Genomic DNA, 286,650 nt, shown 5'->3' with positions numbered 1-286,650 from the left:
GGGTTTAATTTTCATAAATTTAACGTTCGTATGATACCTGTTCATGGTAAGTGCTTTGTTGCAGCTTCAGCTGTTGTTAAAGCACCATGTAAATCAATATGTATTGTACTGTATTATGCAATTGCCTACCGGTCGGTCGACTTGTAAGCTAGCTGTATAAGCTAATGTTTGCATTCTGTGGTATTGGTGAATGGTTGCTGATTCCCACCATATAGTAGATGCTTCCAACATTGTTAGTAAGAATCAGCAAAGAGTCATTTCACGGAAAGAAATCCTTCTATAGCCCCATCCTGTGCTCATGTAAGCATGTTTGTTTGCGTGTGTGGCCTTAAGAGCTTCACTCCGCAGGTGTGTCCCATGGAATGACTCGTGGAATGAGTCGGTCTTTATCAGAAATCTCCACCTGCTGTCTCGGAGCAAGCTTGCAAGCTTTACCTTTGACAGAAATCAATATGGCCGTCACAAGCAATCATCCGCCAGCTATGTGTGTGAGTGCACACCCACTGGGCACACAAAATGCATGTGCTCATATATTCAGATCTAAACAAACAAAAGCACGAGGGGGTGTGGGGGGGGGGGGTTCTTGTTGCTTTTTTGATTGCAAACAAAAGTGCAAAGGACAGGGGTAATTTGAGAGAGAGAGTGTGAGATGCACATTGAGAGACCTTGTACTTTTGACACCAGTATGCGTGTGTTACTTTGAAGGTGAGGGCAAGAGTGGTAATTAGATTTCTGCTTCTGAAAACACAAGATTCCGTGCGCGACTTCTTTTGTGGGAGTCAAAACAAATGGATTTTTATCAACAATGCCAGGTCACCTGATCTCGCGCACGCAAGGCAAAGGCGCTTTTTTGATTTATCGGAATTCACTTCCACAAAGGCTGTTTTCATCTCAAAAGTTTGTTCTCACCCACAAGTATTCCACTCTTGTGCCTCGTATGGTTATAAGGGGAAGTATCTTGAACTGATCAAGGCTCCTTTTGTACTTCTGTTTGTTTTGTCTCCCATCAGACCTAATGTGAGGTTATCGCCAAGCCATTTGTCCTTACAATGCTCGTAATCCACCAAGCTCCGGCGCACTCGTCTCAAATATCAATTAAATAATCAGATGCAATCTCATCCCTTTGTTCCTCACAGACGGTCCAGACCACAAAGGCCTTCTGTTTACTCACCTGAAAGTGTGTTTTAAAATCTCAATGCATATTTTTGGAGGCGTAAAATCAGACAAACAGTGGGAGGGTGTGTCAAAGCTTTACCTACAGAAATGACGTCTCTAACACCGAGATATTTTCCATCACCGTTTGGGACAAGCTGTCGTATTTGAGCAAGAGACCAATGAGCATGCAGCTTCATCAAAGCAACAACTGCCAGAGACTGCCATGTGAGGGCCTGTGTGTCACACATCATTTCCCTTGGGTCTCCATGTCTTTTGGAAGGCAAATGAGTCAGGGCAAACATTCCGGTTTACACACAACAGTGGTGTGCATTTTCTTTTATGTCACACCAGGGGCCCTTCATGCTGGAATTGGACTCTTACTTACATGCCGGTAAAATAAGTATTGTGGATTCTAAAACTAAAAAACAACATGGGGAATGAGAGGTGGGGAGTAATTATTAAAACAAATTAGCTGAATTTAACTTATCTAGTATATAAATCAGTTCTTCATAGCCACATGTCGTTTTACAAGGTGGCAAACAGACATTCATACAGGTGCATTCATAAACTCAGGAATAAAAGTGCAATGAAAAACATGGTGTGTTCATTTAACTCAATTGTGTGACCTTAATGTTTGTTGAAAAATAAAATGGATCCAGATCATTTTTAAGTAGATGAGACCTTTGAAAGGCGCTTAAAGTGTTATTATTATTATTATTATTATTATTATTAGATGTACGATCAAAGTAATGGAACTTTGCCGCAGCTATTCAGCATAACAAAATGTGTATTACACCGATCATTCTATATACCATCATATGGCACCTAAAACAAAAACCAAAAAAAGTACTTCTTTTTCCTTCCTTTTTAGGCTCAAGGTTTCAAGTGCGTGCCTCAATTTGGTTTTGAAGATCAATAAAATACTTTTCAGTTTTCAGTTGCAGTGAGGCTAATATGGCCAACAGTGAAAATACAGTTTACTGTACTGTGTATACAAATATGTATACTTTTATATTGCAATACTTTCAACGTTCAAACAGCAGACTGATTTTATCTTGTTTAAACAGAAAACTGAATACCATTTCTTCCAATGAATAATGCACCATACGCGGATGAAGAAGATGGGCCAATATTTACTCCTGTCGACCAAGCGACAAAAGAATGGTAATTCGTCAAAAGGCCTTTGCTTGAAAATGTTGATGTGACAATTTATGGTGAAATTAAGCCATTCACTGCCATTCCTGAATTTATTTGGGAATTGAAAATATGACGTGGAGGGCCAAATTTCTTCGGGTTTTGTTTTTGCGGGGGTGCCAATAAAGCGCTGGTAAGACCTCTGGCAATGTATTTTCCATTCCATGAGGGGGGAGCATTTCCTTTTTTTCCATGTTCGCGCTTTGTGCCAGCTTCAGCTGTTGTTAAAGCGCTATATAAACCAATACGTATGTATTTATTGTATTTTGGACAGCCACCCTCATTTCAAGCTCATATAACTCCAGACCCATGTAATTTGGGAATTAGCTCTTTTTTTCTGATGAAAGAAGACAGTCTAAGGTTTCTGTCGTCATAAAACTCAATTTGGGTGAAAATGACAAAAGCCCTGGCTCTGGAGTGGACACATTTTTGCACATTGTCGGGCAGTGAATGAGTTAAATTCTGCGCGTATATACCATCAATGTAATATATAAAATCAATACATAACAGTGAGAATTGAAAGTCGCCCAGAATTTAATTTCTCCAGGGCACGTATAATAATACCCAATATGAGGGGAAGCTCATCTGTGCCTCAGACGACAAATTTTAACCACTGGTGATTGCCTTCTGATTTTATTTTTTACCGAATTGAAAATGCCATTATGTGTGGGAATTTGAATTAACTGTGACAGTCAAATTACATGGCCACGCATTATACGTGCTGTCAACGGCTATATTTTTTCATATATTTTTTTCATCAATAGTGAGGCAGAAGCTCTAAGTCGATGTTTTGGTATGAGTATCTCTTGAGCGAGTGACCTCTGCAGTAAGATTGACTGCAGTGATAGAAAAACAAACTCCTCCAATTTCCACTGTGCACCAGAGAGCTCCTCTGGTGGGTGGGGTTCCAACCTATACATTTTAAAAGGTACATATATAAAAGGGCAAGGAAAAGTAGCTAATTCATCAAAGCGCATGATTGTCGGCTTTTGCAAATAGAGCAAAGGGGCTCCGTAAATCATTCCTAAGCAGACACCCGTAAGCAAATTAAACTGGTGAAAGAATCAATGGTCCCGGATCGATTGGTGTAAAGGACAGCTGATTTGACCCGGGAGAACTGTGGAATTCCGGAGATCTGTTTCCACTTCATAGCCGCAGCTGTCACTCTTCATTCGTGTCAAGACGGGCCGTGGACTCTGAACGTAACTCAGCCGGGCTTGACTAAAACAAAACCTTGGAGGGCAAAGCAATGTAGGGCAGAGAGAAGTCTGATGGCATCTTGCTGGATAGACGGAAGATTAAGGTAAAATCTCGCTCTGTCTGAATATCCCCCACCTCCATACCCCCCCCCCCCCAAAAAAAAAAAAAAAAAAAAAAAAAAAAAAAAAAAACTGTCTCTCGAGGTGGATGACTTCTCAGACTGCAGCTGTGCAACAGATGCCTCAAGTTCACGGATGGCTCATTTTCGCATTGTTAAGGTCACAGATAACGGCTTTACCAAGAGCAATTTCAACTTTGACTTGTTGGCCCAACAAGAGGAAGACATTAAATCATTACTCCTTAAACGTTTCTTTCCATGCATCTATTTGGCCATCCGTTCTCGCGCGCCTTTGAATTACAATATATGGCATCCTTAATGTCATTTTGTCAGCCTATTTCACCATCCGTCACTGCGGTCCGGACTTAGATAACCTCATAGAGACGTCTGCAATAGCCGGAGGAAAAGTTATACTGATCAGGCTGACACTTGATGTCTCAAGGATGACACCGAAAGACTGAGGTCATTCTCTAACATGTGCAAACCTTCATGCTTTCCAGACATTACATCGCAAGTATTTGTTTCACTTTCCCTTTTGAACGGATTCATGTACCGCCTTTCATTTCTGATCAAACATATGCAAATACACAAACCCAGATGAGATTTACTGTGCAGGGGTTGTTCTGTTGCTGTTTTACAATCTCAATACAGTGGGGCCTCGGTTTACGAACACCTTGCTTTATGAAATTTTCGGTTTACGAACGTTAAATTTATGAAGATTAAACCTTGGCATAAGCACTACTTTTCGGGATACACATGTAGCGCCGCCCCACCACGGCTGGCGGAGTAATTTTCGGCGGAAGAACACCAAAGCACACGACCGAACTGCCCCCCAGCCGGCCTACCTTTCCACACCCCCTTTATCTGAATGCACACGTCGATTGTCTTCAATGATACTTTTGCTGTTATGGGACCGAAAAAGACCCCACCACAGGCTCGTGTTCAGCCGAAGAAGACACAAAACAACATTACAGTTGAGGAGAGGAAGGAGATCATTGAGAAAAATGAACGAGGTGTGTGTTTGTCTGATTTAGCGGGTTAGCGGATATGCTAAGTCCACTTCAGCTTGCTACCGTACTTTGCAACAAAGCTTTACACAAAGGCTTTATTTACTCGATACTTTCACATGACTATTGACACCGAACTATCCCTTAGGGATTATTGGAAGGACCATTTCAATGTGTATCATTGTGTTCAGCTGATAGAAAAGGCTTGGCATGATGTTACCCTTCGATCCTTGAAAGCAGTATGGAAGAATTTGTGGCCCGCATGCATCCTTGAGAGGGACTTTGAAAGATTTGATCCTCATGACTATTGTTTTTGACGACATCGTTTCCATTGGACAGAACATGGGACTCGAAGTGGATGCAGATGACATCGAGGAGCTTGTTGCTGACCATAATAAGGTCCTCAACACAGAGGATTTGATTTGCCTTCAAGAGGACAAGCAGAAGCAAGCCATTCAAGAGTTGTCATCTGAGGACGAGGAGGAGATGGCTGCAGCATCAAGTGAGAGCATCAAGGTAATGTTGGCAAAGTGGAATGATGTGCAGGCTTTTATTGAACAGTTCCATCCAGAAAAGACGGTAGCTATGAGAATCATCAACATGATGAATGATAATGTGATGCCTCAGTTTCGTAATACCATACAAGTCAGAAAGCAACAGGTGTCAATTAAGAGCCATCAACGACCATCACACATGTAAATAAAGTGACCAACGGGTAGCGACGTCAGCCCTGCCTGCAGCCTCGCAGGTGCTGGTTGTTTTAATCACTGACACTTAAAAGGACACCCAGCACGACCATCCGGTGTCGGTTTATTGTCTGCTGCATGTTTGTTGCATGCATTGTGTATGCTGTGCATGTGTTTGTTTAACCTTGGCGGACTTTTACTTTTGGTCTTCTTTTGATACTTTGTATTTTTTTTGTTCAGATGATTTTAAAGTTTTACATTTTGTTCCTGCTGACCTTTATTTTAATACAATTTGTCAAACAACCTCCTGCTCCCTCCTGCCTGCTTCTTGGGATCCGCACCCGCCATCACCACCTCGCAAACCGTGAAAGAATGAACCGACCAACCATCGGATCCCGCAGGTACATCGGACCCGTCTCATTTCCACCCTGTGCCTGGCAATGCTACGTCCACGTTAGCCCGAGCCTCGTTGAGTTTGAATTGCATCACTCGACGAGCCGTAACGTCCATGTAAACGTCCGGCCGAGACCTCCTTCCAGGTGGCCGTCCAGGGTGACACTGGGTGACTGGCAGTGCACGCCCACGTCCAGCCACGCTGTCGTCGTGCATGACGAATTGAGTCTCATCCACGACGAGCCGTGCAACGACCGCGTCAACGTCAGTCCGAAACCCCACTCACCGCTGGATCCCGGAGCGGCTCTGGACTGGTCTCGATCCCCCGGTGCCGGGCAGTTCACGCCCACGTCGGCGTCCGGCCGGGACCTGGTCCCATACGGCCGTACGGGGTGCCATTCTGCGCCTGGAAGTGCGACGTCCACGTTGAGCCATGCGCCGTCGCGTGAACGTGCGAGAGGTATCGCACTCACGCCCACGACGATCCGTGCCGCGTCTTCGTCCACCCCAGGCCGAGTCCCGTTCCCATCAGGCCGCCGCCCGTCGTATGCTGGAGAGGCAGCGGTTGCCGTCTCCACCATTGTTCCCTGGTGAGTGGACCTTTTGGGAGACTGTTGGGACTTCTGGAAGCAGCCCCTTGAAGGGGGGGTACTGTCATGATCTGGTTGGCGACCAACGGGGGGCGCTGTCGGCCCCGCCTGCACCTGCACAGGTGCTGGTCGTCCCGATCAGATTGGCGACCAACGGGTAGCGACGTCAGCCCTGCCTGCAGCCTCGCAGGTGCTGGTCGTTTTAATCACTGACGCTTAAAAGGACACCCGGCACGATGTTTGTTGCATGCATTGTGTATGCTGTGCATGTGTTTGTTTAACCTTGGCGGACTTTTACTTTTGGTCTTCTTTTGATACTTTGTATTTTTTCTGTTAAGTTGATTTTGATGTTTTACATTTTGTTCCTGCTGACCTTTAATTTAATACAATTTGTCAAACAACCTCCTGCTCCCTCCTGCCTGCTTTTTGGGATCCGCACCCGCCATCACCACCTCGCAAACCGTGACAGGAATTTCAGACAAATGGCCTTTATCAAGAAGTGACAATGTGTATATCATCCTGCTGATTTGATTACCGTATTTTCTGTAGGGTGCACCGGCGTATAAGATGCACCCTCAATGAATGGTGTATTTTCAAACTTTTTCCATATACAGTATAAGAGGCACCTTCAATTAATAAAAAAAGTTTTCTAAATACAGTAAAGTCTCGTTATATCGATATTCAAGGGAGTCCGAAAAAATATCGATATAACCGGGACTATCGATATATCTGACCCTGTTTGCATGTAATTTTCTCCGTGCGTGCATAGAAATAGTATCGATATAACCGGGACTATCGATATATCCGATATCGATATAACGAGACTTTACTGTACATGTATAATATATAAATACATACATGTTTTCCAAATATAAGGCATACCATATTATAAAGTGCAACAGTATAGACTGGAGTTATGCACTACTTCTCTGGGTAGGGGGTGGAGTCAGTGGCTGATGAGTTGCGAGACCTATTGTGGCTCAATATGACTTCACATATACTATAAGACGCACCTGCGTATAAGGCGCAAGGTCAACTTTGGAAGAAAATGAAGGCCTTTGGGTGCGCCTTATACACCGGGAAATATGGTAATTACAGTTTATGTTAGCATCAGTGAGTGTAATTAAGATTGTGTGCTTATCTTAGGATAATGGTGCACTGTGGCGATTCCAGTTTGGAGGTCAGCCTCAGAACATGATTTTACATTTGGCAAGCTGCCATTTTTTTCATGGTGCATTTATATTATAGAATGCTATCTATCTACATCAGTGGGATTTGTTTGACAGTTCACATTTGAGTATGGCATAATTGCAGGGCATTACTACAGGGCAAAGGCAATGGTTTAATGAAGTGAATATACCGTATTTATTTATGTATAAGGCGCACCCAAAAAGCCTTCATTTTCTTGAGAAGATGACCCTGTGCCTTAGACGCAGGTGCGCCTTATATGTGAAGTCGTATTGAGCCACAACAGGTCTAACAACGACTGTCATCAGCCACTCCATTTCCCCCTAGAAAAGAAGTCATGCTTAACCCCAGCCTCTACTGCAGCACCTTATAATATGGCAGGGGTCGGGAACCTTTTTGACGAAGAGACCTATAAAAGTAAAATATTTAGAAATGTTTTTCAGTGAGAGCCACACGCGGGCGCGCACACACGCACACATGCAAACACGCACGCGCGCGCGGCCACTTTTCAACAAAATATCAGAATGTATTATTTAAAATAACTTTGTGATTGTCACGTTCCGGCGGCGACAGTGGCAGCTGGCGAGCAGGAACGTGTGGGATTGGCGGTGGATCGCTAAGCAGGACAGAGGCGTAGGTACCGGCAATGGATTTATTAACATAAAGCGCGGGTCCGAAAAGACGCGGACCCGGTAAAAAGTTCGTGAGACAAAACCAAGAATGACAAACTGACAATGCTAGTGGGTGAGTGGCGGCAATCCACTCGACCACACTAGCTAAGAAAAATAAAGTGGCACACGGGGGTGCAAAACAACCTACGACGCGGTGCAATAAACAAACGCGTTCGTGGCTAAAATCATTCCTCGGGCGGAGCAAATTATGTACTGGCTACAAGTTCCAAGTACTGGCATGGCACGAGGCGAAGTATCTTCCGACGCTGGGTGAGTGCCAGCGTCGGGTTTAAATGTCCACAGTCAATGAGGAGGAAATTGACAGCAGCTGGCGAACGGCGGGAGCGGAGGCCCCGCCCAGCTGTCAACTGGCTCATGACAGTGATAGTACTCACCGTTAACATGAATGGTATTCCGTTCCTTGTGATTGGTAAATATGCAGCCAAACAAACGGGTCCATAGGCGAAGTTACTGCGAGCTAGCCTGTGCGCGGCTCATAAGCTTCCACACTTGCGATCTGCAATCTACTTCTCGCAGAAGTATATTGATGCTAACGTTAACATGGGGCTTGTTAAAATGTCACTGACATTCGACTTTTTCATCAATGGAATTGTGTCATTGCAAATTAGAATCAGAACAGTTTCTCTCCTCAAAGGTGAATGCTCCGGTGCATTCAAGCTGAAGTGGACTCGTGCAGCTCATTTAAAGGGGCGTTTACCTGTTTCAACATGACGGCCAGTGTCATCCAATCAAAATTGCGCTTTCCGCCAACAGCAGCCCCACCAGGAAATGAACGGCGAAAAAACGAGAATATGTATGTAGTTTTATCGGCGAGCCATATGCAATCATCAAAAGAGCCATATAAGGCTCACGAACCATAGGTTCCCGACCCCTGTAATATGGTGTGCCTTATACTTGGAAAACTTTGATGTATTTATGTATTATATTTGGATGACATTTTTCATTCGTTGAATGTGCACCTCCGGTGCGCCTTATACTCTAATGTGCGTTATACACCACTTAAATATTGCTCATATACATTTCAATAGGACTAAAATGCACATTTTCTTTTTTCGATCATTAAAATTTGAAAAAGTACTTCACAGCATTCGCCATTGTGGTGTGTCAAACTTTGATTTATTTTGGATATATAGGGTTAAAAACAATACTTGCCATTTATTAATGCACCGGCAACTTTTATTTATCCCACCATAGCAACGCGAATCCTTCAGGATTAATTCAATTATCACTCATTTTCACTTGCTTCAATATAACCCCCAAGGTCGCTTGCTTGCACACGGCACCTTTGCAGGCGTGACGTCAAACAAAGTTGTGAATTTCACAAATGTTTCACCTTGTCATAAGCGTACAATTATAGCACTGGCCCCCGAGGCAAATCTAATCTCAAAGTGAAGGGAAATCTTCTATTATATCAAGCGAAATTACTGTGAGCTTTTCTCGGCCTATTCCGATAAGATACCGATCAGGCAAATAGATTGGCTTTTCCATTATCTGCGGAGAGATCTTGGAAGGCATTGGGTAGATAATTTGCTCATGTTTCCTGTGACCTCTCCAGATTGAAATGATGTCTTTGGCCTCATGTCAACTGAATGCTTGTATTTACAGGGGCGTAAAAACTCCCGGTCTGTATTTTAAATTCTCAGCAACGTAAATGTCTAATGACATATTACCACTACCGATCACTGTGTAGTACCAGTATTGAATCGTATCAGGTGGTTTTAAGGCTACTTGAACTAGTAATTTTGAGGTTTTCACAGAGTCTTAAGAAAAGAAATGATACAACCGGAGAAATTCAGTGAACTGTAAAGATTGGGATTAAAGAAAAAGATGTGTGTGTGTGTATATCTATCTATCTATATATATATATATATATATATATATATATATATATATATATATATATATATATATATATATATATAGTAAAGTCTCGTTATATCGATATTCAAGGGAGTCCGAAAAAATATCGATATAACCGGGACTATCGATATATCCGACCCTGTTTGCATATAATTTTCTCCGTGCGTGCATAGAAATAGTATCGATATAACCGGGACTATCGATATATCCGATATATATATATATCAGTGGCGGTCCGTGCATTTCACACCTAGGCCTTCAGTGAAGTCCTACTTAGTCCGACTTGAACAAATATCCCTCGTAATACCATAATTTATGACACAACGGCTGGATATATCATTTACAAAAGCACACACACGCAGTACTGGGCGTGGCATCACCTTAATCCTCTACAACACAGGCTATTTTCCGGAGCAATTACACATCAATAATTCTGCATCAGCAATTAGAACTTGTCACTATACGTGATACTGCAAACACTTAAGAATAAAAGGGATTTTAAAATCATTTGTCCACAAAGTTTTATTAAGTCCACCAAGAATATGCAATCTTTAACAAGATTTTACGCTAAATTAGAAAATGTCAGTTTAATATAAGAAAAACAACAAGACGTTCACAAAACGAACTATTTGTTGAAAATAAAAGTAAACAAATCTTTTTCATTTGTTCTTGAGAATAGGCTTACCTACATGCGACAGCGAGTTGTCCTCTCTTTCAGCCATTGTGGGTTAAAAAAGCGAGTAGATAGTAGTAGGGTTTTCTGCTAAAGTTTGCGGGTCTGATCTGTTGTAGCTTGGTTGATTTGCATAGCGCTGCCTCCGCTGAGGGCTGAGGTAAAGTGAGTATCCAATCACAGGACGCGTACATGTCATGTTCAACGCGAGGCCCTCTAGCTGGCCTTACTGTGCCAACTCGTGATCTGATTGGCTATCGCAACTATATATCAACTACATGTGCCCGTTCATGTACAGCGCACAGACGCCCTCACTGTTGATTCTGAGGGCGTCGGTCAGATTTCATACAGCCTGGCAACACAAGCTAGCTGAATTCTGATTGGATTAAAAACTCTGACCTAAAACTACAACACTGAAAGGAGCATAACCAAATGCATATAATATAACACCAAGAAAACAGTATGTACAATAATTATATATATATTTAGAAAAAATACTTTTTTAATGAAATTGACTTTTATTAAAATTATGATAATGATGTCTGATTATGTTAGGCCAGCAGAGAAGGCCTTGCTGGCTCTGACGGTCCAATCTATATTTCAGTGAGCGCAAATCTGCTCTCATTTCCTGGCATTTTGAAGTGTGATTTTAATTATTTGGATTATAATTAACAAAACGAAATGAGCTGCTTTGATGTGGGGAATTTAACGTTTAAATAAATGCAAGGTGAAATAATTTTGATAATTGAGTTACTTTGTCATGAAAGCAGGTGCCCAATTTTATGTGTGCTTCCATCATGAAGCAGCGCTCTATCAACATGAGGGCTTTGCCGCTTAAATATTGCTCAGACGTGGACAGATAAAAAGGTCGGGGCTTTATTTGTTGTATCCCATTCAGCTGCTGTTGCACTTTCACTTTCCTTTGACAAAATTGACTTTCATTGATCAACATTTCGTTTGGATCAGATCAAAGTGAAAGCATTTTCTGTTTGTGATCTTACATTTATACACTAAATAAAATGCTTTTCAAGGAGAACTGTTTTTGGTGCATGCTAATAAACTATTATTCAGTTCAAAGTCCATCTCAAGCTGGCGGAATTAATATTCGGATGTAGCTGGAGCACAACCGCTAACGGCAAACACAGCGGAAGTCGTACACTTCAGCGCGATCGTGTCATTTTCAATCTATTACACCACTGGTGTCAAAGTCAAGGCCCGGGGGCCATATCTGGCCCACCACATCATTTGCAAAAGCAAATCAAACTGGTGGAATTCCATGTTTCCTGAAGTCCGAATCAAAATTTTGAATTGTGCGAATTCAACCGCAATAAAAGTAATTATGTTTTATTTCAATTTGAAAAGTAGTTCTTCGATAAGTCATTCACTGCCAGACGATGTGCAAAAATGAGTCCACTCCATCCAGTGGCAGGGTTTTTGTCATTGTCACTCGAATTCAGGACCCACAGAATACTGAGTGTGCGCATATACCATACTGAGAAACCTTGGACTGTCTCTTTCATCAGAAAAAAAAGAGTTAATTCCGAAATTATATGGGTCTGGAATTATATGAATTTGAAATGAGGGTGGCTGTACAAAATACATACATATTGGTCGATATAGCGCTCGAACAACAGTTGAAGCTGGAAAAAAACTACAACATGGAAAAAAGGGAAATGCTGCCCCCCTTGTGGAAAAGAAAAAAACATTGCCAGAGGCCATGGCCAGCGCTTCATCGGCAACCAAGCATAAATAAACAAAACCCGAATAAATTCGGGAATGGCACTCTACATTATATTTTCATTTCCTGAATAAATTAATGAATGGCTGTGAATGAGTTAATTTGTTGGGCGCTCTACGTGTAATATGTGAAGGGGGATTAAACAATCTAATGGCTTCCCCAAATTCATAACAGCCCCCGAGAGGAAACCGTAACTCTAAGGTGACCCGCAGCAAAAAGTGAGTTTGACACCCTTGATGTGGACTGTACAGGAATGAGCTGTTTGCCAGAAAATAAAAAGCTCATGAACACTCACACCATTCAGCCCACAAAGGAGCTGCTTACTCTGTATTGAGTAGGTTCTGTTTACACTTGCAAGCCACCAAAGAAAGATAAAATGATCCACTGATGCTAAATCGTAAAACAAATGCAGGATTTAGGATGCCAACAAAAAAAACTAAACGATTTCCAATCCATCGTAGAAAGCAAGCATTCACAAAGTTGAATGAGGGCAACTCCCGCTTGAGTGTGCACTCTTCTATTTGAAAAGCCTGTTCAAATATCTTATATTCAGTACGGTTAGTGGCCCAGTGCCACCTCTCCTTTTCCTGGAGTTATTAAATAAGTCGGCAGCGGTGTAGCTCTGTCACAGCCAGCATTAGAACACCATCCCCCTCCCATTACCAGGTGCAGCCTCGTGATTTAAAGCTTTGATTCTGTTCAAATGACAACAAAGGTGAGACCAGAGTTGACGCTCCTAATTCATCATTCCCCGCTTGATAAGAAGCGGATTAATGCTTTTAATGCCGCGGTTGCGGGCAATCATCCATTTTAAAGCCGGCTCCCGGGAGGACGCGTCTGAAAAAAGGAAAACATCTGAAATGTGGTTGGATCAGGGAGGGGCTGGGGATTGCATGGCAGGGATATGCGGAACTTTGTAGGACATTATTTTAGAGCTAAGCGTGGCATCGCTCTCCGCAGTCTTGCTTCCCAAATCTTACCCTGTGGTCTTGGCCTGCGTCCCAGGAGCAGATGGTTGCAAGATCCCGGTTAAAGATTGACCTGAATGATATCATTCAAAATTCAGACCCAAATATTTTTTCCCTTCCCAAGACTAAGTCCGATGACCCTTTCTGATGCGCGTGCAAACTTGTAGCACGCATATTAAGATAATATTTCCCTTGTGCCTAATACCCCAGGACAAAGTGATTCCATGTTGAACTTAACATCTGCTGACTCCTCCAACTTTGCACTCTCCCCCCAAACCTGTGCAAAAGCATGTGAGTTGCAAGGAAAATGATCCATTATCCAGATGTATCTGGGCAGAATGAGCTCCGCCACAGCTGTTTCTCTGATCTCTTCTTTAATTTTCTTTAAACTGTCGCCAAAGTGAACCACACGTGATGAGAAGACAACTGTTGCTCTTGTTAGAAAAAGGCTCATGTGAAACTGTGTCCCCCATCTGTAGCCCCCTCTTGTAACCTTTAACCACATTTTAAACGGACCGCACGACTGAAATTTCTGGGTACCTTTGCCACAATTAGAAATGTTTCTATCTTTCTCTCGCTTTCACTCTCTGCCTCAGTCTCTTTGTCTCTCTCTCTCTCCCACACTCTCCCTCTTCCCCTCTCTGTCTCTCTTTTCTCTCCCTTCTCTTTCTCTGTCTGTCTCTCTCTCTCTTTGTCTCTCTCACCCTCTCTCTCTCTTCTCTCTCATTCTCTATTCTCTCTCTCGTCTCTCTTTTTCTCACGCTGCTCTTTCACTCTCTCTCACTCTCTCCTCTCTCTTTCTCACCCTTCCCTCTCTCTTTCTCACTCTTCTCTCTCTCTCACTCTCTCCTCTCTCTTTCTCACTCTTCTCTCTCTCTCATTCTCTCTCTCTCTCACTCACTCACTCTCTCTCTCTTTCTCTCTCTCTCCATATATATATATATATATATATATATATATATATATATATATATATATATATATATATATATATATATATATATATATATATATATATACACACACAGTGGGACCTTGGCTTATGAATTTAATTGGTTCCCAGACAGAGTGTGTAAGGCGAAAAGTGTATATCCCGAAAATTAATTTCCCATAGGAAACCATTAAAATGAGAATAATGCGTTCCCAGGTCCCCATAAAACATAATTTTCTACTTTCTAATTTTCTAAGCCTTAAAACTACACAAAATATACCTTATTTTATGTATAATAAATGTGCTTTAGCAGGGGTGCTCATTACGTCGATCGGGATCTACTGGTCGATCGCGGCGTGACAGTAAAAAAAAAACATTTATCAGCCTATCAAACGTCCCATCACGTGATTGACATACAGGGCAACCATTCAGATGACAACTAAATTTTGACATTTAGGTCGCCGCGCACGCGTAAACAACGGCGCTAAGCGCAGCAAAATTTACAAACTAGTCAGCGAATTACCTCAGATTTTAAGCCCTTGCTAAAACATATGGTGATCAAAATGAGTGAGAAAGCTGGACCAAGTAAGAAGGCAAAAACATATTACTTTCATACGGAATGGGAGGTGGACTTTTTCTTCACGATGTCATTATCAAAATGCGTATTGCCAAGTGCAGGCAGACTTCTTGAATTACCACACCAAAACATATACGCACACACACACCAAAACATACTCTCACACACACACACACGCATACACACACTAAACACAAACACATACAAATGTCCCCATTGTGGGACTATTAAAGGCTTTCTTATCTTATAGTGATTGATTTCATATTAAAAACGAATGGTAGAGCATTGGTGGGGGTGATGGGGTTTGTGTCTTTGGCAAATAGCTCACTTTGGACATGGTAAAACGAAGTGTTTCGCCTTCTGGGTGATTTCCTCTCAATGTTTTTCATATCATGTTTGTGAGAATATGAAATACCAAGTTAAGAGGCGCAGAGGGGAAAGGCGATGGTTAATGTGAATTAATGACACACACCAAAAAGTGGTGTCAGGAAATAAATGGAGAACAATGTCTTTAATTAGACATGCTAATGAAGGACAACCCTGAGTAGCCGCTTTCATCCTGAAACAAATGGATGTATTATTTTTGTTTTAATAGATACAGAGTGCTTTCCATTCTATTGATCTACATTGAGGGGGAAACAGTAACTGCAAAGACAATTCTGGGATTTTTAAAAGACAAGGCCGAATATATCTTTACTGCAATTTACGCAGGTTCCAAATTCAGTCTCACTTCAAATGAATTTCGCTGGCCTATTTCATTTTTTATCACATCAAAGCGCTAATATATTTGCATAAACAGAGCATCAGCTTTGTGGTGCAAACACTTGCCTCCAATGTCCTGCCAGTAATAATTTAAAGCAATAAATAAACAACTAAATAAATAAATAAATAATACAATGGCAAACAAATTTCTCTTTGATGCCCATTTCTACTCATACCCGAAATGGCCAAAATGATTTGGACACTCGACCGTCACAAAAGAAAAAAAGAAATTATGTCGGCGAAGACTTTTAAGTGTGTTCAAGGGGATTTGTTTCTATTTGTCCAGAAAAAAACACATTTGTGACTGTTGTAGAACCTGAGACAGAGCTTGGTTAATGGACGGATTTAGAAAAATTTAGAGCACTCGAAACTCTAGGGAGTAGTACCACTCTCCAACTATGAGTGGCCTCATTTTTGGATGAGCAGTGGAGAGGTAGCCGTGGGAGGGAGATAAAAAGAAAGTTGGACTCACGCTTACAGATTAAAGTCTCTTACATAAGGACCCACAAACAGTTAAAGGACAACCGACGTCTCCGGACAAGTTGTGTCCATAATTTGTAAAATTGCTTCAAATGACTTCTACTGAGCGTATTTTACAAAGATTCCACCGCATATAGCTATATTTTACGTTTTAAGACTCGCGTTGAATATTCCGGAAGTCTTGTTTTTGAGTTGGTGACGAGTCCTCACCCTACGTCACTGAAGGAACGCCCCTGAGCGAGAAACGACATACCTTGCATCACCTCAATGCATTTTGCGGTACTTTGTTTGGTCTGAAAACGTCGTGTTGATCCGTGTTGATGGCGAAATTAGAAGGAAAACACATAAACAACGCCATGGTGAATCGTTGTATGTTACACTGAGACAACTATTAGATATTCGCTGAAAAAAATTCCAAGGTGAAGAATCAAGCAATTTCCAACAGAGCTCTGGCGCCATCTTCTGCATTTTCTGTGATGCTACACATCAGTCTTGATCACTCAAAATGACCGGAAGACCTTCTTTAATCGATTGCAAACATGTATGGTTTCCTCTTCAGAACTACAGTAAAGTCTCGTTATATCGATATCGGATATATCGATAGTCCCGGTTATATCGATATCTATTTCTATGCACGCACGGAGAAAATTACATGCAAACAGGGTCGGATATATCGATAGTCCCGGTTATATCGATATTTTTTCGGACTCCCTTGAATATCGATATAACGAGACTTTACTGTATTTGAATCATATTCATAACTGGATGCGTAACAGGAAAGCATATTCTCCGAATCTGAAGCCATTGTTTTGATTCTCGAGCAATGCAAGACGTCTTGGCGTGACGTCACAAACTGGTGTGTGATAATGTCTATATAACACTGCTTCATTCCGACACTGAGGACGATGACTTCGATGGCTTCAGTTCAAAAGAGGAAGATGAAGACGGCTTACCGTGATTTTTTACCAGTATGTTTTTTTACCACAAATGTTATACTGTGTTGCTATTGTGTTACTAGCGTGTTGTTACCATGTTGCTCCCGTTTTACTCCCGCGTCACAGGCACCGTTTGGGAAGAAAGTTATATTATTAAAACTTTGAAAACTCTGTGTACCGTCTTTCTTTGTAAATATGTTTACATGTTTTAATGTGGGCACATGCGGCTTATATACAGGTGCGGCTTGTTTACGTACAAAATTGGTTTTCCTCAGAAAATGTAGTGGGCGAGGCTTATAATCAGGTGCGCTCTTTAGTCCGGAAATTACAGTATGTTTGAGAGAGAGCAAAAATGTTCGTATGTACCGTTGTTTGTAACTTGAATGTTCGTAAGTAGGGGAGTGTCTGTATTAGTGGTCATTTTGAATGGAAAAAATTGTCTCCAGTCTCTGCATATATCTCTCACTGAGACATGCAAGGAAAGGAGAACGAGATGGCCACATTTCTCATTTTCAAGCCATTGGTTTATGGATCTCTCAAAAAAAAAACGGAGAAAATAAAAAATCCTATCCCATGTCGTAACCAAATTTAAAAAAAAAGATCATCTTGTGCGTGACAAATGGACAATCACAGCTAGATGATCTCTTTCAAAAACTAAATAGAGTATATCAGTTCGTATTCACTAAGATCCTCCTCTCAGTTCACATGAGAGGGCAACATGTAAATCATCTAATGCTTTATGAGAGCACAAAACAGAACAGGAGAGAATCGGAATCACATATGCCAACGATCAAATCCTAATGCGTGAAAGCTTGTCGAGTACCAGAACAACCTAATAAAGTGGCTGCATTTTAATGACGGTTTCGGGCCATAGCAAGGTGCTCCAGGCCCAAGCTCAGAGCTGTGATGTTTCATTATCATCCCCGTTTGCTTCATTGACAACACAGTAGGCTGCTTTAATTACTCTCCATCAGTGGGGGAGTCAGTGCCACTTCAGACACTCTCTAATCACCCCTCTCCTCTTTTCCTCTGCAGGGCACTCATTATCTCCTACATACAGTGTCATTTCCCCATACTTTATGCCCACCATTGAACTAAAACATAGACAGTTTGCTCAAGGTGGTTAGCTGGATTGGCATTTGGGTATTTAGCCCCAGGAAAAGGCAACCTCTCATGACTACGTTTAAGACACATGCAAAGTAAACCTACTGACTGTGGTATAACGCTTACATCAGTTTTCTTAGAAATGAGTTACATAATTAGGCTCACCGTTTGCTGCAATCCAATTGTGAATGACATTGACAATTCATTTTATTTTTAGTATAATTATGATTGGGTGGCTTGGTGAAAGACTGATTAGCATGTCCGCCTCACAGTACAGAAGTGGAAGGTTTAATTTTAGCCCCTAGCCTTCCCCAGTGTCCCTGCGTGGGTTTTCTCCGGGTACTACGCTTTCCTCCCACATTCAAAAAACATGCATTGTAGATAGATTGAAGACTGTAAATAGGCTGTTGGTGTGACTGTAGTCTGAATGATTGTCTTTGTTTGTCCTGTGAATGACTGGCAACCAGTTCAGTGTGTACCCCGCCTCCTGCCCGATAACAGCTGGGATAGGATCAAGCAACACCCATGACCCTTGTGGGGATAAGCAAATAAAAAATAGTTTCTTTATTTTTATTATTAACTCATTAACTGTGTCCCTACCCCGGATAAATACAGAGCGTTGTGTCAGGAAGGGCATCCGACGTAAAAGCCTGGCCAAAACAAACATGCGAATCAAACCTCTGAAGATGAGGACACTGATTCGCTGTGGCGACCCCTTGAAGGGAAAAGAAGAACTCATTCACTGCAATTCACAAATTTATTCGAGGATTGAAAATATGAAGTGGAGCACCATTCCCAAATTTGTTCGGGTTTTGTTTTTTCTTGCTAGGATCCCGATAAAGTGCTGCCTCTGGAATTCGTTTTTCCCTTCCACAAGGGGGCAGCATTTTCCTTATGTTCTATGTTAGCGCTTTGTTCTAGCTTCAGCTATTGTTAAAGCGCTATATAAACCAATATGTATGTATTGCATTGTAGTTTGGACAGCCACCCTAATTTCAAGCTCAAATATCTCCAGACCCAACTAGCTTAGGAAATCGATGAAAATGTTTTTTTCAGCCGTCATCTGTACTTCTTTGAAGGTGTTGGACGTTTCGCTTCTTATACAAGATGCTTCTTCAGCGAACTAAAGTCTTACTGGTAGTTTCGGCCCTATATGTATCCCTACTGTCCAGACATGGCGGTGCCGGACTCTGCTATGATAGGTCCCTGCTCTCAGGTTGGATGGAGCAGAGGACTACTCCCTGCGGCTCCACTGATTACTCCTATTGTCCTGACTAACGACTGGTCTACCATTTGCTCTGGTATCACCTCATCAGCATTATTAATCCTATGTTGCCTAAGCAGGCTGTTCGTCTGTGTCAGCTCTCAGTCGTACAGGAGTGGTCCATCGATAAGAAGGTTTCTTCAGCCGTCATCTGTACTGTCGATTGAGGCCCACTAGTGTTATCTAGTGGTATAATACTAGGATAATACTAGTGGGCCTCATTCGGCAGTACATATTGGCCGTCCTCAACAGTGAATGGCTCCCCAAACACCTCACCAAGGAGGCAGCCAGGAAGCACCCTGATCAGAAGCCCAAGCCACCTCACTGTCACGCTGTCAAGGTGGTGATGGCAATGGCAGTGGACCCCAAAAAAGCAGGCAGTAGGGAGGAGCAGGGTGTGTTTGACAAATTGTATTAAAATTAAGTCAGCAGGAACAAAATCTAAAACATCAAAGTCATCAGAACAAAAAGTCCAAAGTATCAAACAAAAGCAAAACATGACTTGGTAAAACAAACCAGACAGGGTGAAACAAACAATGACTTGACACAGAATGGTCGTGCCGGGAGTTCTTTTAACTGCCACTGATTAAAACAACCAACACTTGTGCAGCTGCAGGCGGGGCCGACAGTGGTTGCCAACTGGAATGTGACACTCACTTAGTTACTATGACCAAGCTTGTCATGGAAGGAACTCATTTCAGCCGGATCTGGTTCTTTCAGAATACAAACCCATGTTTTCCTTTCAGGGGGAGCCTTGCCAGGCCACATGGGTCTATCCCCAGCATCCGCACACTTTAAACTCCACTTCTAGTCTCAATTTACAAAATAGAGCCACAGTGACTTGGATTTGAACAAGAGATAACCATGTCCAAATATGTAGGTCATCATAGGGTCTATGAACTGTACTTTGTCTGGTCCCTTACTTAAGACCTATTTGCCATGGATGACCCACCCAAGCAAATTAGCTCCTAGGATCATTGGAACACACAAAGTCTAACACCACAATAGGAGATGGTCAGGGAGGGCTACTATGGTGATACAGTTTTACCTTGGCTTATGAACTTAATTGGTTCCCAGACAGAGTGTTTAAGGTGAAAAGTGTGTATGCCAAAAATTAATTTCCTATAGGAAACCATTAAAATGAGAATAATCCGTTCCCAGGTCCCCATAAAAATTAATTTTCTGCTTTCTAATTTTCTAAGCCTTAAAACTACACAAAATATACCTTATTTTAAGTATAATAGATGTGCTGTGGTATTATAATTAAAGAAATAAACTGTATGGTATAATAACATCGTTTTATTTACCTTTGTGATGGTCGTTGATGGCTTGATGGAATGGAGTGGTCGGTTTCATCAGCATAAAAAAAAAGGAGTCCAAGATGGCGCCCGAGTAGGCAGCCGTCAGCAAGTGCTCTGATGAGCCTTGCTTTTTTTGTTGTTTTTGTCTTGTTTTTGTGTTTTCTTTTGTCACTTTGTGTTGTTGTGCGTCGTGTGGAACGGATACGGATTGTTTTTCAGCATTTTTGACCACGACATTCATCAAGGAGGAGACTGTGCTGAGCGGTTGCGCCTTTTCGGCAGCATGAATATGCCTGTACTGTTTTTGAAAGGGAGGAATGTCGGTGCCATTCGACTGTCATCGCTGGACACCAAAGGGGCCATTGTGTTTTTTTGCGCCAGTAATGAGCAGCATCTTCACAGCCCCACTTTGTTCAGTGGAAAGTCGGTGCTGTTGGACAGTCTGCGGCTGGATGGATACATGGCTTGAGGAGCCCGCGATAAGAAGGAAGGAGTGTCAGCGCAGAGCGCCGATGCGTACATGCAACTGTCGCGGGATGGAATTGAAGCTGATTTATGGGGGACAGGAGATATGAGACGATCTCTTTTCGTCAATGGATGCTACAGCTGCGTGTTTGCTTTCAACATTTAGCTGGTAGTCGATGTGCACGTTCCACCATGATGTCCCTGATCCACTAGTAAAGAGACGCTTTGATCCTCTCCTCTTTCATCTGGAACTGCTTTATGTAACAAAGAGGGTACAGAAAGTGCTTAAGAATTAATGTCTCTCTGTGTCTTTGTGTTGTCATGTTATTTGTTATTTAGTTTTTTTTGTTCTTTTGACTTCAAGACGGTGCCGCGAGAGTGGCTGCCTTTCCAGCAGCTCCTATGTTTTGCTTTTCTACTTTCATTTCTTTCATAACTTTGCTGCTGTGAAATGTAAATTTCTCCACTGCGAGACTAATAAAGGCAAATCCAATACAATCCAATTAAACACTTGATGAAGAATGTAACCTTCTTCTTTCACCATCTTGAGGAATGATCCCTTGTAGGTGCTGTCTCTGTGATAATTGTATTTAGTTCCTCATCAATTGTGTTCTGTTGAGCTGGGTTGATAGTTTTTTGGATCATGCGTACAGATGGCTTGTGGAGGTTGTTTGTGGAGCTGATTGATGGGATATTTTAACCCTGCAGTCTACACTATGCCTTTGAACTATCAAAGTTGAAACTCCCTCACTGTCGTCTGCCTGTCTCTTTAATGTTTAAACCACGCCCCTCACTGCTGCGTTCTTGACCAATCACGTGGATTTAACCGAAGACTGGGGACGGGGAATAGAGGACAATAATAGTTGGCTGCTGCCATTTTGTTGTTAGAAGATCAGGCTTGTTCGCAAACAACACATCACTCATTGAGGCAGCTCCGTGTACGAAAAACGTTTTCAGAAATGTAATGTTCGTAAATCGAAAAGTTCGTAAGCAAGGGGTTCGTAAACTAAGGTATCACTGTACTTGAAAAAAAAAATAGTAAACCAGGGTTACAATTGGATTGGTTCTCCAGTATTGCACAAACATAGCAGTTATAAATGCACGAAAAGAGGTCAGCTCAGGAAGCTAACACTAACTTGCATCTCATCATTGATGAGCCATGCTGAAATGTGTCCGAATATGAAATGACTTTCAGGACAGTCACTGCACAGATGATGGGGATTTGAGTGTTGACAAAAGCAGTTCAGAGGGGACAGCTCGCATTGTCTTCTTTTACTGCCCATCAAGCAGTATACAAAGTACCCCGGCCCTCCGCTGTGCGCATGCCAAGGCTCTTTGTTAGCCTGAATGCAAGTCTATTCATCTCAGGGCGAACAACACAACACAGTAATAACACAGTCATGAGTTTTGACTGATGTCATTGAGGCGAAGTGCTGCCTCTGTAAGCTGGAACCAGCGCTGGCCCGGTTGACCGTCGAGGCCCACTGACCTCGGCGTGACCCGGTCCGGCTCTAACGCTCCTAGCTCTTTACAGACTCAGACGAACCATCAACAACAGCCGTGCTTCTTAATGCCAAATCCAGGTTAACCTCCCGACCGCCCTTGCCCCCCCCTGCCTTCTGGCCAAACACAGACATGAGGCTGATGATTCCCATTTTTCACAGCTAATGACGTGGAATAATATTGGGACGGCTAGTTGTGTGAAGCAGCAGCACTATTCATTTTTCCTCCGTAGTTTTGATTGACCACATGCAAACAAAGTCATTACATACAAAGTCATTACAGCTCCCTCCTTTTATTTGTATATACCTTATTTTATGCATTGTAAGGCACACCGAATAAAAGCCTTTTTTTTTTTTTCAAAAGCTGACCATGTGCCTTATAATCCAGTGTGCCTTATCCAGTACATTTGGAAATATTATTCATTGAAAGTACACCTCATAATATGGCTTATCTACAGAAAAGTTTTAAAAATAAGTCATTCTTATAGTCGTCTGAAAAATATGAGGTGTCTATATATACAGTGTCTATATACTGTGTGTGTGTGTGTGTATATATATATATATATATATATATATATATATATCGCGATGCCTTGTGTCCTCCATGCATGAATATGTAACGTATGGAATACGGAAGCAGATGTCAACAATGCTGAATGGTTTAGGAGCTGTTATTGTATGGGAACTAGGTCACTATCCAAGCCCACTCGCTCGCTTTGACTGTTTTCGAGTGACTATTGATTTTCTGACTAAAGCAATGACTTCATTCAGATCACCATCAGTCTGCCATCTGACACGGGGAGTTTGGTGGACCGGATATAATTCCAGCAGATATGAATCATAAAACCAAATGCATTAAACAGTCAGTACATTTGACAACAAATGTGCATTGTACTCAGAATAAGTTGCATGACACACAATACACAATGTCACCATTAATTTGGCCTCAACATTCACAAACACTAATCGACATTGCAAAATAAATGCTGTCATTTACTTGGAACCTAATTTGTCAAATGCGGGGGCATCAGCAGATTCCTTTTCTTTGGGCATTCAAAACAGAATTAACAAAGAGCGCAGGATGATTTTTTTTACTTTCATCCAGGGCTGCCAATTTTTTTTTTCAAACAAAAGAACGACCATAGGCATGCATGTATGGCAGAATGTAAAAGAACAGTGAGACATGCATGTGCGTTTGCATGTGTGTGTACAAGCTGAAGAGAGAATGGGGAAATAGGATTTGAGATCTATATTAAAACTGTAAATAGCGCTTAAAGATTAGTGACGGGCAGGAGGAGGTGACAGCAATGTGAAAAGTGGATTTTTCCCCTCCCCATTGCGTTTATTTTGATTGCGGGAGCCTTGACAAGCTTCAACTTGATTGTGAGAAGGCGGCGTGCGCAGCGCAGCCTTGACGACTTTCTTTGAGGCATGTCGAGATCTTTTGGTGACTGAAAGGAACACAAATCAGGATTATGTATTACACAGCCATATTCAAGCAGCCCGGCATTAGAAGCTCTGACGTGTCTGGCAATACATTGTTGTCGCATTCCTCTCGCCAGCTCTGTGCGCTGCAATTACCAAGAACTGCCTTTCAGAGAAGCATTTTATTTGAAGTTATACAACCAGGGGATAGACGCCGCCATTCGCAAAATCAATTATTTGGTGGTGACATGAAGAATGCCTCAAATGTCAAAAAGCCTAGTTCTACATCACTTACAGAACAGTTTTGTTGGAAAGGGTTCTTAACAGTCAAAATTATCCACTGAGCCATCATAATAAAGCTGTTTCATGTCCTCGCAAAAATAGTAAAAACATCTCAAATTGATTAGCCCTGAGGAGTTTCAATTAGGAATCAACAAAAACTTGATTTTAAAAGTATGTGCTTGTGTCACCCAAGACCAGAAAGCATTAAAGAAAAAAACATTACAAAAGAGTATTAATCATATTCCAAAAGAGTAAGCAAAGGTATACTCATTTTTTGCCACGGGCCACATTGTATTTACGGTTTCCTCTCAGGGGCCGTTATGAATTTGGGAAATCCATTAGAATGTTTAATCCCCTCCACATATTACATTTAGAGCGCACAGCAAAATAAATAGATTTCAAATTTGAAGTCAAAAATAATGACTGTTATCGTGGTTGTGTCACGTTCCGGCGGCGACAGTGGCAGCTGGCGAGCAGGAACGTGTGGTATTGGCGGTGAATCGCTAAGCAGGACAGAGGCGTGGGTACCGGCAATGGATTTATTAACATAAAGCGCGGGTCCGAAAATACGCGGACCCGGTAAAAAGCTCGTGAGACAGAACCAAGAATGACAAACTGACAATGTTAGTGGGTGAGTAGCGGCAATCCACCCAACCACACTAACCAAGAAAAATAAAGTGGCACACGGGGGTGCAAAATAACCTACGACGCGGTGCAATCAACAAACGCGTTCGTGGCTAAAATCATTCCTCGGGCGAAGCAAATTATGTACTGGCAACAAGTTCCAAGTACTGGCATGGCACAAGGCGAAGTATCTTCCGACGCTGGGTGAGTGCCAGCGTCGGGTTTAAATGTCCACAGTCAATGAGGAGGAAATTGACAGCAGCTGGCGAGCGGCGGGAGCGGAGGCCCCGCCCAGCTGTCAACTGGCTCATGACAGTACCCCCCCCTCAACGGACGCCTCCTGGCGGCCCACCTGGTTTCGACGGGTGAGCCTCGTGGAATTCCCTCAGGAGCGACGGGTCCAGAATCCAGGTTCGCGGAACCCATTGACGGTCCTCCGGTCCGTAACTCTCCCAGTCGACCAGGTACTGGATGCCCTTTCCCCTGCGGCGTGAATCCAGGATCTCCCGCACTGCGTATGCCGGTCCTCCGTCCACCATCCGCGGGGGGGGGGGGCAAGAGGGGGGCCAAGGGGCTGGACTCCACCGGTTTGATGAGGGAGACATGGAAAACCGGGTGGATCTTCATGGAGGCGGGCAGGGCGTGATAGGGCTGCCCTGGTCTCCCTCCATACACGGTGGGCCCGCCGAAGATGGTGTTGTATCGACGGGACCTCCACCTCCCCTTCCTGTGTGGGAAAGAGCGGCGGCTGGTAGCCATAAGCCGACATAAACGGTGACCGACCTGTGGCTGAGGAGACCAGGGTGTTGTGGGCATATTCCACCCACGGGAGGTGGATGGACCAGGCCGAGGGACGATGAAGGCATACGCAGCGCAGGGCCGCCTCCAGGTCCTGGTTCTTCCGCTCGGTCTGGCCGTTGGACTGTGGATGGTAACCGGAGGACAGGCTGGCCGACGCCCCCATGGACCTGCAGAAACGCTTCCAGACCCGGGATACGAACTGGGGCCCTCGGTCCGACACGATGTCAGTGGGGATCCCGTGGAGACGGACGACGTGTTTGACCAATAGTGTCGCCGTCTCAATAGCGGACGGCAACTTGGTCAACGGCACGAAGTGTGCCGACTTAGAAAACCGGTCCACTATCGTGAGAATTACCGTCTTACCACAGGATGGGGGGAGGCCGGTGATGAAATCCACTGATATGTGGGACCAAGGGCGCGGGGGGACAGGTAGGGCGCGGAGCAGTCCTGCCGGAGGCTGATGGGAGACCTTGCCACAGGCGCACTCCGGGCAGGCCTTAACGAAGTCCGCCACGTCGTCGCGGAGCCGCGGCCACCAGAATCTCTGGGAGACGAGGTGCTCGGTGCGGCTCACCCCTGGGTGACACGCCACCTTGGATGCGTGCCCCCACTGGAGCACCTCCGAGCGCAGCGACTGGGGGACGAACAGTCTGCCTGTGGGACACTTATCGGGAGTCGGGGTACCTTTTAATGATTCCATGACCCTCCGTTCGACCTCCCACTGGAGCGCCCCCATGATCTGGCGGCCGCAGGATGGGTTCCGCAAGGTCTTCCTTGTCTGCTGGCTCGTGGATCCGCGAGAGGGCGTCGGGCTTGGTGTTTTTGGTTCCTGGACAGTAGGTTAGGGTGAAGGAGAAGCGTGTTAAGAAGAGCGCCCACCGTGCCTGGCGTGCGTTCAGCCTCTTGGCGGCCCGGATGACCGCCAAGTTTTTATGGTCCGTAAGCACGGTGAACGGCTCCTTCGCCCCTTCGAGCCAGTGCCTCCACTCCTGAAGAGCCAATACGACGGCGAGCAGCTCCCTGTTGCCCACGTCGTAGTTGGCTTCGGCGGCGCTGAGGCGGCGGGAGAAGAAGGCGCAGGGGTAAAGCTGCTGGGCGACTGAGGAGCGTTGGGAGAGTACTGCCCCAACACCTGAGTCCGAGGCGTCTACCTCCACAATGAACGCGGCGTTGGGGTCTGGATGGCGGAGAACTGGGGGGTGAGAGAAAGCCTCTCTCAGCAGACGGAACGCGGCGTCCGCTTCTCTCGTCCACCTGAACGGGGTCTTAGTGGAGGTGAGTTGGGTGAGAGGGAGGGCCTTCCGGCTGTAGTCCCGGATGAAGCGGCGGTAGAAGTTGGCGAAGCCCAGGAAGCGTTGTAATTGCTTGCGAGAGGTGGGCGTGGGCCATTCTACTACCGCTTCGGTCTTGGCTGGGTCAGCCCGGATCTGCCCCCGCTCCACGATGAAGCCCAGGAAGGATAAGGAGGAGGTGTGAAATTCACATTTCTCGGCTTTGACGTATAGTCGATTCTGCAGCAGCCGCTGCAGAACTAGCCGGACGTGCTGGCGATGTGCCTCAAGGGACTCTGAAAAAATTAAAATGTCATCCAAATATACAAAACAGAAAATATTCAGAAAATCCCTCAAGACATCATTAATAAGATTCTGGAACACAGCGGGTGCATTGGTGAGACCAAACGGCATCACCAAGTACTCGAAATGTCCCAGAGGTGTCTTAAATGCGGTCTTCCATTCATCCCCCTCTTTAACCCGAACAAGATGATAAGCGCTCCGGAGGTCCAGTCTAGTGAAGACGGTCGCGGCCTGGAGGGACGCGAAGGCGGAGTCAATCAATGGGAGCGGGTATTTGTTCTTGATAGTTATTTCGTTGAGTCCCCGATAGTCCACGCACGGACGCAATGATTTATCCTTCTTGGCGATAAAAAAGAACCCCGCTCCCAAGGGTGACCGTGATGGCCGAATGAGCCCGGCCGCGAGCGAAGAGTCAATGTAGTCCCGGAGAGCCTGTTGTTCGGGTTGGGAGACGTTGTACAGACGAGAACTGGGAAACGGAGCGTTGGGCTGAATGTCAATGGCGCAATCATAGGGACGGTGCGGTGGTAAGGACAGGGCGCGGTCCTTGCTGAACGCCTGTCGTAGGTCGTGGTAACAGGGCGGTACCCCCTCTAGGCTAATCTCCTCCCTAGGGTAGCTGTGAGATGGTGCCGACCCGCCCGCGGCCGACCGGAGGCAGTGAGCGTAGCAGAGGGGGCTCCACCCCTGAATGGTAGGTCCGTCCCACGAAATGGCCGGATTGTGGGTCCCCAGCCAAGGTAACCCGAGCACGATGGGAACCGAGCGTGAATGCATCACGAAAAACCGCCGGTATTCCACGTGATTGCCCGAGAGTACGAGTCGAAGCGGCGCGGTTTCTTGCGTAACCTCGGCGAGTAACCGACCGTCGAGATCGAGTATGCTCCGACTCGCCCCCAGCTGAACAACCCGACAACCCAACGCCGACACGACGCGCGGGTCTATAAAACAGCCGTCGGCCCCCGAGTCCACTAAGGCCCGAACGGACATTGTCCTGGTGGGACCGTGTATAACGGCATCCAGCTCCAGTCTCCGCGACGTGAACCCCCCCGCGGACCTTAAGGGGACCCGTTGTTTGTGTGGACGGGGTAACTTACAGTCATTGGGGGTCTTTCCGGGAAGCCCCCAACTGGGACAGTCCGGGGCTCGATGACCCAACTTGTCACAGAGCTGGCATGCCGGGCCGGTGTTGCGTCGCTCCGGCGCCCGCGCAGCGGCCCTTTCGCCCCCCATCTCCATCGGCTCCACGGCCGCGTGCCCCCCACGCGGAAAGGTCCGGGCACCCCCTCGGGTCCCTGCTGGCGGCTCGAGATTAGCCTGGGCAGCCCGCTCCCGGGCCCTGTCTCGCATCCGGTTGTCCAGCTGCAGCGTGAGGGAGATCAGCTCGCGAAGGCTGGAGCACTCGTTGCGGGTAGCCAGTTCGTCCTTCAACGCAGCGCTGAGCCCGCGCCGAAACATCCCTCGCATGTCTCGTACCCGCTGGCGGCAGCCAGGACGCGGAAGGCGACGGAATATTCCGCCGCCGATCGGTTACCCTGCTGGCAGATCCACAGCTGGGACTCCGCTGCCCGCCCACTCACCGGGTGATGGAACACCTGCCGTAACTCGGCGATGAAGTCCGGGAAGGAGGCTCGGAGCTCCGGCCGAGATTCCCAGACGGCCAACGCCCAAGCGGCTGCGGGTCCGGCAAGCAGGCTGGTAACGTAAGACACTTTGGCCGCGTCAGTGGTGTATACGGAGGGTTGCTGGTCGAAAACTATGGAGCACTGCAGCAGGAATTGCGCACAGCGTCCGGGCTCCCCTCCGTAACGGGCGGGATGTGGGATGTTGGGTTCGCGGCTCAAAGTTTGGGGAGGGACGGCCCCCGCGGCGAAGGCGCCGCTGGTCTCAAGTCTGTCTACCCGTTGGGCTAATCGGGTGATGTCGCGGCGGATCTCCGCGATGGCGGGCACCACTTGACCGAGCTGCGCCGCCTGCTGAGCGAGGACGGAGAAGATTCGGTTACTGTCCGCAGGATCCATGTTGGTCGGAAGATTCTGTCACGTTCCGGCGGCGACAGTGGCAGCTGGCGAGCAGGAACGTGTGGTATTGGCGGTGGATCGCTAAGCAGGACAGAGGCGTGGGTACCGGCAATGGATTTATTAACATAAAGCGCGGGTCCGAAAATACGCGGACCCGGTAAAAAGCTCGTGAGACAAAACCAAGAATGACAAACTGACAATGTTAGTGGGTGAGTGGCGGCAATCCACCCAACCACACTAACCAAGAAAAATAAAGTGGCACACGGGGGTGCAAAATAACCTACGACGCGGTGCAATCAACAAACGCGTTCGTGGCTAAAATCATTCCTCGGGCGAAGCAAATTATGTACTGGCAACAAGTTCCAAGTACTGGCATGGCACAAGGCGAAGTATCTTCCGACGCTGGGTGAGTGCCAGCGTCGGGTTTAAATGTCCACAGTCAATGAGGAGGAAATTGACAGCAGCTGGCGAGCGGCGGGAGCGGAGGCCCCGCCCAGCTGTCAACTGGCTCATGACAGGTTGATATGGGACAATTTGAAATTTTGGTTCTGACTTTAGCAAGCTTCATGGAATTTCACAAGGTGATTTGATTTCGCGGGCCGAATAAAATGATGTGGCGGGCCAGATTATGACCCCAGGCCTTGACTTTGACAGCAGTGTTCTAAAGGTGAAAAAGAATATGAGAATAAAAGAATGTCAACAATGACCAAATCTCTTTGCACAGTGTATCTGACAGCCCCTGGCTGAGAAGACATCATAGCACTGCAGTAACCTCACTAGTTCGATGGGATATTTTTCTCTCTTTTTTCTAAGGTTTAGGGGGGGGCATCAAGGAGATCCATTTTGAAGACGCGGTTTGACCATCATGACAGAGCGATGCATTCTCAAAGACTCATTCTATGAGTGCACAAAGGCATGTCAGGCTAGGTTAGTGTGTTGGCCTCTCAGGGGTTTACTTTGAAAGGGAAAACTTGCACTCAATTTTGTTGTTTGGACTTGAAATACATCTTTTGTGACAATCCAAGGAACCTTTGTGGCACAACTGTGCGCTACATTATGTTCATTGGATGGACCCCCAGGGTAACCCCACTTCTGACTGACAGCATTGGTGAGGATTGGATTGAGGTGAGAATAACCCCTAACCAACTCAAGAGGACTTCATGGATGGATGGATGGATGGATGGATGGATGGATGGATGGATGGATGGATGGATGGATGGATGGATGGATGGAGGGAGGGAGAGAGAGAGAGAGACAGACAGACAGACACACAGTATGATATGATACAAACGGCATTCTAGCCAACGTACAGCATTTTTGTTCCATGAATATTCACTTTTGTGTCCTTTTAAACCTACGAAGTAAAGGGAAGGGTACTGTTTTGTTTTTTTTCAGAGAAGGAAAAAGTAGAGCTTCCAAGTGCCCTTCAGCTGACTTCCTCGCCAGTTACCATCGTTGATATTCCCTCTAATACAAAAGTCGTCCGCCGCATCATCACCCACAATTAAGTAATCGCATTTGCCTGACACTGGGGCAATGTGTGTGCTCTGGCCCTTTCCCAGCCTTGAGCCTTTATCACCATCCAACCTCTCCATGACAGACAGGACTGATCTCCCCTGCAGCCACCCTCTCCTGTGGCAGTAAAAGGACAGCAGTGGAAAGACCCCACAGGGGCCACTGAGGGTGGACTCATGAATCAAACATGCTCCTGAAGCTTGCTTCTTATTGCTCGGGTCAGCCTAAGCATTAATACGCCACGGCTCCAGAGACCTACCGACTGTGACCTCCTCTACTTTCCTCCAACTGTCGGGCACTGTCCTCGGGTGCCAAAGAGGACGTCCCTCTGACACGGTCACGTCACATTATGTCCACACTGAGAAGAGGCTAATAATGACAGAGGTGAGCGAAAGACAAAAAAAGAAATAAATTAAGAAATAAATATTCTGACACTGGACTATTGATTCCGCTTATTGTAAGTCCTCTACAAATACCTCTATGTATTTTATGAACATATAGAAAAACAATAATAGAAAATGACCATTAATTGGATTAAAAAAAAAAAATATATATATATATATATATATATATATATATATATCTCAAGCTGCATAAGCAAATATATTGTGTAGTTTTCATTGCAGTTTTGTCAACACACAATAGCCGAAGGAGGAGAAGAAATGGAGTTGGTTGGAGATTTATTGTTAAAGCCATTTACAAGACAAATATTTCAAGAAAAATGGACATCATGAAGAAAGGTCGGTCACTTATTTCCTGACTAATGTTACCCTCTAGTGGACTTATTGTAAATCACACCACACTTTTTTCAGTCTGGAATGATTCAGACACTACTGAAGGCCTAGGGAGGAAATCCACGGCCCGCCACATATATGCAGTATATATACAGTCCATATACAATCTATATATACAGTATATATCATGCAAAAGATGGAACACAATATAACAGAGCACTGTAATCATATAACATTCAATAGTTGATATGAACTGTCATGAAGACAATCATCTTAAAAGTACATCCTGCACCGATCAAAAACTGAAGGGGGAAACACACAAACACACGGGGCCACGCAAATAAAACATAACCACTTTGGAGGGGGGAACAAGTTGCAGCAATGGAGCATGAAGGATCAAATACACTACAAAAAGGGAATGTGGGGGGTGGGGTGGCTTGATTCTTTGATGCAATGCCGGGCAGGATGAGTAAAATCGACTGTGTACAGGCTCTTCCAAAAACACCACCAATCTTCATTGGCCAGACGGGGTGTGATATATGTGACTGTCTTCCAGCGTAAATTAGGTAGTCCGGAGCGCCGCGTGCTAAAGCATGACGGGGGACGGACAGTGCACTAACTCAGCCGGCCGGGTGCCATGCGCGGCAGCTTCTCTGTGCTATGCTTTGCCATAAATCACCAGCTGGGGGAAATGAATCGCTGTCCGTCTGAGCTGGACGCACCAGCTGGCATCGCCATCACCTGGCCAGCAGGAGCCCACACCGACACCGGAGCGAGTGAAATCAAGAAAAATGAGGCATGGAGGCAGACGGAGCTATAGCCCCGCACTCTCTCATTAGTCTCCTCTGGGCTTCCTGCTCACTGAGCTCGTCTGAAGTGAAAGGGCACACAAAATATATTTCAGAGTGTCACCAAGGGGGAGGGAAAAAAAGGGGGAAAATGATCACCCCAGGTCTCCTCACAAATCTATGTAGCATCGTGCTGGCAGGCAGCATTAGTGTTTCTATAGCCAGAGCTCTGGGAGGCAACAGGATGGACTGCAGCTCACGGAAAGGCCGAGTCACTACTTTGTGTTATTTAATGGAGTTACACTACACTATGTGAGCAAAAGCAGAGCGATATAGACATTTTTGTCAGTTCCTTATAATGAAGATATTCTCGGACAATTCTTTGCTTCTACTTCAAATGTCTGAAACTAATTTTTTTTGCCGCAGGCCACGTTGTAGTTATCATTTCCTCTTGGGGGTCGTTATAAATTTGGGGAAGCCATTAGAATGTTTCATCCCCTCCACAGATTACATATAGAGGGAACAACAAATTAATGAATAACTAGTTTTCAAATTTAACTCATTCACTGCAATTCACATATGTATTCGGGAATAGAAAATATGAACTAGAGCACCACTCCCGAATTTTTTCGGATTTTATTTTTTCTTGTTTGGGTGCCTATAAAGCGCTGGCCATGGCCTCTGGTAATGTTTTTTTCCTTTCTACTAGGGAGAAGCATTTCCCTTTTTCCACGTTAGCACTTTGTTTCAGCTTCAGTTGTTGTTAAAGCGCTACATAAACCAATACGTATGCACTGTATTTTGGACAGCTGCCCTCATGTAAAGCTCATAACTCCAGACCCATTTAATGTAGGAATTACCTCGTTTTTCTGATTAAAGAGGAGAGTCTAAGGTTCCTTACTCTGCATTGAATGTTTATGTAGTTCTAAAACCAATATTCTGTGGGTCCTGGAGTTTAAGTGACAATGAAGAAAAACCCTGGCACGGGAGTGGACACATTTTTTGAACATGTCTGGCAGCGAATGAGCTAAAGTAAAAAAATAATGACTGCCATTGTGGTTTACAAACAACAATTTGAAATTTTGGTTCAGACTTTAGCAAGCATCATGGCACTTGACATGCTTGATTTGCTTTCACAGGCTGAATAAAATGATGTGGTGCGCCATATTTAGCCCCCAGGCTTTGACTTTGACACGTGTTCTACTTAATAGATTCAGAAGAGCTCTTGTACATTCCAGTACACAAAGACCATAAAGGGTGGCTGAGCTTCCATTTTCAGTTTGTGCACTGCGAAGGACGTGGACACTTTTATCTATACATTTAATTTGACTGAAAGCAATGACCCAACTCAAGTGGAGATTCTACTCTACATCCAGAAGTACTTGACGAAAAAAATGTGTTGTTGAATAGATTTACACTTTTCCAAATATTGCAGAGTTGCTCGTGAAGAGTCCACTTGTACGCTGACCGCTGTGATTATGAGGAGCTGTGTGGGTGGCAGAACCGAGGTACTTAGCGAGAAAATGGCTTGAAATTCTATCAACAGAGCCACACAAAAAGTTGGGACGGATCAAAAATCGTATAGGTTTGATCTTGTATTGCGCATATTGTACTGTTGTTTACCCTATTATCCACTGAAAGCACTTTTTGCATTAATCTCCACACCGCCGTTCGAGAGCCACTTTGCAGTTAAAGGGCAGTCAAAGTCAGAAGGATATACAGTGCGGCGTTCATGATGAAAATGGGGCATGATAAATGAACACATGCAGCCGAGATTGATGGCAAATTTGAGGCTTGGGGCATAAGGCTGGTTTCCTGCATGTGATTGGCAAAGCCAATTTCCTGCCAACATTCAGAGCGGTTCTCGCCTGGTCCTGCAGTGTAGCCGTACAGGTCCATCACTGTCTCTGATGTGGAGGATTAGCTCATCTCTCCAGTTTACGCGAACGTGCCTGTCAAAGGGCTGTGATGAATGGCAGGAAGGAAAAGAAAATGCCCTGCCGGCTCATTGCGAATGAGGGAGGGGGGCAAGGTGAATTCTGGCTGCAATTGGCCTCAGGCTCATATCTCACCTTGCTGTCCCTTTCCCTCCCTGTGGCTATGACCGCCCGCCGATGTCCAGGTGTACGTTCACATACCAGCAGCACACTCATCTGTCGTGTGGTCATTCAGTAATAGACCACCGCATCACTTTGACAGGAAATCCAATTCTATCAGCGTCTCTAGTTCTAAGGATAAAGCAGATAGTGTCCACGAAATCCCCTCCGTTTATAGCAAAAGGGCATGTCTAAAGGTCAGGTATTTTAAAAGAGATGCATCTGATGTGGAGGAGGATAACAATCACAGCCTATTGAAAGTGGCCGACCGCCTATTTCAGAGGAAAGGAGCTAATCTTTGGCACACACAGGAACAGCATGCATGTCATACACTGGTAATGAGTGATCGCTGTTCTAAGAACACCATTCTTATCATTGGCTCGTTGCATGTGACAGGTTTCAAAATATTTGTAGGCTTCTTTTCTACATACAGATTAAAAGGTAATTTTAATGGCTGTTTCATCCATCCATTTTCCGTACCGCTTATTCCTCACTACGGTCGCGGGGGATGCTGCAGCCTATCCCAGCTGTCTTCGGGCACAAGGCGGGGGACACCCTGAATTGGTTGCCAGCCAATCGCAGGGCACAGAGACAAACAACAGTCACTCTCCCATTCACACATAAGGACAATTTGGAGTGTTCAATCTGCCTGCCATGCATGTTTTTGGAATGTGGGAGGAAACCGGAGGACCCGAAGAGAGCCCACGCAGGTCCGGGGAGAGCATGCAAACTCCTCACAGGAAGGCCGGAGCGGGAAGCGAACCGGCAACCTCTGCACTGTGAAGCTGCTAACCACTCGACTACCGGGCCACCCTTAGTGACTGTTTAGTAATACAAAATAAAGTGAAGAAACTACAACCCAGTAACTATCAGGATTTGAATCTAAGATGTGATGCAAATGTTGACGAGGATTATTTGCTTTTCCAAAGCTGCTCGTTGAAATACTAAAATAAACATTCAATTAACAATACATTCAATTAACAATACATTCATTTGAATTAAGTTCTATTTATGTTAAGCAGTTGCGCCTTTGTGTAGTTGTGTCATATACAGTAAAACAAATGTATCTACCCCGGTCAAGGATGATGCCTCGTACTGATGCCCAAAAAACTTTTATTATGGAACACCGCAGTGACGTGCGGTGAGGTTCATGGCTGGTGAGGCACTGACGTCATCACAGTCAGATTTACAAACATATGAACTCCACAGAGTAGCTTATTCACCATTTGATTGGCAACAGTTAACGTGTTTTGTTTAAAATGTCATGTCAGCATTCTTTATACACTGTATACAAACTTAGCATAGAAAAAAGAATTAAAAAAAATGTTATTATCGTGTTACCTTTACTTATAAATGAAGTCCAAGTCTCTCTGTCTCAATGGAGATCACTGCCAGTGAAGAAAGTCCTGATGCTGTAGTAGCAGTGAGCACGAGCTGGAGCAACTTTGTCGCTTCAGGAATAGTTTCAATGAGATCCTTCTTGGCCAAAAAGCTGAGAAGCTGTCCAGGAGATTTACATCCATCTCTCACCGTTTGTAAGCTAGACAGTCCGGTGTTGGTCTTCCTTTAATTATTATCTCCTGCTTCGATTGAAAGTCCAGTTTAGAAAATTCTTTCAATTTAGATATGTAATCCACCATTCTGAAAACAAGTCCAAGCAACACGAAAAAATGACTGTATGGTTGCACTTAACTTGCTAACTGTTTACTGTCGCTGACTGTCACTAATTCTATTATTCTGCAACGAGGAGTCGCAAGAAGCGAGCGCCCCCTGTCACGAGGCAGGAGAACTGTGTGCCTCACCTATGCACAGTTTTGATACAAATAAAATAAAATAAAAACTGTAGTACAGTGTTTAGAATGTACAATTATTGTACATTATATACACCAGCTAAACTGTAGACATTTAATAGTGATATGCAAAGGGACAGCAATGCGGTCTCACTGCAGAGCAAGCCAGCAGTTTGCATAGTCATTGCGCAATCCATGGTGAGGCTCAGCCGGCCGCTGCCTCACCACTCGTCTCCACTTAGTATTTGAACGGTAAATGTGAAAATTCAGCGATTTTGAAAAAAAATCCAAAAATGGTGAAGTTAAATGGAAAAGAATGTTAAAGTACGAATCACTAAATAAATATAACTTTAATTTCTTTTGTCATTTGATAGTTCCATGATGACAGGTGAGGCAATGCTGTCTGGCGCAGTGTAGCAGACGCCATTTTCTACCAGCTTCCGTGTTTTGAACTGTCATACGCGAGGACAATAAAAAAGGCGTAGCAGAGCTTATATACAGTACTGTTGTTCAACACTAATTTCAACCATGGGGAAATGTAAGAATTGTGATCTCGGAACGAAGTACAAGGCAATAGTGGTTGTCGAGGAGAATCCAACAAGGAGAAAATCCTCCATCGCGAAAGAGCTCGACGTGCCGCAGTATACTTCATCAACGTAAGTAATGTAAACGTTGCAGTTTTCGTTTTCCGTTCATTTAATTAATTGTATTGTATTCAGATATGTTTATCACTTGCAACAATCAGTGTTTTTCATGTTTATACATGCTGGCGTTCGTGGTTTCGTGTGTGTAGAACAACGTGAGGATTTTGCATTGGTTGCAATTTTGAAAGGAAATAGTCATTAAAAAAGTGTAAAGACGTTTTTATTCTATGCATAAGTTTATTTTTTACTTCACTACTGTACAAAAAGCATGCTCGATACGCAATCCATGAACCCAATGATAAAATTACATGCCATATCAAAGATCCCCCATTTACGTATTGCCCCCTCCGCTTTTAATGTAGTTCGGCGCAGGACGGATATATCGATAGTACGGTTATATCGACATTTTTTCTGACTCCCGAGAATATCGATATAACGAGACTTTACTGTACATATTCTCACTTTTTCGCTGTTCATTTCCTGTTTAGGCTGCAGTTGTCTGAAAGTGCAATTTGATTGGATGATACTGACTCAGGTGCCTTGAATTCGAAACAGGTAAATGCCTGCTTTTGAATAAGAGGAAGAGTAAAAAAAGAAGTCGAGTATCGTACACTTCAGGTTGAATGGACGGAAGGATTCACTTTTGTCGAGAGAAAAGGTTCTGAAACAATATCATTGATGAAACAGTTGAATGTTAGTGGCACTTTGACACAGCAGAAAGCAAGTGAAATCACACACAAACATATATATATATATATATGTATATATATGTATGTGTGTGTTTGTGTGTGCGCGCCTGTGTGTTTGTGCATGTGTGTGTTTGTGTGTGCGTGCGTGTGCGCGCGTGTGTGTGCATGTGTGTGCGTGGGTGAAAAACATTTCAAAATACTTTGCTTGTAAGGCTCTCATAGTCAAGGTTCCCGACCCCTTCCTTAGACTCTCTTCTTTCATCATAAAAAACAGTTAATTCCTAATTTACAGTATATGGGTCTGGAGTTATCTGAGCTTGAAATGGGGGCGGCTGTACAAAACGCAAATGCCTCTGGTGGGAGCGAAAAACATTGCCAGAGGTCAGACCGGTGCTTGATCTGCACCCCCACCCCCCCCACCCCAAGCAAGAAAAAGCAAAACTCGAACAAATTTGGGAATGGCGCTTCATGTGATGCTTTTCAATTCCCGAATAAATTGAATGGCAGTGAATGAGTTAACATTATGGAGTGGAGGTTTTCTTCTGAACACATTTACCGGAAATTAAATGTGTGTGTACTTTTAGACATACCAACAACTGCTACTCTCTCCGGTTAACCACCCCCTATGCCCCTAGCAAGAGCCTCCCCTCAGCTCTTCCATTTCAGCAGCAATCATGCAGCTATGCAAATACAGTGTACTGAGGAGGTCTCACAACATCCTCCAGGACATCAATGCCAGCTGCCCGAGCCCTCAAAGTTGACCACCCAACTGAGGCATACAAGGAAGTCATTTCTGCAGGCACAGCTCCCACATTGCCAAAGAGCCCCGCCAACTCGGATAGTCCTTGAGGACTATACTGAAACATCCATTTTCAGTTTTGGGGACATTTATACCGCTGAGCAGAAATCAATCATTCTCACCCCTGCACAGACCAACTGAATATGTCTGCTTACTTGGCTGCCTGAAACAAAAAAAAGACACCCCCTCTATCTGATCCACATTTCCGGGATATATTCATAATTCATCATCTTCGATTCCTGACATCTGCCACTGACTGTACCATCGGGTCGGCTGGAATTAGCCACTCTTGGGAGCTGCGTTAATGTGCTGGTGGGCCAACACGTGAACCCCAACCGGGGGGTGGGGGGGGGGTGGAGGCCAGATCGGCAGGAGCCTTTCACACTCCTAATGTGTAATTAGGAGCCAATTTGGAGTGCTGCCTTCCTCTGCTGAAATTAGCTGCCTGTTATTAATCGGGGCGACTAGTTCAATGGCACGATGGGTCTCGTGCTAATGTAACACAAAATGTTCTTAATTACGGCTGCGAGAGGGGAGGCAGAATAGCAGAACACGGGCACAGAGCCTCGCCTGCTGCATTTAGCCGATATATCATCACCTTTTTGTTCATTCAGCCCGAGGATGCTGCCTACAAATGATTGAATAAACTGTAGCTCTGACTTCAGATAGAGAATTGTGAGGAGAAAAAAAAACATCTGAGCTACACCGCCCATGAAATCCATTTGCAACGGCTGAATGTCAGCTCCACTTGAATGAAAGATTGTCCATATTATGTGATTACAAGCATCGGCCGTCCTTTGGAGAGTTAAGTGCTGTGACCCTGACCACGCTCATCAGCACTTGTCTGCTCATGACTACGCATGAGAATAAATACTTCAGTGTTCAACCTGGTTGTTCTTTTTGTCCCCACCAAGCAAGTGGAAAAGATCAAAATGATGAAAATTTATATCCGGCTGGAACTGAAGTACAATGAATTCTTGGAAGTGGGACAGTTTGGCATTTCAAGAGATTCGACACAAAGGAGAGCTTTTCCCTGAATCAGCCATGAGAAATTAAAGGGTAACATAATGACGATTGCATTGTGTTTTTCTTTTGGCTAAAAATTTAAGTTAATCAACATATTGCTAGAATCAGACACACTTTTTTTCACTTGTGCGTCAGTCAATGAATCCATGGTCATCCCCATCCTAATGATGAATATTGAACTAAGTATAAAATATATATATATATACAGTAAAGTCTCGTTATATCGATATTCAAGGGAGTCCGAAAAAATATCGATATAACCGGGACTATCGATATATCCGACCCTGTTTGCATGTAATTTTCTCCGTGCGTGCATAGAAATAGTATCGATATAACCGGGACTATCGATATATCCGATATCGATATAACGAGACTTTACTATATATATATATATATATATATATATATATATATATATATAATCTATCAATGAAAGCTCATTTTATTGTTTTCTTTACTGTACTACCATTGTAACCACTTTTTTCCACCAACAATGAAGTAAAAATATTCATGTACGCAGTTTCACATTGGCATAAATTTTCAAAAACCGATGACATTTCTTCTTTACCCATTATTTTTTCAATGGATAATGTTTTCAAAGTACCAAGAAATCAACAGCCGCCTGGCCTGCATTGTGTTTGACTTTTGTGGGTCATCTGTAAACGAACACCACATGTTGATGTAATGCTATACCCTTAATGTGTTCAAGGCGGTGCTCTTTGGATTTGTATTGCATTTGGTCAGTTTTCATTTGTTGCAAACCACACAGTAATTTGAGTAACTAACGTGTTTATTTAATGAATAGAATCCAACTGTAAAATGTTGAATTACAAAGAAAAATAACTTTGCTTTACCTGAACTCAAATCCAGAGAGGAGAATACTGATAGTTAAAAATGCTATTTGCAATTGGATTGGATTAGCCTTTATTAGTCTCGCAATGGAGAAATTTACATTTCACAGCAGCAAAGTTATGAAAGGAAGAAGAAAGGGAGGGAAGAAGTAGAAAAACAAAATGCAGGAGCTACTGTAAAGGCGCCATCTTGAAGTCAAAACGACAACAGCAACAAATGTGACAGGCGTCATGTGACGGTTATGTGTATTCATGATAGCTCAATGAACCCTGAAACAGTGACAAACAGCGTTTTCCATATGAATGTTGTTGGACAGCCAGTTCTTCCTAAAAATCTTAACAGGCCTAAATTCAGCAAACGGCTCCTTGAAAAACAATTTCCTCCACAGAACAAGGACCCGACCAGCACATTTCAAAACAGTCAACACACAATGAAAGTGTGCGTGAGCGCTAATGACCACCTCTTGTCTCTGCAGCAGGATGAGCTCACGCTGAGGTCATCACATGCTGCAAGGCCGGCTGCGCTTTTTCTATTCAAAATAAATACAAACAATAGGATGGGGCAACCTACCACTCAAGCATTATTGATAGAATAATGAAGAAAAATAATCTCATGTGCAGGGGTCACTGAGTTAAAGGTCAACTATGAAGTCATTTTCGAAAAATCCTAAAGTAACTATTTTTATGTCACAAGTAATTAAACAAAATAAATGAAATAAAACGAGAAAAAAATCATGTTGATTTAGTAAACTCATATTTTCCTGCTGGCATCATTGCCAAGGTACATGTGTTGCCTCGTCGTCCACTCCATATTTTATATCAGCATCATTATAAACCATTACAGAGTATTCGAATCCATGCACTTAGACACCTTACGCCTTAGGAAAATTAAATTAGCGAGAACATAATCTTGGCATACAAACTAGTTTTCGGCAAACGAGCCAAACCACACGGAGCGCCACGGTGGCTGTCGGACTAGTGGTCGGCGGAAGAACACCAAACAACACGGCCGAACAGCGCCACAGTGGCTGGCGGACTAGTTTTCATCACCCCTTTCCTTGAGTGCATACGTGGTTTGTTATCAAGGATACATTTGCTATTATGGTATGGAAAAAGACCCCACCACAGGCTAGTGTTCAGCCAAAGAGGACACAAAACAAAATTAAGGTCGAGCAGAAGAAAGAGATCATCGATAAACACGAACGAGGTGTGCATTTGTGTGACTTAGCATCCCACTACCAGTCTGCTAAGTCGACTATCGCTACGTGTGGCTAAGGGTGTTTCTGTGTTGTCTAAGCAAATTCTTTGGCAATAGAAGATGTTCAAAAACTTCTGTTGATTTGGATTACTGAAAAGCAGCTAGCAGGGGACACTGAGAGTGAGGGTATTATCGCTGAGAAAGCACGGCAACTTCACTCGAATATCATCAAGAGGCAACCTGGAAGTTCGTCATCCATTGACAACTACTATCACAAAGGTAAATAAAACGTCTTTATTATACAGTACAGTTTATTTCTTTAATTACAATACAATATCACATTTATTATAGATAAATTAAGGTATATTTTGTGTACTTTTAAGGATTATTTAGTAGAAAATTATGTTTTGGGGGACCTGGGAACATATTATTCTCATTTTTAATGGTTTCTTATAGGAAATAAATCTTTGTCAGACGAACTTTTCACCTGACACACTTTCTGGGAACCAATTAAGTTCGTAAACTGAGGTATCACTGTAGTTTGGATATTTTCACACAGGATTTTGATATGAAGGGATTTTTTTTCAAAAAAACAGCCAGAATCATTCATCGATTATTAGCACTCTGAACATGATAGTAAAAATTTATTTAGGTCGTAGCTTAGATAGTAATGTTTAGTGAGACCACATCCTACCCTCTCCCACATAAGTGAAATGGAACTCCAGGCAATCCCGCCTTTGAGCATCGTTTTCAAATATTAGTGATGGGTGGACCGTGATTGATCTCTTTCAGAGATGTTACAAGCAAACAAGTTTAACGCAACAGAATGTGTTCAACTATGGTGGTTCCATGGTATCTCAAATACGGAGAGACAAAATTGTGGCCCTGTAGACAAAGAATTAACTTTGCAGGGGAAGCCCCAAGGGAGCAAGATGTCCTCGGTTTGTAAGGAGGGAATTGAACTGCGGGCCTATGAGAAGCCCAACAGAGGTGACTGATGGCGCACTGAAGCCCGAGTGTGACACCTGGACTTCCTGTCACTGTCCCAAGTAGAAAAAGTGACATTTGACAGGAGGGGAGTTGAGACTGCAACGCCACAAGTCAGGACCAGCTGACAGGAAGGATGAGAGGTGTGCAGTTAAACTCAATGATTCCCCCAACGCCTTTTCAATCTTGTCAGCCTCCTCTTTCCTCTCCTTTTCTTTGTCAGCATGACCCTTTAAATAAAGCACGGTCCGGAGGAGGCTGAAGCTATCAATTAGAGTCATCTTGATGAGACTGAGGATATTAATAAGTAGGCGTCTCACAAAACGGGATGAGATCTCAAAGCAGCAGGCTCTTGAATTTCCCGGTCTACATCACTGAACTCGAAGCAGACATCCAATTATGTCTTCTTCATCGACAAACTAGCAGAGCAGCTGCTAGCCGAAGAGTCTTGCCATGCCAGAACTGGCCAGGCACGTGCTGGAGAACGCCAAAACCTTGAAGGAGATGTCACAAGATGGCTGGAGTCAGACGCTTGAGTGAACGATAGTCCCCACGCTTCCCTGAAAGCATGACATTGCCAAAGGGGGGGAGGGGCGGAACACCATTTTATCATTCAGTGCAATCCGTGCCCTCTCTTCCTGTCAAACATGCCATATGTCCCCGTCACAGGTCGTCTTGCAGCCTTATCGGGTGTGACAGGGCTATTCACACACTGCTCCCAATCAGACACCATCTCCTGAAGGAAAAAAAATGCCCACTATGGTTTGGTGACAGGCTGTCAGGCAGAGGGCAGCAACCTCCACAGGGCTTCATCTGAGAGGCCGCCCATCTGGGGAACGGGCAAAAGCCAGGGGTCACAAAGGGAGACACAACGGAGACGTGCACAAATACGCACTCCGCTTACACCTCATTCTGCCAACAACAGCTAAATCTTGATAGAAGCGCTTAGCTGATTCAAAAACATGGTGAGATTAAATAAATGCATTCTTTTTAGAAAATAAAGAGCACATATCACACTTTACAAACATCCAAAAACTGGTCCATACTTTTTTCCCCCGAATGAACAGAGAAACAAGAGAGGCTGGTTGTTGACGGAAACATGCAACGATTGGGTAGGATCAAGTCAGGGAATTAAGGCCTTAATTCCCTGACCTGATCCTCGAGATTGATGGGGTACAACACAAATTCCGAGGTGAAGGGCCCCACCCTTACGAAACAAAAATATATGTTCCAATATATTAACTGTAATATATTGCGACCTATTTTAAATTTTGTCATCAATGTCCATTAATTTCGCAGGGTCGCGGGTGGCGCTGGGGTCTATCCCAGGCGTCTTTGGGCACTAGGTGAGGGACACCATGAATTGGTTACCAGCCAATCGCAGGGCACACAAATACGAACAACCATCTGCTCTGACACTCACATCTCGGGACAATTTTTGAGTGTTCAATCAGCCTGCCATACATGTTTTTGGAATGTGGGAGGAAACCGCAGGACCCGGAGAAAGCCCACGCGGGCCCGGGGAGAACATGCAAACTCCACACCAGGTGTTCAATTCACGACCTCTGCACTGTGAAGCCGCCGTGGTAACCACTCGACTACCGAACCGCCACATTATATTGTATATTGTTCATAATATATTGTTATATATTGTAATATATTGAAAATTATACAAATGATTGATTACCATGTTTTCATATATTTCAATATATTAAAAAAGAATGTGTAATATATGCATAAATAAATAAATAAATAGAACAAAATATATGTCATTTTATATTTATTAATAACCACAATCATATAACATTGTCTTTGACCGGGTAACTCCGTGGAGTCCAAGACACTCAACAATATTGTCCTGGTAGTCTGACTCATCATTAACTCATTTACTGCCAGATGATGTGGGATTGTGTCCACTCCAGTGCTAAGGTTTTGTCATTTTCACTGAAATTGCAACATTCAATGCAGCGGAAGAAACCTGAGAAACCTTTTTTCATCAGAAAAAAAAAGTTTATGTCGTGTCTATTTGGTTCTAGAGTTATTTACAGTGAAAGTGGGGGCGGCTGTACAAAAGCCAAATGCAGGCAACTCTGAAAAGTTGCCCATTTTTCACAACCTGAAATCAAAAAGATGACTAATCGCAAAAAAAACACTGTTGCAAAGTATTAAGGATTGTTTTTATTAATGATGTACCTACCACTAATGCTCCCTTGTTTAATTTATCGTAAAAATCCCTTGCTGATGATTTTGCTCCAGTTGGTCCATACACTCTTCGTCATTTTGCACAATGCAATGTTTGCGTTGCGTCGTCTGCTACAACCTACATGAACTCCTCTTTCCACTCTGCTTTTCTAAGCGCCTTTCAACTCAAGTACACTTGAGAGTCAAGGGATAATGTACGTTTACGTTTTGTAGCGTCATAAATGTTGTTAGCTTCTTTTGAATCTTTCTTGTGGGGCTGAGGTTCTGTGCATCTACTTTGGAAAATGATATGCAAATGCACGACCTTATAACTCTCAGGAAAGACGGAAGCACAAAGCAGGCTTCTGATTGGCTGCTGTGCTGAGTATGCAAATTGCCAGACGAACCGAAATTCAGACATTTCCAAACCGAATGAAGGTTTCGAAATTGGAATAATTTATTCTGATTTCGAAACCTTCGTTCAAAGTTTGCTTTATTAAATAAAGTTTGGTAATTCATTGAGAACCACTGACTGAGTTCCGTGAAAATACTTACAACTCATTTACTGCCAGATGATGTGCAAATGTGTCCACTCCAGTGCCAGGGTTTTTGTCATTTTTACTAAAATTGCAACATTCAATGCAGCGGAAGAAACCTGAGACTCTCTTCTTTCATCAGAAACAAAAAATATGTCGAGTTTATTTAGTTCTAGAGCAGGGGTGCTCACACTTTTTCAGCATACGAGCTACTTATAAAAACAACCAAGTCAAAATGATCTACCCACGACAAAAATGCAAAACATAATTAATTTCCAATGTTTTAAGGATTCTTTGTATGTACAATGTATGTTGATGTACCTTGCATATCTGAATAAGCCAATATTGCACAACACACATAATAACTACATATACATAACATAATAAATAACTATTAACATTTTTGTAATTACCTGAGTTTACTTTGATGACTTGCACTGCATTGAATCAGCCAGGAATGCATAGTCCGTACAGTAGCTGCTGAAAGCCAGCCTCAAGCACATTTCCAAATGTTCATCATTCATGGTGGAATGGTATTTGGACTTAATGATCTTCATGTAGGAAAAGGCTGACTCACATAAATTAGCCGAATAGTGCAGTCAAGGAGGGAGCACATTTCCTCATGTTGGGGTACTTTTCCTGTGTGAGTAAGTTACAGAACTGCCCATGAGCCCTGGACTTCAGCAGTGAGAACACTCACAATCTCCGATGTCTTTCCACATTTGCTGGGTTAAATCCTCAGCCGTGTAACTGTATGTCTTGACAGCTGCAGAGCTTTGATTGAAGATAATATCTCTGCCTTATTTTTAAAGTCTCTGAACAAGGAGTCAGCTGCTTCAACGAATGCTTCTTTTACCATCTCTCCGTCTTGGAAGGACTTATTGTTTTTAACGATGGCGTGACTCACCCGGAAAGATGCTTCGGTGGCGACTTTCGCTTTTGAAGTATGTTAGGTGAAAAATGACTGCTGTCCGGACAACTGGGATTTTAGTTCGTCCACCGTTCTCTTTCTCAGCTGGCTTTTCGGCGTGAAGTCAATGTCGTATTTTCCATGAACAGTCCGAAAATGGCACTCCACATTTTCCCATTCCGTATGAAAGTAATATGTTTTGCCCCCTTACTTGATCCAGGTTTGTCACTCATTTTGATCACCATATGTTTTAGCAAGGGCTTAAAATCTGAGGTAATTCGCTGACTAGCTTGTAAATTTTGTTGCATTTAGCGCCGTTGTTTACGCATGCACGGCGACCTAAAGGTAAAAATTCAGTTGTCCTCTGAATTGTTTCCCTGTATGTCAATCAAGTGACGGGACGTTTGATAGGCTGACAAATGTTGTTTTACTGCCACGCTGCGATCGACCAGTACTACCTCCGCGATCGACCGGTAGATCGCGATCGACGTAATGAGCACCCGAGTTCTAGAGTTATCTACAGTGAAAGAGGGGCAGCTGTACAAGAGCCAAATGCTGCCCCCTCGTTGGATGGAAAAACATTGCCAGAGGTCTGCTTGATTCGCACCCCCCATTTCCCGCAAGAAAAACCAAAACCCGAACAAATTAGGGAATGTCATGCTTTTCAATTCCGGAATAAATATTGGAATAGCAGTGAATGAATTAAAATCAAGACCATGTTTCAGCTACTAACAACTTTAGTCTGCGAACGTCACATGACAAAACTCAAAAAACATGTGAGCAGTGATTTGTTGTTAGCTGAGCAACTGATGTCATTTTCAGTCAAAAGAAGGTGGCCAAAATGCCGTCCACTTTTAGCGATAAAAAAAATGGTGGATTTTGTTGCTTACTCAAGAGTCCACAAATATTAATTAGATTAGTGAGGGTGCAAACAACATTATTGGAAAGAAATTTGGTGTGTTGACTTCCACCACTGTATTTTTCACTTTTTTTCTAGTGCATGTTAAGGCAGCTCTCCACTTGCTTGCATGTTTATTTCGGCACAAATGCACATCCCTTTGACTTGGTGGCTTGTTACCTCAACACACAATAACACTGCAGCAGCATTTCCTAAGTGAGAAATCAGTTGCAAAGTGGGCTAAAAAGCACACTTATCACCCCTGCGTTGATATGGAGAGGGAAATACTGTATATGGGAAAAGCAAAAGGAGCAGTGGGGCAAGGGGGAGAAGTGTTATTCCCTGATGAGAGCTATCTCGCGCAAAGAAGTGGAATGTGTCACCTCAACTCCTGAAAAAAGACAAGCCTCCGAGCAGACACTTTATGAAACATTTTCTGTGAAATGATTGCTAATCTATGCAAGAAAGCAATCGGGGGCTCATTCATAATGCATGAGCGACGAGATACCGGTTTTGCAACGCTTTTGGATTATTAGATGTTATCTTGCATACAGCATCTGAAATATGAACACCCCTACCTGTCCGATTGTAATTACATGACTGCAGAGGTCTGCCGAACAAAGTGGTGGTGAGGGAAGAAAGATGCAGAAAAGTGCAACAGACAATTGAGAGCATCCATTACAATGCGAGCGCAAATAACTTGAGCTGGGAATATTTGTTTCTAACGGTTTGGTAAATCCATTTGTGCCATTATACATCAACCTAAAGCAGTTCCTTTTAGTAGATCAGACTGACGTTTTAATGGTCCATCAATCACAGTTGACATGTTATAACATTTTGAGATCATCCTCCTCCTCCTCCTCCCTGAGCCTCTAATGGTGGTGGGAGGATGTATCTATTGAATTGGCTGCAATCCCAGTAAAATGATGAGAACGTAGCTCTAATTCAAAGCGAGTTCGAATGTGATGCAGTGATTAGTTCTTCCTCAAATTAATGCGAATCAAATTTCATTTAGGGTATTTTAGTTCTATAGACTGGCTTCAACACAAGGGCTTTTTTTCCTTTGAATGAGTCAGAGCAAGGATGAAGGGTTCTATAAAAAATCAATGAGCCTTTTCAAAGGCAACAAGAAAGAAAGGTGGTTTTGTCTACAATTAAACAAGTGCGCTAGTGGCACTGAAGGATGACAGTGTGTTGCGGGTACCTGCTTCACCGAATCAATTACTGGATCAATACAACGACATGATACAATTCTGTGATGGAGAGAGAAAAAAAGGAATGAGGACTGGAAGTCAAACTACGTTAAAGGTGGCAGACGTTCACAACAAACAGTCCACAGGGACTCGCCAATAAAGAGCAAGTACGTACCTGACATCCAACCGCCAATCAAGTGTCGGGTAACTTTGAAGAAAAAAAGCGTATGTGAAGGGTTCACACATCCTCAGATGATTCCAAAGTTAGGAGGAAGAGCGTAATGCTATGCTTATACCTATGCTAGTAGAAACACGCTATGCTAATAGAAATAGCTTATTTGTATTTGTAGTACAAGACGTTCCCACTTTATAAACGAGCGGTCGTTCGTAAGGTGAATTTGTTCATAAGTTGCTTCAGTGCTATATTTGTATGGAATGTATGTTTAAGTCAAACCCTGAAAGGGTAAGTACAAAACACCGACGCTCTCACAGTCGTAAAATAAATTCACACCTACTGTACTACGACCACATATATCCTTTGGTCTTCGTAAACCATTACTGCATCAAATGACTTTTTGTTATGAATCGCCCCTCCCACATACTCTAGACAGCCAATCGTAATCGAGCTTGGAACCTCCTCCTCAGGGCGTCAACTGGTAAGAGGGATATCCTTCCCGCCCAAATACTCGCAGCCAATCATAAGCGAGTTCGGCAAATCGGGGAATGAACTCGCAATACTTCAGCATAGCCGAGCGCTGATTGGTCAGCCTTGGTGTCCCTCGCGTAAACAACCAACCCGTTACCTCCAACGTGTCTCTGTGCATGCGTGTGCGTGAAGCAGCGTAAGAAGACAGTCGCAAGCGAGCTCAGCCTGAAAAAGGCGCGCAATACAAAATCAAATTTACAACATCTCTGTTGAAACATTTTTCGATTTGCGGTAACCTTAAAAATGTTCGCCTGTACCACTTTTCGTAACTCGAATGTTCGTAAATTGGAGAGCGTCTGTAAATGTATTTTTAGCCATCACCATTTACTGTGGTGATTCACAGATACTGTACATAGTTTTCAATTTCCTTTATGTTTAGTTAAGTATTTGCAACACCACTGATTATTTTCTCACGTTTTCCTGTTGTAATGGTCAACAGGCCCATTGGGCAAGATTGCCATTAAAAGATGGTAGACAGGTTAGGTTTACGTCTGTGTAAGCTCTCAGTCGTACAGGAGTGGTCCATCGATGAAAAGGTTTCTGCAGCCGTCATCTGTACTTCTTTGAAGGTGTCGGACGTTTCGCTTCTATCCAAGAAACTTTGTCAGCAAACTAAAGTCTTCCTGGTAGTTTAGGCCCTATATATACAGTAAAGTCTCGTTATATCGATATCGGTTATATCGATAGTACCGCTTATTACGATACTATTTTCATTTCCCTTGCACATTTCTAGTCTTTTTATGTATAATTAGTACCGTTTAGTACGATACCCGGTTATGACGATAATCCGGTTATTACGGTGCTCCTTTTCATCCCCCGCCGGCCATTTTTGTTGTTTATATCGATATATCCGTCGCGCCATTGGTCAACTTGGTCACGTGTCTTGTTACGTGAGCCGCCATCGGTCGCGCTATTGGTCGACTTGGCCGTGTGACTTTGTCACGTGACACGCCATCGGTCGCGCCATTGGTCAACTTGGTCACGTGTCTTGGTTACGTGTCACGCCATCAGTCGCGCCATTGGTCGACTTGGTCAGGTGACTTGGTTACGTGCCCAGCACCCGTGTAGCAGAGCCATTTTCATTTTCAGACGCTAGCTCGTGTGTAGCAGACGAGATTGAAGTGTTTGTGTTAAAAGGTAAAAATGGGAAGCAGAAGAAGATCGATGACTTTTTTAAATTGTATACATAATACAGTAAGATGTAAGCGTTGCAGTTTCCCTGTTGTGTTATGTACATGCCCACTGTACTGTATATGAATGCAATCGTTTTTTGCAACAATGTTTCTTGTTTTGTCTGCTGAATCGCGATGATTTTGAAAATTATTAACATTCCATACTGTGTATTAAAGGACAGCCGATGTCACTTTTTATTCACATGCAAATAAAAATGACTTCACGCCAAGACGTCTTGCATTGCTTGTGAATCCAAACAATGGCTTCAGATTCGGATAATATGCTTTTTTGTTACACATCCAGTTATGAATATGTTTCAAATACACTGTAGTTCTGAAGATTAAAGCATACATGTTTACAATCATTAAAGAATTATATGTGCCATTTTGAGGCAACATTGGGGGAACATCTCCCCAAAAAAAAGGGAGCTAATGGCCAGCTCCGTTTCTTATATGGCGCTTGGCTGCCCTCTTTTGGCGGCTTTTGTTTAATGCAGTTCGGCGCAGGATCGGATATATCGATAGTCCCGGTTATATCGATATTTTTTCGGACTCCCTTGAATATCGATTTAACGAGACTTTACTGTATATCCCTACTGTCCAGACATGGCGGTGCCGGACTCTGCTATAATAGGTCAGCTAATTTAAAAGTGGCCTTTTCTAAGTTACGTACCAGCAGAAGGATGTCTCTCCCAAAGTTGGCAGCAACCAGGTTAGGTTTACAGAAGACATACCAAATGTATGGATTTGTACAGTATGTATGTACAGTATGTGCAATATGTATGTACAGCATGTATGGACAGTATATATGTACAGTATGTATGTATGTACTGTCTGTTTGTATGTACTGTATGTATGCACAGTATGTATGTACTGTATGTGCAGTATATACTTTGTGTACATAATGTGTACAGTATGTATGTATGTATGCATGCACATTATGTACAGCATGTATGTACAGCATGTATGTACAGTATATATGTATGTACATCATGTAAGTACAGTATATATGTATATGTAAGTACAATATGTACGTATGTATGTATGTATGTATGTATGTATGTATGTATGTATGTATGTATGTATGTATGTATGTATGTATGTATGTATGTATGTATGTATGTATGTCATCCCTGATAGTGGGATAGCAATGAGATTACAATGTTTTCTGATGGCTATGGTGATAAGGACAATGCATCACTTACCCCTTACACTCAATGCACTCAGTTGCTTGGCAATGCACAAAAAGCCTCCCACCCCGATCACCCCCGGGAAGATCATGCACAACATCATGATGTTGATGTTTCTTGTCTCTAGGAGGGCTGGGGAAAATGGCCCCCGCTGAGCTTATTTCTATGTCCCACTCTGGCGCATCTACTGTAAAAGCTTAACATTAAACTGTTGTCTTGGATGATACAAGATGACAAGACATTGTGAGGCCTGTGAGTGGAGAGATGCACATATAAACACACTTTGCAGGAAGTCACCGAAGCTCCTGTTCAGAAACTGGCGGCCATCAATGACATGACATGTTGTCAGTCAGCTCCAGTTGCGTTTTCAAACTTAATGGATCATGACAAGCTCTCCAGCCACCCACTGGGGGTCCAGAGGGAAAACGCCCTTGGTGAGCATGACCACTCAGCGCATTCACATTTAACATTTCATTCGTCAATCCTACTTGAATAAAATGAATTCAACATCCTCGATTCTGACCCGTCCACACAAAACCACATTTAACATAGTACAGCCTTCATTTCTCTGCTCTTTAAATCACCCTGGGGCTGCACTTTTTAAAAATCAAATCCCTCCAAGTCAGGCATTTTCTGTTTATCCTTGGACCCCTTTCACTCTACTTCCTGTATTATCTGAAATAATCTTACGGCTTCCCAAGATTCTATTCATCAGAGCAGAGAGAAGAACGCGTTGACGTTGACTTAAAGAAGAAAAAAAATATCTGTGGCTCAAAAGAAAAAAGGGGGACAAAAAGAGTGATGCGCTTCAGATGAAACAGCCTGTGTTGTCTCACCCTTGCCGTCCCCGCCCTCTTGTCAATGCCGCCTCAATTGAACAGTGCAGTGGGAATTAAATTCCAGCAGGGGCTCAGGGGGGCAACTGTGCACTGTTTGCCAAGCAGGGTTGTGGAAGATTGGCGACAGTGATGTTTGCTGAACATAAAAATGACACAATCCAAGGGGTCAGACGGGGCGCCGGGCAAAAAGAAAAGGAGGGTGACAAAAGTCATTTATTCAAATACACCGCAGCACTTAATCTTCATGACATTTAAAGGTGGGGGGAGGCCATGGATATTCCAAAAATTATAAATCCCAGTATGACCTTTTTCCAAATCAGTAGTACTCCAAACAAATCCATCTTCTGGGTGTGCAGCCTTTGCAGCATAATGTTTGACGATTTTGAGGGTGACAAAGGAGATGCAAAGCTTACAAACTGTTTTGCTGTAACTGAGCCTAAAATGCACAATGCTACTTGGTCACTTTCATGATCATTTTGGTAGCATACAATCAAAAGAGTGCAATGCTGCACGAAAGTAAATAAATGTGACTGTAAAGTTTCCTTGAGCATTTGAAAGGAGTTTGGAAATAAAATGTATTATTATTATTATTTTTTTAGTTGTTAGGGACTCTCCAGAAAGGAAAATGTATGGAACTGTATCGCCATCTAGCGGTCAAGAGGGACTACATAAAATTACCAGTTTGATAAGATTCATGATTACATACAGTATGAGCCCATCTTTGCTCAATTTGGCATTGTCCTTTGCTTCACTGGAGCGGCTGAGCAAACCGCAAGTCTTGTTGCATGTCTAAAATATCCACATCCTTGCCTATGTCTTAGTAATGGTTTAAGATTCTTAAAATATCTTCCTTTACAGAAAGGGAGGAATGCACTTGGACACCAGGCCCGCCAATACTTGTTTCCCAGCAGTCAAAGTCGCAGTCTTTCAATTCATGTATCGCCGTCTCGACTACACTGGAGTCTGTATCTACAAATAAAAGGCAAGTCATGAATGTAAACACTTGAGAAAGGAGACAACAAAATAGTCAATCCCAGTTTATCTTGGGAGTAATTCCAGGTCACCTGCAACAGGTGAAAATCTGGAAATAAGAGATACTGAATATATATCTTTTTTATCATCCCCCCCTCTTAACCCACTTAACTCATTCACTGCCAGACGTGCAAAAATGTGTCCACTTCAGTGTGGGTTTTTTGTCATTTTCACTCAAATTCCAGGACCCAAATAATATTGAGTTTTAGGACTACATAAACATTCAATGTGGCGTAAGAAACCTTAGACTCTCTTCTTTCATCAGAAAAAGAGTTAATTCATAAATTTTATGGGTCTGGGGTTATCTGAGCTTGAAATGGGGGCTGCCGTACAAAAGGCAAATGCTGCCTCCTCGTGGAAGGAAAAACATTGCCAGAGGTCTAACCAGCGTTTTATCGGCAACCCCGCAAGAAAAACTAAAACCCGAACAAATTCGGGAATGGTGCTCCAATGGCGTCATATTTTCAATTCAATAAATTCAGGAATGGCAGTGAACGAGTTAAACTTAGAAAACACAATTTTTACAGAAACTGTAATTGTATTTCAATAATGTAAAGTCCAAAACTTTCCGTATGTATCGTGATAACTGTGAGTCAGGCATATGTGAGACAGGGCTTTGCGAGGTTGCATGCAACCTCGCAAAGTTTGCACATCTAAGCGTGATCTGTATCGGAGGCAGACTTAATTGTGTAAGTTTGTGTCTTCTCACGTCAAATAAATGGCTAAAAAGTGCATCAGAAACAGTCTCTCTCTCTACCTTTGCCACACACGAGAAGACGATAGTAAATGTCAACCTCCATATTAAAAAAAATAAATTGCTTAAAAAAAAAAATGCACTATCGCAGCGCCTATTGCGGGAGAAAACTGTACATCCTACTGGAGATCAACGAATAACCTACCAGGTCTCAGGAGAGTGATGCCACAGCCTCCTCCCCCTGCGCCTGTCAGCTTGCTGTGGAGACCCCTGGCAAGCGTGACCCGACAGAGGGTATCCAAGGCAGGATGTCCCACTCCCATTACATTCAAAAGATGTTGGTTTATATCAATGAGCTCCTAGATGTACAATGACAAAAAAAGCAAAGCTGATTCTAACATCCTCAGGTACAGAAATTATACATTAAATTTGAATATTGTGAATTTTTTTCACATATTGTTACCTCAAAGCAACGTATTTTCCGGTGTATAAGGTGCGACCAAAAGACCTCATTTTCTTCAAAGGATGACGCTGTGCCTTATACGCCGGTGCGCCTTATATGTGAAGTAATATTGAGCCACAACAGGTCTTGAAACTTCTATCATCAGCTACCAACTTCATTCCTCCCGTAGAATAAGTAATCCTTATAGTGCCTTATAATGTGGTGTGCTTTATATATGGAAAACTTTAATATATTTATAGATTATATTAGTCATTCATTGAAGGTGCGCCTTATACAGTGATACCTCAGTTTACCAACCCCTTGGCTTACAAACTTTGCGGTTTACGAACGTTACATTAATGAAAATTTTACCTTGGCATACGAACTTTCTTCATAAACGGAGCTACCTCAAAGAGTGATGTGTCGTTCGCGAACGAGCACGTTCTTCTAACAACAAAATGGCAGTCGACTGTTTTTGTCCTCTATTCCCCGCCCCTGTTTTTGTTAAAGCCACGTGATTGGTCAAGAATGCAGCAGTGAGGTGGGGTGGTTTAAACATTAAGGAGACAGGCAGACGACAGTGAGAGAGTTTCAAATTTATAGTTCAAAGGCAGAGTGTAGACTGCAAGGTTAAAATATGCCATCAATCAGGCTCCACAAACAACCCGCACAAGCCATCTGTAAACTTGATGCAAAAAGCTATCAACCCAGCTAAACAGAACACAATTTATGAGGAACTTGATACAATTATCACAGAGAAAGCACCTACAAGGATCATTCCTCAAGATGGTGAAAGAAGGTTACGTTCCTCATCAAGTGTTTAATGCTGATGAAACCGGTCACTCCATTCCATCAAGCCATCAACGACCATCACAAAGGTAAATAAAATGACTTCATTATACAGTACAGTTTATTTCTTTAATTGTAATACCATAGCACATTTATTATACATAAAATAAGGTATATTTTGTGTAGTTTTAAGGCCTAGAAAATTAGAAAGTAGAAAATTATGTTTTATGGGGACCTGGGAACGGATTATTCTCATTTTAATGGTTTCCTATGGGAAATTTTTTTGGGATACACACTTTTCGCCTAACACACTCTGTCTGGGAAACAATTAAGTTCGTGAGCCAAGGTATCACCATACTCACGTGCGCCTTATATATGGAAAAAAAATGAAAATACACCATTCATTGGGGGTGTGCCTTAAAGGACAACCGACGTCACTTTTTGTTTTTTTTAACTGACATCAGAAAAACGTTTTATAGCATCTAAAATACCCAAAACATGCAGTATGATGCAAAACACCAATAAAAATGACATAAAGTATCAAAAATCTGCAAAAAAATTGAGCTGCGAATTGGGCATTTTCAGAAAGTCCCGCCCCCAGTTCGTGACATCACGCCAAGACGTCTTGCATTGCTAGAGAATAAAAACAATGGCTTCAGATTCGGAGAATATGCTTTCTTGTTACACATGCAGTTATGAATATGATTCAAATAGTTCTGAAGAGGAAAGTATACATGTTTGCAATCGATTAAAGAATTTATTCCATGTCATTTTGAGGCAAACGGGCGGGGGGGAATGTTTTTCAAACCAAACAGTACAGCAAAATACATTGATGTGATGGAAGGACGCTACAATACGCCTTTTTTGCGGTCAGGGGGCGGTCCTTTAGTGACGTCACATACGGAATCGTCACCAACTCAAAAACAAGACTTCCTGAATATTCAGTGCGAGTCTTAAAACGTAAAATATAGCTATATGCGGTGGAATCTTTGTAAAATACGCTCAGTAGAAGTCATTTGAAGCTATTTTACAAATTCTAGACAACTTGTCCGGAGACGTCGGTTGTCCTTTAAACTCTGGTCCGCCTTATACACCGGAAAATACTGTAACTATATGCATGCCACCTATCTGCACTATTACCAAACAAATGTAATCACATTTTATAGTTTGACCCTCGATTAACTCCATCTACCTTATTTCTTGTTGGAGAACGCACAATTCCAAATCCTAACAAATTCAATGTTGAAGAGCATACCTCTAAAACATTGTAGGACTCTGCTGTGATGGGCTCATGGGTCATCTCAAGGAGGACTCCCTCACAGGTGCAGGAAATAGCATGCACCGAGTCCAGCACAGGAGTCAAAATTGTGGGAAACTGAGATTTGGGAAAGGGGGGTATTAAAAGGTTATTAACATTGACTGAAATTAACTCAAATTTGTTTTCTAAGAAGTTAGGACTGCTTATAACTTTCAAAATTAGATAAATTGCACTTGTCTGATCACAACACAGGCTAAAGTGTGAACACCTGCTGTTGTCACCAAGGCAACAGCACACAGGGAGACTAGCTAAGAGTTTAATTTCAATCTTTTATGGCAGCACTCAACATTAGGCTCTGGAGTGTGTGCCATACAAAGGAAATGACTCCGATATTAATTAAAACATCAGCAGGTAACACAGGTGGGGAGGGGAAACATTTAGTACCTTGTTAATTTTGTCCTTCACCCTGGCAACAAGTACCTTGGTGCTCCGTGGCACTTTAGTGTTAGTGAGGAGAATTCTTAATAACGGCATCCTAAAAGTCGAATACACACAAAAAGAAGGCAGAGCTAAATGTGTTCACGTGCCCTGCTGAGACGACAATTTATACCCATCGATATTCATTTTGGGGAGAAAAATATGTGCTGCGATTTGATGAATCCACTCCGTGGAGTTTTAATCAGTCCCCCTACCTGCTCAGTGGTATTATCCTCCCGGCCGAGAACATCAGCATGCCTCCTGCACAGAAACAAATCAGTCATTAAAGAGATAATCATCTGATGATAATGAACATTGTTGCCGCACATAATATTCCAGTGACTCCATTAAAAGAGTGTCCACGGAGCCACAAAGGTGTCACACAAATCAGTGCGACGCCATGTGTCGGGCCTTACCCAATGTCCCAACAGCGTTGTCTATTCCAGAAGGATTACCATGGATGATCATTTCACCTTGGAAGGCCCAGCTGTTGATCAACTCCAGGTCCTCCTGACACCATCTGCAAAGATGATTCTCATTATTGATTGTGGTCTTCTGCTTGACCATACCACTGGGATTTCTGAAGAAATGATTGGTTGGTGACCAACACTGAGAAGATACTGTCATAGTCGCATTATGTTTTTCCCCAACTTTTGTAAAGCCGCCCCCACTTTCAATGCAGATAACTCTACAAACAAGTAAGAAGGCCTGAAGTAAACTTTATTTCTGATGAAAGAAGACAGTCTAAGGTTTCTTACGCTGCATTGAATGCTTATGTAGTGCTAAAACTCAACACAGACGCTCCACACCTTACGAACAAGATAGGTTCCGAGCGGTCGTTCGTAATGTGAATTTGTTCGAAAGTTGCTTCTGTGCTATATTTTGTATGGACTGTATGTTTCAGAATCAGAATCAGAATCAGAATCAGAATACCTTTATTCGTCCCGCAATGGGGAAATTTGCAGTCCACAGCAGCAATTGAAGAGGGATGGAAGTGAAAGGATAGAAAACAAGATATTCTAAGCATAACAAAATAAAAATGTCAACTGTATACTGTGCAAATGTAGATGTGCAAAAACCGTTCTATAAATAAGACTGTACATAGTGCAGAATCAAGAAATGCATTTAGATATATTGCAACAACCCATATTTACAAGGACAACCGACGTCTCCGGACAAGTTGTGTCCATAATTCGTAAAATGGCTTCAAATGACTTCTACTGAGCGTATTTTACAAAGATTCCACGGCATATAGCTATATTTTACGTTTTAAGCCTGGCGCTGAGAATTCCGGAAGTCTTGTTTTTGAGTTGGTAACGAGTCCTCACCCTACGTCACTGAAGGAACGCCCCTGACCGAGAAAAGACATACCTTGCATCACCCCAATGCATTTTGCGGTACTTTGTTTGGTCTGAAAACTTCATGTTGATCCGTTTTGATGGCGAAATTAGAAAAAAAAACGCAGAAATAACGCAATGGTGAATCGTTGTATGTTACACCGAGACAACTCTGAGATTCGTTGACATAAATTCCAAGCTGAAAAATAAACACATTTCCGACAGAGATCTGGCGCCATCTTCTGCATTTTCTGTGACGCTACACATCAGTCTTCATCCCTCAAAATGACCCGGAAGACCTTCTTTCATCGATTGCAAACATGTATGCTTTCCTCTTCAGAGCTATTTGAATCATATTCATAACTGGATGCGTAACAAGAAAGCATATTCTCAGAATCTGAAGCCATTGTTCAGATTCTTGAGGAGCAAGACGTCTTAGCGTGACGTCACAAACTGGGGGCGGGACTTTCTGAAAATGCCCAAATCGCAGCTCAATTTTTTGCAGATTGTGGACACTTTAAGTCATTTTTATTAGTGTTTTGCATTTGACTCAAAATATCGTGTTTTGGGTATTTTAGATGCTATAAAACGTTTTTCTCATGTCAGTTAGGAAACAAAAAAGTGATTTTGGTTGTCCTTTAAGTCAAACACTGAACGTGGAAGTATAAAACACAGACGCTCTAACAGTTGTTAAATAAATTCACACCTACTGTAGTACGACGACAAAAATCCTTGGGTCTTCAGAAAGCCATTACTGAAGCTGCTGACACGTAATTACAGAATTATGTGCTAACAGCCATTACTATTTGTTATGCATCGCCTCCTCCTCGGAGTAAAATAAATTCACACCTACTGTAGTACGACCACGTAAACCATTCATAAAATGACATTTTGTTATGAATCGCCCCTCCCACATACTCTAGACAGCCAATCGTAATCGAGCTCGGAACCTCCTCCTCGGAGCGTCAACTGGGAAGAGGGACTTCCTCTCCGCCCACCTACTCTACGCAGCCAATCGTAAGCGGGTTCGGCGGATCGGAGCCTGAACTCATTGGCAACACTTCAGCATAGCCTGCGCTGATTGGTCAGCCTTGGTGTCCGTCGCATAAACATCCGTCCCTTGAAACCTCCAATGTGTCTGTGTGTGTACATCTGCGTGACACCCCGTGGAAAAAGGTGCGCAATACAAAATCTAATTTGCAGCATGTCTGTCCGAACATTTTCAACATACCCGCAAAAATGTATGTATGTACCTTCGTTTGTCACACGAATGTTTGTAAGTCGGCGAGTGTCTGTATTCTGTGGGTCCTGCACTTTGAGTGAAAATGACAAAAACCTTAGCACTGGAGTGGACACATATTTGCATATCGTCTGGCAGTGGATAATTTAAAAAAAAACATGCATTTAGTCACATAGAATGCCATTACCTGGCAGTGTGTTCCCCCTCTTTGAGAGGTGCGGGAATGGCTCCACTTGCACAAAGTAAAGCTGCCGCTAAACACACCGAGTAGGCTGCACTCGAACCCAGTCCTGCTCCGGTCGGCAGCTCCGACCACACGGATATTGTCAAGCTGGGCAGCTTGCTATATGCGGGGGAAAAAAGAAAGTTGCTTGTGTTAAGAAAAACAATTGCTTCTCCAATGACATTTGTTCACATGTAACACACAATGGGAACAGTAATTTGACTTATTCTGCTTGACAGCCATGCATTCATGGAATGGAAATTGTTTGAATTGAAATTGTAAAACCTCTGTCTCCAAAAGAAAATAAACACTGGTTTATTGATGGTCTGCTGGCTTGAAGCCAGACTTTTATTAAAGCTCATTCTTTTGGGATCCATCACTTTTGGCAAACATACCAGCTTTGTGTCAAAAGCAATTAAATATACTGATGACCTGAAACCAAATGGAACATCTCTATCTCTATCCTCTCGGATTATCTTGCTACAGGGTCTATACGTCTGTGTAAACTCTCAGTTGTACAGGAGTGGTCCATTGATGAAAAGGTTTCTTCAGCCGTCATCTGTACTTCTTTGAAGGTGTCGGACGTTTCGCTTCTTATCCAAGAAGCTTCTTCAGCGAACTAAAGTCTTACTGGTAGTATCGGCTCTATATATATATCCCTAATGTCCAGACATGGCGGCGCCGGACACTGCTATGATAGGTCCCTACTCTCAGGTTGGGGGGAGCAGAGGACCACTTCCTGCAGCCCCACCAATATATATAGGGCCGATACTACCAGTAAGACTTTAGTTCGCTGAAGAAGCATCTTGGATAGGAGGCGAAACGTCCGACACCTTCAAAAAAGTACAGATGACGGCTGAAGAAACCTTTTCATCGATACAGAGTCTATATTTGGTCACATTTTTGTAGTGGCAGACTGACATTTTAAAAGTGCTATAAAAGTGCATGTCAAAGGACAAAGCATCCTCAATGAAACAATGCACTTGTTATCTGGGAGCCCTCTAGTGGTGTGATCATTGTTTACAACTCTGAGTAGCAGCAAACACAAGAACTAATTTCAGCTCTCTCGCTAGTTGTTTTACACAGCTTGTAAAAGAAAAGATTCCCCACCTATTTTCCGATTCACTATTTCTATTAAATAACTAGGACAAGAAATCAGAGGATCGGAGAGGCCTGCCAATAATTAAGAATCAGACTTGCGATAAAGTCTGCAGTCAGACAGTGCCTGTGTCAATCATGATTCCAGGAATGGCAGGCCAAGGGAGTGAAGTTTTAAAATCAACATTCAACACACAACGTTCCACACACATCACACCAGAGGTCATCATGCATCTAACTGACTGACTTCAGGATGTCGTCTCTCCGTGTAAAATTACTGAATTGCTGCAGTAATCTGTTTTTTGGTGGGTTCAGAGTAAAATAAAATGAATACAAAATTAAGGCATCTTGAAGGATCTAGTGGCACTGTTGTTTCCAGTATGAATGGTGCGTTGATTATTGGCCCTGTTGCAGTCTGACAGAGTTATTTGAGGCATACAAAAATGACTGATGAAAACAAATGCATCGTACCCTGATCCAAACAAGGAGAGGTACATGTAGAGGAACGCCAAGGTGGCCATGTTGCTTGTATCAAAGTTTTCATTTGCTCCACCAACAAATTCACGTAGTCTCTTCACAAGTTCCTGATCGAGACGTTTTAAATCTTCCTGCTTGCCTATTAAATGCAATGATAACAAAACACAGAGGCCTGACATCAATGGTAAGACAACATTTTGTTTAGCCCAAAATGTGAAATAATTGTTTCTATATTGTAGAGAAAAACGTCAAAAGATGTGATCCTGCCTACGGAGTGGACAATGACAGGTTGGACACTTAGTTCATTCTAGCGTATTCTTTAAGGAATGGTAATTACTGGATGTCTCCTTTAACGGGGAATTTTAATAGCGCACTTGTAGGCAGATGCTCTTTAGCTTCTTTGCATTCTTCTTAATGCCTTTGTCTCAATAATTCATTTCAACGTAATGCAAAATTAAAATAATGTCGAAGAGAGATATTTAATCTTGCACTTGGTAGAATTGCTTACCACGTGAACATTGTACAAGATGCTTCACTTCAGACACATCCCAGCAGAGGAAGGTGTCAATATTTGGGAGGTTAATGCACACTTTTCCATTGTTAGTGGCTTTCATCTTCAAGTATGTTCTCAGATTCAAACTCACAGCAAGTGCGACCTGTAATGAATCAACATAAATTGTTCATGTATACGAAAGAAAGCATGTCTCTTCCTGAATCAGTAATGTTTGAAACGATGCAATAAATGCCTACGCCTTACATTAAAAAGTCCATTTTACTAATGAAACGTAAAAACACTGCTAAAAAGTTCATGAAGCTTTGAGTGGCTGTAACATTCTGCATCAAACCTAATAGGACGTTTTGGGACTTTGGTTCGTGAACAAATTACCTTTCCGTACACAACAGCGTGTTCTCCGTGAAGAATTGCCTTTCCCGGAGCAGATACGACGCATTCCTTAACTGGTAGCATCTTTTCACAAGACATCAGCTGTGCAAAGAAATTGCTATGTGTCACATGCAGGTAACGCTAATTTCCTTGAAGACAAAACAGGCAGGTAATTCCAATGCATTCATTAGGTCTCAACTGAGATTGCATTGCTTATTTAAAATACTGGAACGTGAGAAAAATCCCAGTGGCAAATAAACTCGCAGCACAGTCACTCGAGTTTACACTCAGCTGACATGACGGAAGACAGCCTAGTACGGCTTCGGCCAACATTAACCAATCAGCGTACATCTCTTCTTCGGCTGTCAAAAATTTTAACCAATCACAATCTGCGTTTTCTCCAACCATACCTTGCGTTATCCAATCGTGCGACGAAATTATATGCATTGATAATCTACGGATGCTGCGATGGAACATTTGAGGACACTGTCATAAACATGGCTACGTTTGTTGGCAAAACTTCGATTTTGTGCTATGTTTTAAACAGCGTAAGGAATATTAGCGGGCGACAGAGAAGTGTATCGTCGTTCTTATGGAGAAGGTTGCAGAATTTAAATTGTGATATGCTGTTGACGTAATATTTGCGTTCATAAAATATGGAGGTGATGGTCGCTGTGCAAAAGCCAGCGACCGACGTCTGTAGTTGATGTATCGAAAAGCACGTTTAAGTACCTGATGTGTTAATTACGACGTTTTCAGCATTTTCACGCCGAGATCAATCTTTCACTTTCACAGTTACGCCACCGATCGAGAGAACAGAGCTCCCAAAATCTATACCAAAACGGGCGACAAAGGTTATTTTTGATGGCAAATTAAGAATGAATGAAGATGCTCCATTGATGTACACACGGACTTGCTTTTTTCACCTTCAAGGTTTTTCAAGCACATTTACTGGAGAAAGAAGACCAAAGGAAGATCGTATTTTTGAAGCTTTAGGAAACACAGATGAATTGTCTTCAGCAATAGGGTAAGAAATGTTTACACACGGACCAGTGAACACACTGATGTTTTTCCTCATTAGTCAAATTGTATAAAATATTTTAGATTGGCCAGAGAATTTTGCCAGGAGAAAGGCCATATATTCACTTATCAGCTAGATAAGGTGAGATTTATCTGGCACTACTTCTTTGATGACGCATTAGTGACCTAGGGCAAATTTTATCACTCAGATACAGTGCGTTTTGCAAGATGTCGGCGCCAATATAGCCACTCCTCAGTCATCAGCAAGAGAAAGTCATCTAAGTATGTACATGTGTTTGCAGCTTATGTTTCACATCAGTAAATGTATTCTGTTCTAAATATGTTTTGTTTGTTAAGCGCGGACAAAATTTTCTGGAACGCCAATAACAGATTTGGAAGGCTGGATTGATACATTCACAGAAGAACTCCCTCCTCTCACTAACTTCATTTTACCTGTAAGTCAGAGTATTCATTTAATTACTGTCTGCATGCAACTGTTGATTTTATTTTATTTTTTTGGACACATGCAATACAGTCTGGAGGAAAGAGCAGTGCAGCTTTACATATAGCTCGTGCAGTCTGTCGCAGAGCTGAACGCAGGTCAGTTTGTGCACACCCCTCTTTCGTGAACAAGAGTCATCCATTCTAATTCTAGTGGTGTTTTACAACATCTGTGTTCCTATTATAGCGTCGCTCCAATTGTGCGTGCTGGGGAGGCGGATCCAGATATTGCCAGGTTTTTAAACAGGTAAGTGCGCTCTCGTTGACAAGAAAATGGTATTATCATTATGCTATCTTGAAACAAATCTAATTAATTCTTCAATATTTTCCAGATTGAGTGACTACCTTTTCACCGTGGCCAGATATGCCACCCTAAAAGAAAACAACAAGGAGATAATCTACAAAAGACCTGAATAATACATGATTATAATAAAACACTTCCTACACATTTGGGTTGTACAGTCATGTGCATATTTTATATTAATTATAGATGAGATCAAGACATCTATTTGGGTGCATCTTTATAAGAAAGCTTTCAGTGAGCATGCACAACTTGGCAAAACTAACATCCAGTTGCATCATTTAAATTTTGAAATGTACCATTCTGCAAGTCATCACTCATGGCAATCGTTGACAGCTATGGCAATGTCTCCTCAATCATTTTACCCTGCTTTCTCATTGGATTTTGGTCATTTTATGATATTGGCACAGCACATTGGATTCTGAATAGAAATTAGGTTCCAGTGTGAAAACTCTGCACAATTCACAAGATTTGACACCAGCCCTGGCTTTTCCACGAGAGCTTACTGCCCCACGTTATGAGCGATAAATTGCGGTCATCGTAAGGTGGGTTACGCAGGGAAGTGACACATTCCAAGCGCGTACTTCTTAGCAGACATGACTTCCTATGAGAGAATGTATCAAAGCTGTAGTGTCCATGGTAGGAACCAATTCCACTGGCACCTGTCCACCAAAAACAAATGAGTCACATTTGATATATTATGATGAATATTGCCTAATTATTCTCAAACTTACCAACTCCACCGAAAGGCAGCGTCACGATGAGAGACTGGAGTGTGCTGTCGTTGGAACAAAAGCTTCCACTTGATGTTTCACTCATGACTCTTGAAATCACCTGCATTGTCACAAACAATACATGCAAAGGATGATGAACCGTATGGCCAGTTCACAATGTAAAAAGGGTAACCGCAACTTGAATGTCACTAAACCTGCACATGCAAGTGAATTCAGCATCTTGCCTCAAGCACCACAAAAACGTAAAATGGCAGTTTAGCAATAAAATGACGCAGGTCAGTTTGTGCACACGATTACTTTTAAGGGATATTCTTTTTTTTTAACTGTCAAAAATAACTTCAGCCAAAAATTCAAAACATTAAAATAATGCTATTTTAAAATACTGTAATCTTTTACGGAGTCACATTCATGGTATTTGTCATCTGTGCACGTTTTAATTTAGTGGTTCTAATATAGCAAAGCAAGAGAAGAAATCAGCAAGCAAGAAACACAATCTGTCATCCTTCCTTTTTTCCTCTCTTGCATTTAATGGGATTTACTTTGAGAAGTTGCAACGTGAATGTCGTCATTTATGAAAGAAAGAAGAAGTATTTATTAAAAAAAATTGTTGCAATGTAAATTTTGACATTTTTTAAAAATCATTTCCACACATCTGATCAGGGTTTACTTGACTGAAAAAGAGGTACAGCTAACATTGAAAACAGTGCATTCAGGAATCATACTGTATGTGTCTATGTAATTTTTTTAACAACACATTGTAGAGGATGGAACATAGCCATGCATAACTTCAGGGATGCATCTGGGAAATTAAAAAAGGGGGGCCAGTTTGCCCCCTTATGTGTGAAAAGGAGGCTAAATTCTAAAATTCATGGCCCGATTTAACGAGATTATCCAAAACTGTTAGAAATAATCAAAAATACATCCATTGGAGCATAATTCTAAATTGCAAATGAAAAAAAAACATTGAGTAAAATTTATTTTTCTAATATATCAACAACATTTTTTATTCAAGTCAAATAATTTATTCATACATAAAATAAACTAATATTTTCAATTTTCTTTAGTTACTACACAATCAATCCTAATGCTATTTTGATATTGTACGGTAGTACAGAGAAGACAAAGAGAACAGACTTAGCACAGTGTATTTATTACTAGTGTCGACTTGCATTTATTTTCTTTTAAAATTTCCAATGTGCTGCAACAGCTCTGAAATCATTCCCATTATCCACTAAATATGAATCATGAACAGTAGTTTGCTGCAACGAATTGTCACTACACTCCGCAGACTTATTCAATTGTTTCTTAAAAAAATGAGAATATGCTTGTTTGTTGACTGTGTTTAACGTCTTTTATAAAAGAGTTTTTACTCCTGTTCTCACGCTCTATATGCAACCATCAGCTATGCTCAATGTAAATAATGCGATGTACTATGGGTAAATGAATACATGTACATTCAATTAACCATTTCGACAGTTTCCGGCGGATCGTGAAAAAGCTTTAGAACGCACCGAAACAAATGCAAGGTGATTTTGTCTAAATATCGGTAAGGCAAGATGTCAGACGACGAATGTTAAAACCTCCGAAGGAAAACAAACAGTTTTCAATTGCTGTTTAACTAAATTAGTTTCCTGAGCTGTTGTAACAGAAGTAGCAACATGCGCTAATCGTAATAGACTCGCGCCTTTGCTGGCGCAGTGGAGTTACAAAGTTACGCCAGTGGCGTTCCAAATGAGTAACTGTGGCCTCCCTGTAACTTCATACGGGAGGCCATTATATTGCATGAGACCACCGAAAATCATGTGCATGTGCTTGAAAACAATAAAATAAAAAAGAAATGAGAGATATGTAAAGGTTATGATGTTGGCAACATACAAAAGTTTTCATACAACAGTTTTGACCTTAACAAGTCTACTCGAGTTCTGCTTCATACCTTGCTGTCTTTGGAATACACATACACACAGAGGGGTTTCTCGTGTTTGTTGATGAAGGCAATCGTTTCATCCACGTTGTTTACAGAGAGAACTGGAAGCACCGGCCCAAAAATATCTTGTTGCATGATGGAGTCCGACTCATCAACTTCGGTCAAAATTGTCGGGGCTTCAGACAGAATAAACACATTTCTCAGCCAAATATTACTGACACAATATTTTTTTTTGTGTGTGTGTTGGCACTCACCAATATATTTCTCTGCCTCTGTCACCTGTCCACCTAAGGCCACCTTGCCAGACCTCCACAACAAGTCCTTTGTGCGGTTAAAGATGTCCAGATTAACCATGCGGCAAAAACTTTTGGATTCTCTGGGATCGGAACCATAAAACCGCATCAGGCAGCACTTAAGTGCTTGAACCAGACGGGTTTTGACATCCGAATGGCACAGGATGTAGTCAGGAGCCACCAAGCTTTGCCCGGAATTTTGAAAGCGGGCCCAGGCGATGCGTTGGGCTGTGATGGTAATATCACAGTGTTGGTCTACGTAACACGGGTTCTTCCCACCCAAAACAATGGTAATGGGTGTCAAACATTGAGCTGCAGCTTGAGCAATCCGAATACCTTCCTCTCTGGTTCCTGAATTTTAACATAACACATTGATTAAATCCTGTACGCCAATGATGATTTGAAGATGGGATGTATTGGGTCGCTTAACGTCTTACCAGAAAAGAAGATATGATCAAATTTAAGTTCCACAATGTCAACCAAGTCATTGGTGCTTGCAAGAATTACATGGAAGCATTCCTTGAGGAAAACAAGGATTGTAGATCATTACATTGGCATTGTGTACATTGAATCAGATTAATTCCAAAACCAAATGTTTCAGAATCAGAAAGTACTCCCACAATGGGGAAACTGTGCGATCTCCAGCAGCAAAATTGAAAGGCGTGGGGTGGGGGTGGTGGGGTCATAAGATAAAACAAAGTTCAGTCGCTCACGAGATACGTTCCGAGCGGTCGTTCGTTAGGTCAATTTGTTCGTAAGTTGCGTCAGTGCTATATTTTGTATGGAATGTACGTTTAAGTCAAGCACTGAACGGGGAAGTATAAAACACAGACGCTCGAACGGTCAGAAAATAAATTCATACCAACTGTAGTATGAAGACACACTGTATATCTTTGTGTCTTCAGTAAGCCATTACTGAAGCTGCTGGCACGTAATTACTGAATTACGTGCCAAAGCCCGGAAAAAGGCGCAAATCTCGCGCCGGGAGAGTGGCTGCCTTTCCAGCAGCTCATGCATTTTGTTTTTCTACTTTCATTCCTTTCATCACTTTGCTGCTGTGAAATGTAAATTTCTCCACTGTGAGACTAATAAAGGCAAATCCAATCCAAATACAAAATCTAATTTACAGCATCTTTGTCCAAACATGTTTTGACATACAGTAAAGTCTCGTTATATCGATATCGGTTATATCGATAGCACCGCTTATTACGATACTATTTCCATGAACGCAAGGAGAAAATTACATGCGCGCAGGATCGGATATATCGATAGTCCCGGTTATATCGATATTTTTTCAGACTCCTGAGAATATCGATATAACGAGACTTTACTGTACTTTCCTTGCAAAAATGTTCCAATAATGTACCATTATTCGAACTCGATTGTTCATAAGTCTGCATTTTATGCACATAAAAATGTCAGGAAATTGATCAAATGTCAAAAGTAATGAATCATTGTCTCAGATAAATAAATGAACAATGTGCTCATTCACATGGTTGTGTTTTCTCCTGGTGTAGCTATACACCGCAACAACAAAGTACGTAAATAAAACATCTCAGTATGGTGCAGTGCAGGTACACACAGCAAATCACAGCCCAATGCATAAACATGTGAAACAAATACATCCCTGACATTGACATTCAAAATTTAGCACCATTATCTTTGAAATGGCAGATTTTGACAACCCTCAATCAATCTCGATAGGTGTCTCTGCAATGATCTGTTCAAAAGATTCCTAAAACCAAATGTCTTTCCACGCAGAACTATGACAAGTGATTTTGCAGCTATTAAAAAATAGTCACAATTACAAAAGAGAAAAAAAAGACTCATGCGACTACTACTGCTGCTGCTACTCACGTTGTCCAAGTATAAGGGGATGAGACGTTGGAGAAGTGCTGCTGTGTGGGCCGTGCACACAGAAGGACCGATGATGGCACAGTTCCCTATAAAACAAATAAATGAGGCATATTTGTAAGATATGCTACACTTGAATGTGTCATGGGTAGTTGTACCTGCTGCAATGGCTCCCACCAGTGGCACCAGGCACATTTGAACTGGACTGCACCAGGTCCCCATGATCAACACAACCCCCAGGGGCTCGTTTACCACAAGACACTCATCCAGACTGGTGGACTGAGCAAAACAGACATGATCAAAGTTAGTCATAAAAGGTGGAATTTATGAGGCAATATATAAAAACTTCATTGAGCAACTATAGAGAGGTAGAAGTGATGTTTATGAATACCAAACTATTGGGGCTATCATTCTATTATTTTCATAAACGGTCTTGAGTAGAGACGCGTAGATGAATTTGGATGACGAGTGACCACGAGCAATCAGTTTCCATGTGGCCTAACCGAGAAAAAAAACAGAGTTAAAGCCTTCAACTTTTAATCTTCTTTGACATAGAATGTCGAAATCTGATGGAATGTTCCCCGCCAAAAGGTTGTGTTTGTAATCTCAATGTTTTCATAAAGAGTCTCACCAAATTTCTTTCCACCTGCTGTGGCTGCATCCACTTCTTGAGGTTGCTGATGGCATGAAGAGCTTCATTTTTAACCGGAATCAACTCCAAGACAACCGTCTCAAATCGTGGCTAGCTCAAGACAGGGGGTTTAAAAAAAATTGAATTCAAAATCAATTCTCACTTCCTTTAAACAAACAAACACAAAATCATACCCCCCCCCCTCCACCTTGTGTAGATCTCTTCCAAGAGCATCCACAAAGTCACACTCATGTTCCTCCAGCATTCGCAGTATAGCCTCCAGCTGGGCCATCCTGAAGTTCTCCTTGATGGTGCGCCTGGCCTGGAAGGACACCCGGGCTCTTTTAAGATGATCCTCATACTGCAGCGGGTACGTCTTCAAACATGGTTCGCCCAACCTGGTTCTTTAAAAGCCAACAGCCAGTTATTATCGCGCTCATAAGAATCAACTAACTACCTTTAGGCTACAGTGACACACGCCTACCTTCTACATGTTAAACGTCCATTCCTTTGACATGCAGAGCAAGCCTTTGTCTTTGTACTCATGTCTACTCGAGTAAGCTCTCCTGTGCTGGACTTCCTCATTCTAACTGGCGAACTTGTGAAGTAAAAGTCCTACAAGCAGGGGTTCTAGTGAAAATCCCAATAAAGCCCTCCAGCTAGTCAGGTGATGCACACAACTAAAGGTCTGAATCAAGGGGAGATCAGCCACAGTTACATACATGTTAAGTCTCACGGTTTGGTCGGGAGACTTCTGATTTTATAATAATAATAATAATAATAATAATACATCTCATTTCTACGCGCCTTTTCAAAACTCTCGAGGACACAGTTACAGGATGTTTTTCTGCGAGTGAGCAGCGGCAGCCAGACGCGCCAGCGTTCACTCAACCCGAAAGTAACACACACACGCGCACGCATACACACACGTACACTAACTCAAATATAAAATGGTCATTGGCACAGTAACGTTCACATCATTAATAGCACCTCCAGATATAATACAGTTGATTTCGAACGTAAAAAAAATACATTATTCACGGTCCTCCGAGCAACTTTGTTCCCCAACGAACAACCAATCTGGCCAAACAGGAGTCGTATGACGTCGCTATTTCCTCAATCACATTATAAGCGCCTTTCAAAACTCTCTAGTGCACTTTATTTTGACCATAATACGCACTTTATAAAGCAACTGTTGACACAATTCATTTGTAAGGTGTAAGAAAAGAAAATGTAAAAAACAAAATACGTACATCTTTATACTAATTGAATGTATAAACAATGAAAGCTTTTTTGTTTTATTTACTGCTAATTTATACTTTTGTAACGCTCATATTATTTTAACACGCACCACAAAATCGAGAGTACGAAAATGTCCCGATTTATGATTTCTGAAACTTAAAATGTGTGCAGTTAGCATGACGCATCTTACTCACCCACCACCAAACCGATTAAGTTATTAAACTGTAAATGTAAATTTCTCCACTGCGAGACTAATAACGGCAAATCCAATTCCAAAATCCAATCCAACTTTAAACTTACCTTGGTAAAGATTTGAACCACTTAGCAGTAGAAGGGCTTTGTGGGATGCTCATGGCTTAATTTAACTTGTTCTGAACTCAATGGGTTTCTCGTTAAGTGTGTCACAGTGCGCAGGACTGAGAAAGGATGTATGCATTCATGAAATGGTTATCGAAAAGCTCCAAACGTGTTTCACTGGAGCCGTTGTTCCCAATGCAATGGCGTTCCGTTTATAGATTTAGTTGTGCTTGCATGCAATATTGCTGTCTCACCAGCAGCTGCTTGCAATGAAACATAGAATTGAATTGAGAAAGGGGGAGGGGGGAAATTGGAGCAAATATTTTATATAACAGTCCAGTGCGCATAATCGATTGAACATGACAGGAAAAAAAATATTTACATACATGACACACTTTACACAAGAACTGCTCTTCAACACATTCCATAGTGCAAATTACCCAAAAGACACCAGATATTTCGACTCTCACATAATGAGGGAATGATAGCTTGGGGGTATGCTTATTTGCACTTTAATGAAGTGGCTTATATTTAAATTATTCTATTGCCGACTGATCTTATCTTTTACTTTCTGTGAAAACAAACAGCACTTCTCTTTTTAATTCTGTAAACACGTTTAAAACATTTAGGCCCAGGTAATGCAAATCCCATGAGCAGACTTGCGAATATTACACCGATCAGTTATTAATAAATATTTTGTAGCGTAGGCCTCAACAGCAAGAAAGGCTTTTCGAAATGTATCAATTAAGTCACAGATAGACGCCGCCAAATTTCATGTCTCCAAGCTAGTCACAGAAAACTTTGGATATTTGATTAAGAATAAAGTTCTGAAACACAAATATGTTAAAACTTTAAAAATATATGATAGATATGTTAACAATAATTTAAAAAAGATGAGAAAGTTGTAACAATTTTCATGAAATGTAATTGCGTCAGAAAGACTGTCATGAAAAAAAAATAGCCACCGTTTCATTGTGTGTGTCTGTGCGTGTGTTTAAAATTAACACTCACAATAAAGGTAATCATTGTACTTTTAGTGTACATTTTTCGTCATGGGGCGGGGGGTAGTATCCTAAAGCCAATGTACCTGTATTTGAGAACATACCATTTTGGAATCGGAGTTCAACAATACAATAAGACAGAATATCTACAGTCCAGTAGATCTATTTGTCTACATGCCTCATTCAAATGCTAGTATTTGTGATAAAAAAAATAAAAATAAAAGGGGTGGGGGGTCCCTTCCTCACTTGACTTGCACAGGTGACAAACGTGGTGGAATAGGTTTACTTTTTTTATCTCATTTTTTAATATTACAAAATCCTGGCAACCGAACAGTTGTACGGCGACTTATATCCACAGTATATTAGGTTAAATATGATGTTGAGGGACAGGAATGAAGTCTGTGAACCAACTCCATGTCTGAGTAGAATGGTTGCCTTTTAATCCAAACTGTGTTGTTTTCACACAAATTGCTGGTCAGTAAGACAGTCATGTTGACCTGTATAATGTCTGTAATTAACGTTTGTTTTGTTAGTTTTTTGCATAAAGAGAGATTTGGTTGAGACTTTATGCTTACTTTTAAGATCTTGTGCATTTCTATTCCTCGTAAGTCTCCGAAAGTTGGCACTTAGCCCGAAAAGCTACCCAAGTGCAGAAACACTACCACAATGGGACCACCCAAAGGAACATCACGCAAGTAGTCCAAATTGGGCTGGAGATCCAGTCCATGACATCATGTTGTGAGGCTGGTGAGAACAGATTGTTCTTCATCACATGGCTTAAAAAGTCCATCGAGAGCATCATGTCAGCCCAATAGTATTGTGTTGTAGTGTTATTACAGTAGTTGGGTTTCGGATAATAAGCCCAGCCCCTCCTTCTATGGCTTGTTTCCAATATACAACATTAGTGGTTTCACTTGTAAAGGGTCAACAGGTCAGGGCGAGAACAAGGGGAAGATGGCGAGAGATGAGGCACTCGGAGTTATTTAAAACGTAATGAACAAAGTTCTACTTTTCTCGGCCGAAGGAGAAAAATGCAGTCAATGTGAGATATGACAAGACATTTTTGTCTTGGATAAAAGATCCGAAAGATCCAAAGTAGACATCGCTTTCGTTCTTCAAAAAAAGTCTTTAAGAGGGCGGGAATTAAGTGAAATCAACACGGGACGGGGGGGGGGGGGGGGGGGGGGGGGGGGGGGGGGGGCGTCTTGGAGGATGAAGACAAGACACTGATTTCCCCTCTACTTGGACAAATTCCATTTATGTGACGCAAAACACATTAAGGACTTATTTGACACCCTCTCAAGGATACGTGGATATCAAAGTTCGAAATTGTAAGTGTATTACGAATGCATCACTTAGTTTTCACTGGTCTAATGGCTTGCATTGCATTTATATTGCTTTCCAGTTCTCAAATGGTGGGAGTATTCAATATCAGAAATATGATGTTAAGCCTGAGAAACGGAGATGTAGTAACTATAAATATGGATTTTTAATGGAGGTAAATACTATATACGACCTTGAATTTCATGTGTGGTCAGGGGAGATGCATTAGATTGTGCTGCAAAAAGAGTTACTGGAAATAGTAGTCCTGCAGGCGTTAAAATAAGACAAAAGGAGAGTTTGTTTGTCCTCCTTCACGACACCTCGACTTTGGAGAAATGTTCTCAGACATTGTAGGTTCTCGTGTTTGCTCAGGTGAGGCTGTTTCATCTCGTCCAGATTTTTCCGTTGGCAACACTCGGGTGTTACGAAAGCTCAAAGCCGGTGTTCATACTGATGGCGTAGCGCAACTTGTCCCGCAAAATGCTCTTCTTGCTGTAGTTAGGCAGTTTGAGCAGGTTGAAGCATGTGGATGACGTGGGCAGTCGACCACCTGGCTCCTTTTTACGGATTGTGAAAAAGCCTCTGAGGACGCTGCCAAGGGTGTCCCCCGTGTCCTGGCCACAGGAAATAAACAGTGGTTTCAAGCTAGAAAGAGAGTTAAAACCTGTGCAGCATTATTTAAGAACATTGCAGGTGAATTCAAAAGAATAATTATTGATTTTAAAAAATGTGAGATAACATTATTGGTCAGATGCTAATCAAATTCAGCAAATACAGATTTCTCCCTTAACTCATTCACTGCCATTCACTAATTTCCTCGGGAATAGAAGATATGAGGGAGAGCACCATTCCCAACTTTGTTCGTTTTTTTTTTCATGCTTGGGTGCCAATAAAGCACTGGCCATGGCCTCTGGCAATGTTTTTTTTTCTATTCCACACGGGGGCAGCATTTCCCTTCTTTCCATGTTAGCGCTTTGATCCAGCTTTAGCTGTTGTTCAAGAGCTATCCAAACCAATATGTATGTACATATAGCATGGTATTTTGGACAGCCGCCCTCATTTCAAGCTTATATAACTCCAGACCCATATAATTTAGGAATTAACTATTTCTTTTCTGATGAAAGAAGCGAGTCTAAGGTTTCTAACACTGTATTGAATGTTTATGTAGTCCTAAAAGTCAATATTCTGTGGGTCCTGGAATTCAAGTAACAATGACAAAAACCCTGGCACTGGAGTGGACACATTTTTGCACATTGTCTGGCAGTGAATGAGTTAATGTATATGTATTCAAAGCAAAACATTATTACGATTATTTAGGATGCCAATAATTGAGGCCAATGATTTTTTAAGAGAAACATGTCACCTGCCAGATCAGTGATGTGACCAGGATCATAGCCAGCTGCTAAAGAGCAAAAAAAAGTGTGCACTAGAGACCGTGAGCGCAATGCATCTCAAACGTATCCGTGTTGGTATGCTGTGCCATTCAAAAAAAATGAAACACATCAGACACTAAGAAAAGCCACTGTAGTTTTCTTTTTACAAAACTTGCTTCAGTAGTTGGCGTTTGACCACTTTTTTTTCCTTCACTATAAATAATACTGAGCAACAGGCTCACCTGATCATCTGACACTTCCACACAACGGATTGAAAAAGGTGGCTTGAGGTAGGCAAAACCTAAGAGAGGAGGTCTTGAGCAGCTGGTAACAAACTACACAAGACCAAAATTAATTCAGAGAAGCACATTTTGATACAACTGAAAAAGACCAGAAATGAGCATACCTTCAGGAACATTGCCCTCTCCTCAGCTGTGAAATCACTTGACAAGATGTCCCACAGCCAGATGATGACACGATGGCTGCTATGAAAACCCCCATAGTAGACCGTGTGCTTCCTTAAATCATACAGATAACATTGTAACAATTTGCAGGGCAAGAAACTTTAACAAATTGTGTGCTCCAACTCTTGACAGTCACCTAAAATTTAACCTGACACTCTTTAATTGATAGCACAACACTTCAAAAAAAATCTGAAATGAAATGAAGTACGTACTTGAGGTCATCCAAGTCGATTTCAGCGTTATCCCCTGAGACCAGACGTTGGACCTCGGGTGTCGAAAACATGTGCAACCATTCTGGGTTAATAATGCTGCGAAAGCCTCGGATGAAAGCGGCGGTTTGCTCCTTGATCTGAGTGTGCATCCGGAAATGGGCCATCAGGTGAATGTAGCTGAACCTGCAGAGCAAATGAGTCACACCACAATCGTAGAATTGAGATGATTTGTATTTTAAAACTTTGGTAGTGACAAAACATACTTATTTTCATTGGTGACAGGCATGGTCTTCCCTCCGGGTATCAACTCGTGACAAACAAGCTGTGTGGAAAAATAGTTATTTATTGTGGGTGAGGTGCCCTATATGTCGCTGAGATGGAACCAAAATTCTCAGAAAGATGCCTTGTCCATATTTTTTTAATCCCACAGCTGTTGTTGCGAGAGTTAAGAGCATTTTCATAACATATCAATGTTTCACTGTTTTTTCTCCCCCCACAATTATACAACCATAGTTTGACGCTGGAATTAATTTATCAAATTGTAATTGTTTCTTATGATTTTTTTGTTAATTTAAAAAAAATTAACTCATTCACTGCCATTCCCATATTTATTCAGGAATTGAAAATATGACGTGGAGCGCCATTCACAAATTTGATCGGGTTTTGGTTTTTCTTACAGAAGGTGCCAATAAAGCGCTGGTCAGACCTCTGTCAATATTTTTTCCCTTACACAAGGGGGCAGCATTTGCCTTTTGTACAGCCGCCCCCACTTGCACCACATATTACTCCAGAACCAAATAAGCTAGAATTTTTTTTTTTCTGATGAAAGAACAGAATCTATGGCGATATGAGTCTCATGTTTCTTACGCTGCATTGAATGTACATGTATATGTAGTCCTAAAACTAGATATTATGTGGATCACGCAATTTGAGTAAAAAATGACAAAAACCCTGGCAATGGAGTGGAGACATTTTTGCACATCGTCTGGCAGTGAATGAGTTACAGTACTGCCGTCTGAAAACATTGTGTATCACATTGTGAGGGATTTGTTTTAATAATAATAATGATACATTTTATTTCAAGCGCCAATCAAAGCTCTCAAGGACACTTAACAGTCACAGATAAGCATAGATACATTAATAAATACAATACAGTTATAAATAGAAACAAGTGATAAAGCTACATAGAAAATGCAATTTTAAATTGGTTCGTTTTGAGATGGGATTTGAAGGTGGGATGAGAATCGATGTTATGAATGTTGGGAGGAAGTGAGTTCCAGAGTTTGGGGGCAGAGCAGCTGAAAGCTCTGTCCCCCATTGTGCTGAGATGGACAGGGGGCACACAGAGGTTTTAATCCTTACCTGCCCCATAACATCTTCATCATAGGATAATGAGAGTCCCAGATCTCCCACATCTCCATCATAACGCTGCAAAGCATGTACATAATAGGTGAATGGTTATTGTAGAGCAGGGGTCACGATTACAGGTCCTCCACGAACCCGTGTCCTGCATGTTTTAGATCACAGGTGTCAAAGTCAAGGCCCGGGGGCCAGATCTGGCCAGCCACATCATTTTCTGCGGCCCGCGAAAGCAAATGAAGTATGTCAAGTCCTTCGTTGTACTAAATTCATCCTGTCTACTTGATAACTAATGTTAAGCAGATTCCTTACTTACAGACAGTGTATTGTCGGTGTTCAAATACCTGACATGTTTCGGCGACTACTTCCGCCTTCGTCAGAGTGTCACGGATGTTGCTGTGACGCGCCATTTTCAGCTGGTGTTGCTATGAGGGCGTGACCTACCTGTCATCCGCACCGAAGACAACAAACATCAGCGCTGGATCAGGGAGGCCATTGAAATCCGAAAGCGAGGACCAAGGACCATCAACAGGGATGAGGGAGCTTACATGCTCTCTACTACCTGGAGCAGCATCCTGGAGGGACGAGCGGACAGCGGGGGGCGTGGCTTGCCTGTCAGTTCTGACAGGTAGGTCACGCCCTCATAGCAACACCAGCTGAAAATGGCGCGTCACAGCAACATCCGTGACACTCTGACGAAGGCGGAAGTAGTCGCCGAAACATGTCAGGTATTTGAACACCGACAATACACTGTCTGTAAGTAAGGAATCTGCTTAACATTAACATATGTCAAGTCCCATGATGCTGGCTAAAGTTGGAACCAAAATCTCAAATTGTAAAAAACAAGTTATTCATCAATTTGTTGAATACAGTGTATGTTCCAAGGCGAAACAAACTACAAATTGCCCCATGACAAGAATAAGTTTAATAAGTTATTTGGAGCTCTAATATCCCATTTCAGAACCCTAGTAAGTTTCTGTCCAAATTGAGAATGACAAATCCAAGAGGATAATCTTATGATCATAAAATATAAAGAAGTCTACAAGATGTATCTGGGAACGTTGTCAACGGTAGAACAATGAGTAGGCCTGGTTGTTGTTCATCTTGTTTGAGATGTTTCCTTCCTCCAACACACCTGATTGAAATGTTCAGGTGTCTTTCAAACATACTGAGGAACTGATCATTTCAATAAGGTAAGTTGGAGGTGGGAAACATCTAGAACATGCAGGATAGGGACCCTTAAGGACTGAATTTAGTGACCCTGCTGACGAATCCACAACCTGCAAGAGATTAAAAATGTGGCAAATGACGATTGAAGATTTGGTAAACCTTAATGGAGGTGAGATTCTTGTAAAACTCGGAGTCTAATGAAGGCAGCTCATCAATGGAGCTGTAGAAAGTACTGTGGTGATGACCCAACACTTGACTGAGGAAGAAGGAAGCAAAAGGAACATCCACCACAATGCCCTGAACACAAAAGATCCCAATGTTAGACAATGTTCTGGAATGGGCAAAGGTAGATTTCCGCAAGTGCCACAAATACCTCATACACGGCTTTCCCTAACATCTTCCCCACAAACTCAAAGAGCTGCAGATGGTTCTCATGAATGTAAGAAGTAGGGGAAGGATATAGCCTCTCATTTCCACTCGTAGTCTGAGAATATAATATTTAAAAAAATCACAAACATGTCCAAAACAAGAATGTTACTGTTTTGCTGTAGGTTTGTTTTCAATAATAACTTACCTTGAATAAATTGAGAGCAGGGTTGAACACTTTCTTAATGATCTCTTCTAGAAATTCTTTAAAAACGCCATCTTGATCGATACCCGCTTCATCCACGCCCAGGTCATTCACAAACTTGACGCGAATGACGCCTTTGATGGAATTCACCGGTAAACGGCGGAGTTGATCGTAGCCATCCTACCATTTGGGTCAAAGGTTAATGGAAACGGCACATGCATTTACCATCATGCCCCTGACTTGGGTCCATACCTCTAACATGCGTGAGCGGCGTATGGTTATATGGGTGACATGCGGCGAGGCGGAGTTGGTTTCGATCAAACCAAGACTTTCTTTTTCCTTTGTGACAATGTTCCTAAACAGCAGCACCCTCTGAAATAAACGGAGCACAAAAACACTTGTACGCCTTCAGAGCCAAAAAATAAAAGAAATAAAAAACTTGTGTAGGCCTGAATTTTGTTATGATGTCAAGACACAAACATCCTTTCATTACCATTTGTGAGTTAGAGCAAATCCCCATTCTCCATTGATATACATTCCAGACAAACACACTGATAGAGTGTTTATGCACATTAGTAAACATATTACGTTATTTCATGTTTAGATTAAGTAAACATATGTTTTTTCATGTTTAGCTTAGTATATATTATGAATTGTGCACGTTTAATTTCAGTCTAATTTAGTTAAATAAAACTATCAGTCTTATTAGTTCAATAGTCGTTCGAAAGAAGCAACAGCTCCAACTCCAATCTGAGACCCGCCCAACACTGAGTTGTTCGTAACCGATTGGACGGGAAAGGTCGACTTGTCCGCAACTGATTGGACAACAGATCGCCACTGTGTATGTTTAAAAACTTGTCAGAGCGGGAGCTCGCTCTTTTTTGCTCTTTGTCTCTTTGTTCTCTTTGCTCGTGTGCTCACGTCTTCGTCCCACCGAGACGAGAAGTGCTTTTTCTGTCCCATTAGAATAAAGTAGTTTTTTGTTCACCATCTATCGTACTTGCTGATATTTTTATCAAGTGAACTTCCGACAATACCGAACCAGGAAAGACGAACAAGAAGTTTTAACCGAACACACACCATTCCGATAGGCAGATTATCGCCAGAAATGGTCACCAGTCAGTCACCGGGCACATATACAGGAATGCATCTGAGAAATTAAAAAAGGGGGCCTGTTGGCCACCTTGTGTCTGGAAAGGGGGCCAAATTCTAAAATGGATGGGCCCCATTTTAACGAGATTACCTAAGTATACTAAACTAATTGAAATAAGCCAAAAATCCTTAATTCATTGGAGCATATTTCTAAATTGCAAATGAAAAACCATTATTTGAGTAAACTCTATTTTTCTAATGTATCAACAATTTTAATTAACGTCAAAGAATTCATTCATACATAAAATAATCAAACATTTTCAATTTTCTTTAGTAACTACATAATCAATCCTGTGCTGTTTTAATATTGTACAGTAATACAGAGAAGACAAAGAGAACAGACCTAGCACAACATTTCTTACTAGTGTCTACCTATACAAATTTATTTGGTTTGAAGATTTCCAATGTGCCTGCCTCAACAGCTCTGACATAATTCCCATTATCCACTAAATTCGACTCATTAACAGCAGTTTCCTGCAACAAATTGTCACTAGCCTCCGCAGATGTATTCGATTATTTCTTACAAAATGAGAATCTGTTTGTTTGCTGCCTGTTTTTAATGTCTTTTAGGGTTTTACTCCTGTTCTCACGCAACATATTATAACCATCCGCCATGTTGGATGTAAATACTAATGGATCACGGAAAAGCCAGAGATATCCTCTCCCACGACCTTGGAACACACCAAAACGAATGCAAGGTGATTATGGCTAGATATCGGGAATGCAAGATAGCAGACGACGTAAGTTCAAACCTCTGATGGAAAACAAACATTTTTCAATTACTGTTTAATTAAAATTCAATGAAAAGGTTTCTTCAGCTCTCATCTGTACTTCTTTGAAGGTGTCGGACGTGCTTCTTATCCAAGAAACTTCGTCAGCAAACTAAACTAGTTCGTTATGTGACCAGGATCATAGCCAGCTGCTAAAGAGCAAAAAAAGTGTACACTAGAGGCCATGAGCGCAATGCTAGCGCAATCCAAGAAACTTTGTCAGCAAACTAAACTACAGTAAAGTCTCGTTATATCGATATCGGGTATATCGATAGTCCCGGTTATATCGATACTATTTCTATGCACGCACGGAGAAAATTACATGCAAACAGGGTCGGATATATCGATAGTCCCGGTTATATCGATATTTTTTCGGACTCCCTTGAATATCGATATAACGAGACTTTACTGTAGTTAGTTAGTTTGCTGACGAAGTTTCTTGGATAAGAAGCGAAACGTCCGACACCTTCAAAGAAGTACAGATGACGGCTGAAGAAACCTTTTCATCGATGGACCACTACTGTACGACTGAGAGCTTACACAGATGTTTAACTAAAATTGTTTCTGTAGCTATTTTAAGAGAAGTATGTCATATGTGGCGCGGATAATGTAGCAAGCAATATACGCTAATCGTAATAGACTTGTAGACCGTGCCACTACACCATCAGCTACTGATTACAAATTCTAAAAATGTACACGTATACTTATATAAAATAAACTCACATTTTTATGAGGAATAACATGTGGAATATATTGCAGTATCAGCTGAGCTCTTTTCTTGCCTTTCTCAAGCTCTTGGAATAACAAGCTGGGTTTTAAGTCCCTGAATGCAACAGATGGAAGATGAAATAGATGAGCGCTTCAAATTAATCCCCAATTTAAACAAAGGGAAACATTCTCAGTTTGAATTTACTTGCGTAACCAGTGATCATCGAGGGTAAATCTTCGCCTGCAGTCGCGTTCGTAGAGCACCATCAACCATCCGTGAACGCTGTGGAATAATTCCAGTTTCTCACCCTTTGCGTTCTCTGTTCCACACATAAGAGGAAGTTGCTCATTCTTGTGGAAGACAAGCAATTGCTGTGTTGCCACATTAGCTACAGATGCACAGTATATTCGGATGCACGATTCCTTTCCCATTATGCTTTTTTAAATGAAAACAAACAATTTCAGACATATCCTTTTGAATGGAACGACAGAAAACTGGATCACTCACCGAGAGTCCCATCCCATATCATTTTGTACACAAAAGTGTTCAGAAATGAGGAGATAGTGATGAGCTCCTCTATTTTGAAGGAGGTCTGTTCTTCATAGACTTCAATATCATCTAGGATTCTGAAACACATTGACAACAACGAGTGAAGGCATCCCATCCATCCATCATCCATCCATCCATCCATCCATCCATCCATCTACTGCCGTTTATCCGGGGTCGGGTCGCGGGGGCAGCAGCTTCAGTAGGGAAGCCCAGACTTCCCTCTCCCCAGCCACTTCTTCTAGCTCGTCCTGGCGGATCCCGAGGCGTTCCCAGGCCAGCTGGGAGACATAGTCTCTCCAGCGTATCTTGGGTCGTCCCCGGGGTCTCCTGCCAGTGGGGCACGCTCGGAACACCTCACCAGTGATGCGGCCAGGGGGCATCCTAATCAGATGGCCTCATCTGGCTCCTCTCGATGTGGAGGAGAAGCGGCTCGGATGACCGAGCTTCTCACCTTATCTCTAAGGGAGAGCCCGGATACCCTACGGAGAAAGCTCATTTTGGCCGCTTGTACCCGGGATATCGTTCTTTCGGTCACAACCCATAGCTTGTGACCATAGATGAGGGTTGGGATGTAGATCGACTGGTAAATTGAGAGCTTTGTTTTTGGCTCAGTTCCTTCTTCACTACGACAGATCGGTACAAAGTCCGCATCACAGCAGACGCCGCACCGATCCGCCTGTCGACCTCTCGCTCCCTCACACCCTCATTCGTGAACAAGACTCTCAGATACTTAAACTCCTCCACTTGAGGCAAGATATCCTCCCCGACCTGGAGAGGGCACTCCACCCTTTTCCGATTGAGAACCATTGTCTCAGATTTGGAGGTGCTGATTCTCATCCCAACCGCTTCACATTCAGCTGCGAAACGCTCGAGAGAGAGTTGGAGAGCTCCGCTTGAAGGCCCCAACAGTACCACATCATCTGCAAAAAGCAGAGATGCTATACTGAGGCCACCAAAACGGAAACGTTCAACGCTTCGGCTGCGCCTAGAAATTCTGTCCATAAAGGTTATGAACAGAATCGGTGACGAAGGGCAGCCTTGGCGGAGCCCAACCCTCACTGGAAACAGTGAGGCATCCAATTCAAAACCATAAAATAAAAGCAATCCTAAATAATTACGTGACGAGGTGTCGAGAACAATCGCAGAAGAGCATGAGCATTGAGAGGAGCTGCTTGGACTCTTCGGTGTCGTTGCTGAGGCACTCCATGAAAAGTTTGAGGCCTCCCTGTGGTCCGAGTTCACAGATGAAAGCCCATAATTTGGGTAGGAGATCATCGAGATGTGTGAGACCTGCGCATTGGAAACGCGACGTTGTGACTTTTCCATTATAAGTGTTCAAATATTTCGACATATCTACTCTCCAATGTACTCACCGGTGAGAATCTGGAGTCTTATTTGTGTCAACGTGGATAGAGAAGTTTGGTAGAGCACACAAATGCTGCACACCTTCTGAACTTCGGCCGAGTCCACTCGCTTCCCGCCGACCGGCTTCAAAATGTTTCTCACAGAAGCAGACTTCTGGAAAGCTCGCTTAAAAAGGCCTGTCGGTTGAAGAGAACAATTAATTCTTGCGTCCATGACCTTCAACGCCGAAGACAATCATGAAATAAAACACAGATTTGAAATCATGACTCACTTTTAACTGGTAGGTTGTTTTGAGATGTGCTTGGCTGTGCAGGTGAGGGAGTGGGCTCCTGACTTTCAAGCTTCTTCGAGAGGACGTCACTGAAGAGGGTCCGAATGACAGGCACACCCCATAGATACTGCAGTTGCTTGGTGACCAGTGGCATTGATTCATTGAGACTGCAAGAAACCGGGGAGAAAATTACAATTTTCGAGTGTTAAAATTAAGTCAATGCCTCCATTGAGTGGTCAGATCAATTTATATTAAGCTAATGCTTTGAAAGGCGCTTAAAATATAATGTATTATTATTATTATAACTCTCAGCCCGAGTGAAAAGGATGACATTTTATTTCAACTGTCTCCTCTATTCTATATTTTTTGTAGTATAAAACCGCATTACACCATACAAAGAGCAGGCTCCGTTTTCATATTTGGCGACATGATAAGTGCTACAGTAATATTAACTCATTCACTGCCAGACGATGTGCAAAAATGTGTCCACTCCAGTGCCAGGGTTTTTGTCATTTTCACTCAAATTGCAGGACCCACACAATACTATGTAAACATCCAATACAGTGTAAGAAACCTTATACTCTTTCATCAGAAAACAATGACTTAATTCCTAAGTTATATGGGTTTACAGTTATATGAGCTGAAATGAGGGCTGCTGACCAAAATACAATGCAATACATACATATATTGCAATATTGGTTTATATAGCGCTTTAACAACAGATGAAGCTGGAACAAAGCACTAACATGGAAAAAGGGAAATGCTGTCCCCTTGTGGAAAGGGAAAAAAAACTTTGCTTGAGGTCTGGCCAGCGCTTTATCGGCACCCAAGCAAGAAAAAAATACGAACACATTTGGGAATGGTGCTCAACGTCATATTTTCAATTCCTGAATAAATTTGGGAATGGCAGTGAATGAGTTAAACCAGGTATGGGCAAACTACGGCCCGCGGGCCACATACGGCCCGTTAGGCTTTTTAATCCGGCCCGCCGAACTTTCCCAAATTACAGTACAGTGTCTAAAACTCATGACAAAAAGTTAGCGAACAACAGGGCAGATAACTGAAAAGTTGCCTGTCCCATTTTTCACAACTTGAAGCACAAAGAGACAACTAATCACATTAAAAAAACATTGTAACAAAGCATAAAGTTTTTTTTTAAATCAAGAATGCACCTACTACAAATGCTACCTTGCTTAATTTACGGGAAATGTGCATGGCTGTAGAATTTGCGGCAGTAGTTGACTGTCATTGCGGTGCACAATGCAACGTTTGCATTGCTTCCTACGAGCCACTAAGCCCCTTTCATAAGTGTCACGTACACTTTACAGTCACGGTTTAATGTTAATTTAGGTTTTTTAGCGTCACATATGTTGTTAGCTTCTTTTGAATCTTTCTTCTGGTCTGAGGTTCTGTGCATCTATTTTGGAAAATGACATGCAATTGCACGACTTTATAACGCTTGCGAAAGTCCGGAAGAAAGAAGCAGGCTTCTGATTGGCTGCCGTGCCGAGTATGCAAATTTCAACTGCAGGTAGTCTATGTTTGTGTGCTCGGCGACGGTACACGTGTTTTGTTTGTGCGTGTAGGAGAGGGCGTCAGTGAGGAGTTTGTTGAGCGCGCGGTCAGGACAAACCATCTATGATTTGGCGGAATTTAACACAAGTAGGTATTATTGAGCTTGAATATTTCGTTGTGTAATAATATGTTTTGAATTTTGATAAATGTTGATTTCTTTAACTTTGCCCCTTCGATGGAAACTTATTAAAAACAGACGCAATCTTGATAAATCACAGTGCATGTTATTTTAATCTATTTCCATTTCCTCCTCCAAGTATCTGCGAAATAGTATGTAAACGCCATATTTCTTGAGACAAATTTATTAACTGATCAGGGATATTTTTCACATTTGAAAGACAGTTAATAAATTGGGTTGTAGTGTTCTTACTGTGCTATGAGGTTTGTACATACTACATTTAAAGGACAACCGGCACCATTTTTGTTTTTGTTTCCCACTGACATCAGAAAAACGTTTTATAGCATCTAAAATACCCAAATCAGGCAGGCTGATATTTTTAGTTAAATGAAAAACACAAATAAAAATGACTTCAAATGAATCCGGAAATGGTCAGTTTCAGAAGGTCCCACCCCCCTGTTCGTGACGTCACGCCAAGACGTCTTGCCTTTGATCGAGAATCAAAACAATGGCTTCAGATTCGGAGAAGATGTTTTCTTGTTACTCATCCAGTTATGAATATGATTCAAATAGTTCTAAAGAGGAAAGCATAAATGTTTGCAATTGATTCAAGGAGTCCTCCCATATCAATTCGAGCCGTCAATGACAGCAATGTAGCACCCAGAAAATGCAGAAGATTGCGCCCAAGCTCCGTTGGAAATGGGCTGATTTGTCAGCTGGGAATTTATGTCAGCGAATATCAAATAGTTGTCTTGGTGCAACACACAACGATTCACCATCGCGTTATTTGTGTGTTTTCTTTCTAATTTCGCCATCAACACGGATCAACACGAAGTTTTCAGACCAAACAAAGTACCCAAAATGCATTGTATGTCGCTTTCTCGGTCAGGAGCGGTCCAAACGTGACGTCACATGGGGATCGTCATCAACTCGAAAACAAGACTTCATGAATATTCAGCGCAAGTCTTAAACCGTAAACTATAGCTATATGCTGTGGAATCTTTGTAAAATACGCTCAGTCGAAGTCATTTGAAGTGATTTTATAAATTATGGACGTAACTTGTTCAGAGTATTTCCGGCCCAAACACTCCCTCCAAATGCTCCTGGCCCGGCCCCTCTGTCAAATTTTAGAACCCAATGCGGCGGCCCGCGAGTCAAAAAGTTTGCCCACCCCTGAGTTAAACACACCTCTTAGTCTAATGCAGGGTGCTTTGAAACCACTCTGAAATTCAACAACATGAATAATTTATGGTTGCGTTAAATATTAGATCCTGTGTGCTGAAGCAGCCCTGTGAATTATTTTTTTTAATGATCAGCCCTGTAGCTGTCTCGCAAGACTTCAACACTTGAAAATAAATGGGATTTTTAAGGAAAATATCAGCTAATAGTCAGCACTAGTGTCCTATCTGGGGAGAAAATCTAATTGTTACAGTTGGTACATTTTCTTGTGGATTTTTTTTTTAAACTGTATCCCACATTATATCTTTATAGCCCTGTATAACCTTGATTTTCCAGTACTACAATAAGTTTCAAATCCCATATTTTCCAGTGTATAAGGCGCACCCAGTATTTTTTTCCCAGTATAAAATCAAACCGAATATTTGCCTTTAGACATTTTCTGGAATTTATAATAATAATAATAATAATAATAATAATAATAATAATAATTTCATCTGTGCTGTATGTCATGCATATTAGCATATTTGACAATAAAGCTGACTTTGACTTTGACTTTTTGACTTTAATAATAATACAGTAAAGTCTCGTTATATCGATATCGGTTATATCGATAGTCCCGCTTATTACGATACTATTTCTATGCACGCACGGAGAAAATTACATGCGCGCAGGGTCGGAAATATCGATAGTCCCGGTTATATCGATATTTTTCGGACTCCCTAGAATATCGATACAACGAGACTTTACTGTAATTCAAAACTCTCAAGGACACTTTACAGTCACAGGTTAAGTTTTTAAGCTGGTGAGCAGCGGCAGCCACATAAATCCTGGAGCTCACACAGAAAGGGTAAAATTTGAACCACTAACCTCAAATTGGTATAAATTACCCTTTTAAGGTAAAGGTAAACTGAATAAAATGCCTCAATTACTTACCCATAATCTACAGTTTGGGAGAACCAGCCCAGGACTGGGTGCCAGTGGGTGAGGTTTGATTTCTTTTGGGACACATATCTCTGGCAGTAGCACAGCATGTCAGTCAGGTCCTTCACAAAGCGATTGGTCTCCTCCTCTATGATTGGCTCATTAAGGAAGCCCAAGTGAATCAGGTTACCTAAATTGACATTGAGGGGGAGAGGAATTGCATGATTCCCTCACCTTAAAAAAGTCATCTGGTTGAGCACAATGCCTCAAATACCGTACCAAGTAGGCAGAGTGTGTGACTGCCCTCAAGACACACGCAGATATCAGAACACTGCTCCTCACGGCTGAGAAACAGGATAAACTTCTTTAAAAGGCCATGAGTCTGGATCAGAGTAATACACTGTTGCAAAAAGGGACAATGTTGAAACCTTCACCTATGAATATGTTATTCACGCGATTCATAGCTGGCTTCGTACCTCTGGAGTGAGCATACACAGGTGCGACGTCACAGCCGGAACTGACATGATGTGTATGAGGAATGATCTGAGCAGGTTGTCTGAGAAGTGAGCAGCGATGACTGGTCTGATATGAGAACAAAACATGTTAACAAACAGCGCAAAAACTGAATTATATCAATCATTGCTGAACAATTACCATATTTTCTGGTGTATAAGGCGTATCCCCAATGAATGTTGTATTTTCAAACTGTTTCCATATATAATGCACACCGGACTATAAGACACACCCACAATGAATGAAAAACGTTTTCCAAATATAATATATAGATAAAAAAATATAAAAATATAAGGCACACCACATTATAAGGCCCTACAGTATAGGCTGGGGTTACGTTTTATATATCCCTGCATGGGCCGCGCACAGCTTCTTCTACAGGGGGAAATTGAGGTGGTAGCTGCCGACAGTAGCTGTGAAACCTGTTGAGGTTCAATATTCACATATAAGGCACACCGGCGTATAAAGCGCAGGGTCATCTTCAATTGTGATCATAGTTTAAGCCACTAAAATTACATTAACCTGATCGCTAGTTTCTCAACCAGTAGTCAGCCAAATCAACAGCGTGAAAGTGTGATTAAAAATATAAACATTTTCACAGAACATAATAATACATTTTATTTCAAGCGCCTTTCAAAACACCCAAGGACACTTTACAATAAAAACAATAAAACAAAGCACATAACAATAAAACCATAAGTAAAATGATACATGACAATTATTTGTTATTAACAATGTGCATATCAATCTGTCATTTTCCCCCCACCATTTCAAATTTCAGCTAACTCCATATCACCTCACCCACCTTAGCGACAGGGTAAAAATAGCTGTTAAAGTGCCTTTTGAGAGAGCCGGTTTCGAACGAGCCAAGCCGCTGGTCAGCAAAATCTGGAAAGGAGAGAAACATGAGCAGAATTGGTACACTGGCACAAGACAATCCTCTTTAACCCGAATAAAACAACTACATTATTATTATTTAAAAAGGATCACACATACAGTTTTGATGGAGACAGATTAGAAAAGTATAAATGAAAAAAAATATTTAGCAACACTTTATCTTAAAGCTATTAGGGATGTACCGATTCACTCTAGCCCTAATTCATTCTTTTTTTTTATGTGAATGTACAAAGTAGTGGGGCAAAGCACTAAATTCTGCATGTGATACAGAACCTGGAGTGTGGAATAGAATCCCTTTTGATTGAGATAACCCATAATATTCTCACAGATTCTCATCAAAGCAGGTCGGAGAGCTTCTCCTAAAACAAAGAAGAGGAAACAATCTATTATGCTTGACAATACAGTAAAGTCTCGTTATATCGATATTCAAGGGAGTCCGAAAAAATATCGATATAACCGGGACTATCGATATATCCGACCCTGTTTGCATGTAATTTTCTCCGTGCGTGCATAGAAATAGTATCGATATATCCGATATTGATATAACGAGACTTTACTGTATTAGCAAAAAATAATGTGGCTCGTGTGACGTGAGACCTACCCTTTCCTCTCACAATTCGCCATGTTGATGTGTCCGTGAATGTGACCAGCATGGTGAGGTAAAGTGTGACCAATTTGTTGTCCTGCAGTATATCAGGCTGAGAATTACAAAACAAATGCATCATGTAACCTAATAGGTACAAAACTGCGCTTATCTATGTCTTCAAGTCTCAACTAACCTTTAAGTTTTTCAATAGTTGACAGCAGGTCCACAGCACATCTTTAATCTGTTTCAACCAAAGGATTGTGAGATCTTTGGAGAGTGCCAAAGACACATACCAGACCTGAGAACAAAAAGTGAAAATAATCAAGAGGACATAAAGTAATAAGACAAGAAACAAAGATAAAAAAAATCCTTACTTTAGGCTCATTTTCTACTTCCATGCTTGAAAGAATAGCCCTGCAGAGCTTTTCAAACCTCTGTTCAAAAGGCAAAATTACATATTAAAAACTGCCACAGTCGACCACAACTTGAATGAAAATTTGATAACAAAAAAAGACTGGACTAAAATGAGATTCATTGTAAGTTTCTGTTTTCAGGTGATATTTGCTTTTGACTGTGTAATTTGTATATTGTCGTAAAATTGCACAAAATAAAAAAATAGATCTATTTCATTAGTTTTCTTCTTACATGGCACAGTGAACAGGACATTGCGTTTGTGCAAGTGCAAGAATTGTAAAACTTTTATCGAGATGTAATTTTAAGCAGATTCTTTACTTACAGACAGTGACTACTTCCGGCGCCGAAACATGTCAGCTATTTGAACACCTACATTGTCTGTAAGTAAAGAATCTGCTTAAAATTAGATATCAAATAGACAGGATGAACTTAGTACAACGGTTTTATCGAGATGGTTATGTAATGCATGTTCTGTTTTGAGGTCCGGAAAAGATGATGTTCAATGTACTTAAACATGTGGCCATGTTTTCCCTTTTTATGACTGTTTAAAAAAAAAATCAATAACGAGTTTAATAACAAAAAAAAAATAATGAGGAGCAATGTCTAGTATTTGGAAAAATGATGTGATCAAAATATTGAAAACCAGCTTTATGATAATACATTGCAAGTCTACATTCCAAACTGCTATAGCAAATGGAAGGCAAAAGGACTTTCTTTCACTTATTTATATTTTTTCCCCCTCATGTCGAGGTACTCAAAAGCGCATGAACACTTCCTTCTCATTCACCTACTAGCGACCAAGCATCAGGAGCAACTGGGAGTTTAGAAAATTACTCAAGGGCATGGCCACAAGAGACAAGGGCTAAATCCTTTACCACTTGAGCAATGCCACCCTAGACTCAATCATATATTGCTCTAAATGTGTGTTATATGCCTACTTGTGTGGCTGGTCACTGTATAGATCAAATAATAATCATGAGGTTGACACAACACAAAGAAAAAAAACTAGAAAAAAAGAATCAACATTGTTCTTGGTTATACTCACCATCTTGTCCTCCGGGTGGAAAATGAATAGTAATTTGCGGGCAATTTTAAAAATTGAAAGTGCATTTCTTTTAGATGTTGCAGCAGAAGACTCGAAATAGTCATCAATATCTTTCCTGGTGAAACAACAAATATAAACATTGACTTAATGCATGGGATATCTTGGAGAACTAATGTTTGTTTTACAAGAACACAGCAGTGAAAGAGAACCTTATTTGTTTCTGGAGTCTGCAGCGACATAGAAATCGTCTGACCAGAGCTTGGATGATGATTGCTGCTCTCTCCTTCTCCTTCTGCCCTTTCCTCTCCTCTCTGGCCTGCCTCGCTTTATCCAGGAATTCGGACTTCGAGCTTTGCGGTACACCAAACATCGTGCACCCTAACTAGAGATCGTTGACATGTTGTGCGATATCAAACAAGGTAACGTAAAGTATAGACGCTGATATCTGCTCACAACACCTACCTGAAGTTCTCGTGGTAGGATCTTATATTTGCCAAGAAGGCTCACCTGGGGGCTACACCTCCATAATGATGTTGCAGCAGCAAAAGCTGAGTAACAGTGTGGACTAACTCGTCATCTCTTCATAAACGCGCGACATGCTGACAAATGATTTGAAATAGTTAGCATCCATGGCTAGTTCGAGATAAATGCCGTAAAATAATTACCGTCTCATCGTTGAGCTTCTCACTTTGTTTTGTAGGTAATTAGCATCATTTCCATATTACGGTTAATCTCTTTTCAGATGACAGTCTCAGAAATAGGAGCTGCATATTACTTTAATATGTAAACAATGAGAGGCGATCCGGACACGACTTTAAACCATTAATCCGCTGTGTCGCATTGAATTGTTTCCGGGTAGCACTCACCCGTCAATATGAATAATTTTGCAGTAGAATGTATATACTTGATAGTAATATTTATCTACTTGATCAGCGTGAACCAAAACATTCACACTCATATGATGGAAAATTCTACTCAGTTTATCTATCGGGTGGTTAATGAAGCCTTACGATTGGCGTGGTCGCGAGTGGCAGGATACATTTGTAGCGTTACTCCCCAATAGACGAATTACACCTAAATATATCAATTACTGAATCTTTTTGAGGCGGTATACAATGAATATGTTACTACTGATTAAACATTTGTCTTGGTTAAAAATGTAATGGTTTACGACGGTACAAAACCAAAATAATGTAACTGTGCCTTTAAGGAGTAAAATGGAATGATGACGTCATTTTCAAGTGAACAGCCATGGACCGGAAAAAGGTGATTGAAAGCTGACGTAGGTTAGCAAGCTACACATACCAAGTCTGCCTTGGCTTCTATGGTAAATATAATTATCTTTTTCATTTCCAATCTCGCGACGGCATCATTCGGTTTGGGTATAGGATGCTACATCAATTCCGATTGCCATAATGTTATTGTATTCTTGTTTGAGGACAAATATATAACTTAAATGATGTAGCTAGCGCGTTAGCCTTTCCTCCTAAATCAAATTACTTAATGCGCTCAATCTGTTCACTAAAAAAACAATCGACATATAATGCGTAATTGCCCGTGTTTCCCCTTCGTCGCTACATATTTTTAGTCGAAACTAAGATCAACCCGAACCGAAACATGAAAGGGGAAATGAAATAAGGGTAGACCAGTAGCCGTCAAACAAAATGAAGAAATGGACCCGTCATAATTGTATTTTACCGTTCACTTTAAATAAACGACTGATCAGAAACTAACGTTTAATTTGTAACGCGTTTAGAAATGATGTACTTTTGAATTAATAAACACAACTGAATTTCCAACAATTGATATAACCATCGACATAGAAAGAAAAACAATAATTGAACTGTAACGCATTTCTTCGTGTGATATTTGGATAAGTGACAACGTAAAACTGACTCGGTTACTCATTCTACGATGTCCTTGAGACCTTGACGATAATCCGAATTAAAGGAATAATACAATGAGTTGGGGAAGTAACAGGAAACACCATCGCATTTGACCATCATAATTATATAATTTCTGCCATTCGCCCCCGGAAGATGCTGTACCACTGTTTTTTCTCTCCGTGATTGTTTCTACCCCTTTTAATTGAATTTGATTGCATTGTCAATTTTTCAGATGCTCTTTGGCATCAGTTAATTTCAGGAATCTTTGTCTCCTGTTATCAAGCAATGTGGCAAGCATTTGGTATTCCCTTTGAAATGTAGTATATTTCTGTGCTTATAAAATGTAGCAGACATGCACATTTCACCATGACATCCCTGATCCACCAGAAGGGCACTCCAATCCTCTGCTCTTTCATTTAAAACTGTTTCGTTCAACAATGAGGGTGCAGAAAGTTCTTAAGATTGAATAACTGTCTGTGTCTTTTGTGTTGTCACATTATTTGTTAGTTTGTCTTTTTGTTCTTTTGATTTCAAGATAGTGGCTGCCTCTACAGCAGGGGTGTCAGTCATTTTTTGCCGCGGGCCACATTGTAGTTATGGTTTCCTCTCGAGGGCTGTTATGAATTTGGGGAACCCATTAGAATGTTTAAATCCATTCAAATATTACATATAGAGCACACAGCAAATTAATGAATAACTCGTTTTCAAATCTGAAGTCAAGAATAATGACTTTTATTGTGGTTGACATCCAAAAATATGAAATTTTGGCTCAGATTTTAGCAATCATCATGGAATTTAACAAGTTTGATTTGCTTTCGCGGGCCGAAAAAAAATGATGTGGCGGGCCGGATTTGGCCCGCGGGCCTTGACTTTGACACCTGTGCTCTACAGCAACCCCTGTACGTATTTTGTTTTTCTACTCATTTTCCTTTCCTCTTCCTTTCATAACTTGGCTGCTGTGAAATGTAAATGTCTCCACTGTGAGACTGATAAAGGCTAATCTAATCTATTACTTAGCATGATTTTTGTTAGTATTTTTATGGTTTATTTTCACTCAAAATTTCTGAAAAAACAATGAATTGTCATGTTATCATTGTGATTTAGAAGATCAGACCACATTTAATGGCCAATTTATGCAAAAATATAAGAAATTCCAAAGGGTTCACTTACATTTTCCTTCCATTGCATACGGCTCAGGGCACTACCAAGGCAGGAAGTAGCCTACGGAATGTAATCAGTGACGGCATTGTTGCTACTTGTTGTGTGTTCTTTTGTCTTCTGTTCATACAGTCTCTTAATGCAAAGGCTGAGTATTGCATAATTCTTGCTTTTGGTGATGTTTGCCTGTTAAAAACATGTTGTCAACATATAGACTGTAATCTTTTGTGGTGTAATGTAATGGCCTCTCTCTTTTTTTTTCGCCATTTTTATGCTATAGTTCCACTCAGATTCTTGTCAACATGCGCAAGTTAATAGAGGGACAGGGATGCTCGTCTTTCCTGGCTTATGAACAGGAATTTGGCTGACTGTTAACCCATTGAGACGGCAATATAACCACAATTGTTCTTTCTCGTGTTTCAGGAAGAGATGTCAGGAGAGAGTGCCGTGAGCCCGCCAGTGCCGGCAGCTACAACCCGGACCACATCGTTTAAAGGTTCCAGCCCCAGCTCAAAATATGTCAAGTTAAATGTGGGCGGGGCCCTATACTACACGACAATGCAGACTCTGACCAAGCAAGACACTATGCTGAAAGCCATGTTTAGTGGCAGGATGGAAGTCCTCACTGACAGTGAAGGTAAGCTGCTGGAAAAATGCACACCAACAAGTTAATAAAATAGCGCCCATTCAATATCAAAAAGTTAATTTGCTTCAAATAACCATTAACAAAAAGCATTTGTTTGAGGCAATGTAGATAGGCTGCCATTCTCAAAGTAAGTGCAATCTGTTCTGGCATGCATGTTGACAAAGTGAGTCAATCATAAAGTGTTATTGCCAAGGTTCTGAGCGGTGTTTCGGTCCAAACAACAATTGACTTTGTAAAACGCTCTTTCTTTTTTCTTTTCAAGGTTGGATTTTGATTGATCGCTGTGGCAAACATTTCGGAACCATCTTAAACTACCTAAGAGATGGAGCAGTCCCGCTGCCAGACAGCCGGCGGGAAACCGAGGAACTCCTTGCAGAAGCCAAGTATTATCTTGTCCAAGGTCTTGCCGATGAATGCACGGCTGCCTTGCAGGTACTTCCTATCATTGTCATCACTACGGATTAGATTAGTCATTATTAGTCTCGCAGTGGAGAAATTTACATTTTACAGCAGCAAAGTGATGAAAGTACGAGGAAAGGAAAGGAACAAGTAGAAAAACAAACTGCAGGACCTGCTGTAGAGGCACTGTCACGGCGCCATCTTAAAGTCAAAATAACAAATAATGTGACACAACACAGACACAGTCATGCAATTTTAAGCACTTTCTGTACCATCTTTGTTGTATGAAGCAGTCTAGATGAAAGAAGGGAGGATCTAAGCGTCCTTCTCACCAGTGGATTATGGACGTCATGGTGAAATGTGCACGTCTGCTACAAGCTAAACCTTGAAAGCAAACACAAAGCTGTAGCATCCATTGACGAAAAGAGACTATCCCGCGTAAATCCGCTTCAATTCCAAGCCGCGACAGTTCCACATATGCATTGCCGTTCCTGTCTTCTCATCGCGAGCTCCTCAAGCCATTTATCCAGACAGGCGCAGACTGTCCAACAGCACCGACCTTTCACATTGTCTCTGCCATGACTCGTGTATCTGAAATGGTTTGCATTTGACCAGGTGGCGCTCTAAACTTGTTCATGTTGTGCCGTTAACCAAAAGTTGTTGTTTTTTATTTAAACAAAGAAAATCCCTTGTCCTACAGAACAAAGAAACATATGAGCCTCTATGTAAAGTGCCTCTCATGACATCATCGAAAGAGGAGCAGAAGCTTATTGCAACTTCAAATAAGGTATCTCGTTAGCATAATGTTGTGACAAACCAAAACTGTTTTTCCAGTTGCTTAAAACACATTTATTATGTCTTCCCAGCCTACAGTCAAACTGCTGTATAACAGAAGCAATAACAAATATTCCTACACCAGGTGAGTCTTTCTCCAATCTGAAGCTCTTGACAATTGTTGAGGAGCACAATGATACAAACCGACATTATCTCATGAGCGTGCTTGTTTGTTTTTTTCTTCTTTCCCCTCAGCAACTCTGATGACAACATGCTGAAAAATATCGAGCTGTTTGACAAGCTGTCTTTGCGCTTCAACGGTCGTGTACTCTTCATCAAAGATGTGATCGGGGATGAAATTTGCTGCTGGTCCTTCTACGGGCAAGGGCGCAAGATAGCTGAAGTGTGCTGCACCTCCATCGTTTATGCCACCGAAAAGAAGCAGACCAAGGTGAGGAAAATGACTTTACATCCTTACAGAACACTTTCACCTTGGTGTCACGGAAAGAAATTAGGCTAAAAAGGTTTCGTTGATGACTTTAGCCTTCTTCTCTACTGTTGTATTTTAAAGGACAACCGACGTCTCCGGACAAGTTGTGTCCATAATTTGTAAAATGACTTGTACTGGGCGTATTTTAATAAGATTCCACCGCATATAGCTATATTTTACGTTTTAAGACTCACTCTGAATATTCAGGAAGTCTTGTTTTTGAGTTGGTGACGAGTCCGTACGCGATGTCATGAAAGGACCGCCCACTGACCGTAAAAAAGACGCATTGTAGCGTCCTTCCATCACCTCAATGTATTTTGCTGTACATGTTTGGTCTGAGAACCGTGTTGCACCCAAAAGCCGCCAAAAGAGGGCATCCAAGCTCCATATAAGGAATTTATCAGCCTGTGGAAGTGGAGGTGGCCACTGGAGGTCGCCATTTTGTGCCTCTTTTCTGATGATCCATTGTTGCCCCAATGTTGCCTCAAAATGGAATGGAATAAATTCTTTAATCGATTGCAAACATGTATGCTTTCCTCTTCAGAACTATTTGAATCATATTCATAACTGGATGTGTAACAAAAAAGCATAATCTCCCAATCTGAAGCCATTGTTCGGATTCTCCAGCAATGCAAGACGTCTTGGCGTGACGTCACGAACTGGGGGTGGGACTTTCTGAAAATGCCCAATTCGCAGCTCAATTTTTTGCAGATTTTGGACACTTTAAGTCATTTTTATTGGTGTTTTGCATTTGACTAAAAATATCATTTTGGGTATTTTAGATGCTATCAAACGTTTTTCTGATGTCAGTTAAAAAACAAAAAAGTGACGTCGGTTGTCCTTTAAGTATGAAATGTCAATTCAAAATGGGGGGTAAGTACAGTGTATGCCAAAGAACACTAATTGTAATATACATTTCAACTGTTAAGTTGATTCAAAAATAGATGTGAAAGTTTACACAAACATGATTATTGATAAAATGGCCCATTAACTCATTCACTGCCATTCCTGAATTTATTTGGGTATAAAAAATATGATGTGGAGCGCCATTCCCGAATTTGTTTGGGTTTTGTTTTTTCTTGCGGGTGGTCCCAATAAAGCACTGGTCAAACCTCTGGCAATGTTTTTCCCTCCCATGGGGGGGTCACAGTTTTGCCTTTTGTTTAGCCGCCCCCACATTCACCTCATGTTACTCCAGACCCATAAAATTAAGGAATGAACTCTGATTTTTCTGATGAAAGAAAAGAGTCTCATGTTTCTTACACTGCATTGACTGTTTATGTGGTCCTAAAACTCAATAGGCTGTGGGTACTGGAATTTGAGTAAAAATCACAAAAACCCTGGAACTGGAATGGACACATTTCTGCACATCGTCTGGCTGTGATAAAAGACAGACATACAGTCATACTTCTGCTTACGAACTGAATTGGTTACCAGAAAGTGTGTGTAAGGCGAAAAGTTCGTCTTCCAAACATTTATTTCCCATAAGAAACCATTAAAAATGAGAATAATCAATTCCCAGGTCCCCATAAAACATAATTCTTTACTAAATAAGCCTAAAAACTATGCAAAATATACCTTGTTTTATGTATAATAAATGTGCCATTGTATTGTAATTAAAGAAATAAACTGTACCGTGTAATAGTCATTTTATTTACCTTTGTGATGGTAGTTGTCAATGGATGGTAGCAATGGTCGATTTAGCGGAATGGTACTGGGACAGCTAAGTCACACAAATGCACACTTCATTTGTGTTTTTCGATGATTTCCTTCTGCTCGACCGTAATTTTCTTTTGTGTCCTCTTCGGCTTAACACTAGACTGTGGTGGGGTCTTTTTCGGTCCCATAATAGCAAAAGTACTCCACTTGATAACAAACCACGTCTGCACTCAAAGAAAGCGAGTGACGCAAACTAGTCCGCCATCCACCGTGGCGCTGTTCGACCGTGTGGTTTGGTGTGCATCTGCCGAAAAGTAGTCCGCCAGCCACCGTGGCGCTGAGTGGTTTGGTTCGTCCGCTGAAAACTAGTTCATATATGCTCGTGAATTTAAGTAAGCTGACGTATCACTGTACTTTCTTGAATGGGGAATGGATAGAATGTAGCATGTATCTGTTGTTAGCAGACAAGCTAGCTTTATTGTTTGAATCATGACTCAAAGAACCAACCACTTTAGCCAACATGTGACAAACAAAATGTCCACAAACCCTGTGGCGAAGATCTAGTCCGTCTTTTTCAAACTGGTTTCTCCACTTCTTCTCTGCTCTCACTAATTCTCTTAGAATAATAATAACAATACATTTCGTTTATAAGTGCCTTTCAAAACTACGTTTGCATGCCAGGTGGAGTTCCCTGAAGCCCGCATCTATGAGGAGACCCTCAATATCCTTCTATACGAATCCCACGATGGGAGGGGGCCGGACAACGCTCTCCTGGAGGCAACAGGGGGCGCCGCCGGACGATCCCACCATTTGGACGAAGATGATGAGCGTGAACGAATTGAGCGAGTTCGTCGGATCCATATCAAACGACCCGACGACCGTACACACCACCACCAGTGACCTTACACGCATCTTAGAATCAGAAAATCAGAATCAGAAAACCTTTATTCGTCCCACAATGGGGAAATTTGCAAAGCTTAGCTGAGGCATTGTACCGCACCCGTGCCTTACACTTCCCCTCGACAGCGCCTTTCACATCCATTACCAAGAAACTGTATTTGTGTGTAGCTGAGCAGTTATTATGCCCACTGTGTCTTTGTCGTGGTTTGACTGAGCGTTTGTATCATCTTCTCGCGCGCAGGAGCTTATATTCATAGTTGATTGTTCAAAAATGGTTTCATGTAACTTTGTGTGTTGTTTGTGTATTTATCACAAGTGGTCCTAAGGAGATCAACAATTATGATGTAAGCAGCTACAAATGTATTGTGTAATCTTTTCTCTCTTTGTGGCTTTTGAGTGCTTCACTGATTAGTCAGTGAATGACACAAATGGTGATCACGACAAGACCACAAGATGGCACTGTTTTATTCTTAGACTTTTTTTGTATTGGTAATTATGTTTTAATACACACAGGTGGATAAAATATTTCCACCGTATTTAGTTTGAAGACTGTCAATTTCTGTCGGCATCACAAAATTGTTATTTTGTATGGTGGCAACATGAGTCCTCACCCCAAGTGTTTTATGGACTTTTTGATGAATAGATACTGAGGGTGGAGTGAACCACTGTAACCAGATATCTTAGATTGTCATTCATCACATAAAGTTTTTGCACAGTTATAAATTGATATGTGTAACAATCACTCCTAGATTTATTGTACAAAAGTGAACATAGATGTTTTATATTTATACATCTCAAATAAATTTCTATCAATAAAATAATTGCATCCATTTTTATTTTGCACGTTCTAATTGCTCGGAAATATTGAAAGCTAATGTACACAATTCATGGAAGACGTAAGCACAATCTCATGAAGTCGATGCTTAAGTTACAATTGTACCTTGAAAGACAATGCTGGGCTTCTAATTTGTGCAATATTGTTCATATCTGAATTGTGTTTGTGTTTGTAGTAGCGCTGCATTCCGCTCTTTCTTACCTTCGACATGGCAATACGTATATTCGAGACAATTCTGCAATGCAACCACCACCATAAACAGTTATGTTAATACCTCTTGTAATCATAGATTGTGAAAAATATCCTGATGCACGCGAGTGGGTCAAAAAAAGTACATAAAAGTATCTGATGTATGAATGTAAAATTAAATCGTAAGAGGTGATATTTTTATCAAATAAGCCCATCCTAAAGTGCATAAAACTGAGGTCAGGTGTGTCTCCGGTGGCCATGGTGATACAGCCTATGGGGTCTCTGATGAAATAATGCAGGGGCCACTTGTGTGTCTCCTCGTCACTCGTGTTACCTCGGCCTGGCCCGAGGGGCAACCTGAAATGACAAATGATATGTTGCTGATTCCAGTAAATAATGCCCCTGCCGAAAACTCAAAACTTTCCATTTATATTTTATTTTCTAGTGTATAAGCTGCACCAGAGTGTGCCTCAAATGAATGTTGCATTTTCAAACTTTTTCCATTTATAAAGCGCACCTTCAATGAATAAAAAAAGTTTCCCAAATATAATATAGAAATATCTAAAAGTTTTCCAACTATAAGGCACACCACATTACAGTATGAGGCGCGACAGTAGAGGCTGGGGTTACGCACTACTTCAACAGGGGGAAATGCAGTCATGGCTGGTGACAGTATTTGTGAGACTTGTTGTGGCTCAATATTAGATAAGATTAGATTAGATTAGATTAAATGAGCCTTTATTTGTCTCACTCGTGCCCGGAGACAGCTGGGATAGGCTCCAGCACCCCCGGCGACTCTAATGAGGAATAAGCGGTACGGAAAATGGATGGATGGATGGATGGAGAAATTTACATTTCACAGCAGCAAAAACAAATGTTGTAAAGGCAGCCACTCTCGTGGCGCCATCTTGAAGTCAAAAACAAAATAACAAATAATGTGACAACACAAAAAACACAGACAGTCATTCAATCTTAAACACTTCACATATTCGTCTGTGTAAACTCTCAGTCGTACAGGAGTGGTCCATCGATGAAAAGGTTTCTTCAGCCGTCATCTGTACTTCTTTGAAGGTGTCGGACGTTTCACATATTCACATATTACTTTACATAAAAGGTGCACCAGTGTATAAGGCGCAGGGTCGTCTTTTACAGAAAATCAAGGCTTCTGTGTGCGCCTTAAACAGCAGGAAGTACGGTCGTTGAAAAGGTTGCAATGACAACATGAACGCACCACCATGAGATGTCCGTTCTTGGCCTTAAACACGTCTGGTTCCGGGCCTGTGCTGAATTCTATTGCGCTTTGTTTTCCAGCCTGAATTTCAATCTTGATGCTAAACACCAATGCAAACACAAACATTTTAATCAGCTCACCTATATGCTATCAACTTTATTGGCATCTACTCTTTATCTTTCCATTTTGTGTCTTACCTGCCATGAGCCACATTGACCGCGTTCTGTTTGTTAGCAATGATGCTAAGTTTGGTCACCAACTCAAACAAGTGGTTGCACTGCAGGACAAGATCTCCCTGAAAAACAATGGCCCTCGTTCAGCATGTTTGAAGAAGTTGGACGATTTTGATGTGAAGTGTAGTTTATTATCTTTGTAAAAAAAATAGCGTACAAAGTCGTGCTATGATATTCCGTACCTTTTCTTTGGGGTCCTCACACGCTACGTGTAACACAATCATACTGTCTGTCAAATTACTGACAGAAATCCCTACAATGGGACATGTTCCTAGACTTAATAGTTGAACAGAAAATGGCAATGGAAGGTGTGTAGGTGACAACAATTGCGACCTTTGAGAGTAGTGTACAAAATCCTCTGTTTGATCCTCGTGTCCTCCACCATGTAGGCCGCCGCCTGAGTGAAAATGAGCTGTCGCGGCCTCGTTTTGAAACCGTTCCTGTCGTATTTAATCATCGGGACGCTGTACTGCAGAAATATAAATCCCATCGCAAGAAGAATGGGTTTAATTATAGACAATCAGAAGGAAAAAAAAGCTTTTCAAAAAATGCAGTTGTTTACTTTGATGTGCTCATGGCGAATCACTTGCAGGACCCTTGCATTGATGTCTTGCTCACCTAAAGTGATTCGACAGAAGGTAACTGTTTAAATATAGAATATTAAATAAAGTGCGAAGAGTTTGATCCACACGTAAGAAAATAGTTTTCACAAGATCCATGATAGCTGTGCTTGTCTGATTATTATTATTATCATTATTTTTTTTTATTTGTATTTGTATTTTATCTGTATTTTTATTTGTATTTGTACTTGTAGTATTTGTATGTGTGTTTGTGTTTGTTTTTATTTGTATTTGTATTAGTATTTGTTCTTGTATTTTTATTTTTATTTTTATTTTTATTTTTATTTTTATTTTTATTTTTATTTTTTTGTATTTGTATTTTTATTTTTTTATTTTTTTGTATTTGTATTTTTTTTATTTTTATTTTTATTTTTATTTTTATTTTTTTGTATTTGTATTTGTATTAAAAGTCTGTCACTTACTGATTCTGGTTGCCGCAAAAGATTGAGCAACACTTTGCGGATAACTTTCCTTTTTCCCCTTGAACATGCAGCTGGCAATGAACTTCATTTGAAGCTTAAAAAAAGTAAATTGCAAGAAGTAAAAATAATAATGATGATGATAATGATAAAGAAATGGAAATTGCTTTCAACTCTTTGCTACCTGTGATTTTCTCTGGGGTGTGATCCCTCTTACATATTTTCGTACCATAAGGCGGTAATGCAGTTTACGAAGTATTTCTGATGTCTGGAACAGGAAGAACATACAAAAACGGACTGGCAATTGATTTGTATTATTATTTTTCTCATCGATGTTGTTTCAGTTTACCTCGACGAGCACTTGTGGTGGAGAGAGCCATGTGGTTTTATCCAAAACCGTTTTTGGCAAGTTGTCTTTGAGCCTGTTCAGGTAATTCTGCCTCACAAAGGCCAAATACTCAGAGTTGTCTGTGAATTTTGCTTGGCCTCTGGTCATATAACCTTTGATAAATCTGAAAATAAAATAGCATATAGAAAAATATTGTATAAATCTCTTGTGATGGGAGGCGTGGTATATTCTTGTTATGTGAATAATAAAGTTCTTCTCCTGGTTTGGTTCTTCACTTGTGTTGGTCTAAATATTTAATCAGCAGGAAGCAAGGTGATATACAAACATGATTATTTATTTCTCAGGCAGCTAGAGAATGATCTTCACGGGAGAGAAGGAAGCCAAAAAGAGAGAGAGAGAGAGAGAGAGAGAGAGAGAGAGAGAGAGAGAGAGAGAGAGAGAGAGAGAGAGAGAGAGAGAGAGAGAGAGAGAGAGAGAGAGAGAGAGAGAGAGAGAGAGAGAGAGAGAGAGAGCTGTCTCCAGGAGATATAGACCACAGGAGTGATGTCATTTCAAAAAGGACCTATCAGCTGCGAAATACAATGATGAATATTATCTAAGACTGAAACAAGATAGTTTAAAGGACAACTGACGTCACTTTTTTGTTTTTTAACTGACATCAGAAAAGCGTTTTATAGAATCTAAAATACCCAAAATATTATGTATAGTATATGTATAGTGGTCATATGTATAGTATAGTATGTATAGTATGATATTTTTAGTCAAATGCAAAACACCAATAAAAATGACTTAAAGTGTCCAAAATCTGCAAAAAATTGAGGTGCGAATTGGGCATTTTCAGACGTCTTGCATTGCTGGAGAATAAAAACAATGGCTTCAGATTCGGATAATATGCTTTCTTGTTACACATCCAGTTATGAATATGATTCAAATAGTTCTGAAGAGGAAAGCATACATGTTTGCCATCGATTAAAGAAGTCCTTCCGTGTCATTTTGAGGCATCTGGACTGCAATGTAACGTCCCACAAACTAGGCAGAAAAATGGTGACCAGCTCCTGTGAGGAATGAATCAGCAATCAGCAATTTCCACAGGCTGATACATTCCTTGCATGGAGCTTGGACTCCCTCTGCTGGCGGTTTTTGGATGTAACACAAGGGTTTAAAAAAAACAGTACAGCAAAATACATTGACGTGATGGAAAGACTACAATGCGTCTTTTTTACGGTCAGGAGGCGGTCCTTTTCTGACGTGACGTCAGGACTCGTCACCAACTCAAAAACAAGACTTCAAAAACAAGAATATTCAGTGCGAGTCCTAAAACGTAAAATATAGCTATATGCGGTGCAATCTTATTAAAATACGCCCAGTAGAAGTCATTTGAAGCCATTTTACAAATTATGGACACAACTTGTCCGGAGACGTCGGTTGTCCTTTAAGGTTTTAACGGAGCTACGTACATGTATACTAAACTAACCTATACAAATAACTAAACTATATCCATATATAGACTAACTAACTGATAAAAATAAGTAGAAATGAAATAACATTGGATGTTTTTAGGATGTGTATATAAACTGTAGTTCTAACAATTCTCATCCTGTTTTCTTACTGTTTAATAACTTTCACTGCCCACGCTCTCTTGTCTCTCTCCTTCCTTGCCTGCATTCCTCTCCAGCATGTCTCAATCTTTGTTGCTGTGGGCACAAAAAATAAAAAAAAAACAAGTGGAATAATATCCATGCGCCAAATCGCACATTACTTTAGGTAAATGTCATGCATGTACCAGCCTCCTTCTGTTTTCTGAACTCGCAATTTGCCCTGTAGCCCTTGTATTTGGCCTGGAGTCTGGTTGCTGAAATGTAAAGGGACATTCTTTGAATGTAGAAACTGCAAAAGCCTTGATTATGATGTACCTGATTGCATTTGTGCTCACCCAATTGATGTTTGCATTTTTCAAAAGCATCCTCTGTGGCATACAGGGTTCTTGGATGGCGGATGAATATTTTGGTTCTAATGAAATCAAACATTTGTGAAAGATATTCACCTTGAATTTCAATTTTCAAGTTATAATCTGCTGAATTAGAATGAAAGGGCTTCTATTTTTCTCCGCTAGGGTCTGCGAATCTGCAAGTAAGAGGGTCGATACTTTGTACCCTAGCAAAACAGTCCAAAAAATGAAAAATAACATGTAGCGTGTGACAGAAAAATTGCAGGATGAAGCACAATGAATGGTATCATCATCTTCATAGTGAAATAATGAGCTCTCAACATATTAAATTGTGTCACATTTTGATTTACGACCAACGGGTGGCATTGTCGGGCCCCGCCTGCAGCTGAACAGGTGTTGGTCGTTTTAATCAGTTAAAAGGACTCCCGGCACGACAATTCGGTGTCGGGTCAAGGTTTGTTTCATCTTGTGATGTTTTATTCCCGGTTTTGTTTGCTACTTTGGACCTTTTTGTTCTGATGACTTTGTTGTTTGAGATTTTTATTCCTGCTGACTTTATTTAATACAACTTGTCAAATACACCCTCCTTCTTCCTCCTGCTTGCTTTGTTGGGATCAAACAACATCACCTTGCAAATCGTGACAAGTTGAGCTTTGTAGGGCTAGAAAAAAAATCTATTGAGGTTTGCAGATGCCATTCAGTATTCCAGGATCACAAAGCAAGGGGAAAGGGGCTCAAAAACTGAAAGAACATTATTTTTGGGATGACGGCCAACAATAATGTGAACTCCAGTGAGAATCTTTGGAATATACTTGAAAATAAATTCTCTGACACTGTGAATATATTCCATCAACAATGTTGAATGACATATAAAGAAAATATTTTTCTGACCTTCCCATTTTGTACTCGTTTGGAAAATAGCCCAGATGTTGAACCAGCAACAACACGCCATCAGCAGGTTCTCCTCTCCAGTGTGGCCAAGTGGCTGGGCACAAAGCTTTATATCTGTTCAGTGTAACATGTATTTGCATCAGCATAATGTAATAATAATAATAATAATAATAATAATAATAATAATAATAATAATAATAATAATAATAATAATAATAATAATATGTAATACATTTCATTTATAAGCGCCTTTCAAAACTGTTAAGGTCGCAGGATGAGCTTTTCTGTGGGTGAGTAGCGGCAGTGTACCCTATACAACATTGGTGTTAAAGACAAGGCCCGGGGGCCAAATATGGCCCGCCAATCATTTTATTCAGCCCGCGAAAGCAAATCGAACTCCATGATGCTTGCTAAAGTCCAAACCAAAATTTCTAATTGTCAGATGTAAACCACAATAACAATCATTATTTTTTACTTCAAATTAGAAAACTAGTTATTCATTAACCCATTTACGACGAGTATTCATATGAACACATATAAATTCATTTTCAAATGCTTTAATGTTGTTTCTTGTCACATTAATTATTGTTAATTATATCTAGTTATATTATTGTTAAAGGACAACCAACGCCTCCGGACAAGTTGTGTCCATAATTTGTGAAATCACTTCAAATGACTTCTACTGAGTGTATTTTACAAAGATTCCACGGCACATAGCTATATTTTACGTTTTAAGACTTGCGCTGAATATTCAGGAAGTCTTGTTTTCGATTTGATGACGATGCCTGACGTGACGTCACGTCAGGAACGCCCATGACCGACACTTAATGCATTTTGAGTACTTTGTTTGGTCTGAAAACTTCGTGTTTATCCGTGTTGATGGCGAAATTCGAAGGAAAACACATACAACACACAATAACGCGATGGTGAATCGTTGTGTGTTGCAAGACTACTATTTGAAACTAGTTGACACAAATTCACAGCAGACAAATCAGCCCATTTCCAACGGAGCTTGGCGCCATCTTGTGCATTTTCTGGGCGCTACATTGGAGTCCAGACGCCTCAAAATGAGATGGAAGGACTTCTTTAATCGATTGCAAAAATGTATGCTTTCCTCTTCAGAACTATTTGAATCATATTCATAACTGGATGAGTAACAAGAAAGCATCTTCTCCAAATCTGAAGCCATTGTTTTGATTCTAGAGCAAGGCAAGACGTCCTGGTGTGATGTCACGAACAAGGGAACGGGACCTTCTGAAACTCACCATTTTGAAGTAGTTTTGGGACACTTTAATTCAATTTTAGTGGTGTTTTGCATTTGACTAAAAATATCAGCCTGCGTGTTTTGGGTATTTTAGATGCTATAAAACGTTTTTCTGATGTCAGGAAACAAAAAAAAATGGTGTCGGTTGTCCTTTAATTATATACTCCGTTTGAACCTATTTGATACTCTGTTTTGATTTTATTTAGATTTTTTAAAATTAATTTATCTGTGTTCATATGAACACGCTTTGCGTAAATGGGTTAATTTGTTGTACACTCTATATGTAATATGTAGAGGGGATTAAACATTGTAATGGATTCCCCAAATTTATAACGGCCCTCTAGATGAAACCATAACTGCAATGTGACCTGCGACAAAACTTGAGTTTGACACCCTTGCTGTACAAGGAATCTGAAGTTTGCAATCAGTATAATGTCCAAGTCTTCATACCGTTGTAAAAATACTTCATATTTCCTCCTGTAGGCGAAACCAGCACGTCTGACTATCAAGTGCTGCATCAGGCCCAAATATTTGATCTGGTGTCTGATCAGAGCTTCATCAAACTGTCCTGGGTTTGCAAAGGAAGCTACGTGAAAATTTGATTTTGCATCTCCTTTAAAAAATATATTTTTCATAAAAGTACCTGAGTTTCTGGACTCATTGGATTTCAGGCAACGTATGTACCAAGCGTCTTTGGCCACGAGGATCTCTGTCAGCTTCAGCAGGCTGCTCTTAAACTGGGTGGCCACCTACATACAGTACAGAATTCCCCTCATAATCCCGAGTCAACAGTTCATCTGTCAGGTGCACATGACTTGAAGATGAGATGTCACACAGTCAGCGGCAGTAGTTGCTGGGTGTGATTTTGCTTATCGCACACTGTTTTTGACAGTGTTGTGATAGGGAACTCACTGTTTCTGGTCTTCGCTTGCTGTCTGTGTCTGTGGAAGTGAAGGATTGCCGAACAATACTGTTTTTTGATTGCCGTATGAGCTGGGAAGAGGTGGGAGAACGCACAGAAAAAAATGCATCAGGAGGTTGACATGCTTCAGAGGAGAATTCAAATGATCAAAATATTTACTCAAATTGTAAAATAAAATCCTGAGTCATGGGGAAAAGGTTTCTTCAGCCATCATTTGTACTTCTTTGAAGGTGTTGGACGTTTCGCTACTCATCCAAAGAGCTTCGTCAGTGACCTAAAGTTGTGCTGGTCACTCTGGCCCTATGTACATCCCTATCGGACAGAAGTGGCGGTGCCAGACCTCTGCTCTGATAGGTCCTTGCTCTAAGGTTGGGAGAGAAGCAGACTACGCCCTGAAACCAATCTGATTACCTCTTTTGTTCTGTCTGATTACCTCTAATGTCCTATCCCTGGCTCTGATTGCCTCATTAGCTCTGGTATCATTCCATTAGCATGACTAAGCCTATGTGGTAACGACCTAATAAGTCTGTGGTAAGCACAGTCTTAATTAAACCTTAAACCACCATGGCGATTTAGTGAAGGGTTTTGCTGTTTTCCAGCAATTGTTTCTTTTACGCCTCTTTCAAACCATCTATTTTCTTTAGCTAAGATTTTAACCTCGCTGTCGTCGAATGAGTGGTTGCTAGCTTTTAGGTGCAGATGTACTGCAGATTGAGGCCCACTAGCCTTCTCTCGACAATGTTGATAATGTCTTTTTGATCATTTGTTAAGTTTCCCAATGTATTGCTCTTCGCAATTTTTATTTTTACAATGCATAGAAAAAATACATTACAGTGATATCTTGGCTTACGAACTTAATTGGTTCGCAGACAGAGTGTGTAAGGCGAAAAGGATGTATCCCAAAAATTATTTTCCCATTAGAAACCATTAAAATAAGAATAATTCGTTCCCAGGTCGCCATAAAACAATTTTCTAAGCCTTAAAACGACATAAAATATACCTTATTTAGGGTCCCTTGCTTGTCTTTTCATTTGAAATTGAAGTGATGGCTATCCATCCATCCATTTTCCGTACCGCTTATTCCTCATTAGGGTCGCTGGAGCTTATCCCAGCTGTCTTTGGGCACGAGGCGTGGGACACCCTGAATTGGTTGCCAGACAATCGCAGGGCACACAAAGACAAACAATAGTCACTCTCATACTCACACCTAGGGACAATTTGGAGTGTTCAATCTGCCTGCCATGCATGTTTTTGGAATGTGGGAGGTCCCGAAGAAAACCCATGTGGACCAGGGTAGAACATGCAAACTCCGCACAGGGAGGCCAGAGCGTGACGCGAACCGGCGACCTCTGCACTGTGAAGCCGGTGTGCTAACCATTCGACTACCGTGCTAACCATTCAACTACCGGGCCGCCCTAACTGATGGCTCGTGCTGGTTATTTGTGGAGCGTGATTGATGGGAATTTTAACCTTGCAGTCTACACTCTGCCTTTGAACTATCAAAGTTGAAACGAGTCACTGTTTTCTATCCATTTTGTCACTCTCTCGGTCGTCTGCCTGTCTCTTTAATGTTTAAACCACCTCCCCTCACTGCTGCGTTCTTGACCAATCATGTGGCTTTGACCGAAGACTGGGGGCGGGGAATAGAGAACCAAAACAAGCCGGCTGCCATTTTCTTAAAGGAGAACAGGCTCGTTCGCAAACGACACATCACTCATTGTGGCAGCTCCGTGTGTATCCCAAAAAATAGTTTGTATACCAAGGTAAAATGGTCATAAATTTAACGTTCGTAAACCGAAAAGTTCGTAAGCCCAGGGGTTCGTAAAATGAGGTACCACTGTACTTTGTTTTTCATTTGGCAGACTATCTTTTGGATGCACTAATTTTAAGGTATTTGTCGGTTTGAAATTGGTCGGAATTTTGTGTTGCCATAGGACCCTTTGTAGTTTTTCAGAAACCCAAGCAATATAAGGTATTGCAACTGCTCTCCAGGTTTACCAGAACCATTTTCGTTCACTGACGAAGCACTTTGGATGAGGAGTGAAACGTCCGACACCTTCAAAGAAGTACAGATGACGACTGAAGAAACCTTTTCCTTGATGTACTACAGAGAGCCTACACAGTCATATTGCGGAGTCATGAGTTTTCAATTACAAAAAAAATTATCGAAAATCAAGGGGCATACTTACATCTTTAATATTCTTATATAAGAGGTCATTATTTTTATCCAGAAAACCTACAAAATAAATATCACATCATATTAGGGTCCTTGATCAACACAACGTTTAACTCTTTGAGTGCTGACATGTAAGTTGAGCTTTAATTTACCCACAACACAATAAGTGACCTCTCCGGCATAATGCAAGAGACGAAAATCTCCTCTCTCCAACGTTCTGCGTGTCTTTTTGTCTGCCAGCTTGTGTCTACACTCCAAGGAGATAGAGGATGAGCGCAGATGAGGACAGATGAGGACTTTCTGCCAACCCACTCATGAGGCTCTTGGCAGCAGATGAAAATTGAAACAATAGATTTCAACAGCAACATTTCAGCATGATCTGAACTCACGAGACAAAGTGCGGGTGATTTCCCATTTTTTCCTCCAGTCTCTCCAGGAAAGTGAGATCCGTAGCCTCTCCTGGCCTCAGACACTCCTCATCCTGTAGGTTCAGAATCGATGTAATAATTGGCCCCCTCTCAGGGCATGATCGTATATTTATTCGAGCAAGCACATACCAGGACTGATATGATTCCCCTGTGTCTCTCCTCCACGAGGTCACAGATGATCTTGTTGTTGAAAAACTCCACCGGCTCCCACTGAGGAGAACCACATGTGAGTGGGACTCCATTCAACACCAAATCAGCATTAAAGCATTTTTTGTTTTGGATGTAGAATTGGCGTACCTCAATATCCTCCGCTTGGTATTCCTCCTGCTCGGCCTTGAGCGTCAGCTGGATGAAAAGTTGCTGCAGCTTCTCATTGCAGTAGTTTATGCAGAACTGCTCAAAACTGAAGAGGGGAAAGCCACAAGTAAGAGATCATAGTGGATGGTTGTGTTTTTGTTTCTCAATACTGTAACCGACAAATCACACATCAATCTCTTCAACAATGATAGCAAATATATGAGAGGTGAAAGACATGCATGACTAATTATTCTGATTCTATTTCGAAAGGTTAATCTTATTTGAGCTCTGATGCTGCATGGAAAAAACATCTCATGGCATCTAATTTAAAAACAACTTCAGATTGTTCAACTTTTAGGAACCGGTAATATTATAGTTGGCTTAAGAGTATTGGGATCAGTTGTACACAGTGGTGGACCGTCAGAGCCTGCAAAGCCTTCTCTGCTGCCCTAAAATCACAAAATCACAGACTGCTGTGAATTATATTTTGTCTATGAATTCTTATTGACTGGGTTCCAAATTGTCTTTCAGTTTCCTTTCATTGATTTTCCCCTGTTGTGCTGCTTTCAGATGTGTGTTTTCGTATTTAAGCATTTAACCAATTACATTTCAGCCATCATTTGTTGCCAGGGTCAGAAATCTACACTACCTGGATGCCTTCACAATCAGTTCTGCAGGCCCTGTCACACTAAATGTGTTGATCACACTGTGTTTTTTAACCAATCAGATTTCAAGTTGACAACCCAAAAGGGGTGCCAACGCCTTCTTGCAGGCGTTGGTATACTTCCGAATTTTTGCTAACTATGATTGACTAGTCCCAGTTTTAGAAACTAAGATTGGCTAGTGACTAGCCCATCATAGTATGTGAAAACTGCTCTCATCACTCGCCGCTAATGACAAGAGCAAACTGGCCAGAGCTAGTACACTATATCGATAACGATCTGCATAAGAAAATATTTTGTTGTGTTGATTTAATAGAGGTTTTGTCAACTCACAGTGGCTGAAGGAGGAGACGAAATTGATTTGGTTGTGGATTTACTGTTAAAGCCATTTTTAAGACGGATTTTTCAAGAAAAAATGGACATCATTAAGAAAGATTTTCTGGCTAATAGTACCCTGTAGTGAATTTATAGTAAATCACATCACACTTTTTACAGTAGCAGTTCTGGATTGATTCAGACATAGCACTACTAAAGGCCTTGCTATTAAATCCTCGGCTCACCACTGCTTTTAAAGAGCATTGAGGTAAATGAGACTTTGAGAGAGTTTTTTCAGGCATACACAAAAACTTATTGACATGCAAATGTCTATATGAATAATATTTATACTCGTGAAGCATAAGTAAGGCCAAAGTGGCCTACCTGTTAATATTAAAAACCTCAAAACCGTAGATGTCCAAAAGTCCAATGACAGTTTTTTGAGAAGAATCCTGCAAATAAATATAATAATGATAGTTATAAAATGCCGTCATGTTTGACAAAGATGTCACACTTTACACTAGCTCACAGTATTTTCCATGGACTCATTTATCCTGTTTACCAGCCAGGTAAAGGTATGTCCATATATGGCCTTGGCCAGGGCATCGCGCACAAAGACGGCATGATCCACAGTAAATGGACTGAGCACCTGGAGAAGAAGTCAAATATTGTATAACCAGTAAATCTTATGTTTAGATTGTGGGGCGTTTCAATTCCAAAAGTAATTTAAGAGTCACACCTGGTCTGTTTTGGCTTCAATCTTCCTGTATGTTAGTCCTTCTTGTAGACTGTGAGCATCAATTCCAAGAAGCTGCAATGATATGACACGAACCAGCTGAACCTTTTTTGGTTCTTGTTCTTAAAGTCATTCTTTTTTTAATTTTTGTTTATATTTCTTACATTTGAGACCCAGCGTAACTCAGCATTTTTGTTGTTGAGAATAGGATGACCTTTCCTGTCAGGCTCAAATTTAACGTTGCCCAAGTGAAGAACACTCGCAACAATCCCAAACAAGTGCTACAAACAATTTGGAAGGCCACTGAAATGATTCACTTGAAATTGAAAACATCAATAAACATCCTCACTTACATTAGTGTTTATTGGATCCATGTCAATAACTTGAAGTCCATTTTTGACAGTCTTCCAGTCATTTTTGTCATTGACACAAGGCACAATGGACCGCTCTCCCTGTCGGAGAGTTGACACAGTGACATTTGGCAAACATGCAAATACAATGTATCCATGTTGGAGATCATTTGCTCATACTTGTGTTAGATAGCTGTAATGCTGGCAGTCTCTCTCAAGGCCCAGTTGGTGCAGCAGGTCCTCTTCTGCTCCCTCTAGGAGCTGGTAGAAAATGTGAAAGTTTCTCTCCCCGTGGTTCTGATGCACCACCCTCGACTTTTCGAGCAGGTAGTTCAGGATGCGGCCGCCGACAGCATCCCCCTGTTGCACAGTTGCAACGGTTTCAGAAATGTATGTGTGAATGTCACATTTCAATTTTCAATTTCATCCAGTCACGTTTGTTTCAAGTCCGTCAAGTTTTACTCATGGTTTTGTTTGCTACTTTGGACCTTTTTGTTCTGATGACTTTTTTAATTTGAGATATTGTTCCTGCTGTCTTTATTTAATGCAATTTGTCAATTACACCCAGCTGCTCCCTCCTGCCTGCTTTTTTGGGTCCTCCACCACCACCACCTTGCAAATTGCGACAGTGAACACACTTGGGACAGGGACCCAGTTGAGTGACAAACAAAATGGAACCCTTCTTACCTCACTATCAAATTGAATATCCATATACTTTCCGAACCGACTCGAGTTGTCATTTTTCAGCGTTTTGGCATTCCCAAAAGCCTGCATGGAGACACAAAGTGTATAATACAAGCAAATCTGACCGGTTTTGTCATCACAGCATAGTAGAGCATTAAATAAGACCTCAAGGACAGGATTGGACATGAGCATCTTGTCCCTGACAGTGTTAAGCAGAGTGGTGCTTGGACAGCTGACTGCATAATACTGTAGAATCTTTTTCGAGGCTTCCGTCTTCCCTGCTCCGCTCTCTCCCGAGATGAGGATGAAGTGATTGTTGAACTCAGACCGCATGGTGTGGTAGGCGTTGTCGGCCAAAGCATAACTAGCCACGGGCAGTCGGGCACAAGGTTAAGTCAAGCATAAATCAAAATATAAATGCTAATTTTTGACTCACATATGAGGTGGAAGTTCAAAAAAGTTGACCCCCATGTACATATCCATCTGTTTCTTATTGTAGATGTCCAATTCTTTGTAGGGGTTTACAGACACCAGCAGCGTGCCAATGTAGGTCTGGGAGAGTGAGTTAAACATTTATGAGTAAAATACACCAAAAGTAGTTTAGTATCCCACTCACATAAATGAGATCCTTGCTGAAACGTTTCTTGAGGTTGTCGAGGAAAGCTGCTTCAGAGGTCTCATCCAGGAGAACAAAGTCTTGAATACCGACCTGGTCCCTCGCATTAAGAGCACCCTCCATGTCCATCTCTACCTGTGGAAACTGAGAATAATAATGTTGTGTTTGTTCTTAATTATGAACTAATTATTAACTGAAATAATCTGATTGCGCCCTAGACGGCGGTCAACACGACTTCCTCTTCTGTGTGTACTTTCATTAGTTCTGAAAATACATTTCTATTTTCAGTAAATATCATGAGTAGTATTTCGATATGTTATCCAGTTTTATGTGTTTTAGACTTTTTAGTAAGCATTAATAGAGAAGTAAACCTTTTGTCAGAAATACATAAACATTATTGAACTTCCTGGTTTCAACATTTGTTATTTCTGTCTAAAAACATAGTGCACCCATTCACCAATTAAGAAAATCCAAATTCCTTCCCACCAACAACCACTTTCAGCTTCTGTATTTTGCTCTTTGGGGTTGAAAAGGTTTTTGTTGGGTTTTTATCGTTCAACCTTTTGGTGCAACTCCTTGCAAAATGTACTCGTCCACTCCAACTCACATGGAAATAAAAATATTCAAAACTCAAATATACCAACTTTCCTCAAGCACATCCTAAAACTGCATTTAATACTTGAATGTTCAACTTGTGGATAAATTAAATCCAATGGTCAGCCGTGGATTTCATCGCTAGGCCTTCAGTAGTGCGACGGCTATAGTGTGATTCACTATAAGTCCACTAGAGGGTACCATTAGCCAGCAAATAACTGGCCGACCTTTCTTAATTATGCCCATTATTTAAACTGAAATCGCTTTAACAGTAAATCTCAAACCAAATCCATTTCTTCTCCTCCTTCAGCCATTTTGCCGTTAAATAAAAAAAAAACACACAGGCTATTTGCTTATGCAGCCTGCTCCCGATACAGAGTGATAGCTCTGGCTAGTATGCTCTTATCACTAGCGGCTAGTGATACTATGATTTGCTAGTGACTAGCCAATCATGTGACTAGCCAATCATGTGACTAGCCAATCATAGTTTGCGAAAACTCTGACGTTGACCAGCGCCTTCAATAAGATGTTAGTACTCCTTTTGTGTTGTCTACTTGAAATGTGATTGGTTAGAGCAACACTTTTGTTGCGACAGGACCAGCAGAACTAATTGTGAAGGCATTCAGGTAGATTTCTGAACCTGGTGATAAATGATAGCTGAAATATAATAATAATGTAAATAGAATAGAATAGAATAGAATAGAATAGAATAGAATGTATAATAATGTAAATTTCTCCACTGCGAGACTAATAAAGGCAAATCCAAATCCAAATATGATTGTTAACTGCTTAAATACGAAAACACCGATCTGGAAGCAGCACCACAGTGGAAAAGTAATGACAGGAGGCTGAAAGAAAAAAATGAATTATTTAATAAGAATTCATGGACAAAATATGATTAACATCAGTCCGTGATTCTGATATTTTTAGGCCAGCAGAGCAGGCATTGCAGGCCTTGTATTAAATCTCAAGAGCAAGTGTGCCTAAATCAAAATCACATATTTTGCCATATATTTGGAATTTGTCAGAGAATGTTTCAATAATTTTATGAAGGAGAATGGGAGCTGGGAGTCTCCCCCTCAAAAAAAGGCACAAACATAGTTTAAGTCAGTTCGATTGAGTGCACACGCCCAGAGGTCCGATTTGGCATTAAGGCAACATCGTTTGTGCACATGAGCAGACAGAAGCGAGGGTCATTTTGGCCCCTGGCCCGCCTGTTTCACCAGGGCTGATGCGCCAAGCAATCACAACACCCTGTTCAAATGGGACTACGGGGAGCCCCCCGAAAAACAGCGGCACATAAGCATAGTGGGAAAAATTCCACCAATCTGTTTTGCATTCTCAGCGCCAACACGAGGACCAAAGGTTTTCCCAGCTTTTGTTGGTTTTGTATTTTCTCCTCCTCTCTTTTGGAAGCACAAGTCCTTTGATACTCAATTCTCTCTGTAAAAACATTTAAAAAAAGATAATCCATTGGATCTAATTGACGCAAAGCCCTTCACTCCTCCCTACCCTACCCTCGATCCTTCGCCTATGGCCCTCATTTCTGCTGAGAAAGGCCAAGTGTTTTTGTCCTGTAAATACCACGAAGCAGAGACAAAAAAGATGTCTTTAAAATGCAGTCTACAATCCATTACACATATTCTCCCTGCATATCCATTCAGTAATTATTCATTAGAAAACATTTAACGTCACAATCAATTTCACACTAGGCAGTCGAAACACAATGGAGGAGATTTGGCCTATTTTGGGACGAGGACTTTGGGGGTGGGTGGGTGGGGGGGTGGTCCACAGGAAGGGTGAAGGCGAAGGCTGGAGAAAGAGGTGCTGGCGAGGGGGGGAGGCTGCACTATTTGTCTGATCTGAGAACCTCTGAAACAGGGCCGTCTTGAAACAACGGGGCAGACTAAATAGTGCAGTAACGGTCCGTGCCCCGTTGCTTGCTGTGACACTCATTTGGTGCGCCCTGAGGGGCAACAATAGAGGCTTGTTCTTCGTTATCCTGTGCTGTAATTTGGACTTCATTACTTTCCCGGGGGGCCCCACTGGAAGGAGAGAAGAGGCTAGTCAGATGTTTTTTTCCATGTCAACCCCTGCACCCTTATATGCTCTCGCCTCCTTCTCCTGGACAATAACCGTGAACCACCCCACCGGCCCTGTGTCCCCGCCATTAACCCTTAACCGCCCCACCCCACCCACTTTAAGCCAATGAGACAGGTGAACAATATCATTGAAGAAACCCTTTCTGGGACGTCAGAATCAATCTGGTGATGTGATGGGGGCAATGCAGTGTCTGCTTTCTTTGACACCCCCTTTATTTGTAGGAAGAAACATCTCTTGGGGCTGCACAAGCAGACAATATGGGGGGACAGCGTGACTTAGGAGTCTGCCATACAGTATTACAAGATAGAACGTGCACAGATAAGCTCCTGTCAAGAGGACGATTCATGAATTCAATAGACATCATCATGCTCATGTTTGGGATTTGAGTATTTTTAAGGGTTTTGGTGTTTTTCTTGGTGCCCCAAATACTGTCTTTCTCTGAGGGAATATAATTGTATCTTTTAAAAAAAAGTCATGTGTGTGTGCCTGCTTATATATATGTCTATCTATCTATCTATCACACACACACACACACACACACACATATATATATATATATATATATATATATATATATATATATATATATATATATATATATATATATATATATATATATATATATAGAGAGAGAGAGAGAGAGAGAGAGAGAGAGAGAGAGAGAGAGAGAGAGAGAGAGAGAGAGAGAGAGAGAGAGAGAGAGAGAGAGAGAGAGAGAGGGGTGCTGGTCATCCCGATCAGTGGCAGTCTGCCACGTTTGGATTGGCGACCAACGGGTAGCGCTGTCAGCCCTGCCTGCAGCCTCGCAGGTGCTGGTCGTTACAATCAGTGGCAGTCAAAAGGACTCTCGGCATGACCATTCGTTGTCGGGTCATTGTATGCTTTGTATGCATTGTGTATACATTGTATGCTGTGCATGTGTTTGTCACGTTACGAACGTGACAGGGGCAGGTGACTCGTCGGAACGTTAATGAATGGGAAGGATCCCTAAGCAGGCGGCAGAGACGTGGGTGCTGGCAGAGGATTTATTAACAAAAGTCGCGGGTCCGAGATAACGCGGACCTGGATAAACGTGATGAACAGAAAACCACAAAACAGAGCACAGTGAGTAGGTGGGCGGGGGTGATCCGTCCAGCCTAACAAGCTCGGTAAAAATAAAAGGCACACGAGGGTGCAAACAGCGCGCGATCCTGAAAAGTAGCAAACTTCCGCGATCGCAGCCAAATAAACACCTCGGGCGAAGCAAACACTCATACTGATAGAAGTTCAAGGCACGGGCGAGGCGCAAGACATTGTAATCATCCGACACTGGGTAAGTGCCAGCGATTGGTTTAAATATCTGATATGAGGGAATTGACAGCAGCTGGCGGAGGTCGGGAGCGGAGGCCCCGCCCCAGCTGCCAACTCGCACGTGACAGTGTTTTTTTCACCTTGGCGGACGTTTACTCTTGGTTTTCTTTTGGTACTTTGTATTTTTTCTATTCAGATGATTTTGCTGTTTTAAAATTTGTTTGTGTTGACTTTATTTTAATACAATTTGTCAAATAACCTCCTGCTCCCTCCTGCCTGCTTTTTGGGATCCACACCCGCCATCACCACCTTGCAAACCGTGACAGTTAGGACCACCCGTACTTACGACCAGAGCTTTATTTTTTTAATGTTACTTTTTTATCCACAGCCAGCAACGCGACAGAGACAGAGGTCCGTGCAGGATGATTTATTAAACTAGAACACAAAGCGCTGGTCCCAAAAAGAGGACCAGGGGAATAATCAAAAATAAAGAATACCAAAAACGACAATGGCGAGAAGCAACTCACACATGGTGGTGCAGAAACGGAACAATCCCGAAAGGATTACGGGATGTGGGGGGGGGGGAAAGAGCTCGGACGAAGATATAGAAAGCCCATCGTAATACAAAGTACAAATGCAAGTTGACAACGTCCCGTTTTCGTACCCGCTGTCCTGAAGAAGGGAGTGGTGGAAGCGGGGAGGCGTGGAACCGCCCCCAGCTGTCAATCCGAACATGATAATATCGAACAAGTAGGATGTTTATTTGCCAGCGGAGCATTGCACAAAATGACGATACAAAATAACTGTTTCTTAACAAACGCGTACGGCAATTTTCTCCACCATCACAGCATCTCACTCGCACAGCAATCGGGGGGACGGAAGTGTGTCTACCGATGGCGAGGCGGAGCGGGTGGGATCGCTACGACGCAAATACCGCGTCGGGCACCGCCGCCTCTTTGAGACAGATGACCTCTTCTGGCTTCACCGTTAGCAGGGAGAGCGATTTTTGGACAGCTCGCATGTGTGGGAAGCCATGCGTATTTGGGTCAGCAGAAAGCGTGTGCGCCGACACAGTAATAAAGATCGATAATACAAAATATAAAATGATTAAAATGACACTAAACATTATAAGATTTAGAAAAGAACTGTCAACATTGTGGTATATATTAGTATTCAATAGAAAATGTGGCTTAAAAACAACAGATTGACATCGTATACTATTTTGTCGTATAGGACAGAGGTCCCCAAGCCCGGGGCCGCGGACCGGTACATGGGTCATTTGGTACCAGGCCGCGCAGAAAGAATAAATAATTTACATAAAATGAAAAATGAAAAATTACCAGATTACATCCGTCGATGACACTTGTCTAGGTCACGTGATACATACCGCTAAAATTAGCCCACCGTAAGCTAGCAAAATGAGTAAAAAACAAATGTCTTATTTTGCTGTATTTATTCGCCGGTCCGTGAAAATATTGTGTGACATTAAACCGGTTCGTGGCGCAAAAAAAGGTTGGGGACCACTGACATAGGAGATGCCAGCGTGTCGACATTTGTTATGATCACGTGATCTTCATTTTGAATGCTTTTCGATTTCTCTCAGAGGAAGACAGTATTAGAGAAAACAAGAAAAACACCAAAGGCTTAAAAATATTCAATGAAAATCCCAAACATTAGTAACATTCTGGTTCAAGGCTCTTCACGGTGTTAGAAAATGGTAGCAAAATAGTAGGAACGCCCCTGACCGAAAAAAATGACACATTGTAGCAGTCCTTCCATCACGTCAATGCATTTTGCTGTACTTGTTTGGTCTGAAAACTTCGTGTTGCACCAAAAAGAGGCAGAAGAGGGCGACAAAGCTCCGTGTAAGGAATTAATCAGCCTGTGGAAACGGGCCGATTAATTACTTACACGGAGCTTTGTCACCATTTTCTGCCTCTTTTTTGTGCTACATTTCCCCCCTATTGCCTTAAAATGGCACAGAATAAATTCTTTAATCGATTGCAAACATGTATGCTTTCCTCTTCAGAACTATTTGAATCATATTAATAACTGGATGAGTAACAAGAAAGCATATTCTCCAAATCTGAAGCCATTGTTTTGATTCTCCAGCAAGGCAAGACGTCTTGGGGTGACGCCACGAACAAGGGGGCGGGACCTTCTGAAACTGGCCAATCGATATTACGAAGGTTGAGAGGAAGTGAGTTCCAAAGTTTGTGGGCAGAGCAGCTGAAGGATGTTTAAAGGACAACCGATATCGCTTTTTTGTTTCCTAACTGACATCAGAAAAACGTTTTATAGCATCGAAAATACCCAAAAATGCAGTATGATATTTTCAGTCAAATGCAAAACACCAATAAAAATGACTTAAAGTGTCCAAAATCTGCAAAAAAATGAACCCGGAAGTGGCCAGTTTCATAAGGTCCCGCCCCCTTCAGATTCGGAGAATATGCTTTCTTGTTACTCATCCAGTTATGAATATGATAAATATTTATTGACCTCATCTGAACAGTTGAATTGTATGTCATTTCATTGCATTATCATATCATATCAACATAATAATAATAATAATAATAATAATAATAATAATAATAATAATAATACATTTCATTTATAAGCGCCTTTCAAAACTCTCAAGGACACTTTACAGTCACATGATATTTTTTCTACGCGTGAGCAGCGGCAGACACACTTCTATTTGCCGTCACTGTTATGTGGTGGGATCACAAAACACAATAAGAGCCCTAAAATGAAAAGTGCAATATTTTTAACAGTCAATTTTGGAAATTGGATTATAAACCGCCCAAGAAAAATGCATTTTTATATAAGTGCAATGTGTTGGCCAATTTGGTGAGCAATGGAATGAACCGTCATGCACTAGCTATTTGTGCGGTTGCATCAGTGCTGCACAGCCCATTGTATCATAATTAAGAGACTTCCATGATCTTGTCTCTTGTGTCACTGTTGCCTAAGACTACATGATCTCATCCATGTGAGAAGCAGCTTTCAACGGAGGGTAGAGAGATGCAAGGTGTTATGCGAGAAATTTTCCAACAAGGAAGTTTCATCCACCTTCCATACTTATACTATATGTATTGTGTAGTAACAACAATGGAGTCATAACTGCAATTCAATTCTATCAAGAGTTTGAGGAGCACATCTTTTTTACATCTCTTTTAGAACGCCAAATTTACTAAATCCAATGTTAAGTTATTACAACAGGACTGACCCCCAGAGAGATTCAATGAATAATCTAACCTGCATCTCTGAAGTTGTCTGTTTTGCTGTCGTCAATCACGATCCAAACTTGCAAACACTTCCTTTCGCTAGAATCGCCCGTCCTCCTGTGTTTGCTTGCATTGGGTCACCCGGTGAAAGAGTTAACCAAGTCGAAGTGCCTCTGAATCTTCCCTATGTCAAAGCCGTGGAAGTGTTGCCGCTTGGAGGCCGATGCACACGTCCGTCCCATCCTGACCCACAATAAGGCTACAGTGCACCAGGTGCTTAATCATTCATGCCGTGGGTGGTGGAGGGACCAAGATATCTTATTCAGTTCTTACCTGAGTATCTACTTCGATGCTGAGTGTTGCATAACCATTCAGAAACTGGATCCAAAACACTCAGTTTCAGCCCCTTAACCTTTCCCCAGCTTCTTCCTTTTCCATACTTCTTCTTTTTCAATGTTAGTCCATCATACACTTAAAAATCCCCCAGCCCAAGTATTTCTTCTTCTCCTTGTGCGCGTCCTGATCTGGTTACTGATCTTTGATTAGATGGATACTATGGACACACTGGATAGTATGGACACACTTGACTCAGCATTATGGATTTGTGTCAGAGAACACTGTTGTTGTCATGAGAGGAATCATCTGTCAAAAAAAGACATTTTGCTTGGGTGAGAACTGCTCAGATTCGACCACCTTCAATTCTTCTCATCACGATGACATTCCTACGAATGATCTTGTGTGACTGATACAGGTTGACTGAGAGGCTCCAAAATTTCGTCTACCTCATTTATTCAAAACACTACCACATCCTGTCCCTGGAATAAAGTTACCAGTAATGATAATATGAAGTTGTTTGCCCTTGCAAGAAGAGACCAGGTGGGCGGAATTAACTGTTTACTGCTGTTACCCAGTAACGGCCATTAAGCAGGCACACACACAAACACGCACCACAGGTGTCTATTTTCTTTGTTCTATTGAGTCGTATACAGTATATAAAAGAAATGTATCTGTCCTGTTTATTGATGATTAACAATCAGAAAACTTTTTGTCAACTATAATATTGAGCAGTTGGGCTTGTTTGAAACAATCAAATCCAGAGAGGGAGAGGTTGTTAGGGTTGCCTTGGTTTACCCCACCTCTCCCCTGACTGAGTGCTACAGCAATGCTTGTCCAATCTTAACAAGCTTTGTGTTACCCACTGGGCTCTTATTCAGCATGAGACCTGGCAAATCCAATTACACAGGAGTCATAGAGGTTGATTTTTTCCATTTTAGATTCCATGCTGAGAATGAGAGCCGATGATAACACTCGCATCGCACAACGGCTGCGCCTGCGATCTACTCTCATTTTGTCCTCTTCGTTTTGTCCTGCCGATCTTCTTATCGTGATCAAATACCTCCTGTCATCTCTTTTCTTTCTTTCTAACGCAGATACTCTCATAGTCGATTATTCAAATTATTCAACAGCCCTGTAACAATCGTCATAACTTTGGTTTGAAAGAGATGGTTCAAAGAGGTGACTTGATGAAGTTGAAACACATTTCTACACATGCTTGATATACAGCAGGATAGATTGTTAATCATATGCTATGTACCCTTTTGATGTCAGTGATAATGTTGAAAGTTTTTAAAGCAGGTTTTAGTTTAAAAATACTAAACGCAAATCTCACAAATCAAAACTGCCTGGCGATGGAGCCTCTGGGACCCCTTTGACGACACCATGAGCCGACTACATGAAAAGTTACATCAGCTCTTTTCGAACCAATGTTATTTTCTACAAAGTCAGCACTCTGAAATAAACAGGACTTTTGCTCCAGAAGCACTGAACCAGACTGACCGCACCTCAGAGTAGAGGTCAACCAAATGTCCACACCATTGTCTGACCCCAGTAAACTGAACTGAAACAAATTTGTCTGTGAACTTCCAGGACACTGGATAATGGACCAATAGCATTGATGATGTGCTGACTGACCTACCCAGTGGCTGACTAACTCACTTTCTGATTGGCTATCTCACAATCCGACCACATTATTAACTTACTGACTGGCCAACCTGCTGTTTTATTTGCTGATGGCTGTGGAGCTGAGTGAGTGACTGACTCCCTGACTGCCTGCCTGCCTGCTTGCCTTACTGACTGACTTGGTAGGTTGACTAAGATCATAATTGCCTGACAAGACTGACAAAATAACATAACTCCTTCCTTGATTGAGAAAATAATAGACCCTGATTAACTGAGAGATGGAAAGGATGAGAAATTGGCCAACACATAGAATCACTGACACGACAGAGTAGATGAGCAACTGACCAACTCACATGTTGACGCTGACTAAATGGTTCTTCGTCTGCCTGATCGATGTAAGTAAAAGATGTTTGTGGCTTTTCAGCAGCCTTGAGCAGAACACTTGAGTCTCCAGTTCCATTTAAGCACAGTTGACAGCAGCTATTCCAGGGTGGGCAGAGGGTCACCCTGGGTGATACGGTCCTCTTTGCGGGTGGAGGGGTTTCTGCCCAGAGAGGAGATTAAAGTCGTGAGTTGACCTCATTCTCTGAAGTGCTGGTGTGTTTTGAGTAAACACTCGGTGCAAGACAAAAATATGGTCTACAAACACGGGCCAGCCCGCAGGCTGTGATCCCATTGTTTCCCCATTACTCCCGAACAGGCATGAGAAGGGAAAGCTGTCACTCTTGCGCTGGTGGCCTTGAATGTATCATACATAATCAACTCAAAGCAGCTTTATACATCACTGATGTTTTCAAGACCTGCAATTTTACGACCTGACTAAATGATGATCCCAGTTGCAAACCTGCAGTGCAACATATACTTATTGGATATTGCACTGCCTGTCCAATCTAACTAATGCAGTGATAGCCAACCACTGTGACCACTGCATTGGGGCCATCAGGTGAGAAGCGGTATGTATCTTTGTTCATTTACAGCAGGGGTGTCAAAGTAATTTTTTGCCGCGGGCCACATTGTAGTTATGGATTCCTCTCGAGGGCCGTTATGAATTTGGGGAAGCCATTAGAATGTTTAATCCCCTCCACATATTACATATAGAGCACACACAAAATTAATGAATAACTAGTTTTCAAATCTGAAGTCAAGAATAATGACTGTTATCGTGGTTTACATCCAAAAATATGAAATTTTGGTTCGGATTTTAGCAAGCATCATGAAATTTCACAAGTTTGATTTGCTTTCGTGGGCCGTAAAAAATGATGCGGCGGGCCGGATTTGGCCCGCGGGCCTTGACTTTGATACCTGTGATTTACAGAGTATGTGCTAGCAATCTCCTCTTCTTTTCCTCTCGGCTTTTCCCTTCAAGGGGTCGCCACAGCGAATCAGTAACCTCCATCTTCAGATTTATGATACGCATGTTTGTTTTGGCCAAGCTATTACGTCGGATGCCCTTCCTGACACAACCCTCTGTATTTATCAGTGCTTGGGACCGGCACAAGAAGACTTATGTCCCTTTGTGGCTACAGAACAAGCAACTCGTTCAGTAAAAGACTCCCAAACACAAAATGGTCATCAGCGTAGCAACAAAAGCAAAACTATACTCACCATTTGATGACAATTAACCTGGGTTTTTAATTTATACAACAGAATATTAGCAGCAGGAAAATTTTAAACTAAACAGGAGTCACTTTTACACAAGGTGAATCTATACATTATGTCAATAAAGATCATTATTTCAGTCAGAACCTTCTGTGACATTTTTGGATGGTGTAATGTGAGGTTCTGTAAAACATTGTGTGAGCCTTGGCTCAGTCAAAGTTGGGAAACACTGAAAATGAGACACTTGCTGTCTCAAAAATTCAACCTGAATATTTTGGTCAGCAAAATGAGAGATGCAAAATTTCATGAGCTCAACCTTCACAAAACAATCAACCACATCCACAATCAACCACATCCCTAAAAGTTTTGAAAGGCTGTATTTTAATCACTGACAAGAGATAAATATCCGATTCTATTGGAAGCTAGGAAAAACATTGTTTATTTTTATAGAAATAAAGTAATTGTTCACCCCTCAAGTGACGTATTGTGTTGTGAAAAAGCAATTCAAATTCTCCCAGTAGATGGCAGAAGTTTATGTAATTAACAATTGCATCTCTCTTAGGTGACATTTGAGTTTGTCTCAAACTCATTTTTTTGCCGTGGGCCATATTATAGTTAAAGTTTCCGCTCGGGGGCCGTTATGAACTTGAGGAAGCCATTAGAATGTTTCATCCCCTCCACATATTACATCCAGAGTGTACAATAAATTGATGAATAACGTGTTTTCAAATCTGACGTCAAAAACAATGACTGTTATTGTGGGTTACACGAGACAATTTGGAATTTTGGTTCGCAATTTAGTTAGCATCATGGAACTTGACATGCTGAATAAAATGATGTGGCCGAATAACATGATGTGGCAGGCCAGATTTGCCCCCCTGGCCTTGTCTTTGACACAGGTGGTGTAAAACATCAATGACACGAATTCATAAACTCCGCTGGTTTTAGGACCTTGGGTGTGCTCAGTGGGGTCTTATTTTTCGTCCGTTACATTCATGCATGCAATCATTGATTGTTCCTTTGTGACACCGCGACTTACCATCTGTGGGCTCTCATGGGGATGCTCACGTCCTGTCACTGCAGACTTTCGAAGAACCCACCCCCACCCCACGCTCGCTACACCACCATCTAGTATGATAGCAAATGACATACCATGCCCTTTCATTGGAGTGCTTCCACTTGAAAATGTGTTCTCCGGTAAAATACGTTCACTTTAAAAATGGGAAAAAAACATACCTCCGAATTGAACTATGCTCTGAAAAGAACCTGCTCATCTATCCCGTACCCCCTCCTCTTCACAAGCATCTACGGCTCTTTTTCCTTATTGCTGAAAGGAACAGAAAGCGGCCACTCCGGCGGGAAGCAAAGATCCTCAAGCACTTCCCTTCAGACAAAAAGAAAGAAAAAAACAGTGCACCATCACACACAGAGATGCCACCACAAGTAGCGACTCAAATCGTCTTAGACCTCTCATGGGGTAACCCGACAGAAGCATATTCGAGCAAATGAGGATATTTAATTTTGAATACGACTTGTGTTTTTGTCTACTAAAATTACGTGGCCTTGCTTAAACACTTATGTTTTGCGTTTTCAAAACTCTCGCATTTTAGGCTTGAATGTTTTATTTTTTTAACATATATTTTTGGTCGAACGCTTCCATAACGAAACTAAATATTCAGGAATGGAGTTTGGAGTAATTTTAGCTAGCTCGTCTACTCTCGTCTAGCTTGGTGTTTGACCACCGATGGTACTCTGGAAGCGTGCACCAGCGTTTGCGCCCTTCGCAAAAGACAGCAAGAAAATCCGAAAAGTGTCTTTCCGGCCCGATATTGCAGTGGAGTTAGTGAATGGGATTGTTGGAAGCAGCTGTCAAAGTCATGGGATCCTCCTGCCCCTGGGCCGCCTGGGAGCGTCTTTCAGCTCTCCACTGCGCATGAGCACGCTTTGGACAGCTCCAGAGAGGGAAATTTAAAAAACGGTTTTTTTGGGGGAGAATCAAGTGCTGCACAGTGGAATACAGTAGTAGATGGTCTCCCGGTGGATCCATCCACACACTCTTCCGATATCATCCAAAATAGGTACATTTTCTCATCCTTGGCACATTTTACCTTTGTTAAATGTTTGATTTATTGAGCGAATTGAATTTTTTAAAGTCTCGTGGCTGTGTTGTTACTGTCTTTGTTGTCATGGTAAACTGTGAGACATTTAAATCTCAGGGCTACCTTTAATGCCAACACTTCTCTAAATTAAAGTTAAAAATACTATTTTGATTATTTTAGAAACATGTTTGCCAGAGGAGCTGAATCATAATTTACACAGTCTACTTCCAAATAATAAAAACAGGTGAATAATACTTGAGACAATACTGTACCATATACCAACTTAGATGTGTTTCTTGTCATTGTAAATGGTTATGTGTATGTGAATTTTATTATTGATTTCAATATTTTCATTTCAAGTGAACTGTATCGCAACATACAATATTGATTTATATAGCGCTTTAACAACATGACCAATGTTGCGCTTTTTCAACACAAACATTACATCTCTTTAAAACATCGCCATGACGTGTATAAAATATGTTTATTTTATTTGTGTCACTGTTGAGGTATCAAATATCGCAGGAAATGATAGAAGGTGGAATTACATCCAGGATGTCAGGAATAATTGAGGATGCTGGCCATCATCCGTCTCCACAAGACTATAGGTAACTGAACTATTTAAAATGTGTTATGTTATCAACAGCGCTTCAATTTAAAGATTGCAATGAACCAACCGTGTCTGTGTGAGCATTAGCAAAGAGTTTGGAAGTAAAATGCCCAGTACACGTATGACAAATAATTCCATTGGGTCGATGGGGGAAGGGTAGTGTGATGCATGGAAAAAAATGAATGGAAAAAAAGAGAAGTAGAATAAATGATTTTCAGTCTGAATGGATCTGTCAGAACCCATCAGCTCTGTTTACACTCCTGCTGTCGGCACACGGAGAGCTTGAACCTCTCGGGCCTTCGGCTCAGGGGGAGATGGGGCGCTCTCTGGGTCACCCGCATGCACAAGTGGCTCCCAATTAGACAAGGACGAGAGGGGAGGGTAAAGTAACGGAGAGGGAGGGGGTTTGGGGTTCAATATTTTGTGTTGTTGAACCTCTGGGAAGACTTGGGTGATAAACTGAGACATCGGTTCAACATGTTATGCCTCAGTGAATTTCTATGCCTGCTGGTGGCACAAGTAGGGGGAGGGGTGAAAAGGCCCTTGTGTTTTTATTATTCTTTTTATTTTTTTATCTGTGTTTTGGACAGTTTAAGGCAAGAAAATACTGTATGCAGTGAGTCCAGGTACATAGTTTTTCTATTGTTTTCTATTACTTTGTAAATTTTCTTTATCTCTGTTTAGGACAGTTTGAGGTCAGAAAATACTGTATGCCGTGAGTCCAGGTACATGATTTTTCTATTATAATTGAGCAGTAACAAGCAATCCCATTTTTCATTCAAAACCACACAAAAAGAACAATCTTCAAATGTCAAAATGTGGTGCTATAATTAATTTTTTGGGGGGAACATTTATGTTATAATATCCTGATGTATTATATGATGATGATGTATTATTATTGTAATAAGATTGGAATGACACCATACTTTGGAAAAAAGTTGCAAATGGACCTACTTATTTTTTTGTAATATAACGCAATAATATTGTGAGATTAAAATTTGCAATCTTCACATATGACTTGAGTAATGTCGTTAAATGCGTGCATCAAAACAGTCCGAATCAATGGTAACGGTGCAGTCGACGCGTGCTGTCTGCAGTGACGTCACGTCACAACACACACAAGCCAAAGTCTGACCTCTAATTGCATTTGCACCCTCCTCTGGCCCTTAGCTGATTACCTCACGTAGGAAGACGAGCCACGGGGTGTACGTACGGTATGGATGTGGGGTGCTGGGCGCGGTTTTCCAGAGGCTGGAAAGGGACAGGGAAGCAGATGGTATCCTATTTGTGAGGTCTGTCATTCCGGCAGATTAATGCAAGGGCCCGAGGCAAAGAAAAGAACCGACAGAAACAATCAAGGAAGGGTCTGGCCAAGACAATAGAGCCACGTGCCATTGGGCAGATTTGTCGTTTGGGACACAATAGGTGATCATTTTTCAATAGACAAGGCCAACTGTTGCAGGCAGCATGTGCTGCTGTGCCGTGTTTCAAACGATCTCATGTGTTGTTTATTTATGATTCAGCCAATGGTGAGGGCTGGACCGCGGTCACCTGACACGGTTGATTTTCTTTAACAGGAGATTTGGATTGTACATGCGTGAGGGTGGGGTTTGAGGGCCAGGGGTAGCTGGGGGGGGGGGGGGTTCATTCACTGTCCCCACAAAGTGTATATGTTGCCATGGTGACCCCTTGTTACAAAACCTCCTGAACACTTAGTGTGTAGGGAAGACTGAAGAGGATTGAAGAGGGTTCTTCTCTTGTTATTCTCCCCAAAGCTGACCGTATAAAAGATGTCATGACTGCAAGTTTGCTGATGGAACCGAAATCCCCAAAACGCTGATCGTAAACGATTAAAAATAAATTTCTAAACCTCTGTCAGTTACGCTGTGCTATATTGAAGACCAACTAAAAAAATCCCCATTAACCCAAAATGAAATAGGGTATTTTCCATTGTATAAGGCGCACCCAAAAGTCTTGATTTTCTTCAAAATGAACCTGCACCTTATACGCAGGTGTGCTTTGTATGTGAAGTCATATTGAACCAAAACAGGTCTCACAACTCCTGTCAGCAGCCACCAACTCAATTACCCCCCCGTAGAATAGTCTGTAACCCCAGCCTGTAGTGTAGCGCCTTATAATGTCATGTACCTCATATTTGGGAAACTTTTATATTGGATTTGCCTTTATTAGTCTGGCAGTGTAGTAATTTACATTTCACAGCAGCAAAGTTATGAAATATATTGATGTATTTGGATAACTTTTTTCATTCATTAAAGGTGTGCCTTATACTTCGGTGCGCCTAATATATGGATTTTTTTAATACACCATTCATTGGGGGTGCGCCTTATACTGCGGTGCACCTTATACACCGGAAAATACTATAAATAAATAACCAAAACCTTGCAATGTACAACAGTAAATTTCCCAGTTTGATTAAAAAAAAAGTAAACACTACCACAAAGCACTTTCTAGTAAATAAGCTTCACCCCACACTGTTCCAACAACCATAAAATAGATAATTTCTTCTGAATAGGATTTGTTTAACCTCCTCATTGTTTATCAAAACACTGCCTCATGAATTAACGCCAGTAGCTAATCTTCTTATATGCTAAATCGTAGACGGCACCGTTTAATATACTTACATTAGAACCCAGCTGAGGCTTCTGACTCAGAGAGATAAAAATGGTCCCCCTTTGGAGTTTACATATAGATGCCACCTGTGCTCTTTGAGCCGGATCTGACAGCCACATTGCCCAACCCAGCATTTCTCCCTTTCTCCCTCTCAAGGCTTCTGACCACAGACCCCTCCCAACTCAGGGAGGAGGACCTCCCCGGGGATCTGCAGTCTCTATCATGGCTCACCTCGGTGGACGTGCCTCGATTACAGCAGATGGTGGATGGCTGTGGCCACAGTAATGGGGCCACCCAGGGCAGCTTGTTGCAGCAACAGACAGGTGAGGTGGCAAGTTGTGATGAAAAAATACAAAATCTACTCAAGAATCGCACCAGAACAAAAAAAATCATTAGGAAGTTCCCTCGTGGTATTTGGAAGATACTCAGTTATCGGTAACATGCAGAACATGGACACAACGTGACAACAGAGAGGCAGACATATTAACCGCTTTTCCCAAGTGTCATATCGATAAAAGAATAATTCGCTGTCAGAGATGTTTGTTCGGACACTACGAGCAAAGGCTCAAACACAGGAAGATTGTCTTTTACTGCCGGCAGGGGACGCAATCGTTCATGACCGACGCCCAACATCTGCAGCACAGCCTTTTTTATTTGAATACCACACCCCTAGATGTCCCATGATACAAGCACCAACATCCATAGACCACCATAACAGACATTTCCATGGCTTGTCTTTCCATGAACTGATAGATTTGTAACGTGGCTAATGAGCTCTTCCTGTGAAGGAGTTACCAAATCCTAAATTCCGCCCAAGGCCAGATCTGCTACCCGAGGATGATAGTTTAACAGGCTCTGTCTGTACACCAGATTTTCTGTGCTTCCATTGTGGACTTTGTGTTCGGCCAACTAAGCATACAACAGCATCAAACTTTTAAATATGATAATTTCTATTCTGTCTCTTCTCTATCATTCGTATACATCAACATGCCATTTTTCATTTAAAAACGCTCTACATTTTGCGCCTTCAAAGCCCAACTAAGCAGCATGGCCATGACTGGAAGTCAGCCCCCCATGCTTCACCTACAAAGCAGCATGCAGCACAGCCCATTGGGAATCAGCATCATTAACACCCACAGCGGAACAGTGAGTTTAAGAGCATAAATTTATGCCTCTTCTATGACACACATGTGGTGGCATTGTGTGCAATTACTTTTTTTCGGGTTCTCTTTTTGGGCCACACAGATGTCCCCGTTCTCCATGAATGGGATGCCCTCACCAGGGTACCAATGTCCTACCTCAGTTTACCAGTCCGCGCCACAGCAAGTGTACTCACTAACCCAAACTGGACAACAGGTAACACACATAAATGAATGAACCCTCAGTCACACATTTATTAAAATATGCAGAAATGCTGAAAACCCCAAGGACTGATTTGGATACATCTGAATAATATGCCGGCCTCAACACAATGACCATTTTGTTGGCTATATAAGGGAGGCCCGGTAGTCGAGTGGTTAGCACTGTGTGGACTTTGCATGTTCTCCCCGGGCCCGCGTGGGTTTTCTCCGGGTCCTCCGGTTTCCTCCCACATTCCAAAAACATGGATGGCAGGCTGATTGAACACTTGAAATTGTCCTTAGGTGTGAGTGTGAGCATGGATGGTTGTTTGTCTCTGTGTGCCCTGCGATCGGCTGGCAGCCAATTCAGGGATGCCACCCGCCTAGTGCCTGAAGACGACTGGGATAGGCTCCAGCATCCCCCGGTCTGGAAGATGAATGAATGAATGAATGAATGAATGAATGAATGAATGAATGAATGAATGGGATTGATGAGATTGGATGGATGGATGGACGAATGGATGCGATTAAGTGGATGATGGATGGATTGGATTATGGATGGGATGGGTGACAGATGCATGCATGGATGGATGGATGGATGGATGGATGGATGGAAGGATGGATGTAATGGGATTGGATGGATGATGGCTGGGTGGATGATGGATGGATGGGTTGGATGGAATTATATGGATGATGGATGGATGAATGGATGGATGGATGGATGGATGGGGGGATGGCGGATGGATGGTATTGGATGAATGATGGATGGATGGATGGATGAAATTAGATCGATAATGGATGGATTTATAGATGGATGGATGAATGGATGGGATGGATGATGGATGGATGGGTGATGAATGGATGGATGGATAAATGGATGGCTTGGATGATTAGATGGATTGGATAATGGATGGATGGATGGAATGGGATTGGATGGATGGATGATTCTATATGATTGGTTCAAACACGTGTGTATGGGTGTTATTTTATTGAGCAATCTCAAGTTATGAAATTTCATACTCTGTAAAAAAAAATCACACTCTGTAAAAGTAACCCAAAATGTAGGGAAATAGTTTATCCAGTGCAAAGGTCGAAAAGAGAATAAGCCAATGCTGGGTTATATACATTGGGTTGGCTCTTGGGTGAAGATTTCGATCAAACATACTGTATATTTAACAAATCAGTTTCGTGAAACCGAATGGTATCTGTTTTTGTTGCCGAGTGAATTTTAAATACAGTAAAGTCTCGTTATATCGATATTCAAGGGAGTCCAAAAAAATATCGATATAACCGGGACTATCGATATATCCGACCCTGTTTGCATGTAATTTTCTCCGTGCGTGCATAGAAATAGTATCGATATAACCGGGACTATCGATATATCCGATATCGATATAACGAGACTTTACTGTATCCACTTCAATGACCAACTATGATTCTGAAATAAGGTGTTACAAGTCTTGATGGTAATCAAAACATTTCTCCAATTCTCTTTTTCTCTTAGTGCTCCACCGGCGGGCTGTACAACGACGTCTCTTTCAACAACCAAAGTCTATTTTCACAATCTCGCCTGGCGCCACAAGAACAAGACCTGCAGCCAAAATGTTTCCCAAAACCCATCTACTCCTACAGGTTGGCTCTCATGCGTCACTTCTTGCTCTCCCGCTCTTCGCTTCATTCGCGACTTATTTCTCTCTTCAGCTGTTTGATTGCCATGGCTCTGAAGAACAGCAAAACGGGGAGTCTTCCAGTCAGTGAGATTTATGGCTTTATGAAGGAACACTTTCCTTATTTCAAGGTAAGAAAAGACATTTGCTTGATTTTGATCATGAATCATGAACAAAGGCCTGGCTCACACGTCTCTTCCCTGCAGACGGCCCCGGACGGATGGAAGAATTCTGTTCGTCACAACCTGTCTTTAAATAAATGCTTTGAGAAAGTGGAGAACAAGACGAGCAGCTCATCCCGAAAAGGTTGTCTGTGGGCGCTAAACCCAGCTAAAATTGACAAGATGGAGGAAGAGATGCAGAAGTGGAAACGCAAGGACCTTCCCGCCATCCGTCGAAGCATGGCGAATCCGGGTCAGGGACGAAATGACAATATTTTAAAAGCAGCTCTCGGCTTTGAGTTACTCATCCTTCTTCTGTCTTGTAGATGAGCTGGACAAACTGATCACAGACCGCCCAGAGAACTGCAGGCGGAAGCCAGTCGAACCAGTCATGACCCGGCTTCCCAGCTGTCCAACGGGCCTTTCACTGACAGCCCAGATGCAGCAACCTCAGCCCATCGTGACCCTCTCCCTGCCGTGTTTACCGATACACCAACACCATCAGATCCAAGCTCAGCTGCAGGCCCAAGCCCGCACAGCACCGATGTCCCCGGCCCCAGCCCAAACCCCTCCCCTCCACGCGGTGCCCGAACTCTCCCATAGTCCGCTAACTCAGCAAGCCAGCAAGCCCCCTGATGACTTTTACAGTGTTCACGTCGACAGCCACACAGAAGTGGACGCGCTGGATCCCAGCATCATGGATTTTGCCTTCCAAGGTAAACGTGCTGTTCGCTGCTATACAAGTCAAAATGACTTGAAAAGTAAATACGAGCATTGAGACGAACGACAATGAACAGGAATAAAATGATGAAAACAAAATTTCAGTCAAAATAAATAAACTCCTCTTAGATTCGTTAAATCCAGTGACAAGCCATGCATTTCACACCTAGGCCTTCAGTAATGCTATGTCTGAATCAATCCAACCCTTCACCCTATTTTATGACTATACAACCTTTACCGCAGCTACAGCTGCAACTGCGACTCATAAAAAGTGTGCTGTGATTTACTAGAAGTCCACTAGAGGGTACCGTTAGCCGGGAAATAAGGACTGTGAGAAGGCCTCGAAATCTGTTTGGTTCAAGAAACAGTTTTCATACCTGTCAAATTATATGTTTTCCCCATGTTTAATAAGTTTTTTAAAATCATTTTATAAAATGTACGGCATACTACAACTTTTATCCGGGAAAAAAAATCAAAAAGATGGTGAACCGATCTTACAAAGACCATGTTGGCTCAAATGCAGTTTATCTCAACTGCTGGTAGCCAAAAATAATGCTGTCGCCAATCACTTCTATTGGCACGGAAAACCTGCAAAAGTAATCCTCAATTGTTTATATTTTTTTATTGCTGTGTACGGTCGGATTGATAAAAGCACAACGTGTACATGGGCGGTGAGCTGTCTGCATTTCCACTTGTTCGCGTTTTAATTTTTATCATATCAAATAATGTGCGGCGTACTACAACTTTTATACAGGAATTGTAATCATTTATAAGGGCAGCTATTCGCCAAGGTTGACAGGTATGAGTTTTATCAGCAATTATTTTATACTCGAGGGCCCGCAGAACTGATTGTTAAGGCGTCCAGGTAGATTCCTGACCAGGGTAACAAATAATGGCTGAAATGTGATTGGTTAAAAACTTAAATATGAAAACACACATCTGGAAGCAGCATAACAGGGGGAAAGCAATTAAAGGAAGCTCAAAGACAATTTGGAATTATTTAATAAGAATTCATGCACAAAATAATAATCATCATAATAATAATCCGTAATATTGACTCCCTCCCTATTTTCAAATCCCACCGCAAAACCCATCAGTTTAAAATTGCTTTCAATGTCTAGTTCTATCTGCTATTTTATTATTTATCATTTTACTATGGTTTTATTGTTGTGTGCTTTGTTTTTATTGTAAAGTGTCCTTGGGTGTTTTGAAAGGCGCTTGAATATTGTATTATTGTTATTATTATTATTATTACAATTAACATCAGTCAGGAATTCAGATATTTTTAGGCTAGCAGAGAAGGCCTTGCAGGCCCTGACGGTCCACCCCTGGTTAAACCTGAATTGAAAAGGCGAGTCTTGAGTCTGCTCTTACAAAATATGACACTATCACCACAGACCTGAGGAACAGTATGAAACAGAAAAATTATTTAGTTCGGATAACTTGTGAGTTTGTGATAAGGAAATCACGTGGAGGCTTGAGACGCACTTTGGCAGTCTGTTCATTGCAGGAACGTTAAAAATGCTACTCCTAGTGCTCCAGAGTCAGTGTGCAGTAACACAAAAAAATACCGATATCAGTTATATCGATAGTACCGCTTATTACGATACTATTTCTATGACCGCAAGGAGAAAATTACATGCACGCAGGGTCGGATATATCGATAGTCCCGGTTATATCGATATTTTTCGGACTCCCGAGAATATTGATATAACGAGACTTTACTGTAATAGCAACACAAAAACACCAGTTTGCGGGCTACATACAGCAATAGTAATACAAAAGCAAGCCGGATTGATTGAGACGCAATAATAATCATAACTATGTACGTTTACATTTCATGCAAAGCCTTGACGTGATCGATCCTTCTGACCTCAGGTAACCTGTGGGAGGAAATGAAGGACGAAAGCTTTAACTTGGACGCATTGGGCACCTTCAGTAACTCCCCACTGCGACTATCAGACTGCGATTTGGCCACCAGTCTCCCTCCTCCTGCCTCCAGCGGAACAAACCTGCCGCTGTCAGACGTCCAAGTGACGGGCCTGTATACTTCGTACACATCACAGGATACCATCTCCTCCCAGTATATGGGCTCACCGGCCAGCAGCAAACCCATCATCCTTCTTTAAAGCAATACTACTCTTCAACGGACGTCAATTTTTAAGGATATCTACGGGATACCAACCGAAGAAGTTCTTTTGTATAATTCAACTGTGGACATTTCAGAAATAGGAGCATGTTTGTGAAGTCCACAAGAAAAAAAACAGGCAGCAGAAAAGCATTTAATACTTCACAATATCAATCTTTGCTAAGCAAAGCCTCCAAGATGCCCATGGAAGTACACACAATACTTTGTGGAGGAAATGCCGAGTTTTTATACTGCTGACTATTTGAAAGCCCTTTGATAGCTGTAGTTCCGTCCCTTGTTTGTTGTAATTGTGATAAACGTTATTGTTGTGCTGTTTTATTTATATTTATAAAAAAAAGGAAAGGAAAAAAAGGCAGCTGGGAAAATACGACTGCTTGTCAACCATTTGCTGTATATATTTGAATGTTCAAATGGCTGAGACCACGGAAAAGCTTTTTTTTTACTGCATTTATCCAACTCCATTCCAAAAGGCTAACATGTGCTATCACTTTTGAATTCTGATTTGACACGATTAATACATCATGAACATGTTGGATGGAGTATTAGATTTTTTTTTTTTTAATGGAACATAATACACACGTTTGTTTTGCCAAAAATAAATTGGTGGTATTTATTAACACATTTGTTGACAAGATGACAAAGGAGAGCTTATATACATTCATGTGAAATGATGGACCAGTAGATGGAGACAACTACATTAAGGCCCCGACATCCAAATATACCATCAAAAAAATTTGCGATGCCTGCATTCGGTACATTCGTCAATTTGAAGTGGAAACCGGACCAGTTACACCTTTTCATAGGGATGAAATTTGAAACGTTTTTTTTTAAATAAAACTTCAAATTGATGTTTCCACAATGGTTATTCTGATTATTTTCACACTTGTACAATGTACACTGTAATACGTACTACTTTTGTATCGTGCTAAATGTTAGCACGCTGAAATGAATGTTTACAGAATCAAATGAGTGGCTCTTTTTTACACTTCAAATATAAATACGAAGCTGTGTGTACGCTGAGAATCCAAAAAGTAATAGCGGTATTTATGGATAAAGAGAAGCAGCAGTGCAATGTGCATTACAGTGAGATTTTCAACTAAACGAGGCATCCTGGACTGAAATACACTTTTGCGATATAGCCTCAAATGTCCTTGCAGGATTGTTAAACTGTAGTGCAAATATTGGTAGACAAGTCACGTTCTGGTATTATTGTAGGGGAAGAAGGCTTCAAACACTGTTTTATATAAACTGGTTCGGAAATCCATTTTTTTACAAGACACCTTTAAGAGTGAGAGGAACATGAGAGAGTACTTCAAATGTTCTACAGTTCAGCTAGTGTTGCTGTTGTCCATGGTCGCAAGCAGATGGGAGAGCTTGGCCTTCTGTGACGCAGTAATGTTCTGGCTCATGTGGATGATGCAGTCCATGGCGACGTCGGGGTTGGACTCAACCAGACTTTGACATAAGGGCAAAGAAAATTTGTCAAACAAATGTTCAAGTCTAATGAAGAAGCTTCGAAAGACTTGTAGCGGCTTTGCAAATAAACATACAGTAGTTCCATAAAAGACGTAAAATGACCTGGGTCATCCAGGGTTCACATGTTACAATTTTGGCACGCCTACTCGAATTGCACATGGGCGAAGGGACGTTTCAGGGCTTTGAGTACCATTTCTGGTGAAAAGTAAGGCTGAAATACTTTGAAGAATTGCGTCAACAGGATGTACAGTGGTCCATCGTGACTTCGCGGTCACTTATCGCGGTTTCAGAGATTCGCAGATTTTTTTTTCCAGGAAAAAAAAAACGTTCAGAATAAAAAATAAAATACGGAATAATTCAGAGGTTTTGTACATGGCTTTAGCTTGATTGGTTCCCAGCGCTGACATCACCCAATGACAGCACGATATCTCATGGTTTACAGCCATGTGGATTGGCTGTGCATCTTCTCAGCACCTGTCCAGCCCCCCACCCTCTGTCTAATCATGTGGTTTATTATTATATAACTACTTCGCTGATTTTCGTCTCTCGCGGGCAGTCCTGGTCCCCAATAACCGTGAAAAACAAGGATCACACTGTATTCGAAAATGTTACTTCAAGCACTGTTGTATACAATTTAATTCTTTAAAATTGAAAATAAGTTCAACAACGTCTCTATTGGATATTTATGATTAAGTTTAGCCAAATTCATACAAACAATGGATAACTGCTTTTAATTTCATGCAATTTTATGGAAAATGCTATATTGGCAAAAAGGAAGGTGAGAAATGGGGCAAAGGTTCTTGAAGTCTTTGGGATCAGATCCAGGCTTTTTAAGAATTGCTGTGACAGCCGCCGTTTTGAGGCAGCCATTATTCACTCCTCGCTGTCCTCAGGAATCGTCCCTGTCCCCTTCAAAACAGCGGCTATCACACCAATTCTTTAAAAGCCTGGATTTGATCCCAATGACTTCAAGAACCTTCGCCCCATTTCTCACCTTCCTTTTATTTCCAAAATCCTAGAAAAAGTTGTGTCCTCTCAGCTCCACTCTCCCAGAATGATCTCTACGAACCATTCCAATCTGGTTTCCGCCCCCACCACAGTACAGAATCAGCTCTCTTAAAAGCCACGAATGATCTTCTTTTGGCAGCTGACGCCGGTTTACTCTCCATCCTCGTCCTTCTTGACCTCACTGCAGTTTATGACACCATTTCTCATCCCATCCTCCTTGACAGACTTTCCTCCATAGGGATCACCGACACGCCCCTACGCTGGTTCCATTCTTATCTCTCTGGCCGCTCTCAGTTCATCCAAATTAACTCCTTCACTTCACAGTCCTCTCCTGTGTCTTCTGGTGTGCCCCAAGGCTCTGTCCTGCGACCGCTCCTTTTTATCATTCTTCCCCTTGTCAATATTCTCCGCAAATTTGGTGTACAATTTCATTGCTTTGCGGATGACACCCAGCTCTATCTCTCCAGCAAACCCGACACCTCTCTTCCACCCTCTTCCCTTTCACTCTGCCTCTCTGAAATTAAATCCTGGTTTACCCATAACTTCCTCAAACTTAACTGCAAAAAAAATTGTAATTCTCCTCGTTGGTACCAAATCCACCTTGAGCAAAGATAACAGTTTCTCTCTCACTATTGACAATTCGACCGTTTCTCCCTTGCATCAAGTGAAAAGCCTTGGTGTCATTTTTGACAGCACACTATCTTTCCACTCCCATATAAATAACTTAACCCGGTCTGCGTACTTCCACCTACGCAATATCAATCGTCTTCGCCCATCTCTCACTCCTCACACCACTGCTATCCTCGTTCATAGTCTTGTCACCTCCCGGATTGACTATTGCAATTCACTTCTCTTTGGTGTCCCTCAGAAACATCTCCACAAACTTCAACTCGTACAGAATTCTTCAGCCCGGATCATCACCAGAACCTCATCCTTTCACCATATCAGCCCCGTCCTCCAAGAGCTCCACTGGCTCGCGGTCAAATATTGAATCAACTATAAGATTCTTCTTTATACATTTAAAGCTATTGATAACCTTGCTCACCCATACCTATCTGACCTTCAAATTTCTATTCCCTCTGGTTCCCTCAGATCCTCTTCCTCCCCCAGCCTCTGTGTGCCCCCCCTGCCCGTCTCAGCACGATGGGTGACAGAGCCTTCAGCTGCTCTGCCTCCAAACTTTGGAACTCACTTCCTCCCAACATTCGTAACATCAATTATCTTCCCACCTTCAAGTCCCAGCTCAAAACCCACCTATTTAAAATTGCATTTTTTTTGTAGCTCTCTCTCTTTTCTATTTATAATTGTATTTTATTTATTGCATTCAATTTGTGATTGTATTTTATTTATTAGAGTACCTATGCTTGTCTGTGACTGTAGTGTCCTTGAGAGCTTTGAAAGGCGCTTAAAATGAAATGTATCATTATTTTTATTATATATGCCTTTTTTAAAAAATGACTGGTCATTGGTTTAATAATTTTTTTATGCATCAGATATTTTGGTGGTTGTCAGTTACTTGATATGGGTATTTAACTAATTCACTGCCAGACGATGCGCAAAAATGTGTCCACTCCATTTGAATGATATTCATAACTGGATGTGTAACAAGTAAGCATATTCTCCGAATCTGAAGCCATTGTTTTGATTCTCCAGCAATGCAAGACGTCTTGGCGTGACGTCACGAACTGGGGGCGGTACGTTCTGAAAATGCCCAATTCGCAGCTCAATTTTTGGCAGATTTTGGACACAAAACGTTTTTCTGATATCAGTTAAGAAACAAAAAAGAGATTGAGTTAAGAGTTGACTACTCCTACTGGCAATGGTCTGGAAAAACAGTGGTCTTGGAAATCCTTGAAATTATACAAAATACCAATGGTAATCTGTGCAAGTTCCCATGGTGTGCATGTGCATACCTGCGGATATGTTTCAAGGCATTTTCCCTTTTGAGATACTTGATATTCTCTCGGATGGCAGATCGAGTGCCATCGTCTTTGGACCAGTGCCTTTCAAGCCACTCGACTACCGCTTGGTTATTATCCCAAAGGTATGCCTGTGGGGATCAAAAACCTTGAAACTTTGCATGCTTGGATGATATTTTGTAGTTTAAAACATTTTAATTCATTTGTGTGTGTGTGTGTGTGTGTGTGTGTGTGTGTGTGTGTGTGTGTGTGTGTGTGTGTGTGTGTGTGTGTGTGTGTGTGTGTGTGTGTGTGTGTTGTGTGTGTGTGTGTGTGTGTGTGTGGAAATGCTCCGAAATACAGACGCTGCAGTCACCAACCTTGACCGTTCCCTCTGTTTCAACAAACCATCGGCGCAGCATGGACTGCATATGTCCATCACTGAGATCTTTGTTGGCTTGGAGAATCTCATACTTCACCACCTGCTCCAAAAGGAGACGCCTCAAACGCCAGTAGAAGAAAGGACGTGCATTCTTCCAATCCAAAATATCCTGAAAGAGAAAATTTCTTCTGAATAAGCATCAACTCATTTAATCAGGTACAATCGATTAGCATCCAGTACAATAGCTGAATGATAGAGTCTGCTAAGTTTTTTTTTATTCATTGGCAGACAATATTATTATGACTGCCATAGAACCTCTCTTGCTCAGAATGAGGTGTATTAATATGTTGGTGTCTTTACAGAGTACCATTTTGTCATGTATTGGAGTAACTCTTTCATGCTCCCTGTCACCTGATAACAAGGTAAAATGTCCATTGTAGTAACTGCTGTCTCTGAAAGGATTAAAACAGGAATGGACAAAAGTCTCTGCACATTTAGTAATCCATATTTTGCTTAAATTAATATTTCCATTTGTAGATTCTTTTATTGTGTAAATGTAAATTAAATACTATGTTTGCTTTCCTTGCTTTTAATGCTAGCTAGCTATTAGGTAGCTATTAGTATTAGTATTAGTATTAGTATTAGTATTAGTATTAGTATTAGTATGATGATGATGCTTGTTGGGAAGTGGCGGGTTGCAAGAACAAAACAAAATCTATTGGTCCGGAACCTGGAAGAGGTTTGAATCGCTTCATTAGCCTGTGCAGGTGTCACTAAAGTTTCAGTAAATGTACTCACAGTGATGACACCTTTCTCCTGCATCCTACCAGGAGTGTCATGAAGATCCACAAACTGCACTGCCACCTGGTGGTAGATGGGCAACAGGAATTCTTCTCTCGCTTTGAGCTTCGCTTCCAGTTCTCTGCACTCCTTCTCAGGAAGATCCAGAGAAGCTTCAAGGTGTGCACATAAATATCAGGAATTCATCAAAATATGTATTTATGTATTACTAACTCTGGGGAGAAAAAAAAGATCACTCACCAAGCTTCTCAACCAGACCAGCATAGACAATGTCCAGTCTTCTCATGGCTTTTAACAGGTCCTTTTTCCTGAATTTGATCTCCACAGTACCTTCAGCTTCCAGCACACCACCTCTGGACAAAAACAAGGACATTTCATGTGAAACAGACAATTGATAAGCATTAATTCGGTATGCAAGTTCATTTCACACATCTTCCAACCAATTGTATCACAAACCTGCTCTCTCTGTCAGCATACAGCTCCATACACAATGGGTTAATGGTGGGGTCAATGACAACCCAGGACCCTCCTCTCAATTCGGCATGTGGTGGAATGTACACCAGCACAGGCTGATGGAAACCACGAAGGGCATCCACGATGTAAGCCCCAAACTTTAATACCTGATCATACATATCTGGGGGAAGGAATGGAAACAATGCTCAATGGCGGATGATTCAATTATTTCAAGAAGAATCATTACAATGAGAAGAATGTAATTCCCCCTTTGCAATGTTCAGCCCCCACCTTTCATTCCACCAGAGAAGCCCCTCCAATTGGCAAACAGCATGAGAGGCAGACGCTCACGGTTGAAGTCGGAAATGGCCTGAGCTGTTTTAAAAGCAGAATCCGGAAACCACACTTGTCCAGCCTGTTGAAGGACCTGAAATTCAACATACATAGCATCGTATGAATATCCTCTATGTTAAATTGGATTCATCATTGACAAAACTGTATTTGTCTTGGTTGAATCAGTGGCGTATTATGAAAAAAAAAAAGTGTGCATTGTGTTAAAGCACCTTTAAAGATGATCATAATGCAACAACAGTTTTTAAATAATTGATTCAATCTATTATTCAATGAATCTGATTATGTTTAAAATGCTTCATTTGCATCTGTTCATTAAAAACAGGACATTATCTCAAATTGGCATCATACAAAATGCACGTATGTTAATTAATTATTATTTGGTTGCAGTTTTGGCTCCAAACATCAGAAAAGCCGCAAAATAATTGAGTCTTTTTTTCCAAAATGCTTTGTTTTTATTCAATGCAAATACCCTCACTGCCCATCTTTAAAACACACCTCAAAACTCACGTATACTCTTTGGAATTTGACTCAGCATGATTCAGACCTGATCTTAGTTTTACTCCCCGGTGCTTTCTACTGTCTTTGTGACTGCTTTGTTTCATGTATATCAGGGGTGTCAAAGTCATTTTTTGCCGCGGGCCACATTGTAGTTATGGTTTCCTCTCGAGGGCCATTATGAATTTGGGGAACCCATTAGAATGTTTAAATCCCTTCAAATATTACATATGGCGCACACAGCAAATTAATGAATAACTCGTTTTCAAATCTGAAGTCAAGAATAATGACTTTTATTGTGGTTGACATCCAAAAATCTGAAATTTTGGGTCAGATTTTAGCAATCATCCTGGAATTTAACAAGTTTGATTTGCTTTTGCGGGCCGAAAAAAATGATGTGGCGGGCCGGATTTGGCCCGCAGGCCCTGACTTTGACACCTGTGATGTATATGATAGTTGTCCATGTTAAGCGCTTTGTTACAGCTTCTGCACAATAAAAATGAATATGTATTGTATTGTAATAATCGGTCTGCTTTCGAGGAGGAATGCAGACATCTCACTATATTTACTGCTGAGATGCTTAAATATGAATGATTTTAAATGAAAGAAAAAGGGTCTTACGAATGAACCAATTCTCAGATGGCAGATCAAGCGCACCTATAATACTTATTATGACAAATGAAGAATTAAACACCAACCAAATGCACTTCGTAGAATCAAAACAGAGCATTATTGACACTTTATCTGGTGAGTTGGACCTATTCGATACATGGCACCATGAAATACTCACTTTTGATTCTGAATCCAAATTGGCTGGATCAGCTGGTACAGTTAACTCAACAGTCCGAGTTTCCACAGCAATGACACCAAGCGGGATGCCTCCTAACCTGTTTGATTTTAGCCAGCAATGGACGGTTCACATATATTCTACAGTACAGTACTTTAAACAAATGGCGCCAATAATAAAAAAGATTTACCGTGCTCTGCCCACGACGACAGTTTGAGCCCAAGAGCCCATTATCTCCATAAAGGAGCCATGGTCAAAGAATCCACTCTGCCAGGCACCTTTCACCGCTTGGATTAATTATGAAAAAATAGATATACTGTAACTAACAACAACAAAAAGCCAATTAGCAAAGACAGTTTGAGTTTCTGATTGTGGTACTCACTTGGGTGTGGTCTCCCAACCAGCATCCAGCGGGGGTCATACGGTCCTTTTGTGGGAGTGAAGTCGATCTCTCGATCAACTGGATCTGTGATTGGTACGACGGGCACAGCGGAGGAGTTGTTCTGTCAGAGGCAGAGTCAATCTCTCATTAGTGACATTGGATTGGATTGGATTGGATATGCCTTTATTAGTCTCACAGTGGAGACATAAAAGGTTAGCAAGGATACAGAAGCCTTTAGAACATTTAGAACGTTCGGCTGAACCTTGGGCATGTAGGAGAGCCACTGGAGAATAGTGACAACTCCTTCAAAATCATCTGGCACAGTCGTGTGTGTAACTCCATTGTTGTGCATAATCTGGATGCCGCCCAACTGGTTGTTGGAGGTGTATACCTCTCTTCCTAGAACCTGCAAACACCAAAGTGTACTTGAACCTCTCACAATGGAAACAAATAGGTAGAATTTAAGATTCTTTTAAAAGGAATAATAGCTGGCTCCAAAACGACAAGAAACAGGAGGTGCTCTGACAGTTCTACACAGCAATCATCGAATCATTCCTGTGTTCTTCTATCACGGTTTGGTTCGCGGCCGCCATAAAAATAGACAAAATACGACTTCAACGAAGAGTTAGGAAGGTGGAAAAAAAAATCATTGGCAATGCCCTTCCCACTCTCGAGGACTTGGACACTGCAAGAACCAAGACAAGGGCACGAAAAATCCTACTGGACCCTTCACAGACAAAGTGTTCTACATACTTGGCGAATAATGATGATTTTGATAAATAAAAAAAACAAACCTTGTTCAGTGCACTTGCTCCAGTCAGGATAATGTGAGAGTTCTCCACCTGGATCACTCTTTGGCCCAAACGTACCAAATAAGCCCCTATTCCTATAGCGCGGCAGGTAACCTGAAACAGCACAAATGAAATCAAAATAGGGCCAAAATACGAGTTGATCATTCTCATGACACGCTTTGCATCCTTACCATACTGATTGTAATGATTTCTTCATAGGCCCGAGACGATTCTCCAGCAATGGTGCCTGAACCTCGCAGGTTCTCTACCCCAAGACCTTCATCCTTCCCAATAATGTCTGTGATGATGTACCTGGTTGTAAAAAAAAATATCATGAGCGAGGTGCACAAAGAATTACACATGTTTTTAAGTTTGTTTCTTATACCTTGACTCCCCTCCTTCTTCCACATGGTGACAATGCACAGAATTGGTGGCGCTGATGCGTGTATAGTCTTGTGGTGTTAGGTAAAGGTACTTAAAACCCTAAAGAGACATACAGTAAACACGCCACATGTTCAGAATTTATTCTCGACTTTTTATTTTCAGGGATCCCAGCCAAGGGAAATTAAAATAGAGGAAAAGGAAACAGATCAGCCGGGGGTCAAGGGGGCCGTAAATTTAAGAATGCAAGATTGCATATTAAATATCTGCTACATCCATCCATCCATCTTCTGCCGCTTATCCGGGGTCGGGTCGCGGGGGCAGCAGCTTCAGTAGGGAAGCCCAGATGTCCCTCTCCCCAGACACTTCTTCAAGCTCGTCCTGGCGGATCCCGAGGCGTTCCCAGGCCAGCTGGGAGACGTAGTCTCTCCAGCGTATCCTGGGTCGTCCCCAGGGTCTCCTGCCATGCTCGGAACACCTCACCAGGGAGGTGTCCTGGGGGCATCCTAATCAGATGCCGGAGCCACCTCATCTGGCTCCACTCGATGTGGAGGCTCCCGGATGACCGAGCTTTTCACCTTATCGCTAAGGGAGAGCCCGGACACCCTACGGAGAAAGCTCATTTCGGCCACTTGCATCCGGGATCTCGTTCTTTCGGACACAACCCATAGCTTGTGACCATAGATGAGGGTTGGGACGTAAATCGACCGGTAGATTGAGAGCTTTGCTTTTTGGTTCAGCTCCTTCTTTACCACGACAGATCGGTAGAAAGTCCACATCACAGCAGACACCGCACCGATCCGCCTGTCGACCTCTCGCTCCCTTAAACCCTCATTCGTGAACAAGACTCTCAGATACTTAAACTCCTCCACTTGAGGCAAAATCTCCGCCCCGACCCGGAGAGGGCTCTCCACCCTGTTCCGATGTCTCAGATTTGGAGGTGCTGATTCTCATCCCAGCCGCTTTACATTCGGCTGTGAAACGCTCAAGAGAGAGTTGGAGAGCTCCACTTGAAGGCCCCAACAGTACCACATCATCTGCAAAAAGCAGAGATGCTATACCGAGGCCACCAAAACGGAAACCTTCAACGCTTCGGCTGCGCCTAGAAATTCTGTCCCTAAAGGTTATGAACAGAATCGGTGACAAAGGGCAGCCTTGGCGGAGCCCAACCCTCATTGGAAACGATTCCGACTTATTGCCGGCAATGCGAACCAGACTCTGACATCGGTCGTATAGGGACCGAACAGCCCGTATCAGGCGTTCCTGTACCTCATACTCCCGAAGCACCCTCCACAGAACTCCACGAGCGACACGGTCAAACGCTTTCTCCAAGTCCACAAAGCACATGTAGACTGGTTGGGCGAATTCTCATGCACCCTCGAGGACCCTGCTAAGGGTGTATAGGTGGTCCACTGTTACGCGGCCGGGACGAAAACCACACTCTTCCTCTTCAATCAGAGGCTCGACTTTCCGACGGACCCGCCCTTCTAGAACCCCTGAAAAGACCTTTCCAGGGAGGCTGAGGAGTGTGATCCCTCTGTAGTTGGAACACACCCTCCGATCCCCCTTTTTAAAAACCGGGACCACCACCCCGGTCTGCCAATCCAGAGGCACTCTCCCCAATGACCATGCAATGTTGCAGAGGCGTGTCAGCCAGGACAGCCCGACAACATCCAGAGCCTTTAGGAACTCCGGTCGGATCTCATCCAGCCCCGGGGCCTTGCCACCGAGGAGCTTTTTAACCACCTCGGTGACTTCAGCCACAGAGATCGGAGAGCCCACCTCGGAGTCCCCAGACACTGCTTCCTCCAAAGAGTTGGTGGAGTTGAGGAGGTCTTCGAATTACTTTGCCCACCGGTTCACGAAGTCTCGAGCTGAGGTCAGCAGCGCCCCATCCTCACTGTGCACAGTGTTAGTGGTGCACTGCTTTCCCCCCTGAGACGCCGGATGGTGGACCAGAACTTCCTCGAAGCGGTCCGGAAGGCGGCTTGCATGAACTCACCGAACTCTTCCCATGCCCGTGTTTTTGCCTCGGCGACCACACAGGCTGAATTCCACTTGGCTAATCGATACCTGTCAGCTGTCTCAGGGGTCCCACAGGCCATATAGGCCCGGTAGGACTCCTTCTTGAGCTTTACAGCATCCCTTACTACAGGTGTCCACCAGCGACTACGGGGCTTGCCGCCACGACAGGCAGCAACCACTTTACGGCCACAACTCCGATTTGCCGCCTCAGCAAGGGAGGTACGGAACATGGTCCATTCGGACCCCCACCTCCCCCGGGACATGTGTAAAGTTCTGCCGGATGTGGGAGTTAAAACTCCTTCTGACAGGGGATTCCGCCAGACGTTCCCAACAAACCCTCATAACATGTTTGGGTCTGCCAGGTCGGACTGGCATCTTCCCCCACCAACGGTGCCTACTCACCACCAGGTGGTGATCAGTTGACAGCTCTGCCCCTCTCTTCACTCGAGTGTCCAAAACATGAGACCGCAAATCCGATGATACAACTATAAAGTAAATCATCGAACTGCGACCAAGGGTGTCCTGGTGGCACGTGCACATATGGATACCCTTATGTTTGAATAAAGTGTTTGTTATAGACAATCCGTGTCGAGCACAGAAGTCCAATAACAAAACACCACTCCTGTTCTGTTCGGGGGGGCCGTTTATCCCAATCACGCCCCTCCAGGTCTCACTGTCAATGCCCACATAAGCATTGAAATCGCCCAGCAGAACAAGGGAGTCCCCAGGGGGAGCGCTCTCCAGCACACCCCCTAAGGTCTCCAAAAAGGATGGGTACACTGAACTGCTGTTTGGTGCATATGCACAGACAACAGTCTACCGGGGTGAATCCCAACGTACAGGCGGCGAGCCGGGGGGCAATAAGTATGCCGACACCTGCTCTCACCGTGGGCAACTCCAGAGTGGAAGAGAGTCGACCCCTTTCGAGAGGGCTGGTACCGGAACCCAGGCTGTGTGTGGAGGCAAGCCCAACTCTGTCTAGTCGTAACTTTTCGACCTCGTGCACCAGCTCGGGCTCCTTCCCTGTAAGAGAGGTGACATTCCACGTCCCAAGAGCTAGCTTCTGCAGTCAAGGGTCGGACCGCCAATGTGAAAAGTGTGCTCTCCCAAGCGAGCCATCACACGGAACACGTGCACGTAAGCTTTACATCAAAACAAAATCTATATAAATCTAACCTACACTGTCTATACTATTAACACATTAAACATACAAGTACCAAAAATGCGATGATGTTTAGCGCAAGTTTACTGGCGAAAAGCAGGGTAAGGGAGCTGCCATATTTGTTTTCTCGTTTCAGCGTGCAGTCTTGTGGTATTTTACTCGCGAGCGATCCCGATTGTCAACGGAAGCAACCGACATCGACCAAAACACACGAACGCATGGCGACTCAAGCACTACGCATTCTGATCATCATATCACCCTACAAAACAAATGTTTTAGCGGTTGTATACGGAAATAAAAGAACTTTTATATGAAAATAGAAAATATCACTTTGACGGAAAAAATAGCGGAATTCCCGACGTCTGGGATCCCTGTATTTTTTTAGGGGCCGGGAGGTCCTCAATAGGTACCCAGGGAAAAAAGTAAATGCAGAACATCACCTTGTAAGGGTCAGTGGGGTCAATCCAGGCCACCTGGAACATGTGTCTGACCTCCTCAGCGAGACCAATGCGTGCTCCACTGTTGGCAGCAATGTAAATCCGTGGGATTCCCTCAGCTCTCGCCAACTCGGAGGCCCTGAGGAACAGCTCATCTTCCTGAGGTCCAAATGACCCAATCATGTGGGTAATGTCGTTACAGATAACAACTATGTCTCGACCTTCAGGATATTCCGGCGTCTTCATTTTCATTTTGAAAGCAACTATTCCCACCTGGTGAAGACAAGTAGGTAGAAATAATCACACCGATGTAATGCATTCGGCCTGACGTGTATCTTACGTCATTGTCTCCGGGCAGGCGGTTCAGTTGCACCAGACGTCCTTGGGGGTCCAGAACCAGCTCGGTGCACATCAGCATATCTTTAGGGTATTGGTCCCCTGGACCCCACTGCTTAAATAGAGCCTATAGAAAGATTTAAATGAGAGAGACCTTATTCAAAATGGGATTTCCGAATGACTGCATTTAAATTGAGAAATTCAGTGTTAAAAAAGGACCTGCTTGAACATTTCTGGGAAGTCATAGACGTATGTTGTGCCAAGAGTTTGAGCCTGGAAACGCTTGGCCTGCAGCAAGTCTTTGGTCACATAAGGAGTGTTGATTAACATGCCTTGCAGAGGTCCCTGTTTGTCTCCATAAGACTGGAACATGATCTGGAGGGGGGGGGGGGGGGGGGGGGGGGGGAGGAATAAAAGACAGCAAATCAATGAAAAATGAATGAAGATTTAGCAACATACCTCTGTGTAGGCTCTCAGTCGTACAGGAGTGGTCCATCAATCAAAAGGTTTCTTCAGCCGTCTTCTAAACTTCTTTGAAGGTGTCGGTGTAAAAGAAACAATTTTTGAAAAACAGAAAAACCCTTCACTAAATCGCCATGTTGGTTTAAGGTTTAATTTAGACCGTGCTTACAACAGACTTCTTAGGTCGTTACCATGTAGGCTTAGCCATGCTGATGAGTTGATACTAGAGAGAATGGGGCAATCAGAGCCAGTCATAGAACATAATCAGACAGAACAAAAGAAGTAATTAGATTAGCTTCAGGGAGTAGTGTACTGTTCCCTGAAGTCCAAGATGGCGCCCGAGTAGGCAGCCTCAGCAAGTGCTCTCATGAGCCTTGCTTTTTTTGGTTGTTTTCTTTTGTCACTTTGTGTTGTTGTGCATCGTGTGGAATGGATACAGATTGTTTTTCAGCATTTTTGACCACGACATTCATCAAGGAGGAGACTGTGCTGAGCGGTTGTGCTTTTTCGGCAGCATGAATATGCCAGTACTGTTTTTGAATGGGAGGAATGTCAGAGCCATTCGACTGCCATCGCTGGACACCAAAGGGGCCATTGTGCTTTTTTGCGCCTGTAATGGGCAGCATCTTCACAGCCCCGCTTTGTTTAGCGGAAAGGTCAGTGCTGTTGGACAGTCTGCGGCTAGATGGATGCATGGCATGGGGAACCCGCGATAAGAAGAAAGGAGCGTCAGCGCAGAGCGCCGATGCGTATGTGGAACTGTTGCGGCTTGGAATTGAAGCAGATTTATGTGGAACAGGAGATGTGAGACAATCTCTTTTCGTCAATGGATGCTACAGCTGCGTGTTTGCTTTCAACATTTAGCTTGTAGTCGACGTGCACATTCCACCATGATGTCCCTGATCCACTGGTGGAAAGACGCTTTGATCCTCTCCTCTTTCATCTCGAACTGCTTCAGTCATCACAAAGAGGGTACAGCAAGTCCTGAAGAATGAATGTCTCTCTGTGTCTTTGTTTTGTCATATTGTCTCTATGCTGTCATATTATTTGTTATTTACTTTTTTTTTGTTCTTTTGACTTCAAGAAGGCGCCGCGAGAGTGGCTGCCTTTCCAGCAGCTCATGTATTTTGTTTTTCTACTTTCATTCCTTTCATCACTTTGCTGCTGTGAAATGTAAATTTCTCCACTGTGAGACTAATAAAGGCATATCCAATCCCCTAACCTTAGAGCAGGGACCTATCAGAGCAGAGGTCTGGCACCGCCACCTCTGTCCATGAGGGATATATATAGGGCCAGAGTTAGCAGCACAACTTTAGTTTGCTGACAAAGCTCTTCGGATGAAGACCGGAATATTCTGACACCTTCAAAGAAATACAGATGACCGCTGAAGAAACATTTTCATCGATTTATCAACATAATCACTAAATTGACGTCAATAGCACCATGAAGTGGTAAACTGAAATGAATACTGTAGCTACTCAAGTCACATATTTTCACCTGTCCGGAACCTGGTTCTGTAACCTCCTTGTACAGACTGATGTCCAAGTAATAGCCGGACTCGTTGGTCAAAAAAAGACGAATAGGAATGGCGAGCCCAGTGGGAGTCAGGCGAATGTTGATTTTTAGCTCGGCTTGCAAGACGCGCAGCTTCCAAAGTCGACTTCCGTAGCGCATCACCATGAAACGGACAGACTCTTCAATCTGACAAACAAAAGCAAATAAGATTTAAGAAATAGTCATCACAAGGGTACCAAAGGGTTGTACGATGGCAATCTGTAAAATGTGTTGGCTACTCATGCTCCAATCACAGCATCACAGCTGGAGAGCTGCGGCACACTCACTTTTGATGGATCCATAATGACCGTAGGGACAAAGTTGAGGAAGATGTGGTTGCAGTCTGTACGAACGTTTGTGTTACTGAAGGCCACCTCCAACTCATCCATGGCCTCTAGCAGAAGACGTTCTCCCTCATTCTGAAGATACTCAAAAGAGGCTTCCTGTTTTGCACACCAACATAATCCAAATATTTCATTTGAAAAGTCAGTTGGAAAAGAAAGTCAAACTGGTTTGGGCTTGTCTTGCCTTTGTAATCAGATCAGAGTGACGAATAATAGCTCGGATGAAGAATCTGTAATCGGTAACTTCGGCTCCCTCCTGAACACGAGCGGCTCCCAGGTAGAGGTGCATTTTGTGGTTGGCACAGGGAACGGCAGTCAGATCAAAGTTCCTCATGCGGTTCAATTCGAGCTGAAACGCTAAAGCCGGCTCCAGATTACGGTAGATCCGATCTTCCTGGAACTATGCAGAGTAACAGACAACGGGTTAACCACCTCTTCAGACAGCAGGCCAATTGATTATGTTTAATCTTCCAATTCACCTAAAGGACAACCGACACCTATGGACAAGTTGCGTCCATAATTTGTAAAATCACTTCAAATAACTTCTACTGAGCGCATTTCACAAAGACTCCACCGCATATAGCTATATTTTACGTTTTAAGACTCGCGCTGAATATTCATGAAGTCGTGTTTTCGAGTTGATGACGATGCCCAAAGTGACGTCACATTTGGAACACCCCTGACCGAGAAAGCGACACACAATGCATTTTGGGTACTTTTTTTCATCTGGAAACACCGTGTTGATCGCGAAATTAGAAGGAAAACTACATAAATAACGCGATGGTGAATCATTGTGTATCGCATAAAGAAGGTGTAAGTTTACACAAATGCCCAGCGGGCAAATCAGCCCATTTCCAACGGAGCAAAGCAGTCGAGTACCAGCGGAGGCGAATGAGGGAGCTAACCAGAGTTAGCGATTCGGTGCTTGGATAGCGGAAGTTTGATGCATGTTTACCCGTTTAGTCACACTGCATGCTAAATGTGAGCTCACCTGGTGAAAGAGAACAATCGCCATATTAGTGAATTAGTGAAACCGTTCGGACAAACAGCCACTTTCCACCGTGTCAATTCTTACTCTGGAGCGCTGTCGAGAGAGTAGGTCTCTCTCGCCGCAACATCTGATGTTCGTGTGGCGGTCTCCTTTGTGTGTGTGCGTAAAACCCACCCCTCTTCTACCACGGATTTTAACCGATCACGGGTGGCTTTACGGCTCTGATAATCGGCTTTATATACTGGACGAAACGCAGCTTGTGCGCCATTTTGTGCATTTTCTGGGCGCTACATCGGTGTCCAGATCTTCACCGGTTTCATCGCTTTCAGACGGCTCGAATTGAGACGGAAGGACTTCTTTAATCGATTGCAAACATTTATGCTTTCCTCTTCAGAACCATTTGAATCATATTCATAACTGGATGAGTAACAAGAAAGCATCTTCTCCGGATCTGAACTCTGTGAAGCCATTGTTTTGATTCTGGAGCAAGGCAGTTTCTGAAGCAGTATCCTGACATGATGTCACGAACAAGGGGGTGGGACTTTCTGAATCTCCCCAGTCTCGAGCTCATTTGTGGCAGTTTTGGGACACTTTAAGTCATTTTTGCATTTGACTAAAAATATCAGCATGCGTGTTTTGGTTATTTTAGATGCTATGAAACGTTTTTCTGATGTCAGTTGGGAAACAAAAAAATGGTGTCGTTTGTCCTTTAAAAGAGTAAAGAAACAAAAACTAAAATACCCCATCTCGTGCTCTGAAAGTGAAGAACTTGGGGAACTCCCTCTGTTGAAAAGAAAGAGAATGATGCACTAGTAGATCTTGTACAGTGTCAGGGCTGAGCTGGAGCTGACATTGGTCAAAAGGCAGGACATGACCTGGTTGACAAGCAACCATTCACACTGGCATTAACTAAGAGTCTCCAGGTAACCTAGCATTCAAGCTTGGGGAATATGGGAGGAAACAGGGGTATTTGGACCTCCACACAGAAAGTTCAAAACCAAGATTCAAACAAAGAACCTTTGACTATGCGGTAAAGCTGTTATTTTTTTACTTCATGATGGTGCTTTTACAGCGAAAGTGTCTGCCTTTACAACAGCTCCTGTATTTTGTTTTTCTACTTCTTCCTTTCCTTTCCTCTTACTTTCTTAAATTTGCTGCTGTGAAATGTAAATTTCTCCACTGCAAGACTAATAAATACTAATCCAATTCAATCAAATATAAACAATAAACTACATGATGGCGCCGTAAAAGAGGGTGCCTTTACAACAGCTCCTATTTGTTTTTCTAGTGATTATTTTTCCTCTCCTCTGTCTTTCATAACTTTGCTGCTGTGAATTGGGAATTTCTCCAATATGAGAAAAATAAAGGTAATCTCATCCCATCTCTCATCTGAATTTGAGCATCTTTGAAAAACATCTCATAATTACAGATTAATTATGGAATAGCTGTTTATCATGATAGTTCGTCAGAAAAAAAATATCCTGTGACTGTGTCCTTGAGAGTTTTGAAAGGCGCTTAAAAATCAAATTAATTATTATTATTATTGTTGTTGTTGTTGTTAAGTGAAATTACCTTCTGCGCAACCAAAAATGTGATTCTTCTAATGCCAGATTCAAAGAGGGATGATCTCTGAGGGAGAAAAAAAACTATATTTGAGACATTTGGTATTCATATAAAATGACTCTTTCAGAGCCACTACAGAATATGAGCTGACCTTTGACTGGGCGAAGGAAGTGAAAGCAATAACTAAGGCATCATCATCCTCAATGTCAGTTCTTTTGATTGAGACATTAATGATGTGGATTGGATTTTCCCGGTTGTTCTGTCAGAAAGAGGAAGATGTAAGCCGGGGCACAAAGAATAAATGAATGGATGAATGAGAACACAGAGATTCACCTTAAAGTTGTCTTCTTCATAAAAACTGGAGCACGATTCTAAAAAGGTCTGGTTCTCCAACAGAGGTTCAGCAAAACTGCAGAGCACTTCGTCAAAGTTCCTACCAAAAGAAACAATATCAAGTTAATGACCTTAAACCCTCATGAATGTGGAATGAGATAGAGTGGAAGAATAAACACGGGATTGACCTTTTGAAATCGTCAAAACACTGGAAGGCTACCATAGCGCCCATGCGTTGACAAGGTGGAGAGAGAGCTCCCTCCAGGAAAAGGTCACTGCTCTGCCGCCGCATTTTTAACTGGCCTGAAGCATTCACTGGCACAGGAACCCTAAAAAATAACACATAGCACTACTGAAGTATCACTGCGGGGATGTGCGCCATGTCAAAAAAAATAAATTAAAAAAATAAGAAATACGTTGACAGCCGAGTCCGCAATTATTTGAGATAATTGCAGCTGCATTTTAGGATATTAACTCATTCACTGCCATTCACAAATGTATACGGGAATTGAAGATACGACGTAGACCGCCATTCCCGAATTTGTTCTGGTTTAGTTTTTTCTTGCTTGGGTGCCAATAAAGCGCTGGCCATACTTCTGGCAACGATTTCCCTTCCACAAGGGCGCAGCATTTCCTATCTTTTTCTATGTTAGCGCTTTGTTACAGCGTCAGCAGTTGCGAAAGCGCTATATAAACCAATATGTATGTATTGCATTGTATTGTATTTCGGACAGCCATCCTCATTTCAAGCTCATATAATTCCAGACCCATATAATTAAGGAATTAACTTTTTTTTCTAATGAAAGAAGAGAGTCTAAAAAATATTAGCTCATTCGATGCCATTCCCGAATTTATTTGGGAATTGAAGTGTGAGGTGGAGCGCCATGATAGAATTTGTATTCTATTTTGTACAGCTGCCCCCATTTCATGATCAGATAACTGCCGACCCATACAATTTAGGAATCAACTCTTCTTTTCTGATGAAAGAAGAAAGTCTAAGGTTTCTTACGCTGCAGTGAATGTTTATTTCGACCTAAAACTGAATATTCTGTGGGTCCTGCAATTTGAGTGACAATGACAAAAACCCTGGCACTGGAATGGACATATTTTTGCACATCGTCTGACAGTGAATGAGTTAAATAAAAGGAATTATGTGCATTAAGAATTACATATACAGTGGGGCCTCGGTTTACGAACGCCTTGCCTTGTGAACTTTTCGGTTTACGAACGTTAAATTTATGAAAATTAAATCTTGGATTACGCACTACTTTTCGCGATACACACCCCCCACAATGGCTGCCGGAGAACACCAAAGCACATGACCGAACAGCTCCCCAGCCGGCCTGCCTTCCACACCCCCTTTCTCTGAATGCACAAGTCGATCCAGAGCAAGCGAGAGAGTGAGAGACAGAGAGAGAGAGAGAGAGAGAGAGAGAGAGAGAGAGAGAGAGAGAGAGAGAGAGAGAGAGAGAGAGAGAGAGAGAGAGAGAGAGAAACTTTGATCGCCTCCAAGGAGTTTTTTTACAGATACTTTTGCTTTTTTGCAACCGAAAAAGACACCACAGGCTCGTGTTCAGCCTCAGAAGACACAAAAGAAAATTACAGTCGAGGAGAAGAAGGAGATCATTGAGAAACACGAACGAGGTGTGCGTTTGTCTGATTTAGCCGCTTAGCGGATACGCGAAGTGGATCCAGATGACATCGAAGAGCTTGTTGCTGACCATAATGAGGTCCTCAACACACAGGATTTGATTTGATGAGTGGAATGATGTGCAGGCTTTTATTGAACAGTTCCATCCAGAAAAGACTGTGGCAATGAGAATCATCAATATGATGAATGATAATGTGATGCCTCAGTTTCGTAAGACCTTACAAGTCAGAAAGCAACAGGTGTCAATTAAGAGCCATCAACGACCATCACAAATGTAAAGTGACTTTATTATACAGTACAGTGTATTTCTTTCATTACAATACAGTAGCACGTTTATTATACATAGAATAAGGTAGGTTGTGTGTAGTTTTAAGGCTTATTTAGTTGAAAATTATATTTTATGGAGACCTGGGAACGGATTATTCTCATTTTAATGGTTTCCTATGGGAATTTTTTTGGGGGGATACACACTTTTCGCCTTACACACTTTGTCTGGGAACCAATTAAGTTCGTAAGCCAAGGTCTCACTGTACTGTAGTTCAACATCAGCGTTTCATTAATTCAAAGAAAAGGTGATTTGTTATCAAGATGAGAATTGCGGCTCCAAAGCTGAAGACGACATCTTAGGCAGGAGATTTTTCAGTAGAACTTGAGCAAACAAAGGACATGACAGTTGTATCTCTTTTAAAAAAAAAGTTCTGTATCGATGTACAGATGTCGAGAAGTATTGCATACGGAGAAGTTTGGCTTAAAAGGTGAATTATTGGAAGGACATGTTATTTAGTAGCAGTCGTGGAAACATTTTTCTGGAATCACGTGAATGGGAGAAATGAAAATACAATGTAATTGGCATGCTTAGCAGTGAGACATACATGCCATCACGTGGTAGTTGGCTAGGAGGAGCTTTACTCTACCTGTTCAGAGTAGGGCTGCTCCCTCTGAAATAAGATGATTGACAGGTGAATATTAGCAGTGGAGGATCAACATCCTCCTCCACCTCTAAGCATTCCCATTTTATACTGCGCATTCCAGTTCAGTGGGTTAAACTATTTGATGAAGACAAGGTTAGGCATAAAAAACATTTGACATCATTTGTTATCGACATTGATGACATTGAAAGTTAGCTGGGTGTTGCCTTAGTACAACCACAGGTGACTCCAGGGGCAGGCCCAACCTAACCTACAGTAATCTGCCACTATTTTGACAGAAAAGCATTTGTGGGATACAGTTTGGTTTTGCGGTTTCAACAGCAGAGCAGTTTGATACGTTTGGGCTAATACCAAAATGTTACCTGTTGGGATGCGATGATGGCAGCATAAACTGGAAATCGACAGCACAGGTTCCGTCCCGCAGCTGGTGATGCTGGATACTGTTGAGCTCATAAGCGATGTAAGCTCGACGCACGTACACCTAAAAAAACGTCATGCCATTAGTAGTGAATTACAAAATAACCAGGATACCTATGAGTTCACTTTGCACATACCTCCAACGCAGCCATGCAAACGACTTGATTGGAATGGTAGAAGAAATTGGGAAGCACATCAAAAATGGAGGTCTCAGAGAGGATGAGTTTCTGGTGGAAGTAAAACAAAAAGCACAAATGTTTTGATGTCTGAAGTGGTAAAAGTGCTTCTGATACTAACCTTGAGATTTTCAGGGCAAAACTGATGACCGTACATGTCAATGGCAGAGAGGAAGATGGACTCCACCTGGTTGTGCCTCAGTTCGTATGATGGTAAATGTGAGGCAATGAGCACCTATGTCAAAAAACGTGTGACACAGAATGAGTTGTGTGGGTTAGTTGATAAAACAAACTAAATGCTAAATGATCACTGGCTAAAAATTGACTCAGCCTTACCTGTCGGGCTCTTAAGGCGACCTTTGAATTCTCCATTTTACTGAGCTGGGTGAGTTCATTGAGAATCACCATGAGCTCGTCTGCCAGAGTTGGATCCCTTCCACACAGTTGATCCTAAAAAATAAAACGCAAACAATAACAATGAAAAAAAATCTAAATATTTTCTCCAGTCCTACAACAATTAACTTATGATGAATATGATGAAGGCCTTACGATGAGCATTGTGACCAGGATGTTTTTCTTAAAGACCTGGGCATGAGAAAATATGTATTCCAGCACAGGACTCATGTCGGGCTTATGTTGTTCCCTCAAGTTGATGACACATTTGTCATAATGAGCTGTTTGTGGAAATGTATAAAATACAATACGCGATTTAGTTATGCTAAAAACAATTTGAAAACAGTTATGCTCATGCATTGTGGTCACCTTGTTGAAATTGTATCTCAACTTGAAGGTATCGCTTCAGTAGATCCAGAACCACAGATTTCATGTAACCGCGAATTCCACTGCGGTACCTGTAAAACAACGTTTGAAAAAGAATTAATCAATGCAGTCACAATTTTTTTCAACTGATAAGAAGTAATCCAAACAAACTAACCTCTGAACCAGCTGAACAATACTCTGAGTGTTAATGAAGAACACTTCCCGATCAGCTTTCCTCTGTAGAGTGGCTGCATGGCTGTCGAGAATATTTGCAATCTGGATTAAAAAGAAATGTTAAATTCTGCGGTTAGATAATTTGTTTATAAATTCACAAAAATCAGCATTAATAAGTCCAATTCTATCCTTATAATATTCATTAAGTCTGGAATTTGGACCTGCAACCTCTGCACTGTGAAGTCTATGTGCTAACCACCCAACCAACGGGCCCCCCGATTTATAATACTTCAAAAATAATAATAATACAAAAATATCTGCATAAAATGAGTTTTTATCCTTGATTTCTGAATAATCAATTTTCTATTGAATAATAATTCAATAAGAAAGATCAAGAACGAATGATTAGTTAAGCCAATAATTTTCACTAGCGCTTGTCTTCATTTGGTTTAAGGGTGAGCTGTAGTCTATTCTGGCTGACTTTGACTAAAAAAAGAATCAAACATAATCAACATCAATTGAGTTGATCCTGACCACAGTCTTATTATATTCACCTTAACTTCAATCGAAAGGAAAATAAATGTTTTTTTTGGAGATTGTACCTATTTATGCTGAGCACTGCTTTAAAAATAGTTTAGGTCTTGTACCCTTTGGCTTGGGAATTGGCACAGGACAGAGGTGATGTTGCTGGCATATTGAGCCATGACTTTACGGATATCTTTCTCAACGCCAAGCGGGATCCGTCCGGCCACGCTAGTCATGATTTCCTGCAATTCCAGCAGTGGCAGGGATGGGTCCCTCAGAGTCTTCATGAGGGTTGCTACCCATTGTTTCAACTGGAGAGATGGAAAAAATACACTTTTTTTAAGTCGATAGAAATTCTGAAGCAGGTAAAGTCGCTGAGATGTACCTTGGTGCTAAAGTAGGGTTCTTCGAGGCAATAGCCATCCATTACTTTAACCAGGTTTTCAAGGACGCTGTGGAACACCTGGTGGAGCTTTTCCCCAACAATGGGCAATGGGTGCTGTGGTGGTAGGGTGGCTGTATTAAGTTCCACCTATATAATGACAGAATAGTATGGTTAGACTTTTATTCACCATAACACATAATAAGTCTTTCCGTTGCTGGTCCCACTCTTTGGAATGACCTGGCACTGAACATTTGACAAGCCCTCTCGTTACCCATCTTTAAAACCCACCTCATAACTCACTTGTGCTCTTTGGCATTTGACTCCACAGGATTCAGGCTTCATCTTAATTTACTCCCTGGTGCTTTCTACTATCTTTGTGACTGATTTATTTCCTGTATAAGATAGTTGTCCGTGATGAGCACTTTGTTACAGCTTCAGCTGTTGTTAAAGCGCTATAGAAATCAATATGTGTTGTATAACATTTCCTCATCTTAACAGGAGAGTGCAGGAACACTTGCATTTTTGTAAGGAAGAGGAATTTGAGGAAACTGACCCGGTGTATACAGCCAGGGTCATCCAAGTCCATATGTGCAATCACACAGCCGGACTCCAAAACTGCACCGGGCCTCTTGATAAAATGTACATGTCCGGCTTGCTGTACAGTCAGAGTCATCACCATCTTCATCACCTGAGTCAACATGGCAAACAATCAGTCATATAAAATGCTGTTATGTAAAGTATTAGTTTCAGTGCGGTCAGTAAAAATTATCCTCAAATTCACCTCGATCTCTGCATAGGTCTCGCCTGAGCAAATATGAGCTCCGTCGGCAACATCATATTGCAGTAGTTTACCAGCAGAAGGTGATCTCAGCATGGAGGGATCACATTCTTTATCAAACACGCAAGTCTTGTTGCCAACAGTGATGCGGTAGCTGCAGAATTAAAGTAGCACATGTTTTTTTTTTGAATGAATTCAGTCTGAATCTTGAAAGTGAAATACAGCTTGCCTGTCCAGCTCCTCTTTCATGTAGGTGGTATGGCTGCTGCCATCATAGGAGAGCAGAAGTCCACCGTCACTGAGCCGATGGACATCAATTTCAATGTTGGAGCCATTCATTATGATGACGTATGTCGTTGGGGATTGGCGAGCGACCTTATGTCAACAATAGAAGATACAATAGAAACAATACAAACAATAGAAGAAGCCCATGTTGGCACCCGAGTAGGCAGCCATCAGCAAGTGCTTCATGAGCCTTGCTTTTTTTTGTTGTTTTTGTCTTGTTTTTGTGTTTTCTTTTGTCACTTTGTATTGTTGTCCGTCGAATGGAATGGATATGGATTGTTTTTCTGCATTTTTGGCCACAACATTCATCAAGGAGGAGACTGTACTGAGCGGTAGCGCCTTTTCGGCAGCATGAGTATTCCAGCAATGTTTTTGATTGGAGGAATGTCAGTGCCATTTGACTTTCATTGCTGGACAGCTTTGGGGCGATTGTGCTTTTTTGTGCCTGTAATGTGCAGCATTTTCACAGCCCCGCTTTGTTCAGCGGAAAGGTCGGTGCTGTTGGACAGAATGCGGCTCGATGGATGCATGGCTTGAGGAGCACGCGACGGCAATTCGGAACGGTCGCTGTTGGGGTAATTCGCCAAACAAACATCTCTAATGATCGCTCTGTAATCTTTGTTTACATTTTGGACTTCCTGATACGTCATATCCTGCCTTCCCTTACATGATGTCGCATTTACATTACATCACATCCTTTCGCGTCACACACTGCGCGCCGTATCAAATGCTCTCCCTTCTCGTCTCTCTCTCTCGCCATGCTTCCTCCTTAAGCCGACACCGCGATGTCTCGCTCTCTTCAAGATTAAACCAACTTTCTGTTCTACACCTGGATTCCTGATGATTTAACCATCCTCTTCCATCAACACCCGTCGAAGCAATGAATCAGGGACGAACGATCAAAATAAACCCATTAGTCGTGGCTTGGAATTGAAGCGGATTTAGGTGGGGCAGGAGATGTCTTTTCGTCAATGGATGCAACAGCTTCATGTTTGCTTTTAACATTTAGCTTGTAGAAGACGTGCATTCCACCATAACGCCCCTGATCCACTGGTGAAAAGAACGCTTTGATCCTATCCTCTTTCATTTAGAACTGCTTCATGCAACAAAGAAGGAACAGAAAGTGCTTAGAAAGATTTAATGACTGTCTATGGCTTTGTGTTGTCATATTATTTTTTATTTGTTTTGTTCTTTTGACTTCAAGATGGCACCGCGAGAGTGGCTGCCTTTCCAGCACCTTCTGTCTTTCCTTTCCTCTTCCTTTCAAATTTGCTACTGTGAAATGTCAATTTCTCCACTGCAAGACTAATAAAGGCTAATCCAATCCAATCTAATATGTGCTTGAGAATAAAAACAGTATAATCACGATGCAGTGGGAAGATACCTTTAAACAAAATTTGACTCCTTCATAGACGAGATCTACACTGACAGAGTTGAGGAGGCTGGCTGCCGGCAGAACCTGGCCTCTGGAGGGAGGGATAAAAGAATTTAGTCACACATTTATGATTCTTCTTCTTCTTATTGTGTCCAGATGTTGGTAGTTTTGTACTGACCTTTCTAGCGAGTGAAGAAAGTCAGACATGCTCTTTCTGAAGCTTGCATCTGCGACATGCAAAGCCCCACAGACGACCCCTAACATGGTGTCTGGTCTCTCTGCCTGCAGAAAGGTCGCATGGCATCTTGTCATGAAATTCACCAGCCCAACGCGTCGAGACAGCTACCAAATGACTCCCTACCTGCACTTTCTCTGCAATGAGGTGATCCAGCCAGCTAGTGTCTATGTCATTGTTTCGGAAGCTCTCTGTTTCGAGTAACTTAATGAGGTATTCAACAGTGGTCCTGAAATCCCCTCTGATGGACAGCTCCTTCATAGCCACCACCATGTTCCTGAAGCAGATAACAACCAAAGGCTGACACCAGACAAGACGGGGATTGATTTACTGGGTGAGTCAATAAAAAAAGACTCACGAAATGGCCTCCTCTCGGTTCTCCCCCCAAGAGAAACAGTGTCCAAACTGTGAGTCAGCAAATTCATGCAGACCACCGGTTGCTCCGACACTAAAGTAACCCCAAACATTTTTACTGCTGCGGAAGTTCAGCTCCTGCACAGTTCCCGAGCTGGGTTTGAACCCCTATTAACAATAAGACAGAAATGACCTTTTGAGGGAAAGAACGGAAGATTGAAAGCATTGGTGAGACTGAGCTTTACCTCGTCTGGGTTCTCGCTGGTGATCCGAGCTGCGATGACATGCCCCCTTGGATTTGGCGGGCATTCTCTTGTCTCAAAATTAATAATGTTGTCACCCCATGCAGTTTCTCCATACAGTAAACGAATGTCTTTGATTCTATAAAGGGGGATGCCCATGGCAATCTGCCATAGAAGACAAAGAGAGTGAAAATTATTTCATTTGTTGCCGAAAGATACAACTCAAGCAATCAAACTACACTTGGTCTCAAGCACTTAATGTCTGCGAAATATTAATATTTCAGTATCCCCAACTCTGTTCCGGGGTTACCCGGAACAGAGTTGGGGGATCACCGGTGAATAAGGTGCACCGGAGTATCAGGCCCACCTGCAATGAATGGTGTATTTTCAAACGTTTTCCATATACAAGGTGCACTGGACTATAAGGCGCACCTTTAATGAATAAAAAAACAATTCCAAAAATAATATGTAAATAAATAAAAGTTTTCCAAATATAGGGCACACCACATTATAAGGCCCTACAGTAGCGACTGGGGTTATGCACTGGGGAAAATGGAGTCGGTGGCTGCTCACAGTAGTTGCGAGACCTGTTGTTGCTCAATATGACTTCACATATAAGGCACACTTGCGTATAAGACGCAGGGTCATCTTTTCAAAAAAATTAAGGCTTTTGGGTGCGCCTTAGAGACCTGAAAATACAGTATGTAAACTACTTGAAGCAGGTCCATTATTGTCCTAGCATCACTGTGCCCAAGTGCAATCTGGTTGAGATCAACCAAGCACCTTGGGTACAAACGCGAATTCAGGTTGGGAGCCCGAAAGGTGTGGATGACCAGAAAAGCAGTTCTGACACCTAATAATCCATAAAAGTGGGGTCCACTACAATGCAACAGTTCACCAGATGGATATTGTCTTGTCATTTCACTTCTTTGTAGGCCACCAGTCCAAATACCTTTCTCCATGTTATATCTTCTCCAAGTACTTTTTGGATGGTCCGGTAATGATTTTACCTGAAGTTGTGCAGCAGGGAGGTTTACATCTGCAATCATCTCTGTGCAGGGATGTTCTACCTGCAGACGAGGGTTCAACTCCAAAAAATGGAAATTCCCATCCTCAGAGAAAAGATATTCCACTGTTCCAGCACTGACATAACCCACCATTTTAGCTAACCTAACAGCATACTAAATCAGGAAGAGGAAACAAAATGTCATCATGTAGGCCAAGTTGGAACGAATATGTACAAAAAACATCCATGACGAAATCTAGTAACTGACATGTTCCATCTGCTCAAACGTCGAGGGTGCAGCTATGGTTGCAGGGGCTTCTTCTATGATCTTCTGGTGCCTTCTTTGGATGGAGCAATCTCGACCAAACAGAGAGATGGCGTTTCCATATTCATCAGCCAATATCTGAACCTCAAGATGCCTCGCATGCTGGGCCATTTGCATGATGAAAATGGGCGAGCCGGGGACTTCGGTCTGAACCTGCACCCAAACATATTTGTTTGTCACAACCACTGCAAAGGTAGGACTGTATTCCACAAAATTTACATATGTTAAAAAAAATTCACATACATGTCTAAAAGAGCTTGGAAAGTCATCAGCACTTTCTACTTTACGGATACCTTTCCCGCCTCCACCCTCCGAAGCTTTGATAACAACTGGATAACCAATTCTCTCAGCTTCCTGTTCCAACACACATGAATGCCAACTAATGAATGCCGCTTCTTTTGAAAAATGCCAAATACTTTTGTTGAACACGCCTACCGCCAAACCATGATCGATATCTACCACACAGCCTTGTGTATAGATCTCAGGAGGAACGCTGATTACGTTGCCGGGACTTTGGTCAGTCTCCCTCCAGTCCATTCTCAACCCTGAAAGAGGACAAGATTGATTTTCGTGGTGCACAAATATTCTGTGGCAGTCTGGTTTTTAGTATTTCAATTAGGTTTAAATCTTGGTTCTGGAGATCTCATTTCCCATTTTTCAGGCCACTTAATCCTCATTAGGGATGCAGGGTGCGCTGGAGCCTGTCTTCGGGCACTCGGCGAGGAACACCCTGAATTGGTTGCCAGCCAATCGCAGGGCACAAAGCGACAAACAACCAGTCACTGTCACACTCACACCGAGGGACAATTTGGAGTGTTCAATCAGCATGCCATGCATGTTTTTGCAATGTGGGCGGAAACCGGAGGACCTGGAGAAAACCCACACAGGCCCGGGGAGAACATGCAAACACCACACAGGGACTGGGTCTTGAATTTGCGACCTCTGCACTGTGATCTCGGCGTACTAACCATTTGACTACCAAGGTTCCTGGTTCTGGAGTTATGATGGCTAAATTACAAAAAATGTGCAGATGAGATTTTTTGGGAAGCTGACTAGCCTCTAACGTCAGACAAAATTCCTTGCATGACATGATGGGCAACCTCACTAAATCTCCAGACTTTATTTCAGCAAGCATCAAAGAATTAATGTTTTTTCCCCCTTTTTTGTCTAAGACTTACTCCAACAGACAGGCCAGCATAGAGACTAGCTGCTCAGACAAGAAGACTTTGTGATTAAAAGAACACTGTATAAACCAAATCCAGCGTAAAATTGGGTAAAATTAAACAAACGAAAGAGGTCAAACCTGAACCGCTCCAAGGTAACGTGGGAATGTCTGCACTTTGTGCCACGATCGAGGATGCAACCTTATCTCCAAGAGCCCACATAGCCTTGCTGGATGGACCTAAAATAAAAATCACTTGGAAAAAGAGCACCAACATGAAAAAGAGGTCTTTCAAAGTTTGTATTTACCCAAGAATGAAATGCCCGCTTTGTTCAACAACTCGGGTAGCTTGGGATTTTCTGAGGCATGACCCCAGCCGGCCCACACTGCCTGTCGACAGAGATGCAAATCTTTGGTTACACACAAAAAGGTTTTATCACAGACGACAAACGGGGGAGCTGCAAAGGTATTATTTACCTGCACCGGTATTCTTTTGGCAATGTCCACAATCAACTCCACATTGGCGTAATTGTTATTATTTGGCCCACCAGGAACAGGTACATAGTGATCAGCCATTTTGATGTATTCTAAAAACAAAGCCAAACAGTGATTCATTTAGTGGCGTGATGACAAGGCGTTTATAAATGTTGTACCCGCGTTCGCTTTCAAGTCTTCCGGGGTGACCATGACCACAAAGCGGATGGTCCTCTCATTTCGAAACATCTCATAGGACCAGCGTCGAATGGAGCGCATGCATTTAACTGCAGCAATGCCGTTGTTGGCGATCAGCACCTGCCAAAGAGGCAACTGAATGAATTTTGAACAACAGAAAAATAAATAGAACAGCATCAATCAACCCATAGTCAGCAATAAAATAAGCAGGGTCTTAAATGGCAAAGAGGAGAAAAAACTTCATCCAGAACCACACTTTTTGATTATGAACAGACTGATGGTGGCATTGTGATAGTGGGGCGTAGTCGGTTACATTGATGCCAAAGTCACTGAAATTGTGAACATAACTGCATGTAAGAAGTCCAAAATGGCTGCCGGGTTGTTTTCCAGCATTTTTAGCCAAAACATTCATCAATGAGGAGACTTATCAAAGGCTGAGCAGCTGTGCCTTTTCGGCAGCACAAATATGCCAGCGCTGTTTTTGATTTGGGAGGAATGTCTGTGCCATTTGACTGTTATCGCTGGACAGCTCTGGGGCGATTGTGTTTTTTGCGATGCATATGTTGAACTGTCGTGGCTAGAAATTGAAGCGGATTTACGTGGGACAGGAGATGTGAGACAATCTCTTTTTGTCAATGGATGCTACAGATTCGTGTTTGCTTTCAACATTTAGCTTGTAGTAGACATGCATATTTCACCATGACGTCCCTGATCCACCGGTGAAAAGGATGCTTTGATCCTTTCCTATTTCATCTCGAACTGCTTCATACGGCAAAGAGGGTGCAGAAAGTGTTTAGGATTGAATGGCTTTCTGTGTTTTTTGTGTTGTGTCACATTATTTGTTATTGCTTTGACAGCAGCGCCTGTATTTTGTTTTACTACCCCTTTTCCTTTTAACCCTTTGCTGCTGTGAAATGTAAATACTATCTCCAGTGTGAGACTAATAAAGGCTAATCTAATGTAATCTAATCTAGTGTACCAGATGTGCATTCATCCAAACTCTCACCAAAACAGAGTTCTTCATTGAACCGTGTGCCACTGTTCCAAAAGGTTTAGAACACGTGTCAAAGTCAAGGCCCAGGGGCCAAATCTGGCCCACCACATCATTTTATTCAGCCCTCGAAAGCAAATCAAACTTGTGAAATTACATGATGCCTACGGAAGTCTCTTCTTTTCCTTGCACCTTTTCCCTTCAAGGGGTGGTCACAGCGAATCAGTGTCCTCCATATTAAGAGGTTTGATTCGCGTGTTTGTTTTGGCCAAGCTTTGACCTCGGATGCCCTTCCTGACACAACACTCTGTATTTATCCGGGCTTGGGACCGGTAAAAGGAGACAGTGTCTTATGTTCCCTTGTGGCTACAGAACAAGCAACTCTATGAACTTAATAAAGATGAAGATGCTCAGTAAAAGGCTCTCAAACACCATAACAGTCATTATTCTTGACTTCAGATTTGAAAACTATCCATCCATCCATCCATTTTCCGTACGGCTTATTCCTCATTAGGGTCGCGGGGGTTGCTGGACCCAATCCCAGCTGTATTTGGGCACGAGGTGGGGGTCACCCTGAATTGGTTGCCAGCCAATCACAGGGCACACAAAGACAAACAACAGTCACTCTCACACCTCGGGACAATTTAGAGTCTTCAATCTGCCTGCCATGCATGTTTTTGGAATGTGGGAGGAAACCAGAGGACCCGGAGAAAACCCACGCGGGCCCACGGAGAACATGCAAACTCCACACAGGGAGGCCGGACCGGGATGCGAACCGGCGACCTCTGCACTGTAAAGCCGGTGTGCTGATTTGAAAACTAGTTATCCATTAATCTGGTGTGCATTCTGTATGTAAAATGTGGAGGAGATGAAACATTCTGATGGTTTACCCAAATTCATAACTGGCCCCAATTGGAAACCTTAAATACAATGTGGCCTGCGGCAAAAAAAAATAGTTTGACACCCCTGGTTTAGAAAAACATCGTTAAACCCATGCCGATAAGAAGAACGAGAGTTTTTTTTTCCTCCGCTTACTTTTTCAATGACACGATTTCCACCGAAGCGAGTGACAAACTCGGCAGGTGAGGCCACAGTGAAGTCTCGATGAAGGTCCATCTTTCTGTGTTCTCGTCCTTTTTTCACCAAGTGGGGACCAGACATGCTGGGTCTGGAACAGGAAAACTTCAAGAGTTATCTGTCAGTCCTGGCTCACATGCCCCCTTTCATATCGTCGTAGACGGGTAGTTCCAGAGAGCCTCGACTTCAACACAAGCACGCAAAGAAACAGCATGCCAAGCAGTTAGAAGACAACAAGCTGTGGAAAGCAAAAGCCAAAGTCAAAGTTCAGGTTCTGTAAGGCAGCAACCAATCTACAGGACTATGTTCTTATCTTCTTTTCTGCTGTTGCACATAAACCCTATTATTACGGCAATTTCCATAGGAAGAGCTCACAAAGTTTTGTTAAAACAAGTAAAAAATGACTTCATTGAAATGCGGCGTGACATTCAAGCAATAGTTGCTTTGTCATAAATATGTTTAAGCGGAAAGCCTCACAGATAAAAGTTTCATCAGGACCAAAATGTGCAGGGCAGACAGATTTTAAACCCAGTGGTGATAAGATATGATTTATTACTAAAAGATTGGAAAAACACACAATATAGACTCAACAGCCCCGTTTGGCATTCTAATATCCATAATGGCGTCCAGAACAAGAACTGTATCATGCTGACTTTATAATAATGCTGTTTTTTTTAATCGTAGCATATGCAGTAAGCTGTTTTATATATTTTTTGGTTCGCTTACGGTGTCTTGTGGGAGGGACAAACAAATTCCCAAAGCATCTGTGAAGAAGGGCCATTAGTGACTTGAAACGTTTGTCAATGTTAGGAAGGAAATCTATATGACCCATAAATATATTGTACTTGTAAAAATTTTAATATCATTATCTCTCTGTTTCTAACTATCGCTTTCTATCCATCTCTTCATATTAATATCTAGCAACTTACCTATCTTATATACAGTAAAATGGGACGTGCACCTAACAAAAAAAAGAGTTGTGAAAGTTGGTGACGATATCATACTACATATTGAAACAACTGTTAATCCACTTCCCTCATTCTCTTCAGCAGTTGTTGTACACATGAGATGTTACATAACCACAGCCTTCAGGTTTAAACAAACGCGCAGCCGCATTTATTTGGAACCGCCGCGTTCATAAACAGAACCAAAGAACTTAAAACTAAACACATATCCACACGCAATGGTGTCAAATGACAACCTCTGACCTTTGAAGATCCAGTAAGTAGGCGGCACTTTGTAAAACATCTTCCTCCATTGCGTGCATTTGAAAAGTGAAATGAAAACTACAATAAAATAATTAGACTTCCTCTCAAACTGCCTCTTTTCGTCATCCCTCCCACAAGTGCAGATAAGGCAGACGACAAGCTGCCCACTAAAGTTTAAACACAACAGACTCAAGAATTGCGGACAAAGTGTTCCGTCAACTGAATGCAGAGGAAGCTACTTTATTATTACAAGTGCACATTTTGGTTGGATTGGATTGACCTTTATTAGTCTCGCAGTGGAGACATTTACATTTCAGAGGAGCAAAGTTCAGAAAGGAAGATGAAAGGAATGAAAGAAGTAGAATTTTAAACATATATGCAGTCTATTCCAAAATATTGAAACCGCATATGGTCAATTCGTTAGTTTTTGCTGAGTACTAATGACGTTTAGTTTTCACAGCAAAAGTTGAATATCAGAGTTCAGAAGTCCAATTTTTCGTTCAAGGTCTAGATGTGGTAAACAACGCCAGACACAGTAGCTTTTGCTTCCCAGTTGTCAAGTAAAAATCAGTCATTATTAAATTGCATAATCTTATCGAATAATAAATGGGATAGCCCTTTCTTGCAATATCGGCATGAACTCAGGGACTTCACCAGACTGTCGCTCTTTTTTAATACCTTCCCACGCCTACTACAGTCTGTTTCAGTTCCTGTTTGTTCCTGGGACCGGGGGAGGGGCCGGTAATCACTGTGGATGGGACAAAGAGAGGCGCCATAAATGACGCTCGTCTGTCACATGTGCCTGAAATGGGGAACATTTTCACAGCCCCGCTTAGTTCTGCGGAAAGGTTGGTGCTGTTGGACAGTCTCCGGCTGGGTGGATGCATGGCTTGAAGAGCCGACGATGAGAAAAAAGGAGTGTCAGCACACAGCGCCGATGCGTATGTGGAACTGTGAGTCGCGGCTTGGAATTAAAGCGGATTTATACAGGACAGGACATGAGAGCCAATCTCTTTTTTATTAATGGACGCTACAACTTCCTGTTGATTTCCCACTTAGCTTGTAGCAGACGTGTGCACATTTTCAGCAAGACGTCCCAGATCCACTGGTGAGAAGGATACTTTGATCCTCTCCTCTTTCATTTAGAACTGCTTCGATGCAGGAAAAATAGTTACGATTTCACGACTGTCTGTGTCTTTTATGTTGTTTTGTATTTTTTGTCATTTTTGTGTGAACTGTTCTACGCCTGTTCTTTGGTTGAGAGGGTACAAATTCCATCTGTGCTGTATTTTTCATAAACAGCAGATTTGACAATAAAGTTGCACTTCACTTCACTTCACATGAACCAGAGCGTAAACAACTTTGAAATGAGGCCACGGACACATTTAAAATTGTTATTCATATGTCTGTGTAAGCTCTCAGTCGTACAGGAGTGGTCCATCGATGAAAAGGTTTCTTCAGCCGTCATCTGTACTTCTTTGAAGTACAGATGCGATAGTTCCTATTGTTCCGACTAACGACTGGCCTAATTGCCCCACTTCCACCGGTATCAGCTCATCAGTATTGCTAATCCTATTTTGCATAAGTAGGCTGTTGTACGAACAATCCAAATTGACCCTCACACCACCTTATCTGTTTAGTGAAGGATTTAGCTGTTTTATGAAAATAGCTTATTTTACTCCCCTTTCAAACCATCTATATTCTTTCACTAAGATTTTAACCTTATTGTCGTCAAATGAGTGGTGGCTAGCTTTTAGGTGCATAAGTACTGCCGATTGATTGATAATAGGAACTATCAGTGGAGCTGCAGGAAGTAGTCCTATGCTCCCCCCAACCTGAGAGCAGGGACCTATCATAGCATAGTCCGGCACTGCCATGTTTGGACAGTAGGGATATATATAGGGCCTAAACTACCAGTAAAACTTTAGTTTGCTGACGAAGTTTCTTGGATAAGAAGCAAAACATCCGACACCTTCAAAGAAGTACAGATGACGGCTGAAGGAACCTTGTCATCGATGTTATTCATATGATATATGTTCACATGGTAAGATGCCACATTAAAAAGCAATACATAATGGAAACTTACTTCATGCCTGAGGAGTTGGGCCGTGGCACTTCAGGAGATATCTGTTGACGAAATGATTTGGCCGCAGAGGTTGATGGCTGCGAAGCACCACTCGGTGGTTTAGCTGACAATGGCTCCTCGTCTGAGGAATTGTCCTCTGATGCTCCCAAAATGAATTTGAGACGTTCCCTCGCTCTGGGACCAGTTCTGAGCACTGGCTCATTGCTAGTAGAAGGTTTTTGTGTGGTGAGGGGCTGTTGCTTTTTAACATGAAGTGCCGCAGAGGAACTGTGATCTTGAAGGGTGTTCTCCCCAGGCTGTGTTGATGTACACTGTTGGCCTTGAAGAGAGGAGTGAACTGCAGGCACATCCTCCTGAAGTACCGAGGGGCTGTCGCCTGACGGAGATTCCTCTCCTTTCTCGGGCATCGCTACTTTCGTGCTATTATTCCTCCGTAGGTAAAAAAGAATCGATAGGATTAATCCCAACAATGCAAACACGAACATTCGCAGACATCCTCATGACACTGTGGAAGATAGGGGGGAAAACAGTTTATTAAGTTAAGTAACATTTTCATGAAAAATGGGACTTTGACTCAACGTTCTTTATTGATTATCAGGTCATATTATTATGACCATGTTTCGTGGGTGTGGGAGAATCACTCTAAATGTTCTTAACAGCTGCTTCTTTTGGTTTCCTGTTTGTAATTGATTGGATGTACCTTTATTCGTCTCGCAGTGGAGAAATTTACATTTCACAGCAGCAAAGTTATGAAAGAACAGAATAATGCTGACATGTGAAGTGTCACCATGCAGATGTGTGTGTCCGTAATTAAATTTCCCAGATTCAACATCATGCTTTTTGTCTTTATATCACAAAATATTTGAGACAGAATCAAAATGTTAATTGTGACAGCTCACCCACAGACTCCATTTTGTATCAAATCAGAATCAGAATCAGAATCATCTTTACTGCCAAGTATGTAGAACACACAAGGAATTTGTTTCCGGTAGAACACGCTGCACTAGTATGTAAATGTGAATGTAAATGTAAATGTAAATGTAAATGTGTTAACAAATTATTCCTCATTAAAGCTTACCATGTTGATATAACGAAAATAGTTTTCTTTCGAATCATAATGTCAATTGTAATTTATTGTGACTTAAACTACATTTCTTTGTCATTGCCCTTTTATTAAGGTCAATCTGTTTCCTCCACCAGGAGGCACAGCACTGTCGCGGAGTACAGCAGTTTATTCTTGTCATGGGACATTAAAGTGTGAGGAGGTCAGCTGAAGGTGTTCAGAGGTTATATGTGTCAGGACAAAGGCATGCTTGGTAATTGTGATTAACGTGCTACAGACATGAATTAGACTAATGTGTAGACGGCAAAACTGCCCGAGAAATCAATTATTATCTCTCCAAGGTTTCAACTACAATGTAGGTTCGTTCAAATCATATGCTCGGTGTTGTTTTTCTCAGTTTACAATGACACTTGTTTATCAGCATCAAATGCGGAAGTAACTTTCCCCCTGGGTAGTAAAAGTTACACTTTTTTTCCGAGCGTGAGGAAACCTGCATGCAACCTTTCCCAGGCAGTGTCTGGTAAACAAAACGGACACTCTGCAACAGCTGACAGCAGCTCGCAGAGGCGCTACTTGTTATTTGGCTACAAACGGAGGAAAGGTCGGTAGCGAAGATTTGAAAACAGACGATAGAGAAGGTACAGCTAACCACAGCAATAAATTCAATGTACAAATGAAGCACTCTATATTTCATAAAACTGAAAATCTATGTGTCGATGTAAATTTACTGATGCTGGCACATTTCGGCCCAAATGCCTTTAAAGGCATGTCTAACATATTTCTAAAGTCTTACGGGTGTTTTTCAGTCGAAAACATGTCAACACCAGGTTAATTTACCAAGATTATTCGCTGCACACTTTAATAGCAATGAGGATCATTACTTCAAGCAAGAAGAAAAAAAGTTTGTTTCAGCCCATATGAAAACGCATTTGCTTTTCGCACTGTCCCGATTTTTGTTGCGATAATAATTCGGATATTTTTAAGACGCAGACTACATTGAATGTGACAAATAATAATTTCATTTGGGTGTTACTGATGCTAGCAAGATAGCTAACAGACAAGAAAAAGTTTTTTCTAGCAACCTGCATTGACACCGTTCATAAAGCTGACCCTCGCATTACTAGTGCCTTTGGTAAATTCACTTTCGTCAAGTGACCTTTTTCAATCCAACCTTGTGTCATGTGCGCGTACCTGCAGTTAATTTTCAGTCACTCCCCAGTGTAGCAGCTCCTCTCTCCCCAATATAGTAAACATGTGTAAAGGTTTAAACTCCTCCCACCCCCCAGAACGGAAACTCCTTCATAGATCGTTTCTATAATTTAGCTGTTTTCTCAGGGGGCAACAGTCGTGACGATTCTACATCGAGTTCTAAATGCTGTACAGCAAAACAGTCTTTACTTCAGTGTTATTTTATTCGCTTAATGTCTTTTGACCTGTTTTTCAACGTGTTACAAACGTCAACGAATCTTTATTGTATTTGTTTTTTGTATTTTTAGTGATTTATTTATTCATTTCCCATTCGGTAACATGGAAATTAATGAATTGTAAGACACAAAATGAAAATATTTAACTTGGGAATGTAAATAGACATTTTCCATTTTTTGATATGAATATAAAATGAAAAAAATCACATAATTCTCTGGAAAAAAAAACACAGAAAATGAATGTTGTGCCCGGTGACGCGTTGAGTCCGTTTATATATTTTTTCAACGGACAGTTAGGACGGCGGAAAAAATCATTGGCACCGCCCTACCCACCCTCGAGGACTTGCACACTGCAAGAATCCAAACTAGGGCGCGGAAAATCCTACTGGACCCTCCGCACCCTGCCCACCACCTTTTCCAGCTACTCCCCTCAGGCAGGCGCTACCGATCCATGCGCACCAAATCCAGCAGACATTTAAACAGCTTCTTCCCCCAAGCCATTAACTCTTTGAACTCTTTCAACAGTAGCCAAAATGGAACTGTATAGTGCCACTTAGCAGTTTTTTTTTTTGACAACGATACTAGTGCAGCGTGTTCTACCGGAAACAAATTCCTTGTGTGTTCTACATACTTGGCAATAAAGATGATTCTGATTCTGATTCTGATTCTGATATAGTAGTACGTATTACAGAAGTCAATCTGTACTTAATAAACGATCTTTGGGACTATTGATGGCGGTGTTGATCTCGCGGTAAATTGGAGAACGCGCCAAAGTAAGAATACACAAAGTTTGTAGCTGTCAGACGAACTGCGTAGCAGTTTGGCAATAGCTCCAAATATTTACCAAATGCGGAATCTGTTGCGTACACAACAGTAAATCTGAGCCTTACAACTACTTTGACTGGCCTGTCGTCGGCCCAGCACGCAAAATGGTATTACAAAATAGTGGAAGATTCAAGTCGGACCAGGGTAAAAGTGGAGAGCAGGAGAACCAGTAAGTTATTTCGCTCTGAGTTTGCTTTAAAAGGGATATAGGGCTGGTTTACATGGATGGCATTAAATGTTATACAATAACGGAGAGCAATATTTTTGAACCAGGGACGATGGCTCCTCTATGTCGGCCATCAAAAGGCTGGAGCGCAGCCACTTTACGGATGAGATGGATAGCCGCTTCGGCTTCGAAAGAATGAAAGAACCCGGAGAGAAAACTGGCTGGTTGATCAACATGCATCCAGTCGGTTAACGCTCACTGACTCGCAATGTTTTCATTTTCTGTGACTACAAAATACAAATGTGTGCCCCTTTGTACTTCCAGGCTGAGATCTTGGATGAAGACAAAAGGATGGTCAGTGTTGTGGATTATTATTTTATCCAAGAGGATGGGAGCAGGTTTAAGGTATGTTAGGCAAAATTATTTGGAATATTGATAGTCACCTGGAAACAATATTATATCATTCAGAATATGCAGCATGAAATGAAATATTTATTCTGTCAATAGGTTGCGCTCCCTTTCAAGCCTTATTTTTATATTGCCACAAAAAAGGTAAATCTGACTGTCAAATTTCAATCTTGTGAGGCGTCAAACAATATCAATGCTCATAAGATTTGCAATTTCCTTTTAGAACTGCGAAAGGGAAGTTATCTCATATTTGTCACGAAAGTTCCAAGGCAAGGTGTCTAAGCTTGAAATTGTCTCAAAAGAAGATCTGGATCTGGTGAGTTTTTATTGATTTATTTTGTGTGTGTGTGTGTGTGTGTGTGCGTGTGCGTGTGCGTGTGCGCGTGTGTGTGTGTATTTACAGGGAATAATGTCTGCTTGACCCTCAGGCTTGCAAATAACTTGAAATCATATTCTCTTGTTTCTCAGCCCAACCACCTTGTTGGACTGAAGAGAGGCTACATTAAGCTGTCTTTCAACACAGTGGATGACCTCATCAAGGTCAAGCGCGACATTTCCCCAACAGTACGCAAAAACAGGGAAAGAGAGCGGTCTAATGACGTCTACACATCAATGTTATCAAGGTATATTTTGTTTAATGCAACCAAAATTTTGGTTGCATTAGGGGTTTCCATTCGTTTTTTTACATGCAAATGTGCAAATGCTTGGTTGAATTATTTTATATCGACTACTGTGCTATTACAATATTGAACATAATCCTGCTTGCATGCTCCAATGTTTATTAGATATTTTTTTTCTGGGTTGAGGTAACTTAATGATCTTAATGTTTGCTGTGCAGTGCCTTATCAGGCGGGAGTGTCACTTCAGCAGAAGAAGATGGGACATCCAAGAGTTTTTCTGACCAACTAGAAAACATTGTGGACATGAGGGAGTATGACGTGCCCTACCACGTGCGAGTGTCCATTGACCTCAAGATCCATGTGGTGAATTTAATTGACAACTACTGGAGAAAATATGCCAGAGGGCTTATATCTGTTACTCCTATAATATTTAAATGTTTATTTTCCTTGCAGGCTCACTGGTATAATATTCGATACAGAGGTAGTGCTTACCCTCCAGAGATTGTTCGTCGAGATGATCTTGTTGAACGACCAGTATGACGATTTTCTCATTGGAAATTCAATGTCTCTTGTGTTTTGCATTGATAAATCACATCATCCACTTTTCTTTCTTATTTTTAGGACCCTGTTGTTTTGGCTTTTGACATTGAGACCACCAAACTTCCACTGAAATTCCCAGATGCAGAGACTGATCAGATTATGATGATCTCATATATGATAGATGGACAGGTGAGTTTTATGTCTCCTTTTTGCTCACCTTGTGCTATTGTAACTTTTTTTGCTTCCTCCTTATAGGGATTTCTAATCACAAACAGAGAGATTGTCTCTGAAAACATAGAAGACTTTGAGTTCACACCCAAACCCGAGTATGAAGGTCCCTTTACTGTTTTTAACGAGGACAATGAGGTAAATATGAGAAATGGTATACCACAGCTATAGCTCCTGTGTGTGTAAATGGTCGTGTGCGACTATTGAGCAATGTTGTAATAGTGGTATGACTTTAGGTGGCACTCATTCAGAGGTTCTTTGATCACATTCAAGAGACGAAACCCAACATCATCGTGACCTATAACGGAGATTTCTTTGATTGGTAAAGTAAAGTAATTCTTTTAATGTTCCTGTGTTTAGTCATCTCACCCTCATGTTGTTAATATCCTTTTTTTTTTACATTTCTTTAATTCATATAGGCCTTTTGTTGAGACACGCGCTTCAATGCACGGACTGAGCATGCACAGGGAGATTGGATTCCAGAAGGACAACCAGGGAGAGTACAAGTCCAGTCAGGCCATCCACATGGACAGTTTTAGGTTAGACACCAATGAATCAGATACCACTTTCAAAACATAGAAAAACAATATTAATATTAAAAATATGACAATTAGATAAATTTTGAGTGACCTGTGATATTCAGAATCATATTGGACATCACCACTCTTATAGTGTTTTCACGATTGTTTGAAAGTAGACTATTTTAAGGAAAATACTGTTTTGCTGGTTTGTTTTCGCCATTGTTTTTTAGAAAGCAAAATATTTCAATTTCACAAAGATACCACCACTATTTTTTAAATGGATTCCTAACACATTTATTTTCCATCAATATTGTGCTTATTGGGCATATTTTTTATATTTTAATTTTGGCACGCTGCTGCATTAAATTTACAAGCATTTTCAAATATATCATGATAAACATAATTTCTGCTATAATGTTGCCTTTTTAAATAAAATAATGTACAGTTATATTCGAATATTTCAGAATGTATATGTATCTTACATTTTATGGAAGGATTGATTTTTCTTTCATCCTCTAGGTGGGTTAAGAGAGACAGCTACCTGCCAGTGGGTAGCCATAATCTCAAGGCTGCAGCCAAGGCAAAACTGGGCTATGACCCTGTGGAGCTTGACCCAGAGGAAATGTGCCGCATGGCAACGGAGGAACCACAGGTATGTTTTTCTGTATTATTATTTGTTTTTTGTAAAGGCTGTCTCATTCATTTGAAAAAAAAACTTTTTGCCAGACATTAGCAACCTACTCCGTGTCAGATGCCGTGGCCACATACTACCTTTACATGAAGTATGTTCACCCCTTCATCTTTGCTTTGTGCACGATCATCCCTATGGAACCCGATGAGGTTTGTATGCAGTACAATATACTTCAAAGTATAAATGCTGTGTGTGTCTGTTAGACACTTTTTTTGTGTTCCGCTCTGTACAGGTGCTGCGTAAAGGCTCTGGGACTCTATGTGAAGCTCTGCTCATGGTGCAGGCCTTCCACGCCAACATTGTCTTCCCAAATAAGCAGGAACAAGTTTTCAACAAGATGACAGACGACGGCCACGTCTTGGATTCTGAGACTTACGTGGGCGGCCACGTGGAGGCGCTGGAGTCTGGAGTGTTTAGAAGTGACATTCCTTGCCGTTTCAAAATGGTAATATTGTACTTTGGCGCTCCAATGTTATGTTTGCTTATGTACAGTCAAACCTCGGTTTTCAACCATAATCTGTTCCAGAAGCCTAATTTGTAACAGATTTTTTTATTACAGAAAGTGGTGTTATAAATTGTTTAATTACCTGACATGTTTCGGCGTATACTTCCACTTTCATCAGAGTCTCACTAATGTTGTGACGTGCTTATATCCGTGACAAATTAGATAATAAGGAGACAGTATGAACTTAACACCACGTTCCAGAAACCTGCCCGGATCATGACTAGAAGCCCCTCCTTCTCCTTTCTCCACTGTGAGACTAATAAAGGCAAATCCAATCCTTTCACCACATCACCCCTGTCCTCCAGCAGCTCCACTGGCTCCCTGTTAAACATCGAATCAAATTCAAAATACTTCTGATTACATTCATCCATGTAAGCCATCCATAACCTTGCACCTCTCTATCTTTCTGACGTGCTTCAAATCTCCGTTCCCTCTCGGTCCCTCAGATCCTAATCCTCCCTTCACCTCTATGTGCCCTCTGCCAGTCTCAGCACGATGGGATGCAGAGCTTTCAGCCGCTCTGCTCCCAAACTCAGAAATTCACTTCCACCCAACATCCGTAATATTGACTCCCTCCCTATTTTCAACTCCCACCTCAAAACCCATCTGTTTAAAATTGCTTTCAATGTCTAGTTCAATCTCTATTTTATTATTTGTCATTTTACTTTTGGTTTTATTGTTATGTGCTTTGTTTTATTGTTTTTATTGTAAAGTGTCCTGGGTTGTTTTGAAAAGCGCTTGAAATTAAATGTATTATTATTATTATTATTATTATTATTATTATTATTATTATTATGGTGTTATAAGTTGTTTAATTACCTAACATGTTTCGGCGTGTACTTCCACTTTCATCAGAGTCTCACTAATGTTCTTGTGACACGCTTTTATCTGTTACAAATCAGATAACAAGGAGACAGTATGAACTTAACACGACCTTCCAGAAACCTGTTCGAAAACCGCTTTGGTCAAAATCCGAAACATTTTCCATTATGATCAATGTAATCAATGTCTATTTGTTTTTAATTGTGATTGAACAACGGAAACACGCCTGCTCACAATAGGACACTACATGAGGATAATACGTCAGTCACAATGAGACGCGATACAAGGTAGTGACGTACAAGTAATCGGAGGGGAGTCAAGTGGTGCATTCAGATCCTCTCAGTTTGGTCGAGAACCGATATTTGGTTGTAAACCGAGGCATAGAAAAATGATGAAATTTTTGGTCAAAAAACGAATTCATTGAGAACCGAGATGTTCAAAGACCAAGGTTTGACTGTACTGTCAGTGATTATCTTATCTCATTTTACTCATAAATGTATATAGATTTGTGATAGATTGATATCACAACTCCAATTCAAGAATTACCTTTTTTGGATTTCAGTCATAATTTTATGACCGGTTAAGTGAAACTGCATAATTTTCCGCTGCACAACTGTTGGCTTATTTTATCTATTTGATTTTGAATGTTGATTGGTTTGCTGACAGAATCCAGCTGCTTTTGACTTCCTATGCCAAAGAGTTGAGCAAACGATACGTCATGCCATTGAGGAGGAGGAAAAAATCCCTTTGGAGCAAGTCACCAACTTCAGTGAAGTGTGTCCATTTTTTAAAGTTAAATCTCATTGTTGTTGGTTTTTTTCCCTGCCTGGTGCGAAGTAAAGGACACATTATTTTCTGGTAATAGGTCTGCGACGATATCAAAAAGAAGCTGACTTCCCTGAAAGAGGTTCCAAACAGGATCGAATGTCCCCTCATATACCATCTTGACGTTGGAGCAATGTACCCCAACATCATCCTCACCAATCGTCTACAGGTTGAACCAAAAACAAATTTACCATAATTTGATGATGAGAGCATGAGAGACAAAGATCATATTAGAAATATTTACTTTCATTTCTATTATTCCCACCCAGCCATCTGCAATGGTCGATGAAGCCACTTGTGCTGCCTGCGACTTCAATAAACCAGGCGCCACTTGTCAAAGGAGGATGGCTTGGCACTGGAGAGGAGAAATCAGTAAGTTTGTTTGTTACGCGCCTTGTGTTATTAAAAACGTTAAAATTGAATCGGGGAGCAAACAAAGAGGCGTCCAAGAAATGTCACACACCTTCTTCGGCTCTCCCACAGTGCCTGCCACCCGCAGTGAATTCCACCGCATCCAGCAGCAACTCGAGTCTGAGAAATTCCCTCCATTTTTCCCAAATGGTCCACCTCGGGCTTTCCACACACTCAACAGGGAGGAACAGGCTAAACATGAGAAAAAACGTCTTGCAGGTGTACTATCTTTCAAAAGTTTTTTGTCTTCATCGTTTCCGAGTTAAAGACGGTTCTGACGTATGTTCTTGTGTCAGATTACTGCAAGAAGGCTTATAAGAAGATTCACGTCACCAAGCTGGAGGAGCGAGTCACCACCATCTGTCAGAGAGAAAACTCATTCTATGTGGATACTGTTCGAGCTTTCAGGGATCGACGTTATGAGTTTAAAGGGCTACACAAGGTACCTTCCTTCGAGACAGCTTGTGCGTTCTGTATGCAATATGTGGAGGAGGTAAAACATCCTAATGGTTTCCTCAAATGTATGTCCCTGGAGAGGAAACCGTAACGACAAAGTGGCCCACGGCAAAAAATGAGTTTGACACCCGTGCTTCACATGATGTCTTTTAAGGTGTGGAAAAAGAAACTGTCCGCAGCTCAGGATAGCGGAGACGCTGCTGAGGTCAAGCGCTGCAAGAACATGGAGATCCTATACGAGTCTCTTCAGCTGGCTCACAAGTGTATCCTAAACTCTTTTTATGGCTATGTCATGAGAAAAGGGTACACATTCTTTCTCTTCAACACACTAAATTCAGTAAACATCCCCTAAATAAATCTGTGTTGCTAAACAACCACACTTTTCATCCACCAGGGCTCGCTGGTACTCAATGGAGATGGCCGGCATTGTGTGCTTCACTGGTGCCAATATCATCACTCAAGCAAGGGAGCTCATTGAACAAATAGGGTGAGTAACAAACAGTTAGAATTGATGTGTCACAGAACGATGGATTTGCACAGGAAAAAAAAGAATCTGTTTCTTGACAACTTTGCCTGTGACTTAGGAGACCACTTGAGTTGGATACTGATGGTATCTGGTGCGTCCTCCCAAACACTTTCCCGGAGAACTTTGTTGTGAAGACTAGCAATGAGAAGAAGCCAAAGGTGACCATTTCCTATCCCGGTGCCATGCTGAATATCTTGGTGAAGGAAGGTTTCACCAATAGCCAGTATCACGAACTGGTAGACCCCTCGTCGCTCACTTACAACATCAGGGCAGAGAACAGCATCTTCTTCGAAGTGGATGGGCCGTATCTAGCCATGATTCTCCCCGCCTCGAAAGAAGAAGGCAAAAAGTTAAAGAAAAGGTACAGCGAAGTAGCATTTTTCCTTCTAATAATTCCTTCTTCCGCTATAGAGGTCATACCACTTTTAACTCATTCATGCCATTCCCGGGAATTGAAAATAAGACGTGAAGCGATATTCCCGAATTTGTTCGGGTTTTGTTTTTTCTTGCATGGGGATGCCGATAAAGCGCTGGTCAGACCTCTGGCAATGTTTTCCCTCCAACAAAGGGGCAGCATTTTCCTTTTCTACAGCCAATGTTTATGTAGTCCTAAAACGCAATATTCTGTGGGTCCTGGAATTTGAATGAAAATGATAAAACCCTGGCACTGGAATTCACACATTTTTGCACATCTGGCATTGAATGAGTTAATAAGCATGTGGCCATTTACATGTAGCTGCATTTTATTGAATTATATTTCAATAATGGCCCAGAAATAATGGATGATTACTTAAAAATGTCTACCATAACTTATTCACTGCCATTTACGAATTTATTTTGGAATTGAAAATATAGTGCGCCAATTCCCGAATTTGTTTGGGTTTTGTTTTTTGTTTTTTCATGCTTGGGTGCCATAAACGTGCTGGCCATGGCCTCTGACGATGTTTGTTCCTTTCCACAAGGGGCAGCATTTTCTCTTTTATCCATGTTAGCGCTTTGTTCCAGCTTCAGCTGTTGTTAAAGCGCTATATAAACCAATATGTATGTATTGCATTGTGTTTTGGACAGCCACCCTCATTTTAAGATCATATAGCTCCAGACCCATATAATTTATGAATTAACTCTGACGAAAGAGGAGAATCCAAGGTTTCTAACGCTGTATTGAATGTTTTTGTAGTCCTAATACTCAATATTATTTGGGTCCTGGAATTTGACTGACATTGACAAAAGTCCTGGCACTGGAGTGGACACATTTTTACACATCTGGCAGTGAATGAGTGAAGAAAATTACGTACCTTGGTGAAGGGATGAAAAACTCACTGAGAAGAACTTTTTACAATACATTTATTCCATGTGATACAGACACAATCAAGTGGTATTCAATGTAACATAACAAATGAAAGATAACGAACCGATCTCCCTTACAGTGATTTGAGTAATTCCCTTCCTCACCATTGTACTGTGTAAATTTCATTTCATTTTCTTTTTTTTAATTTCCCTTAACTAGATTAAAAATAATAATTGAGAATTGAAAAGTCTTTGGCAAGAGTGACTTGATGAAGAGAGAAGCAACTACAGAGTTACAAAAATATAAAACAAAACAACAGCCATAAGCAGTAAACACATACTCCACAATACGGTACAAAATGTATTCAATTAAATGTAACCGTTGGAAGTGGTTGGATTAGCCAATCCAATCCATTTATTGTTAATACAATAATAATAAATGTTTTGTTAAATGAATCCCTTTCTATTAGTGTAAGTAAAAAATGAGCAAAATGAGCATGAATATTTTTATAAAGGTAATTTTTTTTTACACTTGTGTTTTATGTGAACAGAAAGCACATTTACAGTGAGTTCCTTTCACAAATTTCTATTTTAATAAAAACGCTGGCACAGTGGATGATTTGGATTTGGCCTTTGATTTTAGGTATGCTGTATTCAATGAGGACGGCTCTCTGGCCGAGCTGAAAGGTTTTGAAGTGAAGAGAAGAGGGGAGCTACAACTCATTAAGATCTTCCAGTCTTCCGTGTTTGAAGCTTTCCTCAAAGGCAGCACCCTGGAAGAGGTCTACGCCTCGGTTGCCAAAGTGGCTGACTACTGGCTGGATGTGCTGTATAGCAAGGTAACAGCGGTTTGACACTTGTATGTGAAAGTTATCAGGTTACTTGTCAAACGACTTTAAGTCCTGATAATGATGGTCCATTTTATTAATCTTCCAGGCTGCCAATATGCCGGATGCTGAGCTGTTTGACCTGATATCAGAAAATCGCTCCATGTCTAAAAAATTGGAGGACTACGGAGAGCAAAAGTCCACTTCCATTAGCACAGCCAAGAGATTGGCAGAGTTCCTCGGAGACCAAATGGTGAAAGACGCCGGTCTCAGCTGTCGTTACGTCATCTCACGAAAGCCAGAAGGATCACCTGTCACCGAGAGGTGGGATCACGGAACGTGTGGCTCCTCAACGCTCGATTGATGATGATGATGATGATGATGATGATGATCGTCTGTAAAAATGAAGCGAGAGTTCCCCGGTTCATATGTGTCTCCTCCATCAGAGCTATTCCTTTGGCCATCTTCCAAGCCGAGCCAAGCGTGACCAAACATTTTTTGCGCAAATGGCTGAAAATGCCCAGCCTGCATGACTTTGACATCCGCACGGTGAGGATTTGGACTAAAAGAGCTTCCAAATGAGTTTTTTTAACCTCCCTATTAGGCTTCTTTTACATCAAATTGTGTTTTTTGTTCACCTTGCAGATCCTTGATTGGAGTTACTACATTGAGAGGTTAGGGAGCGCAATCCAGAAAATTATCACCATCCCTGCAGCTCTTCAACAGGTAACTGAAAAATCAACATTGCTGATACACATGGGGTGGTGTTCCAGTGGTTATAATGTCAGCCGTGCAGAGGCCGTGGGTTCGATCCCGGCCCCGGCTTTCCTACATGGAGTTTGCTTGTTCTTCGGGACCTGCATGGGTTTTTATAGTAAGAGAGCTCATTTTTCTTTTTGGGGTAGTACCGTATTTCCCAGTGAATCATGTACTCCCAAAAGTCTTAATTTTTTTTCAAAAGATGACCCTACGCCTTATACGCTGATACGCCTTATATGTGAAGTAATACTGAGCCACAACAGGTTTCGCAACAACTGACAGCAGCCACCCATTTCCACCTGTAGAACAAGTAGTATGTAACCCCAGCCTCTACTGTAGCACCTTATAATGCGGTGTGCCATATGTTCAGAAAATGTTTATATATTCTGTCGTGCGGCGCGACAGCAAGTAGGTGGAAAGATGATAAAAGTTCACTCAGCCAGATGCAGGAAGGGTATTGTGAGTTTTCTTTATTTGAAGTCGTGGTGGATATCAGTTTTCGGCTGACCACAGGTAACACTGCTCTCCAGGCTGTCCTTCCTCCCTCTTCTTCCCCCTCGTAGTGACTGGCACAGTCTGGTTTTAAAGTTGCCTCACCTGAGCTTCTGGCCAATCAGGTCCCAGCGGCAATTGGCCATTCCCAGGTGGTTGCAATCACCTTCTCAGAGTCAATTAGTGGTTGCCCAACTCGACTGTTTTGGATGGGGAGAAATGCGCACCTTTCTCCCATCCAAAATCCAGAAAACACAAAATTATTTAACATTTATTTTGGCATCATGACATATTCATAAATGATATTTGGAAAACTCATTTCATTCATTGAAGGTGCATCTTATATATGGAAAAAGTTTGAAAATACACCGATCATTCGGGGTGCGCCTTATACTCCGGTGCGCCTTACACACCAGAAAATACGGTCAATTAAAATTCATAATACTACAGTAACAGTCACGGCCGTGAATTCCAACATACTGTACCAATATTATATTTTCAATTATCTTGATGTCCAGGTAAAGAATCCAGTCCCTCGAGTCCGACATCCTGACTGGCTTCACAAGAAACTTCTTGAGAAAAATGACATCTACAAGCAAAAGAAAATCAGCGAGATATTCACCAGCGAGGGCAAAAGACAGGTTGGTTACCTCGGGGCAAAATGTTGAAATTGGGCAAGGAATAATTGTTCATTTGATTCATTATATTCCCCCAGATTTCATCAAGGAAATGATGAAATGATGATGTTTGATGTTTATCCTGAATAGAAGGGTTTAATTATCGAGAAATTCAGCGAGCGTGCCTGAAAAAGATCATTTCTTTTAAAACACAAAATTATCACGTCGTTGGTGGAAGTCATTTAATCATGATCCTAAATCGCCAGGCAATATTTGATTGTTTTAAATCCCTCTTTAAACAGACGATATCTGATTTTTCTTCAGATAGCTCATCAGGTCCCCGAGGGCCATCCAGTTCCTGATATGGAGGACTTTGGGATGCCAGCAAAACCTCTGCAACCGGCCATCCTCATCAGCACCAAGAGGAAGAGAGCATCTCAAGGGGAGGACAGTCAGGTAGAGTCTCAGGATCTTGAGCTTACCCAGTCGTGGAGAGAACTTTTGGGACCGCCGCCACCAATGGGCAAGACCAAGGTAGGCCACTGGCTAGTTGCCATATTACATTTAAATGATGTGAAATGTGATCCTGATGAAATTTGCTTTGATATTAAGCTCTGTCTACAAATACAACATGTAATTTATATACATTTGTGCATTTTTGTTTACATATTCATTCCAACTAGTTGACTACATACAAGTAGGTATTTAGGGTGCCTGTTCACCCACCTGTGAAGTGTCAAATTAGTCATCCATTTTATTTATTTTAATTTTAATTTATATACAGTGATATCTCAGCTTATGAACTTAATTGGTTCCCAGAAAGTGTGTGTAAGGCGAAAAGTTCGTCTTCCAAACATTTATTTCCCATAAGAAACCATTAAAAATGAGAATAATCAATTCCCAGGTCCCCATAAAACATAATTCTTTACTAAATAAGCCTTAAAACTATGCAAAATATACCTTATTTTATGTATAATAAATGTGCTATTGTATTATAATTGAAGAAATAAACTGTACTGTATAATAAAGTCATTTTATTTACTGTCGTGATGGTCATTGATGTAGTTGAGTGAACTTGCCGTGCTTTCTCGGCGATAATACCCTCACTCACACAATCCCCTGCTAGCTGCTTTTCGTTAATCCGAATCAACAGAAGTTTTTCAACTTCTTCTATTGCCTGAGACCGTTGCTTAGACAACACAGAAACACCATAGTACAGGGACGCTAAGTCACACAAAGGCACACCTCGTTCGTGTTTTTCGATCTCCTTACTCTGCTCGACCGTAATTTTGTTTTGTCTCCTCTTCGGCTTAACACTAGCCTGTGGTGGGGTCTTTTTTGGTCCCATAATAGCAAAAGTACTCCACTCAATAACAAATCACATCTGCACTCAAAGAAAGGGGGTGACGAAAACTAGTCCGCCAGACACCGTGGTGTTGTGTGGTTTGGTTCGTCCGCCGAAAAGTAGTTTGTATGGCAAGATTATATTGTCGCGAATTTAATGTTTGTCAGGCGAAAAGTTCGTGAGCTAAAGCATTCATAAACTGAGGTGTCACTGGATTTTAATGTACAGTAAAGTCTCGTTATATCGATATTCAAGGGAGTCCGAAAAAATATCGATATAACCGGGACTATCGATATATCCGACCCTGTTTGCATGTTATTTTCTCCGTGCGTGCATAGAAATAGTATCGATATAACCGGGATTATCGATATATCCGATATCAATATAACGAGACTTTACTGTATTTGTCTGTTTAGTCATTCATCTATTCATTTATTAATTTATTGGAAGTATCGAATGACTTTGAAAACCGACCCCATTATAGGAGGAACACCTTGTGTGGTTGCGGTACCATAAGAAAAAGTGGGAGCTGCAGATGAAGCAGCGGAAGGAGAGAAAGAAAAAGAGAAGACTGCTGGATGGACAAGCCCAGCCTGTAAGCGGAGGAGTGATCAGGGATGGCCCCACTACAGGCATCGGAAGCTTCCTCCGCAAAACGGCTCGCAGCATCCTTGACTTGCCGTGGCAAATAGTGCAGGTTACTTCACACCATCAACACCATTCTCTTTTTAGATAGAGTCCCACCCTTTTTATCCATGGAGTAAAATGATCATTACTGTATGTGATGCTTGCAGATTGCAGAAACTAGTCACCCTGGACTTTACAAATTATGGGCTGTGATTGGAAATGATCTCCACTGCATGAAGCTCAACATTCCTCGTATCTTTTATGTCAACCAAAAAGTCCCAAAGCAGGAGGAGGGACCAACATACAAAAAGGTAAGCATTGGGCAAACTGACGCTACCTCTCCACCCCCGCGCCCAAATAGCTTTTCAATTTGTTTGCGTGTTACATCAGGTGAATCGGATGCTGCCTCGAGCCAACATGGTGTACTACCTCTATGAGTACCGTGTCCCTGAAGATATGTACCAGGAGCACATTAACGAGATCAACGCTGACCTCTCAGCCCCAGACATCGAAGGGGTCTATGAAACACAGGTAGCATACGAACACCACTGCCAACTTTCAACACAGTAATATTTTTGCCGTATCAATCAAAAGTAAATATTACTGTCACTTTTGCTACAATTCAGGTGTGTCAAATTTTTCGACATATCTGGCAGCATTGGAAAAAGTTAGGAATGTTTATCCTTCCGCAGAAACCACATTTAAATAACTTTCCACTCCCCCATTTTTTCCATTAAAAAAACCCCTAACCCTGACCTTAACCCTTAACCCAGGGGTCTCAAACTCAATTGACCAGAGGGCCGCTGGAGGCAGAGTCTGGGTGAGGCTGGGCCGCATCAGGATTTCCACAAGAAAATCACAGATAAAACATTCCAGTGTTCTCAAAATCTTTATTTTTAACACACAAAAAAACGAGGCGGCCCGGTAGTCGAGTGGTTAGCACACTGGCTTCACAGTGCAGAGGTCGCCGGTTCGCGTCCCGGTCCGGCCTCCCTGTGTGGAGTTTGCATGTTCTCCTCGGGCCCGCGTGGGTTTTCTCCGGGTCCTCCGGTTTCCTCCCACACTCCAAAAACATGCATGGCAGGCAGATTGACCACTCCAAATTGTCCCTAGGTGTGAGTGTGAGAGTGACTGTTGTATGTCTTTGTGTGCCCTGCGATTGGCTGGCAATCAATTCAGGGTGTCCCCCGCCTCGTGCCCAAAGACAGCTGGGATAGGCTCCAGCAACCCCCGCGACCCTAATGAGGAATAAGCGGTACGGAAAATGAGATGAGAGATGAGACACAAAAAAACGAATGAAATGAATATGGAAACATGAATACAAAATAAATGAACCAGTCATAAATAAATAAAATAATTATAATGATCATAAGGCAGATACAGACGACTGAAAAAAAAACACAGGAAAACTAAATATTGTAATAAAGTTCCAAATGTCCGTATTCACAGTTCTTTAACCTTTAACTTTCTTAACATAAATAAAATGTTGAACATGAACTGTCCTAAACATGGCTTCTCTTGCCTATTTGTTCAGCTCCACACACAAGTTTCATTCATATCAATCATGCGGGCTGCACTAACATTAATCTTTCATATCAAGGCGGGCCGCAAAATATTCTTTCGGGGGCCGCAGTTGGCCCGCGGGCCGTGAGTTTGAGACCCCCTAGCTACAGGGAATCACTAGGGCGGCGCTAAAGAGTCGCAGGCGACTCTGGAGCTGTGGGTTTCTGACCCCGGGTCTAATGGTACCGCTAATAAAACAATCATGAATTTTATTATCAATCTCTCAGGTGCCACTCATGTTTCGTGCACTGGTCCAGCTCGGATGTGTGTGCATGGTCAATAAGCGTGTTGGGAGGGATATGGCCGGAAGGGAGGCAGATACTTTTGATCTGGAGAATCTGGATATGAGGTCTCTGGCCCAGTTCAGCTACCTGGAGCCAGGTATGAATATGTTACCAGTATACTGTCTTGGTGTGATGAACAAATTGATTGTCTAACAGAGTCTATTAATGTTTCTCTGTCATGTTGATTTTGCTTCCAGGAAGTGTTCGCCACATGTATCTTTACCATCACAGTCAAGGTCAAAAGGCCTTGTTTGGCCTTTTCATCCCTTCTCAGCGCAAGGCCAACATCTTTGTTCTGGACACTGTAAGAACTATGCATTGCTCTATGCTTTATGGTTTTTATTGCCATCTTTCTAGTAGGACTCTTTGGTTATACTTAACTAATTCACTGACAATCCCAAATTTATAAGGGAATTTAAAAGCATGACGTGGACCGCCATTCCCGAATTTGTTCGGGTTTGGCCAATAAAGCGCTGGTCAGACCTCTGGCAATGTTTTTCCCATCCAAGAGGGGGCAGCATTTGCCTTTTGTCCGTGTTAGCACTTTGTTACATCTTCAGCTGTTGTCAGTGTGCTTTATAAATCAATATGTATGTATTGTATTTTGTAAAGCCGCCCCCCTTTCAATCTCAGATAACTCCCACATAACTTAAGAATTAACTCTTTATTTCTGATGAAAGAAGAGAGTCTAAGGTTTCTTACGAGGAATTGAATGTTTATGTAGTCCTAAAACTCAATATTCTGTGGGTCCTGCAATTTGAGTGAAAATGACAAAAACCCTGGCACCGGAGTGGAAACATTTTTGCACATTGTCTGGCAGTGAATGAGTTAAAAGGTCTGTCAATCTCATGCAGGATGCATTCAATACAACTGACCCATTGCATTGTTTTCAAAAGTGCATTCTTGCTCAGTTGGAGCTTTGGCTTTCCTCTTCCATGCAGGTGCGAAGCAACCAGATGCCAAACCTCAGTAACGTTTACAGTGCTGAGCGCACTGCCTTGTTGGAAAAAACAACAGAGGACCTTCTGCCTCCAGAGAAACATAATTTTGAGGTTCGGGCTGAAAATGATGTGAAGGCCATTTATCGTGCACTGCAACGAACACTTATAAGCTACAAGGTGAGTAAAAAACGGGACTTAACCACTGATAGGACTTTTTGTATTCCAACTTATGCTTTAAAGGACAACTGACACCATTTTTTTGTTTCCTAACTGACATCACAAAAAACGTTTTATAGCATCTAAAATACCCAAAACACGCAGGCGGATATTTTTGTCAAGTGCAAAACACCAATAAAAATGAGTTAGTGTCCCAAAAATACTTCAAAATGACCTCAGAGATGCCGACTTTCAGAAGGTCCCGCCCCCTTGTGCGTGACGTCACGCCAAGACGTCTTGCCTTGCTCGAGCATCAAAACAATGGCTTCAGATTCGGAGAAGATGCTTTCTTGTTACTCATCCAGTTTTGAATATGATTCAAATAGTTCTGAAGAGGAAAGCATAAATGTTTGCAATCGATTAAGGAAGTCCTCCCGTATCAATTCGAGCCGTCAGGACTCAAATATAGCGTCCCAGATAATGCACAAGATGGCGCCCAAGCTCTGTTGGAAATGGGCTGATTTTTCTGCTTGGAATTTGTGTCAACTAGTATCAAATAGTAGTCTTGGTGCAACACACAACGATTCACCATCGCGTTATTTATGTGTTTTCCTTCTAATTTTGCCATCAACACGGATCAACACAAAGTTTTCAGACCAAAGTACCCAAAATTCATTGTGTGTCGCTTTCTCGGTCAGGGGCGTTCCTTTCGTGACGTCACGTCAGGCATCGTCATCAATTCGAAAACAAGACTTTCTGAATATTCAGCGCAAGTCTTAAAACGTAAAATATAGCTATGTGCCGTGGAATCTCTGTAAAATACGCTCAGTAGAAATCATTTGAAGTGATTTTACAAATTATGGTCACAATTTGTCCGGAGGCGTCGGTTGTCCTTTAAGTCTTGTAAAACGCTTTTATTTATTTATTTAGGAGGAGCGCCGGGGGCCGACCCTCATCGCAGTCCAATCCAACTGGGACTTGAGACGACTGGCTACGGGGATGCCAGTTCTGGATGAATTCCCGGTCGTGCCAGTACATGTTATTGATGAAATCAATTACAGTGTGCTGGATTGGCAGCGTCATGGAGCCCGACGCATGATCCGCCATTATCTGAATCTGGACAGCTATCTATCACAGGCTTTTGACATGGCTCGGTGGGTAGCATTTGCGCTATAATTGGGCAAAATAACGACCTTTTGATACAATGTGTAAATGATCCATAGGTGCATTGTGTAACATGTGTATCTTGATCGATGGCCTTTAAGGCGATACATTTACCAATATTTAGCATTATTTTATATACTATTACATATTTAAGTCCAAATTATGTTTTTGTTATGCTGGTTGGGAACCCTGTTTTTTCCATTAGCAGCATTTCTCGTTTACAGTCACCATAGTGCCTGATCAAATTGTGTGCGCCAGCCTTAGCCTTTCTGATGCCTCCATGTTGATATATGTATTGTAAAATACATATATCAAAAATATATGTAAAAATATATTGATGAATCTTTTTTTTCTCTCTTTTGTGTTTGTTTTCTCTTTCCATAAATTCCACACCCATTGTTTTTGGTCAATTGTCAGCTAGAGGGGCTCTCCCAACAAATCCATGTTAATTGCGGATGAGCATTGGATGAAAAAAGTACTTAAATGGACTAATTCATATGAGTCATTCTTTGATTCACTGTTTCTAACATTTATTAACTCATTCACTGCCATTTACAAATTAATTTGGGAATTGAAAATAGGACGTAGAGTGTCATTCCCGAATTTGTTCGGGGTTTTTTTCATGCGTGGGTGCTGATAAAGCGCTGTCCATGGCATCCGACAATGTTTTTTCTTTACCACAAGAGGGCAGCATTTCCTTTTTTTCCATGTTAGCGCTTTGTTCCAGCTTCAGCTGTTAAAGCGCTATATAAACCAATACATATGTATGTATTGCATTATATTTTGGACAGTTGCCCTCATTTCAAGCTCAAATACTTCCAGACCTATATAATTTAGGAATTAACCTTTTTTTCTGATGAAAGAAGAGAGTCTAGGGTTTCTAAAGCAGTATTGAATGTTGATGTAGTCCTAAAACTCAATATTCTGTGGGTCCTGAAATTCAAGTGACAATGACAAAAACCCTGGCACTGGAGTGGACACATTTTTGCACATCGTCTGGCAGTGAATGAGTTAATGTTTATTTTTTTTATAATATAGGCAATTTTGAGTCAACACAATTTGCCACCTTGGGCCAAGATCTTTCCCAAAAACAAAATAGCACATTTTAATAACATTGTTATCATGGATGTATTATTTCCAGCTGTACTCCCCACTAGATGTTGTTTTTGTGATGATTTTATGTGAGAACTAAAAATCTGTCCGCCATCTCTCCATTTCAGGTATTACCACTTACCTGTGGGAAACCTGCCCCAAGATGTGTCAATCTTTGGTTCGGACTTGTTCCTTGCCAGACATCTGCGGAAACACAATCACCTGCTTTGGCTCTCTCCCACAGCAAGGCCAGATTTGGGGGGCAAAGAGGCTGACGACAGCCGCCTGGTTATGGAAAGTGATGACCGGGGCTCTGTTGAGATTAATGCGCAAGGATGCTACTCCACAGGTACCTCAACACATGCTTAAATCCAACCATGGAAATAATTGCAATCTCCTCCGATGATCATTTGCGTGGGTTCTCAAATGTTCAATGTCAAAAATGTCAAGATTCAAAGTGAAATACAAAATTGATCTCATTGTGACGAATGCCTGTTGCATCTTACAGTGTGCGTGGAGTTGGACCTGCAGAGCTTGGCTGTGAACACCATCCTCCAGTCGCAGCATGTCAACGACATGGAGGGAGGAGCAAGTCTGGGTGTTAGTTTTGATGTGATCCAACAGGCGTCTTTGGAAGACATGATGTCAGGAAACCAAGTCACTTGCTCACTGGCGAGCTATGACGAGACCGCCCTCTGCTCCAACACCTTCAGGTACATGGTTTAAAAAAACACACACGCCTTTTATTTTTGCCTTCTGATCCAATGCCTTATGGTTTTCATGAGCAGGATCTTGAAGAGCATGGTCGTGGGCTGGGTTCGAGAGATCACACAGTACCACAACGTGTATGCCGACAACCAGGTGATGCACTTCTACCGCTGGCTGCACTCTCCCAGCTCACTGCTCTATGACCCCGCTCTGCACCGCACCTTGCACAACATGATGAAGAAGGTCTTTCTGCAGTGAGTGTTGCACATACTATTTTGCTAGCGTGTCGAGCTTTACATTGCTTAACCTGTCCATTTTTCCATTTATGACAGGAAAGTTAACAAGCGAGCCACGATACTGTAATTTCTCTTGTTATGCTGACAGATTGATCGCAGAGTTCAAGCGTTTAGGCTCCACTGTGGTGTACGGAAACTTCAACAGACTCATCTTGTGCACCAAAAAACGCCGGATCGACGATGCCATTGGATATGTGGAATACATCACAAATAGGTTTGATATTTGATGTATTGAATTCATATCAATTCTCGCATCATCCCTATGAGCCGATATTTCATTGACTTTGTGACGCCACACGCATGAGTGTATCCGTCATAACCAACCACAGAACTGTCTGACTGTGTCTTGAAGCATCCACTCCCGAGAAATCTTCCACTCTTTGTCCATCTCCTTTTCCCAATGTTGGGAGTTTCTACTGTGGATGGACCCGGCTAACAATGGTGGTGTGAAAGGCAAACTTCCATCCAGCGTCTTGTATGGCCAGGTAGTTCAAACGTAGTTCATTATTATTGTTGATGTCCACATATAGGCAGCTCATTGGCACTCTGGGCTTGGGTCTTTTAGGAAGGGGCGAAAGCAAAGAAAAACACAAACCCAGATGAAGATGGCAGTGAGGATGAAGAGGTGGATGAAGCCAACGCTCAGGAAGACGAGGAAGATGCAGTGGCCGATGACGTGGAGGACTTGATTGAGAGCAACTGGAATATCATGCAGTATCTGCCACAAAGTGCCTCCTGCCAGAACTACTTCCTCATGATTGTCTCAGGTGAGCAACTATGACTTCTCAATTTGAGTTCCGAATAAATATTTGTTGATGTATGTGCTCATGTCGACTCGAGGTGTGTGGTTCCATTCCTTGTATGTTAGTTTGAGCTTTTTCAGCACTAGTTGGAAGCTCAGCCACACAAGAGAGGCATTTTGTCATACGAGTTGCATCCAAACTTTGACGAGTAATCCATTTACAGCTTAATTTGTCAATCATGGATTATTTTCACATGTTAACTGATGGCCTGTGATATCCTGCGCTAGTTAACTAGCGGAAGCTGAACTACTCACAAGTTTACGAGTGAAAGTAAAAATTTGGCCGGTTAACTAATTTCAGCTCCTTGAAGGCTTGATATTTAATTAGTGGGTGTCAAAATTGTCATTTATTCACCTGTGATGCCCCACATACGGACTGGTTACTACTACTGCAACATTTTTCCCTTAACTAGTTCCATTAACTCATTCAATGCCAGACATGCAAAAATGTGTCCTATCCCGTGCCAGGGTTTTTGTCATTTTCACTCAAATTCCAGGACTCACAGAATATTGAGTTTTATGACGAAATAAACATTCAATGCAGCGTAAGAAACCTTACATGCTCTTCTTTCATCAGAAAAAAAGAGTTAATTCCTAAGTTATATGGGTCTGGAGTAATATGAGGTGCAAGTGGGGGCGGCTGTACAAAAGCCAAATGCTGCCCCCTCGTGGAAGGGAAAAAACATTGCCAGAGGTCTGACCAGCGCTTTATCAGCAACAACCGCAAGGAAAATCAAAACACGAACAAATTCAGAAATGGCGCCTTACGTCACACTTTTCAATTACTGAATGTATTCAGGGATGGCAGTGAATGAGTTAATGAGGTCTAAAATGTACACTAGTAGAACTAGCGGATGCGAACCTGCTCACCAGTAATCTAGCAACTCAGAAATAAATTTAAAAAAATCATAAATAGTTACATATAATAATAATAATAATGATAATAATAATAATAATAATAGTAATAATAATAATTAATAATGAGGCGGGGCAGACATGTGCATCTACGATTCCAATTGGATCTGGAGTTAAAATACACCAATCGTGTCAGATTTTGTCATTATCACACCCACTTTATTTCCATCTTTTACTCCAGTTTACAAGTTTTCCTGGGGTTTTTCAGCTGGTTCACAAGCGGATGCTTATTATGGTTTTCACTTTATATAACTGCTCTCCATCATACTCACACGTGGTTCTGATGTGTAAGTAAACTGATTTGGCTGGATGCAACAGTGGGCAAAAAAAACTGGACTTAGTGATACATGTATTAATAAATGCTGACTTTTTAATATGCCACTTGTATCGAATCTCATGCCCCAATGACTGGTATTTTACGTTCTGTAAGACCCACTCATCGGTCAGACAATAGCAGTACGTAATTTAAAACATATTCTTTTCTTACAGACAGTGTATTGTAGGTGTTTAAATACCTGACATGTTTCGGCGTATACTTCCGCCTTCGTCAGAGTGTCACGGATGTTGTTGTGACGCGCCTTTTTACCTTTATATGCCTTTTTTTATACGCCGAAACATGTCAGGTATTTGAACACCTACAATACACTGTCTGTAAGAAAAGCATCTGTTTTAAAATAGATATCGTGGACAGGATGAACTTAATACAACTAATAGCAGTACGTATTTGTAATATCTAATCACATCACTTTGCACTCATGCGGCACTTCTCATCCTTTCACTTTCTACTCAGCTTACATTGCGGCGGTTTACCAAAGCATGAAAGAAGAGCTGAGACGCAACACACCTGGTGCAACACCAATCAAGAGACGAGGCAACAGCCAGATTTCTCAGCAGGCCGTGGGGGATTTGAGCGCTCTTCCTGGTTAGAGTGCTCTTGTGTTAATACTGAAAAACAATGCCGGATGTTATGATGGGACCTTGTGCTTAGACCCTGCATATTTCAAATTTCTCCACCAGGAATGATTTCTTTCTCTCAGGAGTATGTTTCCAGTGAACTGACGCAGAACATTTTTACTATTACACAAAAAATCCAAAAAAAGGTGACTGGTAACAGGAATGTGGGCCAACCTTCAGAAATGTTCCCGGTCTTACCAGGCTCACACTTGCCACTTAACAACCCAGCTCTGGAGTTTGTCAAATATGTCTGTCAGGTAAATACAAAGGAGGAAACAAAAAGTGACCTTGATGTTAATTCCGCTGATTTTCTCCCTCCTTTATTTCTTCAGGTGCTTTCACTAGATGGCAACATTGCAAACCAGGTGAACAAGCTTAAGAGAGACCTTCTGCGCCTGGTGGATGTGGGGGAGTTCTCAGAAGAAGCCACTTTTCGGGATCCCTGCAACTCATACATACTACCAGAAGTTATATGCCACAACTGCAATTTCTGCCGTGACCTCGACCTCTGCAAAGATCCTTCCGTGGTGCAAGTAAGTCAGCAGATGCTCCATTTGTCAGGTTTTCTTGTTAACTCATTCACTGCAATTCACGAATTTGTTCGGGGATTGTGTTTTTCTTGTTTGGGTGCTGATAAAGCACTGGCCATGGCCTCGGACAATGTTTGTTTCCTTTCCACATGGGGGCAGCACTTCCCTTTTTTCCATGTTTGCGGTTTGTTTTAGCTTTACCTGTTGTTAAAGCGCTATGTAAGCCAATATGTATGTATTGCATTGTATTTTTGACAGTGACCCTCATTTCAAGCTCATATAACTCCAGACCCATATAATTTAGCAATTAACTCTGTTTCTGATGAAAGAAGAGAGTCTAAGGTTTCTTGCGCTGCTTTGAATGTTTATGTAGTCCTAAAACTCGATATTCTGTGGGTCCTGGAATTCAAGTGACAATGACAAAAACCCTGGCACTGGAGAGGACACATTTTTGCACGTCTGGCAGTGAATGAGTCAATGACAGATTTTTTTTTTGTTTCTCTTCAGGATGGTGCCATTTTGCCACAGTGGTTTTGTTCAAACTGCCAGGCCCAGTACGAGACCGAGTCTATTGAGATGGCATTGGTGGAAGCCCTACAGAAGAAATTGATGAGCTACACTTTGCAGGATCTGGTGAATTCAAATGGACAAAATAACTGCAATGTACATAGAGTAATGCTGACAGCAGTGTCTGAAATAACGGACGCCCGGGGCGACTAACTTTTACGTCGGGCGTACAACTTACACAACGTCTATGCCCGGGTGGCCGACAACTTTTTCAAGGGAAAAAAAACACAACGAAAGATTATTTTTTTTCAATCAAACGTTTGCTTTATTGAATAAGGCAAACGTTGAACAAAGATTTTGAAATTAGAATAAATTATTCAGATTTTGAAATCTTTGTTCGTTTGTCAATTTGCCTACTCGGCACGGCAACCAAACAAAAGCCTGCTTCCGGACTTTCCCGAGCGTTATAGACGATGCCACCGTGAAGTCATTTATTATGATCACGTGATCGGCCGCTAACTTCCGGCAGGCAGAAAGCCAAGTAAACACAACAGTTGTCAGCAAGTGTGATAATTGTTTTGTAAGCTCATGCGTTTCATTTTCGGTTTTGATGAATGAAAGTCTTCACGTTTTAGTACGATGGTGATATCGTGTGTGGTTGTTGGCTGTACAAACCGTTTTGTGAAAGGATCCGGGTTAAAATTTCACAGAATACGATCGCTGATGGAAGAAAACAAACCGGTTTGTTTGGTAATTTGCATACTCGGCACGGCAGCCAATCATAGGCCTGCTTCGTGCTTCGGACTTTCCCGAGCGTTATATGGTCGTGCGTTTGCATATCATTTTCCAAAGTAGATGCACAGAACCTCAGCCCCAGAAGAAAGAGTCAAAAGAAGCTAACAAAATGTATGACGCTACAAAACATAGACGTACATTAAAAGCATCGTGGAAAGAAGAATTCATGTGGCTTGTAGCAAACGACGCAACGCAAACATTGCATTGTGCAACATGCCGAACAGTGTATGGACAAACGACAACTGGAGCAAAACCATCAGCAAGGGATATTTACCATAAATTAAGCAAGGGAGCATTTGTGATAATGATGTACCATTAATCCTTAATGCTTTGCAACAATGTTTTTTTTTTTTTTTTTTTTTTTTTTTTTTTTTTTTTTTTTTTTTTGCGATTAGTCGTCTTATTGTGTTTGAAGTTGTGAAAAATGGGGCAGGCAACTTTTCATAGTTGTCCGCCCTAGTATCCGGTAACTTTTTGTCATGAGTTTCAGACACTGCTGACAGTGTTTGCTCCAAAAATGTAGAAATCAATTTGACATTTTGAGAAGGCAAATCAACAGTAGGGTTAACGTCCTAGAAAGATGTTGTCGCTAATTGTGTGTAAATGTTTCGATAACGAGCCTGTTGTCGATCACTCGTTTTTTATGTGAGCCAACTTTTTTTTGTGTGATGTTTAGGTTTGTATGAAATGTAAAGGAGTGAAGGAAGCAAACATGCCTCTGTACTGCAAATGCGCCGGAGACTTTGACCTCACTTTCCCAGCTAAGGTATGCATTCCATGATATTCTTCCACTCAATGCATGTGATTGACTGTTTTTTTTTCTTCATTTTCTGTATTTCCTTCAAAAGAACTTCTCAGAGCAAGTCACTGTATTTCGGAATATTGCATCCCACTACAACATGAGCTTCCTGAAGGAGACCATTGACTGGTTGATGGTAATGAGTCCACAAATGAGCCAGACATCTCCTTAAAAGGCACAAGTGAGCTTCATCACTGTCTGTCACAGTCGAATAACTCATTCATCACTCTCTGTGATTGTTGCTCGAGTGAGCTTGCGTGTGTGTGTGCATCTCGTACCTGCTGATCTGGACTGTCGATGTGCTTTAACTCTAAATGGTGGGAGTTTTCAAATAATGTATGCATATAAATTTGACTGTCAATAAACTTTTTTTACTGTATAATATATTCCATGCAGTCATCGGGTATCTTTAAAAGTATCATCACATCCTCTGAAGCTGATTTATGTGGGACAGGAGAAGTGAGACAATCTCTTTTCGTCAATGGACGCTACAGCTGCGTGTTTGCTTTCAACATTTAGCTTGTAGTTGACGTGCACATTCCACCATGATGTCCCTGATCCACTGGTGAAGAGACGCTTTGATCCTCTCCTCTTTCATCTGGAACTGCTTTATGTAACAAAGAAGGTACAGAAAGTGCTTAAGAATGAATGTCTCTCTGTGTCTTTGTGTTGTCATGTTATTTGTCATTTAGGTTTTTTTTTGTTTGTTTTTTGTCCAATCCAATCACTTTCCTGCTGTGAAATGTAAATTTCTCCATTGCGAGACTAATAAAGGCAAATCCAATCCAATCCAATGTTTGTCCCAAGAACCGTTGACAACAGCAGATTGGATTGGATTTGCCTTTATTAGTCTCTCAGTGGAGAAATTTACATTTCACAGCAGCAAAGTTATGAAAGAAATGAAAGTAGAAAAGCAAAACACAGGAGCTGCTGGAAAGGCAGCCACTCTCGCGGCACCGTCTTGAAGTCAAAAGAACAAAAAAAACTAAATAACAAATAACATGACAACACAAAGACACAGAGAGACATTAATTCTTAAGCACTTTCTGTACCCTCTTTGTTACATAAAGCAGTTCCAGATGAAAGAGGAGAGGATCAAAGCGTCTCTTCACCAGTGGATCAGGGACATCATGGTGGAATGAGCACGTCGACTACAAGCTAAGTGTTGAAAGCAAACACGCAGCTGTAGCATCCATTGACATGTAACATGCATCCATGAATCCAATGGAATGGAATGCATCTATTGAAAAGGCGCAACCGCTCAGCACAGTCTCCTCCTTGATGAATGTCGTGGTCAAAAATGCTGAAAAACAATCCGTATCCGTTCCACACGACGCACAACAACACAAAGTGACAAAAGAAAACACAAAAACAAGACAAAAACAACAACAAAAGCAAGGCTCATCAGAGCACTTGCTGACGGCTGCCTACTCGGGCGCCATCTTGGACTCCTTATAAATGAAAAGAAAGAAAGTAGAAAAACAAAATACATGAGCTGCTGGAAACATCAATCTGTACAAACACTTAAAAACACACTCTTATTGCCACCAATATGTTTTTAATTAATAAATGGTGAGCGAGGGCTTCAATCTTGCCATTTACCACCTTTATAATAACTTCTGCACACCGTTGTTGATTTTGTTATAAAATAGTGGCTATATTTAATATCTAGAAAATAAGGTTTCTTCAGCCGTCATCTGTACAAAAGATTTTGTACAGATGACGGCTGAAGAAACCTTCTCATCGATGGACCACTCCTGTACGACTGAGACCTTACACAGACGTATCTAGAAAATAGCAGATAAAATAAAATACAAACTTCTCAGATAATAATATGGTCACCATTGAGATGAAAGGATAATCAATTGGAGTAAATTGATATTTTTGAACGTACGTGCAAAGTAAGAAAAAAATCCAACTGGTTTCAACAGCATGTTTGTAGCCCAATAATATGAGTGTAAATGTTGACAAATTTACACATGATCTATAGATGCACAACTATCTGTCCACAATCTAACCGTTTCAAAAAAATATTGGTAACATAATTGTAAGAAAGCATTATTAGCTTATTCTGACAGACGGATGCTAGCACGTTTTCACATGACGGGGATAAAATAATGTTAATGACCCCACATTTTACTCATTAATTAGTTTTTTGACATGGCCAGAAATACAGTAAAGTCTCGTTATATCGATATCAGATATATCGATAGTCCCGGTTATATCGATATTTTTTCGGACTCCCTTGAATATCGATATAACGAGACTTTACTGTATTACTAAATTGTTCCAAACTGATGTGATCCTTCATCTGGCATGCCAAAAGTGGATCAATAATTGTTTGGTCTTCACCACTGGCCGATTTGTTCTTCTAAAAAATCCAGAAGGTTTTAGACAAGCCCAGAATCTTGTTAGAGAGGCACTTTATGGGAAGGGATTCGCTTATTCGATTACTGCTCCTCGACCTGCTCGATTGTCTCATGATGCATCAGGCCAAAAGGTGATACGATGCAATTTAGAACAGTTTTATTATTCAAAAAAACCTAATGAACAATTAAAATGTTGATTGGTGCTACCTTTTGCACATGAATGCTTCCTGTATGTTTGATGTCAATTGAGAAGACCACAGCGGCATACCTGCACAATCACGGAGCATAAATATGATTTTTAAAAATAATTACCCATACAAAGATAATTAATTATTAATTATTTCATTACACAATCAGAAAATGTTCATTTATTTCATGTATTCTAGCAAATACTATTATAATTGGGCACCTTCTATTTCTATGGACAATGCAAATGTACAATATTCTCTGTTATGTGGTGTCAAAGTCAAGGCCCAGGGGCCAGATCACGCCAGCCGCCCCATATTATGTGGCCCGCAAAATGAAATGAAGCATGTTAATTTCCATCATTCTTGCTAAAGTGTGAACCAACATTTCAAATTGTCATATGTAATCCACAATAACAGTCATTATTGTTGACTTCTGATTGTTAAACCGGTTACTAATCAATTTGTTGTGTGCTACGTGTGTAATATGTGGAGTGGATTAAACATTGATATTGTTAGTTTTGTTAAGTTCATCCTGTCTGCTTGATATCTAATTTAAAACGGATTCTTTTCTTACAGACAGTATATTTTAGGTGTTCAATTAATTACCTGACATGTTTCGGCGTATACTTCCGCCTTCGTCAGAGAGAATTGAACACCTAAAATACACTGTTAGAAAAGAATCTGTTTTAAATTAAAATTGATATTGTTTCCCACAATTCAATACATTCGAAACTGCAATCCCAATGTGGCCCGCGACAAAAACGACTTTGACACCCAAGTTGACATTTCAGCATTTAATAAATTAACGGATGCTGCTAGTTGAATAAATGTTTATTTGAACATGTTGGAAGTTCTGATCAAGAATATGAAACGTGGCCGTTTCCACAGAAAATGTTGATGTCCACACGATGAGACGATGATGGTGACATCACAGCGGCACACCATCCGACAAGTCTGATTGGTATGAGCTGAAGTTGGTGATGTAAAGTAGTTGTGGAGGAATAGAATCATCAATTGGTTCATTTATAACCTGGAGAGGAAAATAGCCATTTGAAGAACATAGTTAACTCAAAGTTGAAACTTGTATTGCCCCCAAAAAAATTCATACAACCTCAAACTAATGGATGTGCACCGACATGACACTCTTAACTAGTTATTTACCTTGCATGAAGATATTTTCCGCTGTATAAGGTTCACTGGAGTACAGTATAAGGGCCTTATACTGTACTGTTTTTTGGCATTCTTTGGGGGTGCGCCTTACACTATAAGCCGCACCCCCAAAGAATGTCAAAGATTTTCCATATATAAAACGTTTTCCAAATACCATATAATGTGTTTTTTTTAACAAATATAAGGCAAACCACATTATAAGACGCTACAGTAGAAGTTGTTACGCAATACTTCTACAGGGGGAAATGGAGTCGCTGTATTCTGCCGGTAGATGCGAGACCTGTTTAGGCCCAATATTATTTCACATATAAGCCGCACCTGCGTATAAGGCGCAGGGTCATCTTTTGAGGAAAATCAAGGGTGCACCTTATACACTGGAAAATACAGTATACCAATTGGTGGAATTACTGAGGGTGTAATATTTTTGTCATATGTTACCAATTACTACGGTATGTTTTAAGTGATGCCAAAAGGTCTCTTTCCAAATATGAGGATAAGGCACGTGGTTGTGTCAATTGAAACGAGGAAGCCTATGTTCCCCGTGATTATTTTGACTTACTTCATCAAATTTGCTCTCGCTGTAGACTTCATCCTTATCGATAAAAGTCAGCATAATCCAATCACAGATAATGGTACACTAACGGTAGGGGTGACATGAAAGTTGAGTCAGAAAGTGTTTTTCAGTTGTACAAATGAGGAAAGATGACCTAACTCACAATTCCGACTGAAGTTAGAGCTGTCACTGCACTTATGATGGTTGGGATTGGGCTAAATTTTCCAGCCTGCAAAATATATATATATAAATATTCTTATAACATCTCATTGCAGAAATTCAGAAATATATGCAGATTCTTGCTCAACATCTGCTTACCTGTCCATGAACAATAACATCCAAACGGATGCCATAGGCTTTGATAAGAGTCCGAGACTCTACTCCATTCTTTTGGTAGTATTTGGCAAATCTAGTGATGAAAAGCATTGCGGTTAATCAACAACAACCTCAATTTTAAAATGTTATTTGACACTGTGAAATTCACCTGCTATAGTAACCAGAGTTGGCTTCATCCTTTCTGAGGTCAAGACGCCTAAATGAATATTTTGGTTTACAGCGGGAAGGATCCAGGTCCAAGTCACAGTCCCAATTGATAAAAACACCAATCACACCTCCCTGAAAAATCAATTACCATAAAATAAAGTACAGTATACATGCAGTATGTACATACTGCATGTCCAGTAAACTTTACTATCTATTGTATGTAGATTATATCAACCTAGTTTAACAATGTATTAAAAATTGCTGGGAATGATTGGTCACAATAAATTATTCCTATCTGTGGACAGATTTAACATTTGTATTGGATCTCATTAGGCTGCGCCAGTGTACTGAAGGAAGTATCATATGAAGCCAATGGTACCAAACATAAACGGTGTAACTCACTTAAATCCATTCTGTAAAATGCAGTGGTGGAATGACAGGGCCTGCAAGGCCTTGTCTGGTGGCCTTAAAAATCTGAATCACAGACTAATGGGACACCTTCACAATCAGTTCTGCGGGCCCTGACGCATAAAATAAGTATTGATAAAACAAACTATTGCGTTAACGAATCAGATTTCAAGTTGGCGACAACGGCAACAAGGCTTTCTCACAGGCCTTTTTTCTTGGTTAACGATACCCTCTAGTGGACTTGTAGTAAATTACACAACAATTTTATATCAGTCTCGCAGTGGAGAAATTTACATTTCACAGCAGCAAAGTTTATATCAGTTGAGGCAGTAATAATAATAATATATTTAATTTCTAAGCGCCTTTTAAAACTCTCAAGGACACTTTACAGTCAAGGGATAAGAACTTTTTTGTGTGCGTGAACAGCGGAAGTAAAGGTTGTATTGTGGCAGGCACGCGGACCAGACATCTCACGCAGCAGGTGCACGGGAGGGGGCGGGTTTATATTATATATACGTATTTCACTGCATTTTCTGTTTGAGTTAGATACACTTGTTAGCAGTTGGAATAAAGACGTACTCCTTCCTCAACTGCTACAGTCGCGTCATAAAAATAGACCTAGGTGTGAAATGCACAGCTCGCTACTACATTTTCCTAAAATGTAAATACTGTACGATATCCCGTGCGGTTTTGATTCGACATTTGCTGTTATGAATATCATCCCTGTCAACTTACGTTTTCTCCATTTTTATACGTTTTTCATCATTTCAAATAATGTACGGCGTACTACAACTTTTGTTGTCAACCAATCTTGCAAAGACCATTTTGGCTCAATCCAGTTCGTCTCAGCTCCTGGTAGCCAACGACAATGCTACTATTGTCACAGCAAACCAGCAAAAGTATTCCTGAATCGTATATTTTTTTTCAGTCGCTGCGTACAGTCAGATTGATAAAAGCATAAGGTGCGGATGCGCGGTAAACTGCATTTCCGCTTGTTAGCGTTTTTTATCATTTCAAATAAAGTACAACGTACATTGCAACGTACTGTCCTATACATTTTATACGGGAATTGTAATCATTTATAAGGGCAGATGTCAGCTAAGGTTGACAGGTATAGAATAAACCGTGTCTACCATGTAATCGGATTTCCAGGGGGCAGCCTCACGCCAAACGTGTCTAACGTGTAATGCACTCACCGTCCTGCAAAGATCACTAAAATTCTCTCGGGCTCGATGTGCAATGTAGCCCAGGCGGAAGTTGGGACAGTAGGGCTCCTTCTCCTCATCGTAATGACATTTGTTCAGGTATTTATGCATGTTGCGCCTGTTTGAAGCACTTTTGATATTACCCCTGCCAGAGAAATAAAACATCAGGATTTAGGACTTTGTGTGTTTGATTTTGCTTGCATGTGTGATACCTCATACCTCCGCTCTCCAAACTTTGGAAATAGGATGGAGTTTCTGATGAAAACAGTGAAATTGATGGCCTCCACTAGAGGTGGCTCTCTGTTAATCATGAGACATTCAAGTGATTCCAAGACAGCTTATTAACACACACAACCAACTGAGAGTTTTATTTCTAAAAAATAATGTTTTTGGTGAAGGAAAAAAAACAGACTGACTTGGCAACATCTATTTGTGAATTTCGTTTGACTTGTTTTCTTTGTCCTTCATTAAAAAGGGAACTACAATTGGGCAATTACGAATTGGAATCCAACCTTTATTGAATTGTATCACTGCAAAGTCTCAAAATAACAAGGGTAGAATAAATTATGTTATTCGTAAAAAGATGGCTCTTTATTATCAGGAGATTGTTGAATGTGACCATATACGTTGACATGAATTGTGTCCATGTTTCGCGCTTTGTTGCAGCTTCAGCTGTTGTTAAAGCGCTGTATAAATCAATATATATTGTATTGTAAATAACCATAATGTATCCATCCATTTTCCGTACCACTTATTCCTCAGTAGGGTCGCAGGGGTTGCTGGAGCCTATCCCAGCTGTCTTTGGGCACGAGGTGGGGCACACCCTGAATTGGTTGCCAGCCAATCGCAGGGCACGCACAAAGATGTACAACAGTCACTCTCACACTCACACCTACGGACAATTTAGAGAGTTCAATCTGCCTGCCATGCATGTTTTTGGAACGTGGGAGGAAACCGGAGGACCCGGAGAAAACCCACGCGGGCCCGGGGAGGCTGGGGTGGGACGCGAACCTCTGTCAAGCACTGTGAAGCTGGTGTGCTAACCACTCGACTACCGAGCCGCCACAATAATAAATCCCACTGGAATTTCACTCAGTCTTGTCTTATTTGCGATGGTAGACTTGGGATTTTTGGTCCACGCCAGTACTACAGTGATCGCTGAGAAACATTGAATAGAAATATCCAGGTTATCTGTTTCCATATATTTCATTTAATTAAAATCACATCTTCAAAATGTTCTTTGTAAAATGTTAGAATGGCTAGAAGGGCACAGCAGTTTTAATGAATATGATTTCAGAAATTGTGAATAAATGAAACTAAATATCTCAAATATGAGATTTTATTATTCAGCAGAATTGTTTTTTGTTTTTTAATGTGATTTTTCTGTCCTCAACTGCCAAAAGTCTCGGTCTTGACACTGTCTACTCTTGATAATTTCTTGATCTCGGATGATGTGGTCTTGACTACAACACAAAATGTTTCAAGCACATTTGAATTTGATTTGAATAAATCACTGTGATCTGTGAACAAAAACCTGCGACAACTTCAGATAAAACAATAAATAAAAACATAAAACAAATCAATACTACTCACCGTCTTTATTTTTTTTTATGTGTGCTTTTAGCCAAAAATCTGTCTGAGTCTTGCCTCTACATAATAGATACTTTATGCATCTTGGAGTAAGTCAACTTGATCTTTTATTACCTCTGGACAGCATACTCTTCAATAGGACACCAGGTTTGGATCTCACAGGTTTTGAATGTGTGGTTGTAGTATCGAATACATCTGCCGGTCCTCCTGCCTGTCCAACATAAACAATGATAGATAACTTAAAGATACTGATGAGCTCATTAAGAAGAACAGTTTATGTCCACAGCATTCAAAACCATACCATGGCCATTAAAGTCACTCGCTCCTTGGACACAGTCTGAGTCTCTCGAACAGTTGGCATTTGCAACACCAAAATACTAGAGACAATCACTGACAGTTGTTGATAAATATATCATATTTAATACTTTATGTTATACTCTTTAACTTTGAACCTTTTACCTCGGCACAAGTTCCCTGCTTCTGATTGTGTGTGACTTCTCGTCTCAATATTGTAGTAATGACATCCCCACCCTGTGAAAGGCCACCATAAGACAAGTCAACAGTCTTTATCTCTGTAAAGAGAATCTCCTGAGGAGAAATTGCATTAAGGCGTTTTCACCTCTGATGGTCGAACATATTCCACAGTGTCCAAGATTTCATCTCCATGGACTGCTGAGCCTTTCATGCGAGTGTAAACTGAGCTCGCAGGACGTGTTTCAGTTTCTTGGTAGGCTTTCTGACTGATGAAAACATACCTTGACAGCACATTAATAATAATAATAATAATAATAATAATAATAAACACTGATGACAAATATATGGGTTTGTATCATTCTGTAACCAGGTAAAAACATTACCGTACTATATTTGGGACCACTAATGAATATTTATAATGGAAAATTATATTACATTTTGATCAATCAAAGAAGTACAATGTGTAAATAAAGCAAAATGATTGCCCAAAACATGACATACATGCATACAACATCAAAATATATAATAATAACATCAATGATAACAACAACAACAACAACAATAATAATAATAATACCTACCAGACGAAATAGGTGATGACAATAAACTGCACTCCTCTGTATATGACTCCAAGAGTTAAATTTTTCACCACCATAATTTTGGGGGTTTCATAGTCCCAGAAACCAAGAAAATAATCTTTGAAACATCCACGCAGTCCCATGTTGAATTAATAATATACACAACTCTGATATATCCTGTCTTGTTTCAAGAATTTTATCCCACTTGAATCAACTTCAAATGCCATTAATATTTCTTTCTTCTGTATCTCCGCCCTACTTCCGTCTTCATCTCCTTTTATGTGTTAATGGTCTTACCCGGAACAAAAAGAAGACAATATGGCGGGGTTGATGTTTTTAGTATTTTTTTCTGATAGCGTGTGTATTTACTTCTGAGCAAGGCCAGCTTTCCCATTTAGTCATATAAACAGATGTAAAAATGTTATATAAAGCAACAAAAATAAGTGCTGACGACGATGCACCGGGTCCCCGTGCCAAAAACATCCATATGCCGCCCTCTTTTGGCTCATACATATATGTGGTGGACTTGATGTGATAGCGATTGAGCAAATAAATGTTTTTATTTTTTTATTTATGTTGTAACTGGTCCCGAAATAATGTCTGAAATAATTAATACAGATTAACAACATGCAATATTTATAGTGGTCAAACACGTTTTTATTTGTTAAGTTTAATATTGCATGTGCTAAACTGACTCAATATTGAGCTCAATTAGGTTTTGTATAATAATAATAATAATAATAATAATAATAATAATAATAATAATAATAATAATAATAATAATAATAATAATAATAATACATTTAATTTTCTAAACGCCTTTCAAAACTCTCAAGGACACTTTACAGTCATGGGATCGTCCACGTGTATTATAAATCAATTAAGCATCTATGTAGACCTATTTCTTATGTCTGTTAAGCTGATCTATTTAGTCCTTTCGTGTGTATTTACAATCCAGAAATGTTCATTTCATTATTTTTTCCATATGGTCTAGCCATCCATTTTCCATACCGCTTATTCCTCATTAGGGTCGCGGGGGTGCTGGAGCACGAGGCGGCGGACACCCTGAATTGGTTGCCAACCAATCACAGGGCACACAAACACAAACAACAGTCACCCTCGGGACAATTTGGAGTGTTCAATCTGCCTGCGATGCATGTTTTTTGGAATGTGGGAGGAAACCGGAGGACCCGGAGAAAACCCACGCGGGGGCACGGGAGATCATGCAAACTCCACATCTCCACACAAGGACAGAGCGGGACGCGAACTTGCGACCTCTGCCCCGTGAAGCTGGCGTGCTAGCCACCCGACCGTATGGTATAGTACAGTGATTTTCAATCACTGTGTCGCGGCACGATGGTGTCCCGTGAGAAATTATACAATGTCACTTAAAAAATGTAATGAAATGTAAAAACGTGCCATGGCTCAAAAAAGGTTAAAAAAAAAACACTGGTCTAGTATAATGCACAAGCCTCCTCGGCCTCATTCCACACTTCCTATAACTGTTTTACTACAGAATTGTGTAAATTATTTCACGTCAACGTAATTATCATTGATAACGCACTTTTACAAATGGGCTAAGATGAATATATATGGTGAGACCTAATTACTTATTTTGTTTGTAATTATTCATTTGCTATTCCTTCCATGACATTGCTGCTGTGAAATGTAAATTTCTCCGCTGCGAGAAAGGCTATTCCAAGCCTACAAGTGTTTATTTCATACAGGCAGATAAACGGCCAGCGCAGGGTCCTAAAGTCTTCTGTGCGCATGTCAAATTACACGTGCATAGATTGCGTGTAACAGTGGTTCACCTTTGTAGATACATTTTAACAACAAATACACATTTCAACATCTTTGCGGGGCCCACGTTCTTTGTAAATGGGAGGCCTACAAAAGAAGAAGGTAATTGTCGTCGTTGCCCTTGTCTGAATTGTGTTGGCAACGTAGGCGCTAACTAGCTTTGGAGCTAATACCGTAGATTGTTTTCCTTTGTAAAAACAATGTTATGGTTGAGTGTGAATGCCAATTTAATTGAGTTCGAGGCATGTACTAATATAACGAGTGTTTTGGTCTGTTTTAGTATGAGCGTGGCTCTGCCACAAACTATATCACCAGAAACAGAGCCCGCAAGAAATTACAGCTTAGCCTCCCAGATTTCAGGTAAATTGTCACACGTTGTTTATTTTAAACCCACGGCCAACGTCGGTGGTCTAAAACGGGTGATTTGTTTTGCTTTTCAGGCGACTATGCATTCTTAAAGGAATTTACCCTCACGAACCCAAGCACAAGAAGAAAGTGAACAAGGGCTCCACAGCCCCGAGAACATTTTACCTTCTCAAAGACATTCGCTATCTTCTGCATGAACCAATCGTTGGCAAATTTAGAGCGTACAAGGTAGTGTTCATTATTAAATACATTGACTCGTGTGTTTTAACGTGATGTATCTTCGTCTTACTTTGACTCTACCATAACTGTTCTGTCTTTGTATAGATCTTTGTTCGCAAACTTAAGAAAGCTTATGGAAAAACAGAATATGCAGCAGTGGAAAGGCTCAAGGAGAACAAACCAACATATAAATTGGACCACATTGTCAAAGAAAGGTAAGAAGATAATGTGACCCAAAGCTATGAAATGTTACGTGTAAACACGTATGCCCGCCCGTAACCACCAACACGGTTATTCAATTATATTTCAGGTATCCCACGTTCATTGATGCTCTTCGGGATGTTGAGGACGCACTTTGTATGTGCTTCCTCTTCTCCACATTTGCACGAACAGGAAAATGCCACGTGCAAACGATACACCTGTGTCGGCGGCTCACCGTGGAGTGGATGAACTTTGCGATCACCTCTCGTGCCCTCAGAAAGGTTCCAGCTTTACTAATGACAGCAATGTTCGATTTTAAAAAAAGCAATGTTTTTATTTTGAGCTTGTCATTAAATTGTTTGGTTCTTTGCAGGTGTTCATCTCTATAAAAGGAATATATTACCAGGTCGAGGTGATGGGCCAGCTAATAACATGGCTGGTGCCGTATCAATTTTCGCACGATGTAAGTGCAAATTAATCAAAGGCTGCAGATTGCATCATGATGTTGAAACAACTGGGGATGCAAAATGCCACCTATATAATATTTTGATCCTGTTGTGTATAAACACCGCATCTTTGTTTTGCTCTTTTAGCACCCGACGGATGTTGACTACAGAGTCATGGCAACTTTCACAGAATTCTACACAACTCTCTTGGGTTTCATCAACTTCCGACTCTATCATTCCCTCAATCTGGTTTACCCACCCAAGGTACAATTAAGTTTCAGTCTCGAAGGATTTATGGAGAGATGTTTTGCTTCAAATGTTTGCCGGATTATCCATTTTATAATATAAAATCAATTGAATGGCAAGGTGTTTTTGAGAAATTAACTTTAAAAGCTGCAATAACATATTCTGTGGAATGATGGTTTGCGGTTCTTTTTAGCTTGATAGTAAAGCAGCGCAAGTGTTCAAGGACAATAATGAAGAGGACTATGCCTTGGATACGGAAAGCTACTTGGAGGTGAAAATCATAGTAAACCGTATTGGATTGGATAGTTTGAATGTCTATTTGTTGCGCCCATAAATGATATCTGATTATTGATTTCCTTCCTTGCAGAAACTCTCTGCCTTCAGTACAAGTCTGGCCCGAGTGGTTTCTACTGCGGAGGAAGAAGAAGCGCAAATGGACCACTTTCCTGTTGATCAGGTAAAAAACTGAAAACATGTATGTATCTATATCAACATCTCAAGTGTGGAAACACAACTTTGTCTTCCACAATTGCGTGCTGTGCTGTTCGGCTGACCCCAAAAGATTTATTTGCCAATTTTATGTAATCAGAAGTGACACTCGTGTGCAACCTCTGCCTTTGCTGTCATTGTCGCGGCCATTAGATATGTTGAAATCAATAGTGAGTAGATGAAGTAATTGGTCTCTGAGGGCAGAGGTGAGACGTTTATATCTGCCAAAGTATTTGGAGGTGTGAAACTGGGGAATACAATCATGTGTTTGGTTACCAGGGGTGATGTGGAGCCTCCCCCATTAAAGTTCCAGCTTAAATAAAAGGCCACTACTCAGTCTTTCGATTTCAATATAACCTAATGTTGTCTTCCCACACTCAATGTCCTTTATATTTTCTTCGATACTTCCCTCATCTCATACCTGGCCCATCAATTTCTGGAATTAACCAATGGTTGAATCTCTGTCCCACATTTCCATTCCAATTGCTTTGCCAAATATTCCATCTATTGCTGTTACTCTGATGACCTAATTCCTGATTTTAGTCATTCTCGCCACACCTATTTACCCACTTCACCTTATTGTAACCTGCCCTCTCCCACTTCTGACAGATGAGCCTTGACTTTCCCATTAGCTGGCAGTTTCTTTCATCCTGTCGGCACTTTGTTCTTTACTCTCCTCTACATTCCCTCTGCTTTAACATCTTGATCCCAAGTGCTTGGACCCTTGCCCCTTTCTCACTCTTGCTCTTTGTAAACTCGGCATTTGACTGGCCTCCCTTTCTTTCATACAAAGTCACAGCTGGATAATGATATTTAATGAGTAACTTCCAATCCTTAAATATTCTGTGTTGGGGTGTCTTGGCTTGATGTTTATCACATTTCCTCATTTCGCCGAGGGGGGGGAATTGCTTCCCCCTTGTAAAATATTGTTTCTTAATGAATTTTAACTTGTCACATCACTGCAATTGAGTGTCTTTCAACAATATTCCCCTTAGGAAGACGTGGAAAAGATGGAAGAAAGAGAAAAGGAGCATGAGCAGCAGGAAGCCCAGAAAAAGATGTTTGATGGATTTAAGTTTTTCCTTAACAGAGAGGTCCCCAGAGAGTCTCTGGCTTTTGTCATCAGGTGAGTGGGAAAGGCTGCACTTCCACGTGGTCACCGTCAACCAGGGGTGCTCAATACGTCGATCGCGATTTACCAGTAGATCTCCAAGGTACTATTGGTAGATCGCCATACAAGGTGATGTGACATTGTGATGAACTGACGCTATACATCTAAAGTTGAGTTTAAATATAATGGGTCGATCATTTTAAGTTGGTCAATTCAAAAGTAGCTCGCATGCTGAAAAAGTGTGAGCACCCCTGCCGTGAACGCTAACATACTCCATCAACATCGACAACTTCTTTGATTGCTCTCAACATTGAAAGGTGTTTTGGTGGTGAGGTGTCCTGGGACAAATCCATCTGCATCGGAAGCACCTACGATGAGACCGATGAGACGATCACACATCAGATTGTCGACAGACCCAGTGTTGGCACACAATATATGAACAGGTGACATGAATGGGGTCTTGTTCATTAGCTGTAAAATTATCTAATCTGTAAAAGTTTTCATCCCTTCAACACATTGATCGCATTGCCATTTCAGGTACTACATCCAACCTCAGTGGGTGTATGATTGCGTCAATGCCAAAATAGTCCTTCCTGTGGAGGACTACTTCATGGGAGTCACTCTTCCACCACACTTGTCGCCATTCGTGGAGGAGAAGGAGGGAGACTATGTTCCTCCAGAGAAACTGAAGATAATGGCATTGCAGAGGGGAGAGAAACCTGGTAGGGCCTGTATTCAAACTAAAACTACACTGTAGTATGATATGACAATGCGTGGACTTTGATGTGGTTAATGTTTTTGTTATGCATTGAAACCAAGAGTGGTCATTATGGAATTATTTGTGCCTCAATCTTTATTTTTTCTTTCTTAACAGTCCAGCAAAATGATGAGGAAGAGGATAGTGAGGAAGAGGAAGGGGAGGACGACGACGACGAAGAAGATGATGAAGCTGAGGAGGAAGAAGACAAGATACAGGAGAAGAAACTCAAAAAGATTGAGGCGCAAAGATCCCAGCCCAGGGTTTGTGACACATGAGCCATCTTCCTCACCATCCCGCACCCGCTACTTGAGGGGCGAAGATTGACTCTGCATTTTCAGGTCCGTGTGACTCCCGGTGTGATGAAAGTGGATAATCCAGCTCAACGGGAAGAGCAGGAGAAAGCCGAGGAGAAGCGACTGGCCATCATGATGATGAAGAAAAAAGACAAATATCTCTATGACAAGATCATGTTTGGAAAAAAGAGAAAAGTCCGAGAGGTTAGTGCCATTTTTTGTTACTCCAACATAGATTTCCATCACAATAACTCTGTTTGCACTGATAAATCATACATTTGGAACATACAATGCGTTATTTACAATACCTGACCTCTTATCGTTGTGTGGGAATGTTAAACACTTTAGCAAACGTGTTTCTTCAAGAATGTACAGACCATGTGACCTCTGATTCAACTCTATCCCAGAACGGAGTTTGTGCTTATTGGGCTCTTTTGTCCTCTCTCACAGGCGAACAAGCTTGCAGCCAAGAGGAAAGCACACGATGACAATGAAAAGTCAATGAAGAAAAAGGCCCGCAAATGAATTTGAATGAATAAGACTTTATGTAACTTTGATATGACTCGTGCTGCAGGATCACATGCAGTTCAAGTCCCACTGAGGGAGTTGAATGATTGTTTTGAATGCATCAATATTTGCAATATTAATCGACGTTTTTAGCATAACAATTATTGCTATGTAATTCTTGATGTAGATGCAAGGATTAATTTTCTTCCATTTTTCAACACACACTTCCACCCTGCGTTGTTTTAACTTGTGGACTGTATGAGCAACCCAATGCAAACTCTTTGTTGATATCCTGCAACAATAAATCAATAAAATTATTAAAAAAAAAAAACCTCTGACCCTCTTGAGTATAAGCAGTGTCGAAAATAGATGGATGAAATATTTCAGCTGTTGATTTCACACATCACCACAAAGACAATTGCAATAACCACAGTGGGGAGATAAAGCATAAACCCCAAATTTGATATTTGTGGTCCACATCTGTCACGGTGCAGTCGAGCACACTGCCCCCTTTTCATGCTTCTGTTGTGGTTCTGGCCACTCCACACACCCAATCTCATTCATTTCCAAGTGTGTCTTTCTCATCCTGCTCTGCATTCCATACATGCCCGCCCAGTTCGGGTCTCAGCCTGGCACTATGGGTGCCTGAAGGATAGCACCGTGACGGGGGCGCAACTAAAGAAACCTTGTCAACCTGAAGTGTCTTACACCAATTGGAAGAGAATTTTACACGCTGACTGCGTTATACCTTTTTCCATACAAAACATACAACCAAATAAAATTACACGTCAAACATAACCATTCATTCACAAGCCACAATGTTAGGTACGTCATTCAATGAGATCCAGCAACACAGGTCTCAAATTCAAAGCCGGGGGGCGGGAGGGGCAAATCGGGCCCGCCACATTTTGTTTGACCCGTGAAAGCAAACCGAACTTGTGAAATTCCATTCTGAACCAAAATGTCAAATTGTCCAATGTAAAAACCACAATAACACTCATTAATTCTTATTTCAAATTTGAAAACCATTAACTCATTCACTGCCAGACGTGCAAAAAAGTGTCCACTGCAGTGCCAGGGTTTTTGTCGTTGTCACTCGAATTCCAGGACCCACAGAATATTGAGTTTTAGGACTACATAAACCAGGGGTCTCAAACGCAATTTACCCGGGAGCCGCTGGAGGCAGTCTGGGTGAGGCTGGACCGCATCAGGATTTTCACAAGAAAAGCACAGATAAAACATTCCAATGTTCTCAAAATCTTTATTTTTAACGCACAAAAAAATGAATAAAAAATAAATTAACCAGTAATAAATAAATGAAATAATTATAATGATCATCAGGCAGGTACAGACGACTGAAAGGAAACACAAAACTAATTATTTTTATAAAGTTTCAAATATCTGTATTCACAGTTCTTTAACCTTTAACCTTCTGAACATAAATAAAATATTGAACATGAACTGTCCTAAACATGGCTTCTATTGCCTACTTCTTGCTGCTAGAGACCTGGCAGCGCTTCTTTTCACAAAGCGGAGCCACATTTGGCTTGAGGGAGGAGGCAGTGGAGATTCTGAGTAGGGCTTGAAGATGCTCATCAGTAAGTCTGGACCTGTACTTGGACTTATTGAAGTTCAAGGTGGAGAAGAGCTTCTCACATAAGTATGTGCTCCCAAAAAGACACATGGTCCGCTTGAACATTCGGGAAAGTTCAGGGAAGCTGGGGGTTAACTCTCTCGAACATTGCCCAAGCTTGTCTGCTTCTCCATTCACATCCCTGAATTTGGCTTTGAGTCCAGAGTGGCACTGTAGGTCACAGAGCTCCATTTGGAACACAGGAGGGGCATCTTGCACATCAAAAGAGAATGGGTCGGCAAAAAAAATTTAAATGTGGCTTTGTGCGTCTTGAAGTCTGCAAATCTGTGATTAGATTCCCTCTGTAGCTCCAAAATGGTGGTTTGTTCCATGGTTTGTTCAGCGGTTTGTTCAGCTCCACGCACAAGTTTCATTCATATTAATCACGCGGGCTGCACTAACATTAATCTTTCATGTCAAGGCAGGCCGCAAAATATTCTTTCGGGGGCCGCAGTTGGCCCGTGAGTTTGAGACCCCCGACATAAACATTCAATTCAGCGCTAGAAACCTGAGACTCTCTTGTTTTTCCTAAGTTATATGTGTCTGGAGTTATATGAGCTTGAAATAAGGGTGGCTGTCCAAAAAACAATGCAATGCATACATATTGGTTTATATAGCGTTTTAACAGCTGAAGCTGGAATAAAGTGCTGTGATGGAAAAAAGGGAAATATGCCCCCTTGTGGAAGGGAAAAAACATTGCCAGAGGCCATGGCCAGCACTTTATCAGCACCCAAACAAGAAAAAACAAAACTCGAACAAATTTGGGAATGGCGCTCAACGTCATATTTTCATTTCCCGATTAATTCTGGAATGAGAGTGACTACGTTAATTTGTTGTGCACTCTACGTATTTGTAATATGTGGAGTGGATTAAACATTGGAATGGTTTCCACAAATTCATCACAGCCCCCGTGAGGAAAGCGTCGCTACAATGTGGCCCGTGGTAAAAAAAAAAAAAATGAGTTGGACACCCTTGTCAGACAAGATCTGTTTCAACAAATGTGCCTTCACAAATTCAGTTTGTCATGAATCCAAATGGAAGTGATTGTTCCATATTTTTTCGGTGAAAGCTGAAAGAGTTAATGAATCCTACAGATAAATGCTATGAAATCCCCTCAGGGCAAAACGAGCGGAAATTATGAAAATGATATGATGCATCAACAAACCGTATTCTACTGCTTATCCTATTCAGGGTCAAGATGAGCTGCAGCTAACTTCAAACATAAGGCAGACAATTCTGAACTGGTCGCAAGTAAGTATCCAAGCACGGGATCAGTGATGTCCTTTTTTAAAACTAGAATTGAAGTGACTGAGTTGAAACAATGGCAACCTCAAGCCCAAACTATAATGATCAGGCAGTGTGACAATCAACTTTCAGTCAACCACAGTAGCACGTATAGAAGGCATATTTTACAGAATTTGGGCATACACAAGTCTTGATCAAGTGGTCCAATTGCACTCTTTGTTCTTTGACTGCCTGCATTTGTTCTTATGTTGATTTTCCACCCTCCTATCAGCTTGCAGCTCCGACTCCAGCGTATGCACTCAATGGGCCTCTGTATGGAGACACAGAATAGGGACTATGCAAGCCTTTCCTCCCTCGCTCCATCACTCCCCTCCCCCTTGTGTGGTACAGTCCCTCGCTCTTTCTCGTTCCCATTCTCTCTCTCCTTCTATGACAAGTGCTTGTTCCCTGATAGTGACCCTGATGTCACAGAGACACCAGGCTCCCTGCAGTGCTTTATTCAGCAAGATGGCTCTCGGATTAGAAAGTTAAAGGGGGGGGGAGACTGAGGCATCGGGTGCACCTGCATTGGCGCCGTGAAACCGGAGATAGGGTAGATCTGTTATCTAAGACCATGTGATGAACTGAGCACGCCTGGAACTTTGCTGCCTCTCGTTTCTACGTGTGTCAAGATCAGATGCAACAACCGCTGCAGGAGCAAGATCGACTTGTTTTAGCCAAGTGGAATACGAAGGGTATAGGCAATGCGAACGGACAAGCGTCACTTCCGTCCAGATTGGGATTATTATGTGTGAAGGTAAGAATTCACTGACTCTTCCTTTGAGTTGAGTGAACAATTAAAAAAAAATATACACAGCGACCAAGGATGAACTCAACATACCTACTTGATAATAACAGTCATGCCAGTAAGTTTGTCATTTTATTCACAAATATTGTCTTTTTTCGCATCTACTGAAATCCAACACATAGCGTCATTCAAAACCACACATTCCGTAACATCATTACACGTATCCCTTAACGGTCCTAAAACATATACTAATGAACTAATGCTACACTCTGGTTTTGTCCTCAAAAAGTTCATTTGTGCTGGTGATTTAGTACATGTGTGGTACAGTATATACAGTATGAACCTGCACAGGATAATATAGATCACCCATTTATTTCAGAATTCATTGCCGATGTTTATCTTCTATAGGCCTTCATATGTGTTGTTCAAAATTGAGCATATGTCAACTTGAATGCAAAAATATGCAGTTATGGGATAGGCATAGGCAGTGTTCGATGCAGATAAATATGTTGGTAATATTGAGGTCTTGCAATCAAAATAGTATAGAGCAACTGGATTGATATATAAAAAATGTCCATTTATTATCCATTTATCACTTTTGGAAATGCGGAAGGGAACCGGAATACCCAGGAAAAAAATCCACGTTCCACCTTGATGTCCCTGATCCACTGGTAACAAAGAGGTTACAGAAGGTGCTTAAGAATGAATGACTCAAATCCAATCCAATCCAAAAAACCCACACACCCAGATTAATGTAATCTATTACAATTTGATAGAAACCTGCCTATTTATTGTTACCAGACCAAAGTATTAAAGGACAAATAGGCACGTGCTGTTTTTGAGTGGGGCACTGATGTTATCACAGTGCTCAACATGTTTTACAAAATTGCAAAAATGCTGATGTGCCCTTACTTCATTCTTGTATTTTCAATCATTTTTGGCCGACGCTGCACTGTGGCCAAAGTTTTAAGCACGTGTTCTGAAATACAGTATCTGTCATCTACTTTTCAAGATCATCCCTAAAATGGCGTGAGAATTGGGTGTTTCCACTTGCAAAAGAACATTGTCACTATGTCAGGGTTAATCTCCAATGGCGAGATGACAGATCAGCATCTCTGGAAAACCGTGAAGTGATATGAATGGCTAACCCGTAATGATGAATGACGGGAATGCAATGTTCTTGAGGTGCCTTTCAAATAACGACCGATCCAAGCTTTTCCCCACCTCTAGCACAAAGTTAGCTCTAGCTGACCATGACTCTAATGAGGACGGTAGCAAAGTGAAATGAATGGTTCGAAATTCGAGCTTCATCAAGTTCTTAAATGCGGACTCAGATTTTCAACTCACTCACTGTTTTACATGCATGCCTTGCTATTCGTTGTGTTTCAGGGAACCCTTCAATTTTCTGGACCATGGCCGGAAAACACAAATGGCATTGGAACTCCTTGTGCAAACGTTGGGTCCTGGGTGTCCTGCTGACCAGCAGCATTATCTTCCTTTACTGCCTGTCCATAACCCAAGTGCCTCTGAGCATTCCTGAGTATGGTGCAAAACACACACACACACACACACACACACACGCACAACAATAGCATATAAACAAACAATCAAACAAACGAATAAACAAATGAATAAATAAATAAATACATGAATAAATGCATACATGAATGCATGAATAAATATGTACTGTACTGTATTTTGTTTTTCTACTTCTTTCTTTCCTTTCCTCTTCTTTTCATAACTTTGCTGCTGTGAAATGTAAATTTCTCCAATGTGAGATAAAAAGGTGAATCCAATAGATAAATAAATAAATGATTGGATAAAGACAAAAAATGAATACATAAACAAACAAACAATAAACACATGAATAAATAAACAAATAAATAAATAAAAACACACAAATAAATAAATAGCGTCACAGGCAGGTAGCCTGACGAGGAAAAGACGACACGAGACAACCGTGTTAATCAGCTTCACACAGCGGTATTTATCACTAACTGCGCATGCGTGAGCTGAGCCTACATCGTCTTCCTCTGTTCCATTCACAGGCGCGTAGCGCCCTCTCCTGACTTGGTAGTCTAATCGAATAACGTACAGTAACGGAGGTCGTTTCTAACCCCCTACACTGATGAATAAATGAATAAATATGTACTGTATTTTGTTTTTCTACTTCTTTCTTTCCTTTCCTCTTCCTTTCATAACTTTGCTGCTGTGAAATGTAAATGTATCCACTGTGAGACTAATAAAGGTTAATCCAATAAATAAATAAGTACAGAAATACATAAATAAATATACACATAGATAAATGATTGGATGAATAAATAAACACACACACACACCCACAGTCCATGTATAAAATATCCAATGTTCTAATCAAACAACACAATGTCCGCATTCACTAAAAAGCAAAAAAACAAACAAACACACAATTAAAAAGTCACACTTGTGATTTATTGTGCTTTTCTCTACATACAATACGTATATAACTATACGGTGCCAATGATCGAAATATTTATTTTACAGTCTTGAGAATGTTTATTTGCCTTGAGAAACAGTTGCACTGGCTCTGCCTAAACAAACTCCTCACAATACAGTTTTGGAGCAAAGTGAAAGTCATTATTTTGTTTTTAATGAATGACCGTGTTGTTGATGTATTTGCGGGCAGGTTTAACAGTGCGTGTGTTTGGTTACTGCAGAATTCCAGTGCCTTACTCCTGCGCTCACCGTCCATCCCAGCTGCCCAGCAAACTAAACAGCAACAGCTCGCGTCAAAGCACGGGGGCAACGTGCACCCCCAAAGTGGACATCATGTTCATGAAGACCCACAAGTCAGCAAGCAGCACCTTCCTCAACATCCTTTTCCGCTTTGGAGAGAAACACCAACTGAAGTTTGCCTTTCCCGACAGTAGGAATGACTTTTTCTATCCTGCCTTTTTCCAGCGCTCCCACGTTAAAGACTACAAACCTGGAATGTGCTTCAATATCATCTGTAACCACATGCGTTTCAATGGTGTCGAAGTGGCCAAGCTCTTGCCCCTTGATACCACCTACATCAGCATTCTCAGAGACCCCGCAGAGCTTTTTGAGTCTTCCTTCCACTACTATGGCCGGCTGGTGCCTTTCACCTGGAAGATAGCAGGAGATGACAAGCTAGCTGAATTCCTTCGTAACCCCCACAACTACTTTGACCCGGAGGGTTTTAACGCGTTCTATCTCAGGAACTTGTTGTTCTTTGACTTTGGACATGACAACACCCTAAAGCTGGAGGACCCACGGGTTGATGAGGGAATCAAGTCCATCACAGAGCGTTTTCCGCTCTTCATCTTGGCGGAACATTTTGAGGAATCTCTCATCCTACTCAAGGATGCTCTCTGTTGGGACATGGACGACCTCCTCTTCTTCAAGCTCAACGTACGCAAGGAGTCAACTGTATCCAAACTGACACCCTACCTGAGGGCCAAGGCCCGTGAATGGAATGCTCTTGACTGGAAACTTTACCGGCATGTCAACCACACCTTCTGGAGGAAAGTGGAAGCTTATGGACTGCAGCGTATGGCGGAGGATATGGCTGAACTCAAAAAGAGGAACGCAGAGATGATGGCTACCTGCATCGATGGGGGGCGTGCCGTTGATGCTGGCAGCATCCAGGAGAGCGTCATGATGCCGTGGCAGCCAATCGGGGAGAAATCCATCATGGGATACAATTTGAAGAAGAACATTGACGAGGCCCACGTAAAGTTGTGCCGTAAGATGTTGATGCCGGAAATTCAGTACTTGAGTGAGTTTGGAGTCAACCTGTGGGTCACCAAGCTGTGGGGTCATGTTAGAGACATCATTAACTGGTGACTAATTAGGAGCGGGTGGGGGATCATTCTGCATGGTCAAATGCCGTAAGGCTGAAGAAAAGTGATGGAGAGCAAAAGGATTTCGAGTTCTGTGACATTTCAATCATATAAATAATAAATAAATAAATAAATAAATAAATGAGAGATAGACAGTAATCCCTCGCTTATTCCGGTTAATGCGGGCCGGTTTATGTCCCATGGTACAAGCACCAACATCCATAAATCAACAAAACGTAGACATTTTCATGGGTTGTCATTTCATGAACTGATAGATTTGTAACCTGGCTAATGAGCTCTTCATGTGAAGGAGTTACCAAGTCCTCCCTTCCGCCCAAGGTCAGATCTCCTTACTGAGGATGCCAGTTTAACAGGCTGTGTCTGTTCACCTCAGATTGACCCCAGATATTCTGTGCTTCCATTGTGGGCCTCGTGTTCGGCCAACTAAGCTTACAACAGCATGAAACTTTTAAATATGATAACTTCTATTCTGTCCATTCTCTATCAACAGTATAATATTTACAGGTACACTACTGTATAAGTTAAGTTTCAGAAGGTGTTGATGGTCCTGCAGAAGGCTCGAATGACCATTTACATTATACATTAAATTACAATATTATAATAGGTAATTGTTGCCCATGTTTTTTCTTTTAAACAATGATGTATCTGTATGGTTTCATCATCCCCTCAACACAATGACTAAAATCCACAGCTCTGACCATATTGTCATCAATTTCTTGGCCAATTTCGTGCTGAACAGTCTTTGCAAGTTCTGTAGGCTAAGGCCACACTCTCCATGTGTGAATATATATAATGTGTGTGTGTGTAAAATATTAAATAAAAAAATAAAATATAAAGTTTGCATTTTTTTACTAATAATAATAATACATTTAATTTCTAAGCACCTTTCAAAACTCTCAAGGACACTTTACAGTCACAGGATTTTTTTTGTGCGGGTGAGCAGCGGCAGCCATACCCTATCCAGGCCCTCCAGTGCATGCTACATTCCAATGAAATACATATTGTGTCATTTGAAAACAAAATTGCCCAGATGTGACTGTGAGTGTGAATGATTTTTTTTGACTATTCAGTGTGTGCTCTGTTCAAAATATTCTCGATTCTCCAAGTTAAACCACAATCACCAAGATTACAGTAGTTGTTCACTCACTTACAGTTGAATTGTAATTGTATTATCATAATCCATAAAACGTTGATCCACTCACCTGTTGCCTGGTCATCCAACAAAATGTTTCCTGCAATTGTATCAACGTTGTGCTCAATTAAACACCACCGGATTTCAAAGTGAGTAAGTATATTTTTGAGTGAATTGCGAAGCGATGACTAATGTTCCAGTGCACGTTTTGAGGCATGTTCGTTTGATGGCGTGCGGTGACATTTTGAGCCATAATGGAATTGACCAGTGGAGGCGGTCACGAGTTATGACGTCTTTCAATCGGGGGCGTGGCTGTGCGCTCTCATGACAGCTCTCGTGCTTGGTAGTTCTCGTGGTCCTTATTTTTGCTCTTATTTGTCAAGCCACATTCCAACAAATACACGAAACAGACGAACCTTTGTGTATCAGTTGTTTCCTTTCCACGCATGGTGATATAATTCTATTTTCGTCGTTGTTTCGCACCTTTGCAGCTAGCATTTGTTTTTTAGCATCCTCTTATAGCCGAGCAGCTAACCGAAAATTTTAGTTCTCTGCAATTTGATGATGACATTCGCTGCAGATGTCTGGCCCTGATACGTGCTCACGTTGGATGAGGGGGAGAGAAAATGTCGTGCAAATCAACCAAAGTGGCTCCCAGTGTTGACTTTGACCACAGTTGTTCCGACAGCGTGGAATATCTGACACTTAATTTTGGTCCTTTTGAAACTGTTCACCGTTGGAGAAGACTGCCTCCGTGTGACGAATTTGTTGGAGCAAGGTAGGTGGTGACAAGTTAAAATTATAAATTGCACATCAAATCATCTGTTTGTATACTTTGGGCAGGCGCAGCAAACACACTGTTGTGGCGTACAGGGATGCTATCTACGTATTTGGGGGAGACAATGGGTGAGTAAGTCTTTGACAGTGCTGTTTTTGACACATTAAATGATATTTAAATTACGTGTCTCAACAGCAAGAACATGTTGAATGATTTGCTGCGGTTTGATGTGAAGGACTGCTCATGGTGTCGGTAGGAAATGATTCAAATAAAATATGTCATCATATCATAAATTATGAAATGTGGCTATTCACAAAAATATGTTTGACAGGGCCTTCACCACAGGAACGCCACCTGCTCCCCGCTATCACCATTCTGCTGTTGTCTACGGCAGCAGCATGTTTGTTTTTGGTACTCCTGACCGCTCCTTTTTTACCAGGGTCAACAAATCTTAAATATTCCATATGCAATCTTGGTGAATCCTTTTGAAATGCATTTCAGGGGGTTATACTGGTGACATTTACTCCAACTCAAACCTCAAAAACAAAAATGATCTTTTTGAATACAAGTTCGCCACAGGACAGTGGACTGAATGGAAAGTGGAGGGAAGGTAATATATTGAATGTATTCAACTCGTTCATATTTCATATATTATTTGGAAATATGGGGAGATATTTCAACAAAGCGCTCTTGTTCCTTCTGTTTTAGCTTACCAGTGGCCCGCTCTGCTCACGGAGCCACAGTTTACAGTGATAAATTGTGGATATTTGCTGGTTATGACGGGAATGCCAGGTGAGTATGATTCCACAGTGTTGGCACATTTTCATAACAATGTGTGTAATCACAATGTCTTTTTTCCCCTTGTAGATTGAATGACATGTGGACCATCAGTCTGCAGGACAGGGAACATGCATGTTGGGAAGAGGTCATTTTATGAGCATCATTTAAGCTCCAGGCCATACAAGCACTCTAATGTGCTGACATTATTGTTTCTGTGTCACTATCAGATCGAACAGAGTGGTGAAATTCCTCCTTCTTGCTGCAACTTCCCCGTAGCGGTTTGCAGGGACAAGATGTTTGTGTTCTCGGGCCAGAGTGGGGCCAAAATAACAAACAACCTCTTCCAGTTTGAGTTTAACGGCCACATGTGAGCAGACCCGATACTACTGAAAGTAGCTTGCACACACAACTTATATAGCAGTCGCTCATGTAACGCCCACCATCCCCGCAGGTGGACCCGTATACCCACTGAACATTTACTACGCGGCTCTCCGCCGCCTCCACAGCGGCGTTATGGCCACACAATGGTTGCCTTTGATCGCCACCTGTATGTGTTTGGCGGCGCTGCTGATAACACTCTGCCCAACGAGCTGCACTGCTACGATGTGGACTCTCAGAGCTGGGAGGTGATCCACCCTAGCCTGGACAGTGAGGTATGAATTGCATTAGAGCTACACCATTGTTGTCACTGTGGACCGCCAACTAGAGTAATCGATGAAAAATGGCTTTTGAAAATATATGATGATCATATTTTTCAACTCACCATGCATAAAGAACTTGAGGATGAAGACGATAACTGTATTTACAAACATGAATATAGTAAAGTTAAATCTGCATTGTGCTACTTTTGTATCAGTCTGCGCTGATATTCATCGGGGGGGAGACATATAAAATGTAGTTGTTGTCACACTAGTGCAGCTACTCAGTGTCACCGTTCTAGTACGCTATCAGGGGGCAGATCGTCTCGCAAGACGTATCAAATTATCTTGTTTTATTCGAGTTTAGGGTGCATTTACCTAAGGCTGCAACGAGATTGGAAAAAACAGACCTCCAACAGAAACAAGACACACTGGCGGGATCTTAGCAAAAGTATATTGGGGGGGGGGGGGGGGGGATTTACACAGGGAATAACTGTACAGCAGAACGTTAAATATATTCCACCGAGCAAGAATACAAACAGCTGAATAGAGAAAAAAACAAATTGTTGTCAGTTATATCCATTTTTTGGTATCAGATCTCACCCATAAAAATGTCTGAGATCTCAGATAAATAAACATAACTAGGTTTGACCAAAAACAGAAAATGTGGGAATCCTTTGAACTGTCCAACCACTCGTTGACGTCCCAATTCACAGACAGCTCGTTCGATTTTTGAATGATTCTCAGTCCAAAAAAAGAAAACAGCTAGGGATGTTATCTGTTCTCAACGCTTCTATTGGTTTGGGGGGAAAAAAAAGAGATTGCCAACAAATTCCACTCTATTATCTTGCACAGACGGATGTTCAAAAGCTAACTTTCATTCCACTCTGAGTTTTCTTTCCGACCCGCATGGAAAATTGTGAGGTTCTCTTTCACGCTAACCAAAGTCTTGCTCTCCCCCTCTAGGGAGCGTTCATGGACCATTGGAAACATCAATATCAGTAATAAGCATCACTTTAATAGAAACAAAGAATAAAATAACTGTTTTAACTAGTCTGGGTTACATGGTAATACTGAACCAAACCGACAGATATTGTCCGGGAATGTTTGTTTGACTTTTTAACATGACTGGAAATTTCCTTCTACTCTTTATGTCCTTGCCTTCCCAGATGCCCAGTGGGAGACTCTTCCACGCAGCCGCTGTCATTCAAGACGCCATGTACATCTTTGGCGGGACCGTGGATAACAATGTTCGCAGTGGAGAGATGTACAGGTTTCAGGTGGGCAAGTGTTCATATGTTGCAAGTCTTTGGGGCCTTTCTAGGTTTCTTCCTTAGTGGAAGTTTTCCTTTGCCTCTGTCGTACTGCATACCTGCCAACTACTGCGGTTTTGCCATAATGAGTACGGTTTTCATTATCCCATTCCAGGTTATGGTTTTTTAATGACAATTACGGTTTTAAAATTTAGAACAGGCAATCGGCACAGTGCTAGCTATTAGCTTCCTTTAGATCAGGGGTGTCCAAAGTCGGTCCTCGAGGGCCGCTGTCCTGCCTGTTTTCCAGCTCACACAGGAGCAACACACCTGATTCAAATGATCAGCTCATCAGCCAGCTCTGAAGCAGCATCAAAATGGTCCTGATGATTTGAATCAGGTGCATTGCTCCTGGGAGAGCTGGAAAACAGGCAGGACGGCGGCCCTCGAGGACCGACTTTGGACACCCCTGCTTTAGATGAATTGCGCATGCGTGTGCAAAGGGTCATTCAAGAATTAGCATTGGTTCTATCATTGTCGTGTAATTGAATCTCCCGGAGAAAAAGCAACAAGTGTGAAATCGAAAAAAAAAAACGAAAGTTGTTTTGTGAGGCATACTCCCAAGCATTTCCAAGACTTATACTTCAATCAAGAAAAGGTGAAAATGACGCAAACTGCAGTTATGTGTCGGCAAGATTTTTCTATTGGACATGGAGGAATCAGAAACACACTTTATCTTACACAGAGTGCGGTACAGTGATACCTCAGCTTAGGAACTTAATTGGTTCCCAGAAAGTGTGTCAGGCGAAAAGTTCCTCTGCCAAACATGTATTTCCTATAACAAAACATCAAAAATGAGAATAATCCATGCCCAGGTCCCCATAAAACATAATTTTCTACTAAATAAGCCTTAAAACTACACACAATATAGCTCATTGTATGTATAATAAATGTACTGTTGTATTGTAATTAAAGAAATAAAAGGTACTTTATAATAAAGTAGTTTTATTCACCTTTGTGATGGTAGTTGTCAATGGATGGTAGCAAATGTTGACTTCACGTAATGTACTGGGACAGCTAAGTCACACAAACGCACACCTCGTTCGTGTTTTTCGATGATCTCCTTCTTCTGGTCGACCGTAATTCTCTTTTGTGTCATCTTCGGCTTAACACTAGCCTGTGGTGGGGTCTTTTTCGGTCCCATAATAGCAAAAGTATTCCACTCGACAACAAACCACATCTGCAGGGGGTGTGGAAAACTAGTCCGCCAGTCACCGTGGCGCTGTTCGACCGTATGGTTTGGTGTTCTTCCGCCGACCACTAGTCCGACAGCCACCGTGGCACTCCGTGTGGTTTGGTTCGTTTGCCGAAAACTAGTTTGTATGCCAAGATTATGTTCTCGCGAATTTAATGTTTGTAATGCGAAAAGTTCGTAAGCTAATACGTTCGTAAGTCGAGTTATCAATGTGGTTTAATACGGACCCAGCTTCAGTATATATTGAATTAAATGTGATCAAAACAATTCCTTCAACATTATATTTGAACGTGTCAGTATCTTAGTATCATTTTGCGGATCAGCTGCAAAAATAATTTTTAGTGGTCAAACAATGTAGGGTAGATGTGCATTTTTGAAGTTACTAACAATGTCTTACAATTCATTATACTTTGCAAACAAGATTGGTTATTAAATGTTTGGTTGATTGTAAAATATTTCTGTTTTGTTTTCTTAAAATAGTACCAAACATGATATTTCTATGATTGACAAGTTGAAATATGGCTAGTTTTTAAGTATATCGTTTACCTTGATCAACATTTGTATGGTGTTTTTAGTCTTGTTTTAAGTAGTTGCAATGTTAAAAATTGTTTGGCTTCAGGGGGACCCCTGGACCCCCGGGCATATTATTAGCCTTTTCAGTTTTCAGAAGTTGCCAGGTATGATACTGCTGTTTTTGGAGATTACCAGGGTATATAATATGTATGTGAATAGGCGTTATAGAAAGAAAATGCACTTGATTTGACTGATGTCGTTCTCATGATTATTTGTCTTTCATTTTTCAGTTTTCATGTTATCCCAAGTGCACTCTCCATGAAGATTATGGCAAATTGTGGGAAAACCGTCAGTTCTGTGACGTTGAGTTTATACTGGGAGAGGTGAGTTTAGCTGTCATGTTCGATATTGCCTGTCATTTATTTCTTCAATAGTGACTGAATATATTTTTTTCTAGCGGGAGGAACGAGTTCTGGGACATATAGCCATCGTGACCGCCAGATGCCAGTGGCTGCGAAGGAAAATCCTACAGGCTCGGGAAAGACAGCGACAGGTCAGAAGCATTCTTGGTTTTATTTATTTATTTATTTATTTAGTTATTTAGTTATTTAGTTATTTTTACTACTCAGTTAAGAAGACATGTTGGCTCTATGAATGTACATAGTTTTCTTTTGTCTTAGAAAACCAAACAGGACAGCTGCGAGGAGGGTGATGAAGGGGCCATCGGTGGGGGGACTCACAGGCCGTCAGGCACACAGCCAATGCTTGAGGTGTCCATCAGGGAAGCAGAAGCCCAACCTTTTGAAGTCTTAATGCAGTTTCTCTACACAGACAAAATCCAGTACCCACGCCGAGGTAACATCGTTTCCCCACATCTTTTCTAAGATCAAAAGCACCATGTGTTGTTGACCTCTGAATTATTCTGATTTTGAAATACCGTATATTCTGGAATATAAAGCGCACCTTTAACAAATGACATACAGTAAAGTCTCGTTATATCGATATTCAAGGGAGTCCGAAAAAATATCGATATAACCGGGACTATCGATATATCCGATATCGATATAACGAGACTTTACTGTATTTAAAAACCTTTTCCATACATAAGGTGCACCGCATTATAAAGGGCACCTTCAATGAATGACATGTTTTAAAACATTTTCCATACATAAGGCATACCAGATTAGGAGGCGCATGGTCAGCTTTTGAAAAAATATTTTCTTTCAGGGAGCCTTATAGTGCAGAAAATACAGTAACTTGACTGGATCATCTTATCTATTAATTCATTCACTGCCAGACGATATGCAAAAATGTGTCCATTCCAGTGCCAGGGTTTTTATCACTGTGACTTTAATTTTAGGACCCACAGAATATTGAGGATTAGGACTACATAAACATTGAATGCAGCCCAAGAAACCGTACACTCTCTTCTTTCATCAGAAAAAAAGTTTATGTCAATCTTATTTGGCTCCAGAGTTATCTGCAATGAAAGTGGGGCGGCGGTACAAAAGGCAAATGCTGCCCGCTCATGGAAGGGAAAACTATTGCCCGAGGTCTGACCGGAGCTTGATTCACACACCCTCGCAAGAAAAAACAAAGCCTGAACAAATTCGGGAATTGCCCTCCACGTCATGCTTTTCAAATCCCGAATAAATTCGGGAATGGCAGTGAATGAGTTCATGATTTTTTGGGGGAAAATTGTGGGTGGATCCCTAAATCCATAAACTCCACGGCGTTCATCTTTAGAAATTCCATTGTTATTCAGATGAAGCTTTTGTTAATCCCCTCAAATTTTTAAAGTCACTGTTCTCACATAACCAGGCCATGTTCAGGATGTTCTCCTCATCATGGATGTTTACAAACTTGCCCTGAGCTTTAAGCTCTCCCGTTTGGAGCAGCTGTGCGTTCAGTACATTGAAGCATCTGTCGACCTGCAGAACGTGCTCAGCGTTTGTGAAAATGCCAACAAACTCCAACTCGACCAACTGAAGGTACTCTTCCCTGAAAATACCTGCGCGAAAGATCCAAAACATAGGAGAGGCCCGATCAATGCAGGATGACCTCGTTCATTCCCAATTTCTTTTTTTCCTTCAGGAACATTGCCTTAATTTCGTGGTGAAGGAATCCCACTTCAACCAGGTGATCATGACGAGGGAATTTGAACATCTATCCACGCCACTGATCGTGGAGATAGTCCGACGAAAGCAACAGCCACCTCCCAGGCTGTATTCAGACCAGCCTGTGGATATCGGGACTTCACTGGTGCAGGACATGAAGGCTTACTTGGAGGGAGGAGGCCTGGAGTTCTGCGACATCATTCTACTATTGGACGGACACCCTCGACCTGCTCATAAAGCCATATTGGCGGCTCGTTCTAGGTACTAAAGCGGGGAAGGGGGTTCTTTTTTGGTTTTCTTTTCTCTTTCCGCCCGATTCATTAACCTTTACTCCACATCATTAGTTATTTTGAGGCCATGTTCCGCTCCTTCATGCCAGAGGACGGCCAGGTAAATATCTCCATTGGAGAGATGGTTCCAAGTAAGCAGGCATTCGAGTCCATGCTGCGCTACATCTACTATGGAGATGTCAACATGCCTCCTGAGGATTCCCTGTATCCTTGTCAAACGCAAATCCTCAAAGGGACTATAGTACCATCCAGTGGTCATTGATGGAATTTTTTCTCCCACGGTACACTTACTACTCTACACTACAGCTCCACAATATGTGAAAATCTTATCTACATCTCTTATTTTTTTCCTACAATTCTACAAAATGGCCCCGGGTGGGCTTGCTGTGATATAATCAAAATCATTATTGAGTATTTTCCTTGACCTTCTGTTCTTCAGTTATCTGTTTGCCGCACCATATTATTACGGCTTTTCAAATAACAGGTTGCAGGCTTACTGCAAGCAGAACCTGGAGATGAATGTCACTGTGGAAAATGTCTTGCAGGTACTGTATTTTAATATGAAAGAGCTTAACACAGGGCACAGTGACCTGAAAGGCCAATGTCGCTTATTGTATGTATGTGACGTGTTTTTTAACTCATTCACTGCCGGACGAAAAATGTATCCAATCCAGTGCCAGGGTTTTTGTCATTGTCACTCGAATTCCAGGACCCACAGAATATTGAGTTATTGGACTACATAAATATTCAATGCAGTGTAAGAAACCTTAGACTCGCTTCTTTCATCAGAAAAAAAGAATGAATTCCTAAGTTATATGTGTCTGGAGTTATATGAGCTTGAAATAAGGATGGCTGTCCAAAACCCAATGCAATGCATACAAATTGGTTTATATAGCGCTTTACAGCTGAAGCTGGAACAAAGCGCGATTTGGAAAAAAGGGAAATGCTGCCCCCTTGTAGAAAGGAAAAAAAACATTGACGGAGGTCATGGCCAGTGCTTTATCAGCACCCAAACAAGTAAAAAAGAAAACTAGAACAAATGTTGCTCTACTTCGTATTTTCAATAAACTAATACATTTAGGAATTGCAGTGAATGAGTTAATTCCTGAGTTATTAGTCGGCCTGGAGTTATCTGAGCTTGAAATGGGGGCGGCTGTACAAAAGAGAAATTCTGCCCCCTTGTGGGAGGGAAAAACATTGATAGAGGTCTGACCAGCGCTTAATTGCCAGCCCCTCCAGATTAAAAAAACAAAACCCTAACAAATTCGGGAATGCCGCTCCAGATCATGCTTTTCAATTCTCAAATTAATTCGGGAATGGCACTGAATGAGTTTATTATTATTATTCTTCTTATTCTTCTTCTTCTTCTTCTTCTTCTTCTTCTTCTTCTTCTTATTATTATTATTATTATTATTATTATTATTATTATCATTATTGCTATTGTTATTGTTATTATTATAATATATTTTTTAACCCTCTGCAGATACTGGAGGCGGCCGATAAAACGCAGGCTCTGGATATGAAGAAGCACTGCCTGCACATAATTGTACACCAGTTCATCAAGGTGGGTGGGCTCATATGTGGCGTCCTGGGGGCTTGTTGCCCACTTGCTGCAGCTGAGCTAACCTTGCAGTCACGTGGTCTTTGCAGGAGACTTGACACTGTTAGCCCGCTAGTGGATCGGCCTCCATCTCCTCTGTAGAGAAGGAGTGTGTTTACAGGGCGGCCGGCTGAACAAGCACCTCCTCGCGTATCCACGAGGCTCAAATGCGCCTCTCTTGTTATTATTGTTTGCTTATCCAGAAAAAAATGGCTTAACCCTCGTCACTGACACTTTTGTTCAGCTTGCTTCATATGTTTCAGCATGAGCAAACGGAGTGCCGTTTTTTCTTTATTTTTGCTCTGTTTGACTTGTTGTCTTTTTCCCCTTTTTTTTAATTTTTGCTCTCCTCCTCCCCTTCCAAAGGTATCCAAGCTCCCCAACCTGCGATCCCTCAGCCAGTTGCTGCTGTTGGACATCATTGAGTCTCTAGCTACACTCATATCAGACAAGCAGTGTGCTGAGATGGGCTCCGACATTTAGGAGGATGGCAAGAGACTTACATTTGTATTTCAGTCCGCTTTTCCCAAAAGTTGTTTACAAGATCTCCCCACCATTCCTCCCTTTGATAGCACCCTGCATGTTTTAATCTCACACATACCCCATTCATTTGATTGCAAGGTGCTTTTTTTCTATCATCTGCATATCATTTAATTTATTTTGTACCGAGCAACTGGTCCAATCTTACAGGATGTTTTTGTATTTTTGTATATATTTTTGCAGATTATTATTTTTCTTTGAAAAAGAAAAAAAACTAAAATTGTTCCCACCATCTCCCTTAACAGCCGGAAATACCAAACTGTATAATTTATATTTGCTGGATCAGCATTACAGTGAGACCTCAACTTACGAACTTAATTGGTTCCCAGACAAAGTGTGTAAGGCGAAAAGTGTGTATCTCAAAAAAAAAATCCCATAGGAAACCATTAAAATGGGAATAATCCGTTCCGGGGTTTCCATAAAATATACTTTTCAACTAAATAAGCCTTAAAACTACACACAACATACCTTATTCTATGTATAATAAATGTGTTATTGTATTGTAATGAAATAAATACACTGAATTGTATCATAAAGTCACTTTATTTAAATTTGTGATGGTCATTTATGGCTTGATGGAATGGCGTTGGAGGTCGAAGGTCAAAGGGAGTTGCTGTTTGGAAAGAGAGGCGCATTACATGAGGACTGTAATTAAAGAAATAAACTGTGCTGTAAAATAAAGTTTTACTTAACTTTTTGATGGTCGTTGATGGCTTATGGAGGGAGAGTCACCTTCCATATGGACTGTTGGTAACTTAACCTTTGGTGCTGTTCGGTCGTGTGCTTCCGCCGAAGATCAATCCGGCAGCCGTGTTACGTGTGTATTATGAAAATAGTGCTTATTATAAGGTTTAATTTTCATAAATTTGACGTTTGTGAGACAAAAAGTTTGTAAGTTAAGGTGTTTGTAAGTTGAGGTCTCACTGTATTACCTTACACAATTACAATTGGTATCCAGTGATACCTCGGCTTACCAACGCTTTAGCTAATGAACTTTTCGCCTTATGAACATTGAATTCGCGAGAATATAATCTTGGTATAAGAACTAGTTTTCAGGAAACACACTGAGCGCCACAATGGCTGGCGGACTAGTTTTCGGCGGAAGAACACCAAACCACACGGCCGAACAACACCACCGTGGCTGCCGGACTACGGTACTTTTCCACACTTTCCCACTTTCTCTGAGTGCATACATGGCATATGTGGTTTTCTATCGAGTAGATACTTTTGCTTTTTTGGGACCGAAAAAGACCCCACCACGAGCTAGTGTTAAGCCGAAGAGGACACAAAAGAAATTTACGGTCGCGCAGAAGAAGGAGATCATCAAAAAACACGAACGAGGTGTGCGCTTGTGTGACTTAGCCTCCCAATACCAGTATGCTAAGTTGATCATTGCTACGTGTGGCTGAGGGTGTTTCTGTGTTGTCTCAGCAACAGTCTCAGGCAATACAAGAGGTTGAAAAACCTCTGTTTATTTGGATTAACGAAAAGCAGCTAGCAGGGGACAGTGTGAGTGAGGGTATTATCGCCAAGAAAGCACAGCAACTTCACTCGGATATCATCAAGAGGCAACTATATCAACGCCCTTCTCAAAGGTAAATAAAATGACTTTAACAAGTACAGTTTATTTCTTTAATTACAATACAATAGCACATTTATTATACATAAAATAAGGTACATTTTGTGTCGTTTTAAGACTTATTTAGTAGAAAATTATTTTGTATGGGGACCTGTAAACGTATTATTCTCATTTTTAATGGTTTCCTATGGGAAATTAATGTTTGGAAGACACACTTTTCGCCTTACACACTCTAACTGGGAACCAATTAAGTTCGTAAACTGAGGTATCACTGTATTATCATATACTTGATATATTGTTGTGCTATACTGTCTTATAAAAAATTATGACTGCCATATTTATGTGATACTAACCACTACTATTAGACATTACTTATTTTTATCCGACGTTACAACAAGCTACCATATATTTGTTAATACATATTTCTATATGTCAGGTAAATTGTACTGTATTAAAATAAATAAATCTTTACACGAAAGAAAATTGACAAAATAATTGAGTGTCTGTTATGAATCCGTCGATTTGATACACAATGGATTACAGTATTACAATGTTGTATAAACTGCTACCTGATGACAACGGGCAACATTTGTCCTTAAATTCTATTCATCACAAACCTCTGGCGTTTTAGTTTATGGATGGGGCGGGTGATTAGCTGAATCGGTGATATTTGGCTTGAGAGGATAAAATCCTTGTTTTTTTCTTGTTTCTCTCAAAAAAAATTAAGTGCCTAACAAGGCCCTCACTGAAATACTACTGTAATTGAAAATGTATATTGGGGAGACAAGTCAGTGCCTTCTTGTGCCGGTCCCAAGCCCAGATAAATACAGAGGGTTGTGTCAGGAAGGGCATCTGACGTAAAAGCTTGGCCAAAACATGCCAATCAAACCTCTGAACATAGAGGACACTGATTCGCTGTGGCGACCTCTAAAGGAAAAACCCAAAAGGAAAAGAAGAAGATATTGTTATGCTTGTTTTTTTTTTTTTTACTTGAGTAACTGACATATTCCATTTTTTTTTAATTGTAAATCTAGCAGTATTCAGAATTCAATGTGATAGGGTGATCTTATGTACACATCCTTAAAGGACAACCGACGCTTCCGGACAAGTTTTGTTCATAATTTGTAAAATCACTTCAAATCACTTCTACTGAGCGTATTTTACAAAGATTCCACGCATATAGCTATATTTTACATTTTAAGACTCGCGCTGAATATTCAGGAAGTCTTGTTTTCGAGTTGATGACGATCCCCAGGTGACGTCACGTTTGGAACGCCTCTGACCGAGAAAGCGACACACAATGCATTTTGCGGTACTTTGTTTGGTCTGAAAACTTTGTGTTGATCCACGTTGATGGCGAAATTAGAAGGAAAACATAAATAATGCGATGGTGAATCGTTGTTGTCATGATCTGGTTGGCGACCAACGGGTGGTGCTGTCGGCCTCGCCTGCACCTGCACAGGTGCTGGTCGTCCCGATCAGTGGCATCCTGCCACATTCGGATTGGCGACCAACGGGTAGCGCTGTCAGCCCTGCCTGCAGCCTCGCAGGTGCTGGTCGTTCCAATCAGTGGCAGTCAAAAGGACTCCCGGCACGACCATTCGGGGTCGGGTCATTGTATGCAATTGTATGCGTTGTGTATGCATTGTATGCTGTGCTTGTGTTTGTTTTGACTTGGCGGACTTTTACTCTTGTTTTTTTTTTTTTGATACTTTGTATTTTTTCTGTCAGATGATTTGGATGTTTTAGATTTTGTTCCTGCTGACTTTATTTTAATACAATTTGTCAAACACAACCTCCTGCTCCCTCCTGCCTGCTTTTTGAGATCCACAACCGCCATCACCACCTTGCAAACCGTGACAGATGTGCGTTGCACCAAGACTACTATTTGATATTCGCTGACACAAATTCCCAGCAGACAAATCAGCTCATTTCCAACGGAGCTTGGGCACCATCTTCTGCATTTTCTGGGTGCTACATTGCTGTCATTGACGGCTCGAAGTGATATGCAATTTAATCGATTGCAAACAATTCATGCTTTGCTCTTCACAACTATTTGAATAATATTCATAACTGGATGAGTAACAAGAAAGCATCTTCTCCAAATCTGAAGCCATTGTTTTGTTTCTCGAGCAAGGCAAGACGTCTTGGTGTGACGTCACGAACTGGGGGCGGGACTTTCTGAAAATCCCCAATTCGCAGCTCAATTTGTTGCAGTTTTAGCACGCTTTCAGTCATTTTTATTGGTGTTTTGCATTTGACTCAAAATATCAGCCTGCGTGTTTTGGGTATTTTAGATGCTATAAAACGTTTTTATGATGACAATTAGGAAAAAATGGTGTTGGTTGTCCTTTAAACATTTTGTATAATAATAATAATAATTAAAAGTGACAGTGTGGATATTCAAAGTGACAGTCGATGTTTAAGGATGTGTACATAAAATCACCTTATCACAATGATACCTTGACTTTACAAACATTTCACCATCTAAGTCTTTTGAGTTATGAGATGTTGCCTTTTATTATTATTATTATTATTATTATTATTATTATTATTATTATTGTTTTTCTGCTTTGTGGCTGAACTGAACCGTAATGCCCTCCCGAGATAGCCTCAGTCCCCAATGCACTTATAGGTGATTTTGAATAAGACATTTGGAGATGGCGGTATACTGTGATCTTCTATATCCCTGCCAGAAATCTCTGTAAAGCCAGATTAGATCCGACGACATATTGGATAGTCTAAAATCTATTTACAATGTATTTTCTCAGCCACCCAATATACTGGTCACGTCTCTTTTTGTTCCGCGAGATAAAAACGCAGTAGCAATTCCCGCAAACAGTCAAACACAGACACATATAAAAAATGAAAACACTCTCAAGAATCACTTTTGACTCAGCACAATATCTTTGTTACGCGAGTAATCACGGCATAAATTAAATACAAGAGTCAAGCTTACACTTTGTGTCATTTTATGATGGTTGGCAGAAATCAAGTATGACATCCACATTTGACTTTTTTTTTGGTGTGGATCCTTTTTCACCGGATAACTTCTGCCTCCATTCATGAAAGCCTCATCCAGATAGTCAAGTCTTGTCAAATGTCACATCGTAATTAGACATAAATTCCGGAAAAGCTGGAATGAGTTCCACGTGGCCGCAGAAAGAAGTCTTTATTGCGGCTGCTTCTTTTCTATACTCATGTTTCATTGGATCAAGGGTAGCTGGGACCAGGATGGCATCGGCCCTCTCAGGTTTCATTTCAAACGGAGTTCATTGAACATCCAAACAAAACAGAGATTGTCTCTCACTCATCGGTTGTGATTTTTTTTAATATGAAAGAGGCTCGATGGTGGTGGTGGGAGGTGGACGTACATCAGCACGTGGGCCAGGTTGTGAATGTTCAGAGTGGATTTTTGCAAGGCACAGTGCAGCAGGCTTGTGGGTCGTGATGGTTCTCCTCACCACAAAAAGTATGCAAAGGACGGCATTCTTTGTCACCTTCGGGGGACTGGTGACCTCCTTCGTCACCACCTTCCTTCCGCTGTGGAAGACAATGAATTCGGACTTGAACGAAGTAGAAAACTGGTACTCGGGACTGTGGCACATGTGCCTCTATACGGAAGAAGTCGGGGTGCAGTGTAAGGCCTACGACTCATTGCTGGGACTTCCTCTGGACTTGCAGATCTCCAGGGTTCTCATGTTGGTGTCAGTATGCACCGGCGGTTTGGCTTTGCTGGTTGCCCTGCCAGGACTGGACGGGGTGCGTGTGTGTTTGGACGAGTCTACAAAGAGAAGACGCTTCCTGATCCTGGGTGGGGTTTTGTCCTGGTTGGCGGGGATCACCACGCTGGCTCCGGTGTCCGTCGTGGCATACACCACTGTGGTGGAGTTTTGGGATCAAGGTTTTCCCGATGTGATGCCTCGTTGGGAGTATGGAGAGGCCATGTTCTCCGGATGGTTTGGAGGTTTGGCGTTGCTCATTGGAGGGACTTTGTTCTTCATAGCTGTGTGCATGGCCGACTACGAGCTGCGGACAACAAGTGTAAACAACAGTCCACATGTAACGTACAAGATGCGACATTACCGCAAGACTGAGGTTTTGTAAAATTATGTATCCATTTTGGATATCACTAATGCTATCTAGCTAAGTATGGAAACTATTTTTTTCCGACCTGTGACTCTATTGTGACAAAACTGAAGTGCTGAATAATTTGTTAAAATGCAAGTTGTAAAAAATGATGAGGTTAACTTCGAATCTACTCACAGTTTTATCTATCTGTAGGTGTATGTCACTCCTCGGCCTTAAGTATTGCAACGTATGAATCACTCCACAGCTGCGAGTGTGATGTGATTTATTACACGTCCACTCGAGGATGTCAATGGCCAGGAAATAACTTGTGAATTGAAGAAACTTAAAGGGCAACCGACATCTCCGGACAAGTTGTGTCCATAATTTGTAAAATGGCTTCAAATGACTTCTAATGAGCGTATTTTACAAAGATTCCACCGCATATTTTACGTTTTAAGACTCGCGTTGAATATTCCGGAAGTCTTGTTTTTGAGTTGGTGACGAGTCCTCACCCTACGTCACTGAAGGAACGCCCCTGACTGACCTCACCTCAATGCATTTTGCGGTACTTTGTTTGGTCTGAAAACTTCGTGTTGATCCGTGTTGATGGTGAAATTTGAAGGAAAACACATAAATAACGCAATGGTGAATCGTTGTATGTTACACAGAGACAACGCTTTGATATTCGTGACAAAAATTCCAAGCTGAAAAATAAAACTAGTTCCAACGGAGCTCTGCCGCCATCTTGTGCATTTTCTGTGACACTACACATCAGTCTTGATCGCTCAAAATGAGCCAGAAGACCTTCTTTAATCGATTGCAAACATTCATACTTTCCTCTTCAGAACTATTTGAATCATATTCATAACTGGATGTGTAACAAGAAAGCATATTCTCCAAGTCTGAAGCCATTGTTTTGATTCTCCAGCAATGCAAGACATCTTGGCTGACGTCACGAACTGGGGGCGGGAGTTTCTGAAAAGCCCCAATTCGCAGCTCAATTTGTTGCAGTTTTAGCACGCTTTCAGTCATTTTCATTGGTGTTTTGCATTTGACTCAAAATATCAGCCTGCATGTTTTGGGTATTTTAGATGCTATAAAACATTTTTCTCATGTCAGTTAGGAAACAAAAAAGTGATGTCGGTTGTCCTTTAAGAAACTGTTCACATTTTTACTATTAACGTCTAGATTCATGATAACGCCATAAAATTGAAATATTATTTGCTATATTTGCTAGCTTCGGAGCTCTCCAACCTTTCTTAATGATGTCCATCTATTCTTGAAAGGTACGTCTTGAAAATGGCTTTAACAGTATATCTGCCACCAAATCAATTTATTCTTCTCATTCAGCCATTGTGGGTTGACAAAACCGCTATTAAATCAACACAAAAATGTATTTGCTTATTCAGCTTGCTACAGATACAGTGCACTAGCTCTGGCCAGTATGCAATTTTCACTTGCGGCTAGTTATACTATGATTGGCTCGTGACTAGCCAATAATGTGACTAGCCAATCACAATTTGTGAAAACTCTGGCGTTGCCAGACCCTTCGAGCAGGCCTTGGGTAGCCAACTCAAACTCTGATTGGTTAAACAACAGTTTCATTGACATTAATTTTTATGCTCGAGGGCCTGCAGAACTGATACAGAAGGCATCCATGTAGATTTCCGGTAACAAATGATGGCTGAAATGTGATTGGTGAAATGCTTGAATACAAAAACACACATCTGCAAGCAGCACAAAAAGGGAAAAGCAATGAAAGGAAGTTGAAAGACAATTTGGCATTATTTAATAAGAATTCATGGGCAAACTATAAATAGCAATTATAATAATACATTTAATTTACAAGTGCCTTTCAAAGCACCCAAGAACACTTTACAATTAAAACAACAATAAACACCAGAACAATAAAACCATTAATAAAATGATTAATAATAAAAAAGCTGACATTAGTCATACATCAGTCTGTGATTCCGATATTTTTAGGCCAGCAGAGAAGGCCTTGCATGCCCTGGCGGTTCACCACGGATTTTAAATATGTCCATACGTTCCACAGCTGCGGCGTTACCGTCTTGGATGTATTTTTTATTTTTTTTGAAGATGGGCAACCAAGGCTTGTCTAGATCATCTTCCAGCAGGGGCTATTCATGCACACTACTCGGCAGTAATGATTAGAATTCACAAAATGTCACACAGTGACTTGCTGACATCGACTGACTGGATATCAATCTGCCTGCCTTGTTGCTTTAATGCAGGAACACTGCCAGGATCACTTCAATCTGATTAAGGCCGATGCCGCATGTCGTTTGCATATTTTCTTCCCCTGAACCAATCTTGATGTTTCCTTCTCGCATGCCGGGCCATAACTCAATTAAAGTGGTTGTCTGAGCGCTGAGCTGTTGTCTTTCTGCACTTCTCTTGTGTCAAAAGAATCTGCATGGTGTTGTCAGTGACCTTGTCTCAGAGATACAAGCTGTTCTTCATGATTCGACATGCCGTATGCACTTTCTGTTCATTTTTGAGTCTGCGTGAGATCCTCAAGTTGGAAATAAAATCTAAACTAGGCAATGCCTCAAAGGGTATTTTATTGTGTATTGCTTAAATTACGATGCACAAAATGTTGAAAAAGAAATCAAATAGACCACTATAAATCTGTTGGATTTTTGTTATTATAACAATAATAATACATTTCATTTATAAGCACCTTTCAAAACTCTCAAGGTCACTTTACAGTCACAGGATAAGTTTTCTGTGGGTGAGCAGCGGCAGCCACACGTGCCAGCGTTCACTCTACCCGGAAGTAAATTGATAGAAAGCTAGCTAACCAGCCACTAGATAGCTAATAGTTAGCCAACAGATAGCTAGCTATATAGCTAACCACCTAGATAGTTATATAGCTAATAGCTAGCCAGCTAGATAGTCAGTCAGCTAATACACTGAGTAGCCAGCCAGCTAATAGATAGCCAGCTAGCTGGATAGATAGCTAATAGACAGATGTCATGTTCCTGTTCTTGAAATGAGGCGATTCCGATGAGGCGACTCCGATGTTGCCGTTATAATAATAATAATAATAATAATAATAATAATAATAAAAGAAGAAGATATTTCATTTCTAAGCGCCTTTCAAAACTCTCAAGGTCACTTTATAGTCACTGGATGAAGTTTTTCTGTGGGTGAGCAGCGGCAGCCACATGCACCAGCGTTCACTCAACCCGGAAGTAACTCAAACACATAGAAAACTAGCTCGCAAGCTAATGGGTAGCTGTGCGGGTGGGTGGTGGATGGATGAATGGATGGATGGATGGATAGATAGATAGATAGATAGATAGATAGATAGATAGATAGATAGATAGATAGATAGATAGATAGATAGATAGATAGATAGATAGATAGATAGATAGATAGATAGATAGAAAATGGCTTTCACAGTAAATCTCCAACCAAATCCATTTCTTCTCCTCCTTCAGCCATTGTGGGTTGACAAACCTGCTATTAAATCAACACAATAATATATTGGCCTATGCAGCTTGCTATCGATACAGTGTGGTAGCTCTGTCCAGTATGCTTTTGTCACTCGCGGCTAGTCATTGTGATTGGCTAGTGATTGGCTAGTCACTAGCCAATTATAGTTCATAAACTATGATTTACTAGTGACTAGCCAATCATAATTTGCAAAAACTCTGACGTTGCCCATCGCCTTCAAGAAGGTTGCCAACTTGAAAGAAATCTGATTGGTTAAAGCAACAGTTTGATGGATGTGACAGGGCCCGCAGAACTAATTGTGAAGTCCTCCAGGTAATTTCTGACGCTGGTAACAAATGATGGCTGAAATGTTATAAGTTAAATTCTTAAATATGAAAAGTATGCTCTTCTCATCTAGCGGCTAGTAATACAATGATTGTCTTGTGACGAGCCAATCATATGACTAGCTAATCATTGTTTGTGAAAACTGATGTTTCCAGCGCCTTCCAGCAGCCCTTTGGATTTCCAACTTGAACTCTGTTTGGTTAAAGCAACAGTTTCATCGACCCTTATTTTATGCTCCAGGGCCTGCAGAACTGATTGTGAAGGCGTCCAGGTATACTTCTGACCCCGATAAAATGTGATTGGTGAAATGCTTCAATATGAAAACACACATCTGGAAGCGGCGCAACAGTGGAAAGGCCATGAAAGGAAGCTGAAGCAAATTTTTGAATTATTTAATGAGAATTCATGGACTAAATATAATTAATATCAGTCTGTGGTTCAGATATTTTTAGGCCAGCAGAGAAGGCTTTGCAGGCCTTGACGGTCCGCCACTGGTTGACCCCCATTTAATCATATTTTTACAAACTGTCAGTATGGCCTGAGAGTAGAGGACCTGACTGAAATGATCCATGAAAAAAAAAATACAAACTGTGCCCTCTCTTGTACCTCGAATTTGAGTAAAACAAACTTATCGGAAACCATTACTCATGCACACAGTCGTAGCCTCGGAGGAGCGTTGCTGAACCTTTGAAGAGAAATCCACCAGAGACAAGGAAGAAAGAGAAACGGGGTGGGGGGTATGTGTGTGTATGGGGGGGGCGTTGGAGTGCACGGTGCAAATTCATGCGGTGTTCGCATCCCCTCAGTAACTCCATCAATACTGCATACAGTTAAGAAACTGTCAACGGTTCGTTGTGCTGCATTGACAGGTTTGGCGAGCGAAAGAGCAACTCCCACGACTGGTCAGCTCAGTCTGCTGCTGAAAAAGGCACAAACACATACACCCCCCCGCCCCACACACACACACACACACACACACACACACACACCAGCCTGTGCTGCATCAGGAGGGAGCAAGGGGGGACACTCGAACTGGGAATACTCAGAGGGAGAAGAAGGAGTCCCACAGAGGAAGTGGATTGTTGGGGAGTAGTGAAAATATGTTTTCTGCACCGCAGCGCATGCACCTGCTCCAGGACCACAGCGCACGCACTCTGGTAAGCTCTGCTCGGCACCTTATCATCTACGGGTAATTGTTTTAAAACAGCATGTGAAATGGGTATATTAAGCAAGGGAAAGTAATTGGAACTTCTTTACGATTTTTTGAGCCACCTAAAAAAATTAAAGGGTGTATGTGTGAGGGTGTTTGTGTCTATAGCATGTAAAAAACAGAACTTTTTGTGGCTTTTGCGATTAATGTGAATCATAAACAAACAATATTCACAACAGCAGAACTTCCAAAATATTTTTGAACTGCCCAATTTAAAACTAATGGAAGTGTGTTGTCTTTATTTTTTTTTTTGGTAACGGTATGGTAAAATAGTTTCTTGGTAGTAAAATGCGGGCTTAAAACGTCCCATTTAAGTTTTTCATTGCGTCGTAGGGACTTTAAAAGTTGCTGACGATCAGCTCATCAACTATTATGGTACGTCTCATAAAGAGTGAATTGTAGAGCTCCCTTCTTTTTTTCAGTCTATTGCAACAACTCACTTATGTCGGGTATAAATCCACTAAAAATCTTTCTTTTTTTAACTCTTTGTTCACTTTTGATCTCTGTACTCCAGCGAGGTGACGTCACCTCTTTTCATTGGACATATTTTTCCCCAATGGCAAATTCTTTTGAGGTCCAATGTTGAATTCTGTTCATAAGGTTTTGCTCTGGATTTGTCCAGTATCCTCCCACATTTTGATTTGCCAAGAAAACTTGAGTTTTACAGATGAGACTTCTGCTCTGGACTCTCTGTGCTGTGGCAAAAATGTCGACCATGACATGACATGTAGAGAGTTGCCAAAGTAACATTCTTTTGGCTGCCATTTATTTGAGGTGTGATATTAAAGTGGATGATTGGATTGGATTAACCTTTATTAAGCTTGCAGTGGAGAAATTTACATTTCACAGCAGCAAAGTTATGGAAGGAAGAGAAAAGGAAGAAGCAGAAAAACAATATACAGGAGCTTCTGGAAAGGCAGCCTTGAAGTCAAAATAAAAAAATAAAAATCATATCACAACACAAAGCAACAGTCATTCAATTTTGTATGAAGCAGTTCTAGATGGAAGAGGAGCTGATCAAAGCCTTCTTTTCACCAGTGGATCACTGTGGGCTCCTCAAGCCATGCATCCATCAAACCGTAGACTGTCCAACAGCAAACGACCCCTCCGCTGACCAAAGCGGGGCTGTGAAAATGCTGCCGATTATAGGCGCAAAAAAGCACAATCACCCCGGAGCTGTCCAGCGATGACAGTCAAATGGCACTGACATTCCTCCCAATCAAAAACAGTGCTGGCATATTCATGCTGCCGAAAAGGCGCAACCGCTCAGCACAGTCTACTGCTTGTTGAATGTCGTGGCCAAAAATGCTGAAAACCAATCCGGATCCGTTCCACACAACAACACAAAGTGACAAAGGAAAACACAAAAACTACCAAAAAAAGCAAAGCTCGTGAGAACACTTGCTGACGGCTGCCGACTCGGGCGCCATCTTGAACTTCTTTTTGTTGATGTATGGCTTTAAGAGGTGAGGTCTCAATTTGAGAAAACAGATTGTTAGTCTTAATTTCTGTGGACGATTCATTAGATTCATTCTTCATTTAAAGGACAACCGACACCAGTTTTTTTGTTTCCTAACTGACATCATAAAAACGTTTTATAGCATCTAAAATACCCAAAACACGCAGGCTGATATTTTTAGTCAAATGAAAAACACCAATAAAAATGACTTAAAGTGTGCTAAATCTGACCAAAATTGAGCTGCGAATTGGGCATTTTCAGAAAGTCCCGCCTCCAGTTCGTGACGTCACACCAAGACGTCTTGCATTGCTGGAGAATCAAAACAATGGCTTCAGATTCGGAGAAAATGCTTTCTTGTTACGCATTCAGTTATGAATATGATTCAAATAATTCTGAAGAGGAAAGCATGAATGTTTGCAATCGTTAAAGAAGTTCTTCCAGGTCATTTTGAGGCATCAAGACTGATGTGTAGCGTCCCAGAAAATGCAGAAGATGGCGCCAGAGCACTGCTGGAAATGGCGGATTTGTCTGCTTGGAATTTGTGTCAGCGAATATCAAATATTTGTCTTGGTGCAACACACAACGATTCACCATTGCGTTATTTATGTGTTTTCCTTCTAATTTCGCTATCAACACGAACTTTTCAGACCAAACAAAGTACCGCAAAATGCATTGTGTGTCCTTTCTCGGTCAGGGGCGTACCAAACGTGACGTCACGTGGGGATCGTTATCAACTCGAAAACAAGACTTCCTGAATATTCAGTGCGAGTCTTAAAACGTAAAATATAGCTATATGCCGTGGAATCTTTGTAAAATACACTCGGTAGAAGTCATTTGAAGACATTTCACAAACACAACTTGTCCGGAGGCGACGGTTGTCCTTTAAGTAGCAATGCATGAATATACATTTCTAGAAAAAAAAAGTAAATTACTTTAGTTTAAAATGAAGAATGCTTTACACAGAAAATTTACAGATATGTGCGATCCAATCATCTCCACTTCTTTTTGGTCACTAGTACTCCACGCAATTGCGGCCAGGAACATTAGCATTAAAGCAAGTGTTAACACATCAGGAGTGCTGTCCTGGCTGATGTTCCAATATTACTTTACTTCACTTGTCCGCAACAACTGTCATGTTCAACCTTTGAGCAAACAAAGCGCATGACCTCTGACAGTCTGAGGACCATTCCAGAGGCTTATCTTCTATTTCATGAGCCAATAGGATATGCAAAGTGAGGGAAACTGGTGTGGTCAACTATTTAGTATGTGGCTGGATTGCAAAGAGCTCTTGTGTGAAGATCAGAGGGCACGGTCACAAATGGAGTCAAGGGACCAATGCCAGACCACACAAACAAATATGTTACTGTATTTCTTCCCATTACACATTGTTAATATATATATATATATATATATATATATATATATATATATATATATATATATATATATATATATATATATATATATATATATATATACAGTAAAGTCTCGTTATATCGATATTCAAGGGAGTCCGAAAAAATATCGATACAACCGGGACTATCGATATATCCGACCCTGTTTGCATGTAATTTTCTCCGTGCGTGCATAGAAATAGTATCGATATAACCGGGACTGTCGATATATCCGATATCGATATAACGAGACTTTACTGTATATATATATATATATATATATATATATATATATTATTCGCTATTTCATGGTTTTGGTATGACATTTTAGGTTCATTTTAGGTTCATTTTAGGTTCATCCCAGTCGGCCCAAATTTTTCTGAGTCGCGTCTCACAATAACAAAAATGCGTTTTGTCATACAGCGAATACAAATATTGTGTTCCACTTGGAAGCTCTGGACGTTTCGCTCAGATTGGTGGTGCTCAACATTCCTGCTTTTCTTGGTTGCAGTCAGGTTATGGATCGGGCGGGCAAGCTGCTAATTCTTGCTCCCCCCGTGACCCCCCTACCCCTGACATTCCTGTAAGTAGTTTTACAATTGGAGGGAAATGAGTGAAAGTGACAGCTTCTCGGCAGACTGGATGTATTAGCATTGGTTGGGGACGCGCCCGACCAACAGCCAGCAGCTTGCCATTTGCGTCATATGTTGTGACGAACAAATCTGATTAACCTACTTTACTTTGGAGCAAAATATCTCGGGCTAGCTGGAACTCCCGGATGGTTTGTTGTTCATTATTACAAAGATGCAAAAATTTTACCATGGCATCCGAACTTTTTTCGTACACGGAGCTGCCTCAATGACTGATGTGTCGTTCGCGAACGAGCTCGTTCTTCTAACAACAAAATGGCAGCCGACTGTTTTTGTCCTCTATTCCCCCGAGGGTTTCAACTTTGATAGTTCAAAGGCAGAGTGTAGACTGCAAGATTAAAATATCCCGTCAATCAGGCGCCAACAACATAATCCCTCTGTACACTTGATGCAAAACGCTATCAACCCAGCTAAACAGAACACAATTGATGAGGAACTAGATACAATTATCACAGAGAAAGCCCCTACAAGGGATCATTCCTCAAGATGGTGAAAGAAGAAGGTTACGTTCCTCATCAAGTGTTTAATGCTGATGAAACCGGCCACTCCATTCCATCAAGCCATCAACGACCATCACAAGGGTAAATAAAGCCACTTTATTATATATATAGTACAGTTTATGTCTTTAATTATAATACCATAGCACATTTATTATACATAAAATAAGGTATATTTTGTGTAGTTTTAAGGCTTAGAAAATTTGAAAGTAGAAAATTATGTTTTATGGAGACCTGGGAACGGATTATTCTCATTTTAATGGTTTCCTCTAGGAAATTAAGTTTTGGGATACACACTTCCCCTTACACACTGTCTGGGAACCAATTAACTTTGTAAGCCAACGTATCACTGTACTGTCATAACTTAGATGATGCAAAATGTCAATTTTACATGAGATGGAAAAATGCCCTCCGAAGGTTTCTCAGGAACACTAATAATAAACACTGGCATATTTATGGAGGCAAATATTGCAAACAGAAGAAGTCTGAATATTCAACTATCCTTTTTTACACTTTTTTTTTCGAGCAAACAACAGTTTATTGAATACAGTACTTCACTCTAGCAGTCGTGGCCTCACATCCGGTTAGGCGCTTTCAGTCAAAAACCATCACAGTTATGACCACAGAAAACACAGACAACACGGCATCTTGGACTTCTAAAAACACTTGTAAACAACAGATAAGAACCTTTATTGCTGGAAAACACACAATGTTTGTTTTTATGGGTGGGTGACGTTTGTGTCTAATTGCTGCAGTAATTAAAAGGTAACTGCCACGAGCAAGCTACTTTGCAAAGTTGATCTTCCCTGACTCGGCCTCAGCAATAGAGAGGCCGGTCACAGTGGGAATCTTTCCACTTCTCATTTGGAACTTTGCAGCGTACACATCATTCAGCTGAGCACTTTTCTCCCCCCCTCCTGAAGTTCAAGGACTAAAAGATGTGCGGAGAATAGCAAGTAGCTTCCTTGAGTTTTACTTCACATGGTTGACTCACCAAGGCACGGCTGCGTGTTGTAAAACATAACTTGCCACCCTGCGTGCATTCAAAGTGGCCTGAGCTCGGTGGGGAGTCTCCGTATGCACGCGAGGCTCAAATACCAGAGCTGCTAGAGATGCGGGCGCAATTTGGCAAAAAACGGGGAGATTTTAAAACTCAAGGGGCCCCTCGCTTTACTTTAATGCGCACCGTGACAAGAAAGTTAATCGGTGTCGGAGTGCCGTTAATATTTAACAGTTCCCCCATGCAATATGCATGAACAAAGACTGCGATTTTGGAAAAAAAACATTGGAAATCTAAACAGAAATGATAATTTTTTTCAAAGCTTTTGCAGGAGTGCAAGAATGCAGCATCGCACTGTCATTATTGTCCACATGCAGATTCATAAAATGTATCATCCTTGAAAGGTGAAACACATAAATGCGGGCCAATTGTGTCAAGATTCACAGTATAGCATAATACATAGCTACAAGTTTGACAGGACAAAATAATACATTGCAATAATGTTTTAATGTTGCTTTTTGAAGCGGCCTATACTGATATGACTCCTCCTTCATCTCCTCTTATTACAACGTAGTGGCGGACCGTCAAGCCTTCTCAGCTGGCCTAAAATATCTGAATCACGAACTGATGTTAATTATATTTTGTCCATTAATTCTTATTATTTAATTCCAAATATTATTTCAGTTTCCTTTAATTACTTTTCCACTGTTGTGCTGCTTCCAGACGTGTGTTTTCGTATTTAAGCCTTTAACCAATGACATTTCAGCCATCATTTGTTACCAGGGTCAGAAATCTACTTGTATGCCAGTTGGTCCTGGAGCATCAAATCAATGTCAATGAAACTTGCTTTAACCAATCAGGGATTGAGTTGACAACTGGAGGCCTCCTGGAAGGCGCTGGCAACGTCAGAGTTTTCGTTTCAGTTTGGATTGATTCAGACGTAGCACTACTGAAGGCCTAGCAATGAAATCCATGCACCGCCACTGCTACAATGAGACTACGGTGCGCCGGGTTCGAGGGGTGCCCCTCCTAAGGTTGATATCGCGGACGACGAGCCACTGATCCCCCACCCCCATTCCCCAAGATGCACACCACTAGTCTGAACAAGTCAAATAAAACAAATAAACCAAACATGCAAAGAGATAACTTTGAAATTTGATACCATGTGGGAGACAAATTGTTGAATCGGTGCAATAAGGTGTTTGGCTGTGCATGTCATTGATGTGAAACTCTCTTCTGTCCTTTCAGATTATGTGGAGGGACTGACAATGTCCATTGTGGACCTGCAGGTTCTCATACATTTGCTTCTGTGACCACTGCAACGTAGTATCCTGAGGGTAGCGGACCTAACCCAAACTCGCCTCCCCTCATCTGTCTCTCTCCCCCCTCCACCCTCCCTCACCCCTCGGTTTCCATCAGTACTGAGCCCACCATGGGAGGATGCTTCTCCAAACCCAAACCAGGTGACGATACCTCTTTCTTTGTTTGATAAATTAACCTGGTAGGTATTATCTAATTGCGGCTGTATAAATTAAATTGATACTTCTCAATATATACAGTACGTTAATATAGATGATTCAACTCAACTAAACTGTATTTATAGAGCACTTTCAAACAGACAAAGCTGCATACAAAATGCTGTACATGGAAAAGTATCACGTACAAGTAATAAAATAGATACGTCGTAGAAAGAAAGCACAAGGGACTAAAACTAAGATCATGTCTGAGTCATTCTAAATCAAATGCCAAAGAGTAGAAGTGAGTTTTGAGGCAGCTTTTAAAGGTGGGCAGTGAGAGGGCTTGCCAAATGTTCAGTAGCAGGTCATTCTAGAGAGATTTCAGATTTCGTATATGCTGTATTCTGGCTGTGCAGTGTCCCTTATATTGTGGTCAATGTGCATTGGAAACTGTTTTCAGCATTGACAAAGTACTTCAGATTATTGCTTTTTTTATTAGTGTGCATCATTGTCGGAAATAGTAAAACATTGTGTGATTTGGCTTTTTCACTAAACATGAGAGAAAAACAAAGTACTAAATTGCATCTACGACAACTAGATAGAAATTCAAACAGATCCCATCTTTCCTTGTGCACTAAATTCTCACTTAAGCGAGGGAACGTCCATCAGCCTCATGAGATTTCCTTCAACTCCGCCAATTGCACACACTGTTACATTTTTCCATTAGTTTTAATCAAGATTTACTCAGCGGGACAAAATTCCAGACAGATTACTTTGTATGACCTGAACAATCAGCACATTTTCCAACCAAACAGACATAGCCTGCTGCACTCAAAAAACAGACACCACCGCAACCACGTTTTCATGTGCAGAAAAGCCAAACAGTCGCACATCTGCTTGGAATTAATTAATTAATTTCAGATTGCACACCTTTTATGCAGGTAAATTCCCAAGTTTCTCTCAACTGTCTTTATTTATGTATTTATTTGTTCATTCATTCATTTATTGTAGAATGTTAATATTTATTTCACCGAATGGTTCTTGACTTTTTGCCTTCCTCCTTTTAAAAAAGAAGAGAAAGAAGTGGAGAAATGTTTCAACAGACCTGTTCATGTGATAATCATACCAATACAAATGTAAACATACAGTAATTCATGAGTAGGAACAAATAAATGACGTAAGGATGCAAACACATTCAAATGACAGATGATAATTGACGAATGAAGAATGAATGGAAAGGACTCCTTTCGGCAGATCTGCCCTTCAGATGATTCCAATCACCTTTTCCCCTGCTTTCATTTGTTCCACTTCATTTGTACTGTACTTTGCTTGCGTTTGTACTGCCCCTCCTAGCTGAAGGCTGCTGCTCTTATAAGAGAAGACAAAACGTGACAAAAAAGTGATATTGTTTGGTCCTCGTGGCCCATGTACATCTCATCCTGTGGACTTGGGCCCCCTGGCTTCCTATCTGAAGTCAACAGTCTCAAACTTGGGTCTTAAACTGGACAGTGACTTTAAATTTGCCCGACAAATTGGCGCTGTTGTTAAATCCAGGCTCTTTTATCTTTTATCTAGGTAGCTGGCTAAAATAAAACCTTGAAGCACCTTGAAGCAGTAATTCATGCCTTTGTCACATCTCGGCTTGATTACTGTAATGCGCTTTGCTTTGGTGTAAGCCACAGGTGTCAAAGTCAAGGCCCGCGGGCCAAATCCGGCCCGCCACATCATTTTTTTCGGCCCGCGAAAGCAAATCAAACTTGTTAAATTCCATGATGATTGCTAAAATCTGAGCCAAAATTTCATATTTTTGGATGTCAACCACAATAAAAGTCATTATTCTTGACTTCAGATTTGAAAACGAGTTATTCATTAATTTGCTGTGTGCTGTATATGTAACATTTGAAGGGATTTAAACATTCTAATGCGTTCCCCAAATTCATAACGGCCCTCGAGAGGAAACCATAACTACAATGTGGCCCGTGGCAAAAAATTACTTTGACACCCCTGGTGTAAGCCAATCCTCCATGAAGCGTCTCCAGCTGGTCCAGAATGTTGGTGCTCGCCTCTTGACTGGTACTCTTAAGAGGGAGCACAAAATTCCTACTCACTCTGGGATCCCTTCACTGGCTCCCTATACATTTTAGAGCTCTTTTCAAGATCTTATTATTTTGTTTCAATTATTTAAATGGCCTCGCTCCTCCTAAGCTCTCTGAGATGCTTCCTGATGCCTCTGGTCTTCTCACCAGACATTAATGGATGTGCCAAAAACTAATCGGAGGCTCAGAGGGGTCGATCGAGCTCCCAATCTCTGACATGACCTGCCACTGAACATTCGGCAAGCCCCCTCGATGCCCATCTTTAAAACGCGTCTCAAAACTCACTTGTATTCTTTGGCATTCGACTCAGCATGATTCCGGTTTTACTCCCTGGTGCTTTCTATTATCTTTGTCACTGCTTTTTTACCTGTATATATTATCTGTCCATGTTAAGCGTTTTGTTGCAGCTTCAGCTGATGATAAAGCGCTATATAAATCAAGATGTATTGTATTGTATCGTCAAAAGGTTACTCCAAGGCACTGTTACCAAATGACCATGTCTTTGTTGTGCAGTTGAAGTCAAGGTGGAGCTCTCTCTCCTGGAGAACGAAAAAGAAGTGGATGGCCTTTCACCGAATGGCAAGGCCAGTCCCTTCGCAGACTGCAGACCAAATGGGGCCCTCGGACACAGCTCGGAGGACGACTCCGCCTTACTTCAAGCTTACCAGAGATCACGGGACTATGTGGAGGCATCCGTCTGTCATGTCAAAGATCTGGAAAACGGACAGTGAGCATAGGAAATTTTATACAGTATACAGTTTATACAGTATTCACTGACCTGATTACACGAGAAGCTCTCCACTGTAGGACCTGCTGTCCCTTTAATAATAATAATAATACATTTCATTTATAAGCAACTTTCAAATCTTTCAAGGTCACTTTACAGTCACAGGATCAGTTTTTCTGTGGGTGAGCAGCGGCAGCCCCACGCGCCAGCGTTCACTCAACCCGGAATAATTCAAATAGATAGAAAGCTAGTTAGCTACCAAATAGATAGCTAATAGCTAGCTAAGCGACTGCTGCTGACTCGCAGGGGTGTCAATCTCATTTTTGTCACTGGCCACTTTGAGATTATGTCTTATTTAGGAGGGCTTTAAAGGACAACCGACGTCACTTTTTTGTTTTTTAACTGACACCAGAAAAACGTTTTATAGCATCTAAAATACCCAAAACAGTATGATATTTTTAGTCAAATGCAAAACACCAATAAAAATGATTTAAAGTGTCCAAAATCTGAAAAAATTGAGCTGCCAATTGGGCATTTTCAGAAAGTCCCGCCCCCAGTTCGTGACATCACGCCAAGACGTCTTGCATTGCTAGTGAATCAAAACAATGGCTTCAGATTCAGAGAATATGCTTTCTTGTTACACATCCAGTTATGAATATGATTCAAATAGTTCTGAAGAAGAAAGCATCCATGTTTGCAATCGATTAAATAATTTATTTGTGCCATTTTGAGGCAACATTAGGGGGAAATCTGTCACCAAAAAAAAGAGGCACAAACTGGCAACCTCCTGTGGCCACCTCCGTTTCCACAAGCTGATAAATTCCTTATATGGCGCTTGGACGCCCTCTGCTGGCCTTCTGGCGGCTTTTGGGTGCAACACGAGGTCCCTAGACCAAACAAGTACAGCAAAATACATTGACGTGATGGAAGGACCGCTACAATGCGTCTTTTTTACGGTCAGGGTCGATCCTTTAGTGACGTCACGTAGGGACTCGTCACCAACTCAAAAACACGACTTCCTGAATATTCAGCGCGAGTCTTACAACGTAAAGTATAGATATATGCTGTGGAATCTTTGTAAAATATGCTCAGTAGAAGTCATTTGAAGCCATTTTACAAATTATGGACACAACTTGTCCGGAGACGTCGGTTGTCTTTTAAGAATATGAAACTAATTAAATGTTTATATATTATTACTGTATTTTCTGGTGTATAAGGTGCACCAGAATATGAGGCCCACCCTCAATGAATGATATATTTTCAAACTTTTTCCATATATACGGCGCAGCGGACTATAAGGTGCACCTTCAATGAATGAACACGGTTTTCCAAATATAATATATAAATATATAAATGGTTTCCAAATATAAGGCACACCACATTATAAGGTGCTACAGTAAAGGCTAGGGTTACGCACGACTTCTTGCACAGGAGGAAATTGAGTCGGTGTCTGCTGACAGTAGTTGGGAGACCTGTAAAGGTTCTATATTATTTCACATATAAGGCGCACCAGCGTATAAGGCGCAGCGTCATCTTTTGAAGAAAGCGAAAGCTTTTGGGTGCGCCTTCTACAAACTACGGCATTTGAATGTAACAAATTGATGGATAACCAATTCCAACAAAGGTCAGGTCATCTGATAGTTTGTTCAATTATTGTGAGTGTTAAGAGGAGAACAAAATTATTGCAAAATTTCTACTTTATTTATTGCATATGACGATTTGACATTTCGGCACAGATTTGTCACGGTTTGCGAGGTGGTGATGGTTGTGGATCCCTAATAAGCAGGCAGGAGGGAGCAGCAGGTTGTATTTGACAAATTGTATGAAAATAAAGTCATCAGGAACAAAATCTAAGACATCAAAGTCATCCGAACAGAAAAGTACAAAGAATCAAAGAAAACCACAAGTAAAAATCTGCCACGATGAAACAAACCTGACAGGGTGAAGCAAACACATACAATGACCCGACACGGAATGGTCGTGCCGGGAATCCTTTTAAATGCCACTGATTGGAATGACCAACACCTGTGCAGCTGCAGACGGGCCGACAGCGCCACCCGTTGGTCGGCAACCAAATCGTGACAACATTTGAGCAAGTATCATGGATGTTGACACATATTTGTTGTCGGGGGCCACATAAAATTACGTGGCAGGCCAGATCTGGCCCCCAAACCTTGCATTTGAAACCTGTGACGGCCATGTTTATGTTGGGTTCTGTTGTATTATTTGTTCATTTTATATAACTGTTATGGATGGATGGATGCATGGATGGATGTGAAGTGCTTTGCAAATAAAGATGTATTGTATTGCAAATTCACAATGTCGACATCATGTTCCAGGATGCGAGAGGTTGACCTGGGATGCGGGAGAGCGTTGTTGATTAAAGAACATGGCGAGTTCTCGGCAATAGGCCACAAGTGTCCACATTACGGCGCACCGCTCGTCAAAGGTAAGTACAGTTGAATTCCCAAAAGACTTGACATCCTTTCTTTGAGCATAAAGGAAACACGTTGCATGCTTCAAGGTGTGCTGTCAAAAGGACACGTGCGCTGCCCCTGGCACGGCGCTTGTTTCAACATCGCAACAGGCGACATCGAAGACTTTCCCGGCCTGGACAGCCTGCCGACTTTCCAGGTGACCTTCCCAGCTTGAAGCATTCCCTGCATTCTGAGAGCATGTGTGTATACAAGGATTACATATGCTTGTTTGCTTCAGGTCAGAGTTGAAAAAGACAAGGTCATCATCCGAGCAAACAAACAGGTAAAGCAGCATCAAAAAGCAGTTACTGATTCAGTGTGATAAACAACCAAATTGAGAGCTCTAAAACCTTTTCAGGCTCTTCAGTTGCAGAAACGGTCAAAGGCCATGGCAAGATGCTCAGCGGTCATTAACCCCAGCACAAGCTTGACGAATGTTTTAATTATTGGGTCAGGTCAGTGTATTATGCTTTTTTCTTTCCCCTTCTCTGTGCGCATGCTAAGGGACAGGCAGTCGTACAATACAGTAATCCCCCATTTAACGGGGACCAGAACTCTCTGTGATAGGTGAAAATCCGCAAAGTGAGGGCGCCCTACCACCCCTCGCCGAGGAATTTGTGTGCAATCATTTGTGAGTACCAGCATGATTAAAATGTAGAAATAGTATTTATACTTAATATATTTGAGACAAAGACTATAGGAATACACACAACTACTTAAATGCTTAATTAAAATGTATTAGACTACTTAAATGCTTAATTAAAATGTATTAGACAGTCAATAACATTCTTGAGCATTGTCTTTATGAAGCTTTGACAGTGTAGTCTGTATTCCCTCTCTCACACTCCCTCTCTCATTCCTTCTCTCACTCCCTCTCTCTAAATCCCTCTCTCTAACTCCTTCTCTCTACTCCCTCTCTCTCACTCTCTTTCTCACTCCCTCTCTCTCACTCCCTCTCCCAAACAACCTCTCTCGAACTCCCTCTCTCTAACTCCCCTCTCTTTAACTCTCCTCTCTCTCCTTCTCTCTCTCTCTCTCTCTCTCTCTCTCTCTCTCTCTCTCTCTCTCTCTCTCTCTCTCTCTCTCTCTCTCTCTCTCTCTCTCTCTCTCTCTCTCTCTCTCTCTCACTCTGTCTCTCTCACTCCCTCTCTCCAACTCTCTCTCTCTAACTCCCTTCTCTAATTCCCCTCTCCCTAACTCCCTTCTCTCTCTCTCTCTTTCTCTCCCTCACCCTCTCTATTTGTCACTATCTCACGCTCTCTCTCACTCTCTTTCTCACTCCCTCACTCTCACTCTCTTTCTCACTCCCTCACTCTCACTCCGTCTCTCTAACTACCTCTCTCTAACTTCCCTCTCTCTCTCTCTCTCTCTCTCTCTCTCTCTCTCTCCCTCTCTCCAACTCTCTCTCTCTAACTCCCCTCTCTCTAACTCCCTTCTCTCTCTCTCTCTCTCCCTCACCCTCTCTATTTCTCACTCTCACTATCTCACTATCTCACTATATCTGTCACGTCACTCGAGGCTCGAGGGCTGGGCTCGAGTGACGAAAGGACAGCGGGGAGTGTGGATCCAAAATACACGGCGAGACAGATACTCGGATACAAAAGTCTTTACTGAGGCACGCATGAAAAAATAACAAACAGGGAAGAGTGGAGGAAGATAACTAAATGACAGCAGACCTGGCAACACGGAAGTGGAAACGGCAATGTCCAAAAATACTCCGACGGAGACGGTAGTGAGCGACAGACAGATATAGGCAGAAGGCACAATCAGTGAATGGCAATCAGCTGTGGGAACCCAGGTGAATGAAGATTGGAGGGGCCGTCTCCCAAGATTGGCGGAGGAGGTGACAGGAGGGGCGGGGCGCGCCCCGGATGGCAACGAGATGTGACAATATCTCTCATTTGCGACCACACACATGCTGTAAATCATGGGATATCGTGCAGTCATTGGTTGACGTTCGCGCTGAGAAGCAAATTTTCTGAATTTTTTTTTACTGAAAAAAAATCTGCTTGAACCCGCGATAAGTGAACCGCGAAGTAGCGGGATCACTGTACTCACAAAAAGTCTGATAATTTATTGCAGTTTCACAATGGCATGGGACTGTTGATCAATTGTATAACGCGTCGTCTTAGTCTCATGATGTCAAAATGTGAACGGCATGACGGGTTGTTTGAAAAACAATGAAAACAAAAAATATATTGGTAGTATTTCTTCTCTTGTCAAAACTGTTCTTCCTTTTGGAAGAGTGACCAAAAATAAAAGTAAAACGTGCATAGTTAGGGGTTTGATGCTTGTTGAACAGAGATCTCATGAGATGCGCCGAAATCTCGTTTGACGTCAACTGTGACGGTGGGTCAAATTCTGTGCAAACGTTAAAGGCACATTTCATATTTTTGTTTGCATTCCAAACTGTGCACCCTCATGGGTGTTCCCATTTAAGAGGTTCGCAAGCTCTACTATTTATAAAGTGTTTATAAATCAAGTCAGATTGTGCTAATGTAACCCTTGTACTACTCGCATCCACCAGGGGTCATATGCATATTGGAGGAGTGCAATATGTTGCTCCACATTATATCTACCTGGCAGCGCATCTCCGGTCATTATATCACATATATTTCACTGCAGTTTCCGTTTTGGTTCTTTCTACTTGTTAGCAGTTGGAATAAAGACGTACTCCAATCGACCGTGTGTTCTCATTCCTCAACTGCTACACCGTATTTTTTTCAGCTGAGGGGACAGGATTCATGTTTTTAGAGTTTTAAAGAATTTTGATTTTTGTAACATGTCACTAATGAAAACCCCAAATTCACAATCTAAAAATAAAATACAATCTAATTTGGCCTTCTAAAAACATGTTGAAAGAACGTGTGTAGTAAGTTTCACTCTTTGAATTGATTTACGGAAAAAAAACATCTATCATGTAGATTTTTTTTAAGTTGATGGAGATGCGCTGCCAGGTAGATATAATGTGGACCGGTTCACACATCCCGTTAGCCTGTGGGTGGTAGGCCATAGTGCGGTGTACCTGCACACCCAAGGACTGCGCCATGGCCGACCAGAGCTCGGACACAAACTGGGGGCCTCTGTCCGAAGTGATATCGGATGGCGTGTCGAAACGTGCGACCCAGGATGACAGAAATGCGCGGGCAATGTCTGTCGAGGTTGTGGAGGACAGGGGGACAGCTTCCGGCCACCTAGTGGTCCGATCGACCATAGTGAGGAGATGTGTGCAACCCTGCGAAGGAGGGAGGGGCCCGACCAGGTCAGGACGTGGTCAAATCTCCTGGCCGGAATCGGAAAAGTTTCTAGGTTCGCCCGGGTGTGCCTGTGGACTTTGGCGCGCTGACATGCCACGCATGCAGCTGCCCACTTCCTGACGTCCTTTCTTAACCCAGGCCAGACAAACTTGGCCCCAAGTAGTTTGACTGACGCCCGGACGCCAGGGTGTGAAAGGGAATGAATTGAATCAAAAATTCGCCGACGCCACTCCTGCGGAACCACGGGACGAGTGCGACCCGTAGACACATCGCAGAGGAGAGCGGGACCCCCTTCACACACTGCCACCTCCTCCAGTTTCAGGGCCGTGCCTGGTGCCTTGAGTTCGTGGATGTCCGGATCCTCAGATTGGGCCGTGGCCATCTCTGAGAAATCCACCCCGAGCTGGACTGGACAAACGATCGTGCGTGACAGGCAATCGGCCACAGGGTTACATTTGCCGGCCACATGCCGAATGTCTGTTGTGAATTCGGAAATAGCCGCTAGATGCCGTTGCTGTCGGGCCGACCACGGTTCGGTCACCTTGGACATGGCGAATGTAAGGGGTTTATGATCTACGTAGGCGGTGAACCGGCGCCCCTCGAGGAGGAAACGAAAATGGCGCGTTGCAAGATAGAGTGCTAACAACTCTCTGTCGAAAACACTATACTTGCGTTCGTTATCTTGCAGCTTCCGACTGAAAAATGCAAGGGGCTGCCATTCGTTCTCCACAAGCTGCTCAACCACCGCCCCTACGGCAACATCAGACGCGTCGGTAGTCAAGGCCACCTGTGCGGTTGAGATCGGGTGGACCAGAAGAGTTGCACCCGCAAGAGCCTCCTTGGCTCGTTCAAAGGACTGCACTCGTTGCGGGGCCCACTCGACGGGGTCATTAGCCTTCTTTTTTCTCAAGGCGCCGTAGAGGGGTTGTAGGAGGTCGGCTGCGTGAGGAAGAAACCGTTTGTAAAAATTTATCATGCCCAAAAACTCCTGCAAAGCTTTAACTGTGGCTGGGCGGGGGAAATTCACCACAGCCTGCACTTTGACGGGTAAGGGGATGGCACCCTGTGGAGAAATGCGGTGCCCCAAGAAATCGATCTTGGGCAAACCAAATTGGCACTTCACAGGGTTAACGATAAGGCCATGCACATCAAGACGCTTGAAAACCGTTCTTAAGTGCGACAGGTGTTCCTCTGGTGAAGGGCTGGCCACAAGAATGTCGTCGAGGTAGACGAACACAAAATCTAGGCCTCGCAAGACTGAGTCCATCAGTCTCTGAAAGGTCTGTGCCGCCCCCTTCAGGCCAAAAGGCATACGGAGGAATTCAAAAAGGCCAAAAGGGGTTATTACTGCAGTTTTTGGCACATCTTCTGCCCGTACCGGAACCTGGTGATAACCGCGAACGAGGTCAACTTTGGAAAAGATCACGGCTTCGGCCAAACGTGCGGAAAAGTCCTGGATGTGCGGAATTGGGTAACGGTCGTGTGTGGTTACATTATTAAGCCGACGAAAATCACCGCACGGCCGCCAAGAACCGTCACTTTTGGGGACCATGTGCAATGGTGAGGCCCACGGGCTGTTGGAACACCTCACGATGCCCAAGCGCTCCATCGTCGCGAACTCCCCTTTCGCCATTGCCAATTTTGCCGCTTCGAGGCGACGAGCGCGGGCAAAAACTGGCGGGCCAACCGTGGGAATGAAACGCTCTACCCCGTGTTTAGTATCGGCATTGGAAAAGGCGGGTGTGGTTAACGACGGATAATCGGTCAGCAGGCATTCATAAACGTTACCCGATGTTAAATAATTTGCATGCGTTAACGCCCCGAGCCCTCCGGCCTCACACGGAAAAGTGGCGAAAGAGATGGGGTCTATCAAACGACGGTTGGCAATGTCCACAAGAAGTCCGTGAGCACATAAAAAATCGGCGCCAATTATGGAAACTGTGGTCGCGGCAACAATAAAGTTCCACTTGAATTCCCGTCCGTGGAAACGCACAGTCACCGACCTGGAACCGAAGCTAGCGATGGGCGAGCCGTTAGCTGCGCACAAGGCAGGCCCGCATCCACCTGCCATCTTGTCCGCAGCGGTGGGCGTCAGCAGGCTTACTTGTGCCCCGCTGTCCACAAGGAAACGTCTTCCTGACGAGGAGTCTGTGACGAAAAGCAGCTCGCTTTCATTGCTGGCGCCCACGGCTGCTACTGGGTGTCGGGCGTTGAAGATTCCCGTCGCCTCGTAGGAGCAGGGAGGTGCGCAGCGTCGAGCCTTGGCGCCAAACCACTGATGGAAATAGCAGGTGGCTTTCCCGCGCCGCTTCTGCGATCTCACTGCGGCCACGACGGTCGGATCGATTTGCACGGCTAACCGCCGTATTGCCAGAAGCGCTCGATCTGCTTCTTCCGCCAAGCCACGATAGTCGCCGGTGGCTAGGCACGTCGAGTTAGCGAGCACGGCGCGCGCTTCCGGTGGTAGCTGGCGAAGGAAAATGTGGGGGAAAAGGAATCCGCCATCATCCGAATTTAACAGCGACAGCATTTTGTCCATTAGATCCACTGCTGTTCCGTCGCTGAGTCCGGGAAGCGAAAGAAGTCTGTCTGCTCTCTCGGAGGCCGATAGCGTGAACCGCCGGAGCAGCAGTTGTTTGAGCGCGTCGTACTTCCCGCATCGTGGAGGCACGTGCAGAAGTTGCATCATGCGATGCGTTGTCGGTCGGTCGAGGGACGCCACGACCATGTAATATTTTGGGTCATCTGTCGTGACGCCTCGTAGGTGGAAAAGTGCTTCCACATGCTGGAACCACGAAGCCGGGTCGCTGTGCCAGAACTCGGGCAACTTCGCGGCGTAGGCGGCAGCTGCGAGTTTGGGCGCCGGTCGTGGCGACATGGCCGTAGAAGATACATCTTCGTCCGTTGCCATGAACATTTCCATCGTCGGGATCACCAGTGTAGCAGTTGAGGAATGAGAACACACGGTCGATTGGAGTACGTCTTTATTCCAACTGCTAACAAGTAGAAAGAGAACCAAAACGGAAACTGCAGTGAAATATATGTGATATAACCCCGCCCCCTCCCGTACACCTGCTGGGTGAGATGTCTGGTCCTAGTGCCCGCCACACAGTGACATTTTTGCCGATAACATCTCGCAACAATCACAGGAAATTAATGGGAGTTTTTGGAGTCCGAGCAATTACATGAATGGTGGTCACACGTGTGTGCAGGTCCAGCAGGCCTAGTGTGTGCAGAGACGCTGAGGCAAGAGGGCTTCACTGAGCGCATCGTCATCTGCACCTTGGATAAACATCCTCCTTATGACAGGCCTAAACTGAGTAAGGTTTGTACACAAACCACAAAATGAGGTAGTTGGTTAAGAGAGACCAGAATGATTGTTCACTGTTTTGTTGGGTTTTTGTTTTTGTTATTTTTAAGAATAATGGTACTTACAACTAAAGACAAGATGGCCTTGATAACATTCCCAGGTTGTTTTTATTGGACTCGGTAATTGTGGCAGAGAAGTTCTTCCTTTGACAAACTTTTTATTTGATAGATGCATTGCGCACTAATGTACTAACCCTCAGTCCCTAGACAGCACAGCGGAACAGCTGAAGTTGCGTTCCCGGGACTTCCTACAAAATCACGACATTGAATTGCTCACAGAAAAAGAGGTGAGATTAGCGGTTTCAAACTTTGTTTCAAAACCAATTTAACATCAATTTGTGAAGAAATATTTCCTACAGATGAATAAAAGTGCATATTCTCTACCATTTATTCTAGCCACATATAGCAATAGGAAGAAGACTTATATGCTCTTCCACTAGATGGCAGAAATTACAATTGACAACTGTTAAATTCTTACAATTCATAAAATTTGGTATTCATACAATTTATTTCAGGATACACGACACATTTTCATTTTTTTGGTGCGCTGTGGGATTTTTCCGATTTTAACATGCCATATCCAAAACAGAAATGTGTTCATGGTGGCTGAAAAAATGTCCCCTTTATTTAAAACATTAACTAATACGTTTTATTTGTTTATTTATTTTTGCATTGATGTACTAACAACATAATGCCTTATTATCTAAAGTAACCATATTTTTTAAACTTAAACTGAGCTCAAAAAAGATTAAGCAATTATATTCCTCCATTTAAAAACACCTCAGAGATGAAGGGGCTCGATGTTTAGCCAATCAAATAAACGAAATACATGTATTAGCTTTTAAAACTTTCCGCTTGCCCCCCAAAAAATGTCATGGTCAATCAAACTAATTTACATTCATCCAGTGAAGATAGAACAATAAATGTGATTCAGTTATCACAACATTTTTAAGGTATGGCTAACGCGTTTGAAATGCTAACATTTTGTTTGCTAAAGTTTTGTTTTTTGCTAATTAGCTCGCTCAGAGATCCTTGCAAAGTAAAATAAATGATGCTGGAACACGGAGATTTTCCAGTAATGTTTTGTAAAAGCAGAAAGTTTAGTAAATTAAAATTACCATTCTTCTTTCTTCTTCTTCTTTTCCTTTCGGCTTTTCCCTTCAAGGGGTCGCCACAGCAAATCAGTGTCCTCCATCTTTAGAGGTTTGATCCGCATGTTTGTTTTGGCCAAGCTTTTACGTCGGATGCCCTTCCTGACACAACCCTCTGTATTTATCCGGGCTTGGGACCGGCACAAGAAGACATATGTCCCTTTGTGGCTACAGAACAAGCAACTCGCTCAGTAAAAGGCTCCCAAACACAAAATGGTAATCGGCACAGCAACATTCAAAAAAGCAAAAACTATACTCACCATTTGATGACAAAGCTCTGATCTTACTGTGAAATGGGCATCGCTTTCCTTACATCACATCACAAACAGAACTCCAGTCCTTTAAGATGCTTTATCTTCCAGTCACAGTATATCTAAATGATCTTTCCCTATATTACATCACAAACAGAACTTCAAAGTCCTTTAAGCACACGAAAGCTAAAAACTGCTAAATTAACACTAATAATAATAATAATAGCGATATTACTATTACTGCCAATAATAATAATGATAATAAGTACAATAGCTCTGAAATGTAATTATCGTAAAAACCATGAATCGTACTAAACGGAACTAATTATACATAAAAAGACTAGAATGCCATTGAACATTCAAATCTTAAATTCACAAGAAGGTCATTTAACGATGGCAATACTTTCAAATAGAATACAGTTTCACTTGTCATTTTTTGTCTGTGACATTCAATTTGGATTATCTTGTGACATTTAATGTATTTCTCAACGATGACATTTGCTTTGTCTATAGGTAGTAGCAATAGATGTGAAGACGCGCTCAGTCACCTTTGAAGAAGGCTTGAGGATGGAATACAGGAAACTCTTTGTCGCAACAGGAAACAAGTTAGCGGGGAAAAAATACTTATATATATATTTTTTAAATTTAGCTTAAAATAACAAAATGTTTTAAATTTTCTGTTGAAAAGACCCAAAGCTCTTAACTACAAGGGTGGGGATGTCAGGAATGTTTTTCACCTCCGGACACCTGAGGACGCCAACAGCATAGCGAGGCTGGCCAACAACAAGAATGCTGTGATTGTGGGAACATCATTTGTGGGTAAGAAATTGAATATGGAATGGTGATTTGAAATTATTGTCTACCACTGTGGGTAAATGTTGGTTGGTTAAGGCCAAGCTTACATCTACAATCCTGTCATGTTGAATGTTAATTTGTCTTTTGCGCAGGTATGGAAGTGGCTGCAGCTCTGACTGACAAGGCCCACTCTGTCTCGATCATTGGGGTGGAGTCAGTCCCATTCAAAAAAGCCCTCGGTGAGAAAGTAGGGAAAGCTATCATGAAGGTATTTGCAATATCAAGCGGAAATACCCTTGCAGTTACACATTTCGAAGTCTGCACTCATTTCTTTGTCACGTCTCTGTTGATTCTGCCTGCAGCTTTTTGAAGCCAACAGGGTGAAGTTCTATATGCTGAATGGGGTGTCGGAGATGATCGGTCATCATGGACAGGTATTCGCAAAGTGAGAGACACAGCATGACGCTCATTTGCATTGGTCTTCAAAATGTCACACGACAGTGGTGTCAAAATCTGCATTACAATGGGGCTGAGTAGAATGCACAACTATTGCTAAATTTGGACGGCCTGCTTGACAAGAAAACTTGTTTTTTTCAGGACTATGACTAATTTCTTCTACTATCCCTTGTTGTTTTTTACTTATATTGGCAGGGGTCTTCAATAACTGAGTGTAAATGTAATATACTGTATATTTAAATATTTTAGTTCTTAAAAACCAATGGCGGTGCGTGGATTTCATCGCTAGGCCTTCTGTAGTGCTACGTCTGAATCAATCCAGACTAAAAAAGTCTGGTGTGATTTACTACAAGTCCACTTACAGGTTACCATTAGCCAGGAAATAACTTACAGACATTTCTTAATGATGTCCATTTTTTTCTTCAAAAGTCCGTCTTGAAAATGGCTTCAACAGTAAATTTCCAACCAAATACATTTTTTATCCCCGTTCAGCCATTGTGAGTTGAGCAAACTGCTATTAAATCAACACAAAAATACCTGCTTATGCAGCTCGCTACCGACACAGTGTGCTATCTCTAGCCAGTATGCTCTTATGACGAGCGGCTAGTGATACTGTGATTGGCTAGGAACTAGCCAATCGTATGACTAGCCAACCATAGTTTGCGAAAACGCTGATGTTGCCAGCGCCTTCAAGCAGGCCTTGAGTTGCCAACTCGAACTCTGATTGGTTAAACACACTGTTTCATCGCTATTGATTATTCTGCTCCAAAGCCTGCAGAACTGATTGTGAAGGTGTACAGGTAGATTTCTGACCCTGGTAACAAATGATGGCTAAAATGTGATTGGTTAAATGCTTAAATACAAAAACACACATCTGGACGCAGCACAACAGGGGACAAGCAATGTAAGGAAGCTGAAAGACAATTTGGAATTACTTAAGAATTTATGGACAAAATATAACTAACATCAGTCTGTGATTCAGATATTTTTAGGCCAGCAGAGAAGGCCTTGCAGGCTCTGACGGTCCATCAGTTAAAAATAAACCATCTCAATATCGGAGGCCATTTTTGGATGCTACTGGTCTATTTTTGACCAGATGAGCAAATTGTTCCAATAAAATGAGTGTTCAGGTTTTGTCCATTTACATATTCTTAAGTCTTGCCCTGTCTCTCCTGCTAATTAAAACCTGAAAATAAGAAAGCATGATGGTAAATACTGTTTGTGTTTCATTACGTCAGCTGAAGGAGGTTGTGCTGAAGAGTGGCAAAGTCCTGCGGGCAGATGTCTGTGTCATCGGAGCTGGTGAGCAAGCCCAAATTCTGGTGACTTTTTATTGTTAAATATTTTAGGGAGCATCCCACCTGTCATCATTTAGATCTAATATTGAGATGCTGATCGAGAATGACTGTACCAACACACTTTCTAAAGCTAGTGGCAGATAGCTGAGCAAACTTTTTTTTTCCATTAGTCTCATACAGAAGACAAACAGTAGTTTTGGGATGAAAAGTTAGTCTCTTTTTTACTATTTGGACAAGTGCTGTTTTTCCAGACTTGACAAAAGTGACATGTTGAAAATGGGAAACATTACACCTGTATGTTAGTGTGCTCACTCGTCTTCTCTGCTGCAGGATGTGTTCCTGCAACAAGCTTCTTGAAACAGAGCGGCATTCACATGGACTCAAAGGGCTTCATCACTGTCAACAAGGTACTTTGCTTTACTGAAAACTCTCTGCGTACATCAATCAGGGTTGATGTCTTGTCCCAAGTTTTCCTTTAATCCGTAAAGAAGGCTAACAAAAAAATCCTCCCAACATCATAAGTGTCATGAATAATGAATTCAAAATATTCAGTTTCTACAAATTGATAGCTGTAAATGTACATTTGTTGACATGCTATTGTCAAGCAAAAATTGAGAAAAAAATATTTACCAATAACATTGATTTTTTTTTTAATGTGAATTGGTCTGAAAATGTCTGTTGAGCTACATTTCTTATCATGCCTTCTTAACATGACATTGTAACTGGGTTTAGGACAGGAATTGTCATTTCTCCAGTTTACTTCTGCATTTCTAAGAATTCATTTTTCACTCAATGGTAGCAATTCATCCAGGCCCTGAATTGGCGAAGCAGTCCCCAAACAACGTGTGATTTCCTTCAGTCTTAAGCAAACATTAGTTGTCTTGCAGGCATCATATCATGATGACCCCACCGAGGGAGAATAGCAACAGCGGTGAATTTTCTCCATTCATACATATTCTATATTACCCAGTGGAGGGCCATGCATGTCACTTGTAGGCCTTCAGTAGTGCTACGTCTGAATCACTCCACAGCTGTGAGTGTGGGGTGATTTACTACACGTCCACTAGAGCATGTCGTTGGACAGGAAATAACTTGTGACTTCAAGAAACTTAAGAAATACTCTCATAAATTTTTTACCATGAATGTGTGGATTCATGATAATCTCATAAAAGTGCAACATTATTTGTTATTTTTGCTAGCTTTGGAGCTGTCCAACCTTTCTTGATGATGTCCATCTATTCTTGAAAAGTTCATTTTGAAAATGGCTTTAACAGTAAATCTGCAAACCATTGGTGCAAATCCATTTATTCTCCTCCTTCAGCCATTGTGGGTTGACAAAACTGCTATTAAATCAATACAAACATGTATTTTCTTATGCAGCTCGCTGCCAATACATTGTGCTAGCCGTGGCCAGTATGCGTTTATCACTCACGGCTAGTTGATACTATGATTGGTCTAGCCAATCATGTGACTAGCCAATCATAATTTGCGAAAACTCTGACGTTGCCACCTCCTTCGAGCAGGCCTTGAGTTGCCAACTCGAACTCTGATTGGTTAAAGTAACAGTTTCATCACCATTGATTATTATGCTCCAGAGCCCGCAGAACTGATTGTGAAGGCGTCCAGGCAGATTTTTGACCCTGGTAACAAATGATGGCTGTAATTGGTTAAATGCTTAAATACGAAAACACACATCTGGATGCAACACAACAAGGGAAAAGCAATGAAAGGAAGCTGAAAGACAATTTGGAATTATTTAAAGATAATTACGGAAAAATATAATTCACATTAGACTGTGATTCAGGTGTTTTTAGGCCAGCAGAGAAGGCCTTGCAGGCCCTGACGGCCCACCACTGATATTACCATCTACAGATAAACTTGAAATCTTTACCACCTAATTTTGTAACCCTTCCAGTTTCAAACATCAAAGTCAACGTCAGCTTTATTTACAAATATGCTAATATGCATGACATACAGCACAGATGAAATGACTGTCCTCTCGGACCCAGTATGCAAAACACTTATAATGACTTTAACAAACATAATAAACATGAAAACGCCAATTTGCCGGGAGAAGGGCAACATGATAACAATTTTCAAGTTGGTACAGACGCCATATTCCTCCGCATCTCTCTTCAGTACACTGGTTACATGATTTTGAAGATGTGATTTGAAGGTGAAATTGTTGCTGCTTCTAAGATGATGCAGACAAATGCGGAAGGGGTCTTTGCTGGAGGAGATGTCGTGACCTTTCCCTTCTCTCCACGCAACAATAAGAAGGTTAACATCCCTCACTGGCAAATGGCTCACGTGCATGGTGAGTGTGTAAGGACTGTGTGGTGATTTAAGCGAATGGGCAAATTCATGCATTAAAGTTGGATTTTGACCCACGGCAGGAAGGGTAGCAGCTCTCAATATGGTGGGCAGAGTTACTGAGGTGAAAACAGTGCCTTATTTCTGGTCAGCTATGTTTGGGAAAACCATACGCTATGCAGGTATGTTTATTGCGCAGGAAACACGACAGACCTTGCTGAAAATTGTGTGTGGCCAATTTCTATGAAAGACTGCTTATTATTCAGTTGTTTTTTCGGGGCAAGGTTATGGAGATGGTTTTGATGATGTCATCATTCAAGGTGATCTGGATGAACTGAGATTTGTCGCATTTTACACGAGGTAAGTGACAGCTTATTTATTCATTGATCTGTCGATATACTGGAAGATTAACAACAGCAGTTGTCTATACAGGATATACTTTTCCTTCTTTTGGAGGTTTTATTTAATTTCGAGTTACTTGGGGAATTTAAAGGACAACTGACGTCTCCAGACAAGTTGTGTCCATAATTAAAATGGCTTCAAATGACTTTTACTGAGCGTATTTTAATAAGATTCCACCGCATACAGCTATATTTTACGTTTTAAGACTTGCGCTGAATATTCAGGAAGTTTTGTTTTTGAGTTGGTGACGAGTCCGTACGTGACGTCACTAAAGGAACGCCCCTGACCGACAAAAAGACACATTGTCGCAGTCCTTCCATCATGTCAATGTATTTTTCTACACCTCGTGTTGCACCCAAAAGCCGCCAGAAGAGGGCGTCCAAGCTCCATATTGGATTGGATTGGATTGGATTTGCCTTTATTAGTCTCGCAGTGGAGAAATTTACATTTCACAGCATATAAGGAATTTATCAGCCTGTGGAAACGGAGGTGGCCACAGGAGGTCGCCATTTTGTGCCTCTTTTTCGGTGAGACATTTCTCCTCAATGTTGCCTCAAAATGGCACGGAATAAATTCTTTAATCGATTGCAAACATGGATGCTTTCCTCTTCAGAACTATTTGAATCATTCATATGTGGATGTGACACAATAAAGCATATTCTCCGAATCTGAAGCCATTGTTTTGATTCACTAGCAATGCAAGACGTCTTGCCGTGACGTCACAAACTGGGGACGGGACTTTCTGAAAATGCCCAATTCGCCGCTCAATTTTTTGCAGATTTTGGACACTTTAAGTCATTTTTATTGGTGTTTTGCATTTGAATAAAAATATCCTACTGCGTGTTTTGGGTATTTTAGATGCTGTAAAACGTTTTTCTGATGTCAGTTAAGAAACAAAAAAGTGACGTCGGTTGTCCTTTAAGTGTTTAAATGATTTCTGATCTGCCCCATTAATGTCAGCTTAATGAGTCCCCAATAGTAATTCTCAGAATGGATTCACTGTTTTTTGTAATCTATCTATCCATCTATCCATCTTTCCTATATCTATATCTACTGTATATATTTGAATCTGTTTGTGTATGATCATTGTTTCCATAACTTCGACTGGGTCATTCTCAGGGGCGAGGAGGTGGTTGCGGTGGCCAGCATGAACTACGATCCCATTGTGTCCCGAGTAGCTGAGGTCTTAGGTTCCGGAAAGACGATTAAGAAACGAGATGTGGAGTAAGTCGCTATCCAAGTCTTAAAGCTGGTCGTGATTACAATAGTCTTTATGTTTTGTACAGTTTCTGAGCTTTTGAAGGGAAACATGACACATTTGGAGGAGACCACAACAACTTGTGACTCTCATCACATGACAAATGGGGGGACTCGAGGTGACTTATTGTTTTACAGAGTAGTTTGTGTTAGTTGACTCATGTCACAGCAATTATGGTATAAAAAACACAACTACAATAAAATAAGATCCTCTGAAGAGGTATAATTTATAAATCTAAATAAGATTTAAGCTCTACAGTAAAGCCTGTTGAAATATAATAGAATAAATTCTAATATGCAGAGGGCGGCACAGCGGATAGCCGGTTAGCACGTCGGCCTCACAGCGAAACTGAAAGATGAGAATACTGAGAAGTCAGTAGGCATTTCCATTATGTGAAAAAAAAAACATTTTGCGATGATCTCGCAAGCAAAATACATTAGTTCATTAACTCATTCACTGACAGACGTGCAAAAATGTGTCATTCAAATTGCAGGACCCACAGAATATCGAGTTTTAGGACGACATAAACATTCAATACAGCGTTAGAAACCTTACACCAGGGGTGTCAGTCATTTTTTGCCACGCGCCACATTGTAGTTATGGTTTCCTCTCGAGGGCCGTTATGAATTTGGGGACGCTATTAGAATGTTTACTCCCCTCCACATATTACATATAGAGCGCACAACAAATTAATGAATAACTAGTTTTCAAATCTGAAGTCAAGAATAATGACTGTTACTGTGGTTTACATCCAAAAATATGAAGTTTTGGTCAGGATTTTAGCAAGCATCATGGAATTTCACAAGTTTGATTTGCTTTCGCGGGCCGAAAAAAATGATGTGCGGGCCGGATTTGGCCCCCGGGCCTTGACTTTGACACCTGTGCCTTACACTATCTTCTTTCATCGAAAAAAAAATCCTAAATTCCATATGTCAGGAATTATATGAGCTTGAAATGAGGGCGGTTGTCCAAAATACAATGCAATACATACATATTGGTTTATATAAAGCTGAAGATGGAAGGAACAAAGCCCTAACATGGAATAAAGGGAAATGAAGCCCCCTTGTGGAAAAGAAAAAAAAACATTGCCAGAGACCATGGCCAGCGCTTTAGATACCCAAGCATGAAAAAATTAGAACATATTTTCAATTTCCAAATAAATTTGTGAATGACAGTTGAATGAGTGAAGCAATAATTGTTCTAATATAAGGTTTTACCAACAATTTCTATTTGTTATGTTCAATCTAGCAAACGGCCTTTGAATGTTAATTTTCTATAGGACTGCTATTGTTTGATTTTCTCATTTGGTGCAAGTTGCCATCTCATTTTTTTCATTTCTATTAATGCATTCACAACAAATGGAGGATCTTCATGGCGAGTAATCGAGTTGCTATTACTGCACAATGTATTACTGGAGGTTAGGACTGTTCCACTTAATGGCCATCATATAACTACATAATGTGTCCGTCTCTATTGGCTGTTTGATGTAGGACTGGAGACATTTCATGGCTGATTGACAAGGGCTCCCAATAACGCAGACACGTGCACGGAGCAGGTGTGCAATGCAATTCTGGATACAGACACTAAATGGTGCTGAGACAAAAGGCAGCTATCTCTCATCTGAGGTCTGTAACCGGTGACCCTGGTGACACACTGGTGACCCGACTTGTCGTGGATCCAACTGCAAGATGTCTTTTTAATCAGAAACAGATTCAGAAAGCCTTTCATATTCCCACAATGGGGAAATTTGCAATGTACATGTTGGCCTAATTCGCTTTACGAACATCTTTGACCATCTTTTTGCATCATTTTTTTTGACTTCCTGATACGTCATATCTTGCCTGCCTTTACATGATGTCACATCCTATTACATCACATCCTATCTTACGTCACATCCTATCTCCACATCTTATATAAATGCTCTCCCGGCGCGTCTCTCTCTCTCTTCCTCTCTGTCTCTCCTGAACCGACCTCACAATGTCCCTGCTGTCTACAAGATTAAAATAACTTATTCTGTTCAACACCTGACTTCCTACTGATTTCACCATCCCACTTCTAACACCCTGAAAAGCGATGAACCAGGGACGAACGATCACTTTGAACCCATCAGTACATGTTGTTTATAACAAACCACAAGTGGGCCTTTATATATATATGCTATAATCTTGAATGTACTGCCCTGCAATAAATGCAACTTCTATTTGGGCTGATTTGTTTTTTAATCGAATAATGGCTTGAGTGCTGCATGCTTGCACCTAGGCTTCTTTTCTGCATGGTACATTTTCATGTTCAGTAGGTACACGTCCATAATCTAACGAGATTCAAGAGAAGGGTCGTATTCAGGGTTGATATGGATCTCATCTGAGTATGCAAATGTATGTACCTACCGGTGTGACTTGTGAGTGATTTTGGAACACACAAGCACCTTTAATTTTGACCTAACATATAAAGATTAAATTATACCTCTACCTGATGGCTGTCTTGCTAGATTGCACAAAAAGTTTGATCTCTTTAATTCCTCATTCATGCTTGTGTGACTGTATATTTTGTCGAACACAATATAGGATGATGATCATGATGATGCTAATTGTGAATAGCAGTCGCCTCCGTAGCAATACGTATCTTGAAACTAACTTAGGGAACTCAGGTTTGTGGCCTATATCGGTAGGTACCCTGTACATTTTCAAGAAATAAATGTTCTTAGTTTAATTATTTTACAGTTACCTGTATTGTATTTTCACAGGTTATGTCTGTATGAATGAAAGACAATTGTCATGTACAGAACTTCAGGTTAAAACGCAAGGTTTAAAAAAATACAGTACATATATTGTTAGTCCTACAAAAGGAGCAAGAGTGGGATTTTTATAACTTTGCAATAAAGGTCTCATGTCTCACGGAATCATTCATGACTCCAGCTGCAACATGATCTGGTTGCATCCAGATTCTCACAGAAAACAAAGCACAAAAAGGAAATGGTTAGAAGAAAACAACATTTAATGAGTTGAACAGAAGCGTCAGAGTTAATGTGTGCGTTTGACAAATTTCATTCTCTGAGGAAGAAAGGAGTCACATTAGTCACACCATGATGTCCCCTAACCACTGGTGGAAGGACGCTTTGATCCTCTCCTCTTTCATCTAGAACTGCTTCATATTACAAAGAGGGTACAGAAAGTGCTTAAGATGAATGACTCTGTGTCTTTGTGGTGTCATATTGTCTTTGTGTTGTCATATTTTTTGTTATTTAGTTTTTTTTTGTTCTTTTGATTTCAAGACGGCGCCGCGAGAGTGGCTACCTTTCCAGCAGCTCCTGTATTTTGTTTTTCTACTTTCATCCCTTTCATCACTTTGCTGCTGTGAAATGTAAATTTCTCCACTGCGAGACTAATAAAGGCAAATCCAATCCAATCAAATTTAGTAATATACATTACTGGTATTTTGATTAAACATCATTATTTGTTGAACACATGTACATACGTTTAATATAAAGTATTTTGTAAATATCGCCCTGCGCCCGAAACGACTTCTCTGGTATCAATTGAAATCAAAATGAATATTCGTGTAGTTGTGTGTAGACATGATCTGCATCACACTGAGCAAAGTTCATAAGTTTGCACCAGCCACAACTATACTTAAAGGACAACTGACACCATTTTTTGTCTCCTAACCGACATCAGAAAAACGTTTTATAGCATCTAAAATACCCAAAACACGCAGGCTGGTATTTTTAGTCAAATGCAAAACACCAATAAAAATGACTTAAAGGACAACCGACATCTCTGGACAAGTTGTGTCCATAATTTGTAAAATGGCTTCAAATGACTTCTACTGAGCGTATTTTACAAAGATTCCACCGCATATAGCTATAGTTTACGTTTTAAGACTTGCGCTGAACATTCCAGAAGTCTTATTTTTGAGTTGGTGACGAGTTTCACCCTACGTCACTGAAGGAACGCCGCTGACTGAGAAAGGACATACCTTGCATCACCTCAATGCATTTTGCGGTACTTTGTTTTGTCTGAAAACTTTGTGTTGATCCGTGTTGATGGCAAAATTAGAAGAAAAACTCATAAATAATGCAATGGTGAATCGTTGTATGTTACACCGAGACAACTATTAGATATTCGCTGACAAGAATTCCAAGGTGAAGAATCAACCAATTTCCAACGGAGCTCTGGCGCCATCTTCTGCATTTTCTGTGACACTACAAATCAGTCTTGATCACTCAAAATGACCGGAAGACTTTCTTTAATCGATTGCAAACATTTATGCTTTCCTCTTCAGAACTATTTGAATCATATTCATAACTGGATGCGTAACAAGAAAGCATATTCTCCGAATCTGAAGCCATTGTTCGGATTCTTGAGCTGCAAGACACCTTGGCGTGACGTCATGAACTGGATATTTATGTGTTTTCCTTCTAATTTCACCATCAACACGGATCAACACATTTTTCAGACCAAACAAAGTACCCACAATGCATTGTGTGTCGCTTTCTCGGTCATGGGAGTTCCAGATGTGACGTCATGTCAGGCATCGTCATCAACTCGAAAACAAGACTTACTGAATATTCCGTGCGAGTCTTAAAATGTAAAATATAGCTATATGCCGTGGAATATTTGTAAAATATGCTCAGTAGAAGTCATTTGAAGTCTTCTTCTTTTCCTTTCGGCTTTTCCCTTCAAGGGGTCGCCACAGCAAATCAAGTGTCCTCCATCTTTGGAGGTTTGATCCGCGTGTTTGTTTTGGCCAAGCTTTTACGCCGGATGCCCTTCCTGACAAACCTTTGTATTATTTGAAGTGATTTTATAAATTATGGACACAACTTGTCCGGAGGTGTCAGTTGTCCTTTACGGTAAACAAAATAATCTGATGAGGAAAAGGTAAAAAAAAAAATACGAGTAACAGATCTCACTCAGTATAATGCATCGTCGCAAATAATAAACACATCTTTGAAAGAGTCAATGAAAACCAAACATTAACTCTGTAAATGCAGAATGTTGAATTGGAACTCATTAGATATGTCGAAGTTGTAGCCTAAGTGAGATACAGTCAGTGCAATGTTTTCTATCCAGTACAATCAGAGAAATAATCATGGCGGGAGTGTTAGTAGTACAAAAGTTGACAAGAATAATGCCTGGCTGCTATGACAGCATTGCTTATTACAAAAGCATACATATTGACATACATCAAGACAATGTAGTAAGGTTCTTTTTTTGACCAGATCTTTTTTTGCAGGCTGGAAGGAGGTCTAATCTTTGAATGAAGAAGTGTATCTGTAAACTAGTTACTTGTATTTTGTACAAACTGTAAAAAAAGTTATTCACATTTTTTTTCATTCAATAACTACAATCACAGGTTCTTGACTATGCTGAAGAGCAAAGGCACTTTCTAAAATCTAAAACAAAACTCTTGGCTGCATTATTTGGTGATTGATTGTCAGTGTCTTTGCAAACTTGCCAGTGTTTCCTCGCAGACTACACGATCATCTTTTGTGCAAACAAACAACTGACCACCTACAACCACGTGTGAAGAACATTCATCTTCCCCAGGGTCAAAGGTCGTATTCTGCCGCACATTGTTGGAGGTACCATTCATACAATTTACCCTGTAGAGAAAATGCAATGTCAGATTTTTAAATATTTTTTTTAATACAGCTGTGAACAAAGCGCACTTTGAGGCTTTCAAACTACTGTAATTGACTGCAAGAGGTCAAAGGCGATCAAAGAACTGAGGATTACCTATTTTCCATCCATGTTCACAGCAATTATAAAATACAAATATCTTTGTTGAGAGTTAAGTCAAGTCAAGTCAACATGGCAATACAGTAGCCTTACCTTCTTGGTTTTGACGATATCCAGGAGATAATCACTATACTCTGTCATTGTTCTCTTCTCCTTCTTCGTTAAAGTCTTGTATTTTGTACTAGAGGGTGAGGGAGACTTGCAATGAAATAGTGTAGTGCATGTGTAGTAATTCTACAAAAAAGGACTTGGACAGACTCGTTGACTTGTTAATTTATCGATTTTACAACACCAGAAACGATGTTTAGGGTATGAGGTTGACTAGTTGAAAATCACATTTTTAGTTTGATGATAAAACAGATGGGTTCACTTTTTGGGCCCGATTTTTAGTAAAACTTTAAGTTTTACTTCTTTATATTGGTTCATTCATCACAGTCTCTTAAAGGACAACCGACGTCACTTTTTTGTTTTTTAACTGACATCAGAAAAACGTTTTATAGCATCTTAAGTACCCAAAAGACGCAGTATGATATTTTTATTCAAATGCAAAACACCAATAAAAATGACTTAAAGTGTCCAAAATCTAAAAAAAAATTAGCTGCGAATTGGGCATTTTCAGAAAGTCCCGCCCCCAGTTCGTGACGTCACACCAAGACGTCTTGCGTTGCTGGAGAATTAAAACAATGGCTTCAGATTCGGAGAATATGCTTTCTTGTTACACATCCAGTTATGAATATGATTCAAATAGTTCTGAAGAGGAAAGCATACATGTTTGCAATCTAAGTTATTTTGTATCAATTCGAGCCGTCAGAACTGCAATGTAGCGTCCCAGAAAAGAGGCAGAAAAATGGCGACCAGCTCCTGTGAGATGAATCAGCCCGTTTCCACAGGCTGATAAATTCCTTCCATGGAGCTTGGACGCCCTCTTCTGGCGGCTTTTGGGTGCAACACGAGGTTTTCAGACCAAACAAGTACAGTAAAATACATTGACGTGTGGGAAGAACTGCTACAATGTGTCTTTTTTTCGGTCAGGGGAGTCCCTTTAGTGACGTCACGTACAGACTTGTCCGCAGGCGTCGGATGTCCTTTATAGGACAACCGACGCCTGCGGACAAGTTGTGTCCATAATTTGTAAAATCACTTCAAAAGACTTCTACTGAGCGTATTTTACAAAGATTCCACAACATATAGCTATATTTTACGTTTTAAGACTTGCGCCGAATATTCAGGAAGTCTTGTTTTCGAGTTGATAACGATGCCTGACTTGACGTCACGTGTGGAACACCCCTGACCGAGAAAGCGACACAGAATGCATTTTGGGTACTTTGTTTGGTCTGAAAACTTCGTGTTGATCCGTGTTGATGGCAAAATTAGAAGGAAAACACATAACGCGATGGTGAATCGTTGTGTGTTGCACCCAGACTACTATTTGATACTAGTTGACACAATCAGACTAATCAGCCCATTTCCAACGGAGCTAGGGCGCCATCTTGTGCATTTTCTGGGACGCTACATTGAAGTCCTGACGGCTCGAATTGATATGGAAGGCCTTCTTTAATCGATTTCAAACATTTATGCTTTCCTGTTCAGAACAAATTTTAATCATATTCCCAACTGGATGAGTAACAAGAAAGCATCTTCTCCAAATCTGAAGCCATTGTTTTGATTCTAGAGCAAGCCAAGACGTTCTGGCGTGACGTCACGAACAAGGGGGCGGGACCTTCTGAAACTTGCCATTTTCAAGGTCATTTTGAAGTAGTTTTGGGACGCATTAAGTCATTTTTATTGGTGTTTTGCCTTTAACTAAAAATATCAGCCTGCATGTTTTGGGTATTTTAGATGCTATAAAACGTTTTTCTGATGTCAGTTAGGAAACAAAAAAATGGTGTCGGTTGTCCTTTAACTGAAATGGTAATTATAATGTGGCCCATGATAAAAATGAGTCTGACACCCCTGTCTTAACCCTTTCATACATGCAATAGGCTGTACACTGTAGTAATCAGTGTCCCTGAAAGGGTAAAGATGTATGTACAACCCTCAAATCTATACTTTGTTTTTGCATTATTTCTATTCATATGAGAGATTGTGGTAAAGACTTACCCAGAAAAATGCTTGCCAAGGAAAAGTAGCAGGGAGCAAAAGGAACCAAAGAGCATTACGAACACAACCTGCCCATCTTCTGGTATCCAGTCCCAAAAGTACATCACTATGCCCTGTGAAGTGGACACCGAGATAAGAGAGAGAAGTTGGACTATCCATTAACGAAATTGCAAAGTTCAATTTTGATTAAAATTGTCAGTGAGGTATTTATTTAATTCACATGTATGTTGATTATTGTGGTTTGTTAGGGTTGAATCAAACTTTATCATAAACAGATGCGTATTCTATATTGGTTATAGATATTTAACTACAGACGCTCCCCTACTTACAAACATTCGAGTTACGAACAGCAGTTCATACAAGCACTTTGCAGGTATGGCAAAAAATGTTCAGAGATGCTGTAAGTAAGATTTTTTATTGTGCGCCTTTTTCCAAGTAGTGGTTCTTTCAGTCGCTAATACCTACGTGAGGCGCTGTGAGAACTCTCCCTCTATCTAAGATATGTTGTATTCTCTCCAGTTGTACATTTACATATCTTTATAGAGCATATATTTTATTAAATGTTTATTTTTCAGTACAGACCAATACAGGTTACTTATACAAGCCTTAAACATACATTCCATCCAAAATATAGCACTGAAGCAATTTACGAACAAATTCACCTTATGAACGACCCTTCTGAACACATCTCGTTCGTAAGTTGGGGAGTGTCTGTACTTGAAAAGGACCTTTGGATTCTTAGATTGCGCCCATCAGAATCTACATTCATTCTAACAAAAAACAATGAATGTCAATACGAGGGAGAGCACTCACAGTGCAGATAGAAAGCATTTGAGCCAGCCGTTCTCCCATCAGCTCACTCAACAGCTCCTTGGAAAAGGTGCTAAGAATGAAACTCAAAATAAAGAGAAGAGGAAGGGAGATTCCCAAAACACCGCAGACAAACGAGTTCAGGCGGACACTTTTGTTGTAAGTGGCATCAGTCCTGCAGATGTAGAAGAAGAAGAAGAATATGGATTCAATATCATATATGCTGTACTTTACCAAGCTTTAAAAGGAACAAAATGGGGGTTAAACTATGCCATATTGTGGTTGGTGTTGTTCACCTGTCTTGTTGTAGTCTGTTACTGATGGTGGAACAAATTAAATCACAGTCTTTATCCAACTGGTCTAATGTCCTCTGCACAGCTTGGTTGATGGTCTTTTCAATGGTCTGACACACGCTGTCAATTTGGTTGACACAGCGGCTTGGCTGAGGGAGACCAAAAAAAGAAAAAAAATGGCAACTTGGGTGTTTATATGACATAGGATTGCATTGGGCATTGATGAATCTCAAACCCAAAGGACAGCTGGACCCTGAATTTGAGATCATAATCCGAACCACATATGGGATTTAGATTTGAGACCAACAACTGAGATTTAAGACTAATAAAATGCACGCAGCGTCATTTAGCATGCTAACAAATGTCAGTGATTGTGTTGTTTTTAATGACACTGATTCAAACCGACAATGTATAAACTCTATCAACAAAAGAAATCTGCTTTGACAAACATAATAGTCAATCTGTGTATAAATGACAGTACATGCAAATTTCGCCGTTGTGGAACTATTAAAGGCTTTCTGATTCTGATTACATTTTTTTGTAGAAAACAATATGGATTGAAATGTACCCTGTGTGGGTTGGGGATGTATATTGTTGGCATTTCAAAACCACATTTGTTGAGACCTGGGCGGCGGCACAATTCCTGTACGATCTGCATCATCACTCTCTAAAAAAAAAATAAAAACAGACAATGTCTGTACTTTGTCTGTGTTCATTTGACATTTTGTTTGTTACTCAATTGAAAAAAGGTACTGTCAATTTCCATACCTGCCGATCTGTTTCCTTGCCAGCCTCATCAGCCTTGCTGAGGTAAAACAACAGCTTATCTCCACATTTCTCACTCAGTTTCTCCACAATGTTCAGCGTGCGCTTGCACAGGGCCTGACCCATCGGGTCAAAGAACACGAATATCAAATCGGACTGTTCTCCTGCACAGAACAGAAGACAGCAACAGTGTCACACCTCAGTCTCAAACAAGAGTGAGCAGGTGGTGCAATGCAGAATTACCCAGCCATGTGATGGCGCTGTTGACATTAAATGGATACATCATGTCCCCATCCACCAAGCCAGGTGTGTCTACAAAAGTCACAAGACTGAACTTCTTTTGCCTGGATGTGGAGATCTCTGCAGAGAGGTAGTCCATAAGACCTGGAATATACAATAGATCAAATGTACTAAATTCCATGCAGTCACAATATTTACTTTAATGAATATTTACTTTAATAAATTAGATATTGAAAGAGAGAGAGAGAGAGAGAGAGAGAGAGAGAGAGAGAGAGAGAGAGAGAGAGAGAGAGAGAGAGAGAGAGAGAGAGAGAGAGAGACAGAGAGAGAGAAACAGATAGAGAGAGAGGCAAAGAGAGGAGAGAGGGAGAGAGGAAGAGAGAGGCAGAGAGAGATAAAGAGAGATGAAGAGAAATAGAGAGAGAAAGAGAGAGAGGGAGAAAGAGACAAAGAGAGTGAAAGACAGAGAGAAAGATAGAGAGAGAGTGAGAGAGAGATAGAGTGAGAAAGAGAGAGAAAGATAGAGAGAGTGAGAGAGATAAAGAGAGAGAGATAGAGACAGTGAGATAGAGAGATACAGAGACAGAGCGAGAGAGGTAAATATAGAGAGAGAGAAAGAGAGAGGGAGACAGAGATGGAGAGACAGACACAGACAGAGAGAGAGATAGAGATAGATAGCGAGATGATAATACTACTACTACTACTACTACTACTACTACTAATAATAATAATAATAATAATAATAATTAATTATTATTATTATTATTATTATTATTACATAAATTACAAGCACCTTTCAAAGCACCCAAGGACACTTTACAATTAAAAGATAGATAGACAGACATCACCCACAGCAAAAAGCAATAAACTATCCAGTCATCCATCACAGGAAGATTAAAGTGTGCAGCAACAATTTCAACACGTCCTCGAAATGAATTTGCCAAGTCAGTTTTTCACAAGTCTGTTGTCATGGTTACACACAACAGCTCTTCAACTGGCAGCTTTAGCGTTGGGCATGGGACATAAAGCTAGCCAGTGAAGAACGACTGTGAGGCAACGCACTGAGATTTCAATACGCCTACCAGAACAGGACCACTATTGAGACGTGCCTAGCACGCACATACAGAGTGAAGCGAATGTTAAGATGCTACACAAATTACATCTTGTGCGGCATGCAGCAGAGATGCTGGGGGTACATTAGCATTCTTCAATGTTGATCACATCAATAGATCCAACATGAAAGAAAAGAGAAAGATTCTGCATGCATAGTACACGACTCTCCAGATGTCCGAGATATGCCTATCCAACCACTTGCCAAATATGAAATACCAACGCTTTTCCTCTTGTGACTGCTCAAACAGTAGAAACAGAAAAAAAGACAGCATCCTCATCGCATGTTACTTTTCTCAAGGGCTTGTAAGTAACAAGGTCCACACAGGTCTTACGATGATGCTCCAATAATGCTAAGAAAGAACTTCTCAAACTAAGTAGGTCCAAACAGATGCATTTACTGATGGGAATAGTAAAACAAACTCCTGAGACACACAATTTCAAAGCAATCGTCAGCAGTCTCCCAGAAGGACCTATACAGCATTTCTGATGAGTCATCCTCAGTTTCTCCGCAGCGTAAACATATGCGTGTTCTAGGGTGTTTCCAAACAGCCGCAATAAGATAAAAATGAAGAGCAAGTTTGTATTCCAGATCGGAACTGTCGGCGTGGCGAAGTTGCCATCCGCGGAGCGAGCGGGTCAGTTGAGCATTTCTCATTCGCTCTCCTTGCCTGTCCCCACCGCCCTTTTCCTCTCACTATACTGCCAGCACCCAGTAAACCTGCACAGACATACATCACTGCCCCCACCTTCCTTTAACCTCCCCACCCTTGCATCTCAACCACGTCACTCCCTGACACGATCGTCTCGCCATTCCCAGGCTCTGACGCATGAAGGACTCTATTTTATTTTTATTTAACCCCTGTCAGAACTATTTTGTCAATACTCTTTAAAACATGTAAAAATCTGACACGTCTATGTGTTGATAATGTATGCGTGGGATGTATTAACACTCAAAAAAGGCTTACCTTTGAACTCAAGGAGCGGTCGAAAATGGGGGTAGAGATGCAATGTTGCATTCCCCTGTGAAAAAGTGAATGTCAGAAAGAAGGAACGTGCGAGAGAGAGGCAGAGAGAGCGAGTGAGAGAGAGAGAGAGAGAGAGAGAGAGAGAGAGAGAGAGAGAGAGAGAGAGAGAGAGAGAGAGAGAGAGAGAGAGAGAGAGAGAGAGAGAGAGAGAGAGAGAGATCTTCAGTAGTTTTCTGAGCAACATGCCCTCTGCTGTGCTTGCACTACTAATTGTTCGTTTTCATCTTCTAGACCGCAGCAAGAAAATATGCACAGAGAAGAAACGTGCCTGCTGACTCCGTTTACACACGGTAAAGAAGCTGCTGTATTTGTTTTTCGAAATTGCTCATGCTGTGTGCTTAATCTGTCACATTGTAGGTATTGCGCAATATCCAATCATCCATTCATCAATTTTTAACACTGATTATCCTCTTCAGGGTCACAGAATGATCCAGCATATCCCCTCTGACTTTGGGCTAAAGATAATCTACATCCTGAAGTGTTCCACCATTCAGTCACAGGGCACATATAGTGTATAGAGACGGACAACCATTCGCTCGCATGTTAACACCGTCACCTAGGGGTGCCTCCACCTAAGTCAGGCAAGTGCACCACTACAACAACAGTTTGTCATACGCCATCATGAAAAATATTTTAAAAGTTTAGAGTTTGGGATAGGTGAGTCAGGAATACAAAGTGGCTCGCTACTGATACAGTGTGCTAGCTCTGGCCAGTATGCTTGTCACTAGCGGCTTGTGATCAAAGCAGTTTTCGCAAACTATGATTGGCTAGTGACAAGCCAATCATAGTTTGCAAAAACTCTGATGTCGAGCAGCGCCTTCAAGAAGGCTTTGGTACCACTTTTGGGTTGCCAACTCGAAACCTGATTGGTTAGAGCAACAGTTTGATCGACACATTTGATGCGACAGGGGACGCAGAACTGATTGTGAAGGCGTTCAGGTCAATTTCTGACCCTGGTAACAAATGATTTCCGTGATTCAGATATTTTTAGCCCAGCAGAGAAGCCATTGCAGGCCTTGACGGTCCACCACGGTAGTTTAGCAACAGTGTCCAATTTGGGAGCAGTTTGTTATGAAATTGACTTTGCCATCAGTACTTGATACTGTTAAGAAGTGGGCATTTTTGTACAAATAGTGCAACACAAATCAATAAATACATCAAATTTAGATATGTTGCATGAATACACTTCTTTGTCTTCCACAGAATAAAATAGAATAGAAAATTATAAAAAGCAAACTTACACTCTAAGCAGTATCCTGTGACTGTAAAGTGTCCTTGAGAATTTTGAAAGGCGCTTATAAATGCAATGTAAACAAACAAACAAACAAAAAATACAAAATAAAATTCCACCACTTGGTAGCATAGTTATGTTTTTTTATACATTTTACATTGGCTACCTTAGATTTATAATTTCTGACTAAAAATAATTTCGCACTGGCATGGATTTTTATTTACATATACAGTATATTGTAAGTTTGAAGGAAAAACATTGTTTTTCAAAACCAAACAAATCAAAGTGAGCAAGTATCACGGAAGCATTTTCCCTACAGGTTTGTGTGTCACACAGACATTTATTGGCTATACATACTAATTTTGAGGAACCCGTTGGAAAATTGGCTCATACTAGTTAAATGTCAATTTGTCAGCTAATCAGCTACAGTAATTGAAGGAGTAGCAGATGAAATAAAAGTGTGAAAAAAATGTGCAAAACAATAATCTTACATTATTTATCTTACATTATTTTACTCTTTATTACATAAACCCTTCCTTTAAATAGGTCATTTTTTCTCATTTTTATTCCAACACACACAGAAAGAAAATCTATTTCTAAGGAACCAATCATCCGATTTTTTGTGCAGTTGTGCATTTCAGTCTCCTGACATTTTCTTTTGTGCATAGAATACTTTGTTTTATCTTTTGACCTCCCCTCCTTTAAATGTTGCTGCTGCAGATTGTAGATCCCCGTTGTGGGACTGTTAAAGGCATTCTGATTCTGATACAATATGTTTGTGTTCTAACCAGACTTTTGACAGACTGCCATTTTTGAGAAATCTTATATTGTAAATGCAAGCAAATAATGAATGAATTGCTTCATTACCCTTCACAAGGTGATGTCCAAATTTCAAAATTCTGAAAAAAAATCTCACTACTTTGTCAGTGTTTTAGTCACTTCTTACCGTTAATGATTCTCTCTTGCGCCCATTTGTGATAAATGTGAAGCCTTGTGTTTCAATTGCAACACCAGTTTTTTGGATGTGCTCTTCGACATACCTGAAAAGAAAGCAAATTCTCAATGTTTTGGTTGTATTGAGCAAGATTTGGAAGCCATGCATTTTAAATGGTGCATTGAAATTGCCTCACATTTTATATCTTTATAATTACATTTGAAATGTCCAATTATTCCATGGTTGTGTTCATATTCAAAAAAAAATGTTTCGTCATGCAATTAATAACAGAAATGTTTGTTACCATGTTCATTCTTAGAATTTTATAAACTCATCTTCCTTTCCATAGAGAGAAGTCAAACATAAAACACGTATTCAACACTTAGAGCAGTGGTTCTTGATCTTGTTGGAGGCACCGAACCCCACCAGTTTCATATACTCATTCACCGAACCCTTCTTCCAATGACTGTGCCTACTAACTGCAGACTAGAATGAGGGGTGGACAGACCTCTGTGGCGGATGATCTATCGAAACCCTGAGGCCGACGTACCGAACCCCTAGGGTTCGATCGAACCCAGGTTAAGAACCACTGACGTAGAGGCATAATGTAGTTGCGAGGACAGTTACTGTATGGTGGTCTGTATCTTACCAGTTTATGAAAGAGCTCTTTCCTGCAGAGTGATTCCCCATAATCATCACAGTGATCTTTTTTCTGGGGGGCAGGAGACGCACTCCGAGGCTGTTGGCTATTTTGACCAAGCCTGGAAGATGAAAACGCAAACATAAAACTGTCACATGGAATTTGAAAAAATAGACTACACTGTTGAATAACGTAAACTATACCGTACTAACGAAACAATTTCATCCTCAAACCTCATTTTGGATCTATATTTTTGTTTATGTGTGACGGGTGTCACAACAGTGACTGTCTTTAGTGCACAACTCCGTTACATATGTATATGTTCATGTTATATTTGAATCATTGTTATTCAATACGTTTAAAATAGGCTATATATATGAACCTGTCGGCCACAGATTCTCACGAGTCAAAGTGCAGTGACAGCCACTTGAGAGGACACGTGTCCAATGTCAACTCACAAGTTAGCAAAAGTGCAGGGACATAAATCTATCGCTTTTTATTCGGCAAGTATATGGAGTATACGACGAACATAAGTACCTGCAGAGAGTACTATGTTTTAATATCACATCTAAAAAGGCAACACTAAAAATTCAACCTGCTCGTGTTTATTGCGCTAATTTATACGCAAACTCAGGCACGGCCATAATTTACCGTTTTCGCTGTCGACATACAAACTGTGGCATTCTTTCAATATCCTCTCACTCGGTGAAGTGATAGCGGTGTCCAAAGGGTTGGCCACCGAGCGGGGCTTTCTCGCCGCCATGACGGACCGGGTCACGGGCTGCAACTTGTTTTGACTCCGCCTCGCCGGTAGAGGGGACGACTTTTTGTGTTGCACCATCGCATGCGTTCTTTCATTGGTGACACCACGCCCCCTTGGGGTGACAAATTCCCATTACACTCAGCTGTGCCAGATGAAACAATTCAATTGTTACTGTTAGCGTTTTATACCCCTAATAAATAAATAAATAAATAAATAAATAAATAAATAAATAAATAAATAAATAAATAAATAAGTACAGATAATTTGAGCATTGGGCGGCCCGGTAGTCGAGGGGTTAGCACTCCGGCTTCACAGTGCAGAGGTTGCTGGTTCGCGTCCCGGTCCGGCCTCCCCGTGTGGAGTTTGCATGTTCTCCCTGGGCCTGCGTGGGTTTTCCTACGGTTTCCTCCCACACTCCAAAAACAAAAACAACAGAGTGACCGTTGTACGTCTTTGTGTGCCCTGCGATTGGCTGGCAACCAATTCAGGGTGTCCCCCGCCTCGTGCCCGACGACAGCTGAAATCGGCTCCAGCACCCCCCACGACCCTAATGAGGAATAACCGGTACGGAAAATGAATGTATGAATTTGAGTATTAAAGGACGACCGATACCATTTTTTTGTTTCCTAACTGACATCAGAAAAATGTTTTATAGCATCTAAAATACCCAAATCATGCAGGATGATATTTTTAGTCAAATGCAAAACACCAATAAAAATGAGTTAAAGTCTCCCAAAACTGCTTCAAAATGACCCCGGAAATTGCGAGTTTCAGAAGGAAGTCCAAGATGGCGCCCGAGTAGGCAGCCTCAGCAAGTGCTCTCATTTTGGTTGTTTTTGTCTTGTTTTGTGTTTTCTTTTGTCACTTTGTGTTGTTATGCATCGTGTGGAACGGATACAGATTGTTTTTCAGCATTTTTGACCACGACATTCATCAAGGAGGAGACTGTGCTGAGCGGTTGCGCCTTTTCGGCAGCATGAATATGCCAGTACTGTTTTTGAATGGGAGGAATGTCGGAGCCATTCGACTGCCATCGCTGGACACCAAAGGGGCCATTGTGCTTTTTTGCACCTGTAATGGGCAGCATCTTCACAGCCCCGCTTTGTTTAGCGGAAAGGTCAGTGCTGTTGGACAGTCTGCGGCTGGATGCATGCATGGCTTGAGGAGCACGCGATAAGAAGAAAGGAGCGTCAGCGCAGTGCGCCGATGCGTATTTGGAACTGTTGCGGCTTGGAATTGAAGCAGATTTATGTGGAACAGGAGATGTGAGACAATCTCTTTTCGTCAATGGATGCTACAGCTGCGTGTTTGCTTTCAACATTTAGCTTGTAGTCGACGTGCACATTCCACCATGATGTCCCTGATCCACTGGTGGAAAGATGCTTTGATCCTCTCCTCTTTCATCTAGAACTGCTTCATGTCATCACAAAGAGGGTACAGCAAGTCCTGAAGAATGAATGTCTCTCTGTGTCTTTGTTTTGTCATATTGTCTCTATGCTGTCATATTATTTGTTATTTAGTTTTTTTTTGATCTTTTGACTTCAAGACGGCGCCGCGAGAGTGGCTGCCTTTCCAGCAGCTCATGTATTTTGTTTTTCTACTTTCATTCCTTTCATCACTTTGCTGCTGTGAAATGTAAATTTCTCCACTGTGAGACT

The 286,650-nt window shown here is 41.5% G+C and overlaps 16 protein-coding genes across 25 annotated transcripts; 9 read left to right on the top strand and 7 right to left on the bottom strand.

The window, feature by feature from the left end:
• Window positions 1–52,434: 52,434 nt before the first annotated feature.
• mvk (mevalonate kinase) lies at window positions 52,435–62,504 on the bottom strand. Its single transcript, XM_088994333.1, has 10 exons — window positions 62,206–62,504; window positions 61,828–61,975; window positions 61,314–61,458; window positions 59,709–59,864; window positions 57,361–57,464; window positions 57,160–57,205; window positions 56,912–57,002; window positions 56,465–56,584; window positions 54,184–54,337; window positions 52,435–53,221 (listed from the first exon to the last, which is right to left on the bottom strand). Exons 1-10 carry the CDS (start codon window positions 62,299–62,301, stop codon window positions 53,070–53,072), a joined length of 1,212 nt encoding a protein of 403 aa, XP_088850459.1. The 5' UTR covers window positions 62,302–62,504; the 3' UTR covers window positions 52,435–53,069.
• Window positions 62,505–62,671: 167 nt separating this feature from the next.
• On the top strand, window positions 62,672–64,171 carry mmab (metabolism of cobalamin associated B). Its single transcript, XM_088994336.1, has 9 exons — window positions 62,672–62,803; window positions 62,998–63,056; window positions 63,136–63,229; window positions 63,307–63,364; window positions 63,432–63,504; window positions 63,580–63,677; window positions 63,758–63,822; window positions 63,911–63,970; window positions 64,056–64,171. The coding sequence occupies exons 1-9, from the start codon at window positions 62,700–62,702 to the stop codon at window positions 64,138–64,140; spliced, it is 696 nt and encodes a 231-aa protein (XP_088850462.1). The 5' UTR covers window positions 62,672–62,699; the 3' UTR covers window positions 64,141–64,171.
• A 144-nt stretch (window positions 64,172–64,315) lies between these two features.
• aldh3b4 (aldehyde dehydrogenase 3 family, member B4) lies at window positions 64,316–71,070 on the bottom strand. 2 transcript variants are annotated; one of them, XM_088994332.1, is made up of 10 exons: window positions 71,003–71,070; window positions 69,669–69,864; window positions 69,461–69,571; window positions 68,988–69,108; window positions 68,833–68,918; window positions 67,413–67,494; window positions 66,937–67,326; window positions 66,692–66,858; window positions 64,759–64,858; window positions 64,316–64,686 (listed from the first exon to the last, which is right to left on the bottom strand). In XM_088994332.1, exons 1-10 carry the CDS (start codon window positions 71,053–71,055, stop codon window positions 64,487–64,489), a joined length of 1,506 nt encoding a protein of 501 aa, XP_088850458.1. In that variant the 5' UTR covers window positions 71,056–71,070; the 3' UTR covers window positions 64,316–64,486. The 2 variants fall into 2 exon arrangements, with proteins under 2 accessions (XP_088850458.1, XP_088850457.1); XM_088994331.1 differs by lacking the exon at window positions 71,003–71,070 and adding an exon at window positions 69,945–70,514.
• Window positions 71,071–73,195: 2,125 nt separating this feature from the next.
• On the bottom strand, window positions 73,196–91,621 carry ube3b (ubiquitin protein ligase E3B). Of its 2 annotated transcripts, none has more exons than XM_088994325.1 (28): window positions 91,202–91,621; window positions 90,999–91,135; window positions 90,746–90,918; window positions 90,537–90,651; window positions 89,452–89,511; window positions 89,271–89,375; window positions 89,093–89,189; window positions 88,765–88,850; window positions 88,400–88,482; window positions 87,558–87,663; window positions 87,361–87,481; window positions 87,094–87,271; window positions 83,289–83,455; window positions 83,026–83,193; window positions 82,771–82,942; window positions 81,611–81,729; window positions 81,308–81,422; window positions 81,118–81,217; window positions 78,725–78,844; window positions 78,476–78,652; window positions 78,275–78,385; window positions 78,061–78,198; window positions 76,735–76,800; window positions 75,636–75,694; window positions 75,373–75,555; window positions 75,103–75,214; window positions 74,939–75,031; window positions 73,196–73,937 (listed from the first exon to the last, which is right to left on the bottom strand). In XM_088994325.1, exons 3-28 carry the CDS (start codon window positions 90,904–90,906, stop codon window positions 73,746–73,748), a joined length of 3,204 nt encoding a protein of 1,067 aa, XP_088850451.1. In that variant the 5' UTR covers window positions 90,907–90,918; window positions 90,999–91,135; window positions 91,202–91,621; the 3' UTR covers window positions 73,196–73,745. The 2 variants fall into 2 exon arrangements, with proteins under 2 accessions (XP_088850451.1, XP_088850452.1); XM_088994326.1 differs by having other exon boundaries at window positions 90,746–90,914.
• A 152-nt stretch (window positions 91,622–91,773) lies between these two features.
• On the top strand, window positions 91,774–99,223 carry kctd10 (potassium channel tetramerization domain containing 10). The gene is made up of 7 exons (XM_088994334.1): window positions 91,774–91,863; window positions 94,004–94,217; window positions 94,489–94,658; window positions 95,326–95,412; window positions 95,492–95,544; window positions 95,655–95,850; window positions 98,230–99,223. The coding sequence occupies exons 1-7, from the start codon at window positions 91,861–91,863 to the stop codon at window positions 98,446–98,448; spliced, it is 942 nt and encodes a 313-aa protein (XP_088850460.1). The 5' UTR covers window positions 91,774–91,860; the 3' UTR covers window positions 98,449–99,223.
• A 205-nt stretch (window positions 99,224–99,428) lies between these two features.
• On the bottom strand, window positions 99,429–125,505 carry myo1ha (myosin IHa). 2 transcript variants are annotated; one of them, XM_088994328.1, is made up of 35 exons: window positions 125,425–125,505; window positions 123,140–123,330; window positions 121,161–121,469; window positions 120,859–121,086; window positions 113,614–113,757; window positions 113,434–113,549; window positions 113,163–113,361; window positions 113,001–113,081; window positions 112,494–112,673; window positions 112,317–112,415; window positions 112,128–112,244; window positions 111,967–112,038; window positions 111,757–111,876; window positions 111,612–111,679; window positions 110,251–110,356; window positions 110,083–110,163; window positions 109,915–110,006; window positions 109,678–109,772; window positions 109,539–109,585; window positions 107,340–107,420; window positions 107,071–107,176; window positions 106,878–106,995; window positions 105,164–105,277; window positions 104,258–104,334; window positions 104,108–104,176; window positions 103,934–104,018; window positions 102,325–102,487; window positions 102,160–102,243; window positions 101,979–102,072; window positions 101,499–101,554; window positions 101,270–101,405; window positions 101,119–101,189; window positions 100,901–100,998; window positions 100,704–100,803; window positions 99,429–99,829 (listed from the first exon to the last, which is right to left on the bottom strand). In XM_088994328.1, the coding sequence occupies exons 4-35, from the start codon at window positions 120,862–120,864 to the stop codon at window positions 99,803–99,805; spliced, it is 3,102 nt and encodes a 1,033-aa protein (XP_088850454.1). In that variant the 5' UTR covers window positions 120,865–121,086; window positions 121,161–121,469; window positions 123,140–123,330; window positions 125,425–125,505; the 3' UTR covers window positions 99,429–99,802. The 2 variants fall into 2 exon arrangements, with proteins under 2 accessions (XP_088850454.1, XP_088850453.1); XM_088994327.1 differs by having other exon boundaries at window positions 104,108–104,334.
• Window positions 125,506–126,332: 827 nt separating this feature from the next.
• Window positions 126,333–136,120, top strand: foxn4 (forkhead box N4). 2 transcript variants are annotated; one of them, XM_088994330.1, is made up of 10 exons: window positions 126,333–126,463; window positions 126,994–127,092; window positions 129,882–130,048; window positions 130,759–130,871; window positions 130,971–131,081; window positions 132,570–132,697; window positions 132,767–132,863; window positions 132,939–133,146; window positions 133,220–133,609; window positions 135,492–136,120. In XM_088994330.1, exons 2-10 carry the CDS (start codon window positions 127,013–127,015, stop codon window positions 135,740–135,742), a joined length of 1,545 nt encoding a protein of 514 aa, XP_088850456.1. In that variant the 5' UTR covers window positions 126,333–126,463; window positions 126,994–127,012; the 3' UTR covers window positions 135,743–136,120. The 2 variants fall into 2 exon arrangements, with proteins under 2 accessions (XP_088850456.1, XP_088850455.1); XM_088994329.1 differs by lacking the exon at window positions 126,333–126,463 and having other exon boundaries at window positions 126,903–127,092.
• A 233-nt stretch (window positions 136,121–136,353) lies between these two features.
• Window positions 136,354–173,293, bottom strand: acacb (acetyl-CoA carboxylase beta). 3 transcript variants are annotated; one of them, XM_088994321.1, is made up of 54 exons: window positions 173,244–173,293; window positions 170,990–171,494; window positions 167,654–167,786; window positions 165,609–165,747; window positions 165,433–165,542; window positions 165,264–165,345; window positions 165,097–165,195; window positions 164,229–164,338; window positions 164,037–164,147; window positions 163,737–163,946; window positions 163,473–163,643; window positions 162,466–162,627; window positions 162,225–162,388; window positions 161,993–162,143; window positions 161,810–161,913; window positions 161,641–161,722; window positions 160,201–160,346; window positions 159,975–160,125; window positions 159,747–159,881; window positions 159,194–159,340; window positions 158,931–159,119; window positions 158,285–158,385; window positions 158,113–158,201; window positions 157,900–158,024; window positions 157,687–157,800; window positions 157,472–157,585; window positions 157,312–157,401; window positions 157,120–157,238; window positions 156,743–156,766; window positions 154,366–154,506; window positions 154,178–154,277; window positions 153,996–154,103; window positions 153,854–153,910; window positions 153,023–153,064; window positions 151,475–151,690; window positions 151,234–151,389; window positions 150,890–151,093; window positions 149,150–149,305; window positions 148,935–149,057; window positions 148,598–148,867; window positions 144,975–145,072; window positions 144,781–144,901; window positions 144,593–144,703; window positions 144,061–144,204; window positions 143,799–143,919; window positions 143,607–143,703; window positions 143,420–143,516; window positions 142,072–142,207; window positions 141,784–141,961; window positions 141,568–141,680; window positions 141,325–141,479; window positions 140,525–140,695; window positions 140,160–140,296; window positions 136,354–137,217 (listed from the first exon to the last, which is right to left on the bottom strand). In XM_088994321.1, exons 2-54 carry the CDS (start codon window positions 171,472–171,474, stop codon window positions 137,091–137,093), a joined length of 7,236 nt encoding a protein of 2,411 aa, XP_088850447.1. In that variant the 5' UTR covers window positions 171,475–171,494; window positions 173,244–173,293; the 3' UTR covers window positions 136,354–137,090. The 3 variants fall into 3 exon arrangements, with proteins under 3 accessions (XP_088850447.1, XP_088850449.1, XP_088850450.1); XM_088994323.1 differs by lacking the exon at window positions 156,743–156,766; XM_088994324.1 differs by lacking the exons at window positions 170,990–171,494; window positions 173,244–173,293 and adding an exon at window positions 168,904–169,026 and having other exon boundaries at window positions 136,355–137,217.
• A 925-nt stretch (window positions 173,294–174,218) lies between these two features.
• Window positions 174,219–198,996, top strand: pole (polymerase (DNA directed), epsilon). Its single transcript, XM_088994320.1, has 48 exons — window positions 174,219–174,470; window positions 174,575–174,710; window positions 174,792–174,872; window positions 174,975–175,019; window positions 175,099–175,191; window positions 175,344–175,498; window positions 175,714–175,858; window positions 175,949–176,029; window positions 176,117–176,224; window positions 176,291–176,401; window positions 176,500–176,585; window positions 176,683–176,802; window positions 177,304–177,436; window positions 177,511–177,624; window positions 177,708–177,920; window positions 179,469–179,576; window positions 179,668–179,796; window positions 179,897–179,999; window positions 180,111–180,257; window positions 180,335–180,480; window positions 180,649–180,797; window positions 180,889–180,981; window positions 181,079–181,381; window positions 182,951–183,146; window positions 183,244–183,458; window positions 183,581–183,683; window positions 183,780–183,860; window positions 184,904–185,026; window positions 185,327–185,536; window positions 186,832–187,044; window positions 187,142–187,285; window positions 187,365–187,505; window positions 188,765–188,918; window positions 189,019–189,125; window positions 189,763–189,939; window positions 190,849–191,072; window positions 192,303–192,523; window positions 192,683–192,887; window positions 192,963–193,136; window positions 193,267–193,392; window positions 193,531–193,663; window positions 193,744–193,945; window positions 195,686–195,817; window positions 195,913–196,106; window positions 196,182–196,382; window positions 196,887–197,012; window positions 198,358–198,447; window positions 198,530–198,996. The coding sequence occupies exons 1-48, from the start codon at window positions 174,406–174,408 to the stop codon at window positions 198,650–198,652; spliced, it is 6,879 nt and encodes a 2,292-aa protein (XP_088850446.1). The 5' UTR covers window positions 174,219–174,405; the 3' UTR covers window positions 198,653–198,996.
• A 2,857-nt stretch (window positions 198,997–201,853) lies between these two features.
• Window positions 201,854–207,757, bottom strand: p2rx2 (purinergic receptor P2X, ligand-gated ion channel, 2). The gene is made up of 12 exons (XM_088995507.1): window positions 207,502–207,757; window positions 207,066–207,201; window positions 206,906–206,977; window positions 206,748–206,823; window positions 206,561–206,657; window positions 205,076–205,156; window positions 204,848–205,001; window positions 203,245–203,375; window positions 203,079–203,169; window positions 202,924–202,989; window positions 202,767–202,844; window positions 201,854–202,067 (listed from the first exon to the last, which is right to left on the bottom strand). Exons 1-12 carry the CDS (start codon window positions 207,639–207,641, stop codon window positions 201,966–201,968), a joined length of 1,224 nt encoding a protein of 407 aa, XP_088851633.1. The 5' UTR covers window positions 207,642–207,757; the 3' UTR covers window positions 201,854–201,965.
• Window positions 207,758–209,243: 1,486 nt separating this feature from the next.
• Window positions 209,244–214,260, top strand: pes1 (pescadillo ribosomal biogenesis factor 1). The gene is made up of 15 exons (XM_088995506.1): window positions 209,244–209,403; window positions 209,582–209,661; window positions 209,742–209,895; window positions 209,992–210,101; window positions 210,197–210,368; window positions 210,461–210,550; window positions 210,681–210,797; window positions 210,973–211,050; window positions 211,147–211,236; window positions 212,264–212,394; window positions 212,697–212,822; window positions 212,917–213,101; window positions 213,254–213,399; window positions 213,478–213,636; window positions 213,883–214,260. Exons 1-15 carry the CDS (start codon window positions 209,380–209,382, stop codon window positions 213,955–213,957), a joined length of 1,737 nt encoding a protein of 578 aa, XP_088851632.1. The 5' UTR covers window positions 209,244–209,379; the 3' UTR covers window positions 213,958–214,260.
• Window positions 214,261–217,264: 3,004 nt separating this feature from the next.
• Window positions 217,265–222,625, top strand: gal3st1a (galactose-3-O-sulfotransferase 1a). Of its 2 annotated transcripts, none has more exons than XM_088994319.1 (3): window positions 217,265–217,613; window positions 218,994–219,144; window positions 220,301–222,622. In XM_088994319.1, exons 1-3 carry the CDS (start codon window positions 217,604–217,606, stop codon window positions 221,448–221,450), a joined length of 1,311 nt encoding a protein of 436 aa, XP_088850445.1. In that variant the 5' UTR covers window positions 217,265–217,603; the 3' UTR covers window positions 221,451–222,622. The 2 variants fall into 2 exon arrangements, with proteins under 2 accessions (XP_088850445.1, XP_088850444.1); XM_088994318.1 differs by having other exon boundaries at window positions 217,606–217,722; window positions 220,301–222,625.
• Window positions 222,626–222,907: 282 nt separating this feature from the next.
• lztr1 (leucine zipper like post translational regulator 1) lies at window positions 222,908–236,047 on the top strand. 2 transcript variants are annotated; one of them, XM_088994317.1, is made up of 19 exons: window positions 222,908–223,377; window positions 223,443–223,505; window positions 223,573–223,629; window positions 223,709–223,788; window positions 223,879–223,987; window positions 224,086–224,169; window positions 224,245–224,302; window positions 224,385–224,524; window positions 224,609–224,810; window positions 225,965–226,075; window positions 228,107–228,199; window positions 228,274–228,369; window positions 228,497–228,671; window positions 229,638–229,807; window positions 229,911–230,194; window positions 230,278–230,427; window positions 230,663–230,768; window positions 231,707–231,787; window positions 232,190–236,043. In XM_088994317.1, exons 1-19 carry the CDS (start codon window positions 223,226–223,228, stop codon window positions 232,304–232,306), a joined length of 2,328 nt encoding a protein of 775 aa, XP_088850443.1. In that variant the 5' UTR covers window positions 222,908–223,225; the 3' UTR covers window positions 232,307–236,043. The 2 variants fall into 2 exon arrangements, with proteins under 2 accessions (XP_088850443.1, XP_088850442.1); XM_088994316.1 differs by having other exon boundaries at window positions 231,707–236,047.
• Window positions 236,048–236,565: 518 nt separating this feature from the next.
• cldn26 (claudin 26) lies at window positions 236,566–240,547 on the top strand. Its single transcript, XM_088995505.1, has one exon. It carries the CDS (start codon window positions 237,291–237,293, stop codon window positions 238,047–238,049), a length of 759 nt encoding a protein of 252 aa, XP_088851631.1. The 5' UTR covers window positions 236,566–237,290; the 3' UTR covers window positions 238,050–240,547.
• Window positions 240,548–242,690: 2,143 nt separating this feature from the next.
• On the top strand, window positions 242,691–272,172 carry aifm3 (AIF family member 3). 2 transcript variants are annotated; one of them, XM_088994311.1, is made up of 20 exons: window positions 242,691–242,977; window positions 249,279–249,493; window positions 252,097–252,310; window positions 254,650–254,759; window positions 254,835–254,944; window positions 255,026–255,070; window positions 255,146–255,242; window positions 261,257–261,369; window positions 261,614–261,700; window positions 263,329–263,420; window positions 263,504–263,634; window positions 263,763–263,878; window positions 263,973–264,044; window positions 265,305–265,368; window positions 265,695–265,771; window positions 267,564–267,681; window positions 267,761–267,859; window positions 267,962–268,037; window positions 269,199–269,303; window positions 270,828–272,172. In XM_088994311.1, exons 2-20 carry the CDS (start codon window positions 249,463–249,465, stop codon window positions 270,868–270,870), a joined length of 1,800 nt encoding a protein of 599 aa, XP_088850437.1. In that variant the 5' UTR covers window positions 242,691–242,977; window positions 249,279–249,462; the 3' UTR covers window positions 270,871–272,172. The 2 variants fall into 2 exon arrangements, with proteins under 2 accessions (XP_088850437.1, XP_088850438.1); XM_088994312.1 differs by lacking the exon at window positions 261,614–261,700 and having other exon boundaries at window positions 242,692–242,977.
• A 141-nt stretch (window positions 272,173–272,313) lies between these two features.
• On the bottom strand, window positions 272,314–285,018 carry LOC148899226 (uncharacterized). The gene is made up of 12 exons (XM_088994313.1): window positions 284,881–285,018; window positions 284,239–284,350; window positions 283,602–283,695; window positions 281,365–281,419; window positions 279,290–279,430; window positions 279,050–279,210; window positions 278,850–278,948; window positions 278,285–278,430; window positions 277,992–278,163; window positions 277,179–277,291; window positions 275,172–275,259; window positions 272,314–274,942 (listed from the first exon to the last, which is right to left on the bottom strand). Exons 1-12 carry the CDS (start codon window positions 284,990–284,992, stop codon window positions 274,889–274,891), a joined length of 1,347 nt encoding a protein of 448 aa, XP_088850439.1. The 5' UTR covers window positions 284,993–285,018; the 3' UTR covers window positions 272,314–274,888.
• Window positions 285,019–286,650: the final 1,632 nt, after the last annotated feature.

Source organism: Hippocampus bargibanti, linkage group LG04 (genome assembly GCF_051943395.1).
Source record: "Hippocampus bargibanti isolate YZ-2025 linkage group LG04, ASM5194339v1, whole genome shotgun sequence".
Classification (NCBI taxonomy): Eukaryota; Metazoa; Chordata; class Actinopteri; order Syngnathiformes; family Syngnathidae; genus Hippocampus; species Hippocampus bargibanti.
The sequence above is the reverse complement of the archived record's forward strand: the minus strand, read 5'-3'. Positions and strand labels throughout refer to the sequence as shown.

Bases quoted from the DNA above. Each gene is read 5' to 3' on its own strand.
- pole (XM_088994320.1), top strand. From the start codon at position 174,406: ATGGTATTACAAAATAGTGGAAGATTCAAGTCGGACCAGGGTAAAAGT. The intron at 180,000-180,110 runs GTAAGTTTGTTT...GCTCTCCCACAG, and splicing joins GCACTGGAGAGGAGAAATCA to TGCCTGCCACCCGCAGTGAA. The intron at 183,684-183,779 runs GTGAGGATTTGG...TTCACCTTGCAG, and splicing joins ATGACTTTGACATCCGCACG to ATCCTTGATTGGAGTTACTA.
- acacb (XM_088994321.1), bottom strand. From the start codon at position 171,474: ATGTTCGTGTTTGCATTGTTGGGATTAATCCTATCGATTCTTTTTTAC. The intron at 157,402-157,471 runs GTTAGTATCAGA...TACTTCCACCAG, and splicing joins TTTGCCCTGAAAATCTCAAG to AAACTCATCCTCTCTGAGAC. The intron at 151,390-151,474 runs GCAAGACAAGCC...TGTGCAAAACAG, and splicing joins ACTCTGATCTGATTACAAAG to GAAGCCTCTTTTGAGTATCT.
- lztr1 (XM_088994316.1), top strand. From the start codon at position 223,226: ATGTCGTGCAAATCAACCAAAGTGGCTCCCAGTGTTGACTTTGACCAC. The intron at 223,988-224,085 runs GTAATATATTGA...CTTCTGTTTTAG, and splicing joins GAATGGAAAGTGGAGGGAAG to CTTACCAGTGGCCCGCTCTG. The intron at 224,170-224,244 runs GTGAGTATGATT...TTCCCCTTGTAG, and splicing joins GGTTATGACGGGAATGCCAG to ATTGAATGACATGTGGACCA.
- ube3b (XM_088994325.1), bottom strand. From the start codon at position 90,906: ATGTTTGGTGTACCGCAAAGCTCGAAGTCCGAATTCCTGGATAAAGCG. The intron at 78,653-78,724 runs GTATGGACCCAA...CCCAAATGGTAG, and splicing joins GCCGCTCACGCATGTTAGAG to GATGGCTACGATCAACTCCG. The intron at 75,215-75,372 runs GTACGTACTTCA...GTATGATTTAAG, and splicing joins ATCGACTTGGATGACCTCAA to GAAGCACACGGTCTACTATG.
- myo1ha (XM_088994327.1), bottom strand. The intron at 106,996-107,070 runs GTACTTTTATGA...TTGCAAACCCAG, and splicing joins CAATGAGTCCAGAAACTCAG to GACAGTTTGATGAAGCTCTG. The intron at 102,244-102,324 runs GTAAACTGAAAC...TTCCTGTTCCAG, and splicing joins CACCACAAGTGCTCGTCGAG to ACATCAGAAATACTTCGTAA.
- aifm3 (XM_088994311.1), top strand. From the start codon at position 249,463: ATGGGAGGATGCTTCTCCAAACCCAAACCAG. The intron at 254,760-254,834 runs GTAAGTACAGTT...GCATGCTTCAAG, and splicing joins CGGCGCACCGCTCGTCAAAG to GTGTGCTGTCAAAAGGACAC. The intron at 255,243-261,256 runs GTCAGTGTATTA...ACGTGTGTGCAG, and splicing joins TGTTTTAATTATTGGGTCAG to GTCCAGCAGGCCTAGTGTGT.
- mvk (XM_088994333.1), bottom strand. From the start codon at position 62,301: ATGTCTTGTGAAAAGATGCTACCAGTTAAGGAATGCGTCGTATCTGCT. The intron at 57,465-59,708 runs GTAATGGCATTC...TCATCTTTGCAG, and splicing joins GAGGGGGAACACACTGCCAG to ATGGTGTCAGGAGGACCTGG. The intron at 57,003-57,159 runs GTAGGGGGACTG...TTCGACTTTTAG, and splicing joins AGGATAATACCACTGAGCAG to GATGCCGTTATTAAGAATTC.
- cldn26 (XM_088995505.1), top strand. From the start codon at position 237,291: ATGGTGGTGGTGGGAGGTGGACGTACATCAGCACGTGGGCCAGGTTGT.
- LOC148899226 (XM_088994313.1), bottom strand. From the start codon at position 284,992: ATGGCGGCGAGAAAGCCCCGCTCGGTGGCCAACCCTTTGGACACCGCT. The intron at 283,696-284,238 runs GTAAGATACAGA...CTTTCTTTTCAG, and splicing joins AAGAGCTCTTTCATAAACTG to GTATGTCGAAGAGCACATCC. The intron at 279,211-279,289 runs GTAATTCTGCAT...TGTTCTGTGCAG, and splicing joins CAGCGCCATCACATGGCTGG to GAGAACAGTCCGATTTGATA.
- mmab (XM_088994336.1), top strand. From the start codon at position 62,700: ATGGCTACGTTTGTTGGCAAAACTTCGATTTTGTGCTATGTTTTAAAC. The intron at 62,804-62,997 runs GTTGCAGAATTT...TCACTTTCACAG, and splicing joins TCGTCGTTCTTATGGAGAAG to TTACGCCACCGATCGAGAGA. The intron at 63,505-63,579 runs GTATGTACATGT...TTGTTTGTTAAG, and splicing joins AGCAAGAGAAAGTCATCTAA to CGCGGACAAAATTTTCTGGA.
- kctd10 (XM_088994334.1), top strand. The intron at 94,659-95,325 runs GTACTTCCTATC...CTTGTCCTACAG, and splicing joins AATGCACGGCTGCCTTGCAG to AACAAAGAAACATATGAGCC. The intron at 95,545-95,654 runs GTGAGTCTTTCT...CTTTCCCCTCAG, and splicing joins AACAAATATTCCTACACCAG to CAACTCTGATGACAACATGC.
- pes1 (XM_088995506.1), top strand. From the start codon at position 209,380: ATGGGAGGCCTACAAAAGAAGAAG. The intron at 209,662-209,741 runs GTAAATTGTCAC...TTTGCTTTTCAG, and splicing joins CTTAGCCTCCCAGATTTCAG to GCGACTATGCATTCTTAAAG. The intron at 210,102-210,196 runs GTAAGAAGATAA...ATTATATTTCAG, and splicing joins GACCACATTGTCAAAGAAAG to GTATCCCACGTTCATTGATG.
- foxn4 (XM_088994329.1), top strand. From the start codon at position 126,965: ATGTTTATTTTATTTGTGTCACTGTTGAGGTATCAAATATCGCAGGAA. The intron at 130,872-130,970 runs GTGAGTTTAAGA...TGGGCCACACAG, and splicing joins TTAACACCCACAGCGGAACA to ATGTCCCCGTTCTCCATGAA. The intron at 133,610-135,491 runs GTAAACGTGCTG...TTCTGACCTCAG, and splicing joins CATGGATTTTGCCTTCCAAG to GTAACCTGTGGGAGGAAATG.
- aldh3b4 (XM_088994331.1), bottom strand. From the start codon at position 70,045: ATGAGGAAGTCCAGCACAGGAGAGCTTACTCGAGTAGACATGAGTACA. The intron at 67,327-67,412 runs GTAAGACGTTAA...GTTAAAATTCAG, and splicing joins TGATCATATCTTCTTTTCTG to GAACCAGAGAGGAAGGTATT. The intron at 64,859-66,691 runs GTATGAAGCAGA...GTGACAATGCAG, and splicing joins TGTATTCCAAAGACAGCAAG to GTGATTTCAAGAGTCATGAG.
- gal3st1a (XM_088994318.1), top strand. From the start codon at position 217,683: ATGAACTCAACATACCTACTTGATAATAACAGTCATGCCA. The intron at 217,723-218,993 runs GTAAGTTTGTCA...GTTGTGTTTCAG, and splicing joins TGATAATAACAGTCATGCCA to GGAACCCTTCAATTTTCTGG. The intron at 219,145-220,300 runs GTATGGTGCAAA...TGGTTACTGCAG, and splicing joins GTGCCTCTGAGCATTCCTGA to AATTCCAGTGCCTTACTCCT.
- p2rx2 (XM_088995507.1), bottom strand. From the start codon at position 207,641: ATGGGACTGCGTGGATGTTTCAAAGATTATTTTCTTGGTTTCTGGGAC. The intron at 206,978-207,065 runs GTGAAAACGCCT...GGCCTTTCACAG, and splicing joins AATATGTTCGACCATCAGAG to GGTGGGGATGTCATTACTAC. The intron at 206,658-206,747 runs GTATGGTTTTGA...TATGTTGGACAG, and splicing joins GAGTGACTTTAATGGCCATG to GCAGGAGGACCGGCAGATGT.